This window comes from Phaethon aethereus, assembly GCF_964289735.1.
Source record: "Phaethon aethereus genome assembly, chromosome: 5".
In the NCBI taxonomy this organism is placed as follows: domain Eukaryota; kingdom Metazoa; phylum Chordata; class Aves; order Phaethontiformes; family Phaethontidae; genus Phaethon; species Phaethon aethereus.
In genome coordinates, this window is record NC_138579.1 from 7912988 (window position 1) to 8188280 (window position 275293).

At 45.3% G+C, this 275293-nt stretch overlaps 2 protein-coding genes across 2 annotated transcripts in view; both read left to right on the forward strand.

Annotated features, from left to right (window-relative positions):
• Positions 1 to 18246, forward strand: part of SLC38A6 (solute carrier family 38 member 6) — a 39900-nt gene extending 21654 nt beyond the window's left edge. The window contains exons 7-16 of the mRNA XM_082000367.1: positions 3627 to 3709; positions 4180 to 4238; positions 9232 to 9297; positions 9492 to 9545; positions 11091 to 11170; positions 11853 to 11953; positions 15668 to 15792; positions 16646 to 16790; positions 16890 to 16984; positions 18098 to 18246. Coding sequence (XP_081856493.1) covers positions 3627 to 3709; positions 4180 to 4238; positions 9232 to 9297; positions 9492 to 9545; positions 11091 to 11170; positions 11853 to 11953; positions 15668 to 15792; positions 16646 to 16790; positions 16890 to 16984; positions 18098 to 18178 — 889 coding nt within the window. The 3' untranslated portion in view covers positions 18179 to 18246. The remainder of the gene's footprint in view (positions 1 to 3626; positions 3710 to 4179; positions 4239 to 9231; positions 9298 to 9491; positions 9546 to 11090; positions 11171 to 11852; positions 11954 to 15667; positions 15793 to 16645; positions 16791 to 16889; positions 16985 to 18097) is intronic.
• Positions 18247 to 117906: 99660 nt separating this feature from the next.
• PRKCH (protein kinase C eta) lies at positions 117907 to 243555 on the forward strand (the record flags this gene model as incomplete). The annotated part of the gene is made up of 14 exons (XM_082000667.1): positions 117907 to 118338; positions 146851 to 146914; positions 171095 to 171245; positions 172050 to 172084; positions 173569 to 173657; positions 175339 to 175468; positions 176383 to 176510; positions 179709 to 179852; positions 180582 to 180755; positions 194782 to 194936; positions 220965 to 221103; positions 222044 to 222232; positions 242388 to 242531; positions 243409 to 243555. Exons 1-14 carry the CDS (start codon positions 117979 to 117981, stop codon positions 243553 to 243555), a joined length of 2049 nt encoding a protein of 682 aa, XP_081856793.1. The 5' UTR covers positions 117907 to 117978.
• Positions 243556 to 275293: the final 31738 nt, after the last annotated feature.

Sequence of the window (275293 nt, forward strand, 5' to 3'; positions counted from 1 at the left end):
TTCTACTGTATCTGCTGCATGTGTGTTGCAGTCTGTCCCCAAAATTTAGCGTATAACATCACTTACTACTGTTTTTAATTTTATGTTAGCTCTGTTTATGCAGAGTGACTTTTCTTTTAAAAGATAACACTTTTAAACAAACAGCTTATGAAAACTTATAATAGGTGGAGTCTGGGGGACCTGCATGCATGTGTACTGCTCAAAGGATTGTTCTGTCTAAAAAAGGCAGTAGAAACACATTCTTTATTAAGCTGCCTATTTGATAATACTCCTACCAGCTTTAGCTGTTTTTCAAGGTCCTATTGCAGATCTTCTGGATGTGAGCACTGGTGAGCGCACAGGTTACAGTGGTTGAACTGGTTATTACAAGTCATCTGAGCCATGGTAGTTCTCCATGTGCTGTCAGCACTCCCACCACCCATACTTCTTCCTTAGCTGAAATTACAATTTGAGATAGGAATGAAGTTCCATTTTGCATTTAGAAAGAACTGAAATTGTCTATAGGAATACTAACCACAGCTTAAGTGGCAAGCTGATTGTCGGCTTGGGTCTCGTCCTGTTTCTGCCTCTGTTATTGGGAGTTCTCCCATTGATAAATGTTTATTTGACACTGACTCCTCTATTCTTTGCCCAAGCCAATATTTCAAATGCAGTGGTAGAGCAGTGTTCCAGATGTACGCACATAGCTGACCTTCTCTGTATGCCCGCATCCATATTTCATACATTTTGCCGTATTAAATTGCCGTGATAGATCATAATCTTTTGTTTCTGTGTATTTCTTCGCAGATGTTGAGTAGTTTTTTACTAGCAGAATTTTTAAATTATAGGAAATTGTTCAACAAAAATAGGTAATCGAGTATCAAGCCTAAGTAGCAACTTATTTATGCAAAGGGCATAAATATTGACTAGTTTGATTAAACTGTTTTAACTGGACCACTTGTTTCCAGATGGGGTTGCACAACTGTTCTGTTTTTGTTAAGTCATTATAGCATCTCAGATGCTTTCATTTGGATGCAGAATTTATCTTTTACTGTAGTTAGAATGTATCAAAAGTGTCAGTTAAGCTATCTGTGAAGAATATTTTATATGCATATACCATCCCAAAGCATACTTTTGGGAAAGCCGTTTAAAGAATGCTTTGCTCATTGAGTTATTTTTTTTTTATAGATAAAGGTTAGCAGGTGTGCATGTGTTTGAAAGGCTCAGAGCCAGTGTGTAAATACATCTTCATGCCTTTATTAAAAAACAAAATACAATATGGACACTTGTTAATTGTGAGTTGAGATGTTTCAGTCTGCATAACAAGAATTCCACGTAGTTTTGATGACATGAACATAGTTTCAAATGAGGATTGTGTTAAAAAGTTGTAATTTGTGAGCCCTCTGTTAACATTTAATGACCCTGTCAGGAGGGTATGATTGATGCAATTAAGTTGTCTTGCTTGTGTGTCATATAATTGATACGGACTGAGAGTAGGATCCTAATTTAGAACATATGAATCTCTTGTCCTGTTGCATTCAGGAATGAAATTAAAGCGATTTATAAATGTCTGCTTTTAGTTAAAATATGGGGGAGGGAGGAGGAACATCTGGATGCCAAAGCATTTTCGGTAGAGTCAAGGATTTATATTCCATATCTCATAGTTGGAACGCTTTTATCATACAGGATTAAATTTGCAGATCAAACTGGTTTTAAAGGCAGTATCAAAACATTTATTCTGCCTTTGGAAACTAAGTATATTTCTACAACAGTATCTTGGGAAATAATGGTTGTGTTTTTTGATAAAACAGTAGATGGTCCACTATCCAGTTTTTTTGAGATCTTTTTAAATAAAATAATTGAATATTCCAAAATTAAACGGTGTACAAAATTATTTTTTCTCCTGCCCATGGCCTCAGTGCAGCTTTCCTCTATCTTTTTCCTTCTTCCCCCACAAATGTTTTTTCATTTACCATAAAGTAACCAAAATAATTTTTTCTCTGTCCTGCTGAGCTTGTGAGCTACGATGGCAACTGTGGATTTGCTGCACGTATAATCAGGAGACTTAAAACAGAGGTTCCCACATGTACACAAAGTACTTTTGCCTACTGCTATGGTACTGCTCCTCCTAATCTGAACATCCACCATTTTAGAAAGAAAGAAAAAGTTTACAAATATGTGAATGCTAAATGATAACAACAAGAAGAATACTACAGCAGGGAGCTGATCTTGGCCGAGCTGCTTTTTCACTGTAGCAGTAGGAGACCTAGGCTAGTAATACCTTTTTTTTTTTTTTTAAATTGTGTATTTTGAGTGATTTTTAATATAGACATTGTTACTTAAGGGTTATTTTGATTTTGATGTGGTGAAGATGCCCTCAACCTTGAAATTTCTCCGTTCATTTATATTGAATACTTTTTCAAATGAGTGACAAAAGGGGTTGTCCACGATGTATGACAGCAGTTAATACATGTATATGGTAATTTTTCTTTAACACTGGTGTTATGCTACTTTCCTTATGATAACTTGAGGTGCTGCCTGTTTATTAGGTGCTAACCATATCCTGGACTAAATAAACTTGAAGGTCAAAGACCAAGGTGTTTATAGGTAGTAAAGTCAGGGGCTGATGTGCAAGATGTTTATCAGTACAGGATACGGTTATTACAGCCACCCTCAAGATGTTTCTGTTTCTTAACAGTTTACCCATCTGTGCTTTCCTCAGTCTGAAAATGAGATTTTGATACTTTGAATAGATTTTAAATGCATTAAGACTCTATATGCTTCTACAATGCTTTTTTTATATGTATAGTTTTATGTATTAACAACTACAGCAGATTTCATTATCGTAATTGCCATCCCTTTTGTCCTTTGATTTTTGTGTGGATGTATGCAAAGGATGAGTGATGACTTTGTGCAGAGTTAAAGATAAGAAAATCTTCATTGCTGTTCTTTCTTACACCACTTCGGGACAGCAAACGTCATTTCAAATTAACTGAAAGTTTATTTACTTGTTGCTTTCTTCTATTATTTGAACCCTGTGATGATAGGAGTAATGGAACTTGGGCAGAAGAGAAAGTTGGTATGTTTAAAAAACATAACTGAATTTCCAAACAAATAGCTTGGGTAGCTTGGCTTTCTATTTCACACCTTTTGGGAATGGTAAGGAACTATGGCCATGTAGGAGTAATAAACTGGAAGGGAAGTTCAGCAGTAAGTGGAAATTAATGCTGCTGTTCCTTCCAGTTGTGTAAATATGCAACTCGGTGTAATCCAGTTCAAGAGAGTGTGGAATACCCTTGCCCTCTGGTCATTGCTTTGAATAAAGGCAGGGCTTTGCATATTGCGCTGCTGAGAAAAACCTGGCACACGTCAGACCCCTGATCCATGCAGACACGTGCCTGTGGAACTTCGCCTGCGATGCTGGTTTGGTACGGGGTGGTGCTCTGCGTCCTCGTTACCTGGGACCTCTGGCTTGTATCACAGTGTAGAAACTGGCAATACAAAATCATGTAAATGGCACATGAGACTGGAAATTACTTCTTTTTCTTGTCCTAGTGGTTATTCTGTCCAAGATCAGAATTTTAAAGTAGAACATATTTTTTAGGACTCTTGAGCTTTTTATCAGTCATAACTAGATTTTCCAACAGATCTTGGTACCTTGATGGGAGACTGCTGCTACTGATTACTTCAGTCTGCATTGTTTTTCCTCTTGCACTTCTTCCTAAAATTGGTGAGTAATTAAAGGGGAGAAGCGAATATTATTCTACTTTAGTAGCAATTACAATTGAAGACTTCAAAACCTTAATGGGTTATTTATTTATTTTAACTGGCAGAGGGCTGGTGGTGGGGGGGATTACTCAAGTTGTTGTAGTGTGTTCTGCCTTCCAGCCCTGCCTAGTTAACCTATTACTTGGGTTGCAGTAGTATTTTGTCTGCAATACTAAAATAAAATCTTTACAGCAGAACATTAAAGAGCTGCATTTACTTACAGCATGCCATTAGTGGTAAGCCAGTTCTAATTCTGCCCTACAAAACTACATAAATGATCTGTGACAGGCAGTTGGAATGTTGTTATTCTGAGTCCTAAGCCCCAGATACCAAGCACTGTAATAGAAAACATGCCTAAAATGTAAAGCTTTAGCTGTGCATTAGGATCACTTTCCTTATAAATTCTCTTTTATTTTTACTGTTATTTTACAGGCTTTCTTGGCTACACAAGTAGTTTATCATTTTTCTTTATGGTGTACTTTGCTCTTGTGGTAAGTTAAAAATCTGTGCACAGTTTATCTGTTTTTTTTCTTATTGTTTGAATGTTTTCATAAGCCTGTTTTGAAATGAATTGTCTTCCCCTTCCCTTTTAACTTTTTATGTGAAATTTAGAGTTTTCCTTAAGTTCGTTATGTGCTTTCTTGGACAGATTACGTTTGTTTGCTGAGGCATGGAAGCGTATAGGAACTTTCGAGCATGTGAAAAGATTTACAATAATTATATTTTGGACTGGTAAATGTAACAATATTTTTGTTTTGCTGACGGTGCAGTGAAGGGAGCTGGCACATACACTTTTGTTTCCCTACTAGTAGTGGAATGGAATTCTGTTTTCTTAGCTTCTAACTATTACTTACTGCAACTAGTGCGGAAGAAAATTTAATATACTCTAAATAAATTCAATTTACATGTATAATGGAGTGACAGAGTTCAAAAAAAGGCAAAGAAAACTCGAACTTCGTTAAGGCAGTTTACAAGATTCATTAATACGTCAATGACCTTATTCTTCTTTCCTGCTGAAAGGAAAAGTTCTTTTCACTGAGCCATATGAGGGTTTTTGACCCTGATGTTCAGCCTCTCAAGGCCCCTGTGAGGTAGATATTTCCAAATATCAAAAGTGAGACCTGCTAGGCAGATCGAAGAGGGAAAATGTGCCTTTAAGTTGCTCTATTTTTCTTTTTACAGGGGAAAAAGTACATTAATGCACATGTGTAATATGTAGTACAAGCAAGCAACTTGCACTCTGCCATCCAGGTACAGAAACAAGAATCTTATTTGGGAGCCTGGAAGAACGTTCCCCCTCTCCCCTGTCATTCTGGCTTGCATTGACTTGCATTTAATACCTGTTTTACAAAGGGATAAACAGAGTTGAAGGCAAGTTGAACAAACATGCCATCCAGAAGACCAAGGCAATCTGTTAGGAGCTGAACCATGTGATAAAACCAAACTTCAAAGCTGTCAAAACATCTCCCTAGGGTATCCCTGGAGAATTGCAGTGTTTGTAGGACCTTGGGAAGTATTCTTCCTAAACTGAGCATTGAGGAGCAGCTACAGCCTCTCCAGAGCTAATGGAAATTCATTTGTAATATGTATAAATTACCTTAACTTTTGACCTCTCTCCTAAAATTTATCTTAAAAAAAAAAAAGCCAAAACAAAAAAAACCCCACTAACTATAATGCTGACATAGGCCTTTGGCTGAAGGTAGTTGCAAGAGTTTTAAAACAAGCTCAGCTCCTGGATTTCCGTGGGAATGTGTATGCATCTCTGAAGAAGCTGTTGTAATGGGTGGATGCATTTGAAAACGTTTTGGGCTCAGAAAAGGCAAGTGTGTAAGCGGGACTTGTGTGCAGACATGTCAAGCTGGGCTTATTTAAGCTAGGGTTTAGTTTTGATTCTCTATGAAAAAAGTACTAATGAAGGAGCACCCAGACTACTGGGTTTCTTAGGAAATGGTTACATTTGTATGGTTACTCTTTGTTGTTAAGTGACAAAGCAGCAGCCACAGTAAATCTAATTGAGGTCAAAATTTTTAAAAGCCATAATGGATGTTTAAAGAAAACTAATACTCTTCACAGAATATTCTCTCTGACTTCTTTAGGTACTGAAACTCAAAGGCATTAACTGTGGTTTAGTTTTCATATCTAGTGCTTTGAAGTGGGTGATATGTCCTGTTGAAATGGTGTTTTAGTTTGCACAATGTTAATTTCTGTAGGGCAGATATGTTTTAATTTGTTCCAGAAGAAAACTTAGTTAGTCATGTGGAAGTAATACAATTATATTTTGCATACACAATAATTCTGTGCATTTTCAAGTGCATACCATCTGTTCAGCTTTTTGTCAGCAAGCCACAGTTTTAATACAGCCTGCAGAAAAAATAGGTACAATAGCAAATGTATGTCTTGGTCAGTATGGTCTGGTGAGTGCACTGAGCAAAAGGCCCAGAGACTACTCTGTGCTCTGCTGTGGGGCTTTGGCAGCTCACGTACCTTCTTTCTGTGCTTCAGTATCTTTTTCTTTAAAGGTAATATATGCTTATAGTCCTCACTTGGAAAAAAGTGAAAAGACGGAGATGAGCTGATATGGGAGAAGAACAAATATATGTAACTATTAGTTCAAAGCAAGATACAGTGAGGTCCTGAGCACTTTTGTTTCTGATTGTTGAATAGTTTCCTGACTTGAATCCTAGGTGAAAAGAAATTAAATGTGATAGTACAACTTTTTTTTTTTTCAGTTGCCCCCCCTCTTACTATATTGAATGTTGGTGAAGAGTAAAGACAGATTTTTTTTTATTTTTTTTTTTTTGTGTGTGTGTGGAGACAGCCCTATTGGTAGCTTGTTCAACAAAGGTGTTAATGATTCCTGATAGTATTTTTCCAAATCTTTTGTTTATGTTCCCAGAACAAAATGTGATGCAGATTGGGAACCTGCCATATGTAATGAATGATGTTATGCACAGAGAGCCCCTCTCTGAGTGCTGTCAGTATTGCTGGAATAATTCCTGTTTTCCTTCCACAGGATACAAAAAAGCAACATTGCTGAGAATATTAGTACATTTTGAACCTCTAACTTTATTTTTTGGCAATGTGGGTTTAAAATACCCTATTTCCACTAGAATCTCTCTTTAGGATTGTTTTTTTTTTTTCCCCCTCACCTAAACCCAAATGTTTGTTACACTCAAAAGACAGCATTTATATGAAATAGGCTCAAAGTTCGAGAGGAAGATTGTGCTGCCTGCATGACTGCTCAGCTAACTGGGCTGTGCTGCCAACTTTAAAATTCTTCCTGTTGGGGGGGACCTCAGTAGGCTACAACTGGAAACCCAAACAGATTTGAATAATTAAGCACGTGGGCAAATATAATTACTGAATTTAAATGCACCTAGTACATTTTATTTTGTCTTCTTTTATTTCCATTTCAATCTGTTCTTAATCTGTATTAATTTTATTTTAGAAAAATGTTCTTCAACTTTTTAGGTTTGGCTTGTCTTGTCCTCCCTCTGCAATGTTTATGTGCATATATATCTCTATCTATCTTTGCTCTTTTGCTTGCAGGAAACCCTGCCTCTACCACTGCCAGGCACACTGTACTTTCCCGAAAGCTTGCCCTTTAGCTTCATGCCCTGGCAGCCCATTCCAACCTTAGCCAGAGTTCCCACAAAGCCTTCTACTTTGGAGCCTTCAAAGTGTCTCCTTTATTTCCCCTGTCTGGGTGCCTTTAAGTACACAGAGATCTCCTTGAAAAAATATTTTGCCTTCTTTCTCAGCCTCATAAATGTCTTCAGCTAGCCAACAAGCTTGGGCTTCCTCGGGAGCTAGCACAGCCATGCATCCACGGTTGTGGTACCACGGCAGCAGCAGTCTGCGTCTTTATCTTGGCTCGTAGCTGCTTACAGAATCACAGAATCATTAAGGTTGGAAAAGACCTTTAAGCTCATCAAGTCCAACCATCAACCCAACACCACCATGCCCACTAAACCATGTCCCAAAGCGCCACGACCACACGTTTTTTGAACACTTCCAGTGATGGTGACTCCACCACCTCCCTGGGCAGCCTGTTCCAATGCTTGACCACTCTCTCCGTAAAGAGATTTTTCCTAATATCTAATCTAAACCTCCCCTGGTGCAACTTGAGGCTTAGTGCGCGAAGAAAGAGATGAAGCAGGGGTGACCCATGTGACAGAGTCATGCATATGTATGATACAGGCCCAAGTTATATTTAGTGTTTGGTCCTTTCTTCCTTCTCCCTTGCTCACTCTTTGGTTGAACTTCTTGATGTACTACTGTTGTGTTCTTGTCCCTTCTTACTCACTTCCCCTGATGAGGTTGCAGTTCACGTTGCACAGAGGAGGCAGTTTAGCCGATCAATAAGCAGGTAAGAACAGACCTTCTGGTGTGAAGCAGTGCCAGTTTAGTGTCAGAAACATGGTTGGAGGATTTCTATTGACAGTCCTTTTTCACAGAGTTTGCAGACTCCTGTTGAGCAAGCTACTACCTAGTTCCATACCTTGAGCTGTTGTGAGTTGTTCTTAGTCACGCAGTTTAAGACGTGTTACTGCCATGACGGACTCAGTGTGCTGCGTAACCGCAGTTCTCTTTCCCCACATTTTGTCTGGAGGTAGCATTTCTTTGCTTCTCCTGGCACTGGTGATAAGAGGGAGCATCTAATCCCTATCCTCTGGGAAATGCCACTTGGCTGCAAGCAAAAAGTAGTTCTCTGAGCCAGGAGAAGAATTCTATTCCATGTTATTCTTCTTGTGAATCTGAGTCTTTAATTAAGCTTTTAATTATTTGCTCTAGGCTTCAAAAGAATTATAACCTCTAAAGCCAGGCAGCTACAATAGGAAATTAATTAGGGTGAGGAGAGCAATGCAACTATTTTAAACTAGGCTCCTGAAAAAGGAGGTAACATTTCTTATTTTAATTTCTCTTTGATTTTCAGCCCTGTTAATTGGCAGTCCCTAAACCAGCAGGGTGTAGCTAAAGCCCCAGTGACATTCTGGGACAATAATCGCATGTATTGTTTTTCCTTTGCTTTCCAGTCCAAACCATATGTTTCTGCCTTTTAAGATTAGCCTTAGGCTCTGCTCTATCTCTGTTAAGGGCTTGTCTACTTAGGGAAGGAGCCTGGGATGGCTGACACAGCAGCTCTTCTGTTGGGGCGGCAGTGTGGAGCGCAGAGAGAGTGAATGTGGAGTGCTGGTTGTATTTCAGTTAATGTCAGAGCTCATTGCAGTGCACCACCTCCAGATAGGCACGCCGTAAGGCTGCCAGCTGTGCGTAGAAAGCAGCTGTATGGAATGGCACCGGCAAGTTTTTCTGTCAAGCCTCCGTCTTGTGGCCTAACTCTCTGCCAGTCAAGCCTGTTAGTTGACTCCGAGCGTAGCTCCCTGCTTTGTATACCAACAGTCTGATATTTTCGCTACGTATATCTAAATTGGAACTGATTTTTAGGGTATCGTTCATACACTAATTATGCTGTCTTTGCAGATTATGGTAAAAAAATGGTCGATCCCTTGTCCTCTACCTCTAAATAGTGCCATAGAGACTTTACAGGTAAAGTGCATGCTGTTTTGAAGTTCCTCTAATTTTATTAGTAACTGTAATACTTTTTTTACATTGATGCTTTCAGAAGTACTTGTAATTTAAATTCCTTCTTTTCTTAATCATCACAGAAACGAAAAAGTTTCATGTCTGTGGTTTGGGTTTATTCTTTCATTATGCCATTTTTTTGCATGTATGTCTTACAGGTTTCAAATTCTACCGGGGATTGTAAAGCAAAGCTCTTTCATCTTTCAAAAGAGGTAATCTCTATTAACAATATGCAAACTTAAAGAGCGGGGGTTGGTTTTTAAAGAATTGGGATTTTAACTCTATCCAGGGTAAGGTATTATTCTGTGAAACTAGTTACAGGCTGCCAAAATATTTCCTATACCTGCTGCCAAATGTTATCCAGTCTCACCCTTTCTTTTTTTATATGAAGGCTGGCTGTCCAAGTTAGCATTTATGAAAACATTTTGCAAATATAACCAAAGTATAAAGTATAACAGATGCAGCGGTGGTCAGCCTCGTGATGCAGTTGGACCAAGCCAACTGAATATACTCTCAGCTGGAAGTCTGTGCTACTTGGCCCCGTGCACACGTTTAGTTCCTTGCGAGATAGCACGGGCTTCCTGAAACTGCCTGGACCTAACCTTAATTTTTTGTTACCTGAAGTTAATTTTTCAGGCCTAATGCCATCTTGGGCATTTCACTGGATGCCAGCTTTGGTGTTTGTTAAGTAATGAGGCATTTAAATCATGTCACCACCAATCAAGGCTTGCAGGAGAGGAAGTATCATGTAGAACTCTAGTCTCTGTGGGGTGAAGAGGAAGGGAAAAAGGGAAGAATAAATGTGGGATAGGCCTGTGGTGTACTGGAATTTGAGAGGAACAAGGTTGGCTGCATCTGAAAAAAACAAAATCCACCCTCACCCTCCCAAGAAAAAGGAGGAGACGCTTGGGCAATGCAAACATGAGACAAATGTTATCAAAGAAGATCAAAGAAGAAATTTTGCTTTGACCAGAAACATCTACTGTGAGATTCTGGCCTTTTGTCTGGCCTTTTGTGCTTTGAAGAATCTTGGGACTCATTTCTACTTCTTTTTTCTTTTTAATTTTACCAATAGAAAGTGGCATATTTTTACCAGTATGGGCCTGATTTGTGTCAGCAAAAAAGTGTTTGTAGTAGTTCAGCTTATTCCACTTGGCAATTGAAGTAAGCTATGCTAGATGATTCATGTCTCCTATTACAAGTTTTTGGAATAATATACCACTAATTGTGTGGTTGCAACTTTAATTATATAACTATCTTAAAACTTCAGATGCCAAAGCATGTTATATTTTCTAGAAGCTGTATCCAAATTTTTGTGACAAAGTAATAAGACAACAGTGAAGACAGGGTGAAGGAATCAATAATTTGACAGGTAGCAATGGATATTAGAATTTAGAAAACTTCTTAGAAAATTTCATTAATGAGACACCAACTGGGGCAAATCCTACTCTTATGTAAGGACTTGGCTTCAATATAGCTAAAAAAGAATTTTTCACTTGTCAGCTTATAGACAGCATGACCTCTCCTGATCATGAAACAGTAAGCTATGACCACCACTGGAAGAGATACTCGTTGAAAAGGTCCATTTTGTTGTGGAACGATTCAGAGATGCTGTTCTGGGTTGTGGAGATTTATCTCAAAGGATTAATGTGGAAAGATTTCCACTGACTTCCAATGCTTGAACTGAATTCATCCAGATAATTTTCCAACCATCTGTAATAACAAACAACCTACAATATGTTTTTCTTCTGTTTTAGAGCGCTTATGCAATACCAACTATGGCCTTCTCTTTTCTCTGCCATACCTCAGTCTTACCCATCTATTGTGAGCTCCGGAGGTAATGTATGAAAACACATGCTATATTAAAGTACAATTACAGTATTTCTGTAATATTTCCCTAAATTAATCTTGAATAATTTTAATTTTCAAGTCAGTGCCGTCAAACAATGCAAACTAAGCACCTTTCATGGGTTTGGGCAATGTACAGTTTTAGTCTGTACTGGCTTTTCCTCTCTTACAGGAGAGAAAAGTAGCAAATATGTTTCCATCATCAATGTCAGTACATTGTCCTGGCCTGGGCAATCTGGAGAAAAAAGGTCATTTGCTAAGGTACTTGCTAGTTAATTTTTATTGCTGTAACTGAATCTGCATTTGGCCACATCTGATTCAGTGGGGTTTTTTGACCCCGATTCCCTTCCTGGCTCTGAATATGTATCATCCTGTATAAATCAAAATTTTGACTTGAAAAATACTCTGGTATGTCCAAATTCCCTACTAGAGGGGGACAATGTTAGTTGTCAGCATGAAAAGTGCCCTTTAATTACCAGATTAAAAATACTTTTAAAAACTCTAAATGTTACTGACAGCACAGACCTCAGCAAATACTCTGTGGCCATAAATTAAGAGGATGCTTTCATATGAAAGGCAAGCTGCTGTTTTTTAACGTAGATTTTATTGTGTTTCATAGTCCACAATACAGATGAAGCAACACTAATTTTCTGGGTTTTTTTGCATTTTAGCCCATCCAAAAGTAGAATGCAGAATGTGACTGTCACGGGAATTGGTCTGAGTTTCCTAATTTACTTTATGTCTGCTCTGTTTGGGTACCTGACGTTTTATGGTAAGTGTTTTCTTCAAGTATTCTTTAGAATGAAGGCTAATAATAAATGATAAATGCATTATACTTGGAGTACTTCAGGCATGTTTGTGCATTGGTACAATTGAATCCTCAGAAATCTTGTTCCTGTGAAGACACAAGAATATGCCTACCACAGCAAAATACTACAGTGTCATTAACGTCTCGAAATGTAATGTAGCTAAACTTGGCAGGGTTTATGCCCTAAAATACTATACAGATGAGATTCTGGTCCCTAAACTGTAACTGATGCTCTGCTGATGCGCTCTAATGCTATGTAATTAGACTACTGATTGCCATGATATGTTGGGCTATATAATACCTTCACTTAAAAGCTGGGAATGGATTTATCACAGTCTATGAGAAGTTTTGAGATCTGATAATAGCCTGCTTGTCCAGCAAGCCTGAAAGGTCTGTTCTAAGGCGGTATCTCCTAGCACCAGTTACCACTTACTAACCCTGGACATCCCAGCACATTTGTAGTCTCTAGGTGGCACTGAGGCTGTTGCCTTTCATGAGGGGAATTTGACCCACAGCAAACTAGCTCTAAGGTTAGGGAGGCGTGAAGGTTTGCAGCATGTTTTCCCTGTCTCATACAGCTTGGGTACAAAGCATGTATGGCTTTTTAATTTTTACAAATTAATTGGAACTAATGATAGCTATTTCGTTAGGAATCTTCTGGAAGTGGGGAAAAAATATTTATCATGAATCATCCAATTTAGGAAAGCCTTATTTTAAAGGACTGCACTTCTTCCTGATACCTTTGTTTATGTGTAATGTAAAGACAAGCTAGAGGACTCCAGAAAAAAAAATGACAAAGAACATAAGAATATTAGAAGGTCTGAATTGGAGAAAGCACCCGTCTAGTTTTGTGACTTATTTTTGGTGGAGGGCAATGACAAAAGACTAGGGAAGGATTTAAAAATTTAAAAGGATAAGCTTTGAGTTGGGCTTCCTAGCACATGCTTCTGGTCTTAATAATTTGTGTTGCATGCAGTTCCTGAGCCAGAGGTGATATCTGTTTGATACATTAACTGCACCAAGAAATGCACGTTTCTTAGAGATGTTGTTGACCTAGTGCTTGATGAAGTAAATATACCTTTTTATGTACCAAATAGAAAAGCAGAGTATGAAATTTGCCCTACCAAATTCTACAGACATCTTTCAGTTCCATTTGCTGTACAGCTTACAGGGCAATGTGCTTCAGTACCAATTTAATAACTCTGCATTTGGACTCTTGAATTCTTTTGGGTACAGTTTTTTAGTTGAGTTTAAACATAGTTGACATTGTCTGGTATTCTTGCACTTCCCAAATGCTCAGGAAGATTTCAGAACCCTTATCTACATAGTGGCTTTTTTTTTTTTTAAAGGTCCATCATAACCTTGGCAGGGATAGGTGAGTGTGTATTCCATACAGCAATTTTAGTATCCTGTCATATATCCTGTGTGATATATGACATCAGTGTGATGCCTTTTCTAAGAAATGTCATTTGGCTCTGTGTATCCTGCTGTAAATTTGCAGGTGTGTTTTGCTCACATAGCACGCATTGTCAAATTGAATTGCCTGTACTTGGTGATCTGTCTTCTGGAGTAGTTTCATACAAATGCTGTCACGTAAATGCATCACAGTCATCTATGAGGATTCTTTTAAAGGCTTCTGAAAACTCACTCTTTTTATGAGATGACCACATGCTAACCTGTGTTGGTAGGAATGAATAAACATTCTTATAAGGGATGGTAAGGCAGTAAGACAAAAGTGTTCTGATGAGGATTTCTTCTCCTTTCAGAATGTTTCTTGATTGTGAGGTTGACATAGTATCAGGTTGACAAAGCACCAGGAATGTTGGCTTTTGGCAGCTAGTAATTCAATTTTTTTAGGAAATTTGCACCTTTTTCCCCAACTATAAGTGATGTCTGACCATAACTGTCTGAAGATGTTCCCTTGACAGACAAAATCCTTTGAAAAATTAATATGGGGAGTTGTGAAACCCCTGGTAGCATATAGGCCACTATTAGTGTTTCCTAACTGTCTCCATGTGGTTTATATGGAAATATAGTTTTGAGTGCCACTCTGAGAGTCTGAGAGATTCAGTAGGCAGTGCAGGATAACTACCTGTCTCCAGATGAGAACTCGACAAGAAGTGTAAAAAAAAAAAAAAAAAAAAAAGAGAGAGAGAGAGAGAAAAGAAAAACAGTAGAAGCCCTAGAAACCCTTGTAGTTCCTGTTCCCTTCACTGTTTTCATTTCTTTGGGACAAGACCCTGTCTTGACCGTAGCCTTTTGTCTGTTTGACTGGAAACATTTCTGGGTTTCTGCAAGCCTCATTTATTTTAGTAACTCTGAAGGCTCAAGAGCCTAAAACACTGGAACCAACAGTGGATGTCTGCAAGAGATCCCCCCGCCCCCCCTTGCAAGCTGCTTCTCCTTTTTTCACTTTTTGGTTGTCTTGTTTAATTAACTTACTACTTTAAATAGAATCTGTTCCCTGTTCCTAAAACACCAGTTTGAGAAAATGTAAAACATTTTCTTTTAAATTGAAAACAAAAAGAGAGTTCCCTCTTTGAAATGAGACATGCTTCATCTTTCTGTGGTTCAGATGGCTTATTGTGTTTTCTGTGAATTTGAAACTTTGAGTGGCAACTGGACTTCGGTGGAAATTTTGGTCCATTCTGAAGTCCAGAAAAGAAAGAGTCAGGGTAGCAAGACCACTTTCGGGGCTCTGACTTCTGCTGTGAAACTTTCACCTTAAAAGGGCAAAAGTCAAAAGCGAAGGATTCATCACCGATTCATCACTTTTTGCCCAACTTCTGCCTCGAATAGTACAAAAGTAACTCACGATAGTGCATGCATGGTATGCAGTACTACAGCAACTCCACAACAGAGTCGGTTTTGCAAAGCTAAACACACATGTGGTGGATAGCACGTGAGATTCTTGCTGCGGAAGAAAACAGAGCCGTCATTTGAAAGTGTTTGGCCTGGTTGGGTGCGTTGCCAGTGCAGCCCTCTGTTACTGTCTGGGTGCTGTAAGAATCCAAACTGATGGTTTTGTTTGGTGTGGGTTTTTTTGGTTTGTTTTTTTCTTTTTTAAATAAGAAATATCTTTTAGAAGTATAACTGATACTAGTTATCCTCTTCCATGTCATCCAGCAATATATTGCTGGCTATAGCAAGCAAAAGCACATACGCTAGCATAGTTTTGAACATTTCTTTCTTCCTTTAAATTAGAATTGCAGGTTTTTTTTCAAATAATGAAATTTTAGCTTGTATATCACTTAATGGCTTGGGGGGGGGAAATGCAATTCAGCCAATATAGCAAAATTGATTTGTTTCTGGCTTCTAGTTCAACCAAAAGACTCCAGCGTTGACTGTTTCAGACACGTAAAACAAGTTTTACCGTGTACTTGGCTTCATGTCACATCTCGCTTTTTAATGCTTTCTCCTTAATCTTTGTATCTTCTTTTCAGGTAGCTTTGGCTTCAGCAGAGGCTCTACAAGGACTTGCCTCCTGAAGTTTTTTCAGTTTTCTCGGGGTTATGTATCCTGGTGTGTCAGCAATGCCAAAGTGATGGTATCTGCAACCCCCTTCCACTCCGCATTAGTCACAAGCAAATTGATCAATTTGAATGTAAACTTAATATGCGCCGCTAATTATCGAGTTCTCAAATGATTAACAAAGCAATTAACTTTCCTTGGTTTCAGACAAAGTGGACTCTGAATTGCTGCAAGGTTACAGCAGGTACCTGCCCCATGACACTGTCATCATGACTGTTAAAGTAGCCATACTATTTGCTGTGCTTCTGACAGTCCCTCTAATCCATTTCCCAGTAAGTACTCCTACATGTTTTGAAGCTGGCCTCAGCAGTGGTAACGCTAATGCTTTGCAGACTGCAATATTTGAGTCACATCTAGTGTTGTGTATCTTATTCACTTGTCAAGTGATTGATCAAAGACCACATATTTGCATATGTTCCATGAGAGCTCCAAAATAACAACTAACCACTAAGCTAATTTGTGCTTTTGAGACAGATTTCAGATTAAAACTAGCCCACAGCATTGTTTTTAATTTAGAGAATTCAGAACTTCTAAAGTTTATTTAGTTTGATATTTTTTTTTCCCTTCTTAAATTGAGTTTTGCTGACTTGGTTTTTCCTTTCTACATGCACACACCCACACACAAACACACTTATACTTGAAAACTCAATTTAAGTGTAAATTAAAAACATATATCGACCTATTTCACTGAAAACCCCTAATTTAGTTTATCAATACCATGATAGAACTGAAAATTCGTTCAGTTAGGACCAAAAAAGAATTGTGCATGCAAAACTATGTATATAGAAGTAGTGCATAGATTATGTATCAGTTGGCAACGTGCACACACTTGCTACCAAGCATGCTCAAAGAGACAAAGCATGATCCCCCAGACCTTCTTTTGTCCCTGCAAAAAAGGAGTAATTCCTTAAGACTAATGGCCATGTGATAAATACTGTTTTAATACTAAAGTAAACTCTATGCTACAGAAAGACAAAACATTTAACTAAATTTTTTGCATTTTGATTTTTAAAATGTTTCACATCTGGAATGATTTGATTCTTAAGTTTATGAAGTTGAGATAAGATTAAAGTATATGTATATGTATGTATTTACCCATGCAATGTTTCTCTTCATATTATGTAGGCAAGGAAAGCTGTGTTGATGGTATTTTTCTCTCATCTCCCTGTGTCATGGATTTGCCATATCCTTGTCACTTTAACGCTGAATACAATTGTTGTTTTGTTTGCAATGTACGTGCCAGACATTAAAAATGTATTTGGAGTAGTTGGTAAGTTGTTGTGGTGGGGTTTTTTTTAACTTTTCTTCAAAAAATTCGGTGTTATGATAAGGTAATATACTTCAGTTCTGCTCTTCCTGTTTTTTAAAGGTTCAACCACGTCAACATGTTTGCTGTTTGTGTATCCTGGACTATTTTACCTTAAACTTAGCAGAGAGGACTTTTTATCACCACAGAAACTTGGGGTATGCTTGTTTTTTCATGTGTGCTAGTTATATTTAAACAAGCTCATTTTAGATGCATCTTAATACATGTAATCCAAGGGGCAAGTTCTTGTTTTCATTGCAGTTCACAAAACCTGTCAGCATTTTCTTTTCTCCTTCATGATAGCTCTAGTCTTTCTGAAACTCCTTCTTCACAAAGGAGTTTTGACTAGCAGTACGTCCATATGCCACCCATTGATCTGAATACATGCTTTTCCCTATAGTTTTCAGATGTTCACTTTTAATCCAATTTCTCCTCACTTTTTACGCATTACTCTGATGTTGGTTGGGCAGCTGGGACAAAGCCAAACTGCACTTAAGTGAAACAGTGTTTATGCTTGTTTTCTATGTAAGCCTTCTCAAAAACATTTTTTTTTTCTCTTCCCTTTTTTTTTTCCCCCCTCCTCTTTATGGTTTCTCTTTTGCTGTAGCAGGTTACATTCTAGTTGGAGTTTGTGCAGCAGCCTGCACTGTAACTGTCTTCATTTTAATAACCACTGCGCAGCAGGGGAACTTCATGACAGTGGCTAAAATGCTGGCAAACTGTTTATACATAGTCCTTCTGCCATTCTTATGATTCGTAGGGCTGCTCTTGTATTGACAAAATAGGGAGTCTGAAAGAAAATCTAATAATGATGCTCTCTGACCATTTAAAGTCTTGACTACTTCCAACAGATCTGGGGCCTTATTATAAATCAGAAAGCTACTGTCTCTTGAACTGTAGTTTTATCATTATCTGACTATTCAAAAATGTAAAGAATCCATTGTGACTTTAATTATATTTCTAGTAAAATACAAATTCAGTTTGTAAAGAGCAAATGATTTTTTTTTTTTTTTTTTGGTGGACGCATAATGTGAGCAGGCAAACCAGACTGCTCTGACAGTTCCCAATGAAACTATCCCAGAGCAGGCTTAGTTTAGTTTCCCCCTAAGCTGATAACTTGTGTTTGAAGACTAAGTAATTTGAAAAATTAAACATTACTTTAAAAGACACTATTTAAACCTGTTCTTACATCTTTTTCATCATTAGTTATAAACCTTAAAAATGTAAAATGCTTACTTCAGTAAAACATTAATTTTTTCTTCTCTTCACAGGCATGTGCATTGGTTCTTTTTGGCATTTGTGTTGGCCTTCTCAGTTTAGTTCTAATAATTTTCAATTGGATTGATCAATAACAGCCTATTGTCACTGTCTGAACTGAGCTTCAGAAGGACCAAAGATGTGCCAAAACTACTGAAATGAATGCTGGACATCCTAAAGAAAACACTGACCAAAGCTGTCTACGGAAGAAATAATGTTCTTTTTCACTGTGTTAGTGATGTTCCTTCTTTAACCTTGAGTCCCTCCCTTCAGTTACTGGACAATTAGTCTTTGCCATTCTAAAATACTAGCTTTTAATGATGTAATCCTGACAGGTAAAAATGTCTCCTGAGAATTTCTGCAGTGCAAAAATGGTTTAGTGCACATGGTGAACAAAAGCAGAACTTTGAAATAAGTTCTCTTTTGAAGACAATGAGATGGATAGATACTACATCAATCATGATGTGCATATTGTGATGTGTGCATTTAGGATAATGTGTGCATTATCCTAAACCATGAAAGACTTCTGTTGCTTAAATAATTTCCAAAATTTCAGCCAGTTCATATTAAGAACTTCCTGAATCCAAATGTTTACCCTAATTTATCCTAACATGGATCCAGAAACCAACTACCTTAGCCCAGTTTAATGGGCACATCATGATACTCGTTAATTCTTTTTTTTAAAATACAGTTTTTATACCTCAGTGTGCTTGAATCATACTGAAGTAATTTTTAAATCAGAAGGCTTTGCCCATCTAGCATAATAGCTTTTAGTAGCATTGGGAAGTATTTCCATTTTGCAGTTGTTAATAGACATTTTTCAATTAATATCTGCTTTTAAATATTATTCAATGTACCTCAGTATTCCACCCAGTGAAAGACTTTTTCCTTTTTCTCTCTTATTTCCATTTTTACAAGTGTTTCATATTTGAATTTTATGTACTGTTGTGTGTCAGAGAAAGTTTGGGCATGAAAGGTGAAATTCTGCCTCTGTTGAAGACAAAGGAAGTTTTATGGAACTCTAATTTTACCTCAGATCCCTCTAAACTGCCATGGACCCTTTAAAAATTTTTTTTTTTTTCATAAATGGAATGTGGATGCAATTTTCAGCACCAACTGGGCTCTCTTAAATATGGTATTAAGTGCCCACCACAAAAGTTCCTCGTATTAGTAGAATGAAAGTAGCGGCTGATATCATGGTAAGGTTTTGGAAATTTGTTTCTATCAGATGGAATCCGATGCCTTTAAAATAGCCTAATCTCTTCAGAGACTTTATGCCCTAAGGAAGCTAAGCCTCTGCAGAAATGGCTTGTGTAAAATTAAGAAATTAGACCTCAGCCTCAAATGGCAAAATTTAGAGAATGGGAAGGTTCATTATTTCCAGATGCAATATTTCTTTTAATTTAGCTTAGCGCTTTTACATCTGAGAAGTGGAATAAGACACAAGTGAATCATAGTGAAGTAATACGTTTATGTGATATGAAAGCAGCTCGCAAGTGACATTTCAATAAATTTCCCTGTCCATAAGGTGTGCAGGTAGCAAATCAGTTGACTATTGCTAGAAAGTCCTGCTGAAACAGTTCTGTTAATACGTTCACTTTATGTTTTGTCAGTTGAGGTAGGGGAGACGCCCCAGAGCCTGGCATTTCTAGCTTCTTAGCAGTGGGTCTGTGCTATTAACCTTTTTAATTATGTCACATTGGATTTGGGAAAGGCTGAGTGATGTGCCAACTTTAACATAACCCTGATCGAATGTGCTTGATGCTCATCTGTCTAATAGGGGGGAGCAGCAAACCGCAGAGTTGGAATCACCACCTCTATTCCTGAGCTGACAACTAGGATTTCTCCGACTTCAGTGCCAACAGATCACTCTGCTCTCTGAGGAGCCGTAAGATACTTTTCACTTTTGATAGATGGCCTGGAGGCACCCAGGTGGTGCAGCTTGGTACTGCTTCAGGAATCCTTTTTGCCTGGGGAGTATTCTTCTACATAGGAGTTTAATGTAGAAATAGGTGTGTGTGGTGAGACCTGGCGCTAACTCAGACATTTTGGTAGGATCCCCACTCTGCGGGAATTGGTACGCGATCTTCTGGCAAAGACTGCAGTTTTTAATCACAAAGTTTCTGCTGGCAAAGACTGCAGTTTTTTTATCATAAAGTCTCTAGCAGAGGTTTCATGACACAAGGTGAGCCATCTAATAGTCTGTCTACCAGAAACAGCATGTCTGCTCTTGGCCAGAAGTTCACAACTACTTCTGTGGCGCTGGCAGTGGCTCCTGGTCAGTGTGTTTAACTAGCAGGAAACTGATGTGACTGCAAGATGTGACACATTACCTGCCAAAAAAACCCCAAACCCCAAACAAAAAACCCAAAACAAACAAACAAAAAACCCAGAGTGAGCTTGTTCAGGGGACAAGAAAAGTAAGGGCAGGGGGGAGTGGGACTGCCGGTTTTGAGCAGCAGCAGCACACATTAGATCAGCTCATTTTTCTCATAAAACCTTGATCTTTGCCCAGCAGTTTTGCTTCAGCAGGTTAAAGTGTGTGTGTGCACATAGTAGGGGATGCCTCTAACTTGGGGGGTCTCTGGCCTCCTTCGATCAAGGGATCGATCAGACTTTCTCAGCATTGTGTGAGTATTAATGGTTGAGGCTCCCCATCTTGCCTTTATTTTATTTATTGCCTTATTATTGCACTTCTCCCAGCTTGTTTAATTCTTGATAACCAGATGTAGCTGCCTTCCTGCCTGTGGCTACCCTCTAATAGCCGTGTGTCACAGGCTTCGTTATACTACAGGGATTCAGACAACTCAAGGTATCCCTGGCAGTAGTGTAAAAAGCTAAATACATAACTTGTAAAGGTGTACCTTCAGAAAGCAATGACAGCTGTATGTCAGGAAATTATTTTCTATCTGACTGAACCAAAACTTTTTAGGAAAGCAGGAGACCTTACATTCATGTGAATGAACTGTAGGGTTTTTTCCAGACACTAGAATTTAGGATGAATATTTATTAGAAATTTTACAGAAATTGTTTTGCATTTGTCATACATTCTCGTAGCATGCTATTGAGTAATACTCGTAATCACTGTAGTCACTTTATTTTAAACTCTAACCAGCAAGACTTAACACTGAAGACTTGGATTATCTGTGAAGGCGCAGAAAGCTGGTGGAGTTTTGCTGAGCTTTTGCTCTTTCCCCCTCAGGTCTTGCTGTGCACTCTCGTTGTCTGTTCTTACACAGGCAGTTGGGTTTGTGTGCATCGTCTTAAAAAATGTGACTGAGAAAACATGTGAAATACAGTGTTAATTTTACAGTTGATTCCTGTAATGCTGCAGAAATCACTGCATTGTTTTTAATCCCTGAGTATTACCCTAGTTAACTAGCCTGGCTATTAACTAACTGTCCTAATAGGTAGACTTTGGAATGATGAATACCAGGGTGTGAAGTTAATACTCAGTGAGGATGAAGAGAAGCAATTCACACCTTGGCTGGAGCTCTGTTAGGACATTTTGGCTGCAGTGCAGAAAGGGCAGCAGCAAGGGGGTTACAGAGTGTGTGTTATCTTTCCTCTAAAGAGAGTTAGGAGTACGGCTACTTTTAAGTTTCTATGATACATAACTTAAAAGTATGGAGCAAGGGAGAGTGGCAGAAAGAGAAAGAACTTCTATTTTCAAATTTTGAAAAAGGTATGAGTGTTTTCTACAACGAAAAAGCAGAGCAGGGACACTATTTTTATCCTTCACATCTCCCACAGGCTGTTCTGTTCATTGTGTCTGTGTAAGGGTTTCAGTGCAATTGTACACTAGCATGAACTTTTTGAGAAAACAGGCCTCCAGTCTGGAACTCTCTGCTTGCTCACACGTTGATAGATATACTTTTCTTTATTCTTGTGTACACCCCCCCCCCCCAATTTCCAGATTTACAAATTTCGATGGTTCTGCTTTATTACCTGCCGTTAGCATTTTCCAGCCTTTTTTTCTGAAGGCTTTGACAGGAATGGATGAAGGGGCCTGCAGCATTTCTGAACTCGCTTGGAAGGGTTGCCTTTCCCCAGCTGAACTACAACAATGTAAGAGATGAAAATTAATTGGTAGCCTTTGATTTGTTTTCTCTCCTTCTCCTATTTCCAGTCCTTGTCCATCTAACGGCTGCTCAGATTTCAGATGGACTGTGCTAAGCTGGGTGTGGAGAATCTTTCTTGTAAACAGATCAAACCCATGTTTCTGAGCAGTTTGTATCTTAATATTCATGGCAATAAGTTTATTTAAAATTCTCTCTTCTGTCCCTGTATAGTGAAAACTGAGACACTGTGAAACTGTCCTGTCCCTTCTCTGTCCCTCCTTTCACCTTCCCCTTGACTTCACTTCTGCATTACTGTCAGTTACGTGGCGCTGAGCAGGAATGTGCTGTTAATTGAACAGGCTGAGTGATCATTAGGGGGAGTGATTTTCACCCTGTCCAACGCTGGTCATCCTTGGAGCTCGATGTTACACGTAGGCAGACCTTTGTGGTGTGCTCATCATGTCTGTTCTTGTAAGAACTTGTCTTCTTGAAACGTGGTGACATCTTAAGGTTGCGACATGGGAGGACTGTCCTAATTCAGAGTTCTTAAATCGTTGCTCCACATACTGAAAAACCGTCGGACACATTTACTGCTGCTTCCCAGTAACTGCCGCTGGCAGAGAATCTTCAGTGTTACAAGAGTGCTGCTTCATTTCTACAGTTTGTGGTGGTGTTTTCTGTGTTTGTTTCAGTAGTGGTCATTCAACCACGCTGCATGTGGAATTGGAATTCATTAAAAAAAAATTAATGATTATCTGTATGTAAGAATTGCCTAGCTCATGTCAACCCTGTGTGTTGTACAACAGATTTCCTACTTTGAGGTGTCCCTCCCTCAGATTCCGTGTGGAACAACCAGGGCACGTTCCAAAAAAAACCCCCAGAAAATAAAGAGCAGTGCTTGCGTAACTCCTGCCATTGTCATCTCTGCTTTGTGCGTAATGTGCCTGCTCAGCGCAACGACCAGGCACTGCCGTCTCTGCCGTTCGTTCCTGGCGTGCAGTGGTGCTGCTGCTAGCCCCAGCTCGGGCTGGAGCATTCCTCTCGCCAGGGAAGGCTGTCGTTCTTAAAAAATTGTTCCTGGTTTGGTGGGGGTCGGGTGTGTGCGCACTGAGAAGCGTTCTCCGTCATCTGCGTCGTCATGTGGGGTCCCCGCTCTGTCCTGCAGGCCGCGTCGTGCAGCACCCAGCTTGAAATGGATGTGCGGCGTGGTTTGGGGGGCTGTTACGCGTTGCTCCTCCAGGACCAGCACAGTGTTTGATTTTACTCGCTGAACTATGCTCTCCAAAACGTAAAGGATGCAGAGAAGAACTTGTCCAGGGAGAGCTGCAGTTGACGTTCTCACAGATCGCTGGCTTCATCGGCAGCAAACCCGCCTCTTCGCCGCTCTTCTGCTCCCCTCTATAAAACGAGGCAGCAGAAGAGGTGTCGGAGGCTGCAGCCACACGGCCTGCCGCCCCGTGCCGGTGCTGCCTCCGGGCTGCGGGTGCCCAGTGGGCTGGCACTGCAAGCGGGGTGGGAACCCCTTGGGGAAGGGCAGCCTTGTGCCACCAGGGAAGGCAGGACACCGCGTTTCGGGGTGGTAGCAAGAGGGATGATGGCTGCCCTGGCAGGGCTCTGGAGCAGGGAGCTGCTTTTTGGTTGTAGATCATGGCACTTGTAATAGCTGTGAGCGCAGCTCCACACTCTGTGCGGGGTCTAAGGGAGTCCTGAAGAGAAGCAAAAAAAAAAAGGGAAAAAGAAAACCCCTCATTATTGTGCTGCTGGCTCGATTGCAGAGCTGTGCGAGTGCTCGCACACGTGGAAATGAGTATCAGCCAATTTGTGTTCACTTAACGTTTGCCCCAACGAGCTGGTACCGAACAGCACAAACTCCGGCGTTTTGAGCGCGATGCAGAACTTGGTCTTGCACCACACCAGCTGCTCGTACCTGGTTTTGTTGCCGAGTGGGTCCTCTCCGTGCTTGGCATTTCTCTTGCCTCCAGCATCGCTGCTCGCATGTTCGTGGTTTGCACAGCAGCCGCACGACGCCGGGCAGCTCTCTGCACCTGGTTTAAATTTAAAGCTCGTTTGCACATGATGTCACACTTTTATTGTCAGCCCGGCGAAGGTCAAGACAGTTCATTTTGGGAAGGTTTGCATTGTTGGGCCTTTACAATGCTGCCATTAATGCCTTCACCATCTGACTTACATTTCAGTTTTTTCTGGCATGATGTAATCGAAGGCACTAGATTTATGCGACAAGCGGGGAGGCTGGTGCGGTGCCTACCCAGCCCGGGCTGCTGAACTACTTTTCTGGAGACAGGGTGGAAATTGCTGCTCCGAGCATCATGTAGCAAATCGGGGATCTGGCCAGAGCCCTGGAAGCTCGGGGTGGTGGTTACAGGCTGCTGCCTTCCAGGAGCCGGGTCTCACCGCTGCATCAACCGGAGTGCGACGGGAGCCCGGTCTCTCCGCCCTCCCAGGTAGCTCTGCTTGATAACGGGATTTACACGCGGGGACGGGGAAAATATTGGGAAAATATTGGCGTGGAACCGTAGGGCTTGGGTTGGGGGCCATGAAAATCTCGGCCCCTGTTCTCACCGCCTTCGGTCACGCTCTGCTGTTTCGGTTTGCACATCGGTCTGGAAGTGGGGCTTCAGCGTAGCGTTTCCCCAGCTGGGTTTGTGCAGCTCGTGGCTGTGAATCTCCTGCAGGGAGAGTTTAACTAGCCTATGTATTTTATAGCTTCTCACAGGTCTGGCGCTGGGCGTAGCTCGTGGGATGCGTGTTGAGGTGTTTGCTTCGGGATTTTGATGAAGAACTTCTGTTAAAGGGAGAAATGGCTGAATTCATGCTTTTTTATTGTCTACAATTCACTTCTCTCTCTCCAAATACATAAATTGATATTTTGATCCTTCAGGCCTAAGCACTGAAGAGCTTGGGCGGTGAGACGGTGTCAGCTTCGTGCTGGTGGGTACCAAATGCGGACGCAGAGACGGTCTGGGCAGAAGCTGTGCTGAGGGGCACCTGTTAACCCGGGTGTGTATGGCACTGGGGCGAACTTCTGAAATACCACCGAGCTTCTCCTCCTCCTGGTCCGTTTTAATTGCCGGTCATTGCGTGGTCATAGGAGCCTGTCTGGAGTCTCGCTCGCCCCTGAGCTTTGGCTAGGAGTGCAGGGGAATTTCCACTATTGCTCACTGACCAGGTGCTGACCAAGTTCTTCGGGGCTTGGAGTTCAGTGGTGTGGAGAGCTATAGGTGAAATCGCATGTGGCAGGTAAGGGATGCAGGTGGAAGGTCTGTCTGGAGGTGACTTTGCTAACATGGGGAGAGTTGAGGTTACTAGAAAGTGTCTGAGATTCAACATTTCCATAGTCCATTCCTCTGCCTGGGCTCCAGAGGGGGTTACAGCCTTCACTGCACTTTTGATGTTGTCTACGTGTTTGAGTACAGAGTCACCGTGCATATTTTTCTCGACAAAGGTATGTGGAATTTATGCCCCAGACATTGCTGCAGCTTCAGGACGCTGGTCCTTTTACCCCTCCTGGACATGTGCTCTTCTCAGGAGCAATGCGGCACAGCGAGGTCCTGCTTGCAGACTGCGCCTTGCCAGGCACTAGTAGTACGGAAAGGTGGGGTGAAGAGTTAAAAGCCCTTTTGTTGTCTCCATGGATATTTATCCATAAACCCTGGTGCATGAAATCAGGCTGCTCCAGATTTGGTGGGTGCTGAGACCAATGGAGTCTTTCCTGTGGCACCTTGGGGTTGCCGGCTGTTTCTGCAGCACGTCCCTTCCCAAGGGTCAGAAAGGGTTCGGGGTGGGGATGAGTAAGAGCAGCCTCGGCTGTTACACAAGCAATGACATGGTCAAGGGCAACCAGGCCTCTTGCGTAACGTGATCACCAGATGGGATGAGGGAGAAAGGTCCATGTCTCGGGGGACGGCATTGCACAACGAGGTGTGCCCGGCGAGGTCCATGATGCTCCCTGGCAGCTGCGGCAGGACAGGGAGCTGCACGGTTATGGTCATTTTTCATACTTACCAAAGCATCGCTGCTGGAGCCAGCTCTGAAATTGTTGTTGAAATGGTACGGTTTTCCTTTTGGTATTTGCTGGCACGGTTTCCGCCGCTGTTTACAAGTCGTTTCTTCTGGAACCATCTGAGCAACGGGAACATTCGTCTGGTCCTTTTCCAAGGGGAGATTACTCGAATGATGGTGGAGAGACATTGTCTCAGCCTGGCTGCCAAATGCTAGTTGAAGACGTCTGTCTTGCCATTCCTTCATCTGACAGTTCAATTTGGTGGGTCGGAAGCCAAGGAATGATGTTTCCCCAGGGGATGCAAAGCCTCAGGCTGGAACTATGTGGAAACTATGGACAGATTTTTTTTTTCCCCCCTGCAAATTCTGAAAGTCGATATTCGACCTTCTTCCAGCCACTGAAGCCGTTCCACCAGGGCAGGGGCCTCGTGTTTGCCACGTCTTGTCTAAACAAGGCCTTTCCCTTTGAGCGGAGGTGTCGCCACACATTCTCCAGCGTGCTGCAAAGGGACAAATATTTGGCTTGAGCACTTCCTCGCCACCCCTCGCTCCCTCTGCAGTGGGGGGAATACAAACACGAGGGCTTTAGGGGTCCCGGGAGAGACCGAGTGAAATTCCTTTCTTTGAAATGAACATTAATGCTGAGAAATTGAGTCTTTTAAAAATGTAATGCTAAGCACAGCATTTCGCTAGACGTCAAGAAACTCCACGTACATTTGTGTTTTGATAGCTCAGCGTTGGCCATTGGGCTCTAGCACCTGGGATTTGGGGGACTGCAGAAGCGATCTGTCGAATGGCGATTTTGAGGGCTTTGTGCAAGTTTTAGCACTTGCCTCAGCTTTGCCGTGCAGGGTTTGCCTCTCCTGGCTTCAAGGAGAGTTGGATCAGTCCTTTGAAGGTGTTTGCTTTAGGGATCTTTCCTCTGTGAAAGGGTAGCGGAGCAGCCTTGGCCATATAAATCAATTTGGAAGTGAGTTATAAAGTGCTTCATTTGCCTTCTATTAAAATTCCTTGTCGTCCCTCCAGTCCCTACAGCTGGCTGTGAAATGAGCTCTCGGGAAGCTAGGGATTGAAGTCCCTTTCTGTGCTGCAGAGGGAATCCGCTTGGCTGGGAAGGTCTAAAAAGCGGTGTCCGATGGACGTTGCCTGTAGGTTTTGTTGGGAGTTTGGTGAATTTAAAAGCTCTTTGTCCCATGCTGACCCGGGGCCACTGAGTGATAATAAAGGGCACGAGTGGGTGACATGGGCGCCCAGGGGTCAGTCCCCTTTTCTGGTGTTGTCCTGCTTCTGGGAAAGCGTTTAGGAGCCTAAATGCTGGAGGCTTTCAATGAAGCCTGAGTCTACAGCATCCAGCCCCTAAAGAAGGGCTCCCTTTGCCCGGGCTGGGCTCCGGCACAACCGGGCTGGTCCTGGAGAGGCCAAGGCTAAAGACCACCAAGGCAAAGGGATCCCCCGGCCCTGCTGTGCCCCCGGGGCAGGAGGAGGGTGGCCGAGAGTGGAGAGGAGGAGGGAGCGAGGTGGGAGGAAGGATTTGCTGAGTTGCCTCTTGAAACTGTGCTGTTTTGGTGACCTGGAGCAGAGCGTGGCACCATGCCCGCTGCACGGAGGGTCTGCGGGGCTGGGATGGGGACATCACCCTGCTGCTCTGTCCCCCTCCGTGCCTCAGCTGCCCACGCCTTCCCGTGCAGGCTGCCTGGTCTACCCTCGCCCCCACGATGGTCCTACTGCGGTGACCCGTCTTGTAGCCTCATCCTCCGCCTTCCAGGCAACCAGAGGAGCGCCCAGCTCAAAGCCTGTCACTCTGCCTCTTCCGAGCTGGCCATAAACACCCTCCCCCGTCCCCGAGGGTCTCAAAAGGCCTCAGGGGTGGCTCAGCAGGTGGGAGACGCTCCCAGTGCCAGTGTGGCCCCTCCCGGCCTGCTTCACCAGCACAACTCCACCAGCATTAACACCGGGATTATTTAACCATTGCCACTTCTCTGGGGACCAGGCAAAGTCGGCCATCGCAGCCCTCGCGGTGGGTGCATTGCACGGGCACCGCGGCCGCTGGGTTTGTTGCTGCGTCCCAGCAGCTCCAGCGGGTTTGCCCTCAGCCCAGCTTCCCTGAGCCCAAACTTCAGCGAGCGGCTGTGGGAGTTGCCTCCCCCCCGCCCCAGCCCTGGGACTCGTGTGGGGCTCAGGGCCGGGGTGGCAAGAGCACGAGGTACTGGGACCAGTGCCCAGGGTGGCTCTGCAGGCCACTTGCCCCCAGGCAAGAGGTCTTGGAGCAAAGTAAGCCTAATTTCTAACTTTCTTTACCATGTGGTTAACATTAGTTGCTGCGGATAGTGGTAAGCCCAACGTAGCTTCAGCTGGAGCCATGGCAGCAAGCGCTTTGACACTTCCCACCCAGGCTGACCTGTTTAAAGACTCATCTTTTCTGGTTTAATTGGAACCACAGAAATCCCGAGGGTGCTGGAAGCATTTTTAAAATGAGCCTAGAAAGCAGCGAGTGCTGTTATCGGGAGCTGCTGAGCAAACACACGGAGTTTAACAGGGTAGCACAACTCTTTTTGCTTCTATTCTCTGCAAAAAAAGGCTGAAACACAAGGAGTGGAGAGAGCCATTTGCTGAACCTGCATATCTATTTTTACTCCCCTGCTCCATAATGTTCCTAGAATAAATTTTTTAGTGCACAGCAGGGTAGGAAAAAAATAGTGCTGGTGGCATCTCTGCTATCCCCATTGTGCTGCGAGGAAAGAGGGCAGCTGCTTTGCTGACCTGTCACTTGCATAAACCCACATTCCAGGTACAGAGGCCATTTGCTCATCGGGGCTGGTTTGACGAAATGGCCACTGGGGTTTATATATAAACCCTGCCTGTCCTGCCAAGTTGTCTTAAATTCTTGTAAGTTGAATGAAAGTTGGAGGGGGTGGGAGAGGATCAACTTGGAAAATAGAGGCGCTAATCTGCCAGTGTCTCTGGGAGAGCCTGCCGGGATGTCCCGTCCCCCCTGGGGCTCCGAGCATCCGCGGGCATCCCGCTGGGAGGGGGAAGCAGGTGGTGCCCCCGTGCCGGCCCGGGGCTGCTCCACGGGCTGCTGTGGCCACCGCCGGGGTGCCAGGGGCTTGAGTGACGAGGGAAGGGTGGGAGGAATATTTATAGCTTGACTGGGGGGCGACGGCCGTCCTGGGGATGCGAAGGGCACAAGTGTTCAGGGCAGCTCCCCGAGGACAGCAGGACACAAGGGCCGGGAGCACAAATGCCCCGACGGCAAGGGCAAGGGGTCTGCAGCACGGTCCCCATGCGCCTTGCCACGGCGAGTCCCCCACCCGTCCAGCAATGTGTTCCGAGCAGAGCAAGAGGAAACGCTTGGGCCTGGGCTGGGGCACAGCTCATGCCCAGCGATGCCCCCGTGGCCGACCCCAGCCCGGCGGCCCTCTCCCCGGCTCAGGCGTTGCCGTGCCCTGGGCAGCCCCGGAGCCCTGCGGCCGGGGCCACAGCTCTGTGCTGAGCAGCTGCACTCCTGTTTATCTAACCCGTTTTTGAGGATTGCATGGTTTGCCTCGGATCATGCTGCTTTGAGGAGGCCAGAAAACCTCAGCCAAACAAAGGCTGTTCTGAGGTAGGAAAATGTTGCCCTAGACCCCAGTGGAAAAAGCCCAAAGCAGCCCCAGACCCACATCTGCCTCCAGACACCCGCTGTCTTCTCCTGGAGATTTTGGGAAGTGACCGACAGGGACTGGACTTGATGTTAGTTCTTGTGTCTGCCTCATCTAAATAATTCCTTTTTGTTTCAGAAAATGCTATGAACATTGAGGGTATTTTTCATCTTTCCTTGAACAGATTATGTTTATCTCCATCAGAATTCAAGTATCTGCTTGATACTTCACTAATGGCACAGATGTGGGGTTTTTGATTTTTTTAAGTGATCCTGTGTCTGTGCTGAAATCTGACTCTGGAGTCCGGGTTAAGCAGCAGAACTGTGCCACGTCGCCAATTTTCACCACTTTGGTATGAATTAGCAGTGCCTGATACTCGTTCAGAGGCTTTGCCCTCACAGGCCATGCCAGTAGACAGAATTTCACCTTTGAAAAGAAAAATCCTTTTACTTCTTGTGACTGTAGCGCAGATCCGGGACATAGAAAGCACAGCGAAGGCGTGCTCAATGCGTCCTTGTCGTCAAAAACCTCATGGTGTTCAACATCCGTTCAGGAGCAGGGTGTGGGACTGACTCAGGGGCTTGAATGCTTGGATCTGGCGATGCCCTTAGTGGGTCTTTCTCCTTCCTTTACGGAGGAGCTTTTGAACACGGCCTCAGCCCATGGTGCAGGGCAGGGAGTTGCAGCAGGTCCTTCAGTGAAGAAGGGAGCGAGCTCCTGGGCAGAGCGAAGTGCATCCCTTCTGCTGCTCGCGCTGTGCGTCATGTGCGCGCAGCTCCTCTGACAGAGGAAAGATACTGAGGCTGCTTCTCCACAGTGATGCCAGGGGATTTGGGGTGGTTATTTTTGGGTTTAGGGAAGATGAACACCAGATGACTTTCCAGAGGCTGGTTCCACAGCACACATGCCCTCGGCAGCCACTGTGAGGTTGCAGTGAGGTTTCATTCCTCGAACTTGACTTCGTTCACCGCGCAGGGATTATTCGACTCTCCAGTGATACATGCCTTGTTTGCTTTGTTTTTCAGCCAGCCCTGCTGGCAACTTTTCATTCCTCCCAAGGGTAGACAAGCTGGAGACACTTAACTGACAAAATTCCTGGTCCGTCCCCATGCACGGACGCGGGCCAGGCACCTGTCTGCCCCAAGATTCCCCCAGCATACGCGTATGGAAGCCATGGCTTTGTTCCTCGGCGAAGTCTGCCTTTGGTTTCAGCTCGGACAAATTCCTCCCATCCTCCTCCTTGGGCTGCCAGGCCCAGTGCCGAGACCAGCTGGGTCTGGAAGCCCTGGGCAGAGCATGCCTGAGCTGTCAAAATCCACACCAAACTATGAATCCTGTTGCCTTTGCTGTCTTCTGCAGTGACATTTGTTGACATCCATATGTACCAGTGGGCCACTTGAGTGTTCTCTTGCAGCAGAGACATAGTACCTGCTGAAGTGGGCACAGGGTTCACTTGAGCTTGGCCACGGTCTGTTTTCATCCTAGAAGAGATAGGTTGCCACACTCTGGATGTATCTTGCTTTTCTCCAATCTGCCCAGACTTTCAATAAACTCTGATATTGTTAAAACTGTGGCTAAAAAGTTCATGTTCTAAAAGAAAGTTTTCTTTTCTAAAAGAAAACTTTTAAGCCTAGTAGCTTGCTCAGCTTCCTGCAGTGTATTCAGAAGTACTGATGCGTTGATCCAAGCTGATCAATAACAGACCTCTATAAGATCTCTTTGTAGGTGGGGAGAGTCCTCTGCTGTTCTGCTTGCACCCCAGGATTCAAGGAAATGTTACCCAGAAAGGTTTGACTTTTTGTAAAGACTTACATCAAAAAATTTCAAATGGAGAAGCAAAATTTCCCAAATATCCCAGATAACTGAAATCCATGGGAGATGATGGAAGTCTATCTTGAACCAGTACACTACTGGTCAGATATTGCTGTTCCTGTAATGCCAAAAGTAGCTGGTACCATGGCTGGGACAGTAAGACCAGGGTATCCTTCATATGTCTGCTTTGCTCAAAATCCCTTAGATGTCTGCACTGGTATCTGCATCAAAATTGTTTTGAGGGATTCCCAGTAAATTTCATAAAAGCTATCATTTTAACAGTTAAAATACAACTAAGTAATAGGCTTTCATGAGGTGGCCTCAGGTAAAACCACTACTGTAGTTTGCCTGGCTAAGCTAACACCCTGCAAGAAATACTCAGGTTTACATGACACTTTTAGTAGATTTTCTATCAACCAGTATCGTGAAGCCAGAAGCACCAACTGCACAAGTGTCTGCTCACAGCACGTGTGAGTCTTGGTGGGAAACAGGATTTCAAGGATGACTTTGAGGCACATTTCAGCCCTCGGTGACTATGACAAAAGTTAAAAATCCACTCCATCCTGATGTGGCTGATGAAGAGCACAGCACATACCATCTCAGCCTGGCCAGTTCTGCTGCTTTAGCCTAGCATGGGAGGTTAGGCACCAAAACCCTCGGAAACCCCTTCGTACATCCAGGATGGAGTATGGCTGCACCTGCACATTCCCATCCATAACATGGGAATAAGAGCAGATCTTCCTCTCACAGTATCCCTTTGCTTGAAGGAGGTTGTACTCTTGGGCTGCAGCAGCCTTCAGAGCCCTGGGAAGGGACCCACCTCTTCAAGGTCCTCCTGCAGCGAGGATGGGGAACATATACCATCGAGAACAGTCTAGGAGGTTCCTGGAGTGTGTGGAGGATAACTTCCTGACACAGCTGCTGAGGGAGCCCACCAGGGGAGGTGCCTTGCTGGACCTGCTGTTTACAAACAGAGAAGGACTGGTGAGAGATGTGGTGGTTGGAGGCCGTCTTGGGCTTAGCGACCACAACATGATAGAATTCTCAGTTGTGAGTGAAGTAAGGAGAGGGCTCAGCAAAACTGCTACCATGGACTTCCAGAGGGCAGACTTCGGCCTGTTCAGGTCACTGGTTGAGAGAGTCCCTTGGGAGACAGTCCTGAAGGACAAAGGGGTCCAGGAAGGCTGGAAAGTCTTCAAGAAGGAAATCTTAAAGGCGCAGGAGCAGGCGGTCCCCATGGGCCGTAAGAAGAGCTGGCAGGGAAGGCGACCGGCCTGGCTGAACAGGGAGATTTTGCTGGGACTCAGGGAAAAGAGGAGAGTTTATCACCTCTGGAAGAAGGGGCAGGCAACTCACGAAGAGTACAAGGATCTCGTTAGGTCAAGCAGGGACAAAATTAGAAAGGCAAAAGCCCAGCTAGAGCTCAGTCTGGCCACAGTCGTAAAGGATAATAAAAAACACTTCTACAAATATATTAAGAACAAAAAGAGAGGCAAGGAGAATCTCCATCCCTTACTGGATATGGCGGGGAACATTATCTCCAAGGACGAGGACAAAGTTGAGGTACTTAATGCCTTCTTTGCCTCAGTCTTTAATAGCCAGTCCAGGTATCCGCAGGGTATTCAGCCCCCTGAACTGGAAGATGGGGATGGAGAGCACAATATACTCCTCATAATCCAGGAGGAAGCAGTTAAGGACATGTTAAGCCACCTGGACACCCACAAGTCTATGGGGTCTGATGGGATCCACCCAAGAGTACTGAGAGAGCTGGCAGAGGAACTTGCCAAGCCACTCTCCATCATTTATCAGCAATCCTGGTTAACAGGGGAGGTCCCAGAAGACTGGAGGTTTGCCAGTGTGACACCCAACTACAAGAGGGGCTGGAAGGAGGATCCTGGGAACTACAGGCCTGTCAGCCTGACCTCCGTGCTAGGGAAGATCATGGAGCGGTTAGTCTTGAGAGTGCTCACAGGGCATGTGCATGACAACTGAGGGATCAGGCCCAGCCAGCATGGGTTCGTGAAAGGCAGGTCCTGCTTGACCAACCTGATCTCCTTCTATAACCAGGTGACCCGCCCAGTGGATGAGGGAAAGGCTGTGGATGTTGTCTACCTGGACTTGAGTAAAGCCTTTGACAGCATCTCCCACAGCATTCTCCTGGAGAAACTGGCAGCTCGTGGCTTAGACAGGTTTACTCTTCGCTGGGTGAGGAACTGGCTGGTTGGCCGAGCCCAGAGAGTTGTGGTGAATGGCATTAAATCCGGCTGGCGGCCGGTCACAAGCGGTGTTCCCCAGGGCTCGGTTCTGGGGCCGGTCTTGTTCAATCTTTACTGATGATCTGGATGAGGGGATCGAGTTCTCCCTCAGTAAGTTTGCAGATGACACCAAGTTGGGTGGGAGTGTTGATCTGCTGGAGGGTAGGAGGGCTCTGCAGAGGGATCTGGACAGGCTGGATCGATGGGCAGAGGCCAACTGTATGAGGTTTAATAAGGCCAAGTGCTGGGTCCTGCACTTCGACCACAACAACCCCATGCAACGCTACAGGCTTGGGGAGGAGAGGCTGGAGAGCTGCCCGGGGGAAAGGGACCTGGGGGTGCTGGCTGACAGCCGGCTGAATATGAGCCGGCAGTGTGCCCAGGTGGCCAAGAAGGCCAACAGCGTCCTGGCCTGTATCAGGAATAGTGTGGCCAGCAGGAGTAGGGAAGTGATCGTGCCCCTGTACTCGGCACTGGTGAGGCCGCACCTCGAATCCTGTGTTCAGTTTTGGGCCCCTCACTACAAGAAGGACGTTGAGGTGCTGGAGCATGTCCAGAGAAGGGCAACGAAGCTGGTGAGGGGTCTGGAGCAGAAGTCTTATGAGGAGTGGCTGAGGGAACTGGGGTTGTTCAGTCTGGAGAAGAGGAGGCTGAGGGGAGACCTTATCGCTCTCTATAACTACCTGAAAGGGGGTTGTGGTGAGGTGGGTGTTGGTCTCTTCTCCCAAGTAACTAGTGATAGAACAAGAGGAAATGGCCTCAAGTCACGCCAGGGGAGGTTTAGATTGGATATTAGGAAAAATTTCTTCACCGAGAGTGTGGTCAGGCATTGGAACAGGCTGCCCAGGGAGGTGGTGGAGTCGCCATCTCTGGAAGCGTTCAAAAAACGTGTGGATGTGGTGCTTCAGGACATGTTTTAGGGGACACGGTGGCACTGGATTAATGGTTGGACTTGATCTTGAAGGTCCTTTCCAACCTTAGTGATTCTGTGATTCTGTGAGAAATACTGCAAATGTGGCTGCATGCTGCCAGTGATGTCTGTGCTGTTTGGCGGGGTTCTGCTGCTGCAATTTCAACGTGAACCATTAGCTTTGTCTTAAAAATGCATATATGCACCTCTCTATCTTCTAGTTCAAACATCACTTTCTGAACTGTCCACCTAGAAAAAAAATCTGTTTTGTTCTTCGGTGCTCTTGCTTTGTCCAGCTGTGAGCAGCAGCACATCCCATGTATGCTGCTGGGGCGAGAAGGATGAGGTTTGCTTTTATTCCATGTCAGGCATATTTACCATGTAACCTCGACGGGGGAAGAGCTCCCCTGAAATGGCAGAGTTTGCAAATAGTTGAACGCTTTGTACGTAGGTGGTGTGGTGAAGTTGGTGCCCTGCAACCGACTTGATTAGAGCAATAAAAATATATTGGGTTTCTAAGATGTTGACCAATGGGTTTGGGAAAGAGATGATTGATTCACACAGCTGAGAAACAGGGATTGTAATATGTTTTGCCAGAGGAGACCAGTTTGACGGATGAGTTCATTTAAGGATTATGCTATAGATAGAGCTGTTGACAGAATGAATTTGTTTTTATTTTTCATCAGTAGGTATAACACAAATCAGAACTAATTGAAAGTAGTTTCCTTGTGGCATCTGGTTGTGTTTCTTGCTTTAAGTCTTTCACACGCTGTAAAATTACACCAAAGGCTTTTCTTCACTTCCATGTGCCTTCCAAGTTTTCCATCGCTGCTTTTCGACTGGGTTCCCAGCGTGTCTGACACATTAAGAAATTGCAGACTACACAAGAAATGGAGCTGGGCTGTCATTTCTGCTTGTTGCACAAATGTTTTGGTGCACATCACAAATCCACGCCTTGAGTGGATGCGCCGAGGTGTCCTCACCTTAGGGCTGATGGCAAAGCTGAAACATGAACACCCTTCCAGATATTTTTCACAGCATTTTAAACTGTGACCTGTGCTAAATATCATCCCTACGTGGACTGATCTCTTTCTGTGTAAGGCCCAGACCTGGAAGGTGATTATGTTTACCCAAGGAGGTGTTCTGAGGTTGAAGGAAGGTGTTGAGTTAAGTTCTGGAAATAGCTTTTCCCAGCAGCCAGAGAGAACAAATCCTGGTGTTTCTTCAGGGATTTGGCTCGCTGCGTACATTGCTCTCCCGGCTGGACTGCTATCGCCTGCCTGGCTCGGGCTGGGCGACGGCAGCGGGGTCTGAGCTCCATGAGCACTTCGGCTGTTTGCGGCTGCTGTGGAGACTGCCCCGGGATCTCTGAGCTGAGATCATGCAGGCTGTCGGGGTAGAAAACTCAACTCTGTGGTTCAAGCCTGTCTTACAAATTTGATCTGTGGGTTTTGGCTTGGGTTTTTTTCTCTCTTTCTTTTCCAGTTGTGGTCAAATAAGAGTTTTCCAGAACTGACTCGCATAGGGCCAAAGAACAAGAGCGCAGCAAGCACGACAGCATCTGCCAAACTGACGGACTCGCAAATCGCAAGGGAGAAAATACCCCCAGGTCTCTGCCACCAAGTCCAACACCTGAGGAGAAGAGTCCATGTGATTGCAGGATTACATTGCAGGCTAAATTCTAGCCTTCACTTGGCCCCAGACCTGAACTTTAAGCACCAGCCAAAACATAATCCAAATCTGAGCACTGGCTATTGGTCTATCTCCTGCTCATCATATGTGCAGTCATTCAACAGAAGCTGAAATGTATTTTCTCTGCCAAGAGCCGTTGGTTTCCAAACAACTACATCAGCGTGGTGAGTGATGGAGTTTCCATCAACTGCTGTAGGCCAAATTCAGTCATCTGAATTCAGGTCTTGGCAGGTACAGAAACTTGGAGTTGTCGATTTTTATATGAAATTGGACTTAATTACAATTTCTCATTCTGTGCTTTAGTTCTGTTAAAGCTCTTGGAATTGCAGATGAATGGGAGCTTTTTATCTCTCAGCTAGTAAGATTTTCTGTTCTTTAATTGACCTTTAAAATAATTTAGTCTGGGCTTGGATCTGGGTTAAATATAGCTGGTTATTTTCACTCCGAGTATGTAATACACGAAAGAACCCAGGTATCCTTTGAATGTGTTTTGACAAGCGCTGTGTCTGTGTGCAGGTATGTATTTATAAACCTTTGTGCTGTGTGTATTAAAATGACACTTCCAAAATCAAGTACTTTCTCTCCTGTAGCAAAATATTTGTACAAAATGTAGTGTTAGGTTTCTGAAAAACGGGCAGTTCAAAGAGAATAAGACACTTCTTGGAAAGAAGCAAGCAAGGAGGGGACATGGACTGAGCCCTCAGAAGTTATGAAATGAGCACGGAGCCATTGTTATTCATTTTATCCCATAAAACCAGGACTAGATGATGCCTAAGGAAGTTGCCCAACAGGGAGGTTAAAGGAAGCAAAAGGAACCACTTTTCTAACAGGCTTCATGGCACTGCAGAATGCCTCGCTAGTGATGTTGTGGTGGCTAAAACTGTCAAAGGGTAGAATTAAACAAACTCGTGGAAAATAGCACAAACGGTGCCTGTTCACTGCAGAAGCCATATGGATACAATATCTGTCTTCAGAAGACCCTAAACTACTGCAGGCTAGAAGCTGGCTTGGTCTGGGACAACTGCTCTTCCCTTTTCTTCTTCCATTTCTGATCCTTGTTTCCAAAGCGTTTATTACTGACTACTATCAGAGACGAGATGCTGAGCTCATGTTCTTATTAAATATGATCATTCTTATCTCCCTAAATTATATGAAAAGACCAAGAATTCAAAGGAACTACTACTTGCAAAACAGAAGCGAGATCCCAAAAACTTCTTGCCTCCAATCTCTTGCCTAAGGCTGATTTCAGTTCAAAAAAAGAGCAATTAAAAAAAAGGAGAATAAATTCAAAGTATTTGGCAGCAGTCGACTCTGTGTTTTCCAGACACAACTCACTCTCTCTTGACTTGCTCTTGCTTTTCCTTGCTGACAGCAGAGACACCCCATCCAACCTGGGAACCCCTCATCCTTCCATGGAATACCAGAGATGGGAAATATTTAGCTGTTTTCTTTTTTCCTGGTACCTTTTACTTCAGCTTCCAGTTTTAGACACCACAGGCCAAACCAGTGTGAAGAGGAGTCATGAATACCAGACTCCAGCAATGACAACCCTCGATGTTTTGAATGCGTTGACTAAAGCGATACCATGAGTTCTGGGGCCAGTGCTTTGAGCACAGATGAGGTCTTCGCTCCAGCGATGCTCGTTGTCCTGCAGATTGCTCTGCTGGAAGGTTTGATCAAGCAGATGCTGCTTCTGACAGCACTGCATGCAAGTATGTGTCTTGGTGGCATTAAAATGGGGTACTAGAGCTGGATGGGGAGATTAGGATATTTTTGCCTCTTTGAAAGACGCTACTGGAATAGCAGGGTACTATAACAAAACCTGAGATTAGCTAGTGAGACTTTAGGCACAGTCGTGCTTGTACAGTCTTGTAGTTTGTAGGAATAGGGCCAGATTCCTGTAAGCAGATGAATCCTCTGCTGGTGCTCACCATTTCTGATGTTTTAGGAGCCACCAGGAAACCATCTGGGCAGCAGCATGTCAATACTCGGCCAGTGCATACTTGCATACTGTGTAAATGCAATTATTTGGAACCAGTTCTTCCTTTGTGGGCCTTTGCTCCCTGGGGAGGAAAAAAAAAGCTGTTGAATCTAATCCATTAAAAAAAACTGTCTGGGGGAAGCAAGTCCTACACAGTGGAGGAATCCTCTGGTTCTGAAAGAGCAAACAAGTTTTGAGTGGTGGCAGTGCCAGGACTGAGTACTTTCTCACTCCTCTAAAAGCCAGTACATGAGGCAATGTGGCTACAGGCAGAGATACTCAGGCAGGGAGCTGGTCCTTGTGAGATCGCCCACTATTTTCTTGAGCAGGAACAGCTTGGAGAGAACTTGAGACTGAGCAGGATCAGATTGAGTATAATTTCCACATACCTGCCTATTATGTCCCAGCCGTCACTTCTCATGTCATGTCTGATACCGGAACCATGCCCCATCTTTGCTTGTTCAAGGCTAATTTCTGAAGCCGCAGCCTCCCTGAGGAGCTGGCTCTGGTTCATCACTACGCTGCTGTTTATGTAGCCATTTACACCCAGATTCCTACTCGGTTGCATGCTGCATATGTCTCAGGTTGGTACAAATGAGTGTCTGGAGTAGATGAGCATCATGTCTGCTCTGCTTCCTACTCCCTGCTTTTCTCCAGAATTAAAGACTTGTGAGGCAGAGCTCCAGGGGCCTTCCACTGCTCTTACCCTTTCCCTTGCCATCAGGGTAGGACGGTGCAAAAAGATCCACCCATGTCCAGAAACCGTGTCTGCAACAGTGAGAGTGAAGATGGATGCATCCCATGCATTCTTTGGGAGGGAAAAGGGATGGAGGGAAAAGGGAAAAATGGCCCATTCTCAGACAGTAAAACATAGCCTCTGGTCCTCTCACCTGGCAGCCTGTGATGAGAGTCATCAAATTCCCTTCTATAACTGCTGCTGCTACTTTTTGGGGGGTGGAAAGCCCCATTAGGTCAGATGTACCAGTGCCACTTGGAAGCTGTGGTGATTTACAGCAGAAAAGACTCATCATCTGCAACTGTCAAGGCAGGATCTGCAACTTCATTTGGAATACTTTTACTCCTCCAGATGATTTACTGCTCAAGCACAAGGTGATCATTTTATCTCTCTTTTCTTCCCCCTTTGCCCACGACAGACTGGATCCCACGCACAACCCCCTTCCAGAGCTGTGGTGTCAAATGAGCGAGATGAAAGCCGCTCCATTTTTCACGAGCCCTCCTGAGCGGTCTACTGGTAGACGACTGCTTAGCCAATTGCCGTGTCCATTTTGCTGGCACCTCCAGCATTTCATGCCGTGTCTGAATCTCAGCAGGCACCTCACGCCTGCTAATGGCTTTGCGAGTCAGCCAATCAGTTGGTTATTTATGGCAGGCATGTCTCAAAACTGTCGGGTCAAGTTTTCCTGCCCTGACGTATTTTGTTCAGAGGGACACATAAATCCTCTCCTGCCATTTGCAGCTTCAGCCTTCTGAGTGTGAAGCCAGTGGGTTAAAGTTTCCAGTGATAGTAGCGAACTGTGTTTTAAAGGGTTGTTCTCGACTCTTAGGGGGTTTGGTGCTTTGTCTGAGTCATGAATCAGTTCACACTGCAAGAATTATAGGCATTAAGCTCTCTTTTTAGTGTCCTTTAGCTCCGGAGTTTGAAGTCATAACCAAGGAAATTGAGACCTCTCCACTGTTCCAGCGATTTTCTATTTAAGGTGCTCTCTGAAAAGTCATGATGACATCTTAATTAGGTGCTCTGAAGTGAGATACAAGAAGGGGTGCAGAATTCCTGCACTTGCAGAGTTTGATCCTGCAGTGCCAAAATTCATAAGCTCATGAACGGGAGGATGAAGCACTTGTATAAAGTGAACTCCAGATTTTGTTATCAAGCCTCTAAAGACCGTAATGCTCCAGTTATTTGGAGCTGTGTATATCTAGGTGCTACAGCAATATGATTCAAAGTTAACCAGAAGACTTCCCAACCTTAAAGACTTAAACACTATCCACCAAGGAACAACTATTTATAGCAGCACCTACAAGGCATGAAGGGCATCTCAGTCAATCAGAAAGCACAGGGTAATTCCTGGGCACACTGTTTATGAGTGGATGAGCCAGCATCATGGTCATCTTTCTGTTCAGCCTACACTGGTATCTTCAACATATGTGCATGTTTAGAACTGAAAAAATGTCTATTGTAAAATCAAGTGAGGAGAATTAAAATAAACACAGTTTCTAAAGCCATGAACACTGTGCTACATTTCAATTATTTGAAAAATAAACTGCTTACAAAAGGGAACTGTTAATGACACAAATGGAGATTTTGTTTGCTTTCCTGTCAGAAAATAAGCCTCTTCCCTATCAGGATGTAAGCAATCTTGTAACTTTTAACATACTGCAAACACACCTTCAGCTTTCAACATTTCTAGTATTTGGAAAAGAAAATCTTACAAATCAAAGCAAGTGACCTTGCGCCCAACACTTAAAATTAAATCTACGTCAACTTATGATAAAAAATATCTGCCCGCCAAAATTTGGACCGATCCACAAAATTCCATGCAGATTAAACCAGGGGTACCTCTCTCTGTCTGTGGCTGGGAGCCTGTGCAGAACAGTATGGGATTCATCATCTTCTTTTTCCCAGAGCTCTCAGAAGTCGTCACTGGACCTGCTGAACTGTGTAAAGGCAAGGACAAACATGGCAACATGAATCGCGCCCTAGAGTTAACTCTTCTTCTTTCAGCTTTTCGCAGAAACAAACTCAGTACCTGGCAGAGCACCTTGAACCTTCTCAGTGCTACAGCCCATAAAGGTGGCCTCTCGTTCTCAGACCTCACTGACTTTTCCAGCCCTTCCCGACCCTCCAAGGTAGTGATTTATGGACCTTGTCCCCCAAGGAATAGGTTCAAATCTTGACATTGAGTTTTCCGGCCCACATGGGACTATTTGGGTGACAACAGCACATGAGAACAAGTCTAAGGCCCCCAACCTTGCCCCAGGGAGGGTCACTCCCAGCCTCTGCATGCAGCCTGCTCTGAAGGGACTGTCAACTCTGGGTTTTTTTTGGAGGAGAAGAGGAGGACTGACTTTTTGGAGCTGGCTTAAAAGGTACTGAAATTGTGTGGACTACCAGGTACCACGTGATGGACTTACATGTGTTCATTTAGGTCCATGCTCTGGAAATGATGAAGGCCCACGTCTTTCATGGCATTGATGATGACTTCTGCTGACAAGAAGAATAACTTCCACCTAAGATGACTCAGTATTTGCAAGGTATTGTGGCATTTCTCTGTTTACAAATGGAGACCACTTAAGCTCAGCAAATTTTTAAGGCATGGGCATTTGAGAGCACAAACAGAAACTAATGAGACAATGTAAACACTGAAGCGTAACCCTCGAGTGACCTCTGAAGCAGCTGCACGGGGAATGTGGAGCTTAAAAAAAATTCCTTTTGTGGCATTTCTGTAGGTGATTTGATGAGTTTTTTCAGAGATGAACGAGTCCTTGCTAAAGGGTGACAATGTACAAACGTGTGCACACGTTTATAACCCCTTGACGAAAGTCAAGGCAGGCACCTGGAGATGCTCTGGAATACGGAGGTTTCTTGGCTGTGATGTTGTGTTATCAGCTCCACGGCTGTGCAGGGAACAGCACTGTGTGTGGTGGAAGTTTTTAAAATTATTTTCATCGGCATGATTAAATACTTATTACATGATTCAGCCATACGGGCTTCATTAAACCAGTGAACTCAGAGGAGCCTCCTCATCTGTTTATGAAAGCCATCTGGAATTACGGACGGCTCAAGAGACGGCGGGTGAATGCAGCTCAGTGTGACAGAAGCCCAGTTCCCCTCTCAGGAGCCTGCCTGCACCAACCCGCGTTGCACTCCTCGCCCCACACTCGGGGAAAGGGGCTTTTATTTTTTCTTTCTGCACATTTCTGGGCAAAGAACCAAGGCCCAACATGACTTTGACAGTGAGACTTTAAATATACCCTGTCGGGATGTGACACAGGCGCCTTTTTCTGGTGGCAGGATATAACACAGCTTTAAAAAAAAAAAATAGACGCAAGCTTTTGCAGTGGAGGGAAGTGTACCTTGAACGGAAGGACTTAATGAACTTTAACCAGCCTTCCAAGATCTTTATTAGTTGCCCCTTTATCAAATTAAATTCACACTGTGCTAGGCAGCTTAAGTACTGCAAGTTGATGTCATGTGCTAAGTGCCAAAGTAGGCTTTAATTGGCTGTTTAAATGAGAAAAGGGGTCCTGCTGCGCAGCACATGCACGTACACACACGTATAGCGAGGGGCAGGCGGGAAGGAGCCTGGCTCACACTCTCCCCCTGCTAAAATTGCAAAACAAGGTACCAGATTATTCTCGCACTAGCTGGAAAGGTTTTGCTCTGTGTCAGCTAAAGTCTCTTCTCTACCAGGCCCAGTAAGTGAAGGAAAATTTGCATGAAGGTCCCTAAGCTTGGTCCCCAGGGTTATAGGTGAAGCAAGGCGGCTCGTCCACGGCTGCGAGCTGATGTGCTTCAAAGTATAAGTTGTGATGAGATGCTTGTTCCAGAAGCGTCGTCACATGGAGTTACTCGGAGCTGGCTCTTCAGGAGCAGCTTTCCTGAGAAACGCCTGCCGATCAACCTGGCGGTATTTTAATAAAGATTTTTTGTATTGGTTACAGCTCGGTTTCATAGATCACGAATTAGTCACAGATGTCAACAAGGGTAGCCAGAGCAGTAAAGGTCAGATGAAGATGAACAGGTCACTTGTCCTGCAGAAGAATTTTGATCTTCAAAATACATTACAGGGGCAGCAGCGGTGACTCTGAAAAGATTCCAGACAGCTCTCCTGCTAAAATGGGGAGTCCTTCGCCTTCCCGACGGGAAGCTGCAGCCTCCCAGGAGGAGCAGTTAGTCACACATGGAGAAATCCTGCTAGGATGCTTGCGTGGGATCATCCAAGGCGACACTCGCATGACTAACCGCTCTAACCCTGTGTGAGGGGAATGAAAAATTTAGTGGCAGTGGTGTTTCTTACTCCTGCGGCCCAGACGTAACAAGGGTGAAAGTGGTGCTGGAACTTGCTAAATTTGAACAGTTGTTTTCTGTTAACACACAGCCTTAAAAAATGCGATTTGAGAAGCTTGTTAGAGAGCTAGTGTTAACATCTAGTCCCAGCGCAATTTGGCCCATCTGGGTGGCAAGCCTCCCGAGCGTCCTGCTTTCCCCATGCAGCTGCATCCTCCCGTCCCGCTCATCTTCCTCGCTCCTGAGCGCCGATGCTCAGACTTCGGCTTGAGCTGCCATGGTGGCAACTCCAGTGCTGCCTGCAAACACGCTCCCTGCTCATCCTGACCCAACGGCAGCGAGCCCGCAGCTTGCTTTCCGCAAGGCCCGGGATTGCGGCAGAATGGCTTTTGAGCTTGGGTGGTGCCTGGGTGGCTTTGCAGCGGGGAACAACAGCATCACAGCAGCATCATGGACCACAAACCTCTTTTTTTCCTTCCTTTTTACACATGCAAAAAGCATCTCTCCACCACCAAAAAGCCTGGAGGCAGATCTGTCACGCGCTCTTCCTCTCCCTCTCTCTTCTCCTTCCCTTGCCTTCACCAGCAGCCCTTCCCTGGTTTCCTCCCGGCCCTTCTCGCATCTCCCTCCCCGAGTCTACTTTCTCCCTCTCTCTTTCCTACAGACGGGTGAGCCATCCGCTCCCCCCATTAAGCCGGACACTTTGGGGGACTCCTGTCTCCTCTCTGCAACTTGCAGCTGATTTTATCTGCCCCCAGGGGATGGTTTTCATAAGGCAGCAGTCAGCGCGGAGGTGCGGAGGCTTCCGGCCCTCGCGCTAACCTGCATTCCAGCGTTAAAGATAATGGATACAATGGAAAATCAATGGAGAATATGTAACCTTATCCCATTCATAGCTTCATATTGCATTACGCCGCGGCCTTCAGATACATAAAAGCGATATATGGCTGAACTTGGCAGGAAAAAAGAACACAGGAAACAAATATCTTTGGTAAGAGTCACAGTCTAGGTATAACCTATATAGCAAATAGGGCTGAATATCTTCTGTTTTTCATGAAATTTTGCTGCGTAATTATTTTCCAGTAATTTGTAAGAGTATAAAAAATAAATCAAGGCTTTGTCCGTATTACAGATTTCCCTTGAGTGAGATAAGAAAGAAAATGACTGCTTGAGTTTCCAGCCTCAGTCAGATGCCAAATCTGTCAGAAATACTGCTTTTTTATATTCTATCAGTGGAAGGAAATTATTGCTATTATCTGCCCTTTAGTCAGAAGCATATTCCGCACCTTGGCTAATGTGCCTTTGTGGCGCAGCCACCTGCACTTTTTCGAGTTCATCTAATTACAGGGTAGATGAGTCAGGCTGCATTTCCTATGGGCTGTCTTCAAACATAGGAAGTTATTAATACCGATTAGCTGAAAAAGTCCAGGGCTTCACCGCGACGTTTCCTGGCTAATATTAGACACACCTTCTATACTTTAAGGTGTGATGGCTGATAAGAACCAGTAGTACGGCAGCCGAGGTTTTACGGCGGTGGGTGCAGCACGGGACAGGCTGTCCCAAGAGGTTTTTTTTCTTACACCTTTGAATGAATTCAAGCAGACAGGCTGGAACGAGAACGGGAAACTAAAGGTGGAGGGCACAGCCTGGGATGTGCGAGTCCCTTAGGAATGATGCGGGAGCGGCGTGGCGCTGCCTCTGGTCTCGGTGCCTGGCAGCCAAGGAGAGTTATTGGGAAATTTTCCCTTCAATAGAAAGAAATATGTCCCCAAAGGAGAGCTGAAAATTCCTAGGAGATGTTGTTGTAAGGCTTAAGCTCTTTGTTTTGGAAGGAGATTAAAGGAAACTTGGCTTTTTAATAAGAATTAAGAAGCCATAGCTAAGATCTAACAACAGGCACGACAGAGACCCACTGGGGGCAGGGTCCCTGCACAGCCCCTGGGGTAACGGGAATTTGGAGACAGAGAGGAGTCCCTGTGGGACTGAATAAGGCCAGGCAGCAGGCTCTGTTTTCAGGTCTTCTACCAATTTGCAGATACACGCTGGGCTGTTTGCCGACCCGTCTTTCACTCTCTGCTCGTCTCGCCTGCGCAGACCACCAGGGACAGGGGCTGTTGGTAAAGTCTCAGCTCCATGCTGGGCTTGTGGTGGCTCCCCAGGTCTCCCACGCTAACCTAAGCCATGCTACTTGTCGTCACTCCAGGTGAAGAGATGGAAAAGGGGCTGTGCTATGGCACAGGGGATGGATGGACAGGAACGCGGTGGCAACGGCAAGCTCACCTCGTGCCTGCCCCTTGGATGGGGGTACAGGAGGGCCTGTCTGCCCGAGGAGAGTGACCGTGGCTCAGAGACACCTGGCCTAGCTCTGACGAGGCAGCAAAGGGGTGGAAATAACGAGGCGGCACGCCTGGCCCCACTGGTGACAACGGGGACTTCACTGGTGCCACGTGGAAAATTTTCAGATGTTAAATCAGAAGGCAGAAAAGAGTGACAGATGGACAGTGTTACGGAGATTTACCCAAGTCATGCAAAGGGGAATATGGAACAGAGCCAGAAAATTCTTGAGATGTAAGTGATTACACCTTGCAAATTAGGTAAAATAATAAGGTCCCAGCAACCAGAATTGGAAGCCAGCGAGACAGGGATTAAATGCATTAAACATTCACAAACCAAATCTTGTACCACAGATGCCTTGCTGTTTTATCTCTTGATTTATTTCACTTTTGCAAGCCACAGAGAAATTGTACGTGATGGTTTTTCCTTTTCAGTTCCCACTAGTGAGTTTACAAAGCTTGCCAAATGCGGAGAACTTCACAGAAATCAAGAAGAAAAAGCTTCCTGGCTGGCTGGATTTTCCATTGCTTTCTCAGCTGTACCATGGTGGCTCCTCTAATTTATTCTGCAACCAGAGGGGACAACTGCACACAGCATGGGCCTGCGAGATAGGAGGGCGTCACTGGCACATAGCACCGTAGCTGCTCTGGAATCTAAGGAAAATTGATTTTAGGTGAAAGGACTGGCTTCTCCCCGCACACTGGGTAAATGAGGACTGTGGCATTGCATGAGCACAGCCTGGTGAAAGGGGGGAAGCAGGCTGAAAAAACCCTTTTCTTGCAAGGTCCTTTGCTTTTTTATTCTTAGTTGCGCTTGCAGAGTACGTCATACCGACAGGAAATTATGCTTCCTTTCTCCTGCACTTTCTTGGTTTAGATTTCAGCTCCTCCTGTCTAATACAAGCCAGCACGGATAAAGTTATTTTACAGCAAGAAGTTGGTGCTTCTCCAAAGCATTTTCACAAATAATTTAACTAATGTTTATACCATTATCCCCTGTAAAAGGGATATGTATTATCCCCGTTTTACAGGTGTGAAAGTCAAGGCTATTTGGTCATGGTGTTGAAAGGAAATTATGTTGAACAGGCAGCACTGAATTCATGTAACTTATCCCACTTCTTGACTATAGATCAGAGTCCATACAGTCATGCTCTATAAATATCTGCCAGCAAGTATACGTGAGCTTCATATGAATGTAAAAAAACTACCCTACCCTCAAACTGATTCAGTGTCTGAATGTATGTTAGTTTTACTGTATTGGGTCTGAAAGCCATAACTTCAGTCACACACACAAACTTTGGAAAGAGGATGGCCAGAAATCGGGCTTCTGCTGTTGGAGGCTGCTGCCCAGTCCTAACCTGTGCTCTTCATGTCTCAGTTGCAGATGAGATGGAAAATCTGAGACGCTTTGGCCAGAAGTCTATCCTGGATTTGGATTCTCCTTTTTTTTCTCAAACAGTATGTGCAATTACCACTCTACTTTGCAATACAGAAAAGCAAGATAGATACTCCCATTCCTGACTGTTGGAACTGGGATGGATCTGCTTTATAAAGCAAAATGGCATGCACAGAAGAAGGCAAGAAAGGGCGGAAAAAATATCAGTGAGAAGCTACTTCTAGGGAATCAGGAAAAAAACAGAGGAAGGATTTCTTCCTTAGTGAATTGTTTTTGCCCAGGAACATTTTAGTCCTAAAGCAAATCCAGAAACTGTTGTGAGTTTATGACATATGAGTAGCTTCTTGAAAGTTTACAGCAGATTGCGACAGACTTAGATGACATTTAGGCAGCTGAAGCCACATTTGCTAAGTTATGTTTTGCAAGGAAGAATATACTGCCTAGTGGAAATGTTATGCTGTTGTTGGGTGGCAGCTTGCATTATTATTAGAGATGGCAAGGATCTGTGCGGCATTTGTACTTGAAATAAGAAATTTTAAGCCACTTGGAGTTTACGGGCTGGGCACTTTTTGTTTGCTTGCTTTTGTATTGCTTGGGTTTCTGTGTGTGCATATTTTAGCTAATGCAAAAATAGAGCCTCTTTTATTGCAACATTTCACAAAATTTTCCAGCTTAAATGAGCCAGTTTCCAAATCAAAAGGATAAACCCTGATGAAAAGTTGGCTTCTAAATGTGAAATTGTTCATTGTCCGCATTCCATTGGCTTTTAAAGGAAAAAAAAAAAAGTATTTCTATAATGAAGCAAACTCACATTTTAAGGGCGGGGTGGTGGTGGTGTAACCATCCTCTAGCAAATGGTAAAAAAATTGTGTCAAATTGAGAAGGGTGGTTTTTCCACCATTTTTACACACTTCTGGTTGCCTTATTCTCCTTGCAGAATACAATCAAAGGCACCCAGTGGGTCTGATGGAAATGCTTGGGAATGAGAAATATCTTTGATTTCCAAACCTCTGCTCATCTTTGAGGAGCTGCCAGGTCTTGTGGTACTGGTGGCTATGGAACTGTAAGTGATATGTTGCTGGTCTTCTGGATGCAGGACCACTACGCGTACCCCGCCAGCTCTTGTGAGCACAGCCAGCCCCCGTCTCCCAGCCCCGGATGCCCAGGGTGGCTTTCCTGCTCTCACAGCACCATGGGGTCTATTCTGCCCCGTGACCCCAGAACCACAATCCTGCTGGCACCTCCTGCTGCTGGAGGACCACCAGTGTTTGGGGTACCCAGCAAAGAGCAGGGCGGTGGCACTGCTGCTAGAGAGGACAAGGTCTTGCCACCAACAAAACCCCCGTGGTCAAAGGTGTCCCAGGAGAAGGCATGCTCCCGTACCGCAGCCCTGTCCCTGCTAGAAGACACGAAGTGTCCTTTATCCCCGCACGTGAACAGTCCAGCCCTTACCCTGTCCTGTGTTCTGCAGACTGAGACATCGGAGAATGCTGGCTATAAGGTAGTGACCCCGTATGGCTGGTCAGGGAGAGATCTGTGCTCCCTCGCTCCCTCCCACAGCCGAACTGTGGCCCTGCTCCCGGAGGGGAGGCGTGGGAGAAGGGCTGTGCATCCTTAGGTAAATCACTGATGTAGGACCATGTGTTACGTGGTCTTGCAGTAACAGGGGAAAGAGGGCTTTACCCCTTGGGGAGGTTGCCTGAGACGTTGTAGGGTGCTCTGGAAAGAGGTATGAGATGTCTGAGGTGCCAGCAGCCCCACAAGGTGCCACAGAGACAGAGCAGGAGTTAGTCTGGAGGGCAAAGGTGTTTAGGACCCTTCTCTCCTCCCAGTAAATCAAGGCCTTGGTTATCATGGCAGATTTCACTTTTCCAAATAAGGCTGAGAGTTTTCCTAAGCATTTCAAAGGCAGATAATATCTCTGCAGGTTTGAACACTGATTCCTCCCAACTTGAGCCAGGGTGACTCAGATTTTGTAAAATGGAGCCAGGAAAACTATTTAAGGGGTCTTAATTATAAAGCGCTTGTCTCCTTTTGCACTGATTTTTTTTTTTTTTTGGTGGTATGTAATGGGCTATCTGTGACAGGAAAGAGAGAGCCCCAACACCCCGCAATGCTTTTACAGGGTCATATGTTCCCTGCCAGGTTCTCAAAAAGAAAAGAGCAAAGTGGACAAGTTCAGATAAGCACTGCTTGGGTTGTGTCCCAAAGGAGTAAAAGACCCAGAAGATTTTCAAGCAAGGTGCTCCACTGGAAAAACTGGCTCTAACCCAGGAAATCCTTGACTATATGTGAACAGAGAGGCTGAAGTCCAGAGGGACTTTGACATCTACTCTAATGTCTCGGGTATTAAATTTCACCCACTTTTACCTCCTTTCTGAGTTAAATAGCTTACATTTGACTGCAGCTTATGTTGTGCTTGCCTAACACATAACTGTACCCTACCCCCAGCCCAAGCTCCATCCCTTCATCTGATGAGATGACAAGATACAAACCAACCCACCTCTGCCCTCCAAGGATTGCTCCAGTGATGGAGGGCTCCCATTTAAACATGTGTGCAGAGCTGCTCGTGTGGATTTGCCTGGCTTTCATGTCTAGTCCCTGCTTCTCACTATGGCTTTTCCTATGTTAAAGTACCATTTAATATGCCATCACTCCATCCGCTCAGACATTTTACACCATATAACAAAGCTGCATCACTGAGTTCTTTAGAGTGCTTTTTCTTTCTTTGCAAAAAACAACCTCAAACTTTACACCAAAACTCAATCTTGTCTCAGATCATGCCGCATTATGGGAACTACCATTTCTTACGACGCACTGTGGACCTTCTTGACAAGTGAATGGCAGCACACATTTAAACTCACCTATCATCTGCTACATTTTTTACTTTAACTTTACATGGAAGGCAATGTGGTGGTTGCTCTCCTTCCTTTGCTACAGCCAGATACGCTTTTTCCATTATGCCCCCTCCCCATCCACAACTTCGGCACAAAGGGGACCAGCAGCTGGAATGGAGGACGAGGGGCTGCCCTGTACACTCACTTCTCAACATAGACTACATACAACTCCTTCAACAATCCTCCTGCTGTCATGAGTAACCAGCAGAAGGCGAGCGAAGAGGTTAGTTATTTAGCCTAAAAATAGATTGATGTAACCTGAAAAAGCCTAAAAATATAGTCTAAAAAAAGACTGATGTATTTTCTTTTGTTCTCCAGTTATACAGTGCTTGATGATGCAGCAAATTAAGTCCTGATTCTGCAATTGCTTTTTGGGATCTTAAAAATTGCCTGACTAAGGTGACAGAAGGGTCACAGAGGACAGTGAAAGTCAGCCTTCTTGATGTGGAAGCTAGGCCAACTAGAGAATTTGGCTAAAACAAGACATTTGTAGAACTTTTCTGTACCCATCAGTAACTCTGAGATGTGTGAATAAGGGAGGATTTATTTTCTCAAACAATGCAAAATTGCATGAGAGGAGAAGACTCCTGAAAGGTTTTTCAGCTTAGCTCAACACTATGGCCTAAAAGGCTGACTGGGAAGGATGAACACAGATGGGTTTGTAAGCATGAACCCGAGTAGCCCAGCTTTGATGCTGCTGCAAAATTTACTGCCAGATTGGGGGAAAAAAAAAAGCTGATTTATCTAGAGTCCTTGTGGACAAGTCCTTGGTATATAGTTTGGCACCAGCCACTAATCTAAGCTGGCAGGGGAAGAGTCAAAATCTTGAAGTGGAGGGAAGGGAGATGCCCTACTTGAAAGGGTAGAGAAGCAGAGGAAATGTGTGTTCCTGGCACAGCGAGGTCTTCCAGGATGAATTGGCAATGGATCTATTTATAAATTCACAAGTGGGCTTTGACGTTCAGTATCAGCAAAAGAAAAAATAGCCACTCCAAGAGGCTGTGGAAATGGTTTACAGAACATGACCTGGTCTTTGCAGCTATTCATTAGAAGCAGCAGCAGCTTTTACAGAGGAATATGCAAGTAGATCATTTTGAATGTAGTGTTGCTGAGAGGGGGTGCTTGGCGGCTTGTGACTCGAGACATTGTTCAATCCCTGTAACACAAGAAAAACTGCACTGGCATAAAAAGGAGGAAAAATAGTTCTGTTACAGTCTTTCACTTGGAAATTAAAGGAAAAAAAAAAATCCTGGCTGCAGAAAAAGGCTTTAACCAGAACAGAATTTCCAAAGTGCCCAGTACAAGCTTCTCCCCCACCATGGGCTAGAGAAGGAGGTGACACAAAGCTGCAGAGTCAGCTCATGGAGGTTTAGGTCATGGCAGTCAAACAGCAGGAGAGGAGGCATGTTGGCAACTGAACGTAACTTGGGAGCACGCACAGGCAGTGGACGTAAGCATGTGAAAACAGGTAGAGAACAAGGGATCCAAAACTGAGTCTTTGATTGGTGTCAGTGATGGGGGAACCTGTCCAAAAGGGCTTAAACAGGGATTAAAACCTGAATCTCTGGGGTTTGAGCTCAAAGACTGATTAGCCAAGGAGCAAAGGAGTTACTGACCACTCTGAATTACATTAGGCCAGAGTGAGGAAAGGTGTTCACAACAATTTGTTGGAAATTCCCTTTTTAACATGTGGCTCAGGTTTGGGAGGGCAGGTACGTACACCTCATTTGCTGTGCATGACTCCTTTTGCCTCCAGGGACAGAAACAATCATAACAACTTCCTTCTGTGATAGGTTTCCAAGAGAGGAAAAGTGCAGCATGGTTGAGACCTGCACAGATCTTTGGGGAATCTGGACTTTTGTGGAGCAGGTATGGATTCCCACTTGCATTTCTGATAAACAGCAGAATATTATAAAATAATAATATAATATAATAAAATAATATAAAACGAAGAATGACTGCAAAGCATGGCTATCATAGATGTGTGTGTGGAGGGGCGAAGGGCTGAAGACAAAGGTGGAGTGCAAGTTCTCAGAATTGTCCTTGGACTAGTGCCAGCACAGGGCAGTACCTCCAAATAGGGGAAATCAACAGTTTAAAACACTTTCTGAAAAGGAAACAAGATTTATTTTCCAGGCCTCGTAGAGGTATAGGTGTTAAAACTGGCCCAGGTACTGGCAGAAACAGGATCATTAAGCAATCGCTCTACCACTTGCTAGTAACAAAAGGAGAAGAGGCTTTATGCACTACTGAGAAAATGGATTAGCTAAGCATAATTAAACCCACAGTCAAGCCCTGACCTTCATCCAGTTATTTCTATGAAATAAGATGACAGCATCAGTTTCTGAATGAATGCTGGAAAGTTAAATTAAATAATTTTAAAAGGTGTCTATTGCTTGCATGAAGAGATGGCATTCAGAATGCTGTAGCGGATTCAGCCGGACTTTCCTTATTAGATCTGGAAAAATAATGGTGGATACGAAAGACAGGAAGAGAAAAGCCCTGCCCTTAGTGCAAGACAAGGCTTGTACTCATTTAAAGAGATGGCTTTCAGCTTGAAAATGCACCATCCACTAATAAAGAGGCTGCTGTGTGGTACGTGTCTTTTGTCCACTGTCTTGTACCTAGCCGATATCCTGACACATGACGAAGTCTTTGAAGGGGAACTCATAAACTGTTTATAAGTGGTCTGTGATAAGCTCAAGGCAGCCCATCTGAAACAAAAAGAAATGTGAGGAGCCCTGAGAAGAAATAATTTACCTTTCGCACATTGTGGGGGAGAACACCAGGGATGGAAAAGAGCTAAAGTTAATGCACAACCACAGCATGGAAACGACTCGGTATAAACTGCCTAGGAATAAAATTAAATTGGAAACTGGAAGGAGTTCTGTCCTGGATATGTTTTTATAGGAGAAGTGAGAAAGAGTTTATGAAAGAGACAGCAGATTCCAAAGAAAGAATAAATATTCCTCAGGGACTCTCTGAAAAGACAAATGGAACAAAAACAAGCCAGGAGATTAAAAATCCCCCAGGAGGTTTGTATAGGAGCTCGGACTGAGCTCGCGGTATAAAAACATCATGACAAAAAATAGTGGCTGCCTGATTAGACTTATGCCATTTGTAATGTGTCCACGGTCCTTTTCTTTGCTCGGTGTGGGCCCAGGAAGAGGCAGGAGAAGATGAGCAGAGCATGCTGTTCCCCTGGAAAACAGGCTCCCAAAGAGTGTGTTTGGTCTCAGGTTAGTGGTGGTGGCTAACTAACTGCTGTCTTCCCTTCTCCTGTGAAACGGCTCCTTTATTTAGTAGCAGTTGAAAAAAAAACATAGAGCAGAACACAGGGCGAATGGTTAAAAACTGAGGTGTGAGGCTAGAAGGATATCAGGACATTTCCATTTCCTATAATAAAGGGGTTGATGCTATTTGATAGAGCAGCGTGGGCAAAACCAGCAAGGGATAAAGCAAACATAAGGCACATCCTGAAAAAGAACAAAAGCTTCGGGGCGGCGTGGTAGCGAGCACAAGGCCTAAAGGGTGAGCAAAGAAAGAGCCGCCCGCCGTTTGATCCCACTGTGTCCTGGCAAATGGGGATCAGTTTGCATTTCCTAAAAATAAACAGAATGGCAGCGAAGTGGCATCTGACTACAACTCAGCGTATGTATTTTCCTCATGGAAACACTCTGAAACCATCGGGGTCAAGGGAGGTGGCAAGACACTCACATGTATGTACACTAGCAATTACAGGTCTCCTCATATTTATTATTTAAAAAGTTATACGCTACAGAATTGCCCTGTAACTGCACCAAAAGCAAAAACCCATTTGCTTTCAGCTCTCCTCCAAAGAACTTAAAAATCCATCGCCTCCTGGGTCTGATCTAGCTCACGCTGTGCACAGGGTGCTCCTCATCTCACAAAAAGGGTGCTTTTATGGTAAGGCAAGTTCCCAGTTTTAAAGGAGGAACAGGAATTTCAGATACGCCGAACAGCCTGGAATTCCTTTTGTTTCAATACTTCTGCTCTCTCCTTCTTTGAACAGGCATTTCTTCTGATCCTTTTCTGTACCTCCTTGTTGCATTTCAGCTTTTAATATGAGAGGACAGCTTCTGTGAAAAAAAGTGACTTCTGAAGTAGACTCTGAATACTTTGAATTTCTTCACCCTAAAATTCAGGGGGGAACATCCACACTGGGTTTAAGGGAATCTTCTGCAATCTGAATGACAACTCCCTAGGAAGTGTTTGTCTACCCCTACCCAGAAGTTTGGCCCTGAGCAAGTGAGCAAAGACGTTAGTTTCTTGGTAAATTTGGGATCAGCCTATACTGACTCCTGGCCAATGCGTTCCCTGGGTGTAGAAAGGCCTATAATTGCTTCTTGAGATAAAACCCAAGCATTGCACATGTACCATTAAAAAAATGCATGATAAAACTCTTAACTTAATCACTGACTTGTATCTGATTCCAGAAACCAGTAGAGCCACATAGTATAAACTCGTAACCTTATTTCATAATGTATTCCTGTATGTCAAAGCACAGAATACTGGTGTAGCTTTTTTATTTGTTTCCAGAAAAGAGATTTTCTGATAATCCAAGAGTCCAGCTCTCACAAGTATAAATTACTACTTTAGAAATCACTGTGACTCTCAGAGTTCATAGTCTTGAGAATTTAGAAAATAAAGAGGTGTTAAATAGCTATAAACCTTAACGCAGTCACAGTACCCCTCAAGTCAGTGGTCTGGAGAAGAACAGTTTGAGCACATTTCACGAGGAAGTGGAGTGTTTGTCACTAACTAAAACCCCAGAATACCTTAAAGCATCAGAGGGCAGTTGTTCAAGAGGGTGTGCCTCCCACTAGCTGCCTTGCCAGCCTCAGGAAAGAATGCGTGTTTTGGTTTGTTTTTTAAATGCCTACTGGGTTTAGCTGCTGAATGCTCTTCTAATCTGCAAGCAAGTTCTCTACTCTGGGGTTATTTTAAAGCTGACATGTAGCAAGCTACTAAAGTGAATAGAGTTAAACTTTTCCATGGGATCAAACTTTTTTCTCCTCTTTCAAAACATTTAGGGAAACAACCCTAAACTGTTAACTGTGGATTAAAATGTGGAATCTGGATTTTTTCACCATCCCAGGCCCGCAGCTCAGATGGGAGCGGTGGCGGATGCAGGATTCCCATCGCTTTTCCTAGGTGCCTAAGGGCTCAGACCACCTGCACAGCACCTGCAGGCAAATTATTCAAGGTAATTACCCTGAAGATCTCCACCTGCTGTCAGCTTCCCTCCTCATTCATATCAAATCCTGGGCTCTGTCAGAGAGACTGTGACAAGCATTTTCCTTGAATGTGAGGGCCTCTCCCTTTGTCTGGAGCTGTACTGGAGGATTTACTTGTGCTTCAGCTGTTGCTGTTTGCAAGATGGACAGAGGCTTAGGAATAACACCAGCAACTGCAAATGCTGCATCTCAGGTAACACCCAAGCGCAGATATTCTGAATAGGCCCTTCATTTCTACTGAGCTTCCTTTGCTGTGTCCTGCAGGACAACCCCTAATTTTGGTCTGTTCCCATCCGTGATGCCATTCACATTCAGGGCGTGAATGCATTGACATGGAGGCGGAGGGAGCGCAGCACTGTGTCGTGTGGGGACAGCAAAGACTGGGCGCTGCTGGCCCCGAAACCCCAGGGAGGTGCAGGACAGTGTGGCAGAACTATGTTATAAGGGACAGCCCCGGCACGGGTGTTCGGGATAAAAGCAAGCTGGGCTAAGAGCCAGGCTGCCTCTTGATGCTGCCTGTGGATTGATGCATTCCCGCTCCGTGACGCACCGCACAAGCAGCAGAGCAAGATGGCGGCAGGCTGCCCCATTTCGCTAGTCAGGCAAAGGGACTCGCCTGATCCCACCCTGGTAGGGGACTGGTGAGGGACTAGGACTCGGGCCTCCAGCCTCGCTGCGCCAGGAAATTGCACCGCTCCCCTGTGCAGAGCTGGGCCGCCGCTTCTGCCCACGAGTTGTGTGTGAGCGTGGGGAAGGAAGGCGGCAGCTGCGGGGCCGGCTTCCGCAGGACAGGCCCTGCCAGTAGCTGCAGAGGCTGGACGAGCCCATGCGCAGCGGTCGCGGCCTGGCTGGAGGCTAAATTATGCAAGGGGCTGAGTTCAGTGTTGGGAGAGGCTGAAGCACTAAGTCTTGCCGTGTCCCTCTTGCTCAGGCGCTCCCTCTGTCCCACAGGTTTATCCACCTCTCTGCCGCAGGAGGAGCAAACTAGCTCGGAGGGTTGTGTATAGCAAGCAGCACCTGGCAGGGCTGCTGACCTCCCGTAAAATATGGGCCTTCTCGTAGCACAGAAATGTGCCTCGTTCTACTCCACTGACCGTTCTCTCAAGCTCTGGCCTGGGGAGCTCTCACAGTCCCCGGGCTGTGTCAGGGGACAAGTTTTAATCCTGACATGTGCCCTGTGTGATAAAAATCTGAAATAAGGGGCATCCTCATGACCACCTGATCCAACCAAGGGGACATGGCCCTCGTGAGACTTGGGTTGGCTCACGTGATGCTTGTCCTGTGTCAGCTCACATGATGGAGATGCCCCTTGTCATGAGATCTGCTATGGACTAAGGCAAGGGTATTGTGTCCTGGGCCTTATTCTTTCAGAAGCGGAGACCACAACAGGCCAACAGTCCTCATGCTGCAGATCGGTAGCTGCTGGGGAAGGACCACTTCCTTGAGCTGCAAGGGAAGAGGCTGCACCCAGACAGCATCTTCTGACACGGTCTGCGTTGGAGATGCTTGCTGAGGATGTCCGGGCAGTCAGGAACTGCTCTGGTGTATCATTTAGAAGTGGTTTGTGCATCAGTGCTTGGGAACATCAGATTTCACAGTTTTTATGGCTTGTATCTAGCAACCACACCTTTTAGAAGCAGGCGCATGCCAAGGTAGTTTCCTGTAAGGAAGCAGAGCTCCAGTGTTTTTCTGCAGCGGCTTATCATATGATGCCTTTTCTCTTTTGCAAGAAAAAGAAATGTTTAGAAACAAGCCCAAGCCACAGATTTCAGATCAGGATCCAGACTTTTTTAAAATACCCTAAAGTTGGGAAGTGCTTGCCCTAGAACAACAGTTGGACTATGTTCAGCTTTCTAAAATAACCCTGCCCAAAATCCAGACTCTGCACCCCACCCTCCAGGCTCATGCCTCTTTCTTTAGCAAAAGTGGAAATAGAAGTTGAATCTCATTTTGTCTGAAACTTTCACTTCACAACACATTCCATTTTTTAGTTTTGCTTTTTTAATAATTCCTGGCTGCTACAAAACTGGTCTTTTGACCTCTCTTGCCCTCTCAACCAACAGTTTTCCAAGCCTTGTCCTTCAGGGGTTAAGCAAAGGAGGCCTGAGAGAAACTGCCACTAATTAGCTGTGACAGCTGAAATCCTTGAAATTGCTATTGAACTTGGAACCTTGTGTGCTATTGTTCTTAGCTCCTCTGTTGGAGTCTTGCGTGATGGTGGTTTGGATGGAAACATTTTTGGGCAGGTCCTTGGAAAAACAATGGGAAAAAGCCCTTTTAAACAACCCCGTGGAAGCCAGCAATGGCAACACTGACCAGAACTTACAGATTTAATTTCATGCATCTGGAGTTGAAGGGGAGCTTCCCCCCAGGTTGATGGCAAAAGTCCACCTGTCCATCAGGGCTCAGGGAAGGACAGACCAAACTCTTTCCAGGCATAAGGAACCAACTGATGGTACAGTATATCTATCCAGCAACAACTATGGGTCAAAAATATAGTTTGGGTAAAACAGGTTGTTGTTTTCAGCTTACCAGTCAACTGTTGCTTATAATAAGTGATGCTTTCACAATTACAAGGTATCTTGAGATAATTTTTGAAGTATTGAAAATATCTTGAGATACTTTTCCACCCTTCTTTCTGGTATCCGTTGTGAGAACAGATCCACAAAAAGGCTGCAGAACTCAGTTTGAGCATTGAAATCTTCTGCTGGATGGCTATCTGTAATTACTCTGCAGATGGCACAGAGAGAGAAAGAGAAGAAAAAATGAGTCAAAACTATATCTTCTCTGGTTCTCAGCCACTGGCAAGCAATATTGGTTGTAGTTGTGCACATTTATTCCTGAACTGCATACAGTGGGGCAGCCTAAAAAACTACTTTGCCATATTATTTCAGCTTTGCTAAGGGATATGGCTTGTGATCCCTTGATAGACATTCTTTTTGTCTTTGTGGAATATTTTTGAGCAGAGAGGACTTTTGGATTTGGCCCAATATTTTTCTTCTGGGGAATTATGGTTTTCTGGCCTTTTGAAATAAGAATACCATATCCATGTGTGTACTTCTTTCACCCAGTCCTCCTTTTTTTAATTAAGATGATCACCAGATTCACATGAATCCAAGCAGAAATGTGGGACAACATCCACAAGCTGTCCCCTATCTTACATAGGCTTATTTTCTCTTACCACAGAGTAATATCTTAGGAACCAAGCAGGATGTACCTGCTAAGATTGTTTTATGGTGCTGAAAACAGTTCTTTTTGAGCAACTGCAAAATGCTCCTGTTGGGACCTGCAAAGGTTGCTATGCTCTAGAGAAGTTATGCCCAAGACCTGCCTGGCTGCAGCACAGTGCTATACCCTCTTCCCTACCAAGCTGTATTCCACTCCCCAGCATCAATGTATGGATGAAACATGTAACAAAATAATAATAAAAATAATACAGAAATATGAATCCTGTAAATCACCGACTATTTCTGAAAGTAGATTTGATCTCTTTTAAAGTTTTTAAGATTCATTTAATGCTGTCGTTATGGCCAGCTTTTATGCCATAATGATATGGCCCAGTCTTCAGCTAATATAAAGCCCGAAGGCTCCACTAAAACTGTTGTTTCCTTTTTGATTTACAGTCATCTTAGTGAGACAGTCCCTGTGCTATTTCTATTTCTATTCAGATAAGGAACTCGTGAAAGTTGTTATCAGAACATATTACACTCAATTTTTTCTAACTTTGGAGACAGATAAGAAAGCACATTGTTGGAAGCCTCTTGAATTAGACTGATGCACTTTCTTTTTTTTAAATAATTTCTGATTTGCAACTGTGATTGCTCTTGCAAATTTACCAGGCCCTTAAAGTTATTTCAGCATGTCTGAATAGCTGATTTTATTTGCCTGCTTTGTGATTAAAACTAATGGGAGCAGACCACAAATTCATGCTGTGTTTCCATATAGCAGCGTAATTACAGCACAGGCTTTGAAAATATATTTGCAATGCAGTTTCCCAATCAGATTTTTACTGTGGGATATACCCACTTTTTTGCATGCATACTTACATTCCGTGCATTTAGAGCATTCATGGGGTTTGTTTATCTTTTAAAGCCTGGCAAGAACACTGGTCAAAATATCACCTCTGCTCTTGGAGACTAAGAAATAATTTCTTTTCTTGCCATTTGTTAACTTACTCTTATCTTGATATCCATCTCATGTGCTTCACTGAAAATTCAAGTTTCCATTAAAAACTTAACAAAAGCATTTCTGACAATACAAGCAGCACAGCGTGCAGCTCTGATTGTGCTCGTGTGTCTGTACATGACAGGAGCAAGGAGTAGGCAAGGGAGCAAATGGAAAAGGTAACAAGGGACCTGAGCTGCAGCCAAAGGCGTGCTTGAGCCCGACCTTCAGAAAAATAACACAGAAAGGGAGAGAGAATATGGGTGAGCAGTTGTTTGCAATAGGACCAGGTGTTGCCCCACAAATTATTTGATTCCTGCTCTGCTCAGAGAAACTAGATTTGGTTAATAAAGAGGATTTGAGATTATATAGAGGTTTTGATTATAGAGTTAAAAAAAAATGAAGTTAATTTCTTCTCCTAATGGAAACAACTAGTGAGATCCCAAATACTGTTGAACTGCTGGAAGATAGCACTGCAAGGACCAGCTATAGGACTCCAGCAGCACAGAACAATAGTGTAATTTCTATAGCACGCAATGACTTCATTCCTGTTCTCTTGGACCTCTTTTGTAACGGCAGAATGGCCAAGGGGAGGCTGAGGAAAAACAGCCACTTCCCTCTTCATACAGCTCCTGCTTGGTGCATCAGAAAGCACAAAACTGAATCAAGAGGCCAGCTGCCTGGAGCCACCAGCACTGCTGAGCCAGCATGCAGCTGAGCCTGCTGATGTTTTACATACCCTGTATGTGAGATGAGGCTGGCCAGGATCACCCAGGGCACATGTCCTACCACCAAACTGGTCAGGTTATAAATCCTTGCATGGACTGGATAGCAAGCTGTTCAACCCCATGGAAAAGGAGCATCAGCCTTTGGTCCCTGGTTGTTGATAATGGCTGGAAATGTTCGTTTTAGAAAATGAGGTAAGTGCAATGTTACTATAAGGTGGAAAGCTTCCAAGCCTGATCCTGCCTCATGCCCCTGCTGCTCTCAGGCCTGAGACCAGACCTTAGTGGCAAGCTTTACCTTGCAGCAAATATTTACTGTGACGTTGTAGTCCCTCAAGGGAAAAATGGGTTTATGATGGAAATGATGATGGAGTATTAAGTGCAGTGGTGCTCGTGAGCTGCACAGCTATAACAACCACCCCCAAACCAGTAAATAGGAAAAAAGCCTTCTCTGTCCAGATGGTAAGGCAGGCAATATAGCCCTACTGTACGCAACACGAGAGACTTTCCAAATCCTACTCCAAATCTTTTAATCCCTTCAGTCCTTAACGGTTCAAAATTACATCATCATTTCCTCCATTTCAGACAGAGCTTTACCCCTTCTGCTTCCTAGCTGCAGTGCAGCCTAATAGGGCTCATACTTCTTAATCTTAAATGGAAAAATGTATGTCAAGTCAAAACAAAGCACAGTTTCTAGATCCCCACAAGGGGTAGGGGGGGTGTCTCATAAATCTGTATATGATTAAAGGCAGCTGCAGATTGGCATGGACATTTTGAGCTTGTCAGTCCTTTGTGTGATGTATAGCTATTGGAGCAAGCCAGCAATGGCAAGCTGAAGACAACGTATTTCCTGCACTTCCTAGTCTTATTGCCGGGCACCAGGAAATAGGTGCCTAATCAGCATCGAATCTGTAAAGGCCCTAACAAAAAGACCTCAGCACAAGTGCTGCTAGTTTTCGGCCTGGCCATTTATTCTAAAATCTTTCAATCTCTTGTTTCACTAGCAATGAATGTGGAGAAGTACAATGAATTCCTTTCTGGTAACCTGAGAATATCAGCTAATGGAAAAAACAACTATATTAAATTTTCAGGGTTTTTTCACTCCTGCCCCCAACTGGCTGATGTTAACATTCTTCTAATGTCCCTGAGATTACGGCAAAGAGCTTGCAGGGAAAAAACACCCAAACTCCCCAAACAGCTTGAACCACCTTTTCAGCTGGCATAAACTGAAGCAGCTCTCCTTTTTATACCAGCTGAGAAGCCAGGGTACTGCTGCTTTTATTTTCAGCTTTGCAACACAGATACCATAATAAAACTAAGATATTGAGATGAGTTTTGCTCCAAGTGACATCATAAGTTAGTAGGGAGCAAGAAATGTATTGGCAGAGCTGAATGGGGTGCTGTGCACAGAGTCCATTTGGCACCATCAGCCAGACTCCAGGATCCACAGAGATGCATCCAAGGACACAGTCTTGCATTTTGTCTCCTGTTTTTATGAACATGTAACTGACTGATGCATTTAGAAACAGAGGAAAGAAAAATAACGATGAAAACATACATTTGTAGCACAGTGGCGTTTCTGATTATTTAGCATGTTTCACTATAAAAGTTGAGTGGTTTAAGAATCATCTCACTCTCTGTTAAGTCCTACACATGCTGGTATTTCTGCGCAAGCAGTTCCTCACTGATACTAGAGACAAGTAACAGGTACACGAGGAAAGGAAAAAGATGAGCCTGATGGAAATGATCATGTTAGACCTCCAGGATCAGCCCCACTCTTGTATTCAGATCTTAAAATTTTGGCTTTGACATGAACAGTTCAGAGTTTTTCAGTCCCCCGTTGACATCTGAGCAGCTGAAAATTAGGATAAAACACAGGTTGTCCCTCATGAGCAGTGAATGTCATGGCTGAAAGCTGTCTCAGGACATCATCTTTCACCCCTGATGGAGAAACCTTCCAGCTGGGCAGATTCAACTGACTCTTGGCAACGTGGAACCTTCACTGCAGCATCAAGAAGAGAACAGCTGGCTTACACCCATCTTTAGTTTTACATGCTTTAGGGAAAGTCACAGTACTAGCTCACCCTCATCTATGCCCTCTGCAGAATAATTCCATATCATCCTCTAACAGAGGAATTATTGGCTTTGGCCTCTATTAACCTGGTATTAATATTTGAAAGATGGATCAACATTTGTTAGTTTTTCTCCTCCGTTTCAGGCAGGCAGTAAAGCTTAGCTTGACATTACAATACTTTAAAGTACATGGAAAAAGCCACAAAGCAAAGTTAGGTACTACCTTCTTTTCCTTGACCACTCATGAGCAAACATATGCACCCACAAATGGGATGTACAAAGCACAGAGTTTATCAAGCTGGAAGTTACATAGACAGGTCAATAGGAGAACCTGAGATGAGGTTGCAGCAGTAATCTCTCCTCTGAATTGATAATTAGGCCCTTAAACCTGCTTTCAGAGAAGCACCTTCCTCTGTCTACCATTCCCAGTTCAGATTGTGTTCCTTTGGTGATGCTGGTCATATCTAACACCATCTGGAAGGAGGAGGCAGCACCTAATCTGAGGCATAAATTTAGGTGTCCAGGGAACTTTGCTGGTGGGCACTGGGGATCCTAGGGACTTGCAGGGTGTGAAGTTTAGGAACAAGAGTTTGTGAATCTCAAGTTTGGATTTAGATGCAACTGCCAAATCTCTCAATGGTCTTGTGAATTGGATCTGGCTGGGATGGAGTTAATTTTCCCCATAGCAGCCCTCATAGTGCTGTGCTTTGTATTGGTAACTAGGAAGGTGTTGATAACACAGCAGTGTTTTGGCTCCTGCTGAGCAGTGCTTGCACAGCGCAAGGCTGTCTCTCCAACATTCCCCCTTCATCAGCAGGCTGGGGGTGGACGAGATCTTGGGAGGGGACACAGCCAGGACACCTGTCCCAAACTGACCAAAGGGATATTCCATACCATATGACGTCAGCTCAGCAATAAAAGCTAAGTTGCGGGGGGGGCATTTGTTTTTTACTACATTTGTTTTCCGGAGCAACTGCTATGTGTACTGAAGCCCTGCTTCCCGGGAAGTGGCTGGACATCACCTTCTGATGGGAAGTAGAGAATAAATCCTTTATTTTCCTTTGCTTCTGTGTGCAGCCTTTGCTTTTGCTTTTATTAAACTGCTTTTATCTTGACCCATGTGTTTTTTCCATCTTATTTTCTCCCCACCCTGTCCTGCTGAGGAAGGGAGTGATAGAGCGGCTTGGTGGCACCTGGCATGCAGCCAAGTTCAACCTACCACATCTTGGTAAATATTCATATTTTATCTGGGAAAAGAGATATTTGGAGAACTGCAAGTCTGGGGCGTAAAAGCTGAAGAGGTCCCAAGTTACCTAGGGACCTACGGATGTCAACAAAAGGTAAAACAAAAGGCCCTGTTAAAATCAGAAGGACTCTAATGTGCTTCAGAAGACGTTTTGGAAAAGCTGACTCCAGATTTCAGTATTTGCTAACTGGAACACCTCACAGTTTGTGTTGGGGTGACTGAATTTTTTCCAGAGGTGAATTTTTAAAGATAAAAGAAAGGTAAAGAACCTGAAGCTCACTGTCATCTTCTATAAACTGAGTAGTAATGGATTTTTGGGCAGTCTCCCTTTATTTTAACAAAGCTGCAAATGCATATTCCAAATGGCTGTACTATAAAAAACTTTGCCTGGCCCCAGATACCAGGTTTGGCAGCAACTTGTTTCAGAACTTCGAAAGTAAGAGGCTCCAAGGTTTTGAAAAACAGGGGAATAATTCAGAAAAGAAAAGGCCTTGTGACCCTGATGTCATCTGCAAAACACTAAAATGGAAATAGGAGATAGTTGCTATCTAGTACCTGTAGTAAGAGTTACTCTTTGTTATTACTTTTCAGGTAATGTCCTTGTTCCATATATAATTAAATTTTTGCTTTTAAGAAAATTCACTAGAAAGGTATTACCATGGATAAGGTAACAGGTGAAGATATTACTGAGAGTAAGACACCAACTCACAGCACGAGCAGCACTGGTGAGGCTGTACCTCAAATCCTGTGTTCACTTTTGGGCCCCTCACTACAAGAAGGACGTTGAGGTGCTGGAGCGTGTCCAGAGAAGGGCAATGAAGCTGGTGAAGGCTCTAGAGCACAAGTCTTATGAGGAGCAGCTGATGGAACTGGGGTTGTTCAGTCTGGAGAAGAGGAGGCTGAGGGGAGACCTCATCGCTCTCTATAACTACCTGAAAGGGAGTTGTAGCGAGGTGGGTGTCAGTCTCATCTCCCAAGTAACAAGTAATAGGATAAGAGGAAATGGCCTCAAGTTGCACCAGGGGAGGTTTAGATTGGATATTGGGAAAAATCTCTTCACAGCAAAGGTTGTCAAGCATTGAAACAGGCTGCCCAGGGAAGTAGCTGAGTCACCATCCCTGGAGGTATTTAAAAGATGTGTAGATGTGGCGCTTAGGGACATGGTTTAGTGGTGGACTTGGCAGTGCTAGGTTTATGGTAGGACTTGATGATCTTAAAGGTCTTTTTCAACCTAAGCAATTCTATTATTCTAGATGAGATTAATGAGGAAGGTGGTGTTGAAAAAGGGAGCCAGAGAAGATGGGGATTGATGTTTTTGTAGCATGGACATCCTTGTAGCACTTATTAGGATTCCCTGCTTTTAATTTATTCTTGCATTATTCACCTGGAAAGAAAAAAAAAGTCCTTAAGTTCATGCACTTCATTGGAACATGCCAGTCTCCAAGAGATATGTTAGCTATTTTCACATGGGAATGGTTACTACCTGATATCTATTCTAAATTCAAAGCACATTGGGTCAAATTCATCAGTGGTGTAGCCTTCTGAAATCACAGGATTCCAGTCAGGGTGCATTCGGCCCAGTGCACTCTGCCTGTTTTGGCTCTGATACATTATGAGCTTGTTAGTTCCATATCCCTTGAAGGATAATATTCTTCCTTGGGCACAAAGCCCAGTCAGGTCTCTGTGTACCACTAAACTAGACTATAAAGAATAGGTGCAAAACCTGCACAGGAACTTCACTGATCATGTCAATACCTTTTTGAGTTGCTCTTTGAAAGAACATAATTAGTGATGGGCTTGGTGTGCCCTGCCCAGTCATGAAAGCTCTGAGGATTGAGTCCTTCTACACAGCTACCCTTAATTCTGGGAAAAAATTTTTTCAAAAACAATAAAATCCTGCCAATCCCTTCACCATGTTGCTAATGATAATAGTGCCCATTCAGACAGTGTAGTTACACCACCTGCACTGTTCTACTGTCTGGGAAATGTCCTGCATGTCTGCACTTCCAGCTTGCTCAGTGTTCAGCTCCTGTTGGGAATTCTCCAAAGTAATTCTCCTCCCTTCCCCTTCCCAGGTGCAACACATTCCTTGTTCCTGAGCCGCACAGAGCTCAGACAGTGCCCTCCCCATAGCAGCCGACAGTGCCACTTACAGACAGATAGACAGAGGTGAGAAACTCAGTGGGCACTTTGGCTAACGTGAGGTGGATCCCATGTAGCAGATTCAAACTTGAGTCTGAACGTCACCATGGAGGTCTTGCTGCAGCACAACACTACAGATGCCTCAAATATAGTCCTTGCCAAGGGAGAGAAGAGCTGCATGAGATAGGGCCAGGGGTATGTGTCTTACACTCAGCGCATAAGTCTTAACTGAGCTCAATCTGTAGGTTACAGCACAGAAAGTCTGGAATGACCCTCTACACTCAACTCCACAAAAATCTCCCTCAGTCATGCAAGTCTGAAATGGCTCTGTGCCTTGACCAGGCGGGAAAGGGGAAGTAGCAGATGAGAGCTTTGCTCTCATGTTTTGCTGCTGTTTGACGAGAAGTCTTCACCAGGAACAGAAACTTGAACCTGCTGTGATTTGGGCTCTAGGCTGGGATGTGAGAAGAGTGTATGAAGTCTCCAGGCATAGTTTTCCTACAGTGTTGAATAAAGCACTCATTTCTCATTCGCAGAAAGGAATTGTAGCCTTGTCTTTACCTGTCTTACCCTGGTAGAGTTGAAGGTGCTTTGTCAAGACCATGGTTTGGAAAGTGCTAAGGAAGTTTAGCCAAGGCCTATAGGTGCTCCTGTAATACAAGGCAGGAAGAGCAGCAAAATTTAATGAGATTGCCACTCAGGAGGGCAGGAGGGAGAGCCTTTCTAGAGCTGAATACTGACATAGTTCATATTGCCTGCAAAACTAGACTGAAGTTCATGGTAAATACAGTTTCTTTTGTTGTTGTCTTTACTAAAGGCAACAATCCAATAAATTCTAATAAATATAAAATGTAAATCTAAATGATTTAAGATTCATAAGAAAACTGGTCTCCCATCTGGGAGTAGCCTGTGCAGCTTTCAGTGTAAGAAACAGGCCATAACCCCTCCACAGGCAATACAATTAATCAAATAATAAAATTATGCTAAGCCAGTGCTGATGATCATTTCAAGGGATAAGTATAGTTATTCTGGCTCGCAAATAAAAAACAAAAGTAGTTGAAAGTTAGAACACAGAGCAAATGGACGATTCTGAATCCTCCCTCTATTGTTAGACTGTACAAATCTATTGCTTTTCTAATAAATAATCCCAGTGCAGAGCATTTTCTTGCCAATATTTTCAGCAGCAAAAGCCAAGCCAGAAGGTTCTGAAACCAACATATTGGCATGGGTGTTTTTTTTCTCCTTCTCCTAATATACCATGGAATCTAGTTAAATATTTTTCCACTCCTTCCTTCTCTCTGCGTCTTCTGGAGAAAATGTGAGTCCTATTTCCTCATAAAAATATCTTAGCATTTGACAGGTTGGGTGTCTTTGATCCTGAAATGTTTTTGGATGATTTTTCTCCCCCACTTTGACTTTGTAATATAACGCTCCATAAAAAGTATATGCATATATGCAACTTTAAAAGGAGATCCTTATTTGAAATTAGACTTTTACACCAATTAACCTCCTCCCAGTGCGCTATAAAGTGCAGTAAAAACAGTGCTCTTACAGAGACCCTTGCAATTCTCAGATTGATGCCTCCCTGGCTGTGGAACCCAGAACATCTGCTTTAAATTAGCTCTGATGGAAGGTCTACTTGTAAATGCATGACTTAATCAGCCTTACTAAAGTAAATGGCACATACTGTAGCAGAGGGTGCTTCAGAGTCAGACTCAAACCTGTCTTTCTTTTGAAGCAGAGCGGGGAAAAAAAAGGGGGGCACAGAGGGGGCAAACTTTAAACCAAAGGCGATTTCTTTTTTTTTCTTTTATGAGCTGACATTAGCAGACGTGTGGCTGTACCATAGCCAGTCTAACTCCCAAGCAACATATGCAGCTGTACAGGCTAAGCCTGCCTTGCTCCTCCCCATGCTCATATTCCCATGCTTTCAGGCCCTGTTCAGGCGAAGACTGCAGTGCGTTCGTGGAGGTGTGCTAGGCAGTCATCTTGTTTGCCTGCAGGCTCTTGCCCAGCCTCCCTGAGAGTGCCCAGTTTGTCCTGAGAAAAGTGTAACAGCAGCTCATCCAGACCGCTTTGCACAAAGATGCGTCTCTCTGCATTGCTCAGAGACCCTGCTAACCTTTCCTGAGAAAAAGGAGCCACAGGCTTCCTGTTGGTTTTTAACAGTGGGGATTGTGAAGGGTGAAGAATTGCAGAAGGTCCTTATGAGGCTGACTGGGCAATAAAATGACAGATGAAATTCAGTGTATATAAATATAAAGCGATGCATGTGGGGAAAACCAATCCTAGATTCATTATAAAATGATGGGCTCTGTGCTGACTATTACCACTAAGAAGTGAACCTTGAATGAAAACATCAGCTTGGGGCTCAGAAGCCACCAGAAAAAAAAGCAAATTCAGTGTTAGGAATGATTAGGAAACGGATAGAAAGCAAACCAAAAATCACTTCATCACTCTCTGCAGCCATGGTTCATCCACACCTCGAATAATGTGTGTTGTTCTGTCCCCTCATCTGAAAAAAGTGATATAGTAAACTGGAAAAGGTTCAAAAAAGGGCAAAAAGGGTGATCAAAGTTTCAGAATGACTTCCATATGAGACATGATTGAATCTGGAAAAGAGACAGATTGGAGGTGGGGGTATGACAGAGGTCTACAGCACCGCAAATGGTAAGGAGAGGTTGAGAAGGGATTAACTGCTCACCATCTTTTCCAATTCAATTACTAGTGGGCATGACATGGAACTAGTAAGAGACAGGTTAAAAACAACAGGAAGTGTTTCTCCACATGGTGGTAACAGAGCTGTGAAAATCCCTGCCAGAAGATGCTATGGATGCAAGAAGTTCAGTGGTTTCAAGGGAAGAATGGATGAGACCTTAGAATACACTAATAGATTAGGGAATCAGGAGATAGGAACTAGAGATAATACTGCCAGAGAAAAGAAAAACTGTAAAAATTAGGAAAAAAGATCTAGAGAGGAAGAGAATAGCAAAGGAAAAGGGCAAGTGAAATGAAAGAAGACGCTGGGGAGACAGAAGAACTGATTTGGAAAGGGACTACACGCACTTACAAGCTGCGTAAGAAGGGTTGTAAAATACACATGGCAGGTACAGGGACACAGACCAAAGTAGATGTGAAGAAAAAGGGGAGAAAGCCACAGAGGTACATACAGGTAGGAACGAGGACCATCAGGATTGAAAACTGCTGGAGAGGAAAAAAAAAGTAAAATGAGAGGGAAGAAATACTCAGGGAAGTAAGGTCTCCTGTTTGCCAAGGAGACAAAGCTATATGCTAAGGATAGCAGAATGATACTGTTTTGGGACAATTCATTACTGCACACTGGTTGTGCTGAGGCATTATACATCCCATATAAAAATAAAGTGGAGGGGCAACATCATAGATGTGAAACAGGGTCCACAAAACTCAGAAACTACCCAAACCAAGGCTGCCTGTGCAATCTTAATTCAGCCCTATCATTCTTTACAGTTTAATTACTCAAGTATATCCTTTTCACAAAATTAACTCACACATCTCTTTTCCTCTGCCCTTGCCCAGAGCAGCTTTCATCCCCTCTACATTTGAATAAGGCTGTTCTCTGTGCTAGTTGAACACCAGGGGAGAAGCCACAGAAGAGACAAGGACCTCTGCTCAGTGTCCATGTCCTCATACCCAAATGACAAAGCAGTAACTACAGAGACAGTCCTTCTGAGTCCCCACAGGCATCTAGAACTGCCCTGTGGGAAGGTCCTAGTCCGCTCTGAGCAAGCACTAGGAGCTGTAAGGTAGTTGAACATGCTCAGTAGAAGTGTTTTTTGTGTCTTTTTTTTTAGCAGACATCCAAAAAGTGTTTTCTGAGCATGTGGGAATTGTGAGTTTCTCAGTGGCTTGCTCGTGCTATGTGGGGAGATTTTCATAGGCACAGCAAAAGTCATCTTCCAACAACGTATCAGCTCTCAAGTTCTTCATTCAGAAGAAGTAAAACAGCTATTCATAGAAAAGGCACTAGAATTGTTTTAACATAGATAAAACAGTATGTTTCTCCCAACTCTATTTTTTTGAAAGAGACAACTCCTTTGTTTTGAAGAAATGCATCTTTTAAAGTCCCAAACATTCAACCTGAGGCTTCTGGTATATTTGAGAAATCTCAGTGCATGTAATTGCATTTTCATAAATTATAAGCAATCAAAATCAGGACACTACAATGGCAAATGTTGAGCAATTATAATAAAAGGCAGTGCAATTTGTCCTACATGTACCTCAATTAACATTAACATCATTATGCCATTTTTTTCTTATTTTGGAACTACCTGTACTTGGAAAGAGAGAAGTTTTAAAATAACAAGTGTATACACTAAGAACACAGGAAAAGTGGAAAACATGGATGCTATCTTACCAAGTGTTATGCATTTTCACTTTACATGGATATCTTTATTTTCTAGTGTGCTTCAGGAATGCACATTAGGGTGTGAGATTGGGTCCTGGTGGATTCAGTGGAATGTTAATATATGCCCTTAAACCGGATTAAGGCTTTTCCAACCCAGAAATCATATGCTAATACAAATCTCAATAGGCATGTTAATTTAACATTACCATTTGTATCCACACTCATTGAAGTGGGTAGATAAAGACTTAAAGACTGAGATAATTTAGGGTCAGAGTGGACCATTAGATTATCTAGTCTAGTTTAGCAAAGAGTAATCCACTTACTAAGGGTAACTCTCTTTTGAGACCAGTAATTTGGCACAAGACTAAACTGGGTTTGGCTGAAACCTCTTTTCCAGAAAGGTATCGTGTCCTGATCTGAACACATAAAGAGACAGAAAGCCTCTTAACTTTCCTTGGTGATGACTCTCTGCTACTAGCTACTCTACTTGTTCTACAGTTCCTTCCAAGAGTTAAAACTCTTTCTTCCACCTATGTGTTTTTGTGGTGCCATTTCTTTTTGGGTTAGAGAGCCTTCAGTACTTGGCATTAAGTCACTTTTCAGTCTTCTGTTTGTTTATTTTTGATGAGTGGAATAGCCCGAGCTGTTTAAGTGTCTATCCATCATTATCTCCAGCCCTTGATCAGCATTTTTGGTGCACAAAAACTTGACATCCAAAACATTAAGTGACCACTCTCATTCATGTGGCTTACTGTATTACAGACCACACTCCCCACCCTACATAAGACAGCACTGGACCCTTGCTCAGAAATCCTCCTAATAAGCCATACTACCAAAGGCTTAGATTTTGTTTTTCTGAAAGGAAAGCTCTGCAAACATAGCTAGTGCACGTCTGGCAAGCAGCTTCGTCTTGTTGAGATGCTTTCCTCCGTTGAGATGCTTGGGACTCCTTGTCTGAATTGCTCTACACTTTACAATATAAAAATACAGTTTCTGGGAAAAGCCTCCTCTCTCTCTGCTGGTTCCACTCCAAACAGAATTAAAGCAGAGTTAAACGGGAGCTTTCAAACCCCAGCATTTCCTGGGGGCCTGCTCTTTGCTATCAATCCATCATTTCTTTACAGCTCATTTTCAGATGCATTTGTTAGAAGTAGAAGTTATTCTCTGGCTACACCCTTCTTTATGTCATAAATCAGTCACTTTTAGCTTGCCTGGGCACTGCTCAGTGGTCCCAGTGCCATTCCTGCCAGCCCTCACAAAATGCAGCAGGCTGAGTCATACCTCAGCAAAAGGTCTGTAGTTGCCCAATTTCATGTTATTTCTTTTCCATTAGAGAGCCAAATTAGGGGTGAGCATTTACATTTTTTTGGTAGTACACATTCTAAATAATGCCTTGTTGCTGTTTTCTTTTCCTCCTCGTCTAACTTACTTTCTGTTTTATTCATTATACGTGATTCTAAAAAGCATTTATTTAGCATTGGTTTTTTAGTGTTAGAAAACGGGAGACATATTGATTAGTAGTTGCTCATGTGAAGTTGTTTAAATAGTACTTTAAAAGACATTAAGCAGCATTTCACATCAAAAACCACTCAGACACATGTATTTGGAAAGATACTGACTAGACTCATATTTCCTGTATTAAAATACTTGTGTAAAAATGTGTTCTTTTCTGATTTATCAAACAAGCAAATGACCCTCTGGAGACATTCTGGTTCAGACATGAATACCTAAATAAAATCTTAGTGAATCATTTGAACTTGCTAGCATTTTCCATATGAAGACCATTATAAACGTATCAATATTATGGTGTGTGCATATTCAATACGTCTGAAATCTGTATCGCTACAGTGTTAGCTCTGGAGATGTACAAGTATAAATGTATACAAGAACACCAAGAAGATGTACTGAGAATATAAATTTTTTATTCACATTTGGTTTGCTACACGCTGACAAAATGTTTAGCTAAAATTATCTCCTCAGCTCAGCACCATAAATTTCAACTGAGATAGATAGGAGGAACTCCTTTTCACGTAACTGTTTTGCACATTTAGGGACAAGAAAACACTACAGTGAGACCCACTGAGCGGATCTAAGCAGATAATTTGACCCATCTGTAGGATTTAGGAGTAGGTTGGAAGATGTCAAAATATTTTAAGCAATTTAAAAGTCATGTGTCTAATTCAGCCCTCAGATAAAGATGCATTAAAAACTCTACCAGATGTTGTAAGAAAGACAGGGAATTGTGGCAGACATGGAAAAATCAGAGTGAAAAGAGAGGACAGTGTACAGATTTTGGCTTCGAACAGGAATTCAGGTCCTGATCTGAAGCCCAAGGGGACTGATGGAAAGATTCCTATTGTTCTCAAAGGATTTTGGCTAATATTTCCTAATATTAGCTAAAAAACATTAGAGGCAGTGAGGCACTGAAATATAATAGGAATGACAGCCACAATGCCTGATACAGATTAGAAGGATTTTGGCTTAGGCCTGAACAAAGCTGAGAGATAGACGTATGGACGATAAATGCGTGTGAGCATGCGCGTAAGTGCCTGCATCTCTCTCTCTCCATATGTTTAATGTAGGTTTTATGGACTTACTCTCTGGCTTTCCCAGTTTGGATGAAGTTCATTTTCTGTCAATCACCTCACCATCCCTTCCAATGAACTGCCATTGCTTGATTTTTTAGCTCTGATTTTATGTGACCAGAGACTCCATTTCAGAAACAAAGCCTTGCAGAAGTGGGCTCCAGCCCCACGTAAGGATGATGGGCGAGAGGTGCTCCTGGTCCCAAGGCTGTTGAGGAGGAGCTAAATGCCCAGTTAGTCAGAGGGGAGGAAAGCTGCCTGAACTGGTGGTACTATGATGAGGAGCTGTGGCTTGTTCAGCTTCTCAGATGTGGGACCACCTAAACAGTAAAAAAAAAAAAAAAAAAAAAAAGAGTCCCTGTATAGGGTGTAAAACCCCTGAAAAATCGTTCATGACAAAGGAGAGGAGCTGGATTTCCCTTTCTACCACATGAAAAGGCTGGCACAAACTGTGGCCAGGGAAGAACAGAAACTAAAGATTTATTTGCTCATATTGTCAAAGATTAAAAGCTAAAGCTTAGTCATTAGGACAGTGAGATTTGAACAGTTGTGGAAAAGAAAGATTAATCATGCACTAATGAAGGAGAGAAAGCTATGGCTGACTGGCAGGCTGAGGATTTGGCTAATGTACGTAGGGATCTCCTAGTGTTAGTCCTGCTAACAGAAACCTCCTGTGAGCAAACTGAAAGGCTTTTGCAGCAGGGGAAGGGCCTGGAAGAGAACACAGCTGGGTCTGCTCACCCTCCAGGTACACACCACCCAGCAACGCTGAGCTGCGACACTGGCACGAGGTGCCCGAGACACCCTGGAGATGGCTTGCGTGAGGGTTTCACCACAAGGCCCGAATGGGTCCTATACCAACCTTACGATAAGACTGAGAGAGGGAGGAAAAGTATCCTCATATACGTTGCCTGTGGTTTAAGTTTTTATAATCCTAAAATTTTTCCATAATCCAAGTGTTTGAACACCAGTTGATTTTGGACATTTTTATGAAGTATCTCTTTTAAGAGTGATTTATTTTAGGACGGTGAACCAGACAGCACAGGAAAGAGCTAGAGAGCAGCTGAAGGAGCAAAATCAGACACAGTTACAGTGCTACCTCCACTCAGTGTCGAAGGAATTTCTGAATTCAGGATGCCCTCTCCACTTTCAGCCCCTCTCAGTTCTCAAATGGAGCAAAAGGGATTAAACCCTGCTGCCATGGTTAATGACACAGAGAGGCTAAGAGAGAAAAAGGGCTATATGGTCTCCTACAGCTTGTCTAGCTTGGGAGAGGACGTGCTTCAGAAGCCATGAGGAGACTCTCCCCTGAGTCCTGGAGATTTATTCTTTCTCCTCTGTGTGTGCGGCTCTTGCCACTTCTTCCAATAGCAGCTTTGCAGCCAATGCACAATTTAAGGGGACATGCCAAGTCTCAACCTCCAGCCGCCATCTTGTCTGGCCCCAGTGCTGGAGGAGCTTTGTGTCTCGCAGCACGGCCACACCCCCCGCCCAGTGACGCCCGCCATGAGGAGAGCCCGCCTGTGCTGAGGCGGGAGGACAAGCAAGGAACAGCTCTTCTCATTGGCTGTTCAACCCACAGGCCCGCCTCCAGGGCGTCAGAGCAGCCAATCCAAGCTGGCGAGAGGGACAGCAGTGTTCCCAGCTGGCTCTACCACAGCACTTGGCCTGAGGCGGCGTCTTGCTGTCTGCTGTGCTGCCCAGGAGGGCTCAGGGGCAAAGCTCAGAGGTGTGTGCTGCAGCTGCGGTGCGGATGGGCAAAACCAATAGCGACTGGGGTGTGTGGGGTGCACCGGCGTGTGTGAGTGTGGAAGATGGATTGGGAGGGTGGTGGTAGGAGGCAGGGTGGTGCCCACCTCCAAAGGGCTGAAATCTCCTCACAGTAAAGTGGATGGAGAGCTTATTGCCTTGTGTACACCTGCTGGGAGGATTCAGAAATGAGATGAGAGACTGCACATCACACTTCAGTCTTGCTTAAACTCTCTTGGGCTCAGGAATTTGCATCATGGGCTGTGCAGCTTTCTTGAAGTCAGTGTTACAAGTTCAGCTGTGTGGTAGTGTGAGGGAAGGGATAAGGTGGTCATGATTTCATTCAATCAGTTCGTTTTTGCTCTGCAAATAAAGGTAGCCATATTTTGTTACCTTATGTTAAAACTGACTTTTAACAGACACAGCTGAATCAATCAAAGCTAACCCATACACAAGTCAGATGGGATCGTTGTTTCCCTTCCTTCAGTTTTTTGGGGCAGGGAGATCCTCCCTTGTAGTGTCAGAGCGGCAATAAACTCAGGGCAATTTGTGGCAGTTAGCAGCATTAGACCCCTGCCCCATCAGCATGGGTCTCCTATGATGTGATTCACATCTCAAGCTTATTTGGTAAGTGCCTGTCCCATCCAAACAGACCTAAATATACAGATTGTACTGGGGTGGCTTCCTGTGTTTGTGTAGGGACATTGTTAAAGCTTTTGCAGATCTCCAGTTCATACAAGTGTCCACCTTGAGTTAGCTAGGAAAATAGTGCCAAGAATTGCGTATATTTTTCTAGTCAGTAGTGAAAACTATTCCCTTATGGACCCTTGGATTTCTATACCTCTGCAAAAGCAAGGCTGATCGGCCACTTTTGGAACAACTGTTAACCACAGGATTTTGCTCAGACTATTTGTAATGGAGAGGCATTGTAGGCCAAGTATCATATTAAGTGCCTCCATGCAAAAGAGTGTCTTTAGTAATTGTTAGTGCTAGGTTGGATGAAGTACTCTGTGGTTCTGCATCAGACGTGGGTGTTGCTAGATATCGTCCATAAACTGATACGTGATTATAATAATCAGCACAGTGATCTCCAGTGTGACTGTTCTGCTCTGTTACTGAAATATGAGCACATCTAAGTTCGTGTGGGTGTGTGTCTGTCCATGTACTTCTGCAAGTGCAGGAATTAACTCCATTTCTATATTTCATTTCATAGGAAGGGCCACTTTTCTGCACTTAATGCCCATCAAGAGTTTGTCTGACTCTGCAGCATGAGAACTCTGGAATTACACCTTGTAATTCAGGAACTTCAAGGTTTGTAAACCCTCAAATGTTTCATTGTTGCCTTTGTTGTTCCATATTTGCCTTCCCTTATGTATATCACTGCTTTCTTTTAGTTAAAATGTATGCTATGATGGCCTGGTACAAAGTATGTAGACTGTATCTGCCTATGGGGTATGCTAGTAGAAGCTACTCCAGAGTTTCCCTTTCAGTAAGAGAGCTTTGTGATGTGAACATAAATCTTTGAAGTATGTGTTGAGCCAGCTGCTACATCATTTAAAAATAGTCAGGTTGGTGCCAACAAGACAGATCACTCAACTTGGGGGCCATAAACAGAAATCAAAGGCATGCATTAGCAATGCCCCAGTGTTTGTATGGTTCCACGACAAACCCTCTGCCCCTTCTAGCACGTATGTGATGGTGTTACAGAATAGTCTGCTGTCACTTCTATAATGTATCAATGTCATCCAGCCTGGGAAGGTGCTGTATGTTGGAGGCTGTATCAAGGTTGAAGACGTTTTCTAACTTTTTATGTTAAGATTGCAGTTGGTTTTCTCAACTTCACAATAAAGGAGAGGTTTTAAGAGTGCTTGTTCTTATATCCCCAGCAGCTTGGGTGACATGTCACTTGGATATTAAATACTTGAAAAGGGTCAAAGCCTATGAAGTGGTCAAAGGGAAAAGAAACAAGGTCAAAAGTGTAAGCCATGATACATGGTAGGCAAGGAGAACTCGTATTTTAAGCAGTCTAGACAGCATATTAGCAGAGAAAGCTTACTGTGTTGTAGTCTGTTTATGGGAGTTTTCCATAAACTGAAAAAAATACTAGGAATGCAGCATAACCAAAGCTTTGCCTTTTCCTGTTGAGAATAAACTGTTGTGCAGTTCATGTTCAAAGAGCATGGCATCTATACACAACTCAAGTAAAAGGGCCACAGAGCTTTAGGGGGAAAGATGCAAAAAAAAAAAAAAAAAAGCTTCTTTAAGATGATTTTTTTCCCACTCCAAAAAAAAAGTAATTTACATATCCGTCTGGAGACAGGTATAACATAGGCATTGGTGCTTTACAGAAGATTTAGGAGGCGACTGCAGTATTTGGGCACCTGTGTTTTTTATGTTCACATGTATATATTTTCTTGTTTGCAGAATGAAAAATATGCAGTCTTGATTCATTTACTTTGCTCGGCTTGTTTCAAGCTTTTTTTTTTCCTCACTGAGTAAAAAGCAAAGTATGTGGCATTTTCAGTCCATAAATCTTGCTTGCTGTGGGCTAAGTTCTGCTCACAGCTCTTATTTAGAGTAAGTTAATGAGGCCAACACATACCCCAGGGCAGACTTTGGACCTCTGAGGCTACCTGGGTAAAGCCACCTAAATGGAAGGATGGTTAAAGCACTGGCTTGGGACTTGACAGTCTTGGGTTCAGCTCAGCTCAGCTCTGTGATGTGTGACCTGTGAGCTCTTGGGGGAAGTTGCTTACGCTCTCTCAGACTCCATGACTGCTCCACAGTGGTCCTGGATTGCAACACTTACACTGTTTCCTTCAGGTTTATGATAAAAGGTCACACCCTTATCTGCCCCTTCACTACAGAAGTGGAAAAGATTATTTTGGTCTGACAGGAATGCCATTTCTTTGGGGCAGGGACCACTTTTTTGTTTGATTCCTTTCTACAAGAAAGTAAAATTGTCTGAAATGTTCTGTTAACAGCAGTGTCATCAAGAAGTCTGATTATTGATGTACCGTACAGGTAACATCTGTTAGCTCTAATGAAGAAATTGTTGCCAAAACTCACTTGAGAAATACTGCTCTTACCCTGTAAGGTTACCTGCAGATACTTAACTAAAAAAGAAGGCACTGAAATAGCTGCCCACATGGGTGCATATCTAAAATATGCATGTCAAGACAGTTTTGTGCAAAACACCTCAGCTATTCCAGTTCTGTCTTTCACTTGGACAGGCTGACCATCTAAATTGTGAACACATTCATAGTCCTCATGAAGAAGAACTCGCTGTCTGGACTCTGGCCTGTAAACCCCACCATCAGTTACATTTTTCAAGGAATACAGTATTCTTTAGGAATTGTTTCTGAACTTTAGATCAGGAGTTTAAAGTATTGCAACGGGAGTTTCAAAAGCTCGCTTTGAAAGCTGTATTGGGCCAATGCAGAGCAATTTTGTAAAGCCTGCCATAAGTACTTTGAGTCATGCTGCCCACTTACCTGCAGGTGTTTACATATACTGAGCATTTTACTTAATCTTGTATGTATGCAAACACTGTAAGGTTATCAGGTTCAGTCCAATTGTGGCTGGATTTGTATTTTGTAAAGGTGAGGCCATGAGAAGAAAGAACAGGGAGAAAAATCAAGTGGGACAGAGAAAGAGGGAGGCAGGAAGATTGTGAAAAACAAAGATGTGGGAGCTATGTGAAAGAGCAAAAAGTGGATAGAAAAAACCTGTTAATTAACAAATATTATGTATATCAAGTTTATAACAGCCCAGCCAGCTCCAGCCTCGAGAGATATGCCTGATCTTATACAAATATTATGATACTGCAAAAGAGTTTTAAATTTGAATTATATGTTCTTATTGCTTGTGTGTGTGATCTTAGAGCATCACTGAAAAAGGTCTGAGGGACAGTGGAGCAAGTAGCTGTTGTCTGCCAGGAAGATAGCTGGGATTTGGATCTTAAACAGGATTATAGTTTACAGTGGCCCTTGCAACAAAGTCAAGGTGCTGCTGGTCTGTTCACTGGGATGATGTATGGCACTCAGCCTGCCATCTTGGGAAGAGCAGTGACCTTTTCTTCCCAAGAGAGTAAGGATGTATGAACTTCTAGCAAGGTAAGCTGAGGAAATTCACATGGAGTAGAAAGCTCACTGTGAAGATGAGATGAGGGAGGATTTTTAGCAATGTGCAGTGATGAGTCATTGCAACTTCTATTAATATAATTGGCACTTATGTAAATAAATTCACATGTGCGCCTCTGAAAAGTTGGCTCATGAGGTCAGTCAGCAATAATAAACTGAGAAGAAATGCAGTTTCATAAAACGGTGAGCCATGGCATTATTTTCTGGGCATTTTAGAAAGAAAAAACTTGGTCATTTGCAGTGGAACAAATGACTACATGTATCTCAGAAATTGTGTTTTAGCTCTGCACAGTATGTTTCATGCACTTCAGAAACCACATTCATTTGCATGTGGTTTCATAGAAAAGTTTGCTGCAGAAATCTGTGCATTCTCTGATTGCTTAAGGACAACATATGGTGTGTAGATATATGGCCAGATCTGGGAATGTAAATCAGCACAGCTCCCTGGAGATCAATGGAGCTTCATTATGCTATACCCATTGAGGATCTGACCATGTATAACAGGAGCTGGATGAAGTCCTTTCATGTTTCAGGTAGTGTTATACATTAGCACCACAATGTAGGGCTGCCTTTCTCCCTCCCTCGTAAAAGTCTGAAACCTGTTGCCTATTATGCCCTTAGCCACCCGTTCATAGTTCAGACACCCTTGAGTCCAGCATTGTACAAGAAGAAACCTGTGTTTTCTGAACAAAAGCTGCTGCTCCTGCTCTTAGGGTGGGACTTTCCAGACTTATGGGTTATCCTAATAAAACCCAGGAATGTTTTAAAGGCAATAGCATTAGAGACCACCAACTATTTTATTGTTGAAGCCTAAAAGAAAAATCTATTATACCTGAGATTGACCTTGTAGCTGTTTCTTTTAGCCGTCTCCTTAGAAAAGTAGAAGGGCTGAATAATTTTTACAAGGGCATTAATGCATTATTTTAGATCGCATGAGTCTGGATATTTACACACAACTATATAATAAGTGTGTGAGAAAATAAGCTGGATTTGGCCCTGTCACATCTTTCTAACATAGAACACAGAAGAAACAGTACAAACAAAGACGACCAAATCTTGCCTGTTCAGTGTGGCTATTTTTACTTTTCTAGATGTTTGTCTGTCCTGTCCTCATCAGTTTAACATATGAGCAAAACATACACACATAAAATACATCAAAACATACATACATCCTCACAATCTTCCCATGAAACAGTTCATAACTAATAAACAGGGAATTTTACAGGTTGCAAACTGAATCATCAGAAACTGAAAACCTGAGTCACCTCAGAATGGTTCAGTGCACAATTTCCATTGACATAAATGGACTAACTAACTGTATCTGATGGATCTGGGCTTCCCATGCGCAAGGCTGCAGAAGAAGGTATCGGGCAATGAATTGAGTTCTCTTGAGAGCCGGACGAGTACCATGCACATAATTTATTTTAACACTTGTCCTGCTGAAGGTAATAAAGCAGATGATGTAAAAGCAAGCCATACTCCATAGTTAATGAAAATGGTTAGTGGCTGTTGTCCTGGGCACGTGACTTTCAATTTTTGTAAGCGTTGATGGCAGGTTTGCTTATGGTACCCTAAGTTAGATTCAGTGGTCCAATGCCCCATCTAGATTCCTAGATGGTCATATGATTATGCAGAATCTCCTTCACTAGCCATACCTTTTGCCATTAATTATAGCTTTGTGGGTCACAATGTTAATATTTCTGTCATGAAGTACTGTCTGTGGAGGATGTGAATATATAATGCAGATTTTCAGAGGTGAGGATTTAATTACACAAGTGTTGCTTGCCTTCTCCAAAGAGCAATGTCCAACTGTCTCTCTCAGTACAGGACAATGATATATGTAATTGAGAAGATCTTAGCCCAGCCATAAAACCCGTTGTAGCCCTGACACTTGAGACATAGAGCCAGGTTGTCAAACTCTCAGACAAAGAACAGTTGTTCAAAATACACTGAGGGAACCTGCATCTCCGCATATGAATGTCCACCACAGTGTATGTAGTAGTCTAATTTACACCTACAAATCCTAGTAAGTATTTGTACTGCCTGCTGATAGTGAAGTTTACAGGAGCTGATCTGAAAAAAGGCTTACAGAGCTGGCTCCTCACCTTGCTAGTTAAAATTCCTGCCAATTTGGCTGTTTTTAAGTTACACTTCAAATGACAGAAAAACAGAAATTAAGTGTTGGATACCTTTTGGCCTTATCTTAATGCAGTTTGATTCAGATTAAAATGTGATACTTGACACGGGATTACATCTTAAAAGGTCCTTGTTTGAGTCGCCTTTTACATAAGGGGAGAAAACAGACACAAAGAAACAGTGATCAAGATGTAGAGATTTGAAAATCAGCTGGTGTGCTTAGTCCAGTATATTCCCTGATCTACCCACACATTTATTCTCTTGCTCACACACAGACAGAATTAATTCATCCCAAGATGCAATTGTGCATCTGTTTTATATATTTGACTAGTCACTTCAGAAATATTTTTAACTTGTGGGGAGCATTTACAAGTGTAAGAGCAGGAAAGGTGACAAATAAAGGTGAGAGTATACATTTGCCAGACAAGAATAATGAGACATAATAACTATGGACAAAAATCTACTTCTCTGTGATCCATCCTATATGTAATGTAGGGATTCAGTGATTTCACCTGGAAAGTATTGAGAGGTTATAAGGAAATCCTGCCTGTTAATAGAAGACATAGGTAGGAGTCAGGTCGTCTACATCCACATCTACAGTAGCACAAATTTCTACTGCTTGGTTTGAAGGTAATCGCAAGCTGTCGGTTAAATCAGGCCAGCTGCTATGAGCTGCTCATCCAAACCAGCACATGACAATATGAAGCAATAGATAGGAATGTACAATGCAGGATAAAGTCTAAATAAAGGGCCCTATCGCCTTCTAGACAAACCCCTTGTTTCCTCAGGTGAACTTTTGCCTTCATTCCTACTCATGAATTCTTAACCTTCCTACTAAAATCAAAGATGTCCTCTCCCTGACAGCAGTCGGGTCTTAAACAAGTTTTCTGACTTAATTTGCTCTCACTCAAATGCAAGCTGAAGATCTATCTCTGTTCTGAGCCACTTTTTCTTTCCAGGTGTCTAAAGCTGACAGGGATTTCTCTTTCCTTCTAATCTGAGGATCCCTACAGACAGGGCTGCAGATGAGGAAAGGAGGCTGACCACAACATGCTGAAAAGTGCACTACCTCCGGCTTCCTTCAAATCCTTTTCCTAGTCCCAAAGGAATGCATTCAGGAGGCCAAATGTCTCAGGAAGCAGCTGCCACAGTAAATACTTCTAGCTGGGGATCGGTCCTGAGATGGTGGGAAAGTTGAACTGGTTTGGAAAATGTTAGTGAAATAGCCTTCAAAACCAGCTTAGCAGAGAGCTGCCACTCAGCTCATGTTTCAGTGGCATAGAGGAGATAAAAACCCCCCTCACAGTGCAGAGGCAAGGAGCTTTTAGCCCATGATACATCAAATCTTGTTTAGGGTAAATAAGCAAAATTGCAGTGCTTCATTGCTTTGGAATTGGGATAGGTTTTTTTGTCCTCCTGAAGGATGATGGTCCATTTTGTGCAGTATACCCAAGGGGTGCAATGTCAGGAAAAGATGTCTATAGTCATGCATTTGAGAACTGTGGAGTTAGAGCGAGATTTAGAGCATGCTGTAGTCTTTGAAATTGTGTTCTAGTACTGCTTCAGGAGCAAGGCTGCATCCCAACGTGGAGAATGTGTGTGTTCATTGCAAGGGAAGAAAAAGCTGATTGCATTAGGGACTTGCTCTACTTCATATCTTCTGTCTGGAGACTTGGTTAGTGCATATGCAAATGTTGGGCTGAAAAAGGCAATAAGAAGCCTTGATTCAGCATATTTATATCAAAACTCATCAACTGTGACTAGTTTTTTCTCCAATTACCAGAGTTTTGGGGGAAATAAGATTTATCCTTTACTTCCTGCTTTTCTTGGGATAGATATAATTTAGGAGGATCATCATAATTTTTTTTTTAAACGTAAATTCTTGTGAAAACAATGCATCTCTGTTGTACAGAAAAGCTCCAACAAAGCTTTTCTGGGGGATGAAACCTTCCCAAATTCTAATTCTCCTAATCCCTGAAGCATTTTAGGAGAGTGGAATAGACCTGCTCTTTGCAAGAGCAAGGAGGCTTGCAGAGTGTTGCAGGCAAGACCGACCTCTGCAGGACAAAGTGAAACAAGTCTACGGAAAACTAGAGTGAATGAAACTGTGGCTTGGAGTAGTAGCAATAAAAAGCAAGTGTTCTCCCATTTTTTGGAGAAAGTCTTTCCTCTTTCCCTATTTTCTTGACTCAAACTTGTAGTGTATGTTTACGGAAAGGGGCAGGTTAATTTTTTGTGTGAGGTCCAGCCCTCCTCACAGAGGGTTTCCTTTGCTCCCACTGATGCAGATGGTCGGTGAGGGTAATAATCTTTTGCCACTAGTTTTATTCAGGGTGAAAAGCTCTTTGCAAAGCTGTTGTCAGGCCCTAAGACAGGCCACACTTTGCTATGAATTTGAAAGGTCACACGATGGTGAAACTCAGCCTAACACTGAAAAGGGTATTAACATTTTTCCAAGCCCCCTAGGACCAAACCTGAGATGGGGGACAGGGGGTGTGTGGCAGACTGGGAAGTGTTTTACCTCCTACATGCTTAAACTTAGTTTAAGTCTTTTTTTCTTCTCTCTCTCTCTCTTTTTTTTTTTTTAAGGGTCCTGGATCAAGAAGTTGCCTTGGCTGTTTTAATGGCTGTTCTGGTTCTTTTCCTTGTAATTACTTGCCAGTGCCAGAGTGAATTGTTCTTGTACAGTCAGCACTGCAGATTCTTTGGAGACCCCAAAACAGTTGAATAAAAGCTAGTAAATCTAACAAGTTGCTCAGTGAGTAGTGGAAGTTGTGAAGCCAGGCTTCCTGTGCCTCTCCAGTGTGGATGCTCTGGTGTCTAATAACATCAGTGTCTGTGAAGTGATTGCACATGTGGATTCTCTGATGGCTGATAAGAGGTGAGCTCAAGCTGTGGCTTTTCTCCTCTGAGGCGTTTCTGAGTTCAACCTTTCCCCTTTCCCGATGTCTATGAAAGAAGTATGAACTTGATGTATTTAAGTCCTCGGACCTGCTGTAAGATTTGCTTGAAATTACCAGACAGATTTAAGAGCTATACAGGGAGAGAGAGTGAATAGCAAAGACTGTTGAACATGTGTGTACACAAACATGTAGACATAGAGTAGTTTGGTGACCCTTAAAGCTGGCCACTGAAAAATGCAGCACCCCTCTCTCTCCACGCCTACTGCAGTCAGCCCATTGCTCCTCTCTAAGTGTTCTTGGCACAGCCATTTACACAGCTGGGTGCTGAACTTACCTGTCCTGAAACCAGGACATTATCACACTTAAAATGTGTGAATGATAGGGTTTGGATATCAGGTTTGGGTTAATAAGACTGCATGGCTTATCTTTTTTTCAGCCAGCACCATTCCCTCATCTGATTTGCTGCAAGGCTGCGCAAACGCTTCCTGCAGAGGCAGAAGTGGGTGGCCAGGACAGGTGGGGTGAAGGGGTGTGAGTATTTTTTCTTTACACTGGCAGGGCCTGCTTTAAATGCATACTGAACTACAGCCACAGACACCATGAGAGCACAACCCTTCTTTCTTCAGGAAATAAAGCTAAAATTATCTATAAAAAGAGTGGTGAGTTTGATACCTAGCAAAGGAAGAATAAATATAAAACCAATGGTCAAAACTTGAAGATTTGTTTTTCCAGCACACAAACTTACACAAAGAGATGTTTCGTTTTGCAAAAATAACGGCAGAGGCAGACAGAGCAAAGAGGTTTTGCAACTACATCAGGCTCTCAAATGTAGAGCCAGGCATGAGAATTTTAACAAAAAGTTCAAATTACCATGTGAAAAATAGCATTAGGGAAGTCATGGCAAAGAATACAGGACTATTGTAGTCCTGAGGAGGTAATCACACCAAAAGCATTGCCTAAGGATGCTTAAACCTCTATCACTTGGACTCTTAAAGTTGTTATTGGATATTGTTCCATGGAAGAGGAAGTGTTTCTATGAATACTTAACAGCTTTATGTCTAGCTTGCTTTTCATTAGATTTGTGCACCCTTCTCACTTTTTAAAATCTCAACATAACATTGCTGAAATTACTTTTGAGCCATAGGTGAATTGCATGTCATTGTTCTGGATATGGCAGTGTCAGGGAAAAGTTCTGTGCCTGTGTTATGCAGGAGAACTAATTTGGTTATCACAATGATTCCTTATGGCCTAAAAATCTGTAATGCATCACTGCCTGGGCTTTGGCTACTGAAAAAACAGGTTATTGTTGAGATGGAGCTTTGGAGACCTAGTTTGTAAGTAAGTGTCAGAAAGCTCTTGGTTTTCAGATGTATTTTGCATGTGGTTCTTTCTCTTTGACATTGAGAAACATAGCCTTGGTTCCTACTTCTGTTGTGATGGACTGGTATTCTTCAGTTCTGTTCCCATTGATTGTTTTTCAGAGCCACAACTGGCAACAAAGACACTCTGATTCTAGTTTGGATGTCATGTTTCCAGACCTCTGTGGAGTTTCAGGACTTGCGTTTTGAATGGCCAGGAAGATCTTAAGTCCCTGCTATTATTTATTGTTCACTGTCCCTGTTACTGTCTGTTATTGTCCTTATTCCTACCATTGTTGAAGCTGCACAAACCCAGAAGAGGAGGGCAAGCTTTCACCCCCAAAGAACTGGTTGTTTCCACTTTATGTTATATTCATGTTATGGCCATCGGCATACTGCTTTCATTCTCCCAACTCTGCACTATGGTCTAGGATGTAGCTAAGGAAGAACTTCTGCTCAAAATACTGTTTTGGGAAGAAGTATTACTTCAGGTAGAAAAAAATGAGAAAGTATGAGCACACGGATTTCCCCTTCCATAGACAGTATAACTGTGACTACTGTTGGGCAAGCTGTTCTGGAGTTAGAAATCAGGAAACCCAACAATGTCGTGGCTGGTAATCATCTGACAACTGACCACTGTTCTGCTTAGTGATAACTGGCAAACACCTACCATAACCAATGCAGTGGAACAACACAGCAATGCAATGTCCACCAATACCTACATTATTCCTCATATTTCCACTTTAGCCTTTTACTGAAAATTTAATTATGGTTTTAATTACTCTTCTGTAGTCTATGTTCTGCAGAAATACACTGGAATTGATTAAAATGCCTATTTTTTTTGCCCAAGGCAAAGTACTTAATTCATTTGAAGCAGGGTTTTGTTTCGATTATACCACAGTCAGTGGACTCTTGAGCTGCTTCAGTTCCCTGCTTGCTTCCAGGAGGCTTTCTTTTTGAATAAGATCAGTCTCTGCTCTGCAGCCATCTGGCTTCCAGCTCTTCAGCATTTTCATCCCTATCCCCTTCTTATGCAAGCCCAGATTACAGGAGTTTGTTCCAGCTCCAGATAAGTAGTAGCTGGATTTTTCTCTCACAGTTGCCAAAACTGCCACAGTCCATCACAGGAAACGTAGTCCAGCTATGCATTGCAACCTACAGGGCCTTGAGGTACTTGGCCTGCAGCCCCTAATTTGGTGACTCACATGTGTGCAGAAATGAATATTGACCAAAGGTAAATATCCTAGGCTCCCAATAGGAAAATAAAAATGTGTCTGCAAAGTTTATTACAGAAATGGATGTTTCCTTTGCTGAAGACATTTCATTTTTGCTATTCCACCAGAAAGTTTGAACCAGGACTAGTTAAACATGAAGGGTGGGTTTCATTTGTCCAAATGGAAATGCCTACTGTGTAGTCCTCTAGGCTGTGCTAGTATTCTGCATTTCTTTATAGTCCATCGAGAGAGGCACATGGAATGTGTGATTTATCTTCTTGAAAATGGCTGATGCAATTCAGATGAACTAGACGTGGAAGCAGTCTAGTTCATCTTTATTCTCTCCAGTGATTAAAGGGAGCATAAAGTGATTACAAAACAGACATTTAAGTGCGAAATCCACTCTAACTCCTTAGAGAAATACAGTGTCAGAATGTCTGCAAATTTGTTGGTTATTGCTTCCCCCCCCCCCCCCCCCCCCCCCCCCCGTTTAGGCTGAGCACCTACTGATCATGAATATCTTAGGGTGATTCTAACAATCAGGTATTGCAGCTGTGACATTATTACCATAAGCCGTAGCTCAGAAATACCTCCTGATTAGCTGAAATGTGCTTTCCGTCAACATCAGGTAGGGACATGTCTCTTTCCCTTCCTTTTTGTTTGCAGGGAAGGGGGAAGAGGAGCAAACTAAGTCTTTTGCAACTCAAAATTTAACAGTCTCCACTTATGTCAGACTTCCCGTATGACTTTCTTACAGTACAGTGGGATCTTATGGAAAGGAGGATCTTGTTTCACACACATCTGTCTTTTTCGAACCCACATCACCACAACAGCAAACACTTGGTTTTAGTGACCTCCTGTGCCAATATTTGTGTCTCGTTGGGAAGGGAAAGGATTTTCCTTACTTGCCAGGTGAACATCTAGATTGTGTCTCATATTCCGTCTTCTCAGAGCCAAGGTCCGCAGAACATGCCTTATGAAGGCAGCAGTCTTAAGGCCTCAGGAGAATGAGCCAATGTTATTAAACCTGTACTTCTTTTCTTTTGCAGTAGTGTTTTTCAGCCTGTGGTCTGTGTACATCTGGGATTCTGTAGAATGCTTCCAAGAGGTCCACAAAAACAACTACTAGAAGCAAGCTGATTGTCAGTTGGTTTAAATTCTCTGTACAGTGGTCCATACCTCTTTTGGAAAAAAATTTAGGGGGCTTGTAAATTGAAAACTGTTGAAAACTGCAGCTCTGTAATGTTACATGGAGTAATTTTTCTAAAAGTATAGATGCGTGGAGGGTCAGAGGGTAAATTATTCTAGGTTGGTGGTTAGCAGAATCATGCAGGCAACAGCAGTTGCTCAAATAAGCATGTAATTATTTTGTACAAACAGGAGAGACTGAAAAAGACCTACCTCAGAATATCCTATAGTGCAGTAATTAGGAAACTCTCTAGGAAGGTGGGAGGCTTGAACTGGGTCGGAAAAAATGTGAAGCTTAGCACATCTGTGGGGAAAGTTCCCACTTTCTCTATACTGGATATATAAAAGCAACACCTTTCCACATATCTCTCTTCTTGATGTTTTGTGCTGTGTGGGATCTGGTAAATGTTTCCTTGTGGCTGAACAGTTGGAGTTGTGTACAACCACTCCAATGCTGAGCACGTGTACAACATGCCCAGCAACAGAGACTTTGAGGGTGGTAATCTAGATATATAGGCTCAAGTAGCACTGCACCTAGGGTGCTGAAGATCTGTGTTTGTGAGTGGGACACCAAAAGATGCTTTATGATTAAGACTTTCATGATTCACCTAAGGCTGCACAGGAGGTCTTTGGTAGAGAAAGGATGTGAGCCCAAGTTTGCCAAATATGAGCCCATACCTTAACCACAGGGCTGTGATGTCTCTATTAACACAAGAGAGGCAATGACCAGATTAAGAGTAAGCAAGAGAAGCTTTATTTTCCCCACAGAGAGTTTTAAAAGGGAACATGGGAGTGCTACCAATAAGCAAGCTGCGCCAAGGGGGAAGAGCGAGACAACAAAGCCCTGGGTTGGATATGCAAAGTACAGAGGTGGTGCAGAAAGAAATCTAAGGTGAGATTTACAAATCCATGGGGGGTTTACAAACAAAGAGGGTTACTGCTGCTCCATGGTGTGCTTCCTGTTGGATTTCTACACAGAGCTCATAGCATCCTAATGAGAGGCAAAGATACGTTCATGGTTCTAATAGAAACAATATTTAGTTTAAAAAAATGGATCAACTTTGAGGATGAACAGCTTCTTATTCCTCGAAAGAGCTGTAATTGAAATCAAGACAATCTACTGCTTCCCAAGGGCTTTGTCATACTGTTCAGACATCCTGAGGAACCATAATTGGATTTTTACCATAAGCAAGCATTGAGAAACATGTTTCTTATTTAGGTTGGTTCATGTGTTCATGTTCTTTTTTGCTTCCCTGTTAGGCAACAGAATTTCTGTTGACACAAGTGGGAACAGGAAGGAAATATTTCAAGTGGGGAAGGACAAACCTCCTGAAGTTCGCAGAACTCAAAGCTATTAACCTATTTTGGGGATTTAGAAAACAAAATGTTTACCTTCACAAACTTGTTTTGCCTGTAATTTAAACTAATTTTCTCTCCCATGCTATTTAAGGAGATTACATTTCAAAAACAAACAGATTTTCTAGGGAGCAAATTTATGTATTAAAGAAGGCTGACAAAAGCAAAGCAGCCACAGATCAGTCCTATGTAAAGGACATGTGTATGTCCTGTCCTTAGACTTGCTAGTGTATCCTCTGTTGGAAGCTATTTTAAGTTTTTATATTACATTAATTATTAAATTATCTATCGCATAAATGTAATAATAAACATTAAGTAATATAAATTTGCATTTGTTATATTTATTGTTTGTTATTTATTTGTATTTTTATTTGCATTTATTGTATCTATTGAAGCCTCTGTATGTTTCTCTCCCTTTTCATTTGTCGTGTCTCTGTCAACTTCTCACACCACTGTGTATGTGTCTGTTTTGCATTTTCTAGTGGGAGTTTATACTCTGTTTAGAAAACATTTTCCACGTTATTGGATTCATAACTTTCAAATTTAATTTATCGGTATTGTCAAAGAATTTGGAAAATTTCAAACTTTAAGGTAAAGACAGAAAACAGATGTTTAAATATGCTAAAGCTTGGGACGATCATGAGTTATTCTTCAAACTCTGCTTTCTTGTCAGTCTCATTTTGATGCTTAGAACTGAGTCAGTTTTGCAGGCAGGATACTGTGAATGCTAGTGAATAAGGTTCTTGTTTGTATTAGAGTAACAACCAAACAACTGGTAAAGATACGGAGGTTTTCTTTTTTGAGTCATGAGGTCCTGAAGGGGAGAACAAAAGTTGAGGCTTTCAGTTTTGACTTTCCATATTCTGACAGTTGTGTATTTAATTTCTCAACATTATGGTTATCTGCTAACCCAGAAAGACTATAATGAGGCTTTGGAAGTGCAGTGAGAAGGCTGGTTTGTACTGTGGTCTCTAACAAAAAAAAGAGTGGTGGTTTCTGAATGCAATCCTGAAGAGCCAGACCCAAGTCCCATGGAAATCTCTGGATATATTCTCACCCCATCTGCATGAAAAGTAGGTCTGGATTCACAGTGGGTCTGAGTCAAAATCTTGTGAAATCATTCTGAGCTTTCCCTTTGACTCCAGTTGTCTTTGGCTCATGTTCAGTGAATGGGGAGCCAGTTGACTTGTATTTCTGACCCCAGCTTATTTTTATTTATAATGAGTGGCCACCAGCTGCTTCTTTGTTGTCTAAAATATACTGTCTGCCCTTGAACTTTGACATTTTCCTTCCAAGAGGATGATTTAGACTTTGTCCATGGTTTGCCAAACCAGCAGGCTACATCATACTTTTGGACTTCTGACAGACCATGAGTGGCTAATCCCCTACCTAACTTTGGAGAGATACATAAAGTAAAATACGAAAAACATATACAAGGCCTTATGAAATGGAAATATTGATCAATGGGGCCACAGTTTGTGTGATTACCTTTGCTGATATGTTCAATTAACAGTCTTGTCAAGGAGAACCTGCTTTTGGTCACTCAACCTTACTTCATTTAAGTTGATAGTCCACGATATCCAACAGTGGAATAAACCAGATTCCTTAGCTTTGTTTGTTTTGGCCTACCGTGTCTCTTTATGAGGAAAATGGTCAAAGTAAAGTGCTTCCTCTGTGTATTTTGACAGGAAACAGTACTAATATGCTTTCCTTTTGTCGTATGCCTTGCTCTTTTCTCCCGGTGTTGTTTAAATATTTTCAGTCCAATGACATATTTATTAACCCACCACTCTCTGCATGGGGTAAGACTTTGATTGGCCCATCTGTAAAGACTCTCAGTTAAGGTGGTTTTTTCAGCGAGAGTTAATAATATTACTACTATTCACGTAAAACTCTGAGACAATCTCTTTAAAAATGGAGCACATTTATCTAAAACAGCTGGTTAAGAGAGCATGAGGGCCCAGCTAGAGTCGGCAAGGTCGGGGGTCAGGGTTAACACCAATCTCTGTGGAACTTTGAAGCTGACATTTTACAGATTATATGTGTCTCAGTGCACAGTGGGCATGGCATATAAATTGGTCTTAGAGGCCCCTATTTGTTCTCTGCATTTTTATGAGCCCACAGAGTTGTTCTTTGAAGCAGCACACACAGAAAATAAAAACTCATTTTAATGTTGTGGAACTATGTGCAGTAAATCATGTTAACATCCTGGCTTTTCTTTAGAGAGATGCAGTGTGTTTTTCCATGTTCTTGGGTGCTGGGATTGCCTCTGATTTAATCCTGTATTTTTCATTTTAATCTTGCTTCATACATTTTTGTCTTCTTTGTGTTCCCCACTTTGGTATTTGCACAGTTACCCTGTATGCCTGGCGAGTTTTAAGCTAGCAAGGACACCTTCATTTTGCTTCATGTAGTGACTTAGCTGTTTTAAGTGCTTACTCTCTATCAAAAATCCCCTGGCACTATAAACCCCTTGCTATTGTATGGCACTGTAGCCTTTAGAAGAAAGCATCTGATTTCAAAGAGAGTAAGTTCCATTCTGGAACTAATTATATCATTTACTTTATGGATTTTTTTTAATTGCTAGGTGTTTTAACTGGAAAATGCTGAATTCTGGAGAGCCACAAGGAACAGACACTGTTAACAGAATCTGCTGGAGGTATTTTAGCCACCTAATTAATTTTCAATAAATGCTTCCAATAGGTAATTTGCTTCTGGCCAAATGTAAATCAACTGGAGACAAATAGGGTTAAAATTAGAAATGTGTGATGGGGACAATGTTTATGGACAAAATAACCTGGCACTCCTAGAAATAACTTGCTGACAGTAATAGAAAATTAGACCACACAGATGTTAACAAAAACTGAACCTCGTGTGTCACATGGCCCCAGTAGAGTTTCTCCAGCTGGACACACAACTGGCTCCTATGTGTAGGTCTCACTGCACAAGGCCTGCTTATCCTTAATCTTCCCTTGGCATGGATATCCTTAATCTTCCCTTGGTATGGATTGGGCATAACATGACTTCAGTCCTCCTCTATCTGGCAGCTTCCTAAGGTGCCTTTTCTCTGTTATCTTTTAAAAAAAATGGACCTTATTGTCCACTTGAAACCTCCAGAAAGCCTCAAAAACACTCCAGCTAGTACGAATATCCTCTGCAGCGCTCTAAGCTTTTATGTTCTCTAGTCTTAAGAGGTCATATTTTCAGCAGCACATAATAGCTGAAACACAGACAACTGGTGAATAAAGTTTTCAAATTTTGTTAATTAAGAATGGTACTAACATCAGCTTCTGAGGGAAATTCACAGATTTAAAAAAAAACAAAACACTTCTTGCATATTTGCTTTTTTAAGTTTCCTCACCTCTCTCACATGCTTTTCGCTCATAATTGTGGGATAAATCCCGTTGTCTTCTCCTCCAGAAAATGAAGTCAGTGTCTGTCCCTCCCTAAAAGGGCTGGTAAGAGATTGTCTTTATAACTTCCAGTCTCCCATGGCGGGTGGCCCTTGGACAGGTCTGTCAAATGGACAAGGTCCCCTATGAGGCAACATACTGCCTAAGTCCCTTCCTGCCCTTAAATTCAAACTATAAAAAGTTAGTCTGACTTGGACAGAAGCAGACTCTTTATCTGCAGAATCTTTCATACGAGAAGGGGATCATTAAGGTTTGATGCCTCTTTGTTATGGGTCTTAAGTCACTTACCTTTATAATTTAAAATAAATTAGACAACTTGGTTTGGAGAAAAATGACAGGATTGGTGTTACTTGCTACTGAGCATGCCTGTGAGCTGTGGGTACTGGAAGAGCCTTCACATACCAGCTGCTGTATAAATAGGGAAATCTCTCAAAGCTGGCATTCATGGGCAGACCAGCAGCAGTACTAATAGGACATGGTGGAGTTGCAGTGATATTGCTGGCCTGAAAAACAGGCCACAGATAACTATGTGGTAAGGGACATGACAAACATAGGCTGCTATTAAATAAACACAAGAACAAGTGATCACCCTTCTAGAAGGAAGCTTGCTTACATCTTTAGCTTTATCTGAAAGCAAAAGTCAATGACGCAGGCTTGCAACTTGTATAAACTTCTCTAAACATAAAGGTGACAAAGCAAACTATGACAATTCTCCAGGCATTTTCCTAGTATCTGTTACTGAAAGGATCTTCACATGGTCTCAACATTTCCCTAAGTTTTAGTAGATTTAGGTCTGGTCATGATCTATAGAGAGGATGCCTGTCAACTTCCGGAAAAGGGCTTGGGAGCAAATTTGTTGGTTGATCTAGCAATAGCTTTTCACACTGTAAAATCATGAGGGGGGCGGAAAATTTTGTCCATCTCTTTGAAGTCCCACAAAGTTTATTTCTGTCACTTTATTTTTCTGTGATGGCCAGTGTATGGAAAATGGCAACATATCAGACTCCATTCCAGCCCCAAACAAGGCTGTGTGCTGGCTCCCACGCTGGTTTCCTTCTTTTTCTTGGCTGTGCTGGCGGAGGCATTTTGCTGACATTGAGAGAGGAATATTTATTTAGTTCTATAGCAATGGAAAGTTTCTCCATCTGCAGTGCTGCTCATCAGAGATCTTCTTTTTTCAAATGACTTAATGCTGGTAACCTCTTCAGTTGAAGACACTTCCTTAAGCAGTGACCATTTTGCCGAGCAGCCAGTCAAGTGCGTTTCATGACTGAACAACAGGATGTGCATGTCCATCCTGTTCCTGCTTCTCTCCAGTCTGGGACAGCTTTGCTGGTTAGTAAGAATGCTGTCACAGGAGCTGCTCATGAGATTAGTTGTTGCATGGCTTTGCATTTTGGCTGTGGTCACACCTCTGTAGAGCAACGTTGTGAAACTATGTAGGAATAATACTATCTGTCAAAGTGTCCAGCTCATTCTACTCCTTCCTGGTTATAAGATGTGTGTAACATGCTATTGCTCCACCAAAATACCTAACTTATACAGCCTACATGCTTTGATTTGTCCTATTTGTGAGATTAGATGGTGGCATGAAATACCTAATACCCAAATCCTTGTATTTTGACAGATTTTTCTCACTGAGACCTGAAAATGCCTGGACATCTTACTATATCATTTGAAAATTCTTAAGGAAATACTTTATGATTAACAAAACCAAACCAGCTGTTCCCATTTTGCTGGCATAATGCAAATCCAACTGGAAAGTGAACTGGATTGATCCCCTCTGTTGAGGAGGCAGCAGCCCACAACAGAGCAGGGTGGTGGCAACAGTGCTTTAAGCATCTTTGAAAGAAGTAATGAATTTTACAAAAAAAAAAAAAAGTTCCGTGCCTTCTCATCCATGATAATTTCACTTATTCTACATCCAGCTATTCTTAAGACTTTTGCCTAGCTCTCATTTCCAACGTACCTGTCCGAGGTACATGTTTTCTGGATTCATGTATGCTGAAATCAGCATGAATCTTCATGATTTTTGATGAAATAACAAGAAAAGCAGGTAAGAGCTGAATTCATCAGGATTGTGCAGCTTGACACAGTATCCCATTATAAACAGATATTTTAGATGGATTCCCCAGAGCAATGTTCTAAAGTAGTTTAAAAATGGGTAAAGGAAATAACTGGCTAAAAAAGATTTTGTAGAGATGAGGGCAGATCCTCAGCTGGCATAAATTTCTGTAGCTATGCTGAAGTCAATGGAGCCAGGCCTTTTTATACTAGCTGGTGATTCAGCCCAGAAAGTTGTCCTTTTAACTCCATCATTAATTATGAGCTGTACTTTTGAAATTCATAGTCAGACAAATAATTCTGTACTTAACATTGTGAGTAATCATGCATTAAAGGGTTGCAGGGAGAGGGACCAGTAAATCTGAAGACCAGTATGAGAGCAATACCCCTCAGGCAAGAGAATCTGATTCTCTAAGGCATTTCAAACATATTTTTCTGCTGTATCATGAAGCAGATTGATTAATTGACCCTGAATCACATTTAATAATCAAGACTCAAACAGTCAATGATGTGTTCCAGGAATTCTGATTTTATGAGCCATTTACCTACAACAGCAAATTACATTCCCTAACTGTGTTTTAGATGAAATTATTATGAGCTCTTTTCACTGCTGTAAGAATTGATGGTCATAACATCAGAGAGCTGAATCAGTTTTGGTTAATAGAGTCCTGACTTCTGGAAAAGGACAATCTTTCTATTCCAAGAATTCTGTTAAGATAAACGATAGCAAGTGTTCCTTAAGCTTGGTGCTACCCAGTAAGTAGTACAAGCTAGTTAATAAGGTACTTAGAAATTGCTGGAAATACTTTATTTTTTAATTTATGGACATTCGATACAGTGCTGAATCCATATATTGCCTTTAAATCTAAAAAGCATAACAAAATTCTACATTTTCTGCATTAACCTAGATGTATTTAATTAGTAGTAAAGCACAGGGCTGGGAGCCAGAAGGTCTGGGTCGTAACTGCTGTGGGGATCCTTTGCAAGCCTTGCCTTGCCTGTCACCTGGGCATAAAGTCTCTCCAGAGAAGGTTTGCCACAATGGAACTTGATTTACTGATGTTTTTAAAGCACTTTAGAGGACTGAAATGGGAGGCACAGGAGAAATGAGAATTGTGTGGAACTATTGTACATCCTAGTACCCTGGTAACTTAATGATGGGCACATTTCAGAAAGTTTACAGAATAGCTCAGATAGCCATATATTTGGGTACATACCAAACTTAAAGCCTGGTCTTGCTGAAATCAATAGAAGTCCTATGCAAAACCTAATGAAAGCAAGAGTAGTCCTTTTTCTGGGCCTGTGTCAAAAAATGGTGCAAGGACATGTTCTCATAAAATTTTCTCACCAGGACTGCCTGTTTTACATTGAACTACAAAGTGCAAAAGAAGAGGGAAGCGAGAAATACATCTTTTTAAATTAAACAGAATTTTATTTTTAATCTCTGGACAAGCTTTTCTTGAAGGCTGTGCACAGCTTTGTTTTCCTTTGCTATTGCCAAATTTCTTGAGCTACTGCCAGTCATAATTAATTTGAGCTCTTATGTTGTGATTAAACACATTGAGTGAATGAATGAAGATGGGAAATGTCAGTGTGTATAAATCACAGCAGACTGCCAGTTGTTCTCCATTTGCTTCCTCCTCCTCTCCCCACACCCATGATCAATGCTGTTTCCTGTTTGCTTCAATCAAATGGAGATGTGGCCTGATCCTGCCTTTCTTACCACTTAGTTTATAAAAGTCTCTCTCTTGTTCTGCTAAGTAGCCCTTGTTTCTGGGGAAAGCCTGAATGAGCCCTGCTGTAACAGTCGGGTGGGTTAAATCCAATGGCCTCCATTAAAATTGCAGGAATATGTCCACATCAGTGTGAGAAACCACCTGAAAAATTTTTAACTTGACATTTTATCCTTCAGTCACATGAGAAATGCCATGAACTTACATATATCTGTTCTCATGTGCCTACCCCAGCAATGGCTCCTACCCCAGGCCAAAGAGTCTTTAACCTCATAGCTAGTGGAGAAGAATGGACAGAAAGCTGGTGCTACATTTTAGCCCTGGCTGATGAAGACAAAGAAATATGGTCTGGGGTGCTGGCAGCTGTTTCTTTCTTTGGAAGGTGGTCACAAAAATGATAAGCAAAATACCGAAAAAATGGTAAATCACTCAAGGAAAACTAGATCTATTTTGTTTTGTCCCAAAGTGTTTCATTATAATCATAAACTATAAGGTGTTAAAGGGGTTAACAGGCTCTCAACTCATTGTCAACTAATTATCTTTAAGGTGTTGTCATCACATACTAATCGCTGGGTTAATGCCAGTTCCACCACTGGGAGGTGCCCAACCCCAGGGTGACCTTCTCTCACCTAACAGATGCTTACTTCATTAACTTCAACCATCACTTGCACAAAAAAAGCTTTTAGGAACTTTCATCTTTTTAAAAGGGCAGGGGAAAAAAAACCCTAATAAACTGGTAGCCTGGTTAGCAGTAGGGGATAGCTTTAGCTTAAGGCACCATGGGTGGCTGAGACCTATGAGAAACAGATGTAAGGCCTTTGGTGATAGGTCTGCTCTTTCTATTTATTGACAAATGAAATAGGCAATAGAAGGCAATTAAAAGCCAATGATTGTACACAAACAGTGCAAACCATAACAGCAGAGAGGAAAGAAAAGCAACAACACTGCAGCTCAGCTTGTTCAGGGCCAAGTGACATTGATTTGCGAAGCAAAACTGTGATTTCTTTGTAAAGAAAATGTTTTGAGTTTAAAGCTGAAGAGGCTTGATCGTTGTTCTTGCTTTTGTATTCTGTTTTTCCCCAAGTGCTGCCTAGTTACAAGGCACTTCACATCGGTTTGACTCTGGGTTTCTTTCTGGGGTTCACAGAGGAAGTTTAGTCTTGGTTTTAATTGATGGAATGAATAAGAAAGATAATAAAATCTGAATAGACAGCAAAAGGACAGTCCTTTCTTGCTGTGACTGAATGTGTCAGTGATTTGACATCAAACTGCAAGTTTGGTAACATCTTTACATTTTTAACGTTTTCTTAACAGGCAGTTGAGACCTGGACATGAAAAGATAAATTCAAATGCCTGTATGCAGCTTCTCTAGAGAGAGAGATTTATGTCCTTTTTTTACTAGTCCTCTGTCCTCGGAAATAAGCTTACAAGATAATTTATCTCCTAAAGAACTCAAGGAGTGTGTGTTCTGCCTGTGAGCTGAGCTCCTGATCACAGAATGTACAGATAGGTAATGTGGGGAAGAGATCTTCTTTGTAGGCATTTTAACAACCATTTTATACTCAGACCTGGGATAACACCTACTTTTCACTTAATATGATGAAGGTGCAAATCCATAGGCCTAATTTAAATGTGTCTTTATTCTGCAAACTATAATTTTGCACCAGAGGCAAGGGGAAAACCAGCTCACCCTCCCAGGATGATGTTACGGCCGAGCAGAATCTCATTAAAAATCAATTCCTCATGTCCATAAAACAAGTTTATTTTATCTTGTGGGAGCCTGCTGTTAGCACTCACACAGTCCCATTGTGTGGAATTCTTGCCTGTAGTTGTATGCCAAACTGCACAGTGTACCATTAACGAGTTTCAATTTTATGCTAAGCTTTTCAATATTTTTGGTGTCATTTACTGCAGGTTATTTTGCCAGCATGTGGTGTCTTATAACATATGTTATTAATAGTGATGACATGTTTAGGTTCTGAAGGTTTAAACAAGACCTCCAATATTTACATTTATAAAACCGGGAAATGATGAGAGCGGGACTGTGATTGGCCACCGAGAGCTCCAGCTGTGCAGGTATTCGTCCTAACCCTTGCAGGTCAAGGCTTGCTAGCCAACTGTTACAAAAACATAATGCAAAACACATTTTATAAGCACTGCAAGACAAGTCAATACATGTTAATTATCTATTAATCTGCCCTTTTTGCAGAGGGTAGTAGGAAGCACGTGTATTGAGCCTTGTGCTTCGCATATACCCACAGTCCGCAGGGATGGTTGCACCCTTGCCCGGGTGGTACAGGGAGTGCCATGGGGCTCAGGTGCCCGGGGGAGTTACCCTGGCTTAACACCACAGCTAAGCAGTACTTCTTCACTGGAGCCATGCTTTTAACCTGCAACAAAAGCAAGGTGAAACATGTTCACTTACATCTCAATAAAAGAGGTTTGAGTTAATGCATTTTATGTCTTATCTGCAACAGATTAAGAATAGGCATGTGCTCGGTAACTACGTTTTTGTTGACCTGTGGTAATTTAAACTGCTGTTACTTGACTCTGTCTCTGGGCCTTTCATCTGCAGGGCATTTACGTGCCTCTCTATCTGTGTTCTGTTTGAAAACTAGTATTTGGAATTTTTAGGCACTGTTATAATTAACAAATAATGATCTCAGTAATTTAGAAATGCAACTTTTGAAAGCTGGGAAGAAAACATTGTATGTTCAAAGTATTGCTAATCTTGCGTGCGCGCGCGTGTGTGTGTGTGTATTTGAGGGGAAGGGGGTGTGCTGGTGTGCTGCAGTCCTAAGTACCAGGTACCAGTACTTAGTCAAGGCTGACGACACTGTAAATTGCAGGGAGCAAAGAATGGTGCTTGAGTGATGCTTTGTGGTGCCAGGAAATTATTCGTGTCTAGAAAGGATAAATACAGAATCTTAAATGAATTATCATCATGTTGTGTTTAGTAATAGCGGCAGAAAGAGCCTCATTTTGCATTTCTGGTGCACCTAAAATTCCAGGGCTAGGATTTTCAGAAGGACACCTCCATTTTTATTTAGGCAACCAACAGCTATTGACTTTGCTTGCTTGACTAAGCTTCTCTTAGAAATTCCAGTGACACCAGTGGAGGCTTATGGTTCTCAAAAAAGTGCAGACATGGAAAACTGCAGCTCACAGTGATGGCTCGTCTTCAGAGTGCTCACAGGGCATGTGCAGGACAACCAAGGGATCAGGCCCAGCCAGCATGGGTTCATGAAAGGCAGGTCCTGCTTGATCAACCTGATCTCCTTCTATGACCAGGTGACTTGCCTAGTGGATGAGGGAAAGGCTGTGGATGTTGTCTACCTGGACTTTAGTAAAGCCTTTGACAGCATCTCCCACGGCATTCTCCTGGAGAAAGAGGCGGCTTGTGGCTTGGCTGGGTTTACTCTTCGCTGGGTGAGGAACTGTCTGGGTGGCCGAGCCCAGAGGGTTGTGCTGACTGGCGTTAAATTCAGCTGGTACCCAGTCACAAGTGGTGTTCCCCAGGGCTCGGTTCTGGGGCTGGTCTTATTCAGTATCTTTATTGATGATCTGGATGAGGGGATCGAGTGCTCCCTCAGTAAGTTTGCAGATGACACCAAGTTGGGTGGGAGTGTTGGTCTGCTGGAGGGTAGGAGAGCTCTGCAGAGGGATCTGGACAGGCTGGATCTGTCAACTGCATGAGGTTTAATAAGGCCAAGTGCAGGGTCCTGCACTTAGGCCACAACAACCCCATGCAACGCTACAGGCTTGGGGAGGAGAGGCTGGAGAGCTGCCCGGTGGAAAGGGACCTGGGGGTGCTGGCTGACAGCCGGCTGAATATGAGCCAGCAGTGTGCCCAGGTGGCCAAGAAGGCCAACAGCGTCCTGGCCTGTATCATCAATAGTGTGGCTAGCAGGAGCAGGGAAGTGATTGTGCCCCTGTACTCGGCACTGGTGAGGCCGCACCTCGAATCCTGTGTTCAGTTTTGGGCCCCTCACTACAAGAAGGACGTTGAGGTGCTGGAGCGTGTCCAGAGAAGGGCAACAAAGCTGGTGAGGGGTCTGGAGCAGAAGTCTTATGAGGAGTGGCTGAGGGAACTGGGGTTGTTTAGCCTGGAGAAGAGGAGGCTGAGGGGAGACCTTATCGCTGTGTACAAATACCTGAAAGGAGGTTGTGGCGACGAGGGCGCTGGTCTCTTCTCCCAAGTAACCAGCGATGGGACGAGAGGAAATGGCCTCAAGTTACGCCAGGTGAGGTTTAGATTGGATATTAGGAAAAATTTCTTCACCGCGAGGGTGGTCAAGCATCGGAGCAGGCTGCCCAGGGAGGTGGTGGAGTCGCCATCTCTGGGAAGTGTTCAAAACGTGTGGATGTGGCGCTTCAGGACATGGTTTAGGGAACATGGTGGCACTGGATTAACGGTTGGACTTGATGATCTTGAAGATCCTTTCCAACCTTAGTGATAGTGATTCTGTCCTGTGAACAACAGAGAGTTGCTGTGTTTATAACAGATAGGCGTAGGCAGCAGGGAACTGGTGGTCACAAATGCACCTATGGACCCAGATGCCGAACTTCCCGTATGTTTAACAGAACTAGGCATGGGCATAAGACCTCTTGGGAGAAGACCATTCTTCATTCTTTACTTGTACGTTGCCTGGCACAATAGCATGCTTGAGGGCATCATCTGTTATTCAAAGCACTGAATAAATACAATGTATTGAGTAAGCAATAAGCTCATGTTTCCTTCTGATCAGACAACTATGTCAGGTTTTAAAATGCTTTGTATTGTGAACATCCTCTTTACCAGAATGAAACAAAATGTATTGCCCTTAAATCAAGCACAAGACCTTCATGCCTTAAAATCAGAGTCCTATTTGCTGTATATGCCCTAGCAATATAGGAATGTCACTATGTAACCTCTGTCCAGTTGAGGGTAATGGCACATATGTATAAAGTGGCCTTGAAAACTGATAATCTTTATACTACGTTGTTTTGTGAGGTTTCACTACCTAGGAAATATCTACGAACCTTTTTATATCCCGCTGTTGTCTGGTGGCTGAGGGTGACAAGTAAAGGACTGAGCAATTATTATGCTTTTATATAACAATGATGTTATTTGCTGCAATCTCAAATGCTTGAATTAAAATACAGATAATAAAAAATACAACATGACCTCATGCTGGTATCTCCGAAATAGATGATCACAGAGCACAGCCAGGAGCTTTGTGACACGTCACTTGTTTGGATCACCAGGGGGCCCAAGTTTCTTAAAGTTCTCTGGGCATAACAGATGTTATGGTTTGTCAGTTTATTTTATTTTCCCATTATTTTGAATGGAAGTTTCACAATAAATAAACTCAGTGATAAAATATAGCTGAAATTATCATTATAGTTAGGTATAAGGAAACAAACAAAATTACCTAATACATGACATTTTCTGCACACCTGTATTTTTGGCTTCCCTTTACCCAAGAAAAGTTTTGAAATTTTTAGGGAATTTCAACCAAATCAGACAGACGGGAAAAAGATTCAAAGTAAGGATTTAGAGAGGATTCCTACAGGTTTTGTGGAAACAGGTGTCTGTGTAAAAGAGAGAGAGATGCAAATGAATGCCCCCACTGAGAGAAAGGCTGCAGTGCAGCCTCTGCTGTATTAATAGAAATGGGAAGTACATGAAAAACAGTCATACTGAAGACCCCAAGAAGAGGAGAAGCCTCTGCTGGAATTCATGCTATATTAGACACAGGATGATCCAAGCATGAGACACAGCCACAGGAAACCAGGTTTCACAAGTTACGCAGTTCACAGAAGCCCTTCATTTTGGACCCTCATCCCCAGATATTAGAATTCAGTTTGAATTCAGCATTATAAGAAAATGCCTATGAATTGGAATATTTGCACTATGGTCAGAACACTTAAAAGTGTTTTTATTTTGTTTTGAAGACTTGTTTTAATGAGTTCCACAAAGGTTACACACGGAAGAAATAGCTTGTTCTTAAATTTCTTAAAGTAAAAAAAAAATCAGCCAAATTTTATTTTCTTTCTAATAGTTAATGAATTTCAAAGCAATATTCATTGGAGTTTTTCAAGGCAAATGAACAAGTTAGGCATGCATCTCCTGCTGGTTTTCAGTGGGAACTCAACAATTCAGTCATATTTTTACTTTAAAAATCTCCCCCACCGGTATGCAAGTATTCATTTAGGGAGGATTGATTTTGTATAGAAGGAAGTGCCAGAACATTAACACAACTTGCAAATAACAGAAGGCTCAGCTGGGTGGTGAACTAGGTCCTGTCTCACCATGCCACAGCACTCTCACAACAGCTAATCCTGGATTTAGGCATCCAGTACTCGGAGTGCAAACTTGAAAAATGCAGCTGGTGACCTTTGCTTTATTTTTATTTATCTCCTCTTCTTGAAAGTCTCCAGGCTGGCTAGAATTTCACAGCAAGGCCCCCTGCAGTCAGTGGGAGCAAAGTAGTTGGTTGGAGTTGGAAAATTTTGGACAACCAGAATGATCCGATCTTCATTATTGATCCTCTTGGTTCATACTTTATTTCTGTTTTGGGAAGTTGTCACCGCCTCAGCAAGGCATCCCTTAAAGGTCACCCATGAAACTTTTCAGACTTTTAAGAGCCCTTGGTTTTTTCCAGTTCATCTGGTACAAAAAGCTGGGGATAGCAGAGTGCTGTACCTGCCACAGGGAGACAGGGCAGGCCCTGGTGAAGGGAAGCATGGTGTGGACTCGAGTGTGCCAGCCGCTGCTGGGGCCGTGAGCCTGGGCTTGCGTGCAGTGAGCTGGCTCTCCCGTGTCCTTTCGTCAGATTAGCTGGCAGTGGGGGTTTAGTCCTGGGCATAATCCCAGCACAGGATCCATTGCCTCTTCCCTGAAATAGGAGTTACTGGTATAGCACCTGAACAACCTCAGGACCAGTGTTTCTCTTTCTCCTTGCCTAAAACTGCACTTTCCTAGGGCTCTAACCTTGCAGTTCAGTGCTTTGGGGACAAGGGATGGTGGAAACACACAGAAACTCAGCTTTTGCAGCAGGTTCCAAATCCAGTTATTGCTTTGAAATCATTACTATAATGAACACCAAAATGAGACAGACACAGATGCACTTCCCTGCTTTCCTCATTTTTGTGTGTTCTTTGGGATCAAGGCAGAGTTGTTGCAGATGTGGCTCTTTCTCACTCTTACTGCCTATGTCTTCTCTTCAGGACTTGGGAGCCTTTTCGGCTCCTCTTTGGCTGGATTTCTTTATCTCAGCTGGTCTTGCAATCAACAAAGATCTTTCTGTTATAAAAGCATGCCCCCATCTCCTCTTTCCTGCACATGGTGTCTTTCCCAGAATGCAGAGTCTCTTTGGTCTCTTCATTTTCAATGCCTTGCCACTGCTTTCTGCTACACCCTCCCTTGTCAGGTGACCCTGAGCAGCCTCTGAAGTGATCAAAGTCCCTACCTGATGATCAGCAGCTTAGTTCTCTTCCTTCCCTGTCCCTTATTTGTTTATCAGACTTAATAAATGAGGTAGCAGCCTTCTCTTTGTCCAAGGCTGTTGTAGTTGAACAGGCTATCAGCAGTGTTTAACGACCCCCTTTTTTTATTAGCCCTATGCAAAGGCACAAAAGTTTCTCTCATTGCCTCCTGTGGATTCTGGGACACTGTACGCCAAAGGGAGCCAAGAAAGGAAAAGACTGTCTGCTCGGAATGGAGTTTGTAGCCTTGCAGACACGCAGATAGAGTCCCCTGTAGCAAGTAGAGTTCACAAGCTGTATGTGGAGAGATTGCCCAAATTGTCACTTAAGTTAACATGAATTTTTATAGTCTTTCCCTAGGAACATATATTACTTTAACAAAATAAAAAGACTTTCCCCTTATCAAGCATTATTCTTTTACATTTACAGTTTGCCTGACATACAGGAGTAATATTCCATGGTTTGCTACAACTTACAAGTTTATGACCCTTCTGTGGCAGATCAAACTAAACATAATTCATTCACAGCTACTTAGCGTTCTGGGAAATAAACCTCTGAACTTAAATAACTATAGTGTGACCTCTGTAAAATATTATTTATGGGTTAAGAACTATTATTATGTACATATCAAGATGTGCCAAAAGTTATAAAACAAACACTAGTCAGCGCACTGCATTGTTTACTGGCCTAGTCACTCATGGCTTGCTTTCTGGTTATAGTCCTACAAATATCTGTAAATATAGAAAACTCTTACTTGGCTGCCCTGGTAATTAGAATGAAGTTGATGCTGTGGACCATTAAGGATTCAATAATAAATAATTCTCTGTCATAAACAGAATGCCAAAATATAGGTAAGCAATACAGTTGAAGTACATGGTGTTTTCCATTAAAAAACATTGATTGCCACAAGGGTGCAGCCACTGTCAAAATCAGCAGGGAAATGACAGCCATTCATCTGCTATTCATTTTGTAAATCAGTTGATCAGATGCTGGGAGAAAGCTCCAAGCATGTATGTAATGCTTCCAAAAGGGAATTTCAGGTTCTGGTTTTGATATCTACTGACCCAGAGGGGTTTTGGGGAGCATGTGAGTGTGCATTCATTGCACTGCTTGTTCGTGTATAATCCACCTATATCAGAACACATCTTGTGCACAAGGCTTCTAAAATGTTTTACAGGCAGAGCTGTATAGACACATACATCAGAAATGTTCATATTAGTCAGAACCACATCATATAATTTTATGTGAGAAGTCTGTCATGGTCTATTCCCCCTTCCCTGCCCCCCAGAAAAAAAAAAAAAAGACAAAAAAGGTTTGAATGAAAAATGAACCACCAACTCTATCTGGACAAGTTTTATAACAGTCACATTTAATGTTGCAGGACAGATCCTTATATCCCTTTTTCAGACAGGAAAGCAATGTCAATTGGGTTTCAATAATTTCTGCAGTAAGGACAGATGTAAGTACCTGCATATAGGTTTTACTGGCTCTCAAATCAAGTCCAGTAATGCTCAGCTCACAAAAATCCCTTCCACCCAAATTGCTCTTCAGACATCAAGGAAATTTTCAGGCATGTAAGGTAGATGCTAAGTAATTAGTATGGGGAAGCAAATAATTTTTCAGCCCTTTGAAGAAAACTTTTTTCTGTTATTAACTCAGGGTTTTTTTCTTTCCTCCTTTCACTACAAAAATGCTGCATCAATAAGAGAGCTGGTACCAAAACAGCAAACAGCCCTGTGGTTAGAGCAGTCCCTAGAGATGTTGAATACCCAAGTTAAGTCATTTTGCAAACCTAGGATTTACACCTTGGTGTGCCACATCCCATGAGAGTGCCTTGTCTGCTGACCCATCCTCTGATGCTGACCAAAATCCCATCCTGGGCTGAGCCAACTTTCCCTCTGGGAGCTGGGTGGAAACCAGCACCTTTCCCATCAGAGGCCTTTGTTTCAGTGGAATTTTTCAATGCATTTTTGCTCAACAGTTCTCTTCTGCCCTACCAGTTAATGATTCTTCTACTGTCTTTGCTGTGAGAGACCTCAGCATAACATACCTGTTACGTATCTTAACATTTCCTTCATAATTTGATCCTATTAAATCAGTGACAACCCTGCAGCAACTCCAGTTATTCACTTAAACTGCTATTTTCATTGGCTTGAGGCAGTTGAAAGATCCCAGTTTTGTAGAAAGCAAACCAGGTCTTGCACCAATATGGAACAGAATGGGGGCAGGGAGTTTGCGCGCTGTAGCCAAGAGTTGTCACTTCCCGTGGAAATGAGATGGAGTTGCATGAATTCCAGGGCGATATCACTCATCTGGGTGAAAAACTGACTGTTAGCATAGCCAGTTATGTGAGCCAAACTGCTCACTAACTCCTTCTGAGCTTCCCTTGGAATATGGCAGGTGCAGACTTAGCCACCAATCTCCAGGGGTATTGGGAGGTATTGGAATAGGCAGAGCTTGAAGTACTGGGTATATTTTCCATCAACATGAAAATAGGTGGCATTTCCAAATATTTGGTTCCTTTCTGTAGGTCACAGTTTAGGCTAATGTTTACTTATGCTAGGTCTTTCCTGTGACCTGCTTTAGTTTAGCTGAAACTGGACTGCAGGGGACCTGGCTTGCAGAAGAGCAGTGCATCCATGTTTGTAACCTAGCTGGAAAAAACAAACCACAGCGAAACCAGGGCACGCTGTGAACATCCAGCATTTGAGAGAGTGTGAGCCAAGGAGGAGGACCCCAGTAGGACAACTGGGTGACCTCAGTCCTGCTCCTGGCTCTGTCCCATCTGCAGGGTAATCTCAGGCCACCACTTTTTCCCTCTTTGGTCCGTTTTCCTTCTTCCCTTATGCCTTGTCTGTTTTGATTGCAAGTTATGTGGGACAAGCTGTGTACTTCTTACTAGGTGTTTGTCTAGTTCCTAGCACAGGGCAATCCTGTGCTTATTTGACTCCCCTCAGGCACTGCTGTAATGCAAATATTAGAGTTCTGAACATTTTTGCTCTTATCCCTTTAATAAGATTAAATATGTGTTTTAAATGTAAGGTCCTGCAGGCCTCCTGTTTTCTTCATTTACTCCCCAAAGTAGTTTTTGGCTTTGATTGCACAGGAGGCTTTAACATTTACATCCTTGGAAGAGAATGGACCTGTTAGTTGAAAGCGCAGCTGTATGCTGCACGGTGCAGTCCCAGCCTGCCCAGGGGGCTGTTCTAACTAAACAGAATCAAATTAAAGTGCATCATAAAATTACAGCATGTTTTTCTGTAAAGTTTGATTTTTACTTTCCTGGGCCTGGCCTTCAGCTTTCATGAGGAACAGCACTCGGCAGAGCTCCCAGCTAGCACCATGGTGGGGTGAGGGTACCCTCTAGCGGAACCGGCGCCGGTGGCTGCCAAGGGAGAGCAGGGATGCCTTCCCAGGGGATTTTTTAGGGCGGATGAGAAATTAGGGGAAATGAAATGCTGCTTATGGACCTTGCCCATCCATGCTCTTCACCCTGTGCAAGGGTGACAGGGTGTAGGTGGGTTTTGGGGTGATGTTTAAAGGGAGACGTGTGTTGCCTTAATCCTTCCAAAATAAGGGCTTTGTGGTTCTCAGGCCTGGTGCGAATAGTCCAGTGCAAAGGGGGGGACACAACATGGTGAGTTTTTCCTCCTGTGCATAGTGCTGGCTTATGGGATCATATGGCTGAGCATGACGCTTGCACTGTCAGTTCTCTTCAGACTGGCTGGCCCTGCTGGTAAAATTGGTAGTGCTGTCCATGGAAGGGGTAGGTCTTCCAGAAATGAATCCCTCCTGCTCATGGGAGGCAAAGGAGTTCTTTGGTGTCCCAATTTTTGCAGTCTTTCCCTCTTCAAAGGGACCTAGTCCTGCGCTGAGCTCAGCTCCCAGGCTTCTGTGTATCAGTGCCACACCACTGAGATAAATTAGTCTGGCTGATCTCTGTCCAGCTGGGGTTCTGGCATGCTGTTTACATTCAGATCTCAGCAGTCTGCAGTCCAGTTTGACTCTTTTTTCACTCCCAAATGTTACTCTTCTGGAAGGGGTGACTTTTTAAAGCAATACAAGGGCATTGGCAACACAGCTGGTTTCTCAAAGGATTATGAAAAAGCTTAGAATATCTAATGACAGCAGAACATGCATGCAAAACGATGCTCCTATGTACATTGTTGCAAATGCCTAAGCTTCCTTCCCTTACATAGCATTAGATTTCTCTTGCCTTGCCTGAGGGCTGGCAGTGCTTTACTAGCTGTTGCTTGGTTTGAAAACAAAAGAGGTAGCTCCATCTAGAGGTCTTTGACAGAGGAGAAAACATGGTTTTCTTAGCTCTGCGCTACAGAGTTTGTGTCTGATGCAGCCGTTGCGTACATGGGGGTGCTTTCTCATGTGCAGTGTGGCTACACCTTCTGGTTTCTAAATGTTTTATAAGTTCTGAGATTTTGGAGCAGGGCCTTGAAGTTTTAGAGCAATCCTGAGATACTCCTTTTTCCCCCTGCTTATTATTCAGAGTGAGTGGCAGCTCAGCAGGAGCATCCATATGTGTACAATTTGCAGCTTGTGTGCAGAGTTTGGGGCAGAAATGGGATGGACAGGGAGGTCCTGACCATTGTTTCTCCTTTTTTTTTATGGACGTCTCAGAATTTCTCAGTGCGATAGGTGAGAGAGGACTGCGCTCAAGCCTACACTGATATTTAGTGGCTGAACCTACACTGATTCAAAAGAAGGGGAGAGTATCACTGTGGTAACCACCATGGACTGGGGATGCATTACTGGGACATTCAGGTAACTTTTACTTGTAGGTTTGCACCAACAGAGGGGTTATTTTAAGTAATTAGGAATCTAACAGTTTGTATCAATGAGTACTTGGGATGGCATCTCAGTATCACAGAACTGTTATGATGTACTGAGATTTTAAAGATCTCAGTAAAAGTGCATGCACAGCATGCTTTCTTCCTATTCATGATGATTAAAGCAGAAACATAGAGATACATCTGATGCACAGCATATCCCAGAGTGCAGGCCTGCCACAGCACTGTGATTGTACGCTGGGGGATGTTTTGGGGTTTGATTCTGAATGAAGAGGAGAGTTCTTTGTAATGGACTAAAGAATAAAAATTTATATTCATGAAGAATGAAAATTGTGGAGAATTTAAAAGTTAATAATGCCCAATTCCTCCTATGTGTTTCTTTTTCTTCTAGTCACCTAGTCCAGGTAATTGTTCCCTTCTCCCTTTGAGCATTCTTCATCATCATTATATTCTCTATAGTATACTCACCTCAGTATACTTCTAACTCCATACATTCTAACCCTTTCCTCCTTCCTTTTCAACTTCCATCTGCTCTGTAGGTATTAAAGATGATAGCTCTTGTGGTTACAGATAAATAGAGATTATTGGTGAACTGCATTTCAGTGGAACAGAGTTCAGTACTTGAGATGAAGAAAAGAATGTGTATTTCTCAGCAGATGGGACTTTTTTTTTAAATGAGAAAAAGGTATTTAATGAGAGACATGGCAGGAAACTGAAAGATCAGGCTAAGTCTTGACCGAAAAAAGAACTTTGAGGACTTGCTGATCCTTTGCCAGTGTTATCAGAGTCAACTCAGTAAGGTATTTTTAGCTAATCTAATGAGTCTGCAACATGTAGTCATAATAGTTCATAACATTAATACATATCTTCTTCTCTCCTCTTTAGCCTACTTACTGTTAAACAATACTATTGTTTTAGTGCAGGTCACAGTTCAGTCTTTTGAGGACTTAAATAAAATGCAAAGTTAAACTACTCAGAAAAAGAACAACAACCTACTTCTTATGGAATAATATTCGTATTAGATAAATGTTTTTGTGAAACATTTGGGGAGATAGTTCTTAAACAGCTCACTGGCAGCCACTGCAGTGGTTTTGTTTACCAACTCTCCATCTTTTGCTGTTCCACCTATTCCAGTTTCAGACTTTCCTGTGAAGACCAGGCCGGTGGGAACAGTTCATGCCAGTTTCTTACAGGGATTATTCCTCACTCAATGCCAGCAGACAGGGGTGTCGCTTTGTCTCCTCAGGACCAGAGCATGGCAGCTCATGCCTGCCAAACTTCTCTGAATCTCCTCAGCAACGCAGCCCCCAGCTCTCCACAGCCAGCAGAGTTCCCCTCCCAGAGACATCATGCTGACACCTGCACAAGGTCTAGCACAGCTGGGAGTCTGTCCTGTTGATCCAGAAGCATGCAAGCTTTATTTGTCTGTGGCAGGTACCTGCTTCCAGATCTTTCTTCCAGGATATCTTGGTGTCTTTTACCTCCGAGATGTGCATCTGTGCCTGATCAGGTGTGTGCTGCAGAGACAAGGGAACTACAGGTTTGAAAGCTGAGTGCTTATCCTCACTAAAATCTTGCTTTTCTGACTGGGAACACTGGGGCTAAGTCTCTTTGATCTGAAATAAAGCTACATAGTGTTGCAGTCACAGGCCCTGGCCTGACTTTCCCCTCTGAATCTTAACATAATTTCCTAACTCACTCTCTTTTAAAATGAGCGGAATGTGAAGCTCTTACCACATTCATCTAGGGCTCATCAACTTGCCTTAGGCAGCAGCTACTGACCAGAGTAGTATGGAGAGTAGAAATGAAGATCTCGCAAATGGAAGGATAAGCCTGTCGGTGTGCTGTGGCTGGGCGCACTGGCAAATCATAGAGTCATAGAATAGTTTGGGTTGGGAGGGACCTTTAAAGGCCATCTAGTCCAACCCTCCTGCAGTGAGCAGGGACAGCTTCAACTACACCAGGTTGCTCAGAGCCCCGTCCAACCTGACCTGGAATGTTTCCAGGGATGGGGCATCTACCACCTCTCTGGGCAACCTGTGCCAGTGTTTCACCACTCTCATTGTGAAAAATGTCTTCCTTAGAGCTAGGCTAGATCTACCCTCTTTTAGTTTAAAACTGTTACCCATTGTGCTATCACTACAAGCCCTGCTAAAATGTCTGTCCCCATCTCTCTTATAAGCCCCCTTTAAGTACTGGCAGGCTGCACTAAGGTCTCCCTGGAGCCTTCTCTTCTCCAGGCTGAACAACTCCAACTCTCTTGGCCTGTCCTCACAGCAGAGCTGTTCCATCCCTCAGATCATTTTTGTGGCCTCCTCTGGACCCTCTCCAGCAGATCCATGTCTCTCCTGTGCTGAGAGCTCCAGAGCTGGATGCAAGGACTCCAGGTGGGGTCTCACCAGAGCGGAGCAGAGGGGCAGAATCACCTCCCTTGACCTGCTGGCCATGCTGCTTTGGATGCATCCCAGGATATGGTTGGCCTTCTAGGCTGTGAGCACACATTGCTGGGTCATGTCCAGCTTTTCATCCACCAGTACCCCCAAGTCCTTCTCAGCAGAGCTGCTCTCAATCCTTTCATCCCGCAGCCTGGATTGATACTGGGGATTGTCCCGACCCAGGTGCAGGACTCTGCACTTGTCCTTGTTGAACCTCATGAGGTTCCTGCAGGCCCATTCCTCGAGCTTGTCCAGGTCCCTCTGGATGGCATCCCATCCCTCAGTCGTGTCAACCGTACCACATTCATAACGTGCTCTTCAGTTGCTGTGGCAGGATCTCTTTCTTTGCTGAGCTGACACCCAGGTCCTTGGAAAAAGAAAAATGATCCAGTGGGAGTAAAAAGAATGAATAACATGCTGCACAAAGTGCACAGTGACTTTGTTAGAAAGACCCATTTCTGCAAGAGGAGCTTGAGGGAGAAGGAGAAGAAACAGGAGAGGGAGGTTGGTACAGTGGCATGGTATCTTATGCAAAAGTGAGGAATGGGGGTGCTCAGCCTTTTTCTAACAAGGGTCTAGATCACATCTCTGGCACCTACTTTCTGTATGTAAAGCAAAGACTGCGGGATCTCCTCTGTGTTTGAACAGTCCTGCTGTTCATGGAAAATCCTGGGATTTATTATGTTCTGAGCTGTACCAGAAGATGAAAGAGGCAGAGATCTTTTTCTTCTACCCTGTTACCACAAGGTAAGGAGAATGCATACACACCCAACGATCTAGGGCCATTGCTTAGCAAGTCCCCACTTCTTAATGGCGTAATGTGCACATCGTTCAGCTTCTTAAATACTTTTAAATTTCTTGTCCAGCTGGTTTTGTTGCACAATATGTTAGCACGTGCTAGCTTGGGAAGGAGGGTAGGAAGGAAGTTGCTATCAGAAGCAGATAGGCAGGAAGTTGTATCAGAAGTGCCTTGTTTGTAGGCAGGAGCAGATAAGCTGACTCATATCTTTGAGTCCTCAGCATCACAACACTACACATCCCCATGCACATACCATGAGAGACACAGGCATGGGCATTCAGAATGCTTAAGCTCTGGCCCAGGGATAAGAGAAGCACTTTCTAATCACCTGTGCTGGTCGTACAAACTAACAGTAAGCCTGTTCTTTGCAAAATCTGTCATCCTTCTTCTCTTGATGCTGCGTTGGATCCACTGGCTGCCATAGCATCCAAATGGGTTTGCAGATAGCACTGGGGTGATGTAATTTGGCCAAATTTGCACTCCATGACCATCCTCTCACCACTCTGTGTAATCAAACCATGATAAGACCCTATTTCACAAGCCAAATGAGAAGAAGATTGGTGGGGCATCTCCAATGCAACACATTCAGATACTGCATTTTGAATCACTTTATTTGGAGGAGCGTGGCCTTTCTTCTTCAGAGATTCAAGCACCACGTGTGCCACTCATACAGAGTGCCCCTGTGCTCGTTGTGGCCCTATGTTTCTGATTGACCTTTAGCGAACAGGTAGGCTCATTTATACCAGGTGTACCCTTGTGCCTTTGTAGGAGGAGAGAAGAACTTATAAGTACCATTAATACCTGCAGTGCAGTAGAAAAAGACCAATATCTCAGAAATTGAGTTATTTCAATCTCAGGAAATACACCCATCCCCACAGAGCGTAAACCACAGCCATGTCACCATATCTCTACCTCTGAAGTACTGATGGTTGTCTTGCAGCACCAGTCAGGTCTAGCACTGATTGGTGGGAGTCCGGAAGATCCTGTTTCCAAAGTGCACTAACAACACATTTCTGGGTGTCTCCTCCCTCATTTGTCTATCATGGCACTGCAGGTTGAAGAAAGCTGCTCAGACTGCTTGATGAAAGCCACTTTCATGACAAGCTGTTGCTGGTCCTTCATGACAATTTGACTCTGGTATTGTTTTTCCATTGCTTTGAACTGAAGCAAGGAAAGAAAGCAGAACAAGTAAGGTGTGTATCACGGGTCTTCAGCATTCAGAATGTGGAAGGTCTTTCAGATCTTGATAATACTGCTTAATATTCCTCACATACAAGCATTTGCAAGATTGTGGCGCTAAGCTTATTTGTAAACTGCAAGGCCAGAAGAGACCTCTACAATTACCTGGACTAAATGTTTGTGCGAGACAGAGAGAGATCACCCTTACTTGATGTGTCAGTCCCAATGAAGAGGAAGTAAAAGATATTTTTAAACTTGAATGTTGGATTTCAGTTAATTAGAGAGAGAACCATGAATGAAGCAGAAGATTTTACAGCCTCCTAGATACACATTTATGTATCTTTTACTTAAATCCCATTATTATATATGTGGGTGGAAGCCACTGCCCAATAAAAAGATACAGAAAAATCAGAAAAGCAGAGGCCACTCCAGATGCTTGGTGCCTCGGAGCTCTCTGGTTTAAAGGAGAGGTTTGTTGGGCTAGGTGGGGCTGGCAGGAGGGGCTGGCATGTGAACTGGCAGAGAGCCACATGGATGGCCTGAACCCGTTTCTGAGTGTGTCAGTCATGTTTAGGAATAAGCGAGGAGCTAAATTATAAATAATGGGGCAAGACTGCTGGGAAAGAAATAAACCCCAGTAAACCAAAACAATCAGTTTGTTCTCCAGTGTTTCCTGTACAAGTAATAAAATCTAATAACTGAGTTGCTGTTAACAGTTAATGACCACAGCATTTGTTAATGGACCCAGACAAATGAGAGCAGTTTAATACAACAAACAGGCCATTAGTTGTATTAATGGTTGACTTGTAGGAGTTAGTGCTCTTATAAACTATATTCTGCAGTTTATAATACCAGCACTTTATAAAATGACCTGGTGTTTTCCAAAAAATAAAAAATAATAAGGATCAGGTGAGCTCCAATTTAGTAGTGGAAATAAGTATGCATGCTAACTAAGAAAAGCTGATACTAGGCTAAATCTCTTTTTCTAGTTTGCACTGGAATAAACCAGAAGCAACAGCAGACATACAAACCAGGGCTGATTCTAGTATAGCTTAAATCAGTGGCAGCTTTGCTTTTGACTTCAGTGAGTTTTGGATTGATCCCGTAATTATTATCATTAGAGAGGAATTTGATCTTTTTTCTTTTTTTTTTCCTCTCAGACCACAAATGATTCCGCACATGGGATATTCAGTTTTTAGCAGCTGTCATTATGTAGAGGTTTAACAAGCACTCTTATAGAAAGAACTATAAAAGGGAAGTTGTATAAATAGACTAAAATTAATAGAGGAACCAAATAGAATTAGTTCCTGTTCACTAGCCTCCACAGCTCTTTTAATTTTTGTATTTTTAAAGTGTATTTAACTGCAGTTCCATTTACAAGAAATGTCGGTAGCATTTTTGCAATGGTAGTTGTGAAAGCCAAAGTTTTTCTATCGCTTTACAGACTCATTTCTGAATGTAACCAGTGTTTGGTAGAAATTTAAAGTGGAGCAATTTAAGCATTTGCCCTTCACTGGCCAAATAAGGACGATGCTAAATTACTACAGAATTATAGGTTACTGGTGAAGGGAATAAGGCACACTGGTAGTCTATTTGTCTTTTTGGTAGTTGGTGAGCACTAAGCTGCTTTTTCCAGGGGGTTCTCCACCACTATACTAAAATCTTTCTCCTAGAGTGGTAGAAGGTTAGTAAGATTGCCTATTACCTGTTTCTTTATCCTGTAATTTACCTCTAATTCAGATTGTATTGCCTCATGTGCTTTATTTTGTATTTATTGCCATTGTGTGCCATCCACCGTGCTGCTGCTCAGGCACAACATCAGGAGATCTGTTCATTCTTCTCAGTCAGTTCCTTGAACAGCTATGCGTCATTGGCCGACTGCTCAGGAAACCATGCAGCTTGGCAGGAAGCGCTAGGAAGAGCTCAGCCTCCCTGAACACTTGAGGGCACAAAATGAATCAACTTGCCATGTCTGGAGCCTAGTCTCTGAGCTCCTGCTGGGGAAAGAGAAGAGAAGCCATGCTCCTGCAGACCTACCTGGCACCCAGAGCTCTGCGAGGAGGTTCAGTGCAGCTGTCACCAGATGGTGCTGCTGCATTCAGCCTTGCAAGGTCATTGTGTGCAGGGATGTTTTGATTCTTGGAAGAAAATACTGAGCTGGGGATGTTTTTCTGCTGCTTGGATGTCTGGAGAGTAGGCAGGGTATGTTTTGACTTCATGTCACTACTCAGTTCTCTTTGAGAACAGGACATCTGGGCTTTGGCTGGGAGTTCAGAATAGGCGTGTGTTCAGATGCTGTTTGAGATGATCTGTTCTAGACTGGTTTGAATGAATAAACAAAATGAATTAGATTCACATCATATGAGTCCATAGGATTGATTTTTGCCTCCAATGGAAAACTGGCTAGCAATGAGTACTGCTGCTCATCAGAAATATTTATCACTAAAGCTCACAGGTAAGTTTTACAATGCTTGCTGGTATTTTTAAAGGCCCAGGTACAGGAATCATGTTATGGCATGAGACTCCAATGAACCAATGTACAGAAAAAGTTCTTTATGTCCCTTTTCCTGCTGTTGTTATATATCAAACTCTAAGGTAGCAGAGTACCTCACCTTGTGTGATTAAGCTGAGGAAATGGCACTGTCTTAACCTTTAACTAGCAAATTTTAGTATTCTCCCTGTTTGTGCCGGTAAATACAGGAGTCAGTCGTTACTTCCTACAAGTTGCTTGAGAAGACTTTCATCTCTGCTTCCTCAGAAAACAGAGGAAAAAGACAAGAGAAAAAAAAATTGCCAGTATTATAGCAGTTTGTGATTGTAATTCATGTTTATCTATTAATTATAGCTTCCAACCTCCAAGAGCTCTTGTGAATCTAAGTTGATATTCAGACTTCTAAGAAGGGTTTATGTGCACTGTTGGGGGACCCTATAGAGGCTTTAATTTCCATAAGGCAAATAGATCCAGCACAAGAAACTTAGGCAAACCAGACACGCTGGGCTAAGACAAAATCTGTTATTTTTAAATCAACATTCTTCATCATTACTGCGCTGAGCTCTTTGAAGGCCTCTAAGCAAAGTAAAACTTATGTTTGATTTGGAGTTCAGAGGGCAAGTGCTCCAGCCTTTCTAAGGTCTTCAGCCTTATCCTGTGGACATTAACACCGGGTGCTTTAAAGTTCAGGCTGTCTTTAAGTCTTGTCTGCAGCCATTACAGAGAGTCCTGGTGAAGTCTTCTAAGAACTGTGCGTTGCCCATTGTGGTCAGTATGGAGTCTGTCCTGACTCATACGGACTCCAAGGGACAGCTCATGACTAGGAAGAATAGAAGTGATAAGGGTCCAAAATGACAAATAATGATGCTCTTGAGAAGGTAAACGAGGGGCTTTTTTATTTTATGGTGTCATGAAAGAAGAACAGTGGTGAATAAAGAAATTAAAGTGATAGCATATATACAGCTCATAAAAAGAAATGTTTATTTCTGACCAGCTCACTGCTGTGGGATGGAAGAATCCAAGAAGGTATTAAGATTAAAAACAGGACTGGATATCTGTAGGCAAAAGAAAATTACCCGGAATGATCATAACTAATGCTAAAATGCATTTCAGAACGAACATTAACCCAACCAAAAAAGTCCTAAATGTTGAAGTCTGTCATGGGAACAGACTACTCTGTGGTTGCTTGGCCACAGCTTCTGTTAAAACACCTGGAGACATATTCTGTCACTCCTGGAGACAAGATCCTGGACCCTGTGGTGGCTGGGTTTTGTGCAGTTTGGCAATTTCAGAGATTAAACCAGCGTTCCTTCCCAGGATGAACTGTCCTAACTAAGCTAAAAAAAAAAAATCTTAAAACACTTCTTTTCTCCAGCTGATAGTGACAGATCAAGGAACTGAAAAGCCTTGCAAGGAGACCTGTCAAAAGTCTGATTAAAGGGTCTACAAGTTTTTTTTGGCAGAACTGTTGCTTCCATGTGAGAAATGATCACATTACTGAACCTGTTCCACCTGCTCTCTCCTGAGGAGGGAACAGGAGCCCTGCTCTGACTGAGGCTGGAAGGAGCCTTGGCTTGGTGCTCCTGCAAAATGTGGAGCGTCTAGAAGGAGAAAAAGGTGTGGGGAGGAGGGCAAGGAGGAGAGGGGGTGGGAAACCAGTGGCAGTCTGCTAGGGTATGTGTAGAGTGTGACAGACGAAGGGCTGAGGGGAGAGGGATAGGCTGGAAAAGTAAAAGAAAAGAAGACATGAACGAAACACACAGAAAAGAGGCTGCACGCTCTCAGCCAGCCTTGGCACCGTCCAGCGGCAGTGGGGACCTTCAAATGACCATCTCTCCTTCCGCTGCGGGGATTTGCAGCCTAACGCAGACAATGTCGGCCAAACAGTACCCCCAGGAAAGGAGGATTTCACTGCGTCCCTACCCAGTTCACACCACTTTGCCGTGAACTTTCGAAAGTAATTAAAAGTATTTAAATTCTGACTTTTTTAAGTGCAATGAAAACCCAAAAGAAATCCACCCTGAAACAAACCGTGCGCGTTGAGTGCCAAGAATGTTCATCATATGCAGTTAATCCCAAAAGGCAGGGTTGTAATAGACTTGTCAATAGCAAAAGCAACGTATCTTTATACTCTCTCTACACGTCCTCCTAGTTAAATGTGCTGCTCCAGCCTTACCCCGCTGCAAACCGCCTGCGGTGGGAGACAAGGCACAGAGTGGCTCAGGGAACGCCGCCGTGCGCCGAGGCACCGCGGGTGCGATCGGCTGCGGCCTCCACCCTGCCCCAGGCGGTGGGCGACGGGGCGGGAAGGGGCTGTGGCAGCCGGGGTGGCCGGGGAAAGGCTGGCCCCGCACCCCGACACTGGCCTTCTTGGCCCCGCCGCGCCTCTCACGGCTCCCTCTCGCTCTCCACCTCTCGGCGGGGCTCCTGGCCGCTGCCGGTCGCACCTGTGCTGACGGCGGGCGGCACCGCCGGGCCGGGCCGGGCCGTGTGAGCGCCCGTCCCGCCCGCTCCGCATCCCGGACCCGCCCTCCCAGCGCGGGTTCGCGGCTCCTCCCCGCCTGGCGCCGTCCCACGCCCCAGGTGTCCCGCGCCACGCCGTACCGCTCCCCCTCAGCAGGAGAGGCCCGGGCCGGACGCGGCGGCGGAGCGGCTGCCCGCTGCCGCGGGAGGTGGGCGGTGCGCGGGGGGTGGCGGTTCCGGGGCCCCGGCATGGCCCGGGGGCGGGCGCGCCGCCGCCGCCCGGCCCCCTGAAGAGGCGCGGCGGGGCTAGCGGCCGGCCCGGCTCCGCGGGAGAGGGCTCGGACTCTGGCGCTGGCTCTTCTCCGGGCTCCTGGGCGCCCCGCGGGGGCGGCCATGGCCGGAGCTATGAAGTTCAACGGGTACCTGAAGGTGCGGATTGGGGAGGCGGTGGGCTTGCAGCCCACCCGCTGGTCCCTCCGGCACTCGCTTTTCCGCAAGGGCTACCAGCTCTTGGACCCTTATGTCACCATCAGTGTGGACCAGGTGCGCGTTGGACAGACCAGTACCAAGCAGAAGACCAACAAGCCTACCTACAACGAGGAGTTCTCTGCCACAGTTACCGATGGCCATCAGATTGAGCTGTCTGTCTTCCACGACACCCCCATCGGCTACGATGACTTTGTGGCCAACTGCACCTTGCACTTCCAGGACCTCTTGCGCTCTGCGGGACCCAGCGACTGCTTTGAAGGCTGGGTGAGTAGCCATCTCGAGGAGCTGGAGCCGGGCTCCTCTCTGAATGAATGAAGGTGCTCAAAGGGTACTTGGAGAGCTGGGGCTTGTCCTTGCATGCCTGTGCTGCAGATGCAGACAGCCTTGTGTGTGTGTCTGCATTTACACAGGTGTACCTTCATGCATCTGTGTTCTTGTGCTTTAGATTTGCTTAGGCTGCTATTTAGATATTAAATGCATTTTGGGACCCTAAGGGCAAAAAGTCTCAGCTGTTGTAGCTTGAGGGTCAAGACCCTGTAGTTGAGGACTGTGAACTCTCTGTGGACTCCGTCCTCTTTGTAGACTAGCAGAGAGAAGGCTTGTAATACATAACCGGCAAAGTACACCTGCAGACTCATAGGGTCACGTACCTTCCTTCTTTTGCTTAGCACACAGAGACATATTTGGATACCTGGGGTTGAACGTATTTCTGCTCAGATCTACACATGCTTGCACAATTGTTTGATGTGTGCATGCGAATTTCTTTGACTTCTTAACAGAGTGGCAGGACTAGTCTTGTGTCTATTACGTACACCGCTGCGCTGATTGAACACAGTTTCACTTACAGTTAGTTCTAGGTTATTTCCAAGTAGATGTTACTTGCATCCGGCCCAGAGAACCTCATTTATGTCTTAGTCCTAATGGTATGTGAAAGGAATAATATGGGCTCTGAAGGTGTGCCTTTACTTTCAGTACTGTAAAGGAGGAAGAAGTGACTGTATTGATCTAGACAGTATTTTGCTTGTAAGTGTTAGGTTAAGAAAGAAAAAAGGCATTTCTTCTGAGAAGATAAGGTGTAGAAGAGCTGAGAATTTCTGAGGTTAAGATAGGCATTAACTTTTTGAGGCTGGGAGGTTCAGCACACGTGGTAACTGCCACAATAAAATCGAACGTGGGGGAAAGAGAGCTGCCACTGTAGAGAGCAGATAAGTATCTCTATTGTATCACTGGGGAGGATGCTGGTGCTTTCTGTTCTCAGCCGGTGTCTGTGACTGAGGTGTGATACTATGCCCCTGGGGTAATTACAGGGAAATACCAGTTGCAGGATTGATTAATAGGTGTATATTAGTACTATTTCTTTTTTCTTTTCTTCTTCTGGTGTACTTAGGTACCCTATGGATAGGCTTGAGGTTCATGCACTAAAGGTGGTCTTTCTCCGCCAGTCACTGATGTCATTTTGTGTTGGGCAGAGGATCCAAGCTAGCCTCAAACGGGTTAGCTCAGGTACTGCTCCTGGCAGCATAGCCAGAGCGGAGTTCACGGGAGACTTGCTTGATGGGTGCGTACCCAGCTTCCCAGGCTGGCTGTGCTGCTGGAGAGAAACTTCTCCTGGAACTTATGCTAAAACAATTTTAAATACAGAACAGACCCCTGTGGGCCAGGGCAGAGGAGTGAGCTCAGGGTAGAGAGCTGTGGTTTCGAGGGTTTTCTTTGTGTTTGATTTGTTGGGGGTGTTTCCTCTTTGCTGTTGAGAGAGGCCCTATCCTCTCAGGAGGCTGGAGTCCCGGTTGCACTGGGTCTGGCAGCAACATGGGATAGGACTGCTCTGTTGTAAAGGTGGTGGCCTTATTTACATTACTTAAATATCTATAATAATATTGCCTCTGGTGTGGATGAATGCATGTCCAGAGGCCCACTGTTTCTTTAATTTCATCCATCCTGCAGTGCTGATTTTTAGGACAGATGGAGTCTGTGGCCTGAAATGCTTGTTTGGTCTTTGGTGAGGGAAAAGGTTCTTATCCCAGCTGGGTAGGCATGTGTTTTACGAACTCCTATACCGGTGAGTTGGTGGGTGCAATGGGGTGGGAAATCAGTGAGTTTTTTAACTAGACTGATGTAAACTGATATTATATCTCTGGGCATATAGACAGAGGCTAAGAGCTGCTGCTCTCCTTTTCAGTGAATGTCTAAAAATTACAACTGGGATGGATTTCGTGAGGAGTGAGCAAGCATTTATGTTCTGTTCCCTTTCTCCCCTCCCTTTTGACTTGCTTTGTTAGCATCTCACATAGCGTGCAGCCAGGATCACATGATGACAGGGACCAGCATCTTGCCCTGATAATTTCATATGTCTTGATAAATCCAACAAGGCTGTCACGAGGTTTTGTGTAATCAGAAGGATAGGAAATTCTGGTTTGTACTAACCCAAGGCCCATGAACTGCTGGAACGGTACAAGACACCACAAAGGAGTTGTAGATGATTTGCAACATCTCCACTCTGAAATCGTTCATACTGCCCTTTTTCCATCCCCAAAGTAAAAGGCAAGGAAGGAGTGAATGAAGGGAAGGGAAAACTGGTGAATCCTCAAAGTTTAACCTTACTTACAAGCTTACACTTATTTGGCTGTGGATGATTTTTTATTTTGATTTAAAATAGAATTTTTATGTTCAATTTTCAGAGACAAAGACAACAATATATTCATAAATTCCAGATGCTCCTTAGCCTGATAACAGCCAAACAGGGCAGGGCAGCTGGCTGCCTTTGCTCCCTGAGCTCTCCTCTGGAGAGGCGGGCTGGTGGGATTATCTGGGATAGTCCCTCAGCTCATGTGCTGGCCTGAAAATTTCGGTGTGAGCTCTCGGGCTCATGTTGCTCTGTTTATAAACGTGGATTTTCTCCTGCTGGAAAAAAGTGATTAGTTGTAACATTGGTCACCACTTTCTGTGAGAACTGTAGGAAGTGTCAGCGAGAGGCAAGTAGGAGCAATTGGTGTGTAAGCATCGGTGCTTCCCAGATGACTTGCAGGTACATCACTGCAGTTATGACCCCGAACACTTATATAGATGAGTAAGTGTATGGACATGAACTGTCTCATCAGTAATGCTTATACAGCTGAGTCATCCCACTGAGTACTGGGACAGAGTTCTCTGTTCATGGTTTGCATTAAAATACACGTTCTGGAGACTCTTCAAAACTGACCCTTCTACTTCTAACCATTTTGACTGTTTTCTGAAGTCTTTCTAGTAAACACATTAGTATGGTTTGGATATTTTTTAACTTGTGTATTAGTTGTTAAACACATTTGACTAATTTTACACAGATCAAATTTGTAAGAGCTTATTAAGTTCCTTCTCTCTGTTTCCCATTTTTTGTATTTACTCGTCAAGTTGCAGAGCAGTAGTTTTTATTAATATTGTCAATTAAATGCCATCTTGCCATCAGCATGCTTTAATGCAGTTAAAACTGGGAGCAGTCTCTCCAGTACCATGTTCTTTCTGGTAGGCATTTCCCTGTGTGGGTGTGAAATTGTGCAAACCTGAATGGTAGCATTTTACACAGGTGCGCATGACCCTGCCAGATGCAACGCAGTAGAGAATTAAGCTGGCTGCTATCCGAAAGCTGTTATGTTATGATTTACATCAGGGTTGAAACTTGTCTTTTAAAGCATTTAATTTTGGACTAGCATGTGCTAAGATCTTTTTACTCGGCATATGCATCTTTAAAAGGTCTCCTCTTTAATTGTCTTTGAGTGCAGTATAGGAAGCAGTCGTGCATCAGTGAAACAACATAAATAATTTGGAGTACTGAGTTGTAACTGAAAGGGGAGATGTTTACAATACATAGGATTATTCCTATGGGTTTTATGTAGTAGCTGAAGTAATTTTTAAGCTTGGGGAAACACTATTTACAGATACTGAATTGCATTGTTACTAGGGAATTATTTAATTACGATTGTAAAAACTGTTAGTCCCTGGGTAGAGATGTCATAATTTCTAGGATTTGAACAAGAAGTTAAAATTAAACCTTGATCTTGAAGTAGCAAATGATCTGAGTACACCAAAGGAAATTAGATAACAGATGGACTATAAGATTAATGAGCCAGTCGCAACTTCCTGATGAGTTTGTTACCATTTGCTCATGTGTGCAGGAAGAGATTAAGACAAATAATTCTTATGCATTCCTTAACTTGAGCTCTGTTGCCTGTATCCCTTCCTATCCTTGCTTTCATAAGGCAGAAAGAATTGTGTTTTACCCATGTTTATATGCAATTGTATTTACTGAACCTTAAACTGAAGAGTTAAAAGAGAATGCAACTTCTTCCCCAGAGCATCATGACCTTGGCAGAGAGCCAGGGTGCTGCCGGTCAAATACAATATATTTGCTTCTTGTTTTGACTCCCGTTTCACTGCAGAGTGTTCTCCAGGTGGGCAAAAACAACAACTAGAAGGTATTTTTGGCTTCTTTTGCTAACATAGGATTTTGCAATGCAGTATTTTCTGTCTGCATCAGCCTATGCCTGCCGGTAGAGATAGGCCGCAGCTTGTAGAGCGGGAGTATATGGCATCTCCTTCCATAGGTCAGTGGCAGGCTGAGGTAAAGAGTAATAGCAATCTGTCCGTATGATTTCTGTTTCCATGCACATGACAACCATGTACATAGTGCAGATCTGTGATCTGTGTGACACTCACATTAATTAACTAGACTTGAATAAACTAAGCTCCTTCCCTATTTCTTGATAAGTTTTAGGTTCTTTCTGTAATTATTATTACTGTTGTGCAGTTGTTATGTTGAATGGGAGTAGTGGAGAGAAACACCCACTGCAGGAGGTAGGATGGTTTTTGAAAGCTACCAGAATTCTGGCTTCTGTTTCTTTCCTTTACCACACAGCTGTCCTTTGGACCTATGAACAAACCCTTCAAAATGCCAGCAGAGTCCTGTGCACCAAGGCTACCTGAGAGTGCCCTGCAGCCTAAAACAAAGGCTGTAATAAATAAATAAAGGAAAAATTGTTGCTATTTGTCAGGTATTAAATAATCCTAGAGTGTGTGATGCTAATAACAGTTTTACTGTTAAAGGCAGATGAGAACAACTGGAGCTGACTGTGTCACGAAGAGCTGCACACTTACTGCCCTGTTTCAGCATCAGAAGTTGAGCTAGTTAGGGAGTCCTATTTCTCACTCATCTACGAGCTCCTCCCCAATAAACAGCATGTCTGGCAACTGTGAGCATCCTTGGAGAACATAGGCGTTTTGCCTGAGAGTGTTTTAGGCTGGAAAGATTTGGTCAAGCATGAGAAGAGCTGGTTTCCAATGGTTGGAGCGACTGGGATGTCAGTAGGCCTATGTGGGACTGGAGTTCATGCCCTGGCTTTGAACTGGGTACAGCAGGATACGAGTTCGGCTGTCCTTCCTGCAGCTGCGTGCCTGGTCCTGCTGCAGTACCGGCTTTCTGGTGTGTTCCTTGGTCTGTTTTTCCGCAGCTATGTTTTGAGAACTGTTGCTTTGATGCTGTTGGAGTTGGGAAGGGCTCTGGGGATGCCGGATTGGTGTGCAGGAGAGGAGCACTCTTTCCCACCCGGTGCAGTTTGGCTGGGATAGGCTGTGCAAGTATCACCATGTCGCTTTCCCTGGCTGCGAGCAGCTGCCAAGACGAAAGCTCAGCCCAAACCCCACTGAAAGGTAACCAGGCCCTCTGGCTCTGTGGTGTGGTGGTTTCCAGCCAGAGCCTGGTCCGCTCCCTAAACACTTGGCTTGTCAGCCTTTGCCTGCCAGCCCGCACACCGGCACTTTGGCTCTCCAGCTTGGTGGCAGCTTCTCGCCGTGGGGTGGAGCGGGCAGCTGGGAGAGGCTCCAGCTCGCATAGTCACGTAAGGTTTTCTGGAGTTGTTTGTTGAAGCCCTTGCTAATGTGGTTGCTGGGGTGCGGGGTTAACTTTGATGCCAGGGTTAGCTTTCTGTTTCTGCTGGTGGTGTTGCCACTGAATTACCTGCAAGCCCTGGTTAGAGGGAGAGGGGACAGGCCAAGGGCTGATGCCCATGTCTCCTTCAGCAGCATTGGTCATGGCAGAAGAAGCTCCTGAATGTGTTCGCAGACCTGTGCCCGCAGTCCTGGCATTGCTCTTTTCAGAGGGGCTGTGTACGGAGGGGGAGGAGGGGGCCGGTGCGGTGACCGCAGCACAAGTGAGCCCGGCACCCCAGGAAGCTCTGTCCCCAGCCCTGCTCGCCGCACCCCGCAGGCCTTGCCTCACTCTGTTCACGTTTTGTATTTAGCTTTTACCACAGGTCTTTCTGTAAAAATGCATTTCATCCAGCCTGTCCGAGGCTTTCAGTTTGGAGTATTTTCTGAGTAATGATTCGGTTTCTGGCCATTTTGAGCTTATAGGCAATAAACCCCGCAGAAAAGATTGTCAGGGGGGCCATTTAAGCTATTGAAATGCCATTAGAAAGTCTTCTGATTTACAGTGTAATTCAATATGAAAGCATATCCCTTACTGAAGTGAATAAGACTCCCACCCTTTCTTTGCAAACTATTAAAGCTCCTTTGATGTTTTAGGCTTGATTGTAGCTATTGTGCTTTGCTAATACAATCAAGAAATTGGGGATCTTTTGTGTAACCATGGAGAAAAAGATGAACAGAAGAGTTACCAAGTGAAAAGAGTTGCTGGCAGCTTTTGTAAAGGATTCTGGATCAGACGTCGTGCCTTCTTGCCTCACAGATCTCAGCCTATTTAGGCACGCAGTTAATATATGTCAAACCATGCTGCAGACTTAATTTCTTCTGGAGACAGTGAGCAATCTTTGTTCTGATTGCTTATTCCACCCCTGCGTTACTTGTGGGGCCACGCAGTGAACCAGGCTGCGGTCCTGGATAACTAACCTGGCGTCATGTCGTGGCGGAGCTCACCATGCAGTTATTCCTCTCCCAAGCCATGCCCTTGGTTGTGCTGGTACTAAAAGCCCTGGCTGGTTGTGAGGGAAAGACTTGCTTTATAATTATATCAAAGATAGCAAATGTATGTCTAAAACAAAGTGCATCCTGAAGCATCCACTTAATGTTGCTAAGCCACTTAGGGTAATCCAGACAAACGACTTAAATTTCTGCAATGGCAATGACATTTTTTTATTCTTTAATATCATGAGATGTTCTCATTGCTCAGGGAAATCAGTCGCTGAGGAAACCATCCTACTTTATTGTGAAAGCCAGCACCATGAACAGATGTAAGCCAGGTTTCGTTGCGTTAGCACAATGCTGTGCGAGAACAAGCGTTCCTCAGCAATTCTGGTGCTACCGATATTCAGTGCTAAAATCTCAGCATCTGTGCTAGGCCCCAGGTGATGGAAAAAATTGCTTTTTCACTGCCCCTGCCAGGCCTTGTGTGCCCTTGTGCCTTTGCTATGCTAGACCAGAGGCATCTAATCAATGACCAGATCTATTCCACAGGTCTGCCAGAGCAGTTTTACCAGCCTGCTCGCTGCTTTGCTTTTTCCTGGGGCCCTTAGATGTGGAGTGGGGGGCAAGCCGCAGGCAGAAGAGTTGCTCTGGCAGCTGCCAGCTTGGTTTTGGCCACTATCTTCCTTGTGGGACCCACTGCATCTCCAGAAAGCCTTGTGTTCTCTAGCCCACTGGTGATCCATGTCCTGATGGAGGGATGCAGCCCTCAAGATGGAGAGGTACATCTGCCGGAGACATGGATGCCTGTGTCTTGTCTGTGTGACAAGATGTCACATCCAGGGTTGTCTCCTTTGAGTACCTCCTTGCAAACCAATGTAACCCAGCCTGGGAAGGATGGCAGCCCTGGGCTGCCCAGACAGAGGGTGTTTGGGAATTCAGGTCTGGGATGAGATTTCCGCTGGCCCTCCTTGCCACTGGATGGGAATTTCTGTGCTCCATTATATGGTGTAGACCTGCCCTTCGGGTTGGCACAGCTTGCGCTGGAGTAAGAGCATGCTGCTGTGACTGTAGTTACCCACGAGCTTTGCCAATAGGAAAAAATGTTGGCAGAGGAGGAGGGAGGGGAGTGTGAACCTGTAGCTGACATTACATAAAGACTTTTTCTTGATGTTCATCTGCCAGGTTTCATAAGTATTGAGTTTTGTGAGTGAGTTGATTGTATTTGTATCGGTGATATGGTGGCAGCTCTCCAGACTCCTTCCAGGAGAGGTCTCCTTGCCGTGGAACAGAGAGGAGGTGAAGTACTGGTACAGAAACAAAAGTTGGGCAGCTTTGGTAGCTGACTTCAGTTTGTGAGATGGGAGATAAATTGTTTATTCTATTTTATTTTTAACCAACGTGATAATGCTCTGTAGGCATTAGTGGAAATTTTTTTTTTTTAACTTTTTATTGCAATACAGATATTTCTGTCAAAAGGAGGAGAGGAGGAAAATATGTCCATGCAACACATATTTCTAAACGTGTGGTTTGGTGTGTGAGTATTACATGTCTGCTGTGTGTTTAAAAATTTTTTTTTTTTTATAAAATCATTTTTAGTGGGAAATCACTTGGCAGATCAGCAGAGCCCTGTAACCTCTCAGATGGAGGCGAGAGAGGGCGAGGATGTGGGAAACAGGCTATGTATCTATGCTGTCCCAGGACATTACACCTAATAGTAAGAATTATACTGACAGGTAGTCTGATAATGTGTGTCTAAGGACTGAGGAGAGGTTTGAGATGGTAGTTCCATATCTGAACACTGAGGTGTTTTTCCAGCCTTTGTCTCATATGTTTAGTGTGAGCCATCCTCAGAGGCAGGATTTTGACTTGTCAGCTGGTCTGATTTGGTCTGAAAAAGCAGCTCATACCTTCCTACAGGACTTCTGTTTTCTAGCCCTTTCTCTGGCCTGCTCTGCGGCTTCTGTTTTGCCTTTGCTTTTTTTCTTATTTTTTTTATTAGGTCTTTGTCATTAGTCTCCATTTTAACATAGTACTGTATTTTGTGTTTTTCTCTTGAGTGCATTTAATTTTACTCTTTCTTGTAAGCCAGACGTCACTTGTAAATTGAAGTCTTTATATATATCTCCATTATTGCTCTCTACAACTACCTGAAAGGAGGTTGTAGTGAGGTGGATGTTGGTCTCGTCTCCCAAGTAACTACTGACAAGACAAGAGGAAATGGCCTCAAGTTCCACCAGGGGAGGTTAAGGCTGGTTATTAGGAAAAATTTCTTTGCTGAAAGAGTGGTCAGGCATTGGAACAGGCTGCCCAGGGAAGTGGTGGAGTCACCATCACTGGAGGCGTTCAAAAAACATGTAGACGTGGCGCTTCAGGACATGTTTAGTGGGCATGGTGGTGTTGGGTTGACGGTTGGACTTGATGATCTTAGAGGTCCTTTCCACCCTTAATGATTCTATGGTTCTGTGATTTGCTTTAGTATCTTAAACCTCCTACAGTAGCAATGGGGTCTTAGTTTGGGCATCCTTTTATTGTTTTTTGGGTAGCAACTATTTGCCATCATTCACAGTTTTATAGGTGCTGTAGTAGGCTCAAGCAGGAACCAGTCATAACTATGCTGAATGCTGTAGGTATGAGTCAGACACACATGTGCTGTCAGAAAGATCATTTAGGGATCTGTCAGCTCTCTGGAGCTGACTGGCTCTATGGTCTGGGTAAGAAGGAGGATGACAGTTTTACTATGATGGTAAAAATCAGCATGGGGTGTCTGTACTCTTAAGAGCTTTTATCTGACAAATAAATGCTGTCCCTGATAGCATTGGAGTTGGCTTGTCTACGTGTGAGTTAGTTTCCAGACTGATTCTCTCCACCTAGACTGGTCAGTGTGCTCCTCCTGTACTAAATGTATTCAATTCTGGGCTAAGTTCCTTCAGAATAACACAGGTCTTCTAGATCAAGAACAACAGATGAAAGACTAGCTTATCTAGTTTGAATTTCTCCTTTGTCCCGCATTTATTTTCCTTGTTAAACAAGGACATACAGCTTGTTGGTTTTTTTCCCCAGGATTGAAGAGCAAAGGAAAAAATATGTTGTTCTAAGTAGTGAAATCTGGGGATTGATTATTGAATGTTTTCTTCTATCTCATGTCCTTTAATTCTTTTAAAATTTAAATGCTTTAAATCTCAAGAAGAGAGAGAGAAACGTTTCATGCAGTGGTGCCCGATTCTTATCCATTCCTCACAACTCTAGCACCCTCCATGAGAAGATGTTCTCCATACCTTGCTTCTTTCTGGCATCTATTTTTAATAACATCGATGTGAAAGTTGTCTTCTTCCTTTCTTACTTGTAAAATGTCACTGTATGAAAAGTTTTCCTGTGTCTTCTCTGGGATTTCAGCAGAAGAGGAGCCCAGTGTTTGCCTCTGCTTTTGCTTGCAAGGTTTACGTTGGTGGATTCCCGGTTGTATCAATGGAGTTATGGTGCCAGCTTTGCACCGGTCTAACTGGGAGAAGAACTGGACACGTTTCTTTCCTCCTCCTTGCATGCAACAAGGGTTTATAATGGTGGCTGGGTTGTACATTATTTATTGAGCACAGTGGGTGCCCATGGAGCTCTGAGAAAGAGGAGGGAATTGGCTTCTGTGCAATGAGTTTATTATCTAGGTCATTCACAGACTGAGGCATCTAACATTAATATATTCAATGAAAATTTATTCTGTAAGGCAGTTTGCTCCTGAGCCTGGAAGAAAATACAACCATGTGAGGAAAATGTGCCTGTGCAGTCCAAATCCATGGTGGGATTTCTTGTCAAAGCCACTCAGTTGGAACTCACTATTAAATACAAAAGCTACAGTGGTGTGAAATGTGTAGGGTAATTCTCTTTCTCCTAATAGGGCTTTGTGGGAGTATTGCTGTTGATAATCAGTTCGCAAGATGGAGCCCCACACCTATCACTTCATTATCTGTTTACTTGGTAACAGTAAAAAGGCCAGTGTAGGAGCTTTGGGTACTCCCACAAGCAACTGGCTTGTGAAGGAGGGTGACTTACTGGAAATGACCCTACAGTCAGCTTCCTTTCTTAGAAGTTGCAGCAAGGGACTCGTGATACGGGAGCTTATAGACCTACGCTAAGAAAAACTCATAGAATCACAGAATAGTTTCGGTTGGAAGGGACCTTTAAAGGCCATCTAGTCCAACCCCCCTGCAGTGAGCAGGGACAGCTTCAACTAGACCAGGTTGCTCAGAGCCCCGTCCAACCTGACCTGGAATGTTCCCAGGGATGGGGCATCTACCACCTCTCTGGCACCCTGGGCCGGGGTTTCACTACCCTCGTTGTGAAAAACGTCTTCCTTAGATCTAGTCTAAATCTGCCCTCTTTTAGTTTAAAACCATTATCCCTTGTCCTATCGCTACAGGCCCTGCTAAAAAGTCTGTCCCCATCTTTCTTATCAGCCCCCTTTAAGTACTGGCAGGCTGCACGAAAGTCTCCCTGGAGCCTTCTCTTCTCCAGGCTGAACAACTCCAACTCTCTCGGCCTGTCCTCACAGCAGAGCTGGTCCATCCCTTTGATCATTTTTGTGGCCTCCTCTGGACCCTCTCCAGCAGATCCATGTCTCTCCTGTGCTGAGGGCTCCAGAGCTGGATGCAAGGAGGGGCAGAATCACCTCCCTTGACCTGCTGGCCATGCTGCTTTGGATGCAGCCCAGGATACGGTTGGCCTTCTGGGCTGCAAGTGCACATTGCTGGCTCACGTCCAGCTTTTCATCCACCAGTACACCCAAGTCAGTCTTCCTTAACACAGTGGGACGTAATTGTTGTGGTATAGTAGCTACTATAGAAGCGACTAAGCTGTTCTTGGTTGGAGTGGAGCAAAACTGGGTAGAAACCCAGCTGTGCTAGGTTAAGCCATCTTCCTCTCAAAAATTAGTCCCTGTTACAATATTGCCATCAGTACTTAATGATAGTAACTCATTTTGACCACATTTTCAAATAATCAGCTCAGGTAACATTTAGCCTGTCTTGCCAATAAAGATGATAAAGTTTTTCCCCACCTTCCTTCTAGGAAGAAATATGTTCTACTTTCCTTTGCAAAATCTTGCTGAATGTTTTTTGGCTTGAGCCTAGAAGAGCATCAAGTTCATTGTGCTTATGTCCAGGAAAGGAGCAAGTTCTAGAGCTGCACTAGTGCGCCCAGACAGTAGGGCCTTATTCTTTCCCTTTGAGGGACAAAAGGGGTATGATGCAGACAAAGAAAATGGGCAGCTGTGTTACAGAAGCGGATACGATTTCTCTTGCATGTTCCACATGTCTGTAGGTTGAGGCTAAGATCTCAAGTTTTACCTGTAGGACAGTGAGACCCCTGCGTTTACTGTTATGGTGCTGTCTCTGCAGACTAGGACTCACTGTATCCAAGTCCTTAGGGCTTGTCAACATCTTGGAGTGACATCTTGGGTTGAAATGGAGAGTAAACTCTTGGATTCTGGAGTGTCTGGCAGGCTCAGGAATAAAGTGTCAAAAATTCAGGCTATGCTGCACATCCTCACAGGAGGGTTTTCAGCCCCTTGTAGACAAAATACGTTCACATGCTAGTATGGATGTAACCCTTTTCATCTGAGTGAATGCTTACAAAGTCATCCAGACTAGGAATGTGCTTAACTACAATGGAGCTCTTTTTCAGCAGGCTTGTGACTGTGAGCTCTGGTAGTTTGTACAGAGCAGACCTAGGAGGATACCCAGCAGGCAGTCACTGTGCAGCAGGAGAGGTAGAGTGCTTCCTGCTTGTGTCTCTGCTTCTCGCTTACGCCATTTCACAGCCGAGCTTGCTAAATAAAGCATCAGTCAAAGGCCGAATGAGTTAACATGGTGGGCTGTGAAGTGTGGTTTTGGAGTCGTGCGAAAGCAGTGTCCGTTCTGCTGCCTTTGCAGAGGAGTGGTGACGGCTGGCAGAAAGGTGTGCGGGGGGAAGCTTTGGGGAGGCTGACAGTAGTTTCCTTTGATCAAAGCTTGATACCAAGATGGCTTTTCCCTTTATTTTGTATCTACGGAAGAACTTGGTTGATGATTTATGAATTCATAATCAACCCTATGCTCTTCCCAGCAGTTACCCACAACCATTGTTGGATGTGTACAAAACCCCACTCTGATGTTACCCAAGCTCCACCAAAGGGGTGTTGAAAGTCATGTCTTTTAGCTTGTCTTGGGTGAGCAGTTGCTGTGCGTAGCTGCTGATCTGCAGGAGTGCAAGATGTTAATGCTCGTGGTGTAGAAATGCCTGTGAACGTGTGCATGTTGTGGGGCAGACAGGACACAACGCACACTCATTTCGGTTCTCGCTTAGCACTGCATGTAATGAGGAGAAACCCCTTTGTGTTTCCTGTGGTTACTGCTTTGTTGGGTAAAACTCTTAGAATTAAGAACTTTAGAACTCCAGAATTTTAGAAGAACCGTAGAATGAAGAAGTGAAGCTATATCCAGAATCATTGTGTGGTTTGCTTTAGAATTGCACTGTTCTGATTTTGTCAGGAATGAAATTGTAGGGTCTGGGTGATTTCTTTGGAGAGAAGCAATGATCATTCAAGTCATCACATGTTTTGGCTTAGGTGGATGCAATCGCACAGAGTTTCTGATGTGTCCTTTCAAGTTTGTCATTTTCCTTTGCCATAGAGAAAAGAGAGCTTGTGATTAATATGAGGTCAGTGGATTTATTTCTATATATAAATAAGATAACTGCAAAGAGACTTGCCTCAGCAGTGGATATGCAGTACTCATTGTTTTCAAGCAAAGCCACTTCTTATTTTAGTAACATTTTGGAAGTGTCTGTTCCTGTTTTGAACATGAACATGAGGCGAGAAAAGCGTAACTGAGCCTTGCTGGTTTTAAAAAACCTTCAGTGCCCCTATGCTTGGCTCCTGAAAGATTGTTTTGAACGAATCTTCCTGACCTTGAAAAAGCTCATCAACGTTTTCCCAGTATAAGCTTTGTGGTTCATTTCTAGGTTGACTAAACAGTCTCCTTATGCTAATAGTCCTGGTCATACGAAATTTTATTTGCAGAGAAATGTGGGTTGGGTTTTTTAATTACTTCAGCTGCACAAAAATACTCTTTATTCGTGCCTGATAATTTTTTTCACAGTCAACAATAAGAACAGGACTTTTTTTTATATATATTTTTAGCCAGTAAATGGGTAGTTGCAAAATTCTGTACGCCTATAGTATTTATTCTTACTCCATCTCTAACAATATTAAGCAACTGTTTCCACAGGAACGGTGCTCTTTACAATAGACAGTGTTGTGGCTTGCTTCAAAGCCACAGTCAGAACATGTAGGTGTTTGAAAAGAACCAGATCTTTCCATCTCTTGCTATGAATTTTCCAGTGGGTCATTACTTGTTCAGACTTTCTATCTCGAAACCACCCCAGTGCTTCATATTACTGTGTGTGGTAATGTCCCAGAAGCCTTTCAAGTGCTGCTGGGCTGCAAGAGGAATCTAAAAGATTCATAAAAAGCCGAAACTCGCCGTGTGGTGGTGGTAAGCCTCTAGTCAGCAGCTCCAATGCAGCTAGTTCAGGATCTAACTCTTCACTTCTGTCATCTTACCTAAGGCTCTTTCAATGTCATGCATATTAGGAATTCAACAGCGTTGAGTGTTTTATTCCCTTTCATAGGGCATTACATTTGTAATGGTTCACTTCATTGGATATATGGCGGTTATTAGTGGGACTGTATCTCTTTTGTTTTCTTCTCTCCAAGGTCATTACTGGGTGTCCTGCTTATACAGAGGAGAGGAACTGTTTGACTGGCTTCTCAGCTTTATGTTACATATTTATGTAAACCTCTGAAGAAGGGAAGTTATTTGATTTTATTTTGAAAGATAAATGCTGTCCAAGGGATTTCTGTCCTCAGCTGGTGAAAGTTCTTTGGTTAAGGTTATAAAACTAAAATAGATGTGACTTTTCCTGGACTGGATAAAATACTGCTTTGGGAATTAAGGTAGTGTGTGTCCCCACCTCAGCAAGGGCTGTTTATCAATGGGAAGAGGATTGTAAGATCCACATTAGCAGTGCCACCCAGGTAGGGAAGTACTTTTTGGCAGCAGGGAGTTTATACTTTTAAACGTATTAGCTAGTGGGCTGGAGTTAAAAGCCTGTGTGTTTGTAATATAAAGCACATGCAACACTGGCTGTGGCACAGATAAAATGCCAGGCATTCCATTCACAAAGGAACTAAATATTTATCAAGGAGTCAACATGACAGCAGTTGTCCTAAATATGATGGCCTTGTAAGGGAGCCTGTCCTGCTCTTGGTTTACCTAGGATTGCTGTATGCTTGGACTTGCAGTGATCCCCTGCAAAAGCTCTGTTTGAAGAGAAGAATATTTATCTGCAGCTTTGCAGGTGGTGGTGAGCTTCAGATGGGAAATGTGGTCAGCATCAGGTTGCTTGCTTGATTGAGGTTTGAGCAAAACCACTCCAACCGTGTTCTGACCTTTTCCTCTACAGTCCCTTTCTGGGTGTTGTGTGCCCCACCGCCTTTTTTTTTTTTTTTTTTTAATCCAAGGTATATCTTGGTCACATTGGTTGAAAAGGGCTTCCTCATCTTGAAACCACTTTGTAAAGGGAAAAAGAAATATTAAAAAGGGGAAATATGTGACAACATGCTGTTGGTAGATGCCAGCAAGCTGCCTGTCAGCTTGCAGTTGCACGCAAACCCCAGAAGTGCCTTCTCCTTCAGATGGAGGCAGATGGCTTGGTCAGCTGAACAGCATGTCCCAGTGACACGGCACCTCGTCACCCATCCGGTGGCCTGGAGAAGGCTGGAGACCCATGCGTTTCAGCTCCTTCCCATCGCAACTTAATTGCTGGAGTCACAGCTATGACTTTATGGTCACAAGCGGTAGTGAGATCATCTCTCTCGCTGTGGGTGAGGAAAACTGTAATCACAGACTTGATGGGATTAAAAATTGCTTGGTCTTGGACAGTCTGTCTCTTACTGCCATCCTTGGCTTCAGGATTTTGTGACTTTTTTTTTTCTTAATCCTTTCCATACAAATATACGGCCCAGGGTCCTTCACTATGAAGAACCTCATCTATGCACCCTTTAATTCCAGTTTTACAGAAATATTTTTATTGTACTCTTCCCCCTTCCCTCACAAAAAAACCCAAGCCCCAAACATAAAAACAAACCCACAAATAAAAACCACTATACAAATAGGATATGATCTAACTTGGCAAAGCAAGTGTTGGCAATGGCATGTCCTTTCTGGGTGTTGTCAGCTGCGTACTGGATCCCAACCTACATTCTTTTTACTGCCTGAAGACTTTACTGTGACTCCCAGCACTGGACCTCGTGGGATTAAAGCGGAGATGTGAGCAGTAACATCTGGACATGGGGAGCAAGCATCATACCTTCAGGAATGCTGGGGGAGTGCGTGCCTTGGCAGTCCTGTTTTTTGTAACTTTAGAAACACGTAATTGGCTATGTGGCCAGAAACTGCTACTGCTTTTACGTGATGCTCTGGGATGTGTATACCAGAGATGTTAAACAAACCCATAAGCTGTTGCCCAGGGAATGGGAGAGGGGTTAGTGTGTGGACTAAATTACTTTTAGCCTTCCTCTTCATCGTTCCCTGTGTCCCAAGCAGATTCTCTCCTGTGAGACACTACTCATATTTGATAGTTTGCTTTTCGTCCTTCCATCTCAAATCATTTGACAGATCATCTTGCAACATGGAGTGTGAGGGGAGATGTGGTGGATTAATACTGGCTGGATATAAATGCTAGTTCTTAATAGTTTCAGTGTTAAGAAACTGCCAGGTGAGGAAGTGAGAGTAGGAAGAAAAGTCACTGTGATTAATTCTTAAGATCTGGAAAGAATGGTCAGAGCATAGGTGCTTAGGCTTCTTCACAGTATTACAGCCCATGCCAGGATCTGGGTTTCGAAAGTTACTGGAATGAATCCCTCCTTTTTGTGTCCTTACTAAGGATGAGTAATGCAGTTAAGGCTTAAATGAGGATATCCGTGATGGGAGCTGTAGTTCTAAAGACTGGCATGCCACTGAGACATGTAATTTGAAATCATACATTTCATCATAAATATTGCTGAAAACTTGATTTTGCACATAAATTAATTCATTATGATACTGACGGGGTGGTGGTGGTGTGTGCCTCTGTCCGCCGTGGTGCACTTAGAGCAACGCTTTATAGTCACTGAAAAGAATGATGGGTTCTGGTGCTGTGGAGCAACTGACTCTTCTTGACATCTGGACTGCTGTGCCGCCCAGGCACCCATCGCTTCCATGGGTACTGCAGAGTCTCCCTTGCACTTTTTCAAGGTGGTGTGCCTGCCATGCAGCGTGCTGGGTCAGGCTTTTGAAAACTACAAGCACTGTTTCTAGCTCTGCTCCTGCCATCCCCATACATAAAATTGATGGTGTGAGGTTTCCTCAGCACCCCACGGGGCTTTGCGGCCTTTGGTGGAAAAGGTGGAGATGTGTATGATCTCATGTATGCATCTCCTTTCACATGTCACATGGGCTTTAGGAGAGATAGAGCAACACCACTGTAGGAATGCGATACCAGGGTTGCAACAAAGGGATGGCAGCCTGTGTGGGAAGCTTCTCTGGGTGAAAGCAAGCGCTGTGGGCCTACCTGGCATGGAAGTTGCCTTAGGCCTAACATCCATGTTTTTGGGGTTCCAGCTATCCCTAGCGTAGTGCTATAGCAGCTCTGGAAGTCAGGCTGAGATAGGTGAATGATGATCAGGACAGATAGCTGTTGGCCCCTTATACAGCAAACAGCATAGCGTTGGGTATCGCAAGGCCCCCTACTGAGTGCAGATCTTGTTGACACTTGATGTTGAAGAGAAGAAGAGGGTAGGTGCCTGCAAATCAAGCCCTCTGCAGAGTTTTTGGTTTGCATTTGAACCTCTATCGTGGAACCCCAGCTTCCTGCTGTGAAGCTGTGAACTTCAAGATGCTTATCGCATCTCACTCTGGGATCCTTTTTTTTTTTTTTTTTTAACTTTACAACACCCATTAGTAGCGATCAAACACCATAAATAGCTGGACTTTTCCAGCAGATTGCCTTTTGATATACCACCAGGACTTAACTTTTTAACTGTTATTAAAAGGATGGGATTTGGCTCTTCAAAAGTGAGTCTCTGACAGAAATGGTTGGAGTAGCAGAAAGTTGTGACCTTTCCCCTTTCCACCTGGGGTGTTGAGAAATTTGATGGATTATATCTGAAGGACTAATGGATTTTAATGGTTCATGATATCATCAGCTGTGGCCTGGTTTTAGAAAGAAGAAAGAGCCATTGGACAAAAATGGAAAAGCAGCAGTACACCAAATGAATTATATGTAGTAGGAAAATATTTTAGAAATAGTGACATGCCTAATGGAGACTCAAATGAGAAGAATTTAACAGAACTTTAACATGATGCAATGAAACCTATGAAAACAAGAAAATATTTTCCAGCACTGAATACTGGAGAGCAACGCAAGTACGTAAATGAGCAAGATGCTAGGGAGACAGCTGCCGTGGGGTTCTTTGCAGACTACTGCAGCTGGTTGAGGGGCCCACAATTCCTTGGGTTGGATCCATGCACAGGATATTGAGGTCCCTGTCTGACATTGTATGACCCAGTGGATTTCCCCTAAGTTACACAGTGCTCTCCTGCTGTAGCTGTACGGTGACGGTTCTCGGGTGACCAGCAAGAGTGCCTTGAACACAGAACCTCAGACCATGATGCAGACCTTGCTGCTTCATGTAAAGTTGTGAATGATTCATAAGCCTGCCTAGATTTTTTAATAACATTAATTAAAATTGCAGGTGAATGCCATGCCTTGGAAGACTTCTCATTAAGACCGAGAGCATTGTTATTGCTTCTCAGCCCAATCTTTTTGTTTCTCCTTCTGTATTTCCTTCTGGTGCTGTTCTGTTCCTCTCCAGGCAAAACTGGGGACTCTGGTGTGCACTGGCTACCTGGGTTTGCTCCTTTGCTGGCACTCACCTGCCCTTTTCTTGTCGGGGACATTGCATCAGTGCTAAGCTCAGCTATGCCAGTGTTGTGCTTTGAGGAAACTCTGCTCACCAACTCGTTGCTATGACCCTTGGAGAGTTTCCAAAGGGGAAGTGCCACCAACTTGCCTCCTTGGCACCCGTCAGTGATTTATTTCTTTATTACTGTAAACAGCAAAACTGGCAGAACTTCCTGTTTTTTCTGCCAAGTTATATTGAGTTAATATATGTGATAGAAAATATGTTGTTTGATCATCTGCAGAATTCGGAGATGGACAAGGCTATTTCTTGCATTGTGTAGTCTGTGAGAGACCTAAAATGTGAGCTGTCAGCATCATCCCTTTGTACCTCATGTGTCCAGAGTGTAATAGCTAAAGTGGTGTCCCAGGGCTCTATAGCTGTTGAAAGATTTTTGTTTTGTTGATAATAACTGGTTGTTGAGGTTTATTGACCTGTTGTTATTGTTCCTTGAATGGAAATAGAAGATTTTTCTTTGTCGAAGCTCCTAAGTCCTCTCAAGAGCAGCACCCCTGTCCCACTTTCAGCCTCTTTTTCAGCCCTGCAATTGCACATATAGGTGTTTGCAGGCAGATTTCCATACATTGCATATGCAAAGCCGATAGCCTGATACCAGCTACCAAATGTCTGCATGGGCGTATTTGCTCTAATCAAGTGTTCAAACAGCTGAAAATGAAGCCCTGCATTTGCTATCTTTTAATTTAGTGGTCCTGCATTGGTGTCAGTATCTGCCTGTTAGGGAATGAAAGTAATCTGTGATTTCTCCTCATCCCTTAGGAAAAAAAAAAAAAAGCTATAGGAGGAAGGCAAGAGGAGTTGGGAGGAAAATCCAGTGATGGGCTGGACATGGTGGTATTTGGCATGGTGTTACAAAGCCATGTTACACAAAGGATGTATGTTTAATAATTTGTGTGCAGCAGAGCTAAAGCTCTGCTTGTATGTGCACGTGGCAGGGAAAGGCAGAACGCGTCCTGCCCACGCGACGTTAGTTTCACATGGGCTATGGTCGTACAGGCCATGCGAGGGAGCCAGGGACGCGGCACGAAGGTGTTGAGGGTCCCCTGGGAAGCGGTGTCCTTCCCCTGCTTGCTGCAGTCGGCTGGGCTGCAGAGGCTGTTCAGGGAGGCTCTGCGCAGCCTTTGCTCTCTGCCTGACACCTCCCTGGCCGCTGGGTGCAGCCACGAGAGCAAGTGAGATGCTGTTTGTCGGCTGGGTGAGAAAGCGGAGCAGTCGCCTGTGACTTGACGTCTCCCAGGTGCAAGGTTGGTTCAGAGCAGGCTCTTTGCTGCCTTGCTTCTATCTGTTCCCCAAGGCTTCACCCAGAAGGGGAGACCTTGGCCTTCCCTCTGTATCCCAGTAGTGCTGCTGCGCCAGCTTACCCCACCTCGCTGCACAGGAGCTCTCCGGCAGCGGCGGCTCGCTGCAGGACCTGCGTAGGACGGGAAGCCACGTGTTGCGGTGTGGCTGCGCCCTGGCGATGGCAGAGCCGCCTGCGGTCAGCTCGGCCTGCATGTGCTGCTTCGAGAGCTGCTGACAGTGAGCTTGCAGTAGCATGTGAGACCACCTTCCTCTCCTGACCCACGGGCCCGGCTGGGGAGGGCTGACAGCAAACCACGTGGTTGAATCGAGAAGGGAAGGCTCTGAGGTGGGAGTTTCAGTGCCTGCTTTGCTGTTTGTGGGCAGTTTGCAGAGTTGTCCCGCGCTTGGCATGTTCTGTGCCCCCAGAAACTAGACCCTCGCTGTTGAGGGTCTGGCCATCTTTAGTGTTTTCTTCTCATCCTGTTTACCACCCTAGTCATTTCTAGCCCCACGCTTGTCTTCGGGCTGTGGATGAAAGCCCTCCTCTGCTGCTCCAGTGTGTGCATGGGACTCTTAGACTCTCCCTCATCCCCCATTTAATTATGAGTTTCACTTAAATTTCTGAAGGAACAGGTTCTTGCTCAGCAGTGGTACTGTTGGGGTCAATGCCCAGTTTTTGAGAAACTTAAATACTGTGGGACTGATAAACAGGCAATTTGATTCCCTCCCCCTGCCACATAACTTAGGAAAAAGAGATCAGAAATCCTTCCAGAGCACAGTTGTTTTTCTTTTAAAAATATAAGGAGAACAAAAATGTAGTAGTCCCTGAACCAATCCTGTGTGTCTCTCTTTTTACCTTTATAACCGTACAATTTTTTTCACATACACTAAAGAGCAGCCGCCTGCAACTATTACTCATAAATCATTCATTGTTTTAAATGTGGGATTTCTCAAAAGCAGTATAAGTTGGTGTAACTCTGGTAGGAGCAGGCTTTGGCTCATGCTTTTGAAAACTTTATTTTTTTGAAAATTTGAAACCTTGTTTTTAAGCTATGTTTTATTTGTAGCCCTTCAAGCAGGTTTTCTTGGTAGGAATTTTCACAGGGTAGATAAATCTTGATGCAGCCCTTGCTCTTCCCACCCAAGCAAATCTTCTGTTGAGGTGGGTAATCTCTTGGATGAAACTGGACTAAAACTGATTAAAGAGTCGAGGACTGGCTAGGAGTCATTACTTATGCATGATTGTTCACGGCTGGTGCACAGCTTATAATTATGCAGCTTGACTGAAAACAAAAGTAATATTTTAAACAGCTGTCCTGGAAGAAAAAATTAGAATGACAATATTACAGTAATAGCTGGAATAACTGGTTATAGGAGTTGTGAGAGAGACTAACTTTCCTCCCTTTTGTGGGTTTACCTCCAGTGTTAGACATTCGGCAGTAACAGTGGTTGGAAAGGTTTCTTTTTCCCTCAAACTTTGACAGTACCGTCAGAACTTCTGCAGGAGGCAGAAGTCTTGAGCCTTCATCCCCTACCATGGGATGTCCAGGCTGACCTCCAAGGGACCAAGTATCATCTCTAGGTCTAATCATGCATCTACTGCAGCTGGAATCAGTGAGCTGCGAGGGCTTCAACACTCTGAATTCAGGACAATGGATGGACCTACCAATTACAGGTGGGATTGGCAGCCTTTCCCCAGTGCTGTGTCACCCTGTGCTCACTCTTTGTTTTGAGACCTGGCATCAAAATTAAATCTTGGTGGGAGCAGGGAGATGCTGCTGGTTAGCAGCACCAGATTCAAAGCTCGGGTGGAACAAGAGCTGGGGTCGCTACTGTTCACCAAATGGCATCTCCTAGGGCCTCCCTTGCATGGAGCTTGCCATGGGTCACTGAGAAACTGTCCATGTCTGCCCTTGGCACCTGTGGTGGAAATTACTGCCCTAAGCACTTGCCGGCTTTTGCAGGAATGAGAAGATACTTGGCACCTCCCCCCCACCTTTTTTTTTTTTTTTTAGACCCACTGATTTGAATCTTAAAAATTGTATGGTGTGCATTTGTAGGAAAAATACTTTAATCTATTGGTCTGGAAATGCAAAATCCTCTTTGTACTAGAGAGCCCCAAGGAATTTTCAAAGGTGCTTGACTTGATAGACAGGTGTCTGTCAGCCTCGAAACGTAAAAGAAGGACTGATTAATCCAGACACCGTGTATTTGGCTGAGAAAGTTGCTACTTGACCTGTCCAACAAAGGCATGCTCAGGTGGAGGTGCTACCTTATTAAAATACAGAAGGATCTGACATTCCATAAGCATGATTTGTTAGGAGCTTAAACAAGAAAAATTAAAAGAAATAACTACAGGCCTGTGAAAAACCAGCTTTAGCCTAACCCAGACTTTCAGCTCTCTTGACTGAACAGAGCCTTGGGAATTGCCTCTACAAATGACTGATTATATATGCAGTTCTGTTAATTAAATTTAAAAATTGTGTAGGAAGTCAAAAGATATAGCTACTTGTTTAATTAAGCTAATTAAGTCCCCAGGTAGCTTTTATATTTGCTTTATTCACTGCTAGTGTCTGGCTTGCTCTGTTTTTGAAGCCACGTCAGCATTGGCATGGCTTAGAAAAAGACTGTGCTTCTAGGATGCTTACTAATTGTGCCTGTGGGGAAGAAAGGATGGAGCAGCAATGGGAGAAAGGATGTTTTGGGCTCCAGGGTAAATGCAGTTGTCTTTTGTGTCTGATCCAAAGACAATAAAAAGATTCCCACTGATTTCAGTGTACTTCAGACCAGTCTTCTCAGACTGGGCTATCTGTTGTGGGGAGGGGAGGAAAAAAATATTCTGATCTTGTGTTTGCAAGAGTTAATGTTCATGCCAGATGCAGTGTTGAAGGTGTCCCTTCATCCTGGAGGTCCACCTTGTCTCCATTTTGGTGAGCGACCAACTCACAGGCAGGCAGCTACCCTTTGGATCTGCTTCTTCCCATCCATGGCGAGTTTTTCAGAGGCATGCCAGGCTCTCTCGGAGGCTGACTGACTATACCTGCTCTTCGAGTTCAGTGGATGCTTCAGATGGGTGTTGATATGTTGCCTGAGAGATTACCCTCCTTCTGAATTTGTTTTCCAAACCTCTTCCATTGATGAATCATGCATGACCAGTTTTTATTGTATGTGTGAAGGCATATGATTAAGGAGTCCTGTTTCAGTCTCCCTGCATCTATTCGCTCCCGAACTAGCTTTTTTTTGTAACGCAAAGAAGGGGAGTAAATAACACCTGCCTAGTTGTCGGGAAGAACGTTAGTACAGTCCTTTTCTGGAGAAGGTGTGTGAGATGGTTGACTGGGGCCCCTCCTTGTGGGAAACCGATCCCTTGCAGCTCCCTTTGAAGTCACGCGGAGCTATGTGATCTCGGCAAGTTCAGGCATGGGGCACCGTGTGAGAGGTTTGAATTCAGAGTGAAGTCCTCGGTCCTGTGTTCAGCCTCGCTGCCAAAGTGTTGCGTCTCACAATGGAAGCGTAATGAAACCGCGGCTAAACTCATCAGTCCTTACCTGCTCACTTCCAGCTTGCTTGCCAAAATCCTCCAGCGCTTGTTTTCTCTTAGGTATGGCTGTGACGTTCAACCGAAGTTAAGTGTATGCTTAACTCTGGGCCAAAATCCCCTGTTGTTCTTACAGATACAAAGGGGGTTCCTAAGCTCCAGCAGTTGATCTTATCCACCCTTTGTGCTACGGAGGAACGTGCTGTCTTCCATTTCCTTGAACTAGAAGAGAGCAGCGATTAAAGGCTTTACTACACTGATAAGCACGCTTTCCTTGCCCAGTTAGCTAAAACTTGGCCAAGTAACCTCTAAAACAGCCAGAAAGTTGATGTTTTTGTCCAGTTATTCTCTGGGGACCAGGTTGAAGATGAAAGTACCGGAGAGAGGGGAGGGTGATTACTGTTTACAGCTATGTGTGCCAATGGTGTGATGCTGCAGTTGAGTTTGATTTATTCGGAGATCAGTGTACCTCATAGCATTCCCAATATCATGCATGCGTAAAAATTGAGTCTTCTCCTTTGCTTCTCACAATATAACAGGGCTTTTCCCACTGCGGTGCATCTCTTGCTCTAATACTAAACCTTTCAGGCAGAAATTCTGCAACCCCCTAAAAGAAGTTACCCTGTGCCAGATAGATCTTGGCATTAGGAAACTTTTCTCTGTACTTATTACTCTTTGAATATTGTTGTCAAATACATACAGGTGCTCCTGTATCACTTATCTCCTATATTATGATACAGGACCTCCCCCTTAGCATCATCCGTGCTGCCCTCAGGCTGTTGAGTTTCTCCAAGCCTCTCCTGCTTTCTTTGGGAAAGAAGGTCAGCATCAGCTGCATTGTTGACCCAAACTGATTGCATAGTTTACTTTGGACTCTAATAATTCTGTCAAGAATAATACTGTGGCCCCTGCTTCTCTGCAAAAACATAGGTGTTTGCCTTTAAGCAGGCACGGTCAATGCTGGGAAGGAAAGTGAAAAGCAAAACTGGGCATGTGCGTGGTACTTGTGTTACACCCGTACTGCTGTTGTGAGGCTGGATCCCAAGGGTGTTCGCTGATGCTGGGAGGTACCAGCATCACCGGAGCCTTGCCAGCACGCAGTCAGGGGCTGGGCCGCCAGCCAGCTGTCGCTAGATAGGGTTATCCCTTCCATGGTTGGAGGGCCAGTCCTTTGGCAGCTGCTTCCTTTTGAACTGCTCAAATCTTACTAAATAACAGAGCATAGTGAGAAGTCCTCTCAGTCTGTGAAAGCAGGTGCTAGTGACAGAAGTTCTGTAGTGACTGAATAGATTGAAGGAGGGCTTATATTAAGAGTTCCTCCTTTTGGGGGAGAAGTAGAGTACCACACGCCTCATTTGTGGGCATCTGGTTTGAGATGGTTATGGGCATATTTCTGCACACCCAAATGTGGCTGCAATTGCTTGCTGAGTCGGTAAAGCTATCCCGAATCACGTGCTATTTCTGTAGCTGCACCGCAAAGCACGAAGGTGTAAAGCACGGGCAGGAACATGGGGAACCGTGCTGCAAGGATGGCTGAGGTTAGCCCTGGGACCTGGGCTTAGCAAGCCGCTTGCTGTGCACGCCGGCTCAGCGTGCGAGCATCCATCTGGCTGCATGGGTATCGCGGGTTGTGGTCCAGCAAGTGAGAGGAGCTCACAGGAGTGAACTGCCACCAGCACGAGGCCCCTCCACGTTGTGTGGCTGTGGTATGGGGGGGTCCGTGCGATGGTGAGAGGAAGCATGTCCGGTCAGGTGGGTGTTGCTGTCAGGGAGCTGCTTAACCGTCTGATCTCAAGCAGGTTCATGGGAGGGCAGGTCTGTGGTCAGACATTTTCCTTTCAGTTTTCTTGGTCAGAGATTATTTTCTGTTTCAGGCGTGTTCCATGTATCTGGGAGTTGATCTCAAGATACTGCGTTGGCTGCTACTTAGCTGGTCAAATTTCATCTTTAAAGGAGATCAGAGCAGGTCCAAAAGCCAGACTTTTACCAGTGGTCTATTAATTTTAATTATTTAATTTCATTGTGTCTTATCTTTTGTTGTTGCTGTTGCTATCAATTTAAGACCAGAGAAACTCTTGAGACTGTCTGGTTTAACCTCTTGTATAGGACAAGATTTCACTATTGGTCCTGCATCCAGTGGGGCGTTGGTGTGCCAAAGTTCCAGCATGCCAGGAGCTGCTGAGGCTTCAGTCCTCATTTTGGAGCCTTTCACCTGTAATTTTTCATTAGATCCTGCTAACATGTGCCACGAGAAGATCTTGAGTGTAGCTAGATCCTCTTTACTGAGTGCTCTTGAACTGTCATACAATATGAACATGGCTGCTTAGTCAGTGTAGGGGATTTGACTGGTCTTTAATCTTGGAGTCTGGAGGGGAGAGAGATTGTTTTATAACTCTCATAAATCTCCTCCTAATACTTTCAGCATTATTTTGTTTCTGTTTTGTAAGACTATGCTACCCTGGGCAGAGGAATCGTATTTGCAGTGATGGAGAACAAGGTGTGTCAACAGTTTGGACCAATTTTTGTTTGTGCCTTGTGTTGAAGGTGGATGATGTTTTTGTTGCATCTCCTGGTCTCAGCCCAGCTGCTTGTGTCTTGACAAGCCTTTGCTTTTAAGACTACACAAGGAGTGCAGGATTTGCTCTGTATCCTGCTGGAGACCATGTATGTCAGAAGAAGGGAGGAAGAATCCTCTTTGTGAATGTGAAAGCAGGAGCCTAACGTATTGCTGTGTATGGAGGCTGGCAGAAAAATGATAAGCGCTGAAGAATAATTTTCGAAACCTAAGTAAGTAAGGATTTTCCCATAAAATCTGAATTCTTGATATCCCATAAATCAGTTTGGGTGACTGTGTGTGTGTATATATATATATACACACACACAGATATTATATATTTTTGAAAGAAACATTTGTTTACAAAGCTGCATATCTCTCCAGTGAACTGAAATTTAGGCAAAAAATGGAGTTGAAGTTTATTTGCGGAATGCCTTCCATGTTAACGGAGTCAGAGGGCTTTAAACACAGCTTCATAATGCCAGTGTAGTAAGCAGCCCAAGCAAACACCAAAATTAATATTAAGTCAAAGCTAAATATTTAATTTAAATTTTCCCAGTGAGATTGATTTGGGATGGTTGGGGTTTTTTTTAGTGGGGAAAAAAAGTGTCCATAAAATCAACATTTTGATAGGATTTTCCCAAACAGTTCTTGCTTCCCTGTTTGTATCCCATTGATAGAGATATGTCACTTCTGGACTGTAGCTGGAGTTGTGTGAATAGGATGTTCTGTCATCCTTTCTCTGAAAATATTTGCTCATCCTAATAAATTCCTAGTAGTTTAAAAAGAGTTTCTTTACTTCTGCAACAAATTAGAGGCTAGGGAAATGTAAGGTGGTGGTGTGTGTTGTCTCTGCTTCCCCCTCACTTACCCCAGAAGATTGTTTTTGCTTGGCTTGTGTTAGTGAAGCTGCAGTTAGCACCCCGGGAGTGGAGGTGCCAGCAGAAAGCACTGCTAATACCCTAACACTGCGGAGTGAGCCCGGCTTGGACACCTTCTTCCCCCACTTACAGCCCCGCAAATGCTTATTATCCATTTGTAATGTGGCTGTTTGGCTCCTCCATTAGACAGAGTTTAGCTTTCCCTTTTACCTGTATCTCAATATTACTCCCTTAAAAGAACCGGTTGGTGCATGGCAGGGCTTTTGCAAACCGTGGGCAAATGTTGGCTGGATTAGTAGTGGTCCCTACACTGTTGCTCTGGGTGCTTAGGGGTATGGTAGGGGTTTATTCGAATGATGTGATAAGTGTTAACACTGGAGAGGAATCAAAGTGTTAGCAGGATACATCGTGTGTTACCTGAGCAAGAAGAGGGAGCCTGGGCTCATCATCCTTTTGTGCAGCACCAGGAAATATTTTTCTGCTCTGCAGTGTGCACACCAAGGTGTTTTAAATTCTGGGCACCTCCATGATGAAACGCGGTGCTGCTGATAATTAAGATTTGCTCCTGTTTCTGCCAGACCAAGGAAAGGTGGCTGTACAAGAGCAGAGAGGGTTTGAACGATCATGTTTAGTCATTCCTCCAGAAAGCTCTAATTTCAGAATTTCTGTTCTGCATGGAGTATCGATACCCACAAGGTGTGAAGCTGCTCCTTTGCTAATTTTAACCTTGCCATTTGGGGTTGTATGGGCGGTGCTTTGTTTTTTGGTGTATATTTTTGGATTTGTGTTTGTGGTTTTTTTTTTTAAAGTGAGATTTCTGTGTGACATCCTGACTCAAACTTCAGGGATCCTTTGCTGTGATTTTTTGCTAAAAACTAGATGGTGAACCACAAAAACAAAAGCAAGACTTTAACTAAAAATGTAACTGAAAAATCTACTCACCAAAAAATAAATACCTTCTTTCAAGGACAGGTTGACTGACATGGATTGAGTCTTTGATCCCTAAAGTTATATTCTGTGTCTCTCTCTAATTTAGATTAAATGACAGCAAGTCCTTAGGTAACAGCACTAACAGTTTCCTACTTCCTGTGGTTTAAGGTGAAAAGGTGATTTATGTAAGAAATCAGCGTTTACCCCAGCACGGATGGTATTTTGAGAGACTAAAACAATTTCAATGGGATAAGATATAATAGGGAGGAACTATCCATATAATTCACTAAACAGGTATGCATGGATCTTTTCGGAGAGTTGTGTGTGTTTAATGTTACTCCTGCTTCATTTATCTGACAAATTGGAAGACTTTACAATTTTTTTTTCTTTAATTTATATTTCCTGTAGCAAGGTTGAGATTGTTCAGCACTTCTAGAAAAAAGAAGGAATCAAGTTCCTTATTTTTCATGGAGCCCTGAATGTTGAACAATTTGAGTCATGGACGCTTGTTTTTTTTATAACATTAAGGGTGTGCATGAGAATATAGAGAGCTTCAAATATTATCAAATGTTGGCAAGATTTACCATGCAAAATCCTGAGAAGAGTCTTTGCCTTGAAGAACAATATTCTAATGTTTCCTTCACTTTTTCAGGTGGATTTGGAGCCAGAAGGCAAAGTGTTTGTCATCATAACTCTTACAGGCAGCTTCACTGAAGGTAAGGGAGTTATTTCGGCTTGTTTCCATTAAGAGCTGGACTCTGGTGTATACTTTTGCCATCAGTTACCAAGCAGTACATAAGTGGATGGCGTTCTTCACACGGGCCATGTGCTGCTGTGTGCCGGAGATTTCTTGAGCAATGGGGGAAACCTGGAAGGAGCTGTTTGTAACAGGTCACGCTGTGTGTTCCCTCCGCTCTGCGATGGGTCTGATCTCGGACCCAGGGAGCCGATTCGTGCTTGATCTGGTTTACTTATCTTAAGTTGCCCTTCAAATGGATTGTTTTTGTCGCCTGTACTTTTCACCTGGGTGCCTCTTGAAGGGCAAGCTAAGGAGCATGTAGATCATGTTTAATATAGAACATTTTAAAAACATCTGGGTGATTTTTATTCCATAACGATTCCCATCTACTTCACATGCATTTCTCTTTCCAGAGTTCACTTTGCACAGGAAACTTAAAAGTTTTTTAGTGCAACAACTGCCCTGAAAAAGTATCTGGGCCATTTTTTTTTTCTGTAACTGTCTTTTATAGTGTGATGTTTTTAATTTCCCTGTTGTTTACTGTGATACTAGCTATGAGTGTGGATGTGAGCTCTGCTGGAGGAACCCAGGAAATCTGGGATGAGGCTCAGAAAAAGGTTATTTTCTTCAGACCTACACCATGGTTCTTATCTCTTTTAGCTGCAGCCTCAAACTGCATTTTTTGGCGGGCGTTTTCTGTACAGAAGGCAAGAATCGAGTCAGGATCTGCTCCGCTGTTACCTGCAGCCTGGGAGAGCTGGATTTTTAATGCTTTCTCTTGTTCTGCCCCAGAAACTGATTGCTTGGCAGGAAGGCTGTGCTGCAGCATGGGCAGCCCACCTGCTGTGCTGTGTCTTGGACGTGAGGAGGGTGCACGCTGGAGGAGTGCTTGCTTCAGGGTTTACAAGGGAGCTCTGCTCTCCTGCCTAGCAGTTGCCCTAGCTCACACCTCGTGCTGGGTGCCCAGGCCTGTCAATGCCCCTGCCTTTGTTTTTCAAATGCAGGTTGGAATGCAAGCTTGTGTTTTATTTGGATGTTTTTGGGAAGCTGTCTCATGCTAGCTGAGCTGGCAGCCTGATGTGTGCTGGGACCCGGGCAGCTGCTTGGTGGTGAGCTGCTGCATCAGAGGAGCTGGTGAAGCTTTTTGTTTTCTTTGGGTGGTTTACACCCCGGGAGTGCTCTGCTCCTGGCAGGGTAGTTGTGGCCTTTTAAAGTATTTGAGCCCAATCCGGTTTGTAATCAGCTGAGCCACACCTGAGGGCCCAGCAAGGGTTTGCAGGCAGACGGTGTCCTCCTCCCCAGCAGCACCCCTAGCCCCGTGGCGTGGAAGCAGCAGGAGGGTTTGCAGACATCCTTCCCCGTGTGCAGCTGGGGCTGCTCTTACTCCTAGGGACTGTGGGCAGGGTGTAATGCTGCCTGCAGGAGGTATGTGGGGAGGGGGACACGAACAGAAAGCCTGTCTGGCTTTGACTCCTAAGGAAATGCGTGGTCTTGGAGTGATGGAGAAGACGAGGAGTATCACACCTTGGCACTGCAGCAGGGCAGAGGACCAGAATTCACTTTTCCAGTGAAGTTCACTTTCCACATAAAGCTGGGCAGGCCACATAGCATCACTGCAACTTTCAGTTCTTTATCTGTCAAGTAGCAACGCATGTTTTACCCTGCCCAGCTGTTAACTCTGGGGTCTGGGGACTGTGCCCACGTTTATCCATGCGTAAATGTTAACAGATCATTTACCCTTTCTCCTCTAGGGAGATGCTCCCTACAACTGTGCTTTGACAGTGAGACATGAAGATTACTTTTTCAAGTTAATTTGGGAATAGCTTTCTGTTTGTAACCAGAGAACAGGGAGAATACAAAGGTGTGCTAGGGATTTGTGGGGGACTTTTTTGCAGGTCGAAGGCAAGGGCAATTAGGCAGCAATAGGGGTGAAAAGGACTCTAGAAATAGGCTTTAATTGCCTGTGATAGAACTGATAATGGAGAGAGGGGTGTATGGAGATCAAGAAACTAGAGGGCTTTTACTGACCAGCACGCCAGAGTGTCACTCTTAGCCATTTAAAGCAGAGTTGAGCAGGGATGGTGGGCTTCAGCGCAAGTCTAAAGTGTGGTTCAAACTCATGCTGGTGGCTAAGCTATTAACACATGTTGCTAACAAGGTCTCAGAGACGACAGATGGAGAACTCAAGTGTTTATACCACTGCTGCTTTCCAAGGAAAATGGGAAACGTTGGAAATGGTTTATTTCTCTTTCCTCTGTCATTATTGAGGATGTGTGGACTTACAGAACAGGAAGATCAAAGGCGGCTCTTGGGGCTTTTCTTGACTGGGTAGTCCCATGTGTGGTCACGTTTGGAGTTTCCAAGAATAGACATAGTCCAGGGCAAGCCTGAGTGCAGATACTGACTTCTCCCAATCGTTGGATAGTGGAGGCATCCATCAGAGAGGGAGTTTCCTTCTGAAAAATGGTGACCTCTCCTTCATAACATCATCTTTTATTCTACTTTTTTCTCTCATTTTTTTCCTGGAAATGTGAAGGTTCAGAATTGTATTTGAAACTTAAGATTTTGGAAGGAAGACTGAGAATAACTCACAACTTGAAACGCAAAAAGGGGCTTCCCACTTGTTTACCCTAATCTGGAGGGCAGCCGCTACTGCATCCTCACTGCTAGTTATGGCTAACATGTCAGAGACTGCTCGAAGCCTGTGTGTGTCTGTGGGTACACAGAAAACCCAACGTTAGTTTGCATTAGACTCCATCAGGGTAGAGCATAGACCCATGTGGAGTTTCAGGCGATATGATGTTTAGTACTTTTGATTGTTTTCTTGTGACTTACAAGTGGTTAAGTGTGTAACTTGATGCGTTTCCTCCTCTGAAAAGCATCTAGAAATGGTGATGTGGTGCTGCAAAAAAAAGACAGACTCTGGCAGGTAAGAAGAGCAACATGGCAGTGTCTGTAGACTGACTCTTCAAGCCACCCACAAGCTTTTTTAGCAGCTCTTGCCTCACTGCTCTCAGTAGACAGTGGGGACAAAAGGATAATGTAGTGGAGTCGGTCTGAACTATGGGGAGCATCTTCCCTTGAAAAACTTCTGAGAGCTCCACTAAGCAAAGGTTGGAGGGTCAGTGCCTACTGTTGATCCTCATGCTGCCAACATGTGATTTATCTCCAAGAAGATTTATGCCAAGCTACTTGTTTTGTTTATGGAAGTAGCCAAATTCAGGGTCTCAGTCACCATTGGCTAACTCCAGTAAAGTAAAAGCCCAGAAAGTGGCTAAGGAGAGAGGGGAGGAAGGGAAGAAGGAAAAAAACCCCCAAATGCAAAAACCAAGCAAACAAAGAAGCCTGAGTTGTTAGGTCCACCTGAGACTGAATTATTTTGTTGTCCTACAAAGCTTGCCCAGTATAGACAGTCCTGGTGGTGTTGGCAGCATATACTTTCTTTAGCTTTAGGAGTGGTTGGTTGTTTTGTTTTGTTTTGTTTTTTTGTTTGATCAAATGTTCTTTTGACCAAAAGTTTAATTTGGTTCTGCTTCACCTACGGTGGGGATGGAGAAGGGTGGCGCTCCTGCGAGGGGTGCAGCATGTCCAACAGAAGCATTCGTGTACCGTCAGGATGAGGGCAGTATAGAAAACATACAGCTGGAAGGAGGTTAGTCCTTTGTAGGTTCCCATATGGCTCTTCTGTCCATCAGTGTTAATCTGCTGTTTTGAGGCAGGGAAATACGCCTGCTTCATGTATTAAAAATATATGTAATTTTTTCAGGAAGAGAAAGGAATGCAGCAATAGGAAACAAGGGAGGCCTAGTGAAATTATCCCTGCCTATCTTTATCTTCTCTGATGGATGTATTTGTTGCTGCTAAGCTATATCTGATTATATTAACTCCCCTCATTCAGCTGATGTTTCCTGTGTAAAGCAACCAGTGAAAAATTAAAATGAAAATCTCCTTACCTTGGGAGGAGATTACCTCTCCAAGCATGACCGTGTTTCTGCTGGCTGTGCTGGGTCTCGGTGGCCCTGGCACCCGGCTGGTGGGGAGGGAAGCACCCTCTCCTCCAGCCATCTCCCTTGTTGACCCAAGAGCTGTTTCACTCCAGGCTCTTTTATAGAGAAGGTGAGGACTGACTTCTGCCTGCCAGACTTCAGGCATTGTATAGGGATTGGTTTCCCCCCGACACCACCTTCCCTGAAACGAATTTATTTACTCTTTCCTGGATTTTCTGTATTTCACCCTACCTGATAATAGGACTTTTTTTTCAAGTCATCAAGATTTATGATTTCTTTTAAAATTTCCTTAGTCTTTTTATTCTTGATATTAATTCTCACACACCCCCCCCCCATGGTGTCTTTAACATTTCTTACCTCTGTTTGCCCCTCTTTCTGTCTCCTTGCCCCTTTCTCTCTTAGAAAAATGAACGTGCCTTCTCCAAGAGGTATGTCTTTGCTTGGGCGTGCCTCATCCATGGATGTGAGGCATGTTGTCAGCTGAGGAGCTGGGGATGGATGTGGGGTGCAGGCTCCTGTGTGTGGGACCAAGCAAGGCAGACCAAAGCTGTCAGAAGGCAGTTCAGCTCTCCCCAGCCCTGGGGACCAGAGGAGCTGTGGTTTAGCTGAACCCTTAGTGTCCTGCCTCCTTCCCTGCCTGTGAATGACCCATGTGTGTGCCAGGAGCTCTGAGATAATCCACAAGGCCTCAACTCTGTTTTAAACCTCTTTTAAAGAAAAAATTCTGCTTTATTGCTCTCTAAAACAGGTAGTGATGTGTAGGGTATAAAGTTTCCTAATGTTGTTCCTCTTCTCTAACCTTGGTCATAACCATTTCCAGGTGAACAGCTTCCAAGTAGAGTGGTGTTCCTCACCACTCCTGGAAGGCTCCTGGAAGGCACCTGGGAGCACCCTGTCAGGAAGACACCATTGACTGAGGCTGCTGCGGTTTCTCCAGCACGGTGTGCCCAAGTACCGTTTCTCTGTGCTCTCCCAGGGTGTCATCTAGATCCCACTGGCTCTGGCTGAGGGTGACCTTGTGCCTCTGAGGAGACTCAATCTTTAGGGCTTGTGCGGCTCATAGCAAGTGACTCTAATGCTGTTGGGGTGCCCCATCGGGTGTTGCACAGTCAGTGGCATGAATTCAGACCTGCTCTCCACTACTTGTCTCTCTTTGCTACTGAATACTGGTTTCAGCTGTGGAAGGGAAAGCCATGAAGTAGTTTCTTCTTGGGCAGGGGGTGATTGATTTGAAATAAAAAGCCTTGCAAAACTGTTCCTGCTGTTGGTGCTTTGGGACACCTGTGAGAAGTTAGTAGAGATACTCAAGAGGAGGTGATTGTGCATGGTGAGGGTGTTTCACTGCAGCGAGGTCAGGCTGGACAGCAAAAGGCCTCAGTTAGGTGCCTGAAGGACAGCATGAACTTGTGTCCCTTGCAATGCTGGAGTCCCAGAGCAAGCTGAGTCCCCTCGCAGCTTTGCCTGCAAGACGTGTTGCTGTGCCCTCAGTTTGCCACTTCTCTCGCTATTTGCTCTTTTTAATTTTGAGCAAAGCTGATGAAATTAATATAAATTATTTGACTGAATTAATGAATGAAGCAAGCCCTGTAGAAAATAAAGTGCTTCTATTTTAGTGCTTCAAACTCTTGCAATTTGCCTTTTTTTCTTTTTTACATTGTCACTCAAAATGATAATTCTGGCTTGAAGTTCAGTTTTAGTTTCATCGTTGGGAGGTAAGTAATGATTGTTTCTTTTCTTTCAGTGTCAGGAAAGACAAAGACAAATTTGAGTTCTGGGCAAGAAATAGAATGAGAATATTGAAAAGCCAAGTGACTTGGTAGAGCAGATAAAGCACCCATTGCTAAATATTTAATGTTGGTAGGCTTTGCAGCAGCAAGGAAGCCTCAACCTGCCTCTAGAGCAAGAAATGCTTCTTTATTTTGCAGCTGTCACATCATGTGTTTGGGATGGTTTGTTCTCAAGCACCAAGACTCTTAGTCTTTTGCTGTAGTTTTTCTTAGATTATGTTTTTTCTAATGTGAATTGTTTTTTTTCTTAAGACATAGCATTTCCTCAGACAGGCACCAGTGGAGATCTGAGCCTTAAAGTCTCAAATTTATATATAAGCTTTGTGCTAAGAAGATCCTTGTTCTGTACTGTAATGTAGCTCCTCATCCCCACAAAACTACTATTTGTGGATACGTTATTAGGTTCTTGCACAAGAGCAAGAAAAAAGATGTTTACTGGCCCCCTGCAAACTGCAATAATGACTGTTTTCAGCCTGTTTTTTATGATAAAGGAAATGATTATTGGAAACTGGAACCAGGGATGAAAAATGCCCTGTTCTCATCCCCTGGCTACAGTGGAGCCACTCTTCTGTTTTGGGTTACTAGCCCAAGCAGGAGAAATTTAAGGCATGTGGTAGGCACTGTCCAGAGAACCTCCTGATCTGAATAGGCAATAATCAGTGCAGAATAGGATAAAGAAAGTTTTGCTGTCTTCCGTTTGCAGTCTGAGAACATGGAAGAATATCTAGCCCAAAGTCTTAGGTGGCACACAGCAGCAGGAGACATGTTTTTCTATACCCCTGTATTTTTTCCAATGCCTACACTTTTCCAGTGCTTTACTCTTGTCACATATTATGTGGATGCTGCAGGCAAGGGATTTCCAGATGCACTCCATGTTAGTTCAAATCTGCATTTCCAGGTGGAAATAGGTCAGAACAATGTTGAGTCTCATGGGGGAGAAAATACATCCTGGAGAAAATTGAGTCTTTGCAGAGACCGGGAACATAATCCACAGATGCTGTGCATCTCTGTGTGGGAGGCACGTGAACTTCACTGGATCCCCAGCATTGCTGGAAGATATCAATCAGGTTAAAAAATAAAAGGCAATTCCAGGTGCTGATTTTGAAGACCTGACCAGGTATTGCTCTCCGGGAGGTCAGGCTCTGCAACCCTGCACTCCCAACAGAGATGTGGCAGCCAAGGCAATGGGAACAACAGTGACTCCATTCTTGTTATGAAGCCTCTGTGAGTGAAGCACAAGGATGTTAAAGCTTCTCAGTAACACTGAAGATCTCGGGAGAGAATTTCGAAGTCAGAGAGAACCTCCTGGAGATCTTTTTCACAGGGAGGAGCGTTTGGGCTTTCAGAGAAATGTCCTTTGGGCTACGAGTTGCCATTAGGAGAAGGGGCTGTACTGCATCTTCCGGAGTGCTGCCTTTCACTTGCTTTGTTCAAGCTGACAGTGACATGAGAAGGGGTCACTATAATGAGAGACAGCCAGCCTTGAAAGATGGACAAAGTGGATGAACTTGGGGATAGTGAATAATTATTACTGTTTACAGTGGGAAGATAGTGTGAGCAATTTTTATTTTTTTAGTGAAGCCTTCAAAAATTTACATACTGCATTTCACGTTTAAATATTGCCGAGAGAACCTAAGTATTTTTGCACCCTGGCACTCTTATGTCTCACATATGCCTCTGCTCTGTTGGTGTTTTTTTTGGGGGGGTAGGGGAGAAGAAAAGGCAAGTTTGGTAAATTCTGGATTTTCACAGGAAAAAAGGATTTCAACAAGGGAAAACAAACCAACCTGTTTATTCCAGATTGCTGGAAGATCTAGGCCCTGAGAAATGAAGTGGTTTGCTCAGTGTTATGGAGGGACTCTAATGCAAAGCCAGGAGGTGAACAGCACTCCATCCTGTTGCATATCCACAAGACCACCTTTATTTCTTGGAATATGATCCATTTGAGCTCCACAGCTATTGCAGCATGTCTAATGCTGAGAAGTTTTCAGCGTAATTCATGACTTGCCAAGATCTGCCAACTGCTTAGACATCCAGACACTGTAAAAATGCAACAAACAGTGATATCAGGGTTAACTTTACTTCCTCAGCCGGCTGTGTTTTGTCTGGGCTCTGAAACCTAGATATAAATATGCAAGCTTGCAATCTGCTCTGGGATTTCAGTGTTCCTGGCTGTAATGAGGAACGGAGAGATTTTTGCTTTGTTTTAATGTGATTCGTGGAAGAAGTGACGGTGGTTCCCAGAGGAGCTTAAATCTATCTACTTGGCCTTGGAGGACAGCGCTGCGCTGGAGCCGGTGTTTGTGCTGCAGCGAAGCAGGGTGGCAAATGTGGGCTGAAAGGAGCAGAGCACGAAGCCGTTGGAGGTGGGGACTGTGATCCCGTGGTGGGGATGATGACAGCAGCCCTGTCCCTTGCTGCTGCACCCTGCACTGGGGGATGCTGTTTCATGGCCATCTCCCTCCACACCCATTGCGGTCAAGGGCACCTGGATGATGTCGTAGACTGGGATGTGGGGGGGGGGGGGCATGCCACATGTGCCAGCACAGCTCATGGCTGCACCTCAACTTCCCTAGACCACAATTTGTGAGGTACCTGGCTGATGAAATAGGTGAGCAGCTATCCAAAAGCTCCAGTAGTTTACCTAGGTTTGCCTTGTAAATCTGAAACTGGAGAAAAAAAATACCAACAAAACCACATCTTTATTTTTCTTTTTAACCCTCACTTCCACCAACTCCTAAATTAGGCTGTGCCCCATTTAATGTCCAGGTCTGTCAATGCTGGCTGCTGGAGGAGACTCTTAATTTAGGTGGTACCACCACAGGCAAGGGTTTTGCATGTGTCTGGCAGCCTATTCTGTCAGGCATCCAGCAGTCCCTGCCCCCTGGCTGCTGTATGGGGCACTGCTGGACTCAGTGCATGAGTGGATCTGCTGGGCCTGCTGGCATGGAAGGATACGCAAGGTACCAAGATGCTGTTGTGCTGCAGTGCTTGATTACCTCAATTTACCTGGAAGGTATTCATGCATCGTTAGTGCTTGTGAGGGGCAGGGTTCCCTCTGGCCCTGCAGACACAAGGAGGACCAGCAGCATCCGTCTGCTGCGTGTTGTGGATGTTGTGGTAGTCAGCTCCCACACCTCACTGGAGTGGGGCAAAATTTCGTTGATAGCCAGACAGAGTGGGGTCTTCAGCCTTAGGCGAGCTGGCACAGAACTGTAGGAAGCAGAGCTTGTCTTCTAGTGGTGCCTTCGGAGGCAGTTCCTCATGCTTGCAATGTATACACCCCTGTTTTGGGTTGTTTGAGTGTGCCCAGCATAAAATGCTGTTTCCTGCTCGTCAGTGCTAGCTGAAAAAGTTTTCTTTTTATTTTTCTGGAGTGCTTCGGCTGAAATCATTCAGTTTTCCAGAATGAGATGCTGAATCAAAATACAGCTTTGAGCAAAGAGATCCTGACGTTGTTTTGCCAGGGTGACCTCAAGCTTGGCAGGAGGAGAGGGTGGGAGGGCTGAGAGCCTCTGCTGACTGCCTTCTGCTGTCTTTGGGAAAATCTACCCATTTGTGGTCTTCTGGGAGAAACTGCATGAGATCAGCAGGGCTTTGAGGGCTGTGGATACCACCTGCACTGCACAGGTGACTGTTCCTCCTGGCAGTGCTGACACAGCTGGCCATTGCAGATACAGGATTGAAGTAGTTTCATAATTGAGGGTAAATCTGTCTGTCTGAAAAGGATGCTCTTGGGTTTCCCTTGGGCTGGCCTTGTGTGGGACCAGTTCTGCACTGGCTGGCTGGACTGGGGAGCTGAGCAAATCTGGAGCAGGGGTGTGGGTTGGTTTTGGGCCAGATCTATCCTCTGGTTGATCTCGGCGCTGTTGCGGGGTGCTGTGGTGCCAGGAGGTCTGGCTGAGCAGGTGTCCTGCTTTCTGTGACCCATCTGGTGGGACACAGGGCAAGGACAGTGAATGGTGGAAACACTGGGAAAAGTTACTTGAAGAAGGAATAGAGTCATAAGAGTCTGGAAGAAGAACAGAGAAGAAATACAAGGAGAAATAGAAGGAAGTGGGAGACTGTGCTGGGGAGTGGTGATGGGTGGGTCTGGGCAGGAGCTGTAAGAAAGAAGAAGCTTAAAGAAGTTCAAAGGGTTAAAGAAGGTGGGAAGTGGAGAATATGGACAGATGCGTGGTAGAGGAGCTGCGGAGGACAAGGAAAAGCTGCAGTAGAAGAAGTTGTGACCAGCAAAGCCCATTTCTTGCTAGAATCTGGAACGAAGTTTTTAATCCCAGGATCTCAGCTCTTTTCTGCCGTCTAGCTGTCAGACTTGCTAAGCAAGTGTGTCCATACGTTGCTAGTACTGCATCTGCACAGCAGAGCATCGTCCCCTTTAGTCAAGTATTCCCTGGTAGTGCTACCCTCTCTCCCTGGACCTGTGTGTCTGAGACCACAGCTGTGCTCGTGGATCAGGAGCGTGGAGGGAGAAGGCTGCTCCAGTTCTAGTGGATGAACTTATTTCAAATGGCAGTTTTCTGTGTTTAGAAAACTTAGGAAATCATCTTAAAAACAGAAACATTTTCATTTGAAGGATATCACTAATGTTAGAAAATCAGGAAATGCTGAATTTTTGTGTCTAAAATTTGTCCATCCTGTATGTTCATGATACAGGCTTGCAGATCACACTTGCAGATCAGCAAGAACAAAGGCAGAAAGATACTTCTTCTTCAGCCTGCCCAGCTCAGAGTGCTTTAGTGGATGAGGAATCTGGGGCCTCAGTCTGGTCCTACATATGTTTTTACCTGAATTGTCTTTGGTCCTGTATTTCACTTGTGAATGTGAGGTAAGGTAAGAAAAACAAATCCTTCAGAGAAAGGCTCCAATGTTGCATCCAGGAGGGCTGACGATAACTTGCACACGAGGACTGTAACACACCTTAGCCGTAGAGGCACCCTGTGTCCCATGCGGTAGGCATGCCGGGCTGAGTCCAGTGGCACACGCGGCTTCGGGCTGTGCTGTAAGGAGTGCAGAGCCTGATGCCAGGGACACACAGCGTGCAGAAGGCACAACGAAGTCTGGCTGATTTTCCTCCCAGATTGCTTTCACACCCCATATCGTGCCAACACAGCTGTCTGTGGGGTGCACAGCAAACCAGATCTGGGAATTGATCCGACTGGAAAATGACTATGTGGAAGGGAGTGCTGGAAGGAAAACAGGGTGCCGTTTGGGGGAAGAAATGCTTAAATTGGTGTAAGGGCGGTTGTGAGCATCAACTGCAGTCTGGCTTTCATCTTGTGTCATTTGAGCCTAAAAAAAATTCCCTCCCCATGTGTTCCTTCTCCATTAAGGCACCGGGGGAAAAAAGTTGAAAGGAGGTGCAGATTTAGGTGTCTCTCACAAGCTGTTGGAGAAAGCGACTTTCTTCCCACTCAACCACCTCAGCTTGTTCATTAATTGAGAGGAGTGAGATGGGAGAGCCTACGGGGAGGCAGAATATGTACTTATTAGTGCTGCTTTTACACCTGGTGGAAAGGGCCCCCTATTTGCAAGAATAAAATTGGTTGGTGGTGCTGGTGGTCATTATGGAGCTGGTGAAACTGGCAGGGTCCTTCCCCCTCTCTACGTACAAAGAGATCCTGAGCAAAAGCAAGCAACATCCCCTCCATGTGGCACCCAGAGTTTTTAAAGCTGTATTTGTATGGATATGGTACATCTGCTTTTCCAATCTCAGAAATGGAGAAATATGTATTGCAGCGTGAAAACTCTGTTGGGGAGGAGGTGGGGAAGGGGAATAGATCAAGTTTAGCTGTGTTAGCTGAATGGGAAGCTGTCGGGGACAGCTGTGTTTTCCGAATGTGCCGCTCCTCCTGGCCTGCAGCCCTTGGGAAATCCCTCTGGGAAATAATAATAATTTGCCGGCACTAGGAGGGGTGCAGTGCATGGCAGAGCAGTAATGGTCCGTGCCATCTGTGGAAGTATTTTAGGATGGACTGCACAACGAAGCCAAGTGCGATTGCTAGCCTGAGCGCTTGAGCACCGAGTATCCCTTGCCACATTACCGAGGTGGGGACTGTCTTGATGAGAAGAGGTGCTGCCTTTTGGCAGGTGTCTTCATGATAGCAATAAGCTTGGAATACAAGAGGCTGAATTTATTTTTTTCATCAGATGCTTTGCTGCGGCAGTGTCTTGCTTAGCCCATGGTGTGTGGGAATCTGTGTGGGAGAGCGACATGGTAAACAACCTGCTTTTTAAGGCTGTTGCAATTAGAGAACTTATTAGCAGGCTGCCACATGGAAATCTTAAGAGTACCGGGGATCGGCCGTGTAATCAGAGCTGAGTATGTGGCTGGACCACTTGGGCTAGGTCTGTGTGACTGCTGGGTGACCAGTCGACCAGGAGAATCCAGGTGTTGCAGGGTGGTGATTCAGGTGTTGGTCATCCTCCCGGGTGAGCACAAGGCCAGTGCACCTCCAGGGACTGGGGAAAGGCTGAAGGCTGAGGCATCGCACGACAGCAGTTGGAGGCCCCGACAGCAGAAAAAGGGGAGTGTTTAACTTGTCCTACTTAATTAGTGATCGCAATTAATTTGTTCCTGACTAGATTCCAGCTGTGCTTTGGGTTACAATTTGCTTTCCCACTGAGAGGTGCGGTGCCCCTGGTGAGGAAGGTTTGAGGTTTTGTCCTAGGGACGGCTGCCATGTTGAGGAATGTGGTTGCCATTTGTGGAATTGCTGCAAAACTTTGGGTCCCTCTGGACACAAGCTGCTTGATACTCTCATTTCAATTGGCTTTCTGTTGATCCTGGTTTCTTTGTGTGTTTTGTCTCCTGTTACATGAAGAATATCTTCCTGGTCCTGCTTCTTTGAGGCAGATGTTAAGCCTGTCTCTGGCAAATTGCACTGCCTAAACATAAAGGTGTGAATTTTAAGCAGATTTAGTTGAATGTAAAGCCTTGTGTGGACACTCATGTTTTAATACTAAAGCGTCCGATTTTAGTTCTGAAGCTGGCCACATAGCCCAAAAGAAGGATGGCCCCAGAGTATCTACTTAAAAATAGCTTTAAGCTGCATCTGGTTAAAAATAGGTTTAACTTGGAACCTGTGCTTCCCTGTGTGGGTAGGGCCTCCTAATAGCATGTTGTGATACCTACTACAGAGCCACCTACGAGTATGTGAGTTGCTGATGATTACAACACGCACAAGCCCCGAGGCGTTGGGAGCAGGGGAAGGTTCAGGATCTCCCTCCTGTTTGCCAAGCCTGCCAATTCTGCTTTTCTCAAAGATTTTTCACAGGTGCTGGTAGCTTTGACCTATAAATGCTGTCACTCCATTAGTATTACTTCTGCTCTGTAGCCAGTGTAGTTTGAAATTGTGTAAAACTTAGTGTGCAGAGGGCTTCTGATGCATGAATTAATCATGGAAAAGATCAAAGTTGCTTTGTTAGTTTTATTTTCCTGTTTTTAATTAATAATGTATTTAAATGGTTTCCTTCCCTAATAAATCACATCTCAACATTTTTCTCTTGAGTTGAATAGGTGGGAAGGACTAACAGGAGGTTTTACAATGGAAATTCACTTGCCTAAGCACAAGGAAATAATAATGTTTATAATTGGTGAGGGGAGGAGGGAGAGGAATCAGTTTGTTAAGGCTTTAATGAGCAATGCAGTAAGAAGTACGAGGTACTAGTATTATTTGCACATCTTAAGGTAAGGAGGAACATCATCCACATCTTATGACAAAATGGAGACTGCAAGCAGATGTGCTGTTCTGCCTGCAGCTGAGGAGGTGAGGTGGCTATTACTGCCTGTTTCTCACTGTTGGTGTAGGTCAACTGAAATTTTTAATAATAGGGATTTTCTTTTTTTCCCCCTGTTGCCTGCTCTTACCCCAGATCAATGTGGCAGGAGTGGGTTATGGAGCAGTTGCAGATGGAGTCGTGCCGGCAGGTGTGAGGAGGGACCAGTGGAGCTGGGGTGCGGGTGTTTTCACCTAGCTCTACTGCTGCTGGAAGACCATGTTTGCTGGCAGACGGAGGGAAGCATGTATCTGTTATCACGCTGGGTATGACCTGACTAATTTACCTTGCTTTTCCAAACCGCATGGGTATTTTTTGCCTCCTGCAGGTACGAGCTGGCCTTCCAGTTACAGTACCTATCTGGGGCTCCAAAGGGCTCAGCTCAGTGCTCAGGTTTCTCCTGTCTCCCTCAAGTCCTTCCTCTAATTTAAAATGAAATCCTTCTCTCCTGGCATTTCCTCTGTGCAAGCTGAGACAGTTCTTCTCAGCTATTATCACCCCAGTCTGGTCCCTCTTGCAAACAGAAATATCATGAGGTTACCATCTCCAAACAAATGCAAAAACTTGCAGAGATGGAATGATAAAATGGAGCGCAGGTAAAACCTTTTTTTCTCTTGGCAGAGAGACAAGCACAGGGTGAAAAACGAGGCTGTCCCCTTCCTTCTCTCACAGTGGTGTGGCTGTAAAGAGAAGGGAGAGGGAAGTGTAAAGCAGTGGCTGTCACCTGAAAACACATCCTCCGCGGCCGCCAGCAGCTTTTCTGCAGCCGGTGGCCTGGAAAGCACAAATGGGTGGGCACACAATGATCTTCATTTGACAACCTGGTCTCTTATGGCGTGCGCTTGCTCATATTTGCTGAAGTCTTTTGTTATCCTCCGTATCCCATTTGTTCAGTTCATTGTTACTGACTACAGAAATGAATGGAAAGGCTTTTCCATTCATATTTTTTCAGCCTTGCACAACATGCTGCAGTGCCTTGCTTTATAGCTGTCAGCATCCTCAAGCAGACTTCTAAAGACGTTTTGACAGAAATAACTTGTAAAAGCAGACGTAGAGAATAAATAATATTTTTGAGCTACCCTATGCATGTCTGAAAAACTGTGGCAGTCATGATTAAAACTATGCAAAATAACCTGTATGGTATTCATAACTGGTCGGTAGACTCAAAGAGGCAGCAGAATACTTGTTTTAAGAGTTTCTCAAGCTGCCTTCTTCCTCCTCCCTCATGTTCTCACAGACTTTATGCAAACAGATAAAAAGCAGCTATTCCTCCTTCAGCCCCAGCACTAGGCTCTACCCTCTGCTTTGCAGCCCTCTCCCCTCCTGCATATGTGGATGGCTCCCAGCAGCCACGTACTGGTCACTCCAGCTCTGCAGAGCTGTCCTGCTGTCCCTGCCACTGCTACATCGAAGAGCAAGAGACTGTGAGTGAAGAAAACTGAACCCCCCAAAAGGTCCTGGACCCCAGTTCCACACCTATGAGGTTAGCAGTGATGGATAGAGCAGAGCTGCAGCTGGTAAGCCTGGGAAATGTGGAGACGTGTCCTCTCAGCTTTATTATCTCACCTACTGGTGCCACCAGAGCTTTGGTGTCATTGTGTAATTGTAGAAATAAGCCTATGATGGACTTTTGTAGCAATAGCTGATCACTGTCATGCTCACTCATAGTGTGTGAACTTCATTGATCCTGTTCTCACTGCTGCCACACTGAAGCCTCATCGTTCAGCCTCCGTACTCAAATGCTGCTAATCACAGAGCCAAGATGAATTTATGTCCTAGACCTGGCAGGAAAACAAGAATGATCTACCCTACTTCAGCACTCGGACAAGCAACACAGTGCAAAGTTCTGTGTGATTCGATGCAGAGACGATTACATGCCTTTGCTCCAAGACTGCTGATAATGCTGTTTCATACTCATGAGTAGGAAAACTATATTTTTATTTTTTTTTTTATTCAGAGCATCGTTGTTCCTTCTTATTCTTTCAGACAATATTGTCGGGTTGGCATCTTAAAAGATGAGCCCATGATTAATTAACATGGGTTTTCTGTCAAGTCCTAGAAGACAACCTAGCGCTGCCAGCACTAGCTGGCTCTTTCTCTGGTCTTCATACGGAACTTTATCCAGTTTCAGAGGGGAAAGCGGCAGCTGGATCAAATGTAAGTCCCAGCCTGTGTTTGAAGTGCCACATGTTTGCTTTGCAATGAGCCCTTCCTGGGATTTGAACCGATCTGGTTTTGTGCACAGACTGGCAAAAGCAGCAGAAGGACAGAAACTCTTGACAGACGTGAAATGGAAGAGAAACCCCATGCGGTTAACACAATCACCATGGATGCGGCTGTTTTCCAGCTGGCCAATTCATGCATCCAAGTGACTTTTCAACGCTGTGTTGTGTTTATAATGTTTTAATTAGTAAGGCTTCCTGTGGTTTTGACCATCCACGGGGTTATGGGGATAAAACTCCTGGTTAAAAGATACCAAGCCTTTGTAAGGGATTTTTGTCATAAGATATGTGTCTTCCAGCTTAGAAAATAAACCTCTTGGTTCATCTTGGCTTAGCCTCTGTTTATATTCAGTAGATGTGAGGAAGCCCACTGTAATGTAGTTGTCCTCTCAATATTTACCTACTGATGGCTGGAGGGGAGTGTGTGTGTATTCATTCCACCCCATTTACTTGATTTGTTTTTTATACTCTTTATCTAAAACACCCATTACAACTCAACATAAGGGCATGGGCTAGCTGAGCGTTTAACCTGACCTGCAGTCGTTGTTCAGTGCTTGTGAGAGGTCTGTCAATCCGCTATCTTGCTTTTTACAGTCTAGTAAGTTCAGCGATTGATCTCCGCTCTGTGCTGCGTGTCACTCAGTGCTATGGGATCTTGCTTGCAGTGCTCTCAGGGGAGCATAGGAAAATGTGTATACTATTACTGCTACTAATAAGAACAGAAAGGCTTAATTAAGTTTTAATCTATTAACATTATTGCTTTAAGGCTTTTTACATTTCTTTTTCTGAATATCTTTATTTCTTTCAAAGAAAAATCCCATTGACCTGTACGGGAGTATAACACTAGAAATTGTCGTGTATTGGGATGTACACGAATGACCCCTGTACTCAGCACTGGTGAGGCCGCACCTTGAATACTGTGTTCAGTTTTGGGCCCCTCACTACAAGAAGGACATTGAATTGTTGGAGCATGTCCAGAGAAGGGCAACAAAGCTGGTGTAAGGCTCTAGACCACAAGTCTGATGAGGAGCGGCTGAGGGAACTGGGGTTGTTCAGTCTGGAGAAGAGGAGGCTGAGGGGAGACCTTATCACTCTCTACAACTACCTGAAAGGGGGTTGTGGTGAGGGGGGTGTTGGTCTCTTCTCCCAAGTAACAAGTAATAGGATTAGAGTAAAACAGACTCAGGTTGCGCCAGGGGAGGTTTAGACTGGATATTAGGAAAAATTTCTTCACCGAAAGGGTTGTTGTCAAGCATTGGAACAAGCTGCCCAGGGAAGTGGTTGAGGCACCAAGCCTGGAGGTATTTAAAAGAGGTGTAGATGTGGCGCTTAGGGACATGGTTTAGTGGTGGGCTTGGCAGTGTTAGGTTTACAGTTGGACTCGATCTAAATGATTCTATGATTCTCTGACCTTTGCTGTGCCAGCATTATAGCAGCAGTTGATAGCATGACGGTGAGATTGATTTCCTATAGATGAGACCCAACAGGCTTTAACTACTTGAGGCAAATAGTTACACGCACAACACTTCATTCTGCAGCTCTTTCTCTTGTCTTACTGCTGTAGTTACGCCACCGCTGTAAGGATTTTCCGTCGTCCGTGTCGTGTCCCGTCCGTGTTCCGCCCCCACCCCACCCCCCACCCCGAATAAAAAATGGGGGAGAGTGAAAGGGGGGATCTCTGGCCAGGCGGGGCAGGATCAGGTAAGCTCACGGGGCAGGTGGGGCAGCATGATGAGGCCGCTGAGTGGGTGAGTGGTGTGCTGGTGTGTGCAGATGTCCTCAGATGGCTTGATGGGTTATTTATTCTCCTCTCCCTCCACGTGCATGATTTCCACTGCTATAAACACGTGTTAGGCATGAGTGGAGAGGAGAAAAGGGGAAGAGGCTTTTTAGTATTTAACTTTGTAGTTGCTTTTGCACATAGGCAGGCACAGTAAATACCCCATAGTTACAGATGTCCAAATTTAACTATGGATGTGGACAACTCCCTTCACTGTGCAATTACTTGCCCGTTTTTATAGCAGTATTTGGACATTTGAACCATTCACGGTGGTTTTTGCTTTACCAGAGATTAGAGGCTTTTAAAAGTCTGGGTCTCCTAAAGTGGTCTAGAGCTGCTTTGTTTTGTAAAATGTTCTCCTCGTGCAGAAGGAAAATATATATTCTGTAGGAAACTGGCCAGAATGCAGAACATGAGTAGGAAAATGTCTGTGATGACTCTGTAGGAAACTGGCCAGAATGCAGAACATGAGTAGGAAAATGTCTGTGATGACTTTACATCCTGTGACTCCTGAAGGTGAGAGGCACGACGGGCTGCCCTAGCTTCAATGCTGCGTTGATGGTTTCTGCACGCAACCTCTTGCCAGATCACATTGTAGATGGTCTCCTGCAGCTACGCCTGGGCCTGAGGTGTGTCAGAAGTTTATGAAGACCAAGTAGAGTGCTTGTGGGTAAGGATGAGGGGGAAGGCCAATGAGGCAGATATCCTGCTGTGAGTCTGTTACAGACCACCCAACCAGGATGAAGAGACAGATGAGACATTCTATAAGCGACTGGCGGAGGTCTTGCATTCGCTGGCCCTTGTTCTTGTGGGGGACTTCAACCTACCGGACATCTGCTGGAAGCATAACACGGCAGAGAGGAAACAATCTGGGAGGTTCCTGGAGTGTGTGGAGGATAACTTCCTGACACAGCTGGTGAGTGAGCCCACCAGGGGAGGTGCCTTACTGGACCTGCTGTTTACAAACAGAGAAGGACTGGTGGGAGATGTGGTGGTTGGAGGCCGTCTTGGGCTTAGCGACCACGACATGATAGAATTCTCGGTTGTGAGCGGAGTAAGGAGAGGGGTCAGCAAAACTGCTATTATGGACTTCCGGAGAGCAGACTTTGGCCTGTTCATGTCACTGATTGAGAGAGTCCCTTGGGAGACAGTCCTGAAGGACAAAGGGGTCCAGGAAGGCTGGACAGCCTTCAAGAAGGAAGTCTTAAAGGCGCAGGAGCAGGCGGTCCCCATGTGCCGTAAGAAGAGCTGGCGGGGAAGGCGACCGGCCTGGCTGAACAGGGAGATTTTGCTGGGACTCAGGGAAAAGAGGAGAGTTTATCACCTCTGGAAGAAGGGTCAGGCAACTCACGAAGAGTACAAGGATCTCGTTAGGTCAAGCAGGGACAAAATCAGAAAGGCAAAAGCCCAGCTAGAGCTCAGTCTGGCCACAGTCGTAAAGGATAATAAAAAACACTTCTACAAATATATTAACAACAAAAAGAGAGGCAAGGAGAATCTCCATCCCTTACTGGATATGGCGGGGAACATCGTCTCCAAGGATGAGGACAAGGCTGAGGTACTTAATGCCTTCTTTGCCTCAGTCTTTAATAGCCAGTCCAGGTATCCACAGGGTATTCAGCCCCCTGAGCTGGAAGATGGGGATGGAGAGCACAATGTACTCCTCATAATCCAGGAGGAAGCAGTTAAGGACATGCTAAACCACCTGGACACCCACAAGTCTATGGGGCCTGATGGGATCCACCCGAGAGTACTGAGAGAGCTGGCGGAGGAGCTTGCCAAGCCACTCTCCATCATTTATCAGCAGTCCTGGTTAACAGGGGAGGTCCCAGAAGACTGGAGGCTTGCCAATGTGACGCCCATCTATAAGAAAGGCCGGAAGGAGGATCCTGGGAACTACAGGCCTGTCAGCCTGACCTCTGTACCAGGGAAGATTATGGAGCGGTTGGTCTTGAGAGTGCTCACAGGGCACCTGCAGGACAACCAAGGGATCAGGCCCAGCCAGCATGGGTTCATGAAAGGCAGGTCCTGCTTGACCAACCTGATCTCCTTCTATGACCAGGTGACCCGCCTAGTGGATGAGGGAAAGACTGTGGATGTTGTCTACCTGGACTTTAGTAAAGCCTTTGACAGCGTCTCCCACATCATTCTCCTGGAGAAACTGGCGGCTTGTGGCTTAGACAGGTTTACTCTTCGCTGGGTGAGGAACTGGCTGAATGGCCGAGCCCAGAGAGTTGTGGTGAATGGCGTTAAATCTGGCTGGCGGCCAGTCACAAGCGGTGTTCCCCAGGGCTCGGTTCTGGGGCCAGTCTTGTTCAATATTTTTATTGATGGTCTGGATGAGGGAATTGAGTGCTCCCTCAGTAAGTTTGCAGATGACACCAAGTTGGGTGGGAGTGTTGATCTGCTGGAGGGTAGGAGGGCTCTGCAGAGGGATCTGGACAGGCTGGATCGATGGGCAGAGGCCAACTGTATGAGGTTTAATAAGGCCAAGTGCTGGGTCCTGCACTTCGACCACAACAACCCCATGCAACGCTACAGGCTTGGGGAGGAGTGGCTGGAGAGCAGCCCGGCGGAAAGGGACCTGGGGGTGCTGGTTGACAGCCGGCTGAACATGAGCCGTCAGTGTGCCCAGGTGGCCAAGAAGGCCTGTATCAGGAATAGTGTGGCCAGCAGGAGCAGGGAAGTGATTGTGCCCCTGTACTCGGCACTGGTGAGGCCGCACCTTGAATCCTGTGTTCAGTGTTGAGCCCCTCACTACAAGAAGGATGTTGAGGTGCTGGAGCATGTCCAGAGAAGGACAACAAAGCTCATGAGGGGGCTGGAGCACAAGTCTTATGAGGAGTGGCTGAGGGAACTGGGGTTGTTTAGTCTGGAGAAGAGGAGGTTGAGGGGAGACCTTATCGCTCTCTACAACTACCTGAAAGGGGGTTGTGGCGACGAGGGTGTTGGTCTCTTCTCCCAAGTAACTAGTGATAGGACAAGAGGAAATGGCCTCAAGTTGTGCCAGGGGAGGTTTAGATTGGATATTAGGAAAAATTTTTTCAGTGAGAGGGTGGTCAGGCATTGGAATAGGCTGCCCAGGGAGGCGGTGGAGTCACCATCTCTGGAAGTGTTCAAAAAACGTGTGGATGTGGCGCTTCAGGACATGGTTTAGGGGACATGGTGGTGCTGGATTAATGGTTGGACTTGATGATCTTGAAGGTCCTTTCCAACCTAGTGGTTCTGTGATTCTGTGAAGTTGCGCTGTGTGCTCCCTCCCCTTCTTGCTTGAGACAGCATCAGGAAGTGGGAAGAGTGGTACCCAAAAGAGCTGATTGTATATGACAAGTAATCCGGGCCTAGCTGAAGTCAGTCTCTTGCTTAGTAACACTTAGATTTGCTATAATTTAATGAGGTGAATACAAGCAAGGGCAAGGATCACCTGGAAGATGTGCAGCATCTGGAGAAATCAGCAGGGTAATGCAGCCAAGTAGTGTGGGAAAATGTGAAGTTTGAGGAATGTTTTGAAGATGAATGATGCTTTTTTACAAAAAGACAAAAGACTTGTGGCATGTGTTTTAATGAAAAGTGGGTCTGTAAGATTCAAGCCGTTGCACTGCATACGAGATATCTGTGGCTGGAGAACAGGAGATGGAGGCCAAATACAGCTCAGAGGAGAAGGCTCAAGGCTGTCTGTGGATGTGATCCACCAGTGCAGACAGTGTGGAGACTTTCCCTACCACTCAGCAAGTCCCTGGCATTTTTTGGTCTTCCTGAACCATTTCAAAATTGCAGTCTCTGTGAAGCCAGGCAAACCACAGGGACGCAGAACAGTGTCCCACTTGGTGGCTTTGCGCGCCACCTTCGAGTGTCCCCTGTTCCTGGTGCAAAGTGCTGGTTTGTTCTTGGCTGCGTGTGGGCTGCTCGCTGCATGGGAGAACACCAGGGGGGCACTTACCCCATGCTGATCCTTGAAGGGAACCAGAACAAAACCAGAAACTACATGAGCTAAATTGGGAACATATTCTCTTAAACTCTGGTAAATGTGAGTGCATGAACTTAAAGGGCATCAGCTGCTGGGCTTCTAATGGAGCAGCTGGTATGATGCAAGCCGGTAACTGGATTGCTTTTTTAGGTGATTTACTTACATGCTCACCACACACTCACAAACCCTGCTCTTCCTTTTCCATGCCTTGGATGTTCTCCTGTACATGCTGAACGCCAAGAGAGGATACTTTGCCAGTTAAGGTTTTTGGCCCTGGTCCAGGAAAACACTTAAGCATATGTATAAACCTAGATCAAGGAGATGTTCTCTTGAATTCAAAGGTGGGCAAATTCTGTAATACTGTAGGAATTTTTTTTGTTTTAATTCTCACATGAAGCTGCAGGAGGCTTGGTCTCAGTGACGGAACTGGCTCTTGATCTTTCGGGAAGAGGCATGAACTGGTTGACCTCTTCCAAGTTCTTCTCAGCGACGTTTCATACAGTGGATAATGAGGCTATTGAAATTGTGCAGTGATGATTGAGTGTTTGGAAGGGATATTAAACCTCGGCACATCAGCTCTCACTTCTGGAGATCAAAATGATATCTCATGTGTGGCAAAGAGGCAAATTATCTCCCAGCTGCAGGGTTCCTCCATCTTGCTGTCATGTGTTTCTGGTTGCCCACTGACAGAGGCAGGATGCTGAACTAGATGGACCAATGTTCTGATTCAGTTTGGCGATTCCTGTGGTCCCTTGAGTCCTGTTGACTTCAGTGAGAATTAAACACATGTTCAAGCACTCCTGAGGAAGGCAGGCTTTTCTGCGCCAGTGTCTCTGCCCAGCTGCTTGAAGCTCTGCAGTGAAGAAAGGAGGTTTCTGTTAAGTGCATGGATCAGCCCTACCACATCCTTTTTTGTGTTTTAATGGGAAATCCTAATTTATAGCGTGCACTTCTATTTTAAAAATAAATACAAGCTGTCTTAAAGTCAAGCCATGCTCCATGTTGCAGTTATTCCATTGGGTAGGAGGTTTCCAGTAGTGCCTGTGGAGGAGACGCATGTGCAAATAGCTGGGAGAACACAGCAGAAGAAAAACCAACCCTTGAGCTTTATGACTGGCTCTTCTTCTAAACTTGTGTGGCAAGAGTACCGAGAGGAATACATCGTATGGCTCATGGCCCTTTGAAGTGGCTGGGTTCAGTACTGACAGGATGGCTTCCCTTATCTCCACTCCTACAAAGAGGACCAGGAAATAAGCCTGTGATGTGGGACTCTTACATTTCAAGACTTGATCAGGTTGACCACTTTTTTTCTTTTTTTCTACCCGCCCCCCCCAGTGGTTAATCAACAAAGCTAGTTGAAAGCAGGGAAATGCTCTCCCCCTTTTTACGGGTAAATGAAGTGGGATGGTAACAGCTGTGTTTGGGTACTGCTGCTGATCCAGCGCTCGGGGATGATCAGTTGGGAGGGAAGTTTACAGACCGCCTGTCCCTTCCTGTGTCATTACATCCATGCGGAGGGTTGGTCTTGCATCCAGTCTGCGCTCAAAGCAAGAGTCCTGAGTGCGTATGCTGGAGCACACTCTCCTCTAGCAGACTTCAGTGTGTGTCCCTAAAATGCACTTGTTAGTAGGGCAAAGCAACTAACTTGACTAATGTTGCAAAGCAACTAACTCGAAAACTGCAGATTTCATTTCTTTCTTTTGAGGCGAGTGTGCCCCAGATGAGGCTTTGATCTGGGAAGCTCAGCTGAGTCTGACCTGGTCTGTGTGAGGATCCCAGAGACCAGCTGGCTGTGATTTGCAAGTCAGATGGCTGCTGCTACATGGGAATGGCTTTCTTGATCTTGACCTCAGTGCTGCCTTTAAGAGTGACTTGTTTTGTGTAAATTGAGCTTTGTTACAAAGTTGTTACATGGCTGAAGTAAACCCAGTATTAAAAAAAAAAATACTAAATTTTGGGACAATTCAGATTTGAATGCCAGCAATTCCTGGGTCACTGCTTCCCAGAACTTCAAAATATTATCTACCCTCTGGAAAATGAGCCCTTTAAAGAAAGCTGAGAGTAGCACATGTCAAACAACTAACAGTCCTTGAAGAATTAGACTGTGCCTGTTAATCCAGCACAGGAAGCAAAATTGCTAGAAATGGTTATACTGAAGTGTGGCATGAGAAAGTGGATAAACACCATTCACCGAGCAAGGCATCACTTTGGCTTGGTAAGCGGGGCACTGCCCCGTACGGGTGGTCAGGTAGTTGCACACAGTCATGTTTTCAGGAGTTACTGCCCAAAAAGCTGTGAGTTATAATAACTCATTAGACTTTAGCTTCTGGTCTGTTTACATCTTGTGAATTAATGAGTTAGTGACATGTCTCAACATGGGAGAGGAGCAAGAGAAAGATGGGAAGAGGCAGTTATTTCTAGATGAAGAATGTAATTTTGAGCAAAAGGGGCCTTTGCAATTAGCTTCCTCTGTCTTTCCTTCTTGTAGAGTGTTGTCCCCTGACTTCTAAAGCAGGGATGTAACCGTGGCCTTTGAAAGCATTTTCTGCCATAGCAAAACCAGGAGTAATAACTGCACATGATAATGTTTTGTTTCTTTTCTACTCTCTGCACAGGGACCCTCCAGAGGGATCGAATTTTTAAGAACCTCACGCGGAAACGCCAGCGGGCGATGCGAAGGCGAGTGCATCAGGTGAATGGGCACAAATTCATGGCTACCTACCTGCGACAGCCTACGTACTGCTCACACTGCAGGGAGTTCATCTGGTAAGAACTGCTGGAATACAGTGGTGTGGAGCTTCCCATCCTGTCGTGTTTTGGGGATCGACATTCCACCCCCATCCTGAATCAGTTACCCAGCACTTTACCAAGGGCCACCAATGTGACTCCCTCTGGCCATCGGGTTTAGCAGGGGAGCCTACTACAGAGAGGCCAGAGGTGATGTGTATCTTCTGTGCTGGAAGCAAACTGGGAGGGTGTGGGGATGGGGCAGTGTTCCTCACTTGTGAGCGCAGATGATATTTCACAGCGGGGGAAAATTAACGCCAGCAATCTGAAGAAACACTCCAGATGTTAACTTGAGTGGAGCTTTGAGATTACTGAGAAAAAAAGTTGCTTGAAAGACTAGAGAAAATGCCTGAGAACAGAAGAGCAGATGTGTGAGGTGTGGAGTGATATATGTGGGGGAGTAGGCAGAGCAGGGAGAAAAACTTAGATATGTCTCAAAAGAGTGTGGCGTGGGAGAGGTAATAACAGGGTGTGGGCTGCTGGGATCAATCTAGTAAGTGTGGCGTGTGTTGTAATAAAGTGAGGTATTTCAGAAACTAGAGTGAGGGGGAATATGGGGAATAACATGCGTGTTGACAGTCTGCCCTGTAAGCTATGGCCCTTGTAGTGCTTTGTTATGCTCTCACACCCCTGTGCTGAATTGCACCATTATTGCTGGACAGTTTTGCCCCGGGGATTTGGTCATCTGGGATCTTCTTGCATTTTGTCTATCTCTCCTGTAAATGATGCGCAAAGACAACTGCCTTTCTGATGTTAAATTATGTTTGTATTTGTTTTGGACAGGGGCGTGTTTGGAAAGCAGGGATACCAGTGCCAAGGTAAGGTGCTCTGTTCCTGCAGGGAGGGGTGTGTGTGTAGGATGTGCTGTCTCAGGAGCACTTCCCCTGCTGCTGGGACATCCTTGTGGTTAGAAGCCTCTCTGAAGTCACCACTCCTCTTCCTCCCCAGCCAGCCAAAACTGTGCGTTTGAGCAGCCGTCAGGCTGATGGCTTGCATGCCTGCAGGAGCAAACACCTACATTCATGCTAACACCTAGGGGTCTGTTTGCTGTGTTTCACCCACAGTTCTCCTGTGCAGATCCATGGAGTTGGAGTACATGTAACACCCAGCTATGCTTGAGACATCCAGGGTCCCTTCAGGACCACGTTCAGCTAGTGTTGGGACACAAAATACCCTACTGGAATGGCCAACCTCTTCCTTTCTCAAAGGAACAAAGTGAAATTAGGGATATGACTTCAAAGGGCAGCCTTGTGGGCCGGCACGGCACTTTTGTCTGAAAACATGTTTTGGCTGAACAGCTGTATAGGTATATGTGGTGCTTAATCATTGTTCTGTCTTTCCCTTTTTCTATGGTAAGATGAAAGAATTATTTGCTTCACAGGTGCATGGTCACTCAGTATAGCCTTCTAGCACAGCCCGTTTCTTGAGCAATATAACAGGGCACTGGTGTGCTCATATGAAATGAAGCTGCATGTAAACAAAATGTGTATCCTGCACAAAATCTTTGGGTGAAAGTTATTGATAGACTGTCCTGGATGCAAGCTTGAGTCAGCAACAAACAGAACAGTGTGGGATGCTGCAACACATCTGTAACTTGCAGCTTCCATTTAAAAAATCTCCTTATTGAGATAGTAGCTACAGCACTTGGTGGTGTCTACAGCGCACACTGGGTTATGGAGTGGAGGGATATAAGTTTGTTCCAGCCAAGCCAGCTTCAGACCTGGAAAGAGCCCAACTCTGCTTTAGGGCTGATTAGCCTTCTTGATGGGGACTACCTAATTAGCCTAGAGACAGCACCATTCTGCTGCAGTTATCCAGCTTCCCAGACCCAAGCATTGCACTGAGCCTCAAATGACAAACTGACCTGGGCAGGACTCACTTGGATAAGAAGCACTATGCCACTGAGATGTAGGGGTGGCTTTTGGTATCTCAGACCTATGTTCTCTAATGTTATTTGTGTACATTGTGAGAATTACTCTCCACTGGATAATTTCAACAGCATTTTTTTAGTTCATTCGAGAAGTTACACTGTTGTTTCTCTGTGCATCACCCATATTTTATATAGGGTGCTGTCTTCTAGGCTATATGAATGATCCAGTGCAGAATTTCTGTTGCAGTGGGTTGAAAATGCATTTCCAGATCTGTTAGGAGATTGTGGAAATTCCAAGCCAACAATTATTTTTCACATCTCTACGGTGTCCTGATGGTATAGCTGAGCCTTAAAAAAACCAGCTGATGGGTTGATGTGTTCTGTTCTAAGTCTTTCAGCAGCTCTTTTCAGCATGCCTCTTTTATTTCCTAGTATGCACCTGTGTTGTACACAAGCGCTGCCATCATCTAATTGTTACAGCTTGCACATGCCAAAACAATACTAACAAGACCGATCTTAAGGTAAAGTCATGTTGGTTATTTTGGGTCATCATAATTTGTGAACCTTCAGGGTTGTCTGGGTTGCTGGGGTTGTCCTATAACAGAATTTACTCTGTGATATCCTTATTCATGGATTTAAAAGTGAGAAAGAGTGATAGGGACATGCATAAAGGCCATGCAATATCATCTGGTTGTTCTTTTGTTAATGCCAATAACTGGCTGGACTACCACATAGTTTAGGAAGGCAGAGTGGCTTCATTGGAAGACATCAAGAAATAGCAAATCCACTGTCTTCCTTGGTAATATTTTGCATGATTAACTGTGGTGTCATCAAAATTTGGTGCCCGGTTCTTAATGTGGATTTCTCTGGCTTTAAAATCCAACCACTGGCCTTTGTTAATGCTTCTTTTTTCTTTTCTGGTAACTTAAAGTGCCCACTTAGTCATTGCTCCACACCTTTGCTCTATGAAATTATTTATGTGGTAATAAAGAACCCTTGCATAACTTGTGTTTCTGAAGGTTTTGTTTCTTGCTAGTTTTGGCTGTATTTGATGGGAGTAGCATCCCCACCTAAAACTGCCCTGTGCATTGCATGTCTTGTTTCTATAACTGGAAATTGTTTAATAACCGTGCAAGGAAAATTCAGTTGAAATATTTTTAATTGCGAGGTATCTCTGTATTTTATGCCATGCAGAATCCTTCTTGGCAGTACAGATAAACAGTTGCCTTTGCTCGTTATTTCTTGCCTCCAAACTGCTGAGCTAGGCTTCTTAAAATGACCCCTTGCCAAACCAGATGAAAATAAGTTAAAATGCTTAAGGCTAAAGTGCAAGTGAAATGGTGAGTCTCCTCACCCCCTTTTAGGATTGTGAAGGGTTTATAATGCATGTAACCTACTTTAAAAGAAGATAAAGGTGAGGAGGCACAGCTCACTTTAATCTCATTGTTTCTTGCAAGCCTGACTTTTCTTTGTGAAGTTGTGGGTTGCCCCTCAGTCCTCCAGGATCTGCATGTTGAGACACAAAATGGGAAGTAATGAAGAGGTTCAGTGGAGATGGGTTTCTTTCAGCCTATCTAACATTTTCTAAGGTGTCTTTGAGATCTGCATGATTCACAGTTGGAAAAGAACAAGGTTAAAAAGAGCAAATGATAAAGTGAAATGTGGGCCTGAAATGACTGTTAATAACAAGGAGGGTGAGAAGAGGACTGAGAATTTTAGGAGGAGCTGGGAAAACTATTCTATATTAAATTTAATAAAATCAGCAGTTTGACCTAAAGTTACATGTTTGCACGTAGTATGGAAGTTAATAATTTGAAAACTGGTTAGTTATAAAATGCTGTAGCTAACATAATTTATATGTGGCACTTCCGTGTGATATGTTTGTGATGAGGTAATCCGCACTTCCAATTCTAACTTGGTTTTAAGAATTTAAAATTGACTAGACAGCCCTTTTTGAAATCTACTTTGTCAGGCAGTCCAGCCTGCACAGCAAGGAAACCAGAGCAGGCTCACAGCAGGTGAGGTTGGTCACCCAATGTTCACTTGCAGTAAACCTCAGTGAGGTGATGGACTGGGACATTTTCTGGGTTGGAATTGTTTTTATCGTTTTGCACTTAAATCCCTGTATGTAAATGAACATCAGCTTATATGTATATATAAGTATTTGAGTTTTAAATCTGTTCTTTTCTTTTGTTGCTTCAGGTGACTGAACAGCGGTTTGGAATCAATATTCCTCATAAGTTCAGCATCCACAACTACAAAGTCCCAACTTTCTGTGACCACTGTGGTTCCTTGCTCTGGGGAATCATGCGACAGGGCCTACAGTGTAAAAGTGAGCAGTTTCTTACTGTAGCCTTTTCACAGAATACGTATATTTTTAGACTCGTGATGCACTGTGTGGGCTTGATTTGTGCAATCTTCAAGAGAAAGCTGAGCAATGAATATTCATCTTTGCAAGAGTTAAAAAAACACTGATCTACTTTTTCATCTCTGGCTTCCAGAAGGACTCTACTTCGCACTCTCAGCACAGTTTTGTTTAACTTGCATTGTTGAAAATATTCTTGGGTATCTGCTTCCTGTATTCATTTTTCCCTTTACCTGAAGGTTTTTCCTCAGCTAATGAGATGAGGCAACGAAAAGGCATCCAAGGGGGAAAAAAAAGGTCACTGCTTTAGGTTGATAACCTTGTCCGTCACACAGTTAATTGACAACAAAGCATGTCCTGGTGTTAATTTTTGTTTCAGTGATCCGGACTATAAAATCATGACAGTCTCTGTTTGCCTTCATCTCCCACAAGAGGGTGTATGTGTGTCTGTCAGTGAGAGCAAGAAAGATTTTAGTTTCCACTGAGCAATACGTCTTTAAAATTAGATACCTGCAAATGCAGGAGAAGTTTGTTGCAAATTCTCTAACATTATAAATACTAATTTTATCTGCAGGTGTAGCTGCAGCGGTATTTATATACCTGACAAATGTGCTTATGAACAGCTTCAGGCAATGTGGCATCATACTTAGAGAGTTTGGGGTCTATTACTGGTTTTCAGTTTACTCTCTTTTGAGAGTCCTAATTTTATTTCTGCTGAGATCAGTGGCAAAAATCCTTTTAGTTTAAAGACACAGGGTAAATCCAGATAGATGTATTTCCTGAAGCAGAATTGCTAAATTATTTCTCAGCAACAAATCCCTCCAAGTTATTTTAATTGTTCTTTTGCTTTTACTTTCCATCCCTGTGATCACCCTTGTCAGTCTGTAAAATGAACGTCCACATCCGATGCCAAGCAAATGTTGCACCAAACTGTGGGGTGAACTCAGCAGAGCTTGCTAAAACCTTGGCATGCATGGGTCTGCAACCAGGAAGCATTTCCCCAAATCCGGTGAGTCTTTTTCTTTTTTCTTCCCCCCCCCCCCCAATTTAAAATATTTACAATTGAGTCTTTATGTGGGTGCAGGAGAAGTCAGAGACTTCAGTTGTGGCAGATGGCAATGGGTGGTGGGCTGCATGAGTAGGTTGTTACTGTCTGTGGTTTGTGGCAAAGACTTTGCCTGGAAAATGGATGTCGTGTATGCATGTTTACCCCGACGGAGACTTTAGTCTATAGGTGTTGTTTTGTTGTCTGCTTATGTTTCACAGTGATGTGACTCCATTGACTCTTATCTGTTTGGCATGAATGAGAGGAGAATAAGACTCCAAACTAATTAACGGTCAATATAATTTATGCCATACCTTTTTTTACCTTTCCCATGAACACAAATATACTGTCTGCATATGTGGCTTGGAATAGAGCATAAGATGAGCTCAGCAAGAGGCCAAGATTCTCTTCTCTGCTTTGTCACTGTTTTGCTGAGTGATTTTGGGGAAACCATTTCGCTCTTCACCACAGTTTTCCCAGCTACAGTCTGTGGGTCCTGTTGACTCAACATCATCTCTGGTCTTTGCTGAACAAGTGTGGTGGATTGACCTTGGCTAGACACCAGGTGCCCACCAAAGCTGTTCTGTCACTCCCCTCCTCAGCTGGACAGGGGAGAGAAAATATAATGAGAAGCTTGTGGGTCGAGATAAGGACAGGGAGAGATCATTCACCAGTTACCATCATGGGAAAAACAGACTGGACTTGGGGAAAAATTAATTTAATTTATTATGAATCAACTCAGAGTAAGATAATGAGAACTAAAACCAAATCTAAAACACCTTCCCCCACCCCTCCCTTCTTCCTGGCTCAACTTCACTCCTCGTTTCTCTACGTCCTCCCTGCCCAATGGCACAGGGGGGACAGGGAATGGGGGCTGTGGTCAGTTCATCACATGCTGTCTCTGCCACTCCTTCCTCCTCAGGGGGAGGACTCCTCACACTCTGCCTCTGCTCTGGCGTGGGGTCTCTCCCATGGGAGACAGTCCTCCACGGACTTCTCCAACGTGAGTCCTTCCCACGGGCTGCAGTTCTTCACGAGCTTCTCCAGCCTGGGTCCCCCCACGGGTGCCGTCCTTCAGCAACAGGTCACGGCCTCCTTCGGGCATCCCCCTGCTCCGGCGTGGGGCCCTCCCCGGGTGCGGGTGGAGATCTGCTCCCCTGTGGAGCTCCATGGTGGCAGGGGCACAGCCAGCCTCCCCGTGGGCTTCCCCAAGGGCTGCCGGGGACCCTCTGCTCCGGCGCCTGCAGCCCTCCTGCCCTTCCTGCTCTGGGCTGGGGGTCTGCAGAGCTGTTTCTCTCACGTATTCTCGCTCCTCTCTCCAGCTGCTGTTGCTGTTGCCATTTTTTCCCCCTTATCTCTGCTCTCCCAGAGGCACTATCACCGTCGCTGATGGGCTTGGCCTTGGCCAGCGGCGGGTCTGTCTTGGAACCATCTGGCACTGGCTCTGTCAGACACAGGGGAAGCTTCTAGCAGCTTCTCACAGAAGCCACCCCTGCAGCTCCCCCGCTACCAAAACCTTGCCGCACAAACCCAATACACCAAGCCAGGGTCCTAGTGAGCTTGTTGCCAGGATTTGGACATCTGTGTACAATTTCTGCTTGTCAGTACTTAAGGCATCCTAAAAATCCAGCTGTTGTATATCTGAGTCTGTGCAGAGAGTTTAAAACACTCTAAGAGCTTGAGTAAAAATGCCCATAAAGGGTAATGGAAATCAGAGCTGTTATTTGATAACAAGTTTTCATCATGTTTTCTTTGCTAGTAGTTTTGAAGAGTGAGTTTGGTTGAAATCACAATAACCCATAGTAAAATGTTGGTATATTTATTTTTACTTGACCAAAAAGAAAATATTAAGACGCAAAACATACTCACCAGACCTGGTAAATCTGGTCATACAGTTAGTCAGCTACATTGGCTGACCCCACATGACACTGTATCAGCCTAGCCTGCTCTTTAGCTGCGCTGCCCCTTTTGATTCCAGTTGGTTTCTATCAAATGAGACTTTCCTGTCTTTGCTGTTCACGTTGTAGTAGTTCAGGGGGACAGTTATCCTGGGAGTTAGAGAGTCCCACACTCCCTTCTCAGTTGTACAAATCAGCACTTATTAGCATTTGTTGTTTGCATAATCTGCACATCAGAAGGAGATGAAACCAGGAAGATCTGTGCTTGGTGTTTAACAATCTCTTCTCGTTATTTGTGAGCTAAAGGCTCTAGGTAAGTGTTCAGATATGCTGCAAGCTTAAATTTGTTGGGAATTTTGCTGGGTGCTGTCCTGAATGCTCTTGGTTCTTTCCCCATGGCTGAGGTTGCCATTTCTGTGGCAGAGACACGAGTCTTCTGCAGGAAGAATTTTGCTTTACACCAAAATAGTCGCAAGGTGGAGCTCAAGAAGTCCGTGTAACTTTGGTCGGGCTAATAAACTGAGTAAGAGTGCTCATGGTTTATATGTGTACTTGTACCTGGAGAGCTGTGAACAGAGGGCATCGGAGGCTGACTCGATCTTCGTATACTGCAAAACCAGAAGCTCTAGAAATGTGTGCTAATACTGGTACAATTCCTGAAAATGCAGACACCTCACTGCTGGCGTGGGAATGAACAGCTTTCCATCGAATTTACAGCAGTGGAGGAAGCCAGCAGCCCAGCTGTGGGAAAGAAAAATATTTTGACGTTTGTGTCCCACTGAACTGGGCTTTGGGTAAGAGTCTTAAAATCATGGAGTACCCAAGGGATTCAGATGAAATCTGCTTGGGTTCTAGATCTCACCAGCACTTCGCATATTGCAGAAATTATGCAGTCTTCCTCACTCTGATGTTAGATAGGAGACTTGGATTTCCACAGTCATTGTCTTATTTTTCTGGGGAGTGAGGATGGAGAGAGGCAGACTTGCCTCTTGGATCTGCTGGGCAGTGAGTTTACAACTGAAAATGCCCAGGTCAGGAACCAGTGTTCACCTCTTGGCACAGCTCTGTGCAGTGCTGAGGTCAGCCAGTCACGCGTAACAGCTCTGCAGGGTGGTGGTACCAAGGTGCTTTCTGTTCCAGTGGCTATACAGTGCATCTGAACAGATCCTAAATGCCCAGGTTGGTAGGTTGACTATTTGTGTATGCCTCTGAGGCAAAAGTACGATTTCTATGCAGACTAATACTTACTTGCTTTCCTCCACAGAAACTGGTTTCAAGATCTACTTTGAGACAGCAGGGAAAAGGCAACCTGAAAGATGGCAACCACGTTAGTGAAAGTTCAGCGAGCAAACTTGGAATTAAAGACTTAACCTTCCTTCGTGTATTGGGAAAGGGCAGTTTTGGAAAGGTGAGAGTTATTCATTTCAGGGAAAACCACATTCCTTATTTAAGAAGCTCCAAGGTAGAAAAAGTTATTTCATAATGTGGGACACGGACTGTCCAGTGGAGTGTGCTTTGTGCAACAAGGTTGGTTACAAAAAGCAGGGAGAAAAGGGAAGAGAAAACAAGCTGACAGCAAAGTGAAGAATTGGATATCACAAAAAAGAAAAAAGCTAGCAACCAAAGGAACAGCTGCATGCCACGGCCCATGCCAGAAATTGCAAGTGTGTGCATTAGCATTCATTTGGGCAGCGTTTCTTGGAGAATGTAAAGACTTTAAAGGAAACAAGGCAGTGGTTTCAAATGAGGTGAGACAGGGTATTTCTTTCTCTGCTTTGCCACAAAACCAATGTGAAATGCTGCATTTGAATTCTATAACTGAGGAGGGAAGTGAGATGGATGGCACCGCTCAGGGGGTTTGCCCTGGCACTGTTTATGAGCTTCGGCCAGCTAGCCCCGCAGCAGACATTGGAGCAACATGTGTGGGCATTTCTGTTTGGAGAAGCCTGCTGCAGACAGTAGCATGTGTGTCATTGATTGGACACTGATGCCCATGCTAGCAGACTGACTCACTTGCATCCACAAGCCTGGTCATGAGATAACTGACCTTTCTAGTGTGAGAAAGTGCGCGAGACTCTGTGTTGTTCATAGAGACTGTGGGCTCAGCCCTTGCAATTCACCCTCCCCTTTGGTTTAGGTGATGCTTGCCAAGATGAAAGAGAGTGGGCAGCTCTATGCAGTGAAGGTGTTGAAGAAGGACGTCATTCTCCAAGATGACGATGTTGAATGCACCATGACCGAGAAACGCATCCTCTCCTTAGCAAGGAACCATCCATTCCTCACCAAGCTCTACTGTTGCTTCCAGACTCCTGTAAGTATAGCCCAGGCAGTGAACAGCCTTCCTCCTGACACTGGCTGGCCTGTTCAGGACAGAGGCACTCTCCTGTGTATTTGGTCGCTGGCCTGTTATAATCGTCCACCTTAAATCCAGGAGAAACCTCTCTGCTCAAGAGTGAACAGAGCACCCTGCTATATTCCATGTCTAATATCTGCTGGGCATTTGGCAAACAAAATCCTGGCTTGTTCTAAGCTCCCTAATAAAATAGTAATAACAGGGAAGCTTTCTTTGTGTCTTCCCTAGAAATATCTCTGTGCCGTTGAATGTTTCCAAATGCATATGCGCAAATGTCTACAGACCTGCAATGTCCTCCGGTTGGTGTGGGATCTCAGGCTCTGCTGTCTTGCTACCTGAATTTTAATAGGACTGTATTTGCATTGAATTATCTGCAAACTCAATGAATTGTACTTGGAAGCAGGGGTAGCCTCCTGTATTTACCAGCCTTTGTATATGTCTCAGAACTGAATGAAAGATCCTTTTGGGGTTATTGGGAAGGACCTTACTGACATGGGTGGACACTGAATCAGATCCATATACAGTTGGTATTTCTTCTTGTGTAGATAAGACAAATGATAGCATTGCTGTCACCTGTGGTCTGTATACCTCAGTGGAGGACTGCACATGTGCGGCCTGTTCAGCTTACAGCCTTCTCTGGTGTGTGATGTGGGTGGTGGAGGGAGGAGTGGCTGTGATGGAGGCAGTGGCCACAGCCGTGTCCCAGCAAGGTAAGTTTGGGAGTCCCTGAGCTAAGCTGTTATTAGGACCTAAGCATTTTCTGCAGTATAGCTCTTCCAAACTGCCTTGGCTCCTTTCCAGTTGCTATTTGTCCACAGAGTTTTTTTTCCTCTTAAAAGAGGCAGGAGAAACTTGCCCTTTTAATTGTGGCTTCACTCCTCCTACTTAAACCCAAAATACTGGGGAGGAAAAAAGAAAAAAAAAAAAAAGAAAAAAAAAAAAGGCAGACAACTGCACCCTGCCACCCACCCGTTTCTCTTCTCACTGGGGTGATGCAACAGCCAGCTATGGAGTTTAAGAGTTGTTTAACAGTTATGCTTGTTTAGGTTGGAGCCCTTGGGTAGACTCACGTAATAGAAATGAGGTGGTTTGGTTTGTTTTTTTTTTTATATACAGCTTATGTGGTTCACAGAGCAGCTGTGCTGTGTAGCAGAAACAAAACTTAAAGCTCACTGTTGTCACTAGTAACCAAGGAAACTCCTCTTTTACTTCATAATATGAAGACACGGGGCCCAAATCTGAATGGCTTTCCTGAAGTTCCCATGTAAAATATCAGAAAAGTCCAATATTGATGTGTGCTGTTTGAGGTCAGATGCGGGATAGCAGTGGGTTTTGCCACTCGTTGCTATGCTCTTTGCTATGGCTTTGCTTACTGAATGGCAATGTAGATGTGAAAATAGTAAGTTGTGCTTCTGGTCTGTGTAGAGTTTTTCCCATGAACTTGGGGAAATTTTAAGGTCATTTGCTAGTACCGTCTGTCATGTTCAAAAAATGAATGTAATCTGCTATGGGTGCAGACAAGGTCTTCTGGGCTGATGCAGTAATTGCAGAGTCTTTTGCAAAGGCGAAAAAGAAGGGGAGAACTCAGACTGTTTAGACTAGCAAATTGAAAGCAAAAAGAGGATCTGATTGATGTCTGCAGATGTCGAACACTGAGGAGGGAAACAAAGCTGTCAAGATGCTGGCTAAGATTAAATGAGTCTAGACTGGCCATGGATACAGTTAGACTGGAAATGAAAAGGAGGTTGCTAAACACTAGAGCAACCTGGAACAGGAATTTCTGGACCAGCTTGTCATCAGAGGAGCGGAGGGAAGAAGCCCTTTGTCCTTGCTGCCCTGAACGCAGAGTTGGTCAGTCTCTGAAAGGGTGCCAAGGGAGTGGAGCTTCTCATAGCAGGACCCTGCTATTTCCAGTCTTTCCCAGGTTCCTCTTTTACTTGAATATCCCTTTGCTTCATTATCTGGATTGTCAGTAACAGAAAACCACTTCCCTCCAAGAATAACAAAACAAGAAAGGGAAGCGTTTACAAAAGAAAAACTAGGTTTCAGACTAATGTGGTTCATCATGACTTTTGTCTGTTCTGCACTCAGTGACACCCACCTCAATCCAGAATAACCAGGTGTAAATTGCTTATAAAAGCATAATTAAATTCCTTTGCTATAATAGAGAAGTGATTGCAACAGCAGGGTATTCACTGGACTGAGTCCTTCCAGGAGCGCTTAACCAGGCTGATACAGTACTTTGGGTTTCTGCTTGTTCTTTACATGGCATTGGGTTAGTCCCTCCATTAACACAAACCTGGCAGAAAAGAATATGTGTGTGTGTATATATATATATATACACACACACATATATATATGTGTTAAAATAAAACAGTAACCACTTATTCAAAATGTCGGCCTTCCGCCATATTTAAAAATACCAAAGCCCTTTCTTGTGCTTCGAGTCGGGGGGAGGGTTACACAAAACAATGCCTAGTTTCACTGGCAATCACATGGAAACCACATCACATGTATCACACTAACAGCCCAAACTCTAAAAATGTGATATTAACAGTTCATGTTATAAAAAACAACGCATGACTCCAGTCTGCAGTGGAGATCAGGGATAAATAATGACCTAGTGGGCCTGCCTTTAGTAATTTTTCAAGAACTAGCCATTCTGAGGCCTCATCATTTGTCAAAGCAAGGTCAGAGCCTGATCCCATAAAGTGCATTAAGACAGGCTGGGACTAACTGGCAGGGTCGTAGCCCAGCTGGAAGATACCTGGGGCTTATGGTAGGTGCCAAGTTCAGTGTGAGCCAGCAGCGTAGTCTCACTGCACATGAATTAAATTAATGCACTGGGCTGCTTCAGGAGCTGTGGGGAAGTCATTATCCCCTCTGCTTGGCATTGGTGAGGCTGCAGCTAGAATAAGGGTGTCCAGTTATGCTCTCTCCCCTGCCCAGTTCAAGAAGAAATTGTGGAAACTGGAAAGGAAGGACCTTGGAAGTGCCTGAAATGCTGCAGCAGTTTGAGGACAGAGCGCTCAAAGGGTTTGAGGGTTTGGCTGGGTCTAGAGCCATTTGAATTCAGATTCTTTGTATAATGTTCCACCCAAACCAGCAAACTCTTCTCCTGACTTAACGCAGCCTAGGGCTGACTTAAACAGCCCCTGGCATGTCTGTGCTGCACAGTGCAATGGCATGTCGTGCCAGTAATCTAGCGTTAGCTCAGTTGGCACAAGTACCAGGAACAGCAGTGCATTGCCTGAGTTCATCTATGTTGCTGCTACTTTTGCTCACCTGTTTTTGATCTAGCTGAGGTTTTTCCTGTGCTTACATTAGCTGCTGATGGTTTTCAAGAAAAGTTTTCTTATCGCTTGTGCTGCCTCTGTGCTCAGTGTGGTCCTAATTTAGTCTCAAGCTGCAGCACAAGTGATATCCGCCTGCTTTATTTGCCCAGGGTGGGCTGAGGCTGCCAGACCTCCAAACAGCCTCCTCCTTGCTCTGCCACAGAGAAATGCTGCAGCCACTAGGTGGTAGGAGCTGCAAGGGTTGTCTCTGCCTGGTATGGGTCACAGTTTTCAGAGCCTGAAGAGGAAGTATTAGCAGCACAGCAGGCTGCAGAGGCTGGACATGGCCCTGTGTGTGTCCAGCGCTGGGCTGGGCAATTTCAGACTTGCACCTCCAGATTCGTTTCGTGTGAAAGGCAAGGAAGCAATCCTGCTGCTTCCTTGCAGGGGGGCAGTTTAAGTCCTGCTCCAGCTGCATCTGTGCGAGGTCTTCCTTGCTCACCACATCTCTATTTTTCTAAATTTTTTTTTTTTTTTAATTGAAAGCCTTGCTTTGGGAACTTCCTGAGCCATTTATCTCTGCTTTTTCCAGGGCCTTAGAATCATCCTTTAGTGTCAGAGAGGATTATGCTCCTGCTGCAGTAATTTGTGAACTGCTGACAGGTGCTGGGGCTGACCTGTGGATAATCGTGGATCTTGTGTTAGGGGTCACAAGCACCAAAAAATGCTTGTTTCCGTTTACCTGACACTGGTGTCATCCAACACTTCAACAATACTGTCCCTAGAATGGGTGAAAGAGGCTATATATATAAATAGCTAAGTCAGTAATTTAATCCTGGGGAATGTGGATCCTGGAATGTTTTAATTAAAATGAGTTTGCAGTAAGTAGGCCCTGTCTTCTTTGGGGTTTAGGAACCATCCTTCCTGCACAGGTGGTTTGCTTTTAAATCCTTTTGTCTCCACTCATATGCATGAGAATGAAAAGGGCTGGGGGAGATCAGCTTCCCATGCAAATACTCTCAAATAGCTTCTGGGTTTTATGTTTATTGCCCTTACCCTTTTTCTCATGACCGCAGGGTGCTTGCAGGGGACCATCCCCCAGGCAATGCTGTTTCCCAGCACTGTCCCTGCTAGCCCGATCGTTGTATGGATTTTCTCTCCGTGTGGCTCTGCTGACAGTTGCTGAGGCACTGAGCGTGCCCCTGTCATTCCAAAAATAGTGAGACACAAGAACTTGGCAGAAGGATGTGATTTTCTGTAACGAGCGTCCTTCCAAGATAATAGCAGGGTTGTTGTTGAAGCTGGTAGGGACTGGCCCAGGGACTCCAGGGCAGCTGATCATCGAACTGATCCTATTTTATGAGGGCAGCCTGCTGTCCGGCACGCAACTTTCCACCCCTTTTATAAGCTGTGGGCTGATGTCATGCTCTTGACATGGAAGAGGAAGGTTTCTCCACATCTCTGCTGGCTCCTGGGGCGCTGAAACAGTTCTCCCAGGGTCTGTGTGGGCATCATGTCATGGATAACCCAGGTGTTTAGAGAGATGAGCCTGTATTTCACCTCCTAGAAGCGTTAGAGCTAGCCTGGAGCCTTTGATGGGGCCGTAATTTTCAAGGGAGGGCCTACCAGCCACCAGCAAAAGTGGTGGGACTGAGCAATGGCAGCTGGCTGGCTGCTTACCTACCTTTTGGTCCCTGGATGCCACAGGACAGGTCTAGGTGCCCTTGTATGTCCTTGGAGTCCCTTGGTCACAATCCCTCCAGGGGCTCTCCAGCATCAGCCTGGTTGTCCGCCAGCCACTACACTGTCACCAAGTAGGTAGAGCACAGGGCAGCCCTAGGGCAGAGCCTGGCATGGTGGAGTTGAGGAAGGCTAGAAAGGCAGCGGCAGCCTTCCCAGGGCTCTGGTTAGATGAACAAGCATCCCGACACAGGCCTTGGTGGGTGCTGGTGGGTGGTAAGGAAGCGGTGAGGCCTCTTTGATGTTCTCTTTGAAAGGCGTGAAGAGGGAGCCCTTTGGGAGCACAGAGGACAGCTTTGATCATCTCCCAGGCTTCCCTCTCCAGCATGTCGGGGAGGCACAACTCGATATGTGGATACACCCGACAGCCGAGCGTGCTTTTCTGCAAGCGCTGGGAGTTCTTCCCCTGCTCTTGAGCACTGAGACTGCTGCTAGCCCCAAGTCACTGTGCTGGAAGACCAGCGCATGCTTCAGTTTTGTTGCTGCCAGCCAAAAACCAAGTGAAAATGGTGACGGGGAAATCCTGTTCATAGGCCTGGCATTTTCCAAAAGGCTTGGTACAGCCTCGCATGCCTTGTGGCTGTAAACACAGGCAAGAAAGGGAGGTATCCCACGGAGGGCTTGCTGCAGAGTCCTTCTGAAGTCAGACTTGAAGGAGCTGGAGTTGTGCTTTACGTAGGGCCCTGGGGCAGCAAGTTAGGGTTTTGGGGGGGGCTGTTGGACAGGGACGTACAGGGGAATTTCCTCTCTCCACCTTTGCTCTCCGGTGTGGCTTCTGTGGGCGTGTGCGCTGCGGCACCCTCATTGTTGGCTTTGCAACCATGGGAGAGGCAGTTGGTTTTCGCCTTTCTCTGGCTCCTGTCCCTGTCTAGCACTGAATAAAGGCGGGCTGATCAAAACTGTGTCTTTCTGTGGTTTTATAGTGTTCAGGTCCACCAAAAACCGATGACATCTTTGCTGGCATGCTGGCCCAAGCTGCCAGTAAACCAGACGTGTGAGGCCTCCATAGCCTGGTCTGCAAGGCTCATCTTTCTTTGATGTGCACAGTAACACCTTGCGGTGGTCTGTTTGTTGCCAGAGCAAATGAGGTTGAGGATTTTTTTATAGGCAGGGTGGTTTTGCTTGCAGAAGATGAAACAAGATCAGACTGACATTTCTGATTTTATCTGAGGACTTTGCTGCATGTCCACACTTAGGCTGCACATTGAGGTGATATGAGCTAAGTGAAAACAGGAACTGAAGGGTTGGCTGCCATCATCATCTTGTAGCTCCTGAGTGTAACTTTCCCACCCCTGGTTGTTGAGGGACTTTGGATACTTGCATTTTTATGAAGCTGAGAAGATGCCAGTCTCCATCTGCAGTGCCTTATGGGAGAGATTGTAACTTAAACAAATTATCAAGCTTAGTGCAAGGGTGGCTGAAGGAGATGCTGTTGCCCATGGTTAGCCACAGTATGTGAAACTAATATTTTTTCTTCAAACTTAAAATCAAGGAAGTTGCAGCATAAAAAGGGGTTGAAGTGGGACCAAGTCATGAGCAGTGTGAGCAAGCAGGTGCCAGACAGTATTGAGGAGGAGAGAGGGGAAAAAAAAAAGTCAATCAAAGCTTAGAGATGAGGTAACTAGCTGAGGTGTGACCCAGCAGTGCTTTAGGTTGCAGTCTTTTTGAATCCGTATTGCTTTCCAGGTGATGTTTAAGCTGGGAGAATGGATCCACAAAGGTCTCATAGCAAGCTACTTCCAAGTGGCTTTTGGGTGTTTTGGCACTCTTAATTTTCCTGAAGACCTTTGACCAAGCTTGTATCTTGATCTCTAGCCTTCCCCAGCACAGTCTGAGGCCAGCAGATACTGCAGAATTCAGTATTTTTAAAAATGGGCCAGAGCTGTCTCAGATTGGTCACTCCAAACTGGAAACAGGAATTCCAGTAGCTTTTTTCTGAACTGAGGGCTGTAAAACAGCTACACTTGTCTGCAACACCAGCTGAGGGGTGCAAATGTCCTATAAATCTTTGATTAACAGGTGATGTCTATAGCTTGGTACGTTCTAGTTCCTCATTCCTCAGTTTATTCCTCTTGAAGTTCAGCCAGCCCTTTGTTTTTTGATCTTTTGGGTGGGAAGGAGTGTTTGTGTAACTTTCAATGCCATTTTAAAAGGTCTGAAGGGAGAGTTGTAATTTTATTTCTTCTTTCAATTTGTTTTGTATTTTTTGGATCTGTTGTTTTAATGGTGGCCAAGCTGGCTTTTTTTTTAAATTGGGATTACCAGGCTTTTTTTTTTTTGCATGTGATTTAATTGGTTGATGTAGTACCTGAGATTTTGGGGTTTTTTCCTAGTTGGGGTTTTTGTTTTGTTTCTAATGGAACTGATACAAATGAAAAAGAGTGATAAAAATCATTCTTTTGCATATATGTTGAGTAAAAGTTTCTGGTCATAAAATGAGCTAATCGTGTAATCCTGCTGTGAATTAGACCATCTTGAGGGGAAGGGTGGGGAGGAGGAGGAAAGGATGCGAGTATGGTTCACTCACATATCCCAAAGAATGCATTGTTCCTGAGAAATTATTGAAATTGTGTGTTGTGCAAATTGTCCAGCCTGTGAGCTTGAAATATCAACCACACAGTTAAGAAAACAGGGGCAGAAATTTGGAGAGTGTAGTTAGATTTGTGATTTTTTTTGTTTCTTTTTTTTTTTTTTTTTTCCGGGGCAGGTGGGAACCCACAACTCCCATCAGCTCGCCCCTTGGGTTGTGGTTGTCATCGTTCAGCTCTTCTGGAATGAGCTCAGCATTAATACTGTGCTGTGCACACATGCGCGCAGGAGGCAGCCTTTACCCCGAGGGACCCCGCAGGGTTTATTTATGCAAATGGCAAGAGCCAATTTGCTATTCTCTAGGTACTGTTTGTGCTGCCGCTGTGTAGGAAAGCTTGTGTTGTGCCCACTATCAGCAGTGTCAGCGGAGCGCGGTTGTAAGTGATAACTGGTGATAACTGCCCCGTTCCGGTAGATGTGACAGTGACGCCAGCGGCTCTTTGTTAAAAGGACTAAAAATGAGCCCGGTGTGGGGAAGTGACCCGCACTTCTCAGAAGCGTGCTCACCAGCTGCCCAGCCTTGAGGAGACACTGCATGCACCTTATCCCCTTTCTGAGTTTGCTTAATTTTCACTGCACCTCCTTCTGGCTAAAAAAAACCAACCCAAAACCAGCAGACGAAACCTTCCCTTTCTCAGCCTTTCGGATGCGGCACACAGTGATCTCCCCCATCGCGGTAGCCCAGGGCTGTGTGTGCCCTCTGTGGCACGCTCCCTTGCCATGGCTTGATTTCTCCTAGGCAGAAGTGGTTCCTGAGGCTGGTGTGTACTGCAGTCACTGAAGCAGAGAGGTAAAATGGCTAACAGAGCACCAAATGTCAGCTAGCAGATGGCTGTAGAACCTGCTGCCTTTCTGCCGCCGCCTTGTTCGTCTGGGAGTCTTGGGCTGTGGCAGCGAGTGGAGCGGCGGCAGGTGCCATGGCAGTCATTGCTGCGGCCATGTTTAAAGAAGCATCGCTAATGTGTGCAAATAATTCTGGTTGAGCAAGCACAGTGCAGAGTGTTTCTTCTCTGCTTAATGTAGTTATTCTGATTTGCAATCAAAGGACCAAATCTTCACCTAGTGTAAGTCATTGTCTTGCTCCATTGCTGTCAGGTGAGTGCAGCTTTGACACTGTCCAGAAATTTGGGGATGAGCTCATTGCGTCTGCTTCAGCTCTTCTGCACACGTGTGTATGTGTGTGTGCAAAGGTTGTTTTGGCAATTCTCTCTTGGTGAGCCTGTTCTGATGACACCTGTGACCTTCTCTGGTTTTGAAACACTGCCACGTATAACCCCTCTGAAGAGCCTGCCCTCCTGTAAACCTCTTGGCTGGGAGCAGCAGGCAGCTTGTGAGGATGCGGCACTGACTTATGAAAGGGCCGAGTATGGAGGGGAGGCATTTCGGTGCAGAGCAGCACCTGAGCGTGATTCATGGTTGTGTTACTCCTCTGAAGATAAAAATTGAGAAAAAAAAAAGTTTACTATTCCTCCTCTGGGCCCTGTGCTTTGGCGTGTCTTGACCCAGATACGGATGGCCACTCACACTGCTCGGGGAGTTGGACATGTGGCTTTCTGAAGCCCGGTACTGAGACAGCACGGTTTATTTGCGTGCTCCCAGCAAGACCTGAGGCAGATTGCTTTGTGTGAGGGTTGTGGACCACGAAGGGAGAAAGGAACATTGGGAGTGCTGAGGGAGCCTGCCAGCTCTTATAATTATCTTGTAATAATTTGCTTGCAAGCTCCCTAAGCCCTGCCACCCTTTTTGGAAACAATAAACTTTTGCTGGGAAGCAGTGACACAGCTGTCTCTGTATGGACATAATTTTGAAAGCCTGCCTTCTGCTCTGCAAAGCATAAACTGCCAAAACAGTGAAAAATGACTATTTTCTTGGGGAAACCCTTTGGCTTCAGTGAACTCAGATTGAGCCCAAAGCTGATTTTCTAAGGAGTTATGTGCATGAATTATTTCCAAAAAGATGAAATGCAAACTTAGTGGAATTCCTAAGCTAGGCTGATTTTTTTTTTTTAAATTTTTTTAGGGGGAGAAAAATTTGACCATTGCTCTAAATGGCATTTAACCAGGTCTCCATATCCTCCAGATGCTGCCTTATACGGCAGCTGTGAGCTAAAGAAGGGGGCTTGGCTGAAATTACTGCTGGGATGTGTCCTTGGTGGAGCAGCTCTGCCCCTTGTCCTGCAGAGGATTTGGTGCGGGCAGAAGCAGCCCTTGGGAGAGCTCTGCTGCAACGGGGATGTGCAGAGCTTGTCCAAGCCTATTCCTGGTGGCTCTGGAGGCTGGAGAGGCACTGCTGCTGTTTTCCAGTGGGTGTCCCAAATGTCCACCGATTACTCTCTTGAGAGAAGTCCCCTCTGGCCTCCACATGGCCCTTGGCACAGCAGCTCTTGAAGGGCAGCAGACAGAGCAGGCAGCTTTGCTATTCTCTTCTTCCATGTCTGCATGTAGGAAACGCTTGTCTTTCCCCATCTCCTCCCTGTATGCTGCCCGAACCAGGGCAGTGGTGCTGCCCTGTCCGACTTACTTAGTGTGAAAGCCTGCAATTGGAGGTGAGCCTCTCACCCTAGCTGTCTTCAGAGGTCTTTGGTCTTGTATGGGTTGTACATGGATGTCAGCTCTGACTGTTAACTGGAAGGGGCTAGAAGTTAGTCATCACACTGGTCTTTTTTGGGCATGGGGAGGGAAAGGATGCTCTTTTAATAAAATCTGGATTTTTTTTTTCTTTTCCTGTGATGATGAAGAGGAAAGGTATGAGGGTTCAAAACAGCTTTCTAGTAGAGCTGGTGAGGACAAAGGGCTAAAGTGATGTTTGAGTTGGATTTCAGTGAATGCTTGTGTTTGCAAGGGGCAGTAACCAGTATGTGGATTGTCCCACCCAGTGGCTTTTGCAATTAGGGACTTTCTTGAAGCCTCACCAACACCCCACTAAGACAACAAACAAATAAAGTGGGTATATGTAATTGCTGTCAAACATTGTCCTTAGGACATAGTATGTGATTCCAGCAGCCCTTGTCCTACTAATAGGCGAACAAATACAGATGGCAAAATGAAGTTTAAACAAATAAAAAAACCCAAACAGCTCTCTTGCACTGAAGTTGGCAAGGCTAATCTCTAGATGTAGTCTGACCTTGAAATCAGCCCACTTGATCCCATGGACTTTATTTGTTTCCTCTGAGTGTTTCTTTAATTTACAGTAACAATTGCTCTGTGGCTTTATTCATCTCTATCCCAGTCCAGAAATGGTGCAACGTGATTTCCTCATGCGGCTGCTGCTGCTGCGAAGGCTTTCGCATCACCGTTTCCTGTTGACTCAAATGTTCTTTCTTACTTTTGCCAACGTCAAACAGAGATAGCAGATCAGGGAAGACTTCTGAGCAATGCAAAATAGAAAAATACAAATGTGAGGATTTCAGCAATAAGCCCTGTCAAAAAACACTTCAGCTTTCAACTCTTCCTAATTCCTGCTGGTAGTCCACAAAAAAGGAGGTACATAGGTCAAATTTGCAAGTATCTAAACTATCTGCTGTTTTAAGATTTCCTTTTCCTGGTCCCTTTTTAAGCTGTTCATTCACTCTTACTCTGCCTACTGCAAATTGCCTTTTGTCATAAAATACCACTGTTTATTTTACTTCTCAATGATTCCTGGGAGACTGGTTGGTCTTTGCAGTTTGGCAAGCTGGTGGCCTTGCTTAAGACTAAAAATGGAAGACCTTGTTTGGCTCTTAGATCCTGGTTCACAAAGGGTGGTCATTAGTGCTAATCTTTCTAATACTTGTTGCCAGGCATGTAGCAGGCCAATGCACAAATGCTGTATTATAAAGAAGCTGTAATACCCATCTTTCTCTTTTCTTCAGCAACCCCACGGGATTTCTAAGTGTTAGAAAACTGGACAGACAGTTAGCTGGACTGCTTTTAAAAAAATAAAATAAAATAAAAAAAATTGGGTAGTCCAAAGTTCTGTTAGGCCTAAATGGGAGCACTTCAGTAATTAAACAATCCGTATTTATGCTTGACCTGTGAAATGAGACCATGGGTGGCCGTGAGGCAGGTATTAACACTTGTGAGCACCATGTAACACATGGCAATACTTGCTAAGGTTTGCAGTTAGTCTGAAGCAAGAGCTGTTTGTAACAAAAAGCTGCTAATTCCATGTCAACAGTGATGTGGATTTTAAAACTGGCTGTTTCGGTGCTCACCTGAACATTTGAGAAAGATGTAGTATTTTCATTTAAGCATCATAGTACAGACAAGTACATCCAGAAGTCTGAGATGGGCCATGGGGTTTTTTGCCCGCACTGGAGAAGCAGGACATGCATGTTTTAAGATAGGAAGAGTTAAACTTTGTTTCCCTGAAGCTCATCTTTAAGGAAAGAATAGAAAATACATGCATGTTCACCTAACTGTATGCATGTTTATACAAGTGTATATATTGCTTACATAAATACACACACATCCCTTGTCAGGTTACTGGTAAATTAAATTACTTCCTGTTGGAGATCTGGCAAGAGGTATTTCTTTTTTAAGTACAAGCTTGAAGAGATGCCTGGACAAGCTGGGCTAGATAAGCACGTGTCATGTGGAGAGATCAGTGAGGAAGGAGGCGGGAAAGAATAGCAAGGAGATGTAAAAGCTGGCCAGACTGGCAAGGCAGAGAAGGTAACTGCACTGCAGCTGGAGGAAGGGTTGCTGAACAGGTAGGCACAGCATAGCCAGACTCAGTTTAACCAACTGCAACGAAGATGTGGCATTAGAGATCTGATGTGGGCTGAAGAGACAAGGTTTGCATGGTTTGTGCTGCTCTGGCTTAGACTGCTGCCACAGATGAGCCAGCTTGAGTGTCTTTTCAGCAGCCCTATAATAAAGGCAGAGTGAAACAATGAAGTATTGTTGTTTATATGGACTGGAGACAGCACTTAACACAGAGCTGTGGTGCTACACACAGTAGTAGTGTGAGATTGCTGGGAACACATCTATCTTAGTGTCAGGAAGGAGCCCGGAAGGAGCCCAGAAGGAGCTGTTGAGCAGAGCCCAGGATGGTGATGAGAAGCAAGCTGTCCTCATCTGTCACGAGCTGTTTGCTTTCCTGCTCGTGTCCAGAGAGGAATTAAAGGATTCCTGGTTGCTTTTCTTCTGCTGTATGCATCTCAAAATGTTAATACCAGTAGTCATTTCAAGCTGGCTGGCTGCCAGAAAGTGGAGCATAATAATGCTTATCCTCTTAAACTTAGAGAGGGTTTAAAACTAGCTTGTAGATGATTAACATCATAACCTGGGAAGGGGCTTGTGGGGAAAGAAGGGCAAATATTACCATTACAAGGCTGACTGATCTCAACTGAATTGTATGCCTCTTTTTTCCAGCCCGCTTGTTCCTGATACTGAGTAAAACTGAAACAATCAATACTGAATGCCCTGAAACAATTACTAAGGGAAATTTTTGAACCAGACTGCAACAATTCTAGAGTTTAGTTTTGTGACAGATCACTGTGTCCTTCCTCTCACAATTAAGCGAGCACCCCTTTTGGGTGCACAAAACCCATAACCAGACTGTTGAGCATGCAGCTTAAACAACTGCCTCCCTATCTCCAGACTTTTGCAAAAGCCAGAACAAAGCCAAGAAAAAACCTCAGAGACCAGCAGCTGTGGTTAATGAGGTGAATTTTATCAAACAGGTTGCTTTTCTGCCCAGCAGAAACTTTGCTTTATACTTTGTCCATATTAGTTCCTTCATTACCCAGAGGTCTCTGCAGGTTTATCAGAGGAAAGCAGAGATCTGAGGGCCCAAAAAAGCAGCTGCCCTGCAAGTGTATGGCGGGAAATCCCATTCTGGAAAACAACGTATATTCCCCAGAAATAAGTGTTGGGATACCCTCGAGACGTCGTCATGTGCTGTCGTGGCAAAGCTGCAGTCTGTGAGCAGTGTGGTTATGCACTTTATATTATGGGGCGTCTTTCCCCAGAGATCTGAAGTGTTTATTAGGGAGCAAGTGACTTTTTACAGATTTCTCTTGTGCCCGCTCAGCTCAGAGAGTGCTGTTGAAAGGGTATCATCCTCTGCAGATTCGGGCTAAGGACAGTTCGGGAAACCCAATGGGAGCTGGTTAGTGATGAGCACACACCTACTGATACACCCAATCCACATGTGAACTGGAATTCATTTCATGACTGGGGGCAAAATCTTTGGGAGGCACACGGAGCAGCTAACAGATCTTCCTGGTATTGACTTAATCTTTCCTGGAAAAAATCAAGATTTCCACCTTCCCTGCAATGTCTCATGGGTACTTAATCTGTTTTGTTCAGGAGATGATAGTTTTACTTAGAATTTTCTAAGCCTGACAGAGGATATGATTAATGCTGTTCATATCTGTTGTGTTTGCGTGTGTGAAGGATCGCCTGTTCTTTGTGATGGAGTTCGTAAATGGCGGGGACTTGATGTTCCATATTCAGAAGTCGCGTCGCTTCGATGAAGATCGGGCCCGGTTCTATGCTGCAGAAATTATTTCAGCCCTTATGTTTCTCCATGAAAGAGGCATCATTTATCGGTGAGCTCTGCATTCATTCATTCTCTTTGTCTGAACCCCATGGCTGAGATGATAGCTTGGGTTTTCTACTTGAATAACTGTCACTTGCTGCCCCCCAGGAACAAGTTATCAGCTGGGATAACAGTACCTCCACTTTCCCCCTGCACATTGTCCAAGGTGGTCCAGCTTCCAGGATGGAGTGAAATTTCTGGCTGTGGTATTGACTATAGGGAGGGTCTTCCTATGACGTGTGTGCAAGCACGGAGAAAACCAGGTTTTCCTTCTGAGGCACAGGGGCTAGATTTTGCATTGGTATCAATTCACGTAGCTGGTTTATATCAGCCCCAGAACTGCCCCTTGTCCACATCTCAGGTGCCTGCGTGGCTGCTGGGTTAGCTGCTGACCAACAGAAGCCTCTGCCGTGCTGCTCTGGGCCTGTCCTGCTGCCACAGAGCTCCTGTCAAACTGATGACAAAGGGGCAGGCATTAAGCAAAACCTTGCTAGATTTTCTGGGAGGTAAAAGCAAGGAGCTGTTTCTTGTGCTACTCTGTGCCTTGTTACTTAAAGGCTAATATGTGCTGGTTACACCCAAGACTCTTTGTTTCCCTGCATTAGCTACGGGCCTGTGTTTAAACACTATCTATTCAACATACCTATCCAGTGCCACTCAGCTCAGCCACTGAAAGTCTTTTCATTCCTGCCATGATCCTACAGCATGAGTTTTTCCTTCCTGTCCATGTCAGGCATCTTTGTGTTTGCAACAGGATCGAGCATCGTTGCCTCCCTGCATCAGCCTCCGCTCCCAGGTGTCAAGGCTGTTCTTGGGAAGCTATTTCCCATATGCAGCGCTCTCTTTATTTGTCATTATTCTGTGCTCAGGGGGGCAGTTTGGTTATGTTTTTTCCCTTCTGTACTGCCAAAGTGCTCCATTGCTGGCTCAAGCATCAAGGCATAGACCAGCTAGCCTTGATCAAACAGCCGGTCTATTTTGCAGAGGCCTCCCTGGCCAAGATGACCATTTGACCAGCATCCTCCCATATACACCAGGGGCACCTCTTCTGGAGTGGCACAGGTCAGCTAGAGCAGGGAGATGTCAGCACCGAGACAGTCTGGTTTTACAGAAACGTTTCTTTCTGACATGCTTTGCAGAACACCTCTGGCATCCTCTTGCCCAGAGCACTGGAAAGAAGGAACAGTCAGTTGTTTTCTTTGGAATATTGTTGCCTGGGTTGCAGCAGCAAAGCATGCGTATTTGGGTATGGTCTGCTGTAACCCTGCTCAGTCCCACTTGTGGCATGCCAGCACTGCAGAGAATAATGTCAAGTCTCTTTTTTTGCTGCTTGGTTACAGTTGTACAGCTGGGACTCACAGCTGGGTCTGGGATGGGACCAGTTCCAATCCCAGTCAGACTCCCTTAGTACCATTTCACACTGCGGGTTGGGCCAAATGCCGTTTGGTGTGGGGCTTTGAATAGTTTAACCCAGGCGATGCAGTCCTGTGTTTAGTAGTGTATCTTCCAGTATCAGATAAACCCAGGTTTGAGCACACTAAAATCAGAACAGCTGAGGGCTAAAGTGACCAAGGGTCTGGAGGCTATGCCGGGAAAACTTTCCTACCTGATAGGGAGATGGTAGGATAAATCCAGTAGAAGTAACTTCTCTCTCTCTTCCTAGCTTGAGCTTCAGTAAGAAAGAGATGGTCAAGTGAGGACAGAGAATATTAAATTATTTTTAAGTATGAACTCATATGATATATGTGGCACAGTGAAATAGAGGAGTGTCATTTTAATATTCTCCATGTCCTGAGAGTATGAAAATTACTAGTGATATATACCACATGTATTGAGCTTCTAAAGCACTGTGATTGTCTGCATAGAATAGCAAATCTACTTACTCTACAACTGGATTTCAGTCTAATTCTTCCCTTGTGAATAATGCCAGCCACTGAGGAGAGACCCTGCCAGATAATTACGCAAATGACGTTATCCTTAAAATAGTGACATCCAGTAGTTATTGTCAATCATTCAGCAGCAAAACTGTGTCTATGCATAATGTAATGCCACTGTGCTTACAGCTTGTCCTGTCCCCCCGTCCCCAGCCTGCTGCCTGTCACAGGGCAGGAGTAATCGATCCCTCTGGGTTTTGGCACTTTTCAAGTGCTGCCGTAATTCATGATAGAAACTGGAGGAGTAATTGAAAAGCTCCTTGAACAACTGCACGGGCTTTGATCTTGTTGAGAAACTGCTTGAGCTGTGGAGTTAGGTAGCTTCAGCTGCACGGGGCAGACTTGCAGGGGGGTGACTTGTTTTTTTAAAATTACTCGGGCTGACTCTATTTGGAAGATGTAAGAGGAGAGAGCTCCTGGCTTGCAGCTGTACTGAGCTGAGGTTGCTTCTCTTGGGTCATGAGCACTGGGCTCCAGGAGAGAGTCTGCAGGATGGAAGGAGATACTTAGAAGGGAATCACTGCTCTTACTTGTGTAAGAGAGCTTGGAGATTTTATGATCCGAATGTGAGTGCTTGCTTAGGATGCTGGGAACAGAGGGAAGGGACACCAGGAAAAGACTGACCAGAAGGTGTTTTGCCACAAGCTGTTCAATGTGTCTCTTCTTTCTGGATTCCCAGGGTCAATGGAGTAAGAGAGTTACTGGTCTAGAAGACCTTGGGTCATATGTTTTTCTTCTGGGCTAAACTTAACCATAATAATACTGTATTTTTCTGTGCCCCCTTCAAGATCAAGCAGTTCAGGAGAGAGTCTGCATTTACCAACACAATGACCATTCTCCTAGTAAGTCAAGTTGCTTTTGCCACAAGTTCTGCCAAAAGCTGGGTCTTCTCTCCTTTGAAATGCCAGGGAGGCTTGAAAGGCAGCACTGAAAGTTCATCGAGAAGTAGCTGAAGTGTGTCCCTTTGGCCTGAGGTGGAAATGCTGGTAACAGCTAAAATCAGGTATTTGTTGATTCCTTTTCCAGCCACACATACACAATTTGAAATAGCCATAGTACAGTATTTCTGCAGTTGCTACTGTGAGTCCATGGGTTCCTGAGGCAGATGGTGTATTTTGGTTTTATGTGACTTTTTAACATCAAAACCAGGGTTACGACTGGACTGGTGCTCTTGTATGATGTACGGTTTTCATGATGCAACTGAAATTTTCAGTAAGTTTTCTTATCACTTCGAGGAAAGTCTGCTTTCTGTTACTAAGCCCTGCCCAGAATAGAAGTCACATAAACATACATGTGTGTATTTTTTTTTTATTTTTAAAGACAGGTTTTAGTTTCACAAATAGTTTTTCTTATTTTTCATTTACAACACTGCAAAGGAGAGATGGTTTTCTGGCCTTATCGAGGAAACATCTCTCTCTTGCCCTAAGCTGAGGTTTATCTGTCAACTCAGCAGTGCCTATTTATAGTTGCTTCCTGAAAAAAATTTCGACAAGTACAGTGTGGTTCCTTATCCCATTGTACAGGGCATAGGACTAGAATGAATCCAGCCATGAAAGCAAGCTTTTCAACATGTCAACTCATAGTATATTATGCACCCCACAGAGGAGTAGGACAAGGACATATTTGGGATCAGCTCCTGCTCTATGTTGCCAGGAAAAGGTTAGGTGATAATCAAAGCCATTGTAGATAAAAATCTTTGCTCACAGGGCAGTATTCTTGCGCTGCTGCTTTCTTTAAGCTTACTTCTAAAGGAAAATAGTATGCTGGGTCCTGTTGCAGGTAGGTAGGTTGGCTTGTGATTTTTATCTGAAGGCTTGTATGTGCTATTTTTCTTGAGGCAGCTCTTCCCGACTTTCACTTTCCAGTTCAGCAGTTCCCAGGGTAGGGAAAGCATATTTTGGCTTCTCTGCATGCCGGAAACAAAACAAATCAGCATGCACATCTGAGCATGGAATTAGACTGCATGGTGGCTTACTCAATGCAAGTAAGCTAGTCCACTTGTAGTCTTCTAAAACCCAATGAGATAGTAAATTATTATAAGGGTTTATTTTAAAAGCAGGACTTTTCCTTCCATGTAGCATTACTGTAAGAATAGCTGGTCTACCCTGCTGCCCTCAAATTCAAACCTTTCCATAGACTGATGTACAGCTTTGCTAGTGGATGGGTCTACTTGCCAAGGTCACCTACATGGTGTCCCTCAGTAGAGGCATCTACCTATGTAATTAGGGCAAATGCAAATGTTTTCTTGAACTCAGTTGGGGGGGGGGGATTGGCAGAGGAGGGGGTCTAGGGTTTTGCCCTGCAGACTTTTTATATTTCAGGAGGATAACAGCCTTTTTATAGGCAACATGGAACCATCAACCCAACCTAATGGCCTGGTCTTGATTTTTACTACAAACCTTCTTCCTCTCCCTCTGCAAATGTGTCTCACTGGTAACATGCATGGGCTGAGATGGTCACTTTTCAGAACACGTCTCTGCTACCTGCAGAGGTGATACAGCATGCAGTACATGGTGACATACCTCAACTAGCCATGGGTCAGCTATATCTGGAAGCAGAAACAGTGTCACCTTTGCACCCTGCACTTCAATGCTGATTTTGCCATCCCTGGATATGGAGTTGGATAGTAGAGAGAGATACATGACCCAGTTCACTGCTTGGCACAGCACAATGGCAGATGTATCATTAAGGGTCTAGATAGTGTAGCATGGAGGTAACATAACTGATTGAGAGCCAGACAAGCTGAAAGGGTGGGCTAGAGAGCTTGGGAGAAGGACTGGTTGTTGGCTGGCCAAAGAACCTTGTTTTTATCCTGAGGGCTTGTGCTAGTTAACTTATTCCACTGCCTTTGTGTCTGTATTGATATTTCTAATGCAACTGGCCCTTCTAGAGATGCTCAGCGTCCCACTTCTGAACATGGGATGGTGTGCACAGAGTCCCCATGCTCTGATGTGGCATCAGCCACTGAGGCAAAAGGCAGCAAACTATTAAGTAGGTCCCATAACTTGACTGTGTTTAATAGGATGCATGGTCCTTTTAGAAGGCAGAAGATAATTATGCAGTTATCCAGATGAGAACGTGGTCTTGCCTTGGGGCTGAACACTGTCTCTTGAGGAAAATATGGTAGGCTCATTAACAGCTTAACAGCAAGTGTTTACTTTTCTGTGTGTTATCTGAAAGCATCACCTTCATTTGTGTGGTGCTCTGTATGACAGGGAAAAGCTCCGTCTCCTCTGGTATCTGGAATGATTGCTGGATACTGGCCAGGTCTCTGAAATCATCACCTTTCCTTAGTGTAGGAGACCCCTCAGGTCTGCAGCTGTGTGTCTTGTCGCTGTTGGCTTTTACAGAGAATGAGTTGTTTGCAACAGGTTAATTCCCTGCCAATTCAAACAATAAGCCTGTGACACTTGGAGGAAGGTTTACATGAAACCTTTTAAAGAGACTGGTTTTGCTGGAGAGACTCGTATTAACTGAAACCACACTGAAGTTTCTTTCAGAAAAATCAATTAAAAATTACATGCTGAAAACAGAAGCTGAATGCCTTTCCTAATTTCATAGAGCCACTGTTAACAGAGCAACTCTTATTAGTGTGTGGTTTGCTTTTTCCATGGGTCAAGATATTGTAGACATGGGATTCCTCATGTTCTCTCTTTGTTTGTTTTTTTGTTTTGGGGTTTTTTTTTTTGGCAACTGGTGATTTTGTTTATTCTCATTTCATGCCCTTTTTCACATCTGGAGCCAGATCTTGTTTCCCCTGAAGTCAGGGGCCTTTCCCCAGGGAGGTAAATTAGCAGTCGAACTGGACCTGTGACTGATACCAGCAGTGCCCTGCAAGGCACACTGGCTGGCTGCAGGGGCTATCTAGGGATTATCACTGGTTTGCTTAGGTGCTATGCATAGCTTTGTCTTCTTAGCAAATAAAGATAAATCTTTTGTTTTAAAATGAGGTGGTTTTAAACTTTTCTTGCTTGTATGTGCTACAGTAGATGCATCTGTAGATAGGGTAGTCTTTGCTGTATTTGATGCCTCCCTCTTCTCCACTCTGGTTTGGCTATATGCGGGCAGAGGCATGTTGTTTGCATCTGAGAAAAAGGGGGGGAAGCAGCTCAGCCAGTGCCAAAATGGGGGTGAGTCTCTGCTCTGTGGGGCACCATGACCTCAGCTGTGGGATATGGTCCCTATTGCTTTGAGACCTCAATTCAGGAGAGGTCCTAGACTCAGCGCTTTCCTGGATGGGAGCCCTGAAGACAAGAGTAGGTACATGTAAGCAGGGCAAAATGAGGGATGTGCTATGTTATGAGAACAGTGGAAAGAATGATATATAAGCTAATTTTACGGTGAACAAGTGAAGCAAATCAGCTAAGTTGAAAATTGGCACAGAATACCAACAGCCCTGTCCCTACAACAACTGCTTAGAGCAGAAGAGAAATTTTCGTGCTGGAGACTCTGGAAGTGCTTCATTCAGCTTTAGAAAATATAAAGTCTTATCTGACAGTCAACAGCTCATGTAGACTGATTTGTGCTTCTAGACAGTGCATCTTCCACATTATTTTCCACTCAAATGTGGTTGTGGCATGCTTGCGAGCTGGACTCTTTTACAGCCTCTGGGCTGTAAAAAGTGTTTTTTCTCTGCACTTGATCAAATGGAAAGTGCAGAGAAAAAACCCCAGCCTCTCACGTTTCCATGTCATGTTTAATCAGTCACTGTGCAGGACAGTTTAGGTCTGATTTACAGTTATGCTTACGAAGAGCAGTCCTATTTTGAGATCCACATATCAGATCTCTGTGCCCCATTGACTCCACTGTATATAGTCTGTGAACTTTAATGCAACTTTCCACATGACTAAGGACTACTGAATAGCCTACAGAAGTTATTGGCTCTGCTAGTGTCTACTTTTGCTTTTTGGTTATTTAAAGGGATTGATTTGGAACCTGCAAACCCTGCACATAATACGTGTGTATAAATCATTAAAAACCAGAGCTTGAAGGGGCCTCAAGAGTTTGTCTAGTTCATCCACCTGCCCCAAGGCTGGATAGCCTTTACCTAAATGTAAGTCCCTTGTACTTTCACCCGTCTCCTTTGGTGTAGCTATTACGTTTGCATGTAATAACTTGTGTACTACACTCTTAACAGGCATGGACTCTCATTTACTGAACGTTTGAAATGAGAGCTTGGTGTTAGTTGGGAATTCCAGTACTGGTGCAATAACAATAAGCAATACTGCTCCTCTGTGGAGGGGTGACTAGAAATGACTTGTGTTCTGTCAGTCTTTTCATGACTAATACATCCTTATGGAGGCATTTCACAATTCAAAAGCATGCAGGTGCAATTTAAGAAATAGCTACGTATAATGATTACAGCCAAGTTCTTGAAGAAAGGAGCCCAGAATTAGACTCAATCTTATAGGTCTCAGGGCACCTGGGACTATTTAGGTTAGAACTTCTGAAATTAAGAAACAGTCTTTTCTACAAAAAGACCATTTTTCTGCCTTTTCTGCCCTCTTCATTCTCTTTTTAAAGATGTAAGGGTCATGAGAAGGAGAAAAAATACAAATTGAAATAAGTTTTAAGATGTTATGTGAAATTTATTTTTTTAAAACTGCCCCTAAATATTATTGCTACCTTTTTAGCCAGAACTGCTCGTCTGACTTTTAACGGGCGTTCAGGCCTATGATTTTAAGGACCCAATTTTGAAAACTTTTGCTCTGAGATGTCCAGAATTGTCCAGCATTAATACAATCATTTTGTTGATCTTTGTACCCAGTTTGAATCAAGGAAGCTTTCAATATTAGCGTCAGAGAATATGACCCCTGAGTTGGCATTAGGGAGGCTGATATATATAGCTCAGGAAAAGGTCTCTGTCAACCTTAATAAATGTTTTGTGCAATTTTTTAAAACAAGGATTACACCAACAAAATGCTGTTGCATCTTCTCCCTCTGATTTGCTGAGGTTGAAGATTTCTTGCACCATGACATGTTGCAGCGGGTGAAGCTGCTATATATGTAAGGGAGACAATGAGAAAATCAGTATTGTTGACATACTTGGCCTGCAGCAACTGCTGTAGCTATCCAGGGACAATTTGTCTTATTCTTTTAGCTGTAGCAAGATCAGTGCCTGATGCTTCCTTGGTCAATAATCCCAATGTTTAGAGTTTGTTCTTTATGCCAGTGAGCGTGTAGGTACTCTGGTTTTAGGCGAAGAGAGGAATTTTGTAAAGTCACCCAGCAACTTCTAGTATCAGCGGTGCAATTGTAACTCTTTGTCTTTAGATTCTAGTTCAGAGTCATCAGCTGCCTGTAATGAGACAGAAATAAACTAAAAATAAGGCAGTAGAAAATGTCAACTATTACATCGTAACACTGTAGAAATAGTTGTCTGGTTTACAATTCAAATTTTCTGTGGAAGAAAATTCCATTCTCTGCTGGCGGTACCCTGGGCAAGATGGCGGGAACGGCTTTGCTTCTGCCTTCTGCGCGCCAGTCGAGCTGGTGCTGGGGCTTGTAGTTAGCTGCCGGCGCAGGCCAGGATGCGGATGGCAAAGCCTATTCCCATGGAGCAAGGGGAAAGCATTACTCATCATTTGGCCCCTGAGTCATAACACCTTTGCTGTTAATAGGATCGAGATCCTCCCCTTTTATGAGGCTGTGCCTAAAGGCACAATTTAGTCTCAGAATTGTATTACCTGATTATTATTCCACTAAAGCAGGTGGCTGTATTCCAGCTGACAACAATGGAAACGGGAGCAAGCCTTCAAGTCTCAACTGTGTACAAGGTGTGATATATTCAAAACCACGGAGATGCTCCACACTCTGAGCTTATTTCTTCTGAATCAATTAAAGTTTCACAAGCACAATTTATTATTAACATCTAGAGCCGCTTTCACAAATCTCTCTGCAGCATAGTAGAGAAGTGGTCATGAATCAGGAAAAGTACTTCCAGCTAGGAGATGTTATTTATTAGCTAGATCTCTAATCCAGGCATACTGCCGTGGCAAAGTCCATCCGATAAGGATGTGAATGTTTGCATCTGAACCATTTCTGACCTATGCAGTTTTGGGGAAGGCAGCAGTGGCATGGTGCCTTGCCCAAGTGGGGCATGGCTTCTTTGTTTATTGTGTTGAAAAAGGAAGGGGGGGTGGGAATTGGGAAAAGCAGGTTTAGCTGTGCAAGGTAGCAGAGGGAAATTATTCCATGTGCAAAACCTGTGTGGTATAAGGGGCGGTACAATGTGATCCCTTCAAACTCTTCCTGGGCTTTCAAATAAGCCTGTGTGTGCTGTTCTAGCAAGGCTGCAGCATGTTTCAGCATGCAGGCTCTGTGGCACCTATGTTAGAGTCCGAGCTGGTGTGTGACATTTAGCGTGAGGGCTTTGGGTTTTCTCCTCCCTTCTCTGGATCTGATTACGTTCCTTTTGACATTTATCTGAGTATGAAAATGTAGCAAGGTCCTGTGTCCTTGTCTTGTGCCTAAAAGCTGCATTAGTGTGCTTTGTATTTCTGTTTGTCAGTATGTCTTGACAATAGATTGAGGAATTGTGTGCTTATCTGTATTTTGGGGATTTTGACACAATCTTATAACCTTATTTAGCCTTTGCCATTGCCTGCACCGTCTTTTTAATTTTTCCTCTTCCTTTATAGCATTCTTTGTGGCTGGAGCTCCCCATTTCAGTACTTCTCATATCACTAGTTTGAAACCTGGTGCCCAAACAGCAGCTTTACAGCCAGAATTTCTACCTTCAGCCACTGTTGAGCACAGAAGGGAGCAAAAATCTTGGCAGCTGGCTCCTACTTCTTGCTTCTCTGCCCGGCCTTGATAAATGAGAAAGCCAAGGAGCTTCGCTGGCGCTTGCCAGCTGGCCAAGCTCCCAAAGAGACAGCCCACCCACTGCGAAGGTCAAAGTGCAGCACTGCCCGACTGCTCTACCCTCGCATCAGTATGGAGCGTGGAGCAAGAGCTGGTCCTGCCAGTCCTGCTCCTGCTGGGGTCTCTTTTAGGGCCACGGCTGACCTCTGAGGGAGGGTTACAGCTCTCCATCTCCTTTGTGCTGCTTGGGATGCAGCGAGCCAGCGAAGCTTCAGTCAGTCCAACTCACACCTTGAACTGCAGAGTTAATTTCAAAGTTGTAATGTCTGGTCGATGGCAGCTGATCTGCTGGTGGTAGGTTTGAGATGGGACTAGTGTAAGTCATACCTGAAATCACGATTTTTTCCCTATCACTACACAAAGAGAAAATAAGCCTTTATTGCACCATATCTGTTAAACAGCTAGTTTTTATCTGTGACTGAGCCACTTGAAACACACTTTCCTGTCTACTTTCAGAAAAGCAATACTAACCTGTGCTTCTTGTTGGAAACCATAATGTTTTGGAAAGGAATCAGAGAGACCAGTCAGTGAGACTGGCTTTCGAACCTCTAAAGCCACAAGATGTCTGCAGCTCCAGTGGGCTGAAGTCTGATTCATGAGTGGAGAGTCTCTGTGTTGCACTTCCCCCTACACTCTTTTGATCTAGTGAAATTGCCCTGCTCACTCAAATTGGTGACTACCCTGACAGGGAAAGCCCCAGGGAGAAAGACAGGTATTTTGTGTGATAAAATTATTGGAAAACTGTCTTGCAGTCTGCCGTATTTACTGCATCTCATCATCTCCAGCCACAGCTGTCTTTGGGGTCCTTCAGGACTGGCGGCTTTCCCCAAGCCACAGGGCAGTCAGGAGAATTTTCTGCCAGAGCTGTTGGATGCTGCTTCCCAGCATCAGCTGGTGGCATCTCTGGACCTCGGCTGGCCAGGAAGTGAGACAGTAAATTCGAATTATTGCCGTGATCCAGTAAGCTGACATTGGACTGGGAGCATGTGAAAGGGAGAGGATGTCAAATTATGGCTTCTGGAGGCCTAGCTGTTAACCTCTGCATGAGTTAAATGTGGCATGGAGTATCAGGTATCTCCATGTTCTGTCATGTCTAGGACAGGTTAATTGAAGTAGCTGACTGAGAACCTTCCCTTCTTTCTCTTCGCTTTCTTACAGCTAGACTTGTGCTGCAATTTTCCCCCTCTTCTCTAGGGAAGCTCCTAGTATTTCCAAGTCTTTGCTCTGCTTTTGTCTTCATTGAGACCTTGTTCTGGTTTGGGGTGGTTCAAGCTGTTCTGTTCCCTGGGGGATGCATCCAGTTAGGAGATGGCTGTGCCTCAACAGAGTTGGCTTATAGATATGAGCACATAATTCCCATAAGCTCCTGATCTCAAATTCCCTGAAGCCCACACTGAGTATGTGAGGATGCCTGTAGCCACTGGGAATGATACGGGCATCGCTCGCTTGTTCACAGGCTTTTTCTGGGCCTGTGTTGGCAGCACCATTTGCAGCATTGGCCAAGTGAGTGGCTGTGTCCCAGGCGCTGTTATGTAAGGAAGCATTTCGACATTAATTATGTGTCTTGGCTTTAGGTTTCATTCTGTCTCTCCGGACACCAGCAGTTTCAGTGTGGCTTCAGCAAACAAACCAAACAAACTTTATTTTACAGGCTTTGGGATCTACTGCTTTCTTCTGGAGCATCCGCTCTTTTCGGACGTTTTCCCTTTGTTTCCCTGTCACTGAGAAGGGACAACAGTTTTTCTGGAGACGCTGTCAAGCATGGCTAACATGCTGAAGTATTTGAGCTGTGGGAAGGCTGGCACTTACAGTCAGACAGATTAAAAAGGAAAACTTAACATTTCCCTTTGCTCTCAGATGCCTTCCTCATTCTGACAGGCCGGAGGAGGAAGGAGGGAGGGACAGATGGACGCGATGCCCTGTTGCCAGCAGGGCTGCAGAGGTTGTTTGGGGCTGAAGTGTGTGCAGGGCAGGAGATGGCTCTGCAGCTCCTGTTCTCACCCTAATGGCTTTCCTCCCCCCATCCTCCTGCAACTGAAGTCATTAATGCTCTTTAAGCCAGGATGGAAACAAACCCAAACAACAACAGTCTACAAAATAAATCGGTCACTCCAGACTGTTTATTTTTTTCTCCAGTGAAGCAATTAGTCTCCTGTCATCCCATTTTTAGCCAGACTGGAAACAATTGGCCGGACAATAGCGATTCCCCTCCTGGCAGAGCAGTCACTGGATCCGCTCCGTGATGGGAAAGGTGAGGCGCCTTTCTTCGCCTGTCTCTGGGGGAAGAATCACCCTAAAGAAATTCCTGTGGGCCTCGCAGAAAGCCCTGTTTTTGTGCAGCCCCTCCCAGTGAGTCACAGCCCCTGGCTCCTCTGAGAGCCCTCTGTACTGGCTGCGTTTTTTCTCAGCCCCCCGCAGGGTTAACCCTTCTGTGGTTTCGCCCAGGCGCTCTCATGCGTATATGACCCACCCCACTCACTGGCCCATGATGTGGGTTGTGGCTGCCAGAAAGTCATGAAGTAATCTGTGGTTTATACCAACAACAGACCAATATAGGACTCGCATGGAGGGAGGGGGAAGATTTTTCCAATCTTGCTCATGAGTGGTACTCGATCCTAGGAGTGGCTCAGCCTGTGTAAGGGCGCAGTGCCGCGGAGCAGGGGACTGTGTGATGGTAAGCAAATGTTTGGCAAAAAGCAGGGGATGCGATAGGGAGGACAGGGGCCAGCTGAAGTCCTGCGGCAGCACCACAGAGAGCCACGACGCAGCTCAGCCAGAGCAACCCAGGAGATCTCTCTGTTCCTATGACTACTTGCGACACAAGTAATGTGAAGTGCTGTCCTCTGCCAAGGGCAAAGACTGCAGCTGTGCCACGCACAGGGCCTTCCTCTTGCTGCTGAGGTTGATTGTAGCACATGGGGAAGCGCTGGATTCTCCCACCATCACAGTACCTCCCTGCAGGGCACCGTGCCTACCTGGCACGCAGCACCCTTGCCGCCCTGAAAAGCACGGCTCAGGACGTGGAAGGGGGGTTCAGGTGGGAAAGCAATGTGGCCAAGCTGCTGGAGGAGAAGGCTTAAATCACCAGAGATTCCTTGCTGTCTTTAGCTTATAAAAAGCAGCCCTGCTGGCACCTTAGTGGCTGTGGCCAGTGCTAAACCCGAATGCTTTCCTTTAAAGATGCAGGAAGAAGCTAAGCCTGAATCCATGTTCTGTCTCATTTCTGCACATGAGGTAAAAGCCACAGGGTTGCTAGTCAGGTGCCAGAAAAAGCTCCAGCTGCCCAGGGCAACCAAGGACAAAGGGGAGCTCTGCTTGCTTGGCTGCTGGCTTTAACAGCAAGTCACTGCGTGTTTGAGTGATGCGTCACTAGTGCCGGAGCTCTGACGTCTGTGGTATGAAGGTGCCATGTGGGCATCAGAGCTGAGGTTGTGGAGCACTTCACCTTGAGATAGAAAGCTGGTATAGAAAAGCACTTGGCAAAGAAATCTGCCATTGCAGGCTCGTCTGGGGCTGTGCAGCAGAAGGTGTCTGATCCCTGAAGCTTAGATTAGCTCTGGGGCAAAGCCTGCTGCATCCAACCATCACACTGCGTGTCAGCTGCACCCGCTCTGTGTCTGGGCAGAGCCGCTCTGGGAGCATGCTTTGGTTGCTGTGGGGGAATGAGAGGCTGTTGATAAGGGTTGTGGTCTTGTTGGGCGTTTTCTGTTTTGAGTCATTCCAGCCATGGTGAGGGTTGCTGGTGGTGCCGGGAGTGACAGCAAGCGCTTGGTCTGGGGGCAGGGAACCAAACGCCCAAGGGTTGAGTTCCAGGTAGCAGGGATAGCTGTGGAGACACAGGCGTGCATGATGGAAACGCAGAAATTCAAAACCAGTAGTAACAAAATTAAGGAATTGTCTGGAGAGGAAGCAAGCTGGGTTTGCATTCATATCACTGTGGTGCTTCCCAAGTCACCTCAGGGACATTGTGGGGTGAGAAGTGAAAGTAACCCTATGTTTAAAAGTTGATTCCCAATGCACATGGTTGTAATCTTGATGTGAAAGTGGCTGCTATGTCATGGTGTGGTTGCTTTCCTGTTGCAGTCTAGCACGATGTATGCTGCAGCACCTGCACTACCATTCCCCCACGCAGCGTTCTCTGCTCTCAGAACCCTACCAGGAATTCATTTCTCATGCAAAATCGTGAAGATGTTTGCAAAGTATTTGTAAAGTATTTCTAAACTTAAGCACTGCGAAGTCTGCTTGAGGACAGAAATGGGGGACAGGTAAACCACACATGTATGGTCTCCCCGAAGTGCAGAGAGGACACGGGTCATCTATTGCTCCTTATGTGCAGCCTATCTAGAAAAGTGCCAGGAATTCATTAGCTTTAATATATCTTTTGTGGGTGATGCATTTCAGCATGTTAAATTTAAAATAATTCACTTTTTGTTCCTTTTTCTCAGGGCAGTAAAGAGTTGTTTTGCTTCCCCTGAGCCTCTGTGGTCTTCCATTAGTTCTCAATCAATTATTTATTCATAGGGAGAATATCTGAAAACAGCAGCCCAGTCTGAGAGAAGTGGCGCTTGACTGTGTAGATGAGTTTGAAGTACTTGATGATTGAATCCACTGGAATTGTCAATAACATCAAGAACTGCTTTCCTGCCACAAAATAAAAATATAGCCTTGTAGGTGGAATGCGCTAAACTTTGATGAGGACATGAGCTATAAACCAATGCACTTAAATGTCACCTGGCTATACCTCTACTTCTTTTTGGAAAACATCTTTCCTTCAAGTTGACTAACTTTTGTATTGTTGTGCAGTTCTGTCCTGTGTAAACATGGGAGGTTTACATACAAAATCTTTAATTCTGAGTTTTGATCTGGTGTGGTGTCATCACACCTCTCAGCACAGATTTATGTCTGGTTTGCCTGTTGTTTCTTCTCTCCCTAGATTAGATATACATTTCAATGAGGATTTGTGGTGTCTTCTTCCTGCAGAAAGGGATTTATAATCAAGGGCTTTATACTCAAGGATCTAGTCAAGGCTTGTGTAAGTGAGAGGGACCTGACAGCTTCCGATCTTCCCCAGTTAAAACAGTAAAATCCAAGAGTCCTGAAGTCTCTGGTGTTGGCCCGAAAAAGGACAAGGTAAGAACAGTTGTCTCGGGTACCCTGCAGTAAGCAAGGCGTCCTGGTCCTGGAAAGAAGAGTGAACACACACGAGTTGCAGCATGAATTGACTCTGAATCAGCCAACTGAAAGGCACATGCTACTCATGGGTAACACCCCCAATTTTCCATCTTAGCTGGAGTTTGCTGCATGCTGAAGTTAGTCATTATTCCCATTCCTGTCCTGAAAATGCCCCTGGTTCCTCCCTTATACTTACTTCCCAGTTCTCCCCCTGGAGTTGATACTCTGTGTGTTGAGTGATGAAAGGAAAGGGGTGCGGATTCCTCATGTTGCAAGGGTGTGGCTGTAGATGCCCATGGACGAACTGGCTTGTTTATCAGGGGAAGGACTGTATTTATGCTGGAAAGTGGCCTTTTAGCGCAGTGCTGCAGAAAGCTGAGTCATGCCAGCAGACTTCATCATATTCCCAGAGACGGAGACACACAGTGCCACTGGGCATCCTCCTTCATGGTCCCACGTCACAGAGGTCAAAGTGCCCTGCTGCAGACTGAGGAGAGGCCAGCTGGGTTCCACTGAATCTCATGCAGGGACTTGACAGATCTGTGGGCTAAAAACTCAAGAGGTAAGCAGTGTAAAGACAGACTTTCCTCATTTAGGTCCCATTTTTATTCTTTTTCTAGATGGGGTCAGTTGACAAAGGGCTTATTTTAACTTTCTGATTCATTTTTTTCATATATTACAGCAACAAGGGAGTTGGCAGCTTTTTATGCATGGTATCCATGTCAGCTGAGCATTGATTGACTCCTGGTCTAAGTTACTTCTGCTTTGCTTGTGATCAGGCAACTAGCTAAGGCGCTTAATTTGGGAACGTAGATAGCCTTGGCAGCTAGTGAGTCAAATTTCAGAGGGGCTGAACTGCCTTGGGAAAGCACCTGTCTCCCTCTGCCAGCTGGAGCAGGAAGCCTGACTGAGGAGACTTGTGGGTTAAATACCTGATGTGACATGGGGACAATACAGGCCAGCAGTGTTCATGGGCAATTTGGGTTCTGTTTGCTGCTCATACGGCATTCAAGGTAGCACATGAAGTCTAGTCTGTCTCTGTTGGCCTGACACAAAGCTCAGTGTCGCTGGTTCCGGTGCGCAGGCAGCTTGGGAGGAGTCCCCAGAAGTGGGAGCAGGATTGCAGAGAGCTTGGCATGCCCAGCCAGGAATTTCACCTGGCTCTGCCCTGCTTATCCAGGTTACCTGGGCTTCATGCAGCCCTGGGTGAATCACCTGTAATGAGTGAATAGCAACAGTAATCCACATGAAATGAGAAGCTAAATCTTGGGATAATGACCCATTTGCTAGGCTCCTACAAATACCTATTCCATCTGATTTCACTGCTGTTATTTAAGTGATTGTTGTGGTGAGAAGCAGAGAGATCAGAGCAGTCAGGAAAGCACTTTGTTTGCCCGCAGGTTCACCAGAGTCTTAGAAAAAAACAGAATCAATTATATCAGTGATGGTCTCTGTTTCTTAAGACAGCATCTCCTAGGAAATATATTTAAACTTTGCTCCGGGGGGGCTAGGCAGTACCCTCTCCTGCTCAGTACTGAGATGCCTCTGTATTTTGTGCCCACAACATGTCACTAGCGCGGAGATTGCTCTTTAGCCGTGTGCATGAAAAATCAGTGCAGATGGTGAGATTTTCAGAAGCATGCATGCTGGCCCAGTGTTACTTTTTCAAAAGTTAATAGTAAGTTTGGCAGTGGAAATCTACAGGCCAAAGCAAGGTGCTTTTAAAAATCCCATCTAAAAATACAGTACTTTTGCCTTCAGCTTTGTTCATTCCATTATAGAAAGGAGATTAGCGCCTATAGCATTAGCTTTATAAATCTGGATCTGTAATTCAGAGCATTAATAAGGTTAAGTAATTTTTTTCAAAGGGCCTAATCCAAAATTTATTGAACCTGACAGGACTTTTTTTGCTGATTTCCCTGGAATCAAGATCAGGCTCAGAGTAAAGTGAATCTTATCTATATCAGATGAATATGGAAAATTCTGCCTGACTGATCATACGGGTTCAATGCAGAAGAGTCATCTTCCCCACAAAGCTCTGCTGGCATTACCAATACTAGCATAGGTTGGTTTGCTGCCCAAGCCGTTGCCAGAGGCAGTATGCACATGTGATCATGATGGATAGGGCCACCTTTATTTTATTATTGTTTTTCCTTTGATATTTCCTGGAGTGAAACATTCCTCCTAAGACTCTGAGTGTGGGGAGGGTAGATTTCGTGGCAGCTGTGAGATTAGCAGTGAGAACACAGGAGAGTTGCTTTGGTGTGAGCTACTGTCTAATTCCCCCAGGGCAGGCTTAGTGGCACACAGTGGTGAATGGGGACGTGTCGCTCTGTGCTGGTGGAAGGAGGAGCCTTTTCAGCAACACAGTCCAACCCTGATCCTACCCAGACACCTTGGAGCTGCGACAGAGCCTTAGAGCAGCTCTACGGTGGGTGGTGGGCAGTTGGTTGGCAGATGATGGTTAATCTTGGGTAACTCTTTCACTCCATCTTGAAGTGTTGAGACTGTGTGGTACTGCAGGCACAAGCCTGATTTCATTGTAATTTCTGTATCAGGCTTCAAATCAATGTTGGTCTATTTTTGTTAAGGTGACATAACAAGCTTATGCTTTTTAACCTCTCTTGGCACAATCAGTCATAAGTCCACATCTGATTCTTGTTCATGCATTTGGGTCTCAAGTCTGTTGTACGGCTCCTGAAGAATTCAGGCAAGGGGACTCGCAGAAAGAAGCATTGTGGTTTGTTTTTTTTTTTCTCTTTCCCTCTTTTTCTGGCAAGGGTAAAATAGAAGCTCTGTTGGGAGCAACTCAGCAAGTGATGTTTCAGGGCCAGCAAATTCCAGTGTCGCTGCCCAGTGGGACCGAGGAGTCTATCACAGGACTAGGCTGGCGGCTCATCTGGAGGGGGAGTGCGTGGCGTGCATACCAAGAGCTGGACACGAAGCCTTCTTCTGTCCACCTCTCCCCTTCCCGCCGTAAATGGGAGGACGTTTGCTCTGGGATTCGGGGAAATACCTCAAGCATAACTCCTCCTTTCTGACTGGAGTCCCACATAAAAGTGCAGCAAATAATATATATATTATATAGACATATATATATAAAAAACGTACACACACAAATGTGGATATATAAATACATATGGATTGCACCATCTTTGGGATTACTCCAGCGTAGCAATCTCCAACGCGTCTGTGTTTCAGCAGTAATGGCTCCAGCTCTCAGCTGCCCCATTTCACAAGAGTGTCTTTTTGCCCTTGTAAAGCTGCCTTTGGAAACTGTCATTACCTCTCTTACAGCTGCTGTGCACATAATAAAGGGGAGCTTATAGGTGTGCCTGATCCTGAAGGGTCTCTGGGCACCCATGGGGTCCCATCGGATTTGTACCGCTCGGGTTCAGACCCGCTAACGTGATGGAAGCTTTGTGATTATCTATTGTGGTATGCCGAGGATTTTTTTTTTTTTAGCCTATGCCTGTATACTTTAGCCTACCACTCTAATTTAACTGGAGGATGAATCATGCTTGTTCATCTCAATAGCAATGAAATCATTTCGGTAATTGCGTTAGCTTCCACAGACGCTTTTCTGAAGTGCCCAAAGGGAGGGGAGGTGGGACTGCTGGAGCTTCAAACCATCAGAAAGGTCTTGGATCCTGTGTAATGCCAGCTCCTTTGCTGTAAGAGAAGTCAATGCCTTGGGCACTGCTTCATCTCTGGAGTGGCAGCCTGGGAAGCGCTGGGAGGGGACCAATGCTCTGATGTGGTCTGGGGAACCGGCTTTCAGAGAGACCCTGCCAACAGGAAGGGGTCAGGCAGATGGGGAGCCAGCAGCGCTGGGTTGTAGCCCATCTCCACCGAAAAACCCATGGTGCTGCCTTAACCCGGGCAGATGGCTCGCAGAAACTTGTCTTTATGCTTGAAGGGCTGCTTGACTTTAAGATTAAAATGTAGTAACAGACCACGTCTGGACACAAGTTGCCAATTAGAGTTTAGTCTGAAGTCCAAGCAACAGAGCAAGAATGTGTTTTAAAGCTTAATCAAACTTACTCCTGTCAGTGCGTAAGACTGATGGAGAGTGCTTTGGACATACTGAAGAGCACAGATGCAGGTGGGTATGAGGATCTTTCTCTGTCTTGCACAAATTCAAACACCCGTGACCTTGCCCTCCAGAGCGGTCCTTGGCCATGTGCTCTGGTGTGAGTTTTCGGAGAAGTTCAGCCATGCGTTCTAGCATTGTATCTGACCCTGGACACGAGTCCATATTGCATCACTCTCTACCATCTCCTGGTGCCTGCAAGAGAGGTGGAGCCTGCTTTGGAGGCTGGGTGGCTGTAATCCATCATGCCTTTATCCTAACACATGGGTGCAAAGCATTTCAAAAGTTTTGTGCTCTGCGTGCCAGTGTGGGTGGGTTACATGAAGCAGATAAAAGCCGTGAGGCTGTTATATTCCGCCACGTTCCCCCTCCACAGCCCTCTGCAGGATCTGTAGGATGTGCTATGGTGGGATGAGACCATAAAAACCTCAGGAATTGTGCTGGGCTCCTGGCTGGAGAACTGCTCATGTACTGAGATACCTGTGGGATTGACTTTCCCCATAAGCTTCCTCTGCCTCCCACGGCTGCATGAAGCAACCAGCAAGGACAGGCGCCTGTCTGCTATTGTACGGCCTAGCAATGAGTGTTAATTTTCAGTAGAGTTTCACTTGCTCGTACCACTTATCCTGGGTCTGAGTTGGATCCTTGAATCATTATGTCACATTTCTGCTTTTGCTTTGTTTCTGAGAAATGCTGAAGTTCAGTCTGGAGTTGCTGTGGCTGTGCTTACGGTTCCTAAACACTTATGCGTGGTCAGCTTTTTGAAAACAGCTCCTGGTGTTTAGGACAGTGCAGCAGGGCACCTTGCTATGTTTCATTCCTGCTTTCTGGTGATTATGAATTACAGATGTCTGGAGAGATCTTCATTTCTGTCCCATTGCGTTGCACTGCAAGTTTCAGTACACCTGCGCAGTCAGCCTGTCCGCGTGCACACTGGTGGTCTGAATGTGTTTGCACCTCAGAAGTTGTTTGGAAACTAGAAAAAATGTTTTCTTTACCCAAGAGAACATTTTTCAAGATAACAAGAGTTGAAGTTGCATTTTGCAGTCCCTGCGCTGTATTTCCACGTTACTTTGTGCAGTACCAGGAAGGATGGAGCGCACAAACTAAATCCCATAGGATTTTAGGAATTCTGCTGTGAAGCTATGGGTGCATAAAGGAACACTTTCCATCTTGGCATGTCAGCCCCAAGCAGTGCTGTATGTAAATGGCTACACGCTGGTTATATGCCGTGTAACAGCGCCGAGCCTTACCTCTGGGTCTTTGCTTGGTTCTGCGCCCAAGAGGGTGCCCTCTGTAAGCACAGCTCCAGCTATGCTGATTTTCCCCTTTCAAGTGTGACAGGAGTTGAATTAGAGGAAGCCTCTGAGGCTGGGAGGGAGCAACAGCTCGTCTTTTTATTTGGCAATCAAAACTCAGGATTTCAAACTGTTTTTCTCCAGCTTGGTGCAGCTTGATCTGTTTCTGATCTCTCCTTTGTGGCTTCCTTTTTCAAAGGCCAGTAACCTGGTTTTTCATTTGTGATTTCAGTATTTTCCCCCTACCCTAAAAATGTGGTGGCGACTGAGCAAGTATCAGCCACTCAGCCTGGGCTTTTATGTCTTTGCTCTGGTGGAATATATTGCAGGAGTCTTCTTTAGCCCGTATTTACTGCTGCCTGCTGACACTCAGCTTTACCACTGCTTAGGAAATTTGCTTAACTCTTCCTTGATGCCATGAGAATATGAGTTTCTGGTTATAAAAACCTACTTGACCATAAAAATAAAGCATGTTATATTGTTATTAGAAAAATGTGGGAGATGTGAACCATTTTCTGTGAAGGAATTTTAAAGCGAGTTCTCTACAACCCAAGGCACACAGGATTGGAAATAGCCTTAATTCCCAAAATGGTATGAAACCCTGGGAACAAAACGTGGAGGTCCCTAGTCCAAAGCCAGTGGGAATGGAATTGTGAAAATAATTAGTTTGGTAACTGAGTCTCCAAAATTTGGTGTGGAAGGAAAGATAGAAAATTGTTTCAGATTTTGTGGGCCCAAAATAATTTTTTGGGCTTTTTAAAAGCAACAGTATTTTTTTGCAACTCAAGAGAGTGTTGGTTTCAAGTAAAATAAAATACCTTGGTTTGGATATTATTAATGAATGCAAAGGAAAATGGGAAACGATATTAGCTTCACATGAGTATTTAGGGCTTTACATAAAACTGAGGCTTCCATCTGCCTCCTTATTTAATCAACATATTGGTTTAAGTCTGTTGTCCACTGTATTTGGAGCAAGGCCTCCAACTTGAAAAATCCTACCTCTTCGATAAGTATCTTACCAGCTGTGCTATTCCACAGGTTGTACGTCTTTCATTCTCCTCTGTTGAAGTTGCTTCATTTTGCAAAAAATAATTACAGTTTCATTGGAGCACGAGTTGGAAACATGTATTGCTTTGGCTGCCAGAGCAGGCAGTAGAAACACATTTTTCTCCATCGTGATGGAGATTTCAGTATTTCTGTGAAGTAAAATGACTTCAGCAGTAGAGGTGGAGAAAAATCAAAATCTACTCCCTGCTTGCAAGGGGGGTTTGAATGCACATTTGCTTACCCCAAAGAGGTTTCCCAAAGATGGTTGAAATGGCCTTGCATGCAAAATTTTCCCTTTCAGAAATACCCAAATTATTAATTTAGCTAATTCCATGTTTGGGGATTTTATTTTTAAGTGTGTGTGTGTGTATATATATTTTTTTTTTTTTTAAACATTTGACTGGAAGATTATACTAGTTGCACCTACATTTGTGGTTAGCTCCCACTGCTGTGTACCTACATCTTTCATGACTAAATGATTTGCATCAAGATGGGAACACCAGGCTTTTATGAGCTTTAAACTGGACCTTTGGGATTACCAAACCTAGGAGAACCTTGAACTGAGGCAGAAAGCCAGTTTCTGCCACCTCTACCACTGTGAAGAAGATCCTTACTGCATGTACAGTCCTCACAACACTGGGTGGCAAAACCAAAACAGGAAAAAAACCCCAAAACTTCAGCCTTTCAAATACAGCTTCTACATCACGAGTGAGATGATTGGAGTAGAGCGAGTGGCTCTACGTGTATAACACCTATTCACTGGCAAAACTCCCTGGTGCAGGGAAATTGTATTTGACAAATGCTTCAGAAAAGGACTGGATCATCTGCAATTGTAATTTTGGGTTTTTTATGAATGTTAGACTCAAGCTGCAGATGTGTAAAGAACACCTCTTCCAGCAAGTGACATGAAGCAGCTCATTTTGTCATTTCTTCTGGGTCTAGACTAAACCGAGGCCATTAAGCCGATGTGCCATAGCTGCCTGCGAGGACAAAGGCTGCCTTTCTGAGCCAGGATGAAGCCTGTTTTCCAGTGAAGGTTTGCCAGTGAAAGGCAGAACCTCAGTAGGACCTTAGAAATGCAGCCCTCAGAAAACCTCTCCGCCGTTATTGCTTCATCGAACTGCTAAAAATATTGAATGGAAAATGCAAGTATTAAGGAAATGAGGTAGATTTGGGCTTTCTGAGCTGGATGACTTCCAGTTTCATCAGCTTCCCGGAATCCTTGCTGCAAAAATGAAGAGCTCCTTGTAAATCTCAGAAACCTGTCAGTGTTTTTCCTCTCGTGGCTGTGCTGGTTCATGGGGTTCGACACATGAGGAGACCTGTCAACATTAAGCTGTGAGTACAGAGCTTACAGCTGCTGGGATTGCTTGAGACAAATGCTCAAATGTGAAACCAAACCACAGCTTTTCTAGATAATTGTCTTACAGGGTGGCCTGAGAGAGCAGGCTCCAGAGCAGCTGCATGGCTGAGCCTGCCCCTGTGCTGGGCCACAAGATCTGCTCCAAAAGGGATGCATGGGGCCATCTTCTGTGGCCTTGCCAAGTGAAGAGCATTGAGAAGTCATCTTTGGTCATGGGAGGTCCTCTTCTAAAATAATCTGCCCATAGCTAGAGCGCCTGAGCAAGCGAGAGCAGATTAACGTCACATTACAGGTTATGTGAAAATAGAAAATGCAAGTTTTTAATTTCATGTTGCTGGAAGGAAGTCAGGACAAGGCAGTATCCCAACTGCAGGAGGACGCAACAGGCGCTCTTTATGGGTTTAACGTGCATTGTAGAGAAACCAAAGGGCTGGAAGTTTGCCTTGTGTGGTTAAAACTGTACTCGCTCAGCAAGGGGCAGATGGTTTAAATTTAATGGCAATTACATATATAGAGGTGCTTCTGGAAGGACGCAGCAAGCACAGAGTGCTCTTGCACCTGCAGAAGCTCCTGCCATCTTGATGATGAGCATTGTGCATTATAGAGCTAGCAGGGATTTCAGGCTTTCTGCAGCATGTCCTGTGGAGCAGAGGCTGAGAAGTGGCAGAGTGGCTGGTGATTTGGTCTGCAAAGCTGGCCCTGCCTCGTAGCTGCATCTTGCCTCTTCCCTCAGGCTCTCCATGAGGGACTGTAACCTGCTCTCTCAATGTACGTGACGGTTTCTGTTGGCTCAGATTTAAGGAAGGTATATTTTGAGGTATTCCCAAAGCATGCCAGGACGTGGCGGATGTTTTGGGGAGTGAGGGGAGGTTTGGAAGGGGGATCTCCAAGCAGGTTCACCGAAAGTCCCTTTTCAGTTGCACCTTTAGGGGCACCCCCCAACAGTCAGGCCTGCCCAGGACCAAAAAGGTATTTGCTGCATTTAAAACCGAGCCAAGAATAAACTGCGTATTTCAACCACATCATTGCAGATTCCTGGAAACAAGGCCTGCCTTCATGCTCGGAGGGCTTCCCTGCTCTGCCAAGAACCACAGGGAAGAGCAACAGGAGCTTTGGCTGTAAACTGCCGCTGAAGACATACTGTCATGGGCAAGCATGTACAATACCTCTCACTGTGCTCGCCTAAAGCCCTTCCAAGACGAGCCTTTGCCCACATGCCTTAGCAGACATTTTTGATTCTCAGAAGGGGAAAAATAAGTGTTTTCTGCTGAGCATTCCACCCAGAGCAAACACTACAGTATAAGACAGGTATGGGCACTGTCCTTGGCATCCAAATTTTACTGACCACTGGATAGCTGGTGGGCCTGCTGGGAAGGGCAGCATCCTTACGGAGGGGTTGTTGCTGGCTTGTGTTGCCATGCTGTGTTAAAGTTGGAGAGAGAGGATGTATGATCTTGTGATTCAGATCCAGAGCTGGAATTCAGGAAGCTGGTGTTCAGTCTTGGCTCTGGGGGAAACGGGCAGATTTCTTAACCTCTACCCCTCGTTTTCCCATCCATTCAAAAGAGGCTAATAATAATACTTTTTCTTATCTCTTTAGGACAGGATGTGGCTCTGATTGTCTAGCACAATGCATCACTGATCTTTCCACTGCAACAGTGAAGTTGCGGGAGAGCTGTCTCAAGCTCCAGAGAGGCTTTTGGTGGTGGTATGGGCTGTAGAAATGCCAATGCAAAACAGAGCAATCGACCACCTGATTTTCACTTTAAGATCATAGTCAGATAATGAACAGGATCAAGCTGAATTCAGATTTCAGCTCTCCCATAGGTTTTCATATTGATACAGATATGCCACCACCTATGTTACCACCCACCTCATTGCTCCCCCTTCCCAGGGAAATAGACGTCCAACCAGAGGGCAAAATGGATCAAGTTCCAGCATGGATTTCATAAAGGGGCCCTGGGACCCTCAGGTGTATTTAGTTATTTGATCCTTATCTGGGCATCTGAACGACTTCAAAAATGGCTTCGTCTAGGCCTGTAAGATGTCCTCCACTTCTGCGACAGCAACACTTCCCTACCTCAGAGCTGCTGTGAGGGCTTTGTGCAACTCTTGGGTCAATACCTGAGATGGTTCAACAAATGAACTGTAACCTGTTTGTACTGCACAGAGTTCCCATTGTAGCTCCTTTCCTCCATCTGTGATGGTGCCTAGAGCTTTTCTGGCAGATGAAAAGCAGAGGTGCTACGAGCTGGTATGTATTTTAGGAAGGCATTGCCTAAGTGTGCAGATGACCCCGTGCTTTCTGGTCATGTTCCTGACAGCACTGCTGGCTGCAGGCTATTCCCTCAGGCAATCTCAAGGTCAGGCAAACTGATAAGCTTTGTTAGGGCTCTGTCATTTTGGCAGCTCTGCTTTTGATGAGGAGCTCTCAGGCTGTTAGAGGTGACGTATTGGAAAATGTGCCTTTCTGCAGCTTGTACAGCATGGTGTTTGGCTGCAGGTCTCTTGTGACAGTGGCAGGGAGGTCCCCACCTCAGTGACCACTAACAGGGGACATTCACTTACATTAGCGCTGTTGTGCTGGAATTGATGCACCTGGAAGGACTTTAAGACTTTGCCTTATGGTGGAGGCATCCCATACTGGCTGAAGATTCACCCTGCCCACGTGGCGTGGTGTCGGCAGGGAGTTTTCTTTTCATTTCAGCTTGGATAATGTTCCACATGGGGTTTATCAGTGAGGCTTGCCCCAAATCAGGGAAGTCTGGGACTTAACCTCCCACACCTCAGGAGAAGAGGGAATCTGATCCCCTTCTGAAGAGGCTTCACAGATCTCCCCAGCTTTGGCTGCGTGCACCCAGCACGGCACTCTGCTGAATCAGAGCATGTCCCGTGCGGTGCATTTTGCTGCATCATAACATCATTACGCAACTTGACAGCTCTGGCAACCTCTGCTCCAGTGAGTCCCAGAGCTAAATGAGCAGGAGCTCTGCCAGCCAGGCTTGTGGTGTGTTTGGAAAGCCATGTGGGCGAACTCTTATAGCACCTGCCCATACTAAATGCAGTTCGGCAGAATGATGTTTGTTCCTTCCTCCCTTTTGTAACAGATGAAGCAAAAGAAAACCCCTCCTGCATGACTTCTGTTTATTTTTTTATGATGATGAGGCTTGTCCAGTTTACAGGTTAAACTTCTGAAGCCTAGGACTCCATTTGTGCTGGGGCTGCTGCAAGCACGTAGCAACTCGGTGAACGATTCTATTTGCAGGGACTTGAAGCTGGACAACGTGCTACTGGACTACGAGGGTCACTGCAAGCTGGCAGACTTTGGAATGTGCAAAGAGGGCATTCACGATGGCATTACCACAGCCACCTTCTGTGGTACACCAGACTACATCGCTCCAGAGGTATAGGAAACATTTCTTTGGCCAGGAAAACTTGGTTACAATACGAAAAGCATAGGTTAGCTTTGGAACAGCAAGTGTCTTCTCTGATGTCGTTAGCTGCACCTTATTTGACTGCTAGGTGCAAGGTTTCCTCCTAGATGTATGCTTGTATTATCAGTCCCTTGTGCAACCAAAGTATGAGTAAACCTTCAGGCTGCTGTAGGCACCAAGGTAAGCCTATATTTTTCTTTAGGAAACATAAGGTGAAAAATGGAGGCACAGCTGCAAAAATCTTCAGAGGCACATGCAGATACAGGCCCAGATTGATTTGAAAGGAGATTAAATTCTCCCTTGTTTCCCAGTTCCTTTTTCTGCCTCCTCCCATTCCTTGTCATTCCCCAATCTCACTACAAAATTAATAAACACCCCTTTAAGGAACAGCTGCCCTGCACATGCTGCAGATGTTCTGAGAGGGTTTCAGATCCTTCTTCAACACAGTTGAATTTTTGTCTGTGGTTGATGTTTGTGCCTTTCTCACACACTCATGCTCCTTCCCCTCTCCAGCTGAAAGCCTTGCCGTTGGAGCCGGGTAAGCATTTCCTTCCCAGGGGCAAGGAAAAAGTGATGTCAACCCACACACATGGCTGCTCTGCCACTTCTGAGGCTCAGCGAGTTTTACTGAAATGTTTCTTCTCCTCCTGCTAAGCCCTAGCATCATTTCTCAGGGCTTGTTTCCCAGGCGACCCTGTGAGCAGCCAAGCTAGTCAGCCCTTGTTTAATGCATCTGATGTACCTTTGTGCTGATCCCACCTTGAGATCACCTGGACATACAGCCAGCCTCGCAGAGTGTGCTGTTAGGACATAGCGAGAACTTCTGCGTTAATGTTTCCAAATCCTTTTCACTCCCTTGCTCAGTTTAAGAAGCTTCAGGGTTGATACTTCTTTCCTATCCCTTCTTCAGATCCTGCAGGAGATGCTGTATGGCCCTGACGTAGACTGGTGGGCTATGGGCGTGCTGCTGTACGAGATGCTGTGCGGCCACGCACCCTTCGAGGCAGAGAATGAGGATGACCTCTTCGAGGCCATTCTGAACGACGAAGTGGTCTATCCAACATGGCTCCAGCAAGATGCAGTGGCAATCCTCAAAGCGGTGAGTTCCCTTGGCCATTTGCGTGCTCTCTGTCCTGGCTTTCTTCAGCCTAAATCTAGGAAAAGAAAACAGGGCTGGGGTGTGGGCACTCAGAAATCGCGGTTACCCCGATCCTGACCCTTTTCTTATCTTGGATTGAAGGGTAAACAAAAAAAAAAATATCCTGCCACACTTAGACTTGTTTGCATAGTTATGTCCTTTATATGGTTCAGCAGCCAACTTGGCAGGCAAAACGTGTGCATGTCTGTGTCTAGGCATTCCCCTGCTGACTTAATGATTTACAACATATGGTCACCTTCCAGAACAGAAGCAGAAGGTATACACAGTATCCAGCACTAGCAACCATATGATTTCCACGCAACTGGAGTGTTGAAAAAGTGAAGTCTTCATGATAGTCTTTCCTTCTGACTGTTGGTGATATCAGCCTTCCCCCAGGGATTGCTGTCTACCTGCATACAAAGATAGGTTTTTGATTTTTCTGTGTTTGGAAGAAAAAAAAAAATGGGGCTGTACAGCAAACGGTTTGAGGAGAACTGTTGCTTGCCACACTTAGCCGTTGTTCTACCATGTATTCCTGAATTTTCCCAGGAGCTGTCTTATCCGCGTGCCTCACATCTTTGCCTGTGACATGGGAAAGAAGGTTTTTAAGATTTCAGGCTGTGCGTGTACAAACAGTGCCAGTGCACTGGAACTCCCTGGCTTTACTGGAATGAATCAAAAGGTGGTTAAATGACAAGGGTGTTAACCTAGGAGTCGGGAGACCTAACTTGGCTGTTCTGTTACTGACTTCTTCCTGCCGTTGATCAAATGGTTTAACATCTCTAAGCACTCTTTGGAGAGAAAACGATCATAGTATTTCCTTTCGTTGCAAAAGCACTGTGAACAAAGACCCATTTAAGACTGGATACTACTAAATATTGTGGTAATAGAGGATCTAAGAAATAGTTAGATCAGATAGTAATTCATAGTAACTTGTGGAGCACTGACTCAAAGAAATGGGGTAATGAATAATGGGACCATTTAAAGGAAAGAGGAGAGTGTTTTCATCAGATTTTTAGTAGTGACAATCTGGAAGTTTTCTGCTGAAAGGTTTCTGTTGGATATGAACTGAGCAACTACTTTCTGTAGCTGAAAATGCATGTAATAAATTCCACAGAAACCAGCTGAGAATCAAATCCACTTCTTAAAGGAGGCAAAGGGTTGTGCTTTGAAATCACGGGTTGTGCTCAGGAGTGATAAGTTGTCATGCTGAAGGCCGCCTTGGGTTTTGGAAATAACCTGCAACATATTTAAAATCTAAAAAAAAAGTGAAGTTCAGACTCATTGCAGCTTATGGATCAGTGTTCATGTTGAATTGGGACTCTTGAATGCCTGAGACAATTCTTCTTTTGCAGTGACAAAAGAATAGCAGAGTGGATTTGCAGGTGTCTTTGCATAAGTATGAGGTGGAGGTAAAATGTGGTCAGATAAATACTCATCGTAACAGGAATTTCAGGGTATAATATATGATTTGTGTTTCAGCCTCTTGATGAAATGCTTATTTTTGTCATTCTGATAGGAACCTCACAGAGACAGCCAGCACAGGAGCCCAACTTTTAACAGCGGGTCCCTTCTGTGGTTAACAGGCAAGCGGCATGATGAGAGGCACTAGAGAAGGGGGGCCAGGAGTGAGGAGGGAGCTAAGAATTCAAATAGAGATCAACTGAGCATCTCCAAAACTGCACAATCAACTTAGCAATTGCTGGTTACTTGCCTGAAAAAGGTCTCCTCCCCAGCCGCTCTGCTTGTCTCCTGTATCACATGTTGCTGGTGAAACCCAAATGAAAGCAAAACTGCCCCTCTGAAATGCACATGTGCTGCTCAAGAGAAGCACTGTGCTATGTCTGCTTTGAGAAAAAGGCTGAAATTTAGGGCATTGACCAAGAGCCTTGTGATTAAGTAGTGGGAAGTTGCACCTGAACCTTCAGTTCTTCAGTGTTTCTGTTCCCTGAGTGGCTGCTACCTGGAGGTGACTCTAGTATCTCATTTTACATCATTGATGATAGTTGGCTACAGCCTGAATTTCTGCAAATTCACAGTAGTTGCTTTTGGGATCAAGAGCTGTTCACTAGAAGAGCTCCTCATTTCCTCCTCCCTTTCTTATGCTGAGTTTTTAGAGGCATCAGAGCATGTTGGCTTTAAGGGGAAGGAAATATCCTGTCATGAGGTTGTGTGGGGCTCTCAATTAAAATGGAAAAAACCCACACACTTTGATTTCTCTTGAATGATAACAAATGTGATTACTGCTGAGATGATATTTGCAGTGTACTGATAATGTCTGGTCACTATTTTTAGGTGTCAGTATAACACAGAGTGGTGAACCTCGCTTTTTTGTTCCCTTGTGACTATTTTATGAAGAAAGGCAGTGGATTTTCTAGCTGCTAAATATGTAGATTTTTTTTTCTTACAGACTTCTGATGCTAATATTATTTCTCTTGGACACAGCATTATTACCATGTGAGCATCATCTAATCACTACTGTGTTTACCTCCAACAAAAAGTGAACTCAAACTCCCTGATTTACAGCTGTGACAGTGCCTTCTAACCCATGATATTAAGATCAGAGTATTCCACTACTGCAGTGACATAAATTATTATAAGTAATTTCATGGCATGGGAAGCCTATGGAAGACCAGGGAATTAAACCTGAGGTCTCTTGTGCTGCAGGCTAAGACCTTAAGAGCCTTAATAACTGGATTATCCCCTCACTAAAAGTTCTGGCCTCTAACCTTGAACAGGACTAGTGAGAATTTGCTTACTCTTGAGTGGTACAAAGCTCTGAAACGTAAATCAAATTCTTCTGCCAGGAAGATGTAATTAGGTGTAGGTGCTTAGAGATGCTCTACAAATGGATATATCTAGGTTTAGAAAGCACTTGATCCATTTGCCTTCATGAAGAGCTTCTTTGTAAACAAGGATAATAGGTTTTAGGTCCCATTTTATGGATGTTGTTTTGTTTTTCTTTCATTTACCATAACAGTGCTTCACCAATTTCCCCCCATCAGAAACCACCCGATTTCTGAAGGTTGCATCTTGTTCATCTTTGCAGTTTCCTGATAATAACCAAAATACGTCCTCAGGACCTCATTTAGGTCACTGGGTGTTCCTGGTGTGTTTTTGAGCACTGCTAACAAGGAAAACAAAACCAACCTCAATGCCCTGAGGTCTTGTTTAGAATTGAAAGCAGAAATATTTGTGCTCTGGAAAAATAAGTTTTCATCTATTTCACTTTTAAATGTGGTGGGGATTTTTGGGCGGGGGGGGGGGAGGGGACGGGGGTGTCCTTCATATTTTTCCTGAAGAGCTGGGAGAAGAGTAGGGCAGAGCTAAATCAGTGTAAATCCACAGGATTTTGCTGGAGTCAGTACTCCCAGAGGAGGGAAGGAGAAAATGTCACTCGTGTACTCTGCCCTGTCTGAGTGTGTCACTGGGGAATTTAGGTACTGATGGCTCAAGTCAGGCAGAGAGGACTCAAACTGAGGTCTCCCCTGCTTGTGTGAGCAAGTTGAACTGGAGATGGATTTGCTTGTGGGAGTAAAAAAAAGTGCAGAAAAGGAGAACTGCTGCTGAATGGATTCAGATGACTTCTGCTCATTCTAAGTGTAAGTTTTGCTTTGATTTTGCTTCCCCCAAAAAAAGGTTTCTCCATAGCCCTACCTGAATGCAGTCACAAGGGGTTTATGCCAGAGTAGCTATTGGGTTTGTGTCTGCAAAATAAATTCTTTCAGATAGTCTTTTCCATCAGCTGACTGAGTAGTCACCAGTGTCTGATGATGAAGAGACTGTGAAAGAGAAACTTGGTGAGCATGCAGGGAGCAGAGACTACTGCACCATATCTTCTACGGTGAGAGTGCAGCTGGAGTTTGCTTTTGTTACAGCGTGTTGATGTTCTGAATTTGTAAATTGTCACTAGCAAAAAGTGCTTGAGCAAAGAGAGTGGCTTTCTAGGCAGCCAGAGGCTTTGGGATTCAGCTGAGTGAACTACAAAATGAAATACAATCCTCTCATTTCCCATAAGCAGGGTGGTATTTTGGCAGCATGTTTCATTCACTTCATGTATGACTTTCTCAAATGCAATTCAATCACGCTGTCGTGCTCACAGTCAGGCTCAGTTGGAGGGGAGGATGAAGGGACACCATGAATATCAGGTCTGAAAAGTCGATGGCATAATGGGAAGCAAATTCACAGGGAAAGCTGCAGGGATTTTCCTTTCCAAGTCTGGTTTCAGATGAGGAGAGAAGGACTAAGCCTATTGAGTCGCTCCATGGAGTGATGATCTGAAGTAGCAATAGTTGGCCCAAAGGCTTGGAAACTAAATTGCAGTTTAGATGTTTTCACTCAGAGCCGGGTAACAGCAGGGTCTAGAAAGCAGCATCTCCCCAGGGAAGTGTTAGCATTGCTGTGCCTTCTGCACCCTGGTTTTCTGAACTCCTGTCACAGCTGAGCCATCTGAAGCTGGGGGTGTCTCTTGGTGTTTGTCTGTCAACCTCCAGTCTTAATGTGAGCGCTGAAACACCTAACTGAAATGCTCCTTCCAAAAGTAAGACTTGGGCAGCCTTGCCTGTAGCTGGGTATTTTGGGGACACAAATGAGACTAAAGCCTGTTGTCCTTCCAGCTGGTTAAAAACATGTATTTTGAAGAAAACACTACTGGATTTAAGAGACTGGGCATGGCAAATGGCAAACCCCCTCCAAGTGTTTTTTGTGTGAAAAATAAACACCAGGCAAGAGAAGAGGAAGGTGCTGAGGAAATTGGCTGTGGTTTTAGCAGCCTGTACTCCTGCCCAGCACAGGTGGAACAGCACAGGGGAAGCCAAATGCCGGTGGATTAGTGCGAAGAGTGAGAGGGATTGAAAGGTGAGGGAGCTCAGCCAAGAGCAAACATGACCCGTATCTCAGAGACAAATGACGTCAGCAGTACAGTGCTGAGGATGCAAAAGAAAAACTTGAAGTTGATCTGTTTTTCTAGAGAACAATAGCCTGGAAGTGACGCAGACTCAAAAGGCAAATACTTTGGTTTAGTGAACTCTCAGCTGCATTGTGTCACTGAGATCACCCACCTCCGGATACCTTGGACCGGAATCCGCTGTCTGCACCCTGACAACACCGATAACGTCTAACGCACACTCACCCCTCCACCTCCCCATCCTCCTTTAGACTTTGCTCTTACAGACTTGCTTAAAATCCCCTTTGTGTTGCCAGGTTAATGTCGAGGGGCTGTCGGGGTCTGGGAATCAGTGCTTCAGACTCAGACACAGCAATAATGATGCTCTGTGGGTCAGCAGGAGCCAGGTCCTGCTCTGATGACCTGTGTTTTATGGACTCATTTTTTGGATGTTGAAGCACGGGGTGAGGGAGTTGAGATTTCCTTCCCAGCTTCTGCCAGCATCCAGGAGGGAGGTTGCATGGTTCTCAGGAGCAGCTGGAGGGTGAATGGTTAAATGTGCCACAGTTTAAATCCCCTTTGCCTCCAGACAGCCTTGAAGCCTGATTAAGAAGTCGAAAAAGCCCTGATCTAGAAAGGAAAAGCCTCTTCTCCTGTTTCTGTGAGCCATGTCACAGACTGAAACCCAGAAACCAGGGCTTTTCAGTTAGTTCCTTAGTCTTTTTGGCTTGTTGGTACAGCTAGCACACACAGCGATATTCAATACTGAGGGCTCACCGGCAGTGTAAATTATCCCTCTTTGCTAGGAGGCAGCACACATGGGTTTTTCTGGAGAGCAAGTAAAGGGCTCAGGAATGTTGCAGTGCAGGCAGCAACCAGCCACTTCATCTTCAACGGGAGAGGGTTATGGGGGCAATTCCACAACAGCTTGGCCAATTTTGATCTTGTTAATTAAAAAAGCCACTCAAAACTTCTGTAAAGAAGTTTTTCATTCCTTTGCTGCCCAGAAGAGTTAATATGAGGCCACCTTAAGTCCCTCAGTCACTCAGGTAACCATCAGACACAAGAGACTTCCCCCCAAGATACTGAAATGAGTAGTGTGTTGCTCCACCAGCAATTTCTCTTGAGTTGATGGGGGGAAGCCCATCGATACTATTCAAAACATGGCCCAATTCTACCTTAAAACAAGAAGTTAAGTTAGAGGGCACTGATGGTGATTTGTAGAAGTGCTTTTTGTGTATCCATTTGTGTATGTAGAAATGTTAGGTAGCAGTTGAGAAAGTGTGTGTGTTAGGGCTTTCTTCCCTAAATTTGCAGGTGATACTAGATGAGGAAAAACTAAATTGGAAGGGTACCCTCCTCCACCCCTCCTGGTGAAAATGAGCACTGTTTCCCGTCGTTGCTCAGGAATTCTAAGTGATGGCTCCTAAAGAAAGATAAATTTGATTATTATGTTTGTATGTGAGTTAAATCCAGGACTCCCTGGGGACTACAGGGTTTGGGTGGTTATTTCTTGCCATTCCAAAGAAATCCTGAGAAACTTCTAATATGCTGCATGGTCAGAGCACAGGGCAGTCCAGTCTGTCTGCATGCAGGGTAACAGCTCCAGCAGAGTCCTTAGAGGCTCAGGCTGTGCAGCATGTACTTACTGTAACAGGCTGAGAAGAAACAAGATTGGAGAGATACAGAAAAGAAATTTTCCCCTAGGGCACTCCACCCAGGCCCAGCTGAAGGAGAGAAAACAGAGTGAACACTGAGCTGTGCTGCAGGAAGAGTAAAGTGTCCATCCCAAGGGGATGCCACCATGATTGCCCAAACCCTCAGTGAGGACCCCTTTTGTGTGTGCTGTGGCTTATTTTCAGAAAGGCTTTCTGGACAGTGCTGAACCAGACTGGCCCCACCGCTGTAAGCAACTTGAAAATGTCATTAATGAGGAGAGAAGGCAGAGGTGAGAGTTTTCACAGCAGAAAGACTTAGAGGCAGATTTTCTAACATAATCAAAGCGAACAGTCTGTGGTGAGAGAGGAGTGAAGGGGAAAGGCTGGTTTCAGACTGTTGGCAAGGACATCTAAATTCAGGAGGGGTGTGGATGGTCCAAGCTGCCTACTCTCTGCAACCGCTCACCTCGAACATCAGCACGGAGGTGAGGTCTTCTGAACTGTTCTTTCGAGAAGTTTATTCTCTTCATACACTGCACTTGCTCAGGGTTCAATGCTCCTGGATACTGGGAGGTCAGAACTAACTGTCGTCAGCTCAGATACCATGGGCGGTGTCTGCATCCTCCCTGCACGCTACAGCAAGCAACACATGACTCAAAATACCTGGGCTGTGATTTACTTGGCACATCCAAGTGCAATACGTATGTGCTTCCTGTTGCTTTGGTGCCTCACCTTTTCCCCAAGTCCTGGGTGGTCAGTTTGGCCACTGTGTGAGCTAAACCAAACCCCCATCTTTGTGCTTCCCAGTCCCCTCCTGAGCACTTAAAAGGTGTGGAACAAGGCAGCCAGATGCTGATGGTGCAAAGTTGCCTACGTTTCCTTTACGTCACTCTGCACAAAGCACATGTCTCTCCTTTGCACTTACATCCTACAGATCCGGGCCAGGTTCATTCTTTCCAACAGACAGAAAAAGGCAGATAATCTGTTTCACATGCAGTGCTGGAACAGCCAGAATGAACTTGTTTCTGAATGAACCAGATGCTGGGAGTATTTTTTAGACAAAGATTAAAAGGAAAATAAACAACACAATGGTGGCCCACTGAAATCAAAGAGGGAACTAGATGAGCTCACTGCTTTATCCTCAGAGCTGAGGAGCCTAACAAAGGCTGATATTAAAAATGCCTTCAAATATGCCAATAAATTATTCTCCTTTGGCATCTCTTCAGAGTTGGCAGGCTCTATAAATCCTCTTGCAAAATTTGATCAAGCCTTGGCTGTCAGAGTCAGGCCAATATTTGAATCTCCTGTGAAACTGTATGCTGGATCTGTGTAAACATTTTTTTCTTTATTTTGAGTTTTAAAAATGCTTTCATCTTGCATTTCCTGGTTGGCTCCAGAGCCTCTGCAGCAAAAGCAGGAGTCCGGAAGCAGGAGTCCGGAGCCTCTTGTTTCCCAACAGAGGAGGAGTTCTACAGTTTTAAATAACCTCTCATCTAGACCATTTTTGCCATAAACATACACTGTGGTGAAGTGACAAGGCTGTGCTCCACCACAGATTGTCTTCTTACCTCTTTTGCCTGAGTTTGCATATCCATTTCTGTAACGTGCTGCCTCTTACTCTTTGCCTCCTCATTCTCAAACAGCAAATAGCTTTCCCCAGTGATTTTAATCTGTTAATTGATCATACCCATTGCTGAAGTGCTCCTCTTCCCCCATCATAATACCATGCTTCTGAATAATTCACTGTGAAAGAAAACTAAATCCATCTCTATATAGCTTCCAAGGCCAAACTCATCTCAAAGTAGTCATTAGGTCTTTTACCTTTCCCTTTCCAATAGGCTGAAATTAGCTTCTTGTTTAAGTCCGCAGCGTGCAGGCTCAGATTTGCTTCATAACAAAAACTCCTAACCCTGCCTATTGTAGTGTCAGGTGTGACTCATCCTGCTCTTTCCTGCCAGAGATGGGGAAAAAAAAAAGCATTCATTGCGCCAACTTTGTCTTCCCCCTCTTCTTTTTCTGCTTGCTCCTAGGTGCTCAGGAAGAAGCGATTCCCGTGGCCAAGCCTAAGACTTGCGGCCTGGGCTCACTTCTCAGCTCTGCCTCAGATAAACAGCGCAATTATAGACCCTCAAAGGCGTTTTGGTGAAGTCCATTAAAATGTAATCTTGAGGAAGGCCCAAGGATTCCCTTGAGAACCTGGGTCCGACCTGGAGATGGGAATGATCGCTGAATGATGGGACCAGCTCTTGCTGTGCAGCCCCCAGCGGAGAGGGCCAGTCCATCTAACTGGGAGGTCTCAGCATCGCTATAGGGGTAACAAATCTCCAACTGTCCAAGCTATTCAGGCCTATAGGTCTTACTTGTCCTTCTAGCTTCGAACTTTCTGACCTGCTGTGTCTTTTCAGGAACTTTAAAATTAAAAGAATCAAAATATAACCAAGACCACAAAAAAGCTCCTTTGAATTATTTTCCTGTGATTTTTTTTTTTTCCCCCACCCCCTTAATTGGCCTTTACAGGTTTGTCTGGGGCACTTTAGTCCCCTTTGTACTTGACCCTATGTAAATAGGCCACCCAGGGTTGTGTAATAGATTCCCAGTTCCTCTTGACAAGACTATCGGAAAAGGATTAACTGTTTTCCTGTGCAACCCTAGGGAGATTTTACCACTGCTTAAAATGAGAGGGATCATGCCCCCAGTCTGTTAATAAGTCTGATGCTCATTCTCCCTCCGTGTTTGTATTACTCTGATTGATGTATTGATTTAGTAATTGACCTGCATATCCCCATGTTGTACCTATAGTCCAGTGGGGGTAATTGAAAAATGCAGCTGGGGTTTGATACTGTCTGAGCAGCTCGTGCAGCCGGTGACCCACGTGGAAACTGGGGTTGATACATCAGTTCTGAAAACACAGATTTCTGGAGTGACATCTTGACCAAAACCTATGTTAAATATTCCATAGATCTAATGACTGAAGTTAATTTCTGTTTATTATTATTTATTACAGGAATACTAAAGGCAGAAATGTTGAAAATCACTAGCTATTGTCAGGGGTCAATATGCATTTGATACTTGTGGCCTTTTCATTCTGCATTAGTGTTGATGAGTTCTTTGTTGATGAGTGGGAAGAGGCAGGGAAACAGATTTTGGCACAGCAAGGAAGTTTGTAGCTATTCAGACGACGTTTAATTCCCACATTTTGGGCAAAGTTCTCTCCTGGTGATAGTCAGCAAAGTTGTATCAGTTTACACCACCAGATGTGTCTGACCCACATGTGAGTTACTCCTATCTACCTTGGTTTATTTTACTCATCTGTCTTGCTCAGCACTGTTTGCAATACAGTTAATCCTTCTTGTTCCCTCGAGCTTTGACTGGGCAGCATCGAGCAGCCATTTCTGCACTAGCGGAAAGCAAGATCAAATTTATCTGCTTAATATCCACTGTGCTGACATTTTGTCCTTCTTGCCTGTGGCTGGCAAATTAAACATGTGACTGCTGTCACGCTTATCGTTACAGTCTTCTGGCTTTTAGGAGCAGGGCTGAAGACTGCTGTTCACCTCCCTTCCCATTCCTTTTTTATCTGGAAAAGGAAATAACAGAGATCTCACACACTCTCTTTTCTTCCCCCCCTCCTTAAAACGCTTTCAAGGCAGTCTTGTATTTTTAAGCCCTGGCACTGCATCTCTGCACTGACGGATTTCACCTGTTCACTGTTTTCTGTAGCCAGGACACCAGCATGGAGGTAAAGCCACCCTGTGCATGTGTGGGTCACATTCTGGTGCAGCACCACGATGAATTGCATTGGTACGAATCAGGGCTTTTAGCAATCGATCCTGCTGTGTTCAGGGTAGGAAGCTGAAACACCACGTGGCCTCTAATGGCTGCAATCAGAGCAAATCCCCAGTGTAAAACAGAGGTAGCATTCGAGAGAGCCGCAATGACTCCAAATCCTATTCTCAGCAGCACAATCCTCACTGAAGGTCAGTAGGACTCTGGCTCCCAAGTGCCTGGCTCACACCCACAGCTGAATCGTTGCAGTTTAAGTTACCAGGCACCAGCTGAGCTGCCCTAAGTACAAGAACTTCCATGGGAAAGCTCTCTGACCACCCTGCTCCCAGGGCCCTGGAGCTTCAGCTGACACCATTTAGTGAAATGGGGCTGTGCTGACTCTCTCGCTCCCCATAACCTACTTGTGTGTCTGAGCCCTGGATCGCTCCTGTATGGGGAAGCGAAGCACGCTTGTGAGCATCGCCCGGGCAGGAAGGTGGTGGGAGCCTTGCCCAAGAGAGCAAAAGACAAGACTAGCTCAAAACGAGCAGCTTCTTATTAAAAAAAAAAAAAAAAGTCTGCATGCTATGCTAATGCCTCCTGGCTTCCAGTCATTAAAAATAATACAGACATTGACAGACAGAGCCATGGAGCCATCTTTCTTCTCCTTTGTTTAGGGGTGGATGAAGGCTAATGAAACCCCAGACTGCAGGTTTGTTTGCCTTATATAATAGGCGGCCAAACTGTTTTCACCAACTGCAGCATTCAGTCAAGAGATTCATGGAGGGAAGCCTTAATTAGAGTAATTGCTCTATTTATATAATGATTCCCTTTTGTCTGAGATCAAATAGATCTTTGAGAAATCTTATTTCCTTTTGAGTTAATTTCTGCCCTGTTAGTTTAGCTCATGAATCTTAATGAAGACGAGCGTGTTGGGTATCTCCTGATCTCCCCGCTCTCCCTCATTACTAGAGGGGACACTGTGGGGTGTTAATCTCCTGTGCTGCTGCTGCTTTTCACTTCGGTAGCAACATGGGAGAAACGCCAACAGGATGGAAATGTTAATAGCACGAACAGGGAAATCTATCTTTCCTTTAATGGTTTGGGCTTGGCTGTTGCATTGGCACAATCCTGAATAGGGGTCCTCTGAGGCATGTGGTGTGATGGAGAGGAGGTGAGACTGAGGGTTTGCCATCATATCTGTGACAGGCCACCCTCGGGCTCATGGCGAAATAAAGTGATGAATTTCCCTGGGTCTGTGTTCCCTGCCTTTAAGATGGGGGATAAGCCTCCATCTCCACTGTGCACTTGCATTTGAACGGTGAGCTGCTCAGGGGCATGGGCTTTCTCTTACAAGGCAAATGCAGCCTGCCCAAGGCAACAGAGTCCTGATGGGAGCTGGTGTGTCTAAGACTTTCTTTAATACAAGAAATAACGATTTCTTCCTTGTCCAGATGACTGAAAATGTGAAGGGAATGGCTGAGCAGAAAGTTGTATTCTTCTTCGTGAAGTGCCTTACTTCTGTGGAGGGGTCTGGGCTTGTTAGGGTTTTCCTAGAACATGATGCAATTTCATGTAATATAGTCGCTCTGATACTTATGCAATTAATTATCCTGATGCAAAAAGGATATACATGAGTTACGTAAAACATATCACAGATTCCAGTATTGAGAAAGGGAACTTGTAAATTCAAGGAATTTAATGCTTGGAAACATCTGTTTTGTGCAAACATCCCTTCACTGACTTCCAGGCCGTTACACTGATTTGCAAACTCAGCCTCTTGAGACAGAAGCTGCAATGCTGCATATGAGCAGCACCAGAGGAGTCCAGTGCAGCCTTGCCCAGCAGACTGGGAGACCTGGAGCCCTTCCCAGCATGGTAGTGGGTTAAGGGGAGAACCGGCGTGGGTCCCCTGCTCTCCCTCACCTGCTCATGGGCTGAGCTCCCAGGGCTGACGCAGATTTTTCCTAATGGTTAGCACTACTATGTCTGCATTTTTTCCTTGTAACTTCACGGGCCCTCTGTGGACTAATCTCCAGCTTTTAATTTCTTGTCATGGCTTGCTGCATTTTCTTTCAGTAAATGTTTTCAAATAATCTTGTGAAGTCATGTTTTTGGCTCATTCCAACTGCTGGTTTTGGCTGTGATGCTGCTGAGAGGGTTAGCTGAGGTCAGCGAGAGCCTTGCTTGAGTTTCTTGCTTGGCAAACTGGTGTAGCCCAAAGGAACCCAGTCTGGGGATGCTCCCAAGGGGATCTTTACACCGGGAATAGAATAATGCCCCATGGTTGGGTGTGATCACAGAGTGAGGGCTTGACAGCCTGGTTCAGATTTAAGATTGACAGGCTTGCTATTGTTTTTTTCTGGGAGGTATCCTGGATTTGGATGATTACATGTTTCTTTTTGCTTAGGAACATCTCTGTTTTGCCTTGTTACTGTTGAATTTTTTTCTCTGTGTTTTTTGACTGAGCTCTGTGTGCTAGAGGCTGAGATTCATGCTGGATTCTGGATTATTATGCAAAATTAAGAGATACTCAGTAAACATTAGGAGATGATGTTTTGCCACGAAAAACCTTCTGCTGGACATCCTCTCTCATCACCTGCAAAAGCATTGGAGGGTTGTACTTGTAAGGACATTCAGGGCTATCCAGCCTGTGAAGCAAGAGTCAAATTCTGGCCTTCCTGTGGATGCCGGGAGCAGCCAACACTTTGTAAGACATTTTGAAGCTGTTTCTGAATGCAGCCAAAGGGATCAGTTGAAAGATTAGCTGCACTTTCAAAAACCTTTCCCCTGCATAGCCTTATGTGTGTGTGGAGGGCAGCGTCTGTGTGCCCTGGGCGTTCAGCTTTACCCCTCCTGCTGCAAAGTGCCTTGCTTTGCTGGAAGTGCCATCAGATAGCATAGGTGGCATGAGACTGGCCGTCAGATGCTACCCTGCTGCAGCAGAGAAATGTCAGTACTGCCTAAGGCAGAGAAAGAGAAGGATTCATGGGCTTTTGAGCCTTTGAGAAGCCGTTGTAGTCTTTTTTTTTTTTTTCCTGACATACTGGACAACACAAACTAAAACTTCATCTATTTCTTTGTCAGTGCAACAATTTCTGGTGAATTCAAATAGTATTTAAGAGGGTTAGTTACTCATTTCAGTGGAAACTAGCTTCAAAAATTTCATCCTATAATTTTATATGTCTCTTACAGTAAGGCAGGTAACTCTGTTACAGGGCAAAAAATCAGCACTGTCTCTGTTGGAGTCACCATTTGCACACCTACTTTTCAGCCCAGTTACCAAATAAAGATGGGAGCCGATTCCCAGAGAAAACACCCCACTTCATCAGGCTGTGACCGACCTGACACCTTCAAAATTCACTAGGAAATTTTATGTAAGGGAGGAGCAGCAATGGCCAAACTCTTGTTTTCTGTCACAGCCCCCAGGTGTGGAGGCGCATATACATCCACAGGCTGAATAACCTGCTGGGATGCCGCGGCTGCCCAGAGTATGGGATCGTATTTCACATACTGCGTGGTGCCGTCCAAAGGCAACGTTTTCAGTTACAGTTCCCAAACACAGATGCAATTGAGAGGTCTCAGTGCAGCGTACGCAAATGTTTATCAGGGATGTAAGTTAATGATAAGAGACTGACTGTCCTTTGAAATGATTTCCCACCCTTTTGCTGGTTTATGGAGCTGGTAGGGTCACTCCAGCCCTTGGATACCCTTGTGCATCACAGCCCTGTTTTTACAGAGCGAGAGAGGCAGCAGCACTGAGCTCATGCCTGACAGCTGGGGAAGGTGCTGTTTGATCAGGTGTTCCACAGGTCAGCTCACTCCTGTCAGAGGCAAAGATTAATTCAGTGGAGTGTTGTGGCAGCCTGGCATCACCCTCAGCAGCCAGTCTGTGGGGACATGTTCCAGCAGTGAGTGCATTTGAAGCCTTCACTCTCCTCCTGCCTCCTTTGGGCACCCAATGTGGGGTAGATGGTGCCTAGAGTTACCCAACTGAGGTTGCTCAATCTGTAGGTCCAATGCTCAAATTTGAGCTGGTTGGTTGAATTTGAACAATCATTTTGTCTTGAATGTTATGTTTTGCTTTTTCAGAGCTCAAAACAGCCCACCTCAAGGGATAGCCCTTGCCTAATCCTCATTGTCTCAACAAAAAGGGTGTCTTAAGCAGCCAGGAATGCATTTACATTGGCTCTCAGCTTGTTGCATCGGATGCCTTCACTTGGTGCAATTTTGGCATTATGTGGAATAAAGCAAGCATATAGGAATGTAAACACACTTTTATATCCCAGGGCTCTGAACTGGTCTGGGAACGGGCCGTCCAGTTTAGGTTTTGGTCTTATATGGTTGAGCGTGAATGGGAACCCAAGCAAAGCATGTTACCAGCCCTTTTCAGAGATTATTTGCTTTCATGATTTTTTTTTTCCCTCGCCACATTCAGTAGAAGCTTCCTGGTGTAAAGGAGGCGGCAGTAGGTCAGGAGCCAGGAGACATGGGACTTATGCCCAGGTCTCCTCTCCTTTTTGTCTTGTCTTTTTGGGCTGTTTTGTTCTATACTACTCCCAGCACCAGCGAGTTCTGATCTTGTTTGAGTTTTCTGGGTCTTCCAGCAATGCAAATAAGAGCTAGTAAGGTGCAGGTATCCATCTGTGGGGACGAAGAAGCTGGGCAGGGAATTTCTAGAGAAAGATGGGTCTGCCAGGAGATTTCTGGCTTGTTTTGCAAACCAAAGAAATTTAATTCAAGACTTGCAAAGGCTTGTCTGAACCAGGTCTCTGAGAGATTTTGGCTTGACCCATTTCTTGTTTGGAAACCAAGCTGTTGTCTGGGGATCAGTATCCCACAGAAATTTTGGTGCAGCGTCTCTTGGGAAACAAATTGTGTTTGGGTTCTGCTGGTAGAAAGGGAGAAGAACAGGTTGAAAGGGTTGGGGAAACAGCACTGGGCTTGCTGGCATCAGATGGGATTCACCTTTCTCAAAATGGGAAGAAGGTCCTTCTTTGCTCACAAGCTAGTGGGGCTCATTGACAGGGCTTTAAACTAGACTTGAAGGGGGAGGGGGATAATACCAGGCTTGCCTGTGACAAGGTGTGGGATGACATGCCAAGGTTAGAAGGATGGGATGCTAGTGAAGGCCCTCAGCCTGTTGTTCTGAGATGTGCTGGCAACACTGCAGCACACTTGAAGTCTTATGGAGATGAACCAGGGGCTCCTGAAGTTATAGGACCCAACAGGGAAACATCAACAAAAGACCTCAAAGGCACTAAGGGGTGTTCCTCTACGAAGGTGACATGGCCGACAGCCCATCTGAAGTGCCTCTGCACCAATGCTTGCTGCATGGGCAACAAACAGGAGGAGTTGGAAGCCACCATGCTGCTAGAAACCTATGACCTAGTTGCCATTACTGAAACTTGGTGGGATGAACCCCATGACTGGAGTGCGGCCATCAATGGCCACAGGCTGTTCAGAAGGTACAAGTGAGGAAGGAGAGGCAGAGAGGTTGCCCTCTACATCAAGAAATGGATAGAGTGTGAAGAGCTGTCTCTGAAGAATAGCCAAGAGTCAGGTTGAAAGCTGGGTAGGAATCACGAGACCAAGGCAACAAAGGGAACCTTATGGTTGGTGTCTGCTACAGGCTGCCCAATCAAGGAGAGTCTATTGATGAAGCCTTCTTACTCCAGCTACAGGAAGCATTGTGCTTGCAGGCTCTCATTCTGCTGGGGGACTTCAACCACTCTGACATCTGCTGGAAAAGTAGCATGGCGAGCTCTGGGCAATCCAGGCGACTCCTGGAGCGCATGGAGGATAACTGCCTGTGCCAGGTAATAGACAGCCCTACCAGAGGGGAAGCCATACTGGACCTGTTGGTCACCAACGCAAGTGAGCTAATTGATGATGTCAAGATTGGAGGCAGCCTGGGCTGCAGTGATCATGCACTGGTGGAATTCACAGTGCTGAGGGATATGGCGCAGGTGAAGAGTAAAGTCAGGACCCTGAATTTTAGGAAAGCAAACTTCCAGCTCTCCAAGGAGTTAGTCAGTAGGCCCCCCTGGGAAACCCTTAGGGACAAGGAAGCAGAACAGAGCTGATAGATCTTTAAGGATACTTTTCATAGAGTGCAAGAGCTCTTCATCCCCAGGTGTAAGAAATCAGGAAAAGAAGGCAAGAGACTAGCATGGATGAGTCAAGACCTGCTGGTCAAACTAAAGGGCAAGAAGGAAATGCCCAGGCAGTGGAAGCAGGGACAGGTATTGTGGGATGAGCGCAGGGACGCTGCCTGGTTGTGTAGGGATGGGGTCAGGAAGGCCAAAGCACAGCTGGAGCTGAACTTGGCAAGGGATGCAAAGAACAAGAAGGGCTTCTACAGGTATGTCAGCCAGAAAAGGAAGGTCAAAGAAAGCATACACCCTCGATGAGCAAGACTGGCAGGCTGGTAACAATGAACAAGGAGAAGACTGAGGTACTCAACAACTTTTTTGCCTCAGTCTTCACTGGCAGTCTCTCTTCCCACACCTCTCAAGTGAATGGACCACGAGATGGGGACTGGAGGAGTAAAGTCCCTCCCACTGTAAGAGATCAGGTTTGAGACCACCTGAGGAACCTGAACATACACAAGTCTATGGGATCTGATGAGATGCATCCCAGAGCCCTGTGGGAATTCACTGATGTAGTTGCCAAGCCACTCTCCATGGTATTTGAAAAGTCCTGGCAGTCAGGTGAAGTCCCTGGTGACTGGAAAAAGGGGCACATTGCACCCATATTTAAAAAGGGTGGAAAGGTGGACCCTGGAAACTACTGACCTGTCAGCCTCACCTCTGTGCCTGGGAAGATCCTGGAACAGACCCTCCTAGAAGCTCTGCTGAGGCACATGGAGGACAGGGAGGTTATTCGAGACAGCCAGCATGGCTTCACCAAGGGTAAGTCCTGCCTGGCATAGTGGCCTTCTATGATGGAGTGACTGCATCAGTGGACAAGAGAAGAGCTACTGATGTTGTCTATCTGGACTTCTGTAAGGCCTTTGACACGGCCCCCCACAACATCCTTCTCTCTAATTTAGAGGGAGATGGATTTGATGAGTGGACTGTTGGGTGTATGAGGAATTGGTTGGATGGTCGCATTCAGAGGGCAGTGGTCAATGGCTCAATATCCAGATGGAGATCGGTGACAAGTGGTGTCCCTCAGGTGTCCGTATTGGGACCAGTACTCTTTAATAACTTCATCAATGGCATTGACAGTGGGATTGAGGGCACTCTCAGCAAGTTTGCAGACACCACCTAGCTGAGTGGTGCGGTTGACACGCCTGAGGGATGGGATGCCATCCAGAGGCACCTGGACAAGCTTGAGGAATGGGCCTGTGTGAACCTCATGAGGTTCAACAAGGACAAGTGCAGGGTCCTGCACTGGGGTTGTGACAACCCCCAGTATCAATCCAGGCTGGGGGAGGAAGGGTTTGAGAGCAGCCCTGCTGAGAAGGACTTGGGTGTACTGGTGGATGAAAAGGCTGGACATGAGCCGGCAATGTGCCCTTGCAGCCCAGAAGGCCAACTGTCTCCTGGGCTGCATCCAAAGCAACATGGCCAGCAGGTCAAGGGAGGTGATTCTGCCCCCCTACTGCACTCTGCTGAGACCCCACCCACCCACCGTATTGTGTCCAGCTCCGGAGCCCTCAGCCCAGAAAAGACATGGACCTGTTGGAGCGGGTCCAGAGGAGGCCACAAAAATGATGAGAGGGGTGGAACACCTCTCCTGTGAGGACAGGCTGAGAGAATTGTGGTTGTTCAGCGTGGAGAAGAGAAGGCTCCGGGGAGACCTTAGCGCAGCCTTTCAGTACTTAAAGGGGGCTTATAGGAAAGATGGGAACAGACTTTTTAGCAGGGCCTGTAGCGATAGGACAAGGGGTAACAGTTTTAAACTGAAAGAGGGCAGATTTAGCCTAGATCTAAGGAAGAAATTTTTCACGAGGGTAGTGAAACCCCGGCCCAGGTTGCCCAGAGAGGTGGTAGATGTCCCATCCCTGGAAACATTCCAGGTCAGGTTGGACAGGGATCTGAGCAACCTGTTCTAGCTGAAGCTGTCCCTGCTCATTGCAGGAGGGGTTGGAGTAGATAGATGGCCTTTAAAGGTCCCTTCCAACCCAGACTATTCTGTGATTCTATGACTGATTCTGTGATTTTATGACAGAGAAGTTCTGCTAGTGGAAATGCTGCATAACTGAGGTGAAAAGTCCAGAGAAGTATGGGAGACTGCAGAGACCCAGCTGCAGAGACCCATGTCAGCTTTGCTCCTCTCCTGGTGACGGCTCTTACAAATCTGGATGCACTCAACAGCTTTTCCTAGTGATGTTTTGGGTAGAATTGTGGAAAACAATTATGCCATAGGGAATCCCATAGCTTCACGTGTCCTCGAAGGGCTCAGGAGGTCAGGGTGGAGCTGGGTTTTTTGTGCTAATGTCAGCAGAGTCTGGGGTCCTGCAAGGTCTCAGCTCCAGATGCCCCATCTACTTTGGCTCTGAAGCCCCTTCAGGATGTGGTTTTGGGGAGACTTCTAAAATAAATCTGGCAGTTGTCTTTCTTCTCCCCATCTTCTCTCTAGGTCGGGAATGACTAGACCTTTTATCCACTCGTCCTAGGAGAATTTGTACCTTCTGAAAAGCTCCTACAGTCAGAATGAAGTTGGTGTCTCGCTGCACCTCCCCTCCTTTTCATTTCCCCATTGCCGAGATGCAGCAGACTTGGTCATTCCCAAAACAGTGACCGATTGTCTGGTTTGGCTGGTTCAGCTATTTGCTAAACATAATGCTCTTTCATCTTTGAGGAAATCGTCTGGACACCTCCACCACAGTGGAGCTTGCTTTATGCTGCGTTTCAAAAGGCAAATAAAAGCGGCTGTTTTCCCAGTTTAAACATAACCTGATTTCTCTAATGAATTAGAAGTACTTGAGGGAGGGGAAAGATTGTTTTTTGCCGAATTTTTAAGAACTATAATCCTAAATTAACAAGCCAACTAGCTCTTTTCCTGCCTGGGGAAAGGATTCCCCTCTTCCCCCAGTATTTCCTTTCCCCTTAAAGAAATATCCCCAGCACTCACACTTCATCATTCTTGTCAGGACCTAATGGGCACCCAGCAGGGCCCTCTCGCGCTGTGTGCGTGATGTACGGCTTTTCTCATCGATCCCTGGCAAATCAGGGCACTTCGGCTGAGGTTCGAGATTTCTTTTCACTGGTAGCAGAGTAAAAATGTTACAAAAAGAAATCCTCTTTTAGAGTTTCACCACTGAGAGAGGAGATGGTCACCTATCTGCTCAGGGTTTAGGGGGCTCTAAAAGCCAGTGCCTTGCTCATTTTCCTCTGTTTCCTGAGATGACAGGAAGGAAAGCGTAGGCTTCTGGCTGCGCTTCAGCAAGCTGAGGTTTAGGAAAAAGACACAGTTCAGGACTGACTCCAGTCCAAAGCAGCGTTTGAGAGCGACCTTGTATTCCTGAGGAATTAATACAGAAATAAATAACCACTAAAACCACTGTGCAACATTTATAATGTCGCAAACGATGCAATTCAACTTTCTTTTGTTATTGTGGTAACCAAGGATTTGACCAAAAGAAAAGGGACCAAGGAGAAATACACCCCGACTTCTTCCTCTAGAGAATGAGTCAAGTTCCTTGCATGCGGTTCCAGTACAATGAAATTAAGAAGTCTGGCCAGCAACTGGGTTCAACAGGAAAGCTGAGGACAAGCTTTTGTGCGACTGCTAATAGGTCCCTCTCCCGTGGTCCTGCCGGACGGGAGGAAACAAACAGCCCTTTTTTGTTTTGCAGTTCATGACGAAGAACCCCAACATGCGGCTGGGCAGCTCAGGGCTGGGTGGCGAGAGCACGATTCTGCGGCACCCCTACTTCAAAGATCTGGACTGGGACCTGCTGAACCAGCGTCAGATGGAGCCACCGTTCAGGCCCCGAATTGTATGTGGGAAGGAGGCAGGGGGAGAAGGGTCCCATTTTTTTTTCTCTTCTAGGCTCTTTTAAGCAGGTTTGTTCCTGTGTGGGACAGGAAAGGAGGTGGAGGAAGGGCAAACTTGACACAAAAAGCCCTGACCCAGTAGGTGAGGTCTCTGGTCCTGGCTTGGCTGCCAGTTGGCCACCTGATGTTGTACAAGTCACTTTTCCCCTCTATGCTGGATTTTCAAAAGCAGCTCAGCCAAATGATGCAGGTTTGTAAAAGCAACAGCAGCAGATCAGGCACCTAACTGCCCTTTGCCTTGCCCCAGATATAAAACAGGATAAGTAATCCTCATCCTGCCCATTCCACTTATCTCTTCGCAGCGCGGAATCCAGCACCTGGAGGCAAGCCATTTGTCTTCCCATGACCCAGTAATTCCTTATTGTACAAGTTTAATGGCTCGCACATAGAAGACTGTATGCCCCCCGCAAAACCCAGCTGAGACACTCTGCAGATAAGGAGGGACTGTGTGGAGTCAGCTAATTGGAAACACGGCTGATAACTGCTTTGAATGACTGAGTCTGTGCTAACACTTGAGGAAGGGAACTGATTTATGTGCCCTGCCCTGCCATGTCCAGGCAGGCAACCCATCAGAGGTGGTGTCAGTTAAATCAGAGAGCGGTTTCCCTGTCTGAAGCCTGCAGAGGCCCTAAAAGGGTTTACGCTGTAAGAGGGTCTGTGGGGGCACTCAGCTGCTCCCAGTCCAACCCCAGAAAAAGCTTTCAGTAAGCTCAGCCTGGGTTATGGATGTGATGGTTCATTGCGCTCAAGATGCAGAGCAAGTATCAAGCAGATGGTACACATTTATGACGTCTCCTTCCTTTGTCTTTTTTTTGACAGAAATCCAAAGATGACGTGAGCAATTTCGATCCAGATTTTATAAAAGAGGAGCCCATTCTGACTCCCATTGAAGAAGGAATTCTTCCAATGATAAACCAAGATGAATTTAGAAACTTTTCATTCACAAGCCCAGAACTGCAGCAATAGCTACAGCTCTGGGGAAGGGCTGCTGAGAGGATTGGGGGGAAATGAAATGAAAACCAAGTTTACCAGAAATTTCATTCTCAAGGAGTAACAGCGCACTGACTTCATGCAATACAGCAGCACCACTGTCAACGTTACCTTAATGTGAAATCGAAACCTTCCTGTGTTTCTAGGGTTTATGCAGCTCTTGGATCAAATATTGACGGGGTGGAACAAACATGATGTTTTAAATAGCTGATGCAGACAGAGAGTTGAATGCTGAGCTAGTTTGCTCAGCCTGAATGTCACCACTTGCCATGGATTCGAGCAGTCAGCGTGAGCATGAAACAAGTGTCTTGCAGCTCTGAGCCAAACAGACTTGTTACAATTCTGATTGTTTGCAAGACTGTTTTGAGGAGTCCCAGCACTGTCCAGTGTTTTGGAGCCATGACCCATCATCCCATGGCCTGACTGAACTAGATGTTCCTACTGACTTTACATGTTTCTGCAGTATTTATTTCTTTCTGAAGGACAAATGGCTGTCTTTGCCACTGTTTGGGTTTCCATGTGAAATATTTCATTGTGCTGATTAGCAGAAGGAAAATAACAAATGCCCTGTGCCCCACACACAGATTCTTCCAAATGAAAGGGAAGTCATGTGCTTGTAGTGTTTTACTGTTTGTGCGATATGAAAAGTTTTAGTGTTTGCATTCTGTGAAATGCCTTTTTACATCATGCATCTTCAATGCTCCTTTCTTTGCCTCCCAGCTGTTTTCAACTATAACGTAACTTGTAAAACCTTACTGTTTATTTAGGCCCATTCTATTTAATGATGTTATACAGAGCCCCTTTTGTGGGTTTAGTGCCTCATTAAAATTTTGATCCAAAGTGGTAGCACTTAAATTATTTGTAGCATTATTGCGATGGGAGCTGCAGAGCTGGCAAACTGCTTGAAAGCAGAGTCATCAACCAACAGGTAACACGAAAGGACAGCTTTCTCCCATGAGAACAATAAACCTTATCTAAGAAATAGGGTGACTTGGTTTGGATTTAAGGGCTTATTACTCACAGGGCACTTCTTATCAGTTGCAGCCTCAAGCCTCTGCTACAGGCAGACTGAGATAATTTTTCAGTGTGGTTTGTAGAAACCAGACACTCTAGGAGATGGTTCTGTGCTGTCCCTGCTCTTCTAGAAGTTGGATGGTTTTTCTGTAGCTCCATGGCACACCTTTGCACTCCTTGCTGGGCTTGAAGCTGTATGTCAGGATTATAGCCTCTTCCTTGGGCAGTTATGAATTACTGGAGAAGGAGAAAGATTTCTAACCTTGCAAAACTGACTGTGTATAGTGCTAGTAACATGCTTTAACTTGAGAGAAGGGTGAGGTGCAGCAGAGAGGGATGCTTCTGCACAGACCTTGCACCGCTGCAGCTGTGGAGGTGACGTAGAGGAGCATAAGCCTTTGTCAAGGATATTACACAGGTACAACCCTCGTTACAGCACAGACCCACCAGTATGTATGTGCTCACCTGCTGCGAGACCAAGTTAGAAATAAAAAGTCAACGCTGAGATCTACATACAAGTGATATCCCTTCCCATCCAAGCCCTTCTGACTTGACTAAGTCCTTTTCACTTCTACCCCTAAATCATCTGCTGAACTGTTTGACAGGTGGGGCACAGGTTCAGTTACCCTTGGACTCTTCTTGCCTGTGTGGTTGTGTATTATACCAGTTCTCCCTCTTTTTTTTTTTCCCCCTGCATCTCCTCTTTCATGTAAGCACAGCTTCATCCTCTGGTCTCCCTCTCCTTCCATTGGTATCTTCTGGCCACATCGCATCCAGACAGCTTCTCATCTCTTTGCTGGACCGTAGGTACCCAGCTCCTTCAAAGTGGTGTAAGAGAGGAGGAAAGACAGGTTGTATAGTACAAGTGGGAGAAGGAAAAGCGGATATCTAGAAAAATGATCCAAGAACCAGTTGTGCAGGCTGGCTTGAATTGCGTTCCCATATAGGAAGAAAAGGTACAAGGGTGAAGGCATTTGCATGAGGGGGCCACTGTGGCATCTTATTCACATGTGAACTAAGCGTAGCGTTCATCTGCCTGGTGCAGACATGACCCTAGGCAACTCCTCACTCAGTTTCCCACTCGGTTTCCCAGCGTTTTGACTGCAGCAGCGCTCGCTTAGCAAGGGTTAAGTGCAGCTAACCTGGCCACCAGGAGTGGGAGCGCCTAAACTTCTCTAAGAAACATTCTATGAATTTTGTGTTGACAGCTTTTTGGTTCTCCCACTGTTAAGGATTAGGAATGACCTCTCCTTCCCTGGAGATCAGTGCAGGAGAACACAAGGGGTACACTTTCTTGCCAGCATGTTGGTGTCACCCCAGGGTTTCACTGGTTGTGTTATTCCTTGGGGCTCTGGAGACCACCTGGACTGATTCCTACTGGAGAAGTTGGTGCCATAGTGTTGCTTTCAGCATCAAAACGTGATCCCGTTTCCATGGCCCCAGGATCTGAGGAGCTTTGCTTATGCCACTGACAGTATGAAGAATGTAGAATATTCACCTTTGGACACTCATTGGTGTAGCAATGTCCACCAATCTGTGTGCTCAAAACTTGTGGAATGGAAACGAAGACATTTCTGTAGGTGCTTCATTAGGATTTTTGTGAACTGTAAATCAGAAGGCTTGTAGATCTCTGGAAGATATAAAATGATGTCTAAGGACACCTTGGGGAGCAGGAAAAGCTCCTGCCCCAGCCAGCCAGTACCTGCTTTGGCCCAGGGCTTGTTGGCTTGGTGGGGCAGAGATCAAATATCAACAGGAAATTTTTCCCAGCTTCACTTTCACTGATTCAGGTGGTGTAAGGGTCACTCCACCCTACCATCACCCTCATTGTAAAGCGCATGTGCAGATCCGTATTTGGACTAGGAGCTAATATTCTGCTATAAAGTAATTTCCTTAATTTTCATAATTTCACCTGGATCTTGCTTCATAATTTAGGGCAGTTCTTCCTCTCCATTGCCTGCCTGGAACTTACGTGTCTACGTAATGATTTCAGCCACTCGAGTCAGCAGATCTTGAGTCAGCCACATTTGGCTGGGATCCCTGAACTCTGCCATACTTTTTATGAGGAGCTGCCGTTTTGATTGTGTTCCCTCCAGACTCTGTTGGCAGCATGGATGAAGATCAGCTCAATAAAAAGTATCTGTGCAGTAGCTTTGCTTTTGAAAAAGCTGAACAAGTGTTTATGCTGCTATTGAGTATCTAAAGAAATACTGATTTTTTTAAAAACAAAGCAGGGATGCAAAAAAAGGAGTTTTTCTATGAGCTAGCCTGCCAGCTCTTTTGGCTTTATTGCTTGCCTGAGTGGATGCAAGATGTTTTTAGTCTATTAATTTGGTCCTGCCTTTAGGAGTATATTAAGCTGGCAGCCACAGGTTTGTAAGGTTTAAAGCATAAAATGCCTGTATTTGCTCCAGTGTGAAAACTGGCAATAGAGCAAATTATAATTAGTTCCCTTTGCACTGCTTTTAGTGCTTGCATGAAGAGAGAAGGTCCCTTTGATGTCTCTAAATTTGTGTTATGTGCAATCCTTTCATTTTCAAAGAGGTTCATGCAATTTAGCTATAAAATTCAGTGGCCTACATCTCATTCAAGGCCTTTGAAAGTTGAGGGTAAGAAGCAGATGGTCTAGGATGAATAGATGAAAATCATCTCACATCTACACAGGCTGGCAGTGCTGCCAAAGACATCATTTTTAATATCACTGCTTGATAGGCAACGGAAAAAAAAATCTCACAGACTCTAAGTGCCTAAGGGATTTTAATGTTAAAAATGCGATTCTAACTGCTGGATGAAGATGCTTTGAATGCGTTCTCAAAGACTGGCACAGGTTCCTTACTCCTTGTGAAGTCCTAAATAGTTTGCAGCAGTATTTTCCCTTGAAGCTGCGTGCTCCTCCTGCAGAAGTGTCTGTTTCTGCAGCTGGATGTGAGAGAGGCTCCAGTGGCTGTGGATGAAGACTTGATTAGCAGTGCCCAGAGCCAGGAGAAATGAAGAAGAAAACGTGTCTGGGATCATCTGCTCTCTCCCTTGGCCAGAAAGTAAAGAGCCGTTCGCTGCTGTCTGCTCTCTCTTGGTTTGTTCAGCTGTTCAAGTGTGTAGTCAGGAGGTTTCTGCCCCTCCCCAGGGAGACCATTTCACAGCTTTTACAGCTCTTGCTGCTAAGTAAATTTCCTGATATTTGGAAATGACGTGAATGAGATGAAAATCTGTCTTATCATGCCATTAAGATTCTCATTGGAAGCTGCAAGTCAGGGTTTGTATTACTAAATATATACAGGGCTGCCAAACCAAAGCATTCAAAAATGTTGAGTCAGGTTGTCTGAAAATCATGGCTCACTCAGAAATCAAGAGCTTTCCAAAATAATAAATGTCAAAGTTTTTTTTTTTTTTTTTAACATCTGGATTATGAATATTTCAGATTCTGACTTGCATTTCTTCTCCACATCAGTAGTAGCTGGAATGTCATGTAATTATTTTTTTTTAGATGAAAGCTGAAGTCCATGAGTTGATGTGAAGCCAGGCATTGGAGCTTGGAGGAAAATGCCACACCAAGAGATGGGTGGTAAAACTGTAAGAATAGAGAACATGGGTTTTATGTAGTCACCACAGCGTGGTCCCTTGCCTCCCTGTCTCAAAACCCACACAAGAGGGCATGCACCAGACAGGAAGCACAGGAGTGAAAGCGGTGCAGAGGAGGGCTGGGGAAGGCATTTACATGCTGTACAGTTGCTGTGTGTAGGGCTTGTCCAGCAGCATTTCTGAACTTGTGCATCAGTCCTTGCACAAGCGTGTCATCTTTTGCCTTCTGCGTCCCATGCTGCTGTTCCCCACCTGCCCCGCTGCCCGTCCTGCCCTCCCCTGGACACAGCACTCTGCATCGCCCCTCTGGCCGTCATGCCATGGAGGTGTCCTGCTGATGGAGCCAAGCCTGTAGGAAGAACAGGAGGTCAAAAAGCATGAAAGAACAATAAGTTGTTTTGGCAGTTGGCTACCTGGGCATCTTCTGGTCCTGAATGAGGTGGCTGGGACTCTGCTATAGCCAGTGTCCCAGTGATGTCTATATATGACTGGAAGTTGTGGGAGAAGGTCAGTCTATCTCCCTTCTCACACCTTGTATTAGAAGCTAAGACAGAGAGGGGGTGCAGGAGGGTGTCTTTTAAGAAATGGGGTCACAACTCTGGGCTGTGACTGAGCGGGTGGAATATATTTTGGAAGCGCCTAAGGCCACTTGTAGGCAACTAGTGAAGACATGCAAGAAAGTCACCCTTTCATCTCTGCCGCCATCCACACTGGGAAGGGCAGATACCTTTGCCTCAGTGAGGACAATTTGATGAAGGACACTTGGGGACCACAGGTCTCAGGGATGGTGGGAGTTGGAAGTCGCTGTGCCAAAAGGTTTCTGGGCAGAATTACCGAGGAACATCCCCAAACTCTTTCATCCCAAGAAGGAAGCTTGAGATGAGCTTGGGTCAGAGACAGAGGCTTCGCTGCGTGGGCTCCCAAAGGTAACGTGTCAGTGTGAAGGTTTTAGCCCTGAAACAGTTTTAACTTGCCTGTGGTGTCAGCTCTCCTGCTCCAGCTCCAAGCTCCCACGGCTGTTGTTGGCAACAGGTCTTATAAAAGTGTAGTTGAGAGATTTTAGCAGTGAGTTCAGGATTGCTCAAAACTAGTGACTCAGTTCCTCCAGTGCTTCCTTCCCCACTCCTTCAAAAGAAGGGTTTATTCATCACCTGGTTTCTCATTTCCAGTTTAATGTGGACTGGGGTCAGAGCCTTGGTTTTTCTACAACAGTGAGAATTAAAACTCTTTCTTAAATGAAACCTGTTTCACCATCTTACTTGATTCCAGGAACAGGATCTCAAGATCTTCAAACCACTGCAACAACAGCAACATCACCACCGTAGCCACTACGTACGCTAAGATAGAAGAACATTGCAAGAGTTGTCAATAAAGCCATTTTTGTAGACTAGCCAAGGTGTGCTATGGTTGGACTGGGAGTGAGAGGCAGTTTTATACATCTTCATCTTATCTGCTTCTAGTCTCGAATGGGAAACAGTTCCAGGCCTCCTAGTCATTACACACCTGTCTGCTGCCCAGAGATACCTTCTGCACAAAAGTCTTTTGTCCTTTTCCCAAATGCAGAGTTTAGAAGAAAGAGAGTGTTAAGAACCTTTATCAGAGTTTGGTGCTAACTACAGATTTCTTCTGAACTGAGTCATAATGTTGTGTTCACCCCAAGAACTGCATCCTTGGATTTGCAAATGCTACCAAGACTCTGGCTGATGTCTCCTCTAGCTTCTGGGATGTTGTTGTCTCCCAAAATTGGAGTGAAGCCTGGACCATCGGTAGCTCAAACCTCCTGACTTGAGGCAGGAGGGCAGTATTAGGGATGAGTAAGTATTTCACCTAGAGCTGAGTCACCATTATTTTTAAGCTCTGTGAACACACTCTGGGATTTAAGCTTAGGTATTGTTATCTGATAGACGTATCTGAACACGTTGCTCTCCTCGGGGCAACCTTTTGGTTTGCCACTTTTCAGGCTCTTTATTCTCACTCATCGCTAACCCTTTCTCCAAGGGGAAGGCAGGGTGGTGGTTTTGTTCAGCTCAGTGCTTCTGCCACTTCTCTGGACGCTGGGGAAAACCTGCCTCCGATTGCCTAAGGAAACTGGTCAGGTGAGCCATATGTCACAGAATAATGTTTCCTTTCAAATGCTAATCTCAGTAGATTAAAACTCAGTTTTAACTAGGAGAAAAAAGGCAAGTGTGACCTTTAAATCTGCTCAGCTAGGCCTGGACGTTAGCAAAATTCTTCTGCTTATGGGAACCTTCATCACCAAGTTTCACTAGGGCTCCCTGCAGACCCATGAAAATTGCCGTGTGGAGCCTGGGTCTAAATTACACCCTGGCAATTGAAGGCGGTCTTTTGTTTTTGCTTCTAATGAACAAGAATTTCCCCTGCCAGCTGGGGATGCCTTCTCTAATCTGTTACCCTGACTCCTTTAATTTTCCTTGCACTGCAACAATTTACCATGGCCCCGAGTCTTCTGCCTACAGCAGGCATTTCCCTCGCATGTGCAGAGGGGAGCTCTGCTGGTGCTGATCTGGTGAAGATGTTGTAATCCAAAATGGGGCTGTCTCTCAGCTATTTTGGTGGAGCTCGGTAATTTGAGAAGGAAAATCCCCAAACTGCAATCAGTGCCTGGGACACTTGAGTGGAAAATGACAAAATTATAACATGGCTCATCTCCCCGTGGTGAATTACCCTGTGTCTACATATAGACCTATCTGCGTTGGTCTGGACCAGCCAGCGTGACCATAAAGGTACTCTGTGTCTTTGTTTTGGCTCTGTAGCCTTTATATTGGGTTCAACATAGAGGAAGCAAAGCACTCATGGCCATGCTAACAACGGAGGTTTGTTAGACATGGGTGATCCTTGGTTCCTCTGCAAGCATCTTGGGCAAAACGCTGGTGACCTCCTCGTCTCTCCCGTTTAGCCAGGCCCAGGCAGAGGGGCTGGGAGGGACGGACAGATGCCCTTGCGTCCCAGCAGGAAGGGACACGCCTCCTGGGCCAGAGGGAGATCTTCAGGGAGCCTGTTAGTGGCGGCTAAATTTTGAGGATGTCCTCATGTAGTTGTCTCTCGGTTTTGGTGGAGCACGAGTGTATCCTGGGGACTCCTGAGCACTAAGTGGCTCAGGAGCCTCCAGCAGCGGCTGGAGTTCAACACTGGGCAGCCAGCCCATGGTATCCTACTTTGGGGACTGCTTCCTGGGCAGAGACGAGGCGTGAGCAAGGAGGTGCCTGGAGCTACCCAGACCTAGAGTGAAAGCCTAAATGCAGCAAGCTTATTAGTGCTCAGCTGGGCTAGAAGATGCACATGAGGTCACTCAGGGACTTTGCCTTAGTCTTACATCCGCCTGTGTCCTTAGGCTGGGGCCATGGTGAGCAGCTCCCAGGGAAGTGGAGCCTGCCTGATGTGCAGGACCTTGCAGCTGGGCTTGATGGCCACAGGAAAAGGCACCCCGTACAGCTGGTTGCTGGAATTGGGAAACTTCTTTTAGACAGTATCTAAATGAGCACCCTTGTTGAGAATCGGCAGTTGAAGCCTAAGCTGTTGTTTGTGCCAAGACCCTCCCCTGCTCCTTGCTCCCAGCCTTTCCCAGTGGGCACAGCTGCCCGTGAGCCGGTTGTTTACAGGGCAATGACCACAGGCAGCAAGAGTCCTGTGCCAATTTAGGGTCATCAGGCAAAGGTCACATGTTTCTAAATCTTGGTGTCCACATAGAAGCAGGATTCTGTAGCTTATTATAAAGTGAATCTGGCAGCTTTCTGAGATGGGGTGCAAGATAAGCCTGCAACAAACCCAAGTAGACAAGTAATTTTCTTTTAATTGCTGTTGTAGGGCAGTAGAAATGAAAAACCATGTGTCCAAGGGTATACACGCCCCCATATAATGAGATGGAAAGCTAATCTATCATATTTAGAATCAGTCAATTAGAGGGTTAGGGCTATAGATGTATTTAGCTTTAGCGTTAGGGAGATATTTAAACCACATGCTGTACTTAGTCATTACCATGCTAAGTGATAGTAGATGCAGGTCACCCTATATATGGGCTGTAGTAATCAGCTTGAAGTATTACTAATTAAGCCTTTTCACCTTTGGGCTCCCTTCCATGCCACCATGCATAAAGTGGACCATCGAGATCATGGTGAGATGCTCTTTAAAACCCAACACCCACTGTTTATTGCAGAGCTGAGAGTGATTTGGCTTTCTGGTTCAGCCTCTGCTGCGTGGAGAGAGTTGTAAACAAACTGCTCCGCTCATCAGATACTTTACTTGGCTTTTTAGTCGCCAGCAAAGTAAGCGGTGGCAGATGCCAGCCAGGCACTGCTAGCCCTTCGCTCGCCCTGCTGCCTGCCTGCCCACCTGGCGTTATTTGAAGCCTGTGGACCATCCAGGTGAACAAACCACATCAAAGTGAGCATGGCTCTGGCATCTCCCTCCTGGCAATCCTCACTCTCATTTTCGGAGGAAGTCAGGGAAAGCTGCAAATGCTGCAGTTAGTTACACTGGAAAGCAGCTTACGCGATCAGGCAGCAGATCAAAAATAGAAAAGCCCACAATGGAAGGCCTGGAAAAACTGTGGGTGCGATACAGCGATGCCCGGTGATGGCTTTGCTACCCCATCTGCACCCCCTGAGACACAGCTGGGACGCCCTGGTCCTCAGCTGGCTCTGGTACCAGCCCGTTCACCCCAGTTTTTCATGGACTCCCTCAGGCCAAAAGCTCTTGATGACTTTATTTTTATATGAAGGAGGTTTGCATCTGCTTTTAAAACTCTGCTGTGTTGGACTGGTGGCAGATCCCGCCTGGCTGCCGGTGGCCAGGAGAACAAAGAGCTTTGCAATGCCTCCCAGCCCAGGAGAAAGGACCGTGGAGAAGGAGGTGCAGCATCTCCGGGTGCTCTCCAGCCCACGGGGAGCTACTTTTTTGGACCAGCTTCTCTCTCACAGTATTGCTGAGGCATTCCCAGCAGCACCCGGGCCCTGCTTTGCTGAGAAACAACTGCCCTGCCCTTAAACCTTCACCTCTCCACCCCTTCCTCAGAGGCTAATTGCTCCACTTCTGCCTTCATTTCTGGTCTCCCAGGAATCTGGGTAAAATCATCTCACTTGCAATGGGTAAAGCTGAATATGTGCCTGCAACAACCCTTTCCAGGCATTTGAAAACCCATCAACCCCATCCCTCTGGGGCAAGTCCTTGCAAGCAGGCAGGAGCTGGCACACAGGTCCTGGAGGAGGGTGCTCCCTCTCTGTCTCAGGAGAACACCAGGAACTGGTGCTGCTCACCAGGAACTGGGAAAGGTCTAGGCCTTGGCATGACCTGGGACCGGGAAGAAATTCGAAACAATGGGTATTTTTCAGGACATGGGGCAAGTGTTACCCCAGCTCCTCTCGCCCGGCTGGGGCTGGCTGGCAGAGGTCTCCCAGAGGAAGCTGCCGGGTTTGGGGCTGATGGAGAACCTGCCCCGGGGAGGTGGAGCGAGGATGATGCAATGGGCCGCAGCTCTTGCACTGCCGAGGAGCCCGGGTGGCCGGCTGGGGCCGGGGCACGGGCAGGGAAGGCGGCCGCGGTGGCTGGAGGAGGCACCGCGTGGTCTCAGCGCAATCCGTGGCAGGGGAGCAGCTCTTCTGCGGGCTTCGGGGGGCTGCCAGAGCTCTTGGCTTTCTTGGCAGGTCCCTGGTGTTTCGCTACCTGCTTTCCCAGGGACGCTATAGATGGAGCACAAAATCTCAATGCAAAGTCAGTTTAGCAGCAAGCGTCCATGGCAAGAAGCCCGTGACAAACATTTCGTGTTTTCGCCACGTGCAGACCAGCGCGTTGGTAACAGGTTCCCAGACTCGCACAACGTCCCACATTGCTCTCCCTCTGCGCTGGCAAAGCCGTTGAAGGCGGCTGGGGGTACGGTGGGGTGGGAAGCGCGGGGCTGGAGCAGCAGCGACGAACTGCAGTGCAGAGCAGCACCGCGCATCGCCAGCTGCAGGAGCTGCAGTCGGTGGCGGCTGCCGTAACCCAGATGATATTTGACTTAACGCTGGCGGGGGAGCTCAAACGGTCGGGCAACAGCGAGGCCGCGCATTTGTGTCCCATGAGCTGTGCTCTCCAGCAGGGTAAAATCCTCTGCTTGTTTTTTTTTCCCTACTCAGCCAGTGACCGCAGGTCTTGGAGGGACTTTCCATCTCCCGCTCATCTGGTCAGCAGGCCAGGGTCAGCTGCGTCTCGGCACTCGTGGGTTGGTCAATCACTGGACAGGTCTTTGCAAATCCACGTTAAGTCATGCCAGCCCATAGACATGCCCCGCTCGGTGCCTGCATGAACTTCATATTGTCTCATTTATCCCCCTCCCTCTCCTTCTGCGTTTTTGTCCACCTGTGATCCTCTGGCATCATTTCAGCTCCTGTTTGGGGAGGAGCAGCGTCGTACCAAGGAGAAAGTGTAAATGGGATCTCTGAAAAGTTGATTTCATCACTATTTGTGCCTGTGTTTTGTTTTGGGGGGCTGTTTGTTGTTCATTTACCCAGCTTGCCAAGCTACTTCTGTGCTCAGTCAGCACTTGAAGCTGCCGTGAATAAGCACAGCTCTGCCTGTCTGCACAGGGATGTGCCTGCTGCAGGTCCATGTTGTGCGAGCAGAGTGTTGCCAAGATTTTGGATTGCCAGCTTTGGCGACGGCGTGGCCAGGAGCTGCACCTCGCTCAGCACCGTGGTGGGACTGGAGATGCTCACCCTTCCCATGAAAGGATACCAGTGCTCTCAGCACAGGGAGTTATTCCCACTCCTCCCCAGGCCACTCCAGCAGAGCAGATTTCAGCCCCCCCGCAGCTCCTCTCCGCTGCGCTCTCCCAGCCGCCTGCGCCGGCACCGCGGGTGGGAGGGGCGCAGACCTGTGCAGTCAGGGAACCTCCTCGACCTCCACCTTGTCATGGTGTGGGCATCCATATGATCCACCACTGTTTTTTTTGTTGACATTTTGGCTCTTTTCCCCCCTGAACTTTGCTGGTTTTCCATAGGCACTGGAGGTTTCCCACCAGCACTGGAGGTTTCCCACCAGCCTTCCTCCGAGCCATGGCCCACCTGAGACAGCCAAGAGCAAAGGAGAGGGAGGTGCGGGGGTCCTGCACATCAGAGACCCCCAGCTCAGCTCTGCCTCTGCTCGGAAAGATGGAGTACTTTGCCAGCCAAGTACTGTGAAACACCAGCCACGCCATGGGCGACAGGGTGGAGCCAGCAGGAAGCACGTGTGTGTTTTATATATGGGGTGAGAGCTTGGATTTTCAGAAGTAAACTTTGGGTCATGATTTCAGGAAATTCTGGGGTTGGGTGGTTTGGTTTTTTTCTGTTTGCTTTCTTCCATTGCAGCTGTAGGTCTCATTCAAAAGGTCTGAATTTCTGAAGGGGGGTGCTTAGCCTGGGCTCCAAGCCTGTATTCCTGGCAATGGCGATGGCGATGGCAAGCCCACCTGCGACCCGAAGCACCATCGGCGTTTCAAAGCCTGAGCCCAGCAAAGCCCTGTGTGGAGCGTTTCGTGACACCTCCCAGCGCCTGCCCTGGGAAGAGAGCGAGAGCACCCTCCTAACTACCCGCTGCGGGGCCTTGGGGAGAAACAAGAGGCAATAGCCATGTCGGGCAGCGACCCTGCCGCCGAGCCCAGGGCCGAGGTGGTGTGAGCATCGTGGGGAGTGCGCCCCGTGAAATGAGGGCTACAGGCAGGCCTGCCCCGTGTGAGCAGATAACGCGGGCTATCGGGACATTTCGTTGCCGCTTGGCCGTTCGCCCCTGTTAGGAGGCTGGGCTCGGAGGGGATTGCGTTTCTTGCAACACCCCTCGGTGAGGTAACGTGGGTTGCCAGCAGAATCTGTCTGCTGGGACACGCAGCAACCAACCTGGCTGTTTGTCCTGGCCTCCTGCCCGGCAGCCGGTGCCGCGCGCTGCTGTCATCCCCGCGGGACGGAGACCCGCGCTCGCCGCAGGAGGAGGCATCTTTTCGGCTGAAGGAAGCCCAGAGGCTGGTTTTTTGGGGGTCCCGGCTGCAGCAGACGAGCAGGTGCCAGGGCGACGGGGGAAGCCACCGGCTTGCTGCGTTTGCTGCTTCGCCTTGTCCAAGGCTGTTGCGCCGTCGCAGCCAGCAAGTCAAACATTGCAAGAAGTATACTGTACTCCTTCCCTGATAGCTGCTGCTGAACCTCTCCGTATTTGTTCTGGTTACAAGGCCCTTCTTATCACAGGTTTTTACTACTTCACCCTCCATTTCCCCCCTTCCCGGCACACCATGGCTCATCTCCTGACCCACTGGGTGTTGCTGAGCTCTGTTTGCAAACCGCCGGGGTTTCCATCCCGGCCCTGTGAGCCGGGCAGGCTCGGCATCCCACCGCCTCCCCCAGCTGGCTGGGGGCTCTGCCTCAGCACCCCGGGGCATTTCGCCGCAGCACCCAGCACGTTTCTGCCTCCTGCCCGCCCACCCACCCTGCATGTTGGCATCGCCACTCCCGAGGAGCTCTGCTCCTTCTCGCCCTGCTCCGCAGGTCCGGGCCGTTAGTGCAGAACGCCCCTCCCGCCGGCGGCATCGCCTTGCCGATGGAGCGGCTGCCCCGGAGCCAGCGCCCCGGCCACACGGCGGGCAGGCGGCGAGGGCTCGGGCGAAACCCGCCCGCGGGGGCGAGTCGCGGCCCTCCGCTCCCGCTGACTCAGCCCGGCCTTTTCAACGCCCCCGTCGGCCTGGACTCGCGAATCGGTCCCTGCTGTTTTGGAGCAGGAATAGGGCAAATCAGGCAAATGGAGCTGCCCAAGAAGCCAAGGACGGGCGCAGACGCGAGACTGCAGATTACGCGGGTTTTCCCCAGTTAAATCTCTCCTGGGACATCTCTGCCCTCCGCAGCATCCTGGATCCCCCCGGTGCGCTCCGCTAGCAACATGTGCCTGGGGTGCGAGGTGAGAGTATCCCAGAGGCTCAACCCACTCCAAAATGGGCCCAAACGCCACGCAAGTGGACGTGCCCGCTGTCTCATTTTCTCCCCTCCGCAGGGCAAGAGGGATGGGGTCCTCAGGGGCACGGCTGAGGGCTGCCCGCCTGGGCTGGGGGCCCTCAGCCAGCTCCCAGGCTGTCCTGGCAGGAGCGTACCTGCATTTCGGACGTGGCCCTAACCCAGGCGGAGCCACGCGGGGCGTTTCCGGCTGCCCGTGGGGATGGAGGGTGGGTACGGCCGTACGCTGCCAAGGCGGGCGGGCAGAGCGGGCATTTCGGGAGCTGCGGTCGCACGCCTGCAGCATCCAAGAGCTGCCGTCAGGGTCTGGGTCTGATGGGGGGGGTTGCAACTTCCCCCCCCCGCCCCGAGTGTTGGCTACCTTAGCCCCATTTCCTTCCGCTGCCTCCTCCCTGCCGGCATCAGCGCGCTGCACCCCTCTACTTGTGCTGCAGCTGATAAAGCCCCGAGCAAGGCAACGACGGGGTGTATAAATAGGAGGTGCTGGGGTGTCGCAGGCTGGGGAGAGGAGCTGCTCGACCTCGTCAGAGAGTGTCTAGGGGTCCATTCGGGGCTTGCTTCTGCCTTTCTCGCCCCGCCGCGTACCCAGCCTGAGCCACTGCCTCAGCTTCATGGGACGGTGATTTCCAGTAGCGGTTCGTGGTGGTCAGGACTTGAGGGAATTTTTGTGTCCCTGACTTAGCGGTGTCATCCCTCCCCAGCAAGGAGGCTTGAAGCTGCCTGGCCCTCCTCGCGTAGGCGTCCAGGCAAAAGCAGACCCTGGAAAACCATGGCCAAGTGGGCTTTGCTCTTAGAGTTTAAGATTTCACCCCGATTTTATTTTCAAGGACTTTTTCTCGTATTAGTAAAATAGTAAAAGATTATCTTGAACAAGGAAAGTTGAACCCAGCACGGCACTGAGCATCCCTCTCACTTCTCAGGGCTTTTTTCCTTTTTGATCTTGGTTTTATTTGGATTTTTCTTTCTTACATCCTCAGAAGTCAGCTGTCTGTGTGCTGTGCTGGCTTCCATCTGGATGAATCCAGCTTTTCTTACTGCTGCCCCACCTTCCTATCTCCTGGAGCTAGAGAGCAGTTGAGACATGGTATTCATGTGCATATACATGTTGTATACGGGGAGATTCTCCATTAGCCTTAAATTCACTTTGATCAGAAAAGTAATAACTTGCTGGCAGGAATTACTTTACAAATTTTGCTTTTGTGGGGAGAAGCTCCTTGGCTTGAGCTTATCCTTCCTAATAGAAACAAGTTATATCTGACGAACTAACCTTGCTGCTTTCGCTCGCAAAGCAGTAATTTACTCTTCAAGCTGCGGCATAACAACTTCTCGTCCCCGCAGCACCATTTATTCGGCAGCGCAGTCAGCCGGCAGGATAACGCGGGGTGCAAGCGATGGGGCTACTATCTGCTCTGCACCATCTGGCTTGACTTTCCTCTCCTACACATATTTTAGGACACATAAACTAGCAGGGAAATGTTTTTCTTCATGTGAGGAAATTCAAGTCACCACAGGACCAAATTTATCCCACAAAGCAGCAACTACAGCTCCCAGTAGATCCAGTGGAAAATAATTGTAACCCAGCAAATTCCACTTTGGCCCATACAGCTGCGGAACCGTAAAACACTTGGATCTTTTCCTGCCCAAAGCTCCTGTATAAAGGCTTCCTGCAGCCTTGACTCGTCGCCAGCCCGGCCTCCAGAGCCGCCTGAGCCCAGCCAGGACTTTCCAAAGAAAATCCTGTCAAAACCTCCCCAATGTCTCTGGTTTGTGTTTTGTGCAGCGCTCTGATGTGAAAATATTGATTCTGGACTTTAAAGCAGCTGCTTTGTATATTCAACCAATTCAACGGTACCAAAGTTTGGCCTGAACTGTCCTTGTCTGGTTCCTTTTTTATCTTTTTAATGCAGCCTTAAAAGCACAATAGTTATTGACATTAGGAAGAGCCAAATATAACAATGATGCAGCATAAATCCTATAGCCAGCCAATATTGTCTGTCTCAGCTACACGCAGCTGTTTTTTCTTTTTTCCTTTTACCCTCCAGACCGTATTTAAAATGGAAAATTTTAAAAGGCTGTTTCAGGAGAATTTTAAGTATTTATGCAGAAACAGGGAAAAGTCAGGCCGAGCTGTTTGCCTATTGAAAAAAGACAGAAGCCCAAGGAGTGTTTGCAGTACTGTGGTGTTTCTACAGGCGGTCCGGGAGGTGCTGAGCTCGGCTCAAAGCGGAGCCGATTGCTCTCCCTGACGCTGAAGGAGCTTTGCCCCAGGCCAGGACCCCGCTTCGCCCCTCGGTGCTGGTGCGCTGCCGCTACGTCTGCAGCCAACGACGAGGGGTTCGGTCCAGGGGCTTCAAATACATGGGGCCAAATTCCTGTTAGTGTGAATTAAGACTCTGTGAGCGTTGGCCCCTCTCTAGCAAGGCAAAACTCATGCCACGGTGGGGGGCTGCAGCACCAGCTCCTGCTCTTGCTTTGTTTTCTTCCAGGATCATTGCAAAGCTCACGAACTGTTCTCTGTTATCTCACAGAACCATGGAATTGCAGAATGGTTTGGGCTGGAAGGGACCTTTACAGGCCATCTAGTCCAACCCCCCTGCAGTGAGCAGGGACAGCTTCAACTAGACCAGGTTGCTCAGAGCCCCGTCCAACCTGACCTGGAATGTTTCCAGGGATGGGGCATCTACCACCTCTCTGGACAACCTGTGCCAGGGTTTCACTACCCTCACTGGGAAAAATTTCTGCCTTAGATCTAGTCTAAATCTGCCCTCTTTTAGTTTAAAACCATTACTCCTTGTCCTGTCGCAACAGGCCCTGATAAAAAAGTCTGTCCCCATCTTTCTCATCAGCCCCCTTTAAGGGGTCATAGGGACCAGGGACTCCATGCTGCCCAGCACCGTCAGGCTGTGGTCTTCAGTCTGTCCCCAGAGGTCTGGGAGGACCGGGGGGTAAGCGGCCAGCCGGGAGGTTGGGGAACTGCCCCTCTGCTTTGCAGCCCTGACAGCAACCTTTAGCGACTTCGACTGCACCGCCTGCCTCCCTCCTGCCCGGCCCTGCGATCAGCAAACGAAGGCGAGTGAAAGGCGTCACCAGCCGCGTGTGACTTATAGTCTCCTGCCCTGCCTTTGGGGCTGGCCGCAGCTCGGCAGCCCTGCGCAGGGAAACGGGAGCCCGCTCCCGCAGCCTCGCTGCCTCTGCCTCTCCCAGGGGCTCATCCTGCCGGGGCGCGGTTTCGCTCCCAAATGCCCCTGTAGGACTGAGGTATTTTTAATATTCTCATTATATCTGCTAATAACTTGAAGAAATGAGAGTCAAAGCACGCTGGTCACGGATGGACCTGCCCATGAACTTCTGTGCCTTGTTTTTTTCAGCGATTTCTGCCAGAGCAAACCTTTCCATGGGGGTGAAGCTGCAGTGGTTTGTTACCAGGAGCTGAAGTGCATCTCTCAGTCGCCGCTCCCTGGCCTCAGTCAAAACCCTTTTTCATTTGGTAACACTGGCTCAGCGGGTGCCTGTGCCTGCTCTGACTGCGATTTGGGTGGGAGCGGTGTTTGGAGGTGGTCTGGCCCCATTCCCTGCACCCCACGCTCCCCGGCCCGGCGCTGCCTCCTGCCGAGCAGCCCTGAGAGGGGCTCTGGTGATGAACCGCTTCAGCAGAGCTGCAAATGATCCTACCTGCAGCTCCAAAGCCCTGCAGCAAAGAGGTCTGTGCATCAAAACCCACTTTGCCCCACTCAGTGGTGTCCAAGTGTGGTGCCGTGCTGAACCAAGCTAAAAATTTAACCCTTGGATGAGAGAGCATCAAAGATATATTTCCTTTACATTGGAAGTGGTTTGGTATCCCCCATCAATTTTAGTTTGGTGAAATCCAAAAACTTCCTGGACCACATCCCAGCCCCGTAGGAGGGCAGGACTGAGGAGGAGCCGAAGGTGGATGGCAGGCTCCCCGCTAAGCCTGGCAGCAGCTTCATGGAGAAGCTGGTGGGTCTCATGAAGCTGCACCCCACCTCTGCATTTGGGGGAGAGGGAGGGAAAAAGATCCAGCTTTCTCTTTGCAGCCTCTTAGGCTCTCTCACAGAGCTGGAAAACACTGACAAGAGAGTGTGGGGAGAAGGAAGGAAGGAAGGAAAATCTTGTACAAGTGAGACACATGGCGTGGCCTCTGAAGCTGGGAGCTGTTGTCTTGGTCTTGTAGGAAGTTGTTGCTGCAGCAGGACCGGGTCCAATGCGTGCCGGGCAGCGTTGCAAAAGCGTCCTCAGAAGCATCACGGGACAGACTCCTTACTCTCTCCAGCTCATCTTAAAAGGCGATAGGAGCTGATAGGAACCTGCCTAGCGTGGCTCTTCACAGGCACCAGGACGGTGTGCCGCGGGCAGCCTGCCATGGCTGCGATTCGGGGCAGGTATCGCACTCCGTTTCAGCTCACACAGGGGCGGGGGGAGACCTGAACTTCAGATAACCCACTAAGGCTAAAGCAAGATCAGCTGCGAAAACTAGCCTGGCTTTCCACCGCTGCCAGTCCCGGCAGAAGCCGGAGACGGAGCAGTCCTGGCTCAGACAAAACAGCTCGCTGGGCTTTGTAGCCGGCCTTTGTCTGCCTGCCGGCAGTTTTCCACAAGGCTGGTTCCCCCTCTCCCTGTAAAGCTGTGCAAAACTTTCGTATCGCAGCAAAATGTGAAGGGGAGAGCTTAGAACCAGGGCTCGCAGGGCCCCTGAACTCAGCTTAAAGCAAAGGTGAGGGCTGTTCCGTTCCCCGCAGGGAGGTTTGCCCTCCCAGGGGCTACATGAAATACCCTAAAGTGATGAGGGGGCAAAAACTTCAAATTGAAGAGCTTCGGGAGAAGTCTCTGGGGCTCCAGGCTACTTGCTTGGGACAGGAGTATTTGAAGCTATTTGTGCCCTGAGTTAGTGCTCCTGATGGGTGTCTTCCTTACGGCACTCGGCGAGAGAAAGCCTGAAGTTTTTTAGGCTGCCAGTCTGCCCTGGCAGTTTATTTTTATCTGAGACGGCGTGCGACAGTGCAGTGGTGTTGCAACACCACGGTTCTTGTTTGTGGTTCCCCTGCGCGTTGGTGCTGGAGGGCGTGAAGGCTCCTGACAGGGGCTGGTTGCGCCGGGAAACGCAGAGCTGCTGCGGGAGGCAGCGCCCGAGGGGAAGGACCTGCAAAAGCCTGGCTTTGCTGCCGGAGGGCCAGGTCCTTGGTCCAGCCCCACGGAGCCGCTGCGGCACGAGCCATCTACCCCAAGGCCACGTGCCCCAGCACGGCCACGTGCCGCCCAAGCGACCCGCAGACCTTCTCCTTGGAGGGGGTGGCGGTGGTGGTGGTGACCGCGGCTCCTGCCGTGGGTTACGCCTCCTTCCAGCTCTCCTTCCAGCCTTGCTGTTTCTTGCAACCACTAAAGGCTTGCACAGCCGCGTAGCTTTCCCCTCCATCCCCTCCACGAGCACGAACCTCTCAAACAGTTCTTCTAACTGCAGCAACGCGAAGCGGCAGCGAGGGGAGCCGCCACAGGACCAGGGAGGAGACAAAGACACGCTCTGAGGGCCAGAAGGAAATCTAAACCTACGACTCATCACTGTAACTAAACCTGTCTGCAAAAAGCAGCTTCTTACCTGGTGTAAGGGAAAGGAATAAGGATCTGGCCTCCCTAGTTACTCTCCCTTGACTTGCTTTGTCATGTACTTTATGCCCATGTAAGTCCATTAACTTTTGCCCGGGGTAATACAGCGCAGCACGAGGTACCTGACCTGCCTCGTCTTAGGCAACGCAGCCTGAGAGCGTAGCTGTGCTAACTCGGTACGCTGTCCTGTAAATCCCTACGTGTTGGTTCCCTGTCTCCTCCCCAAGTTTTACAGGATGCCGACAGCTTTCTGCTTGTTTTATGGTTTCATGGCAGTTGCTCGACACATCAATACGAGAATTAATTAATCTTGGCTACAGGGTAGGCAGCAGCTCAGCAGCCCAAGAGCAAACAAGGTCAGGATTTCAGCAACAGCCCATTTTGAGCACTTGCTGGGGCTCAAGCAGAGCAGCCTCGTCTCTCTGATTTTTATTTGGATCACTGCTCTCTCGCCTTGATTGCAAGCTCTATCCTGTTGGCGAGGCCGGTGTAGAGCCAAACCCAGAAGACTACGGCAGACGACTCTGCTCCATACAGGGAGCGAGGATGAGGGCAGGGTGTTTCGCCCTCATCATTTGTGAGGCGTTTCGCTCACAAACATACAGTCACTACAAAACAATTATTGCCTTAAAATTCCTTTGCTGATGTCCCAACTTTCATTTGATGTTAAAAGGTCAGAAGGAAAATTAGAGCTTTTTTGCCCTAATCCCTTTAAGTGCTAAATTCATGGAAAGCAATTGAACCAACAATTTAGATTAAGGCAATAGCTTCAGATGACAGAGAAACTCTGATCCTCAAAGGATGCCTGAATGAAATGCGGCTTTTCAGAATGAGATTGGAATTGCCCTTGGCCTCCTGTTACAAAGATCCTCCCCGTTGGCTCTGTAAGTGAATAATCCAAGGCTACCATGCTTATTGCAGTGCTCAGTTCTGCAACATGCCCTTAGATGACAGCAAAAGTCTCTGAGCAGTAACAATAAATACAGGGGAAAAGAAAGATCTGTGTCAGACTGCCTCCAAATTAATCTTTCCCAAACAGATCATTACCGCTACTAGTGAACAGCATTTGTCAAGTCAATGCTGCTCCTCACAGTCCTTGGTAGGGCTGAAATACCCTTTTTTTTTTTTATTTCCCCCCTTTTTCTCCTCCCTGTCTTGCCTTTCTCTGGATCTCCAGGACGCAGAGCGAGGATGCCCTGATGGAAAGGAGGGATGCCTTCCCTCCACAGAAAGGAGCCCAGCGACTAGCCGGCATGGCAAGACACAGACGCAAAGGTGATCCTAGAAGAGGGCTCAAGGGCGGCGTGGCTCCTTTCTCCCCGGACCCCCAGTCCCCAGACCCTGCTCCAGCTGCATGCCTTTGGTGCAGGCAGGCAATAATCCAGCAGGCTGCGAGATGATAGATACGATCTTTTATGGTTTAGCTGGTTTTCAGCCAGCTCGTTTCCTTGGTGCCTCTGTTGGTAGAAGGGCTTTCACTGCACATACAAGCCTTAGCAGAGACAAAACTCGCGTCTCCTCTTTTAACAGGAGAATTGACAGATATGACGCTGTCAGCAAAATGTATTTTCCGTGTATGGCTCTGGGTAGGAAAACTGCCCATCCCTGCAGCTACGCCGAGCAGGCAAGGGGAGGTCCTGGGGGCAGCAGCCCGTGTCCGTGCCCCCTGCGGCAGGGAGCGGCCAGCCGGCCCGCAAGGGAGCTGGATGCCGAGGGAGATGCCCGGATGCACCCCTAAAACCAAAGCACCCCCAAGGGCTACGCCGATGACACGTCCCGTTAGCTGCCCGGAGAGGCGCCTGCGCCTGCGCCCCGCTGGCAGGGCCACCACTGCCCCGGCCGGAGCCCAAGGCGCTGGGATGGAGCTTCTCCTCCAAAGCCCTGCTCGGGAACGGAGAGGGGACCATGCAGAAAGCAAGCCATCACCCAGGCCGAGGGGTGGTGGATGGGGGTGTGTGGATTTCTACGGCACAGCCCCTGTGAACTGATAGTTTTACTCTTGTTATTCCCATGTGAATGGCCTTTGTAATCTAAAGCACAACAGTTAGCTGTCCTGCTGAAGGAGAAAAACCCTCTTATTAGCAACAGCAACATGTTAAATTCCCACGTACCACTCTTGCACAGCAGTTCCAGCTCTATCCTGAGCCCCTTGGTTTCAGTTTTCCTTTTTTTTCCAAGTTTTGGGTTTCCCTAGGAAATTTTTTGTCCTGAGAACAGTTCTGGGAAACATGTTTTCCATGACTGGTTCCTTCAGAAATGTTATTACTGGCTTGGGATAATTCTTATACAATAAGATTAAGTTTCTCTTGCTGGAAAATTCAGACACTACAAATTTTTAATATCAAAAACCAAACAAGTAATAACAAGTAATTTCCTAAGAACTTACACAATCTGGCATTGGTAGTCTTTCATGGGAAAACGCTTCATTCCAGCGTGTGTGTCTATTTTTAAGGAAACTAATGGCAAATGGGGTGAAAGGAAAAACACACAGGATAATTACAAACCCTCACTTATCAACCTGCTTCTAACCATTCTTTGGAGTGGTAGGTAAACATGCAAAACACTGAACCGCTCTGTATTTTTATGCTGCTTTGAAGTGTGAGTTCCAAAGAAATTTCAACTCGCATCACTTCAGCATTTCCATAACTGACTAGTGCCGGTGTCTTTGGACGGCAGCCACCATTTGGCTTTTCAGAAAGAAGTCCAAAACAGATGACCTGGTTGGAGATACCGTGTCCTTAACCGAGAGAAGAGGTGGGCAACGGAGGGAGCTGCTAAGGCCTTGCTGGGCAAGTCCCACCTCGGTCCTTCTCGTGCACTACGGGATATTCCCACCGTGCAGCCCCCCGTGCGCCAGGGTGGCAGCTTCGAAGCACAAACATGTTCTCGGTTTGCAGAAGGGGAACCGAGGTCCTGGAAGTTTTTCAGAGGTAACTTTTCAGGGATGCCTCAGTTGGGGTACACTCCCTGCTTCAGCCAAGCACGTGCATTTCACGCTCCCCCCTCTCTTGTGGCTGCAGCAGATAACCTGGTATAAATGCGGAGCGGTGTGGCAATGAGAGGTGCTGGGTGTCGACACGCGGGAGCCTCTGCCATCGGCAGATGCAGGTGTTGGCAAGTGCAGGCGGGCTTCTAAAAATATCCTGTGCGCTTTATTCTTGTTTCAAAGGCCATTAAGTATTTCTGTGAGACTCTTTTTCATCTTCAGCATGGAGAGCTGCCTAATACTCCCACGCATCCTTTATAATCCCCTGAATCTCAGGTTCTTCCAAATGGGAATATCTGGGCTGCAGATCTGTGCAACAAAACCTTTCGTGCTGTGCAGCAGCACCGAGTAATATGGGCAACGAAGCTGAAGTTCTTCTCGTTTCAGCTGTCCTTAAAACACTGTACTTCTACTGAGTGCAGGCTGTGGGTTTACTGCCCGTATCTGTAAAGAGCACAATCAAATCCAATTACTTTTCCCACGAGCATAATCCACGCACGTGACTTTTTAATGCAGAACATTTAGATCTGCTTCATAAATAGCACTGAGGTGTCGTGAGGCAGTATCGCCTCACCCATGAACATCTCGCCAAACCCAACTTACAACCGTGCGAAGGCTCGAGAGACCACGGGCCAGCCTTAAAAACAAAAGCGCGTTGCTTTTCTCTTGCTTTGGGTCTGCCGCTGCATCTCCAGCGTGTGTGTGCTCTGTCATTCTTAGGCATCTGGGTGTTTTAGTCATCCTAATGTGTTTGCTTAGGCACCAACATTAGTGTCAAAAGCACTTAATGCAAAGGAAACTTCCCAGCAGCGCACCGGCCTCTGCCAGAGCAATCAGTCTTGAGTCGGGCACATAAATACTGTGCGGCATTTACTACTGCGGGCTGGATGAGGAATTGCTCACAAATTCTGAGGGTAACTTGGAGGTCTTCTTCCCACCAGGCCATCTGTGAAAAAGCTGCTGTGCCCAGTATTGTGTGCCCGTGGGTCCTCCCGTGCTCGCGTCAGCCTCCGATGACACAAATCTGAGCCGAGGATGGAAATACTTGTTCTTGGCTGACGCTGCTATCTCGTTGGGAGCTGATGATTAAAACCGGTATCACTGAAGCTGCGATACGGTGACACCCCCCCACCCGGGGCTCTGCTCGTGAAAAATCATGTTTCCCATCAGGCTCATTAGGGCTGGGTAGTTGTGGGAGAAGTTTGGCCACTGGGACCCCCCGGCAAGTTCTCTGACCCCTTTCCCAGGCCCTGGCAGACGCTCTGCCCTGCTGGCTGCGGGGCTAGCCGGCGTCCCTCTCGTGCCCCCAGCTCTTTTTCAGTGCAGGCGGCTTGGTTTGGAAGCACGGCTGTAAACCAGGCTCACCTGCGCCCAGCTGTGGGTTTTGGGGCGGAGAATTTAGCCAAGAGCCTTCCCTTGTGACCCCATCGTTTCATAAGCAACTGCAAGGCTCTGTCTTTGGGCTCTCCTTAGGCAAATGAAGAGAGACCTGGCTCCCTCACTGCTTTAAGAAGCCCTATTTGCTTCAAGATTTGTTTGCTGCTTTGATTATTATTTTTATTTCAAGTTTCTGTGTCTTTGATGTAAAGGAAACAGTTACGAGGAATTTGAGCTGAGCTGTGGAGTGAAGAAGTAATTGGAGTTTACATTTAAATCTGCTGCTGGAGTTTTGAATACAACTCTTAGAGCAATTTTTGTTTCCTAATCTCTTCTTTCCCCTTTGTAGCAGAAAATGAGCTTTCGGGGGATTCCTGGCCATCGCATCTTGCCGGATGGGTGAACCCTCTCCGTGTCCATCCGATACCTACTGGGAGGCGATGCTTTGCTGTCGCTCACCTCGGGCACCCGCAGCCTTCCTACCACGTGTGCTCCCTTCCCCGGGGGCAAATACTCATTAGCTGTAAAAAGGAAAACACAGTAATAATAATAATAATAATAATAATATTGTAAAAACCCATTGCTGTAGCTCACGTGTTTTTTTTTCTACAGATTCCTTATGCCTGGAAATATCCAGAGCTAGTTAATCGCTATAAATGCCAGAGTCACCCTAATAGCAGCTGAATCAAAACTACACTTCCCTGCCCCTGCGTCGTACCTATACGTGGTGCTTACGGGCCCTTCAGAGCCTGGCAATGACGGGCTCCGACTCGCAGGGCACGGTCCCAGTTTCCTTGAAGATGGTGGGCGGAGGATCCCACGCCTGCGCGGGAGCTTTCCGGAGGGAGCAGGGAAGCGGTGAGGCTGGTTTGCTCTTCCCACATGCCAATTTACTGTAACGAAAGGCAAGTCACCTCGTACGCTATCATCAAAGTGGTGGTGTTTATTCCAGGGGGTTTTTGGGGTGGATTTGCCTAAGGCTGGTGCCTGAGCTGAAAAGGCCATTAATTAGAGCAAACAATATTGACTTTCAGCCTCTTTTGAGAAACTGAGGAGCCTTTTTAAAGAGACAGATCCTTCAAAGGGCCTTGTGCCCATCTCCTCGCCATGCCAGCAAGGTCCCAGCGCGCCTGGCTCATCCCGTCCCGGGCTGCACCTCCTGCTCTAACGAGGATTTAACATCGCCACTACGAAGCTGTACTTTCAGGACTAGGGGAACGGCTGTGTTTCATTCCACGTGTATATCTGAGAAAGAGGGAGATCTTCATGAACAATCACTTGTGATGTGAATATTGCAAATACTGTTTCAATCCCAAAGCCTGGAATTCTTCATCCCATGAAGGGGTGCGAGCTCCTGCTCCCCCAGCTGGCTGCCTGGGTTGAAGCCAGCAGTTTTACGCTGCCAGGGAGCAGAATTTGGAGTATTTGGGTGCAGAGAGGATTTCTGCAGTGACTGCGTCTCTATCACCGTGTGCTTCAGCAGCTGAAATGCGGAGCTCCCCACAGGGCACGCCGTCAGCTTTCCTGGCACGGTACAATTACCCGGACCCTTGGCATCTTGCGGTCCTTAGAAAAGGTTTCTTGCTCGAGGCTTTGTTAGCATTTGATATTTTAAAAACACTAGGCAGACACTACTCTCCTAATCCTGCCAGACTTGCAATGAAGCAAATATATAATCTTTCACGGGTATTAAATTTAATAGCAATAAAGTATATTTAAGAATTACACTGTCAAATGCCTGCTTAAGCACAGGAAAATATTCTTAATTGAAACTTCTTCAGAAATCTATTCCCAGTTGTTACGGCCTGTGAAAGGCTCCGCTGCATGTGTGGGAGTAAAGATGAGAAAAATCAGCAACAGGCAGTCCCAGATCACTCTTTTCTGGACACTTGTGGGAGAAACATTTCCCTGTCAAACATTACTATATTCAAATGGGTGCACATACTTCTGTACAACTGCTTTTTAATGCGTAACAGCCGATGCAGATGTGTATTTGGGGGCACCCCTGCGCATAAGGAAAAGCCCCAAGTTACACAATGCATATTCATGCCAGCTGGAGGATTTGGGGGGGGCAGGAGGGAGGGTGCTGGGGGGCTCGGAGGGGGAGGAGGCGGCACCCTGCTCCAGGCAGGATCAGCCTGGGAGCCATCCCTACGGAGGTGTGAGCAAAAGATGGGAGGTGTTGAATAAGGATTGGGGGGCACACCCCTGGGGAGGGGAGCAGCAAAGAGAAGTCCCCCAGCCTCTGATTTTGGATCCCCTTCTAACTCGGGAACTGTAGCTCGGATTTGTTTGGGGTTTGGCGTGCACACGGGGCCAAGCAGCTAGGTTTCCCAGCTGAAAAGCAGGTTTCTCAGCTGAGCAAACAGCTGAATTCACTACCTAATGTAACAGTAAGTTTAGCAAGTGATTAAAAGCTTTAGGTCAGGCTCTACTATTGGCATGAAACAGATGAAAGGTCCTTCTCCAACCCTCGGTCCCCCCGTGCCATGGCCGGGAGCCCAGATGCAGCTGAGGTGGAGCTGCCGTGGTGGTGGTACCACCTGTGGTGGTGGCTCACGGTGGCGGGGAGTCCCATAAAAAAAAAAAAAAAAAAAAAAAAGCTTTTGTGAGAGTTCAGGTTGAGGAAAAAGAGGAAGACCCCAGCTGTGCCGGCCGTGAGCTACGCGGCAGGACGCAGGAGGCAAAACCCGGAATGGTTGTTTCAGACACTGAGCGACTTTCCTCCAAGAAGCAATTCCCGTCCTCCCACCCTCGGTGGCACGGGGCACCGCGGGTCAGGAGCGGAGAAGCGCTTCAGAGGTGAGACCTGCTGAAATCCAGCTCATCTGGAGCGTGTCGCTTCCTCAGGCCGTGACACAAAGAAATCCTGCCTGCCACCACCGGCCCCCCGCCGCCCCCCCGCCCGCCTGGCAGTCGGGCAAACACACGCGTTCTGCTGTGGTTTACACGAAAACTTTGTCCGTCTGACCAAACGAACCCTGTGGTATCGCCCAGACCCATCTAGCAGTCAGCACAGGAACTGCCCGAGACCACAGGCTAATTAAGGAGCCCGTAAATAGTTTCCGCCAGAGATATGATAAAGTGCTGACTCTCAAGATGAGGAAACCTGGAGAAAGGTGACAGCGTTTTCCGTGCCACCACCCTCTCCTTTCCTCTCCTGCGACCAGCTATCGGCAGCTGCCTTCCCAGGCCAGCCGCTTAATGCCGAGGCGGTGCTGGACGGTGCTCCTTCCCCGGCAAGCGCAGGGATCGTCCCGCCCGGCGGCCCTGGGCGCTGCGGGAGGGGCCGCTGGCAGCGCGGGGCTGACCCGCCGGGGGCCGCGGGCAGCTCCGCTGGGTTTGCTCCGCGCTGCAGCGCGGGCCCTTCACCTCAACAGGGTTTATTCGCATCTGAGCCGCTGGCCCGCCGGGCCGGCGCGGGCATCTCCGGGCTGCTCCCGTGGCCCGCGGCTGCAGCCGGCCGGGTCCCAGCGCCCCGCACGCGGGGCCGGGCGCGCGGCTTCGCAGAGGTGTCCCCGCCGGAACCCGGCGAGGCGGGGGGGCTGCAGCAGGGCCGGGCCCGGCGCTGAAGTGCGTTTCGGTTTGATCCCGATGAGAAGAGGGCAGGAGGAGCCTAAGCCAGCGCGGCCCCCCTTGCTCTTAACCTCAGATGACGCCACGTAAAGGAACCGGCTGTGTCCCTCTGCGCCGACCTGCGTAAAACTCCTCCAGGAAGAGCCTGGGGTCCCAGCCAGGGGCTGTCACGCCCGAGGATGGGGCACTGGGTGTATGAGACGTCTCTTGCTGTAAAGCGAGGCTTTATGGGGACAAGTCTTTGCTGCATTTGCAGGTCCCTCATCATCGTTCAGGCATATGCTGGAAAACCATCACCCAGATAACGCTGCTGGGTCCTTTTTAAAGCAACACAGGTATTGTATTTTATGCATAAAATACATACCCCTGAGAAAGCTAATGTCAAACTGTATAGACTAAATTCTAAAACCTGTGAGATAAACATCTTTTGGATGGAGAATTTGAGCTGAATTCCACCATGGAATAAGCAGACCGAAGTCCCCTAAACTTGGGTTTTTTTACAGAGTTTGAAACGGGTGATAAAAGGCACATATTTCAGTGGCTGAGTCACCCTTTCAAACAGAGTGTCGCATTAATATTTGCCTAGAAACACCTTCTCTCGGAGCAGCCAGCCTTGACCCTTTCAGGCAGCATGGGAAAAAAATAAATATATAATTCAGTGGCTTTTCATACTGCCTGACCGGAAGGACCGCTTAGGAGCTGCCTTCCTCCTGAGGCAAGGACAAAGCAGGAATTAGAATTATGTCCTTGATTTCCTCTTAAAAGGTAACATTGACTTTTTAACAAATTAGAGTGGTTGGCTGATCGTGGCGTATTCTGTGATGGATGCTGTGTACCCGCCGACTGTCGAAGGCTGTAAATCTGCTCCTGATGGAGCGACGCTGATTTACGTGGGCTGAGGATTGGGACTGTTGGATTTATGTCAGACAGAGTGACTTTGACTCCCGGTTATGTCCCAGGGAATAAGGGAAACGAAAAACTCACCCGAGCAAAGGAGGCTGCTCGCCTCTACATCTGTGGCGGCACAATATTGGCCTCTTAATTTCCTACTGATTAAACTGTAAGAAAACAAAATCTGCCTTGCCTGGAGTGATTTGGCTTCTGTTCAAAAGCTTTCTCATCAAAATGAAATATCATTTGCTGTGAAACCGTTAGCAGGAGGATAAATGCAGTTATAAAAGCAGCTATTTGTAAAACCCAAGTGGGGAGCAGCAAAATGCTGTTATTTAGGGGAAATCTCTGCAAGAGCTCTGGAGGGCAAAACTTCTTGTAAAGCTCATGTCTCATCAGGGTTGTCTATTTACTGGGTTTGTTCAGCTTCCCATCATGCAGCTACAGAAGCCTTTGCTTTGCGAACAGCTCTCTCGGCTTGTCTAAAGGATGAGCTGGTTGGCGTGGGGCTGTCAGGACCCTCCAGTTTGGTACCCGTGTCCTCAAGCCCAGAGGTGTGGTTGGTGGCATCTTGTTGGGAAGCACAAGGCACGAAGTGGTGGTGTAGCCTCAAACACCCACAAACTGTCATCAGCAGGGCTTCAGGCTGGAAAGCAAAGCGCTAGCGAAAGAAGCAACCTACATAATCCCATATAATGTCGAGTAAATAACAGGTTGCTTTAGTCCTGGGAAGTAGCCACAAGAGGGAGATGTGATTGGATGTAACAAATCTATGTCTTTAATAGGCAGAAATATCGAGGAATTGAATATTAATTCAGAGATCACTAGAAGCCCAGGAAGACATTTCTGCAGGAGCCTGCAGTTTTGGAGTGACCAACTGCCTAAGCTGAATTTAGGAAGTACTTTTACAATGGTGATTTTTTTTTTCCCTAAAATCTCCTTAGTCCTAATGAAAAAATATATTTTCTTGAATAGTATCTGAATTATGTTAATAATTTTGAATGAAAGGAGGGAAAATGTCGACTTCCGCCAAACCCTAACAAAATGAGGAGTGAAATTTTCATTTCAAGTTGATTTAAAATACATTTTTGATCAGTGAACCAAAAAATCCCTCATTCAGACAGCACAGCCATAATTATCTCACCCTTAAGGGCACACTGACCTAGTGATGTTGAAGCATTTTGGAGCGTGTTACGGAGATGACTTGAATCTGCTTCCTGCAGTCTGTGCTTTAGGTTTAAACAAAATGTCTCCCGAAAGCTATCAGTCTATCCCCTTTTCCCTGTCTGAGAGTCTTTTCTACTAAAATGAAACCTCCTTATTTCTCCTCTCCCTCTTTTTTTTCCCCATCCCCTACAAACCTGGACTGCAATATCAAGAGCTCTGTGGGGTTGAAGATTTAGGAAGCATAGCCAGTGCTGTGGATGCTCCCTTGAAAATCATCTCTCTGCCCTTTAAATCATCTGACTCTGGACTATCATTGTAACAATGGGGAAAAACCAGCATTTTTTCCTCCTCTTAGTGCTGCTTCTGTTACGTAACTGCTCATGCAGTATCTGCCTCATCCAGCCCATCAGTCCTTGGGGCTTTTAGACCTATTTACACACAAACAGACTAACATCCATCTGAAAGTCATATCGGACACAAAGCAGTGATCCTTTTGCCTCCCTAAAATAACAATCCTTTTTTGCAGAACACTGAATAACTGTTTGGCAAAGCAAGTGCCAGGCTGGTGCTTAGATTAATCTGCTTAGGTCGACTAACACAGTTGTGCAAGAGTAGAAAATACCCAGGCAAGTAAATTACATCATCCAGGGAAAAGCTATTCTAAAGAAAGCATGCTTTATAAGCCTGAGCAAAATCCTGCTCAGTTAAACATGTACATATATTTACAAGCAGGAGCAGAAGTTCAATTCTTGACTTGTGAAAAAAAAAGTGGGGAGAGGATCTTTGAAGTTTTGTCTAATGGAAAACCTTCTGACTAAATTAATCACTGTCCAAGATACAAAATGAATTAAAAACCCATTATAATTTTTCTCATGTTAGTAATACCAAGCAGGGAAAGCCCCCGGTCCAGAAGAAAGGAGGTCAAGGTGTTGCATGGCATTGCATGTAAGAAATGGCAAGTCCCTGGCTGAAATTGGTGCTGTCTTTGAAATGTTTGCATTGCTTCTACTGTGAGACCATCTTTGTAACAACTTCTGTCACTTGATGCTTCATTAAAATCTCTTGTTCTCTCTGCAGTCTCAAATATGAGAGGAAAAAATTGAATTTTAAGAGGATGAGGGAATTTAGAGGCCATAACCATATCTGGATTTAAACACTTAACTCTTGCTGACTTGGTTTTTATTCTCCCGCTTAGAGATATTCTTAGTGGAAGATCTGTTATCGATGGTGAGGCTTGAAACCAGCTGACGGTGCAGTGCTTGGCTGCGAGCAGCTCCCTGGTTCAGTTTTCTAGGTTGGTCCCCTGAAAGCATTCGCCAGAGGAACTGTTCAGGTTCTAGCAAATCCTGTGTTCAGTTTTGGGCCCCTCACTACAAGGACATTGAGGTGCTGGAGCGTGTCCAGAGAAGGGCAACGAAGCTGGTGAGGGGTCTGGAGCACAAGTCTGATGAGGAGCGGCTGAGGGAACTGGGGTTGTTCAGTCTGGAGAAGAGGAGGCTGAGGGGAGACCTTATCGCTCTCTACAACTACCTGAAAGGGGGTTGTGGTGAGGTGGGTGTTGGTCTCTTCTCCCAAGTAACTAGAGATAGGACGAGAGGAAATGGCCTCAAGTTGCACCAGGGGAGGTTTAGATTGGATATTAGGAAAAATTTCTTTCCTGAGAGAGTGGTCAGGCATTGGAAGAGGCTGCCCAGGGAGGTGGTGGAGTCACCATCACTGGAGGTGTTCAAAAAACCTGTAGATGTGGTACTTTGGGACATGGTTTAGTGGGCACGGTGGTGTTGAGTTGACGGTTGGACCTGATGATCTTAGAGGTCTTTTCCAACCTTAATGATTCTGTGATTCTGTGAAAATGGAAGATGGGATCAAAACATAAATTTTTGTCTTGCAACAGATGGGGCTTGGGCTGTTGCTGTCATCCCTGGTTGCAGCATGGAGGTGAGCTCTCACTCACAGCATCCCACCCAGGCGTGCCCTTGGGAATAACAACCCAGCGGGCAAGCAGCACAACGGCCCCAAAAAAGAGGAAAAACTGCCACCACAAATGTGTAGCAGAGGGTGCTGGAGGCAGACCAGACCTTGGGGTCTCTGTTATGTTCCCTGGACCAGAGCCCGTTGCAGACGCCTTGCACCCTTGCTGGCAAACCCCAGCACGATAAGGCAGCATGCTGGAACGGAGCGGTAGTTGTGCAATAACCGCTGAACACAACACACAGCCAGGTCCACAGGGGTCAAGCTCCGTGCACAGACCCCCGAACCCAGCCTCAGGGGCTGCATCGTTCCTCTGTTTTGGTTTTGCTTTTGCAGAAATTACAGCATCATACCAGGAGCTCTGCTTCGGCTTCCTGAGGTTTTCTTGAAAGCTCTCCTCTAGCAAAGCTCCTTGTCCTGGTTTGAGCCTTAGCTTATGCTTTGGGCCCAAATATGCCAATATGTCATATGGGGAACATCCACAGAATGGAATAAAAGTATATAATGTGGTTGGACTAAGACCATATTTAAACTTGGTGGCTTTCTTTTAGCCCTGGCTGAACTTCAG